This window comes from Salmo trutta, chromosome 32 (assembly GCF_901001165.1).
Source record: "Salmo trutta chromosome 32, fSalTru1.1, whole genome shotgun sequence".
NCBI lineage: Eukaryota > Metazoa > Chordata > Actinopteri > Salmoniformes > Salmonidae > Salmo > Salmo trutta.
Genome location: NC_042988.1, coordinates 24,699,697 through 24,956,372, shown reverse-complemented (window position 1 = coordinate 24,956,372; position 256,676 = coordinate 24,699,697). Strand labels below are relative to the sequence as shown.

At 44.4% G+C, this 256,676-nt stretch overlaps 12 protein-coding genes and 1 long non-coding RNA gene across 24 annotated transcripts; 6 read left to right on the top strand and 7 right to left on the bottom strand.

The window, feature by feature from the left end:
• Positions 1 to 17,716: 17,716 nt before the first annotated feature.
• Positions 17,717 to 66,943, bottom strand: LOC115171535 (speckle-type POZ protein A). 2 transcript variants are annotated; one of them, XM_029728467.1, is made up of 6 exons: positions 66,871 to 66,943; positions 45,187 to 45,342; positions 25,366 to 25,629; positions 24,829 to 24,950; positions 24,473 to 24,624; positions 17,717 to 17,891 (listed from the first exon to the last, which is right to left on the bottom strand). In XM_029728467.1, the coding sequence occupies exons 3-6, from the start codon at positions 25,441 to 25,443 to the stop codon at positions 17,722 to 17,724; spliced, it is 522 nt and encodes a 173-aa protein (XP_029584327.1). In that variant the 5' UTR covers positions 25,444 to 25,629; positions 45,187 to 45,342; positions 66,871 to 66,943; the 3' UTR covers positions 17,717 to 17,721. The 2 variants fall into 2 exon arrangements, with proteins under 2 accessions (XP_029584327.1, XP_029584326.1); XM_029728466.1 differs by having other exon boundaries at positions 45,201 to 45,342.
• Positions 66,944 to 91,093: 24,150 nt separating this feature from the next.
• On the bottom strand, positions 91,094 to 94,454 carry LOC115171534 (cytochrome c oxidase subunit NDUFA4). Its single transcript, XM_029728465.1, has 4 exons — positions 94,296 to 94,454; positions 92,052 to 92,137; positions 91,765 to 91,825; positions 91,094 to 91,363 (listed from the first exon to the last, which is right to left on the bottom strand). The coding sequence occupies exons 1-4, from the start codon at positions 94,335 to 94,337 to the stop codon at positions 91,307 to 91,309; spliced, it is 246 nt and encodes an 81-aa protein (XP_029584325.1). The 5' UTR covers positions 94,338 to 94,454; the 3' UTR covers positions 91,094 to 91,306.
• Positions 94,455 to 96,537: 2,083 nt separating this feature from the next.
• On the bottom strand, positions 96,538 to 102,444 carry LOC115171533 (solute carrier family 35 member B1). Its single transcript, XM_029728464.1, has 9 exons — positions 101,812 to 102,444; positions 101,214 to 101,317; positions 100,707 to 100,837; positions 100,572 to 100,602; positions 99,520 to 99,677; positions 99,247 to 99,373; positions 98,516 to 98,622; positions 98,150 to 98,303; positions 96,538 to 97,612 (listed from the first exon to the last, which is right to left on the bottom strand). The coding sequence occupies exons 1-9, from the start codon at positions 101,931 to 101,933 to the stop codon at positions 97,560 to 97,562; spliced, it is 987 nt and encodes a 328-aa protein (XP_029584324.1). The 5' UTR covers positions 101,934 to 102,444; the 3' UTR covers positions 96,538 to 97,559.
• Positions 102,445 to 111,135: 8,691 nt separating this feature from the next.
• On the bottom strand, positions 111,136 to 118,886 carry LOC115171532 (protein FAM117A). Of its 2 annotated transcripts, XM_029728462.1 has the most exons (8): positions 118,377 to 118,886; positions 115,641 to 115,786; positions 113,554 to 113,649; positions 113,194 to 113,307; positions 112,595 to 112,711; positions 112,238 to 112,421; positions 111,996 to 112,152; positions 111,136 to 111,913 (listed from the first exon to the last, which is right to left on the bottom strand). In XM_029728462.1, exons 1-8 carry the CDS (start codon positions 118,492 to 118,494, stop codon positions 111,652 to 111,654), a joined length of 1,194 nt encoding a protein of 397 aa, XP_029584322.1. In that variant the 5' UTR covers positions 118,495 to 118,886; the 3' UTR covers positions 111,136 to 111,651. The 2 variants fall into 2 exon arrangements, with proteins under 2 accessions (XP_029584322.1, XP_029584323.1); XM_029728463.1 differs by lacking the exons at positions 115,641 to 115,786; positions 118,377 to 118,886 and adding an exon at positions 114,341 to 114,806.
• Positions 118,887 to 121,115: 2,229 nt separating this feature from the next.
• Positions 121,116 to 126,199, bottom strand: LOC115171528 (glycoprotein-N-acetylgalactosamine 3-beta-galactosyltransferase 1). 5 transcript variants are annotated; one of them, XM_029728455.1, is made up of 5 exons: positions 125,681 to 126,199; positions 124,417 to 124,600; positions 124,050 to 124,299; positions 121,501 to 121,915; positions 121,116 to 121,394 (listed from the first exon to the last, which is right to left on the bottom strand). In XM_029728455.1, the coding sequence occupies exons 2-5, from the start codon at positions 124,598 to 124,600 to the stop codon at positions 121,254 to 121,256; spliced, it is 990 nt and encodes a 329-aa protein (XP_029584315.1). In that variant the 5' UTR covers positions 125,681 to 126,199; the 3' UTR covers positions 121,116 to 121,253. The 5 variants fall into 5 exon arrangements, with proteins under 5 accessions (XP_029584315.1, XP_029584319.1, XP_029584316.1 ...); XM_029728459.1 differs by having other exon boundaries at positions 121,501 to 121,825; XM_029728456.1 differs by having other exon boundaries at positions 125,712 to 126,199.
• Positions 126,200 to 126,276: 77 nt separating this feature from the next.
• LOC115171526 (RUN domain-containing protein 3A-like) lies at positions 126,277 to 140,725 on the bottom strand. Its single transcript, XM_029728450.1, has 11 exons — positions 140,501 to 140,725; positions 131,487 to 131,602; positions 131,042 to 131,175; positions 130,801 to 130,886; positions 130,608 to 130,697; positions 130,438 to 130,518; positions 130,148 to 130,313; positions 128,601 to 128,758; positions 128,342 to 128,461; positions 127,795 to 127,886; positions 126,277 to 127,490 (listed from the first exon to the last, which is right to left on the bottom strand). Exons 1-11 carry the CDS (start codon positions 140,605 to 140,607, stop codon positions 127,348 to 127,350), a joined length of 1,293 nt encoding a protein of 430 aa, XP_029584310.1. The 5' UTR covers positions 140,608 to 140,725; the 3' UTR covers positions 126,277 to 127,347.
• LOC115171531 (uncharacterized) lies at positions 134,549 to 139,074 on the top strand. Its single transcript, XR_003871210.1, has 2 exons — positions 134,549 to 134,753; positions 135,504 to 139,074. It is a non-coding gene; the product is annotated as an uncharacterized LOC115171531 (long non-coding RNA).
• Positions 140,726 to 141,059: 334 nt separating the features above from the next.
• On the top strand, positions 141,060 to 143,908 carry LOC115171530 (E3 ubiquitin-protein ligase RNF113A-like). Its single transcript, XM_029728461.1, is given in 11 exon segments — positions 141,060 to 141,211; positions 141,519 to 141,598; positions 141,685 to 141,736; positions 141,739 to 141,776; positions 141,912 to 142,019; positions 142,176 to 142,285; positions 142,395 to 142,501; positions 142,625 to 142,714; positions 142,827 to 142,920; positions 143,011 to 143,117; positions 143,737 to 143,908. Coding segments are annotated over 11 exon segments (957 nt in total). The 5' UTR covers positions 141,060 to 141,108; the 3' UTR covers positions 143,805 to 143,908.
• Positions 143,909 to 143,946: 38 nt separating this feature from the next.
• Positions 143,947 to 153,523, bottom strand: LOC115171527 (STE20-related kinase adapter protein alpha). Of its 4 annotated transcripts, none has more exons than XM_029728451.1 (12): positions 153,435 to 153,523; positions 153,025 to 153,104; positions 152,784 to 152,841; positions 148,151 to 148,253; positions 147,907 to 148,028; positions 146,345 to 146,453; positions 146,028 to 146,151; positions 145,783 to 145,954; positions 145,593 to 145,697; positions 145,211 to 145,461; positions 145,080 to 145,122; positions 143,947 to 144,956 (listed from the first exon to the last, which is right to left on the bottom strand). In XM_029728451.1, exons 4-12 carry the CDS (start codon positions 148,200 to 148,202, stop codon positions 144,801 to 144,803), a joined length of 1,134 nt encoding a protein of 377 aa, XP_029584311.1. In that variant the 5' UTR covers positions 148,203 to 148,253; positions 152,784 to 152,841; positions 153,025 to 153,104; positions 153,435 to 153,523; the 3' UTR covers positions 143,947 to 144,800. The 4 variants fall into 4 exon arrangements, with proteins under 4 accessions (XP_029584311.1, XP_029584312.1, XP_029584314.1 ...); XM_029728452.1 differs by having other exon boundaries at positions 153,025 to 153,065; positions 153,435 to 153,514; XM_029728454.1 differs by lacking the exon at positions 145,080 to 145,122.
• A 61-nt stretch (positions 153,524 to 153,584) lies between these two features.
• On the top strand, positions 153,585 to 161,075 carry LOC115171525 (ATP-dependent RNA helicase DDX42). Of its 2 annotated transcripts, XM_029728448.1 has the most exons (18): positions 153,585 to 153,685; positions 154,114 to 154,350; positions 154,483 to 154,630; positions 154,782 to 154,843; positions 155,340 to 155,376; positions 155,992 to 156,144; positions 156,266 to 156,370; positions 156,530 to 156,649; positions 156,751 to 156,927; positions 157,020 to 157,148; positions 157,267 to 157,366; positions 157,483 to 157,530; positions 157,624 to 157,721; positions 157,875 to 158,151; positions 158,337 to 158,563; positions 158,666 to 158,776; positions 158,899 to 158,997; positions 159,119 to 161,075. In XM_029728448.1, exons 2-18 carry the CDS (start codon positions 154,121 to 154,123, stop codon positions 159,785 to 159,787), a joined length of 2,790 nt encoding a protein of 929 aa, XP_029584308.1. In that variant the 5' UTR covers positions 153,585 to 153,685; positions 154,114 to 154,120; the 3' UTR covers positions 159,788 to 161,075. The 2 variants fall into 2 exon arrangements, with proteins under 2 accessions (XP_029584308.1, XP_029584309.1); XM_029728449.1 differs by lacking the exons at positions 153,585 to 153,685; positions 154,114 to 154,350; positions 154,483 to 154,630; positions 155,340 to 155,376 and having other exon boundaries at positions 154,637 to 154,843.
• Positions 161,076 to 164,919: 3,844 nt separating this feature from the next.
• LOC115171524 (LIM domain-containing protein 2) lies at positions 164,920 to 189,305 on the top strand. 2 transcript variants are annotated; one of them, XM_029728445.1, is made up of 5 exons: positions 164,920 to 164,944; positions 168,502 to 168,586; positions 183,050 to 183,094; positions 185,160 to 185,296; positions 185,373 to 189,305. In XM_029728445.1, exons 1-5 carry the CDS (start codon positions 164,940 to 164,942, stop codon positions 185,530 to 185,532), a joined length of 432 nt encoding a protein of 143 aa, XP_029584305.1. In that variant the 5' UTR covers positions 164,920 to 164,939; the 3' UTR covers positions 185,533 to 189,305. The 2 variants fall into 2 exon arrangements, with proteins under 2 accessions (XP_029584305.1, XP_029584307.1); XM_029728447.1 differs by lacking the exons at positions 164,920 to 164,944; positions 168,502 to 168,586 and adding an exon at positions 170,426 to 170,634.
• Positions 189,306 to 190,621: 1,316 nt separating this feature from the next.
• LOC115171523 (mitogen-activated protein kinase kinase kinase 3) lies at positions 190,622 to 212,876 on the top strand. Its single transcript, XM_029728444.1, has 17 exons — positions 190,622 to 192,195; positions 195,869 to 195,966; positions 196,622 to 196,758; positions 196,920 to 196,960; positions 197,392 to 197,491; positions 197,735 to 197,848; positions 198,079 to 198,217; positions 199,205 to 199,335; positions 199,497 to 199,570; positions 202,720 to 202,793; positions 203,842 to 203,937; positions 204,103 to 204,264; positions 206,082 to 206,230; positions 207,738 to 207,869; positions 208,009 to 208,138; positions 208,311 to 208,488; positions 210,083 to 212,876. The coding sequence occupies exons 2-17, from the start codon at positions 195,963 to 195,965 to the stop codon at positions 210,309 to 210,311; spliced, it is 1,890 nt and encodes a 629-aa protein (XP_029584304.1). The 5' UTR covers positions 190,622 to 192,195; positions 195,869 to 195,962; the 3' UTR covers positions 210,312 to 212,876.
• A 13,098-nt stretch (positions 212,877 to 225,974) lies between these two features.
• LOC115171522 (glial fibrillary acidic protein-like) lies at positions 225,975 to 241,633 on the top strand. Its single transcript, XM_029728443.1, has 9 exons — positions 225,975 to 226,520; positions 238,922 to 238,982; positions 239,120 to 239,215; positions 239,351 to 239,512; positions 239,704 to 239,829; positions 239,996 to 240,216; positions 240,402 to 240,445; positions 240,614 to 240,699; positions 240,926 to 241,633. Exons 1-9 carry the CDS (start codon positions 225,994 to 225,996, stop codon positions 240,974 to 240,976), a joined length of 1,374 nt encoding a protein of 457 aa, XP_029584303.1. The 5' UTR covers positions 225,975 to 225,993; the 3' UTR covers positions 240,977 to 241,633.
• The last annotated feature ends 15,043 nt before the right edge of the window (positions 241,634 to 256,676 follow it).

The following is a 256,676-nucleotide window of genomic DNA, read 5'->3' as shown; positions in this document are numbered from 1 at the left end:
GAGAGAGAGAGGAGAGAGAGAGAGAGAAAGAGAGAGACGATAGAGAGCGATAACGACGGAGGAGAGAGAGAGAGAGAGAGCGGATAACGACGACGAGAGAGAGAAGACTGAGAGTAGCATGGATAACGAGAGAGAGAGAGAGAGAGAGAGCGATAACGAGAGAGAGAGATCCGGAATTCCAAATTGAGCAGCAGCTGCTGAAAAATGAGCTCCTACAAATATTGAAATTTACATGGTTTTTAGAGTGAAGTACATCGGAAAAAAGCAAAAGAAAACTGCAAGACTGAATAGAGAAAAAACAAGCAACAAACAAAGAAGATAGGCTTTTGAAAAAGTAACTATTTTTCATAAAATTGTAGTTAGCTAGCTGAATTGTTTACCAGTTGCTAAGCAGTTGCTAGGGACTCTTTTGGAAGAAGCTAGCTAGCTAACGAAGAATAACAAAGAAATCTAGTTAACAGAAGAAAAGAAAGAGAAAATCAGGACAGAAGAAAAAAGGACATCAAAGTGAAACAGTTCTCTAAAGACACAAGAGACAATAATACAAGAAACAACACTTCTATTGCAACTTTGTAGCCAACATCACCAGCGTTGCTATGGAAATTGTTTACCCACCAGACATCCAAACAGAGAAAGCTAAGAAAAGTTTCAAAGGTTTGTTGATGGGACAGAACCATGAATGCCTGTTTGCAGATCTTACCAGTTGCAAAACAAGAGCAAATTTAATTTTTAATACCAAACGAGGGCACATATGGAAAAGTGTTATTTGCAACCATTTCCCTTTCTCAAAAAAGAGAGGCATCAGCCAAGGATGTCAGATCAGCATTTTTGAAGAAGCTGACCAGAGCAACACGTATCAAACAGTGAACTTATATAATAATGGAACTGTATTGATACAAGGCAATGATTCAAGCCTCCAGGCCTTTGAGAATAGGTTTGCTACCCTAAAAGCAGAAGCTGAAATCATCTCAGAAACTGAGGAAAAAGTCAAGGAGGGAGATGGAGAAAAGCAGGCCCCAACGGTCTCTGTGACCCAGCAAGAAGCCCTCAGTGTCCCTCTACCTACCTCACCTGCAGCAGACAGAGCCAAGGACATGCCTACAACACCAAGAACTCCTGCTATGCAACGTTTCCACAACACCCTCTCTCTAGTCGAAGCAGAGGTCATAGAACTCAGAGAGAACAAGCTTCAAGAGGAGGACACTGTCCAAAAACTAAAAGAAGAGATGAAACAGTTCAGGGAGGAGAGCAGAGCATCTATTGCTAAATTAGAAAGCAGAATGGACAAACTGAGTCAGACAAATGATGACCTCAGAGACCTTCTGAGCACAACAAGAAAGGAGCTAGAACAAAGAGAGAGGTACATTGACACCTTCAACCAGCAGCGAGTCATTATGTCCTCTGCATCTAGAGAACATGTCGACCAGCTTGGCATAACACAAGCAGAACCTGAGACCAGCATGGCCTCCACCACACAGCCTGATGACACTGCACCAGCCTACCAGTCTGCTCCAGCCCAGATCAGCCAACCAGCGTCCCAGTCTGCTCTAGCCCATGTCAGCCTACCTGCTTCCCAGTCTGCTCCAGCACAGTGTGCTCAAGCCCAGGTCAACCTACCAGCCACCCTGTCTGCTCTAGCCCAGGTTAACCTACCAGCCACCCTGTCTGCTCCAGCCCAGATCAGAATACCAGTCTCCCAGTCTGCTCCACCCAGACAATCACCCACAACTGCAATCCTTATTGATTCAAATGGGAAGTTCTTAGTCCAGGAAAGATTATTCCCTAGACACCAGGTGTATAAGTTCTGGTGTCCTACAACTGACAGCGCAATGCAGCTACTCAGTCAGACCAGGATTGACACCCCCGACAACATCATCATCCACACTGGCACAAACGACCTTCATGCCAAAGGTGAAAATGTATCTGGGGCAGTGAGAAGAGTGGCAGAACGGGCACAGGCTCGGTTCCCAACAACCAATATAGTTGTGTCCACCCTCCTACCAAGAAAAGACTTCCCAGGACAGTTGATCAACAAAATAAATCAACAGATCACTATGGACTGTGCCTCACTGCTCAACGTCAGAACGGCTCACCACCCCACTCTGACATGTCAACACTTATATGATAATGTACATCTTGATCAGGACAGTATCAGAACCTTTGCCAAGGACCTAAAAGATGCAACACTTGGCAGGGACCCACACACCCATCACCCCAGCAACAGAGGTCCCCCGCCCCACCTTCTGAAACAACAGTACCTCCACCATCCCCAGGAGAAAAGAGCCAGACACGGCTTATTACAGCACAGCTCTACTAGACCAGGCCAAACACAGCACAGATTTACCAGACCGGACCCGCCTCAGGACAGCACGACTAGACCCGTCCCATCACAACACAGCTCTACTAGACCTGGCCCATCACAAGACAGCTCTACTAGACCTGGCCCATCACAACACAGCTCTACTGGACCTGGCCCATCACAACACAGCTCTACTGGACCTCACCCATCACAACACAGCTCTACTAGACCAGGCCCATCACAACAGAGCTCTACTAGACCTCACCCATCACAACACAGCTCTACTAGATCAGGCCCATCACAACACAGCTCTACTAGACCTGGCCCATCACAACACAGCTCTACTAGACCTGGCCCATCACAACATAGCTCTGATCACTACTCCAGGGTCGGACAGAACACTGTCCTTCAGAGAAGTACACCACATGATGCAGTCCACACCATGTATCATTCAGATCATCAGCCTACATATGCTGAGGTAACCTCTGGCAAAAGACACCTAGAACAATCAGAGATAGGAGAGGTGCGCCAACTACTGCAAGTAATATGCAGACTACTGAGCTAGACAGACTCTAATTCACACACACACACACACACACACACACACACACACACAGGATTGCAGATTGCATTGTACTTATTTTTCATGCAATCTTATTCCATTCTTATTCATTTGTTTACAACTATTCTTAATTTTATTGGCACCGGTATTATAGTAATGTATGTATGTATGTATGTATGTATGTATGTATGTATGTATGTATGTATGTATATTATTATTTTGTTTTTTTTCAATGTACTTTACTCAAACCAGTGAATATCACTTATTATAAATGAGATCATTAACTATCAGCTCTTGGAATATCCAGGGACTATACTCTTCACATTTTGGTTATAAAACAACAAATCCAGAATTGATTAAAAACATCAAGGGACAGGACATCATAATCCTACTGGAAACATGGTGTCGTGGAGACATAGATACTCAGTGTCCCTCAGGCTATAGAGAAAGTTTACTACCATCAATCAAACATAAAAATGTTAAACGGGGCCGAGACTCAGGTGGAATCATCATTTGGCATAAGCAGGACTTAGCACTGAATGAAATGAAAAAAGGTACCAGTCACATTTGGCTAAAACCTATCAAAGGTACAATCTACTGTGACAATGATGTATACATATGTGCAGCTTATGCTCCTCCTTCAGATTCACCATATTATGATGATCAGTTTTTCGACAATCTCCACACAGAAATCATTACATTTCAGGCAGAGGGTAAAGTGCTTCTTTGTGGAGATTTCAATGCAAGAACAGGTTCTGAGCCTGACTACACTGATGAGGGAGGTAACCACCACATATGTGGACACCCCTCCTTGTACAGTAGCCCTATTATAAATAATAGAAACAGTCCTGACCAAATACTGAACAAAAATGGGAAGGAGTTAGTGAATCTCTGTCGAGCCTTAGGCCTGTACATGCTTAATGGTAGAATCAGAGGGGACTCTTTAGGTCGGTTTACTTACTGCTCAGCTCTTGGGACAAGTGTAGTCGATTATGCCATCACTGACATCGACCCCTCCTCCATTAGTGCATTCACTGTCAGACCACAGACACCATTGTCAGATCACAGTCAGATCAACGTGTTTCTGAAGAAATTAACCGGCAATACTCATTCAAAAAAACAGCCCAATAAACTCTACAACATAAACCCATCGTACAGATGGGCTCCAAACAGTGCAGAGAGATTCATTGAAACGTTGAACTCAAATGAAATGATGAACTCTATACAGTTTTTCAATAACTCACAATACCAAAACAATAAAGATGGTGTCAATTCGGCTACTCAAAACATCAACTGCATATTCCAAAAAGCAGCATCGAAAGCAAATTTGAGAAAACCAAAGAAATGCAACCTCAGAAACAAAAAACAAAATGTTTCTGATAAATGGTTTGATAATTAATGTAAAACAATCAGAAAACACCTAAGACAAATGTCAAATGAAAAACATAAGCAGCAAAACAACCCAGAGCTACGATATGAATATTTTGAAACTCTGAAACAGTATGAACAAACACTGAAACGCAAGAAATTGAATTATACCAACAAGACACTTGATGAAATTGAAAACGCAATTGACCAAAATCAGTTCTGGGACATGTGGAACAATTTAAGCACAACAAAGCCACAGGAATTAGCCATACAAGATGTAGAAATTTGGAAAACGTATTTTGATAATCTATACAAAAACATCCCACAAAAAGACTTACAACAGAACCAATTAGAAATTAAAGAAAATTTGAACATCCTTGAATCAGTCATTAAAAACAACCAAAATCCATTAGATTACCCAATAACCCAACAAGAACTAAATGAAAAGCTCAAATCTATTAAATCAAAGAAGGCTTGTGGTCTAGACAACATCAGAAATGAAATGCTGAAAAACAGCACACCTGAGTTGCAAAATGCTGTGCTTAAATTGTTCAACATGGTTTTAACTTCTGGCTGCTTCCCTGATGTCTGGAACCAGGGGCTCATCTCCCCTTTCCACAAAAGTGGAGACAAATCAGACCCCAATAATTACAGGGGAATTTGCGTAAACAGTAACTTAGGAAAGGTTTTCTGTAGCATTTTGAATTCAAGAATTCAAACCTTTCTTCAAGAAAAAAATGTAATAAGTAAATGTCAAATTGGCTTTCTCCCTAACCATCGCACTACTGACCATATATACACCTTACACACGCTAATCAATAAACACGTCCACCAAAAAAAAGAGGGCAAAATCTTTGCTTGCTTTATTGACTTTAAAAAAGCATTTGATTCTATTTGGCATGAAGGGCTATTCTACAAAATTCTCCAAAGTGGGCTTGGTGGTAAGGTGTATGACTTAATAAAATGTACGTACACAGAAAATAAATGTGCAATAAAAATCAAAAACCAAAGAACAGAATTATTTTCACAATGTCGAGGTGTGAGACAAGGCTGCAGTTTGAGTCCAAACCTTTTCAACATTTATATCAATGAATTAGCAGACATGTTGGACCATTCTCCAGCCCCAGGACTCACACTATTTGACACAGAGGTGAAATACCTGCTATATGCTGATGACTTGGTACTTCTATCACCAACCAAAGAAGGTCTTCAACAGAACATTAATATTCTAGAGCAATATTGCCATAATTGGGCCCTGGCAGTAAATTTTCAAAAAACGAAAATCATGATTTTCCAAAAGAAAACCAGATGTCAGAAACACAAATATAAATTCACCCTGAACAACACCATCATTGAACACACTAAAAATTACACCTACCTTGGTCTGACCATATCTGCATCGGGAAACTTTAATATGGCAGTGAATACACTCAAAGAAAAAGCCCGCAGAACATTGTATGCAATAAAAATGAAATTATTCAAAATCAACATCCCAATTAGAATTTGGACCAAAATATTTGACAGTGTAATCCTACCAATAGCTCTTTACGGAAGTGAGGTTTGGGGGCCACTCAATAAACTGGACTTTAAAATGTGGGACAAACATCCAATTGAAGCCCTACATGCAGAATTCTGTCGGAAAATCCTACAAGTCCAGAGAAATACACCAACTAATGCATGTAGGGCAGAATTGGGCCGCTTTCCAATAATAATGAAAATACAGAAAAGATCTTTAAAATTTTGGCTACATCTAAATTCAAGTACAAATTCAAGTCTACAATTTAAAGCACACCAAACCCAAGAGCTGAGCCCAGAAACGAGCCCTCTCAGTCAGCTGGTGTTGGACCTCACCAACCAAGCTGACACCAGCACTGCTTCAAAAGAAAGAATTCAAATAAACAAAATCATGAACCAATCAAAGGACTCATATTTACAACATTGGAAAAACGAAACAAAATCCCAAAGCCGACTAAATTGCTACCTGACCCTAAACAGAGAATATGAATTGGCTGATTATCTCTACTCTGTCAGAGATACGAAGCAGAGACAGATCCTTACCAAGTACAGGCTGAGTGACCACCGATTGGCAATAGAAACCGGCAGACATAAAAAGACATGGCTACCCAAAGAGGAGCGTGTATGTGGTCACTGCACGACAGGGGAGGTAGAGACAGAGATGCACTTTCTCCTTTACTGTGATAAATATTCCTCACAAAGAGATTCCTTATTCACAGAAATGAATACATTTATTCCAAATTTGAACTTATTAAACCCAGAGGAAAAACTAAGAATACTCATGGGCGAAGGAGCAATGGCTCCTCTTGCAGCCAAATATGTATTTGCCTGCCATAGCCTGAGGGACACTGAATAATAACATCTGCATAGTAAACAGTAACTTACTTATTATTACTATTATTGTTATTACTGTTATTGTTATTTCTATTATTATTGTTGTTTATCATTCCAAATAGTAGTGGTATGGGTAGTAATGGTAATGATAACAGTTTAGTGATGGTGGTGGTGGTGGTAGTAGTAGTGGTAATGATGATAGTAGTTGTAGTACTGATGTAATGGTGAAGATGACCGTTATTTAGTTATAAGTTAGTTATAGAATCATTTTCCATATTTATATTTTTATATTTATTGCATTCTACTATTTTACTACTATTTTATTGTTATTATTTTTAATTTTGTATTATTATTTACTGCCATGTTATATTATTATTTGTTATTGTTTAAAATTGTATTACAATGTATATTGTATACATTGTTGCTTTGGCAATATTAACACAATGTTTTTCATGCCAATAAAGCAGCTTGAATTTGAATTTGAATATATAACGAGAGAGAGAGATATATAACGAGAGAGAGAGAGATATATATATATATATATAACGAGAGAGCGAGCTAACGAGAGAGCGAGCGACGGAGATATAACGAGAGATATATATAACGAGAGAGAGAGAGCGAGAGAGATATATAACGAGAGAGCGAGAGAGATATATATACACCGAGAGCGAGCGAGAGATATATATATACCGAGAGCGAGATATATATATATATACACACACACACACCGAGAGCGATATATAGATATATGTTTATCCATCACTCTCTCTCGTTATATCTCGCTCTCTCTCGTTATATCTCGCTCTCTCTCTTGCTCTCGTTATATATATATATATATATATATATATATATATATATATATATATATATATATATATAACGAGAGAGAGATATAACGAGAGAGAGAGATATAACGATAGAGAGAGATATAACGAGAGAGAGAGATATAACGAGAGAGAGAGATATAACGAGAGAGAGAGAGATATAACGAGAGAGAGAGAGATATAACGAGAGAGAGAGATATAACGAGAGAGAGAGATATAACGAGAGAGAGAGATATAACGAGAGAGAGAGATATAACGAGAGAGATATATATAACGAGAGAGATATATATAACGAGAGAGAGATATAACGAGAGAGAGAGATATATATATATATCTCTCTCTCTCGTTATATATATATATATATATATCTCTCTCTCTCTCGTTATATCTCTCTCTCTCTCTCTCGTTATATATATATATCTCTCTCTCTCGTTATATCTCTCTCTCTCGTTTATATATATATATATATATATATATATATATAACAAGAGAGAGAGATATAACGATAGAGAGAGATATATATCTCTCTCTCGTTATATATCTCTCTCTCGTTATATATATATATCTCTCTCGTTATATATATATATATATATCTCTCTCTCTCTCGTTATATATAACGAGAGAGAGAGAGAGATATATATAACGAGAGAGAGAGATATATAACGAGAGAGAGAGAGATATAGATAGAGAGAGAGATATAACGAGAGAGAGAGAGAGAGAGAGATATATAACGAGAGAGAGAGATATATATATATATAACGAGAGAGAGAGATATATATATAACGAGAGAGAGATATATATATAACGAGAGAGAGAGATATATATATAACGAGAGAGAGATATATACATAACGAGAGAGAGATATATATATAACGAGAGAGAGATATATATATAACGAGAGAGAGAGATATATAACGAGAGAGAGAGAGAGAGATATATAACGAGAGAGAGAGAGATATAACGAGAGAGAGAGAGAGATATATAACGAGAGAGAGAGAGAGAGATATATAACGAGAGAGAGAGATATATAACGAGAGAGAGAGAGAGATATAGATATAGAGAGAGAGAGATATAGATAGAGAGAGAGAGATATAACGAGAGAGAGAGAGAGAGAGAGATATAACGAGAGAGAGAGAGAGATAACGAGAGAGCGAGCTAGAGAGAGAGCGAGCGACGGAGATGTAACGAGAGATATATATAACGAGAGAGAGAGCGAGAGAGATATATAACGAGAGAGAGAGAGATATATATATACACCGAGAGCGAGCGAGAGATATATATATCGAGAGCGAGAGAGAGATATATATATACACACACACCGAGAGCGATATATAGATATATATCTATCACTCTCTTGTTATATCTCGCTCTCTCACTCTCTCTCGCTCTCGTTATATATATATATATATATATATAACGAGAGAGAGATATAACGAGAGAGAGAGAGAGAGAGATATAACGAGAGAGAGAGAGATATAACGAGAGAGAGAGAGAGATATAACGAGAGAGAGAGAGAGAGATATATATAACGAGAGAGAGATATATAACGAGAGAGAGATATATATAACGAGAGAGAGAGATATATAACGAGAGATATATATATATAACGAGAGAGATATATAACAAGAGAGAGAGATATATATAACGAGAGAGAGAGATATATATAACGAGAGAGAGAGAGAGATATGAGAGCAAGCGAGAGCAAGCGAGAGCTAGACAATCATCTCCTCTTGTTCCGGTCATCCACATTTCCTTTACTCTCTCTGTCTCTCCTCCTCCGCCCCCTCCCCTCCTGCCACCTCCTGTTCTCTCTCCTCCACTGAAGGGAACGCTCCTTTCCTTTACTCCTCCTCTCAGACCACCTCTAATGACAGCCAGCACAGAACCTTTAATGGAAACTATCTTTTCATTAAATACCTGCGAGGAGAGATGTAGAGGAGAGGGAGAGATATAAAAGAGGGGAGGCGTAGAGCAAAGGGAGCAGTGAGGAGGAAACGAGAGAAGGGAGAGGAGCAAAGCCAGGAGAGAGGGAAGAGATGAGGGGTGGCATTGGGAAGAGAGCCAAGAGAAGATAGAAGAGCACTGGGCTCTGGGGCGTTCCCTCTCTCTCAGAAGCAGGACAGGACCATGTGGCCAAGAGAGCGAGAGAAAGAGAGAGGGAAGGAGAGAGAGAGGGAAGGAGAGAGAGAGGGAAGGAGAGAGAGAGGGAAGGAAGGAGAGATAAGAGGTTTCAAGTTTTAATGTCAAATGCACTAGTACAGTGAAATTCCTTTCTTGCACACTCCAAACCCAAATATGCAGTAAGTAATCAATCTCAATGAAGCACTAAAAATAACAAGGTAGAACAAAAACACACAATAAATAAAAATAAGAACACAAGAGAGTAAGAAGCTATGCACAGGGTTAGTTTGAGTGATGGGGATGGTAGTGAGGGATGCTGGAGTGATAGAGGTACGTACTACTGCGCATATAGAAAGTATTCAGACCCCTTGACTTTTTCCACATTGTTACATTACAGCCTTATTCTAACCCATAACGACAAATCAAAGTTAATAAATATCTAACATTTACTTATTAAGTATTCAGATCCTTTACTCAGTACTTGGTTATAGCGCCTTTGTCAGCGATTACAGCCGAGTCGTATTGGGTATGAGCCTACAAGCTCAGCACACCTGTATTTGGAGAGTTCCTCCCTTTCTTCTCTGCAGATCCTCTCAAGCTCTGCCAGGTTGGATGGGGAGCGCCGTTGCACAGCTATTTTCAGGTCTCTCCAGAGATGTTAGTTCAAGTCCGGGCTCTTGCTGGACAACTCAAGGACATTCAGAGACTTGTCCCGAAGCCACTCCTGTGTAGTTTGGCTGTGTGCTTAGGGTCATTGTCCTGTTGGAAGGTGAACCTTTGCCCCAGTCTGAGGTCCTGAGAGCTCTGGAGCAGGTTTTTAATCAAGGATCTCTCTGTACTTCGCTCCATTCATCTTTCCCTCGACCCTGACTAGTCTCTCAGTCCCTGCTGTTGAAAACATCCCCACAGCATGTTGCCACCACCACCATGGTTTAGCGTTGGGAAGGTGCCAGGTTTCCTCCAGACATAAGGCTTGGCGTTCAGGCCAAAGAGTTCAATCTTCATTTTAACAGACAAGATAATCTTGTTTCTCATGGTCTGAGAGTCTTTAGGTGACTTTTGGCAAACTCCAAGCGGGCTGTCATGTGCATTTTACTGAGGAGTGGCTTCCGTCAAGCCCCTCTACCACAAAGGCCTGATTGGTGGAGTGCTGCAGAGATGGTTGTCCTTCTGGAAGGTTCACCCATCTCCACAGAGGAACTATGGAGCTCTGTCATAGTGACCATTGGGTTCTTGGTCACCTCCCGAACCAAGGCCCTTCTCCCCCGATTGCTCAGTTTAGCCGGGTGGCCAGTTCTAGGAAGAGTCTTGGTGGTTCCAAACATCTTCCTTTTAAGAAAGATGGAGGCCTCTGTGTTCTTGGGGACCTTCAATGCTACAGAAATGTTTTTGTACCCTTTCCCAAATCTGTGCCTCGATATAATCCTGTCTCGGAGCTTTACAGACAATTCCTTTGACCGCATGACTTGGTTTTTGCTCTGACATGCACTGTCTACTGTGGGACCTTATATAGACAGGTGTGTGCCTTTCTAAATCATGTCCAATCAATTGCATTTAACACAGTTGGACTGCAATTAAGTTGTAGAAACATCAAGGATGATCAATGGAAAAGAGGATGTACCTGAGCTCAATTTCAAGTCTCATAGCAAAGGGTCTGGACACTTTGTAAATGTAAATAAGGTATTTGTTTTTATAAATTTGCAAAACAATAAGAACCAGTTTCGCCTTGTCATTATAGGGTTGTGTGTAGATTGATGAGGCAAAAAACAAATGTAATCCATTTTAGAATAAGGCTGTAACGTAACAAAATGTGGAAAAAGTCAAGGGGCCTGAATACTAGGGGCCTGAACTGTATGTACAGTTGAAGTCGGAAGTTTACATACACTTAGGTTGGAGTCATTAAAACTCGTTTTCCAACCACTCCACAAATTTCTTGTTAACAAACTATAGTTTTGGCAAGTCGTTTAAGACATCTACTTTGTGCATGACACAAGTCATTTTTTTTGTTTACAGACAGATTATTTCACTGTATCACAATTCCAGTGGGTCAGAAGTTTACATACACTAAGTTGACTGTGCCTTTAAACAGCTTGGAAAATTCCAGAAAATGATGTCATGGCTTTAGAAGCTTCTGATAGGCTAATTGACATCATTTGAGTCAATTGGCGGTGTACCTGTGGATGTATTTCAAGGCCTACCTTCAAACTCAGTGCCTCTTTGCTTGACATCATGGGAAAATCAAAAGAAAGAAGCCAAGACCTCAGAAAACAAATTGTAGACCTCCACAAGTCTGGTTCATCCTTGGGAGCAATTTCCAAACGCCTGAAAGTACCACGTTCATCTGTACAAACAATAGTACGCAAGTATAAACACCATGGGACCACACAACCGTCATACCGCTCAGGAAGGAGATGCGTTCTGTCTCCTAGAGATGAACGTACCTTGGTACGAAAAGTGCAAATCAATCCCAGAACAACAGCAAAGGACCTTGTGAAGATGCTGGAGGAAACAGGTACAAAAGTATCTATATCCACAGTAAAACAAGTCCTATATCGACATAACCTGAAAGGCCACTCAGCAAGGAAGTACCCCCTGCTCCAAAACCACCATAAAAAAAGCCAGACTACGATTTGCAACTGCACATGGGGACAAAGATCGTACTTTTTGGAGAAATGTCTTTCTGGTCTGATGAAACAAAAATAGAACCGTTTGGCCATAATGACCATTATATTTGGAGGAAAAAGGGGGAGGCTTGCAAGCCGAAGAACACCATCCCAACCGTGAAGCACGGGGGAGGCAGAATCATGTTGTGTGGGTGCTTTGCTGCAGGAGGGACTGGTGCACTTGACAAAATAGACGGCATCACAAGGGAGGAAAATTATGTGGATATATTGAAGCAACAACTCAAGACATCAGTCAGGAAGTTAAAGCTTGGACGCAAAAGGGTCTTCCAAATGAACAATGACCCCAAGCATACTTCCAAAGCTGTGGCAAAATGGCTTAAGGACAACAAAGTCAAGGTATTGGAGTGGCCATCACAAAGCCCTGACCTCATCCTATAGAAAATGTGTGGGCAGAACTGAAAAAGCATGTGTGAGCAAGGAGGCCTACAAACCTGACTCAGTTACACCAGCTCTGTCAAGAGGAATGGGCCAGAATTCACCGAACTTATTGTGGGAAGCTTGTGGAAGGCTACCCGAAACGTTTCACCCAAGTTAAACAATTTAAAGGCAATGCTACCAAATACTAATTGAGTGTATGTAAACTTCTGACCCACTAGGAATATGATGAAAGAAATAAAAGCTGAAATAAATCACTCTACAATTATTCTGACATTTCATATTCTTAAAATAAAAGTGGTGATCCTAACTGACCGAAGACGGAATTTTTACCAGGATTAAATGTCAGGAATTGTGAAAAGCTGGAGTTTAAATGAATTTGGCTAAGATGTATGTAAACTTCCGACTTCAACTGTATAGGGGTAAGGTGACTAGGCATAGGATATACACAGAGTATACCCAACATCAGAAACCTCTTCCTAATTATTGAGTAGCTCCCCCGCCCTGCCCCTTTCACCCTCAGAACAGCCTGAATTCCTTGGGGCATGGACTTTACAAGGTGTTGAAAGCGTTCCACAGGGATTCTGGCAAATGTAGACCCAAATGCTTGCCACAGTTGTGTCAAGTTGGCTGGATGTCCTTTGGGTGGTGGACCATTCTTGATACACACAGGAAACCGTTGAGCGTGAAAAACCTAGCCACGTTGCAGTTCTTGACACAAACTGGTGTGCCTGGCACCTACTACCATAACCTGTTCAAAGGCACTTAAAAATGTCTTGCCCATTCACCTTCTGCATGGCACACACACACTCAATCCATGTCTTAATTGTCTCAAGGGTTAAAAATCCTTCTTTAACCTGTCTCCTCTTCATCTACACTGATTGAAGTGGATTTAACAAGTGACATCAATAAGGGATCATAGCTTTCACCTGGATTCACCTCGTCAGTCTTATGGAAAGAACAGGCGTCCTTAATGTTTTGTATACTCAGTGTATGATCATTTACACTGCTGCTACTCTGATGATGATTGTATGTGAGTGCATGTATGTAGATTCAGTATACATGTGTGTGCGTTGGAGTATATGTGTGCGTGAGTGTGTAGAGTCCTGTGAGCGTGCCATAGAGAACTAAATACAAGGGCCAACTCAGATATTCCCTAGAACCTATTTAGAAGTGTTACGGTTTGGGGATAGATGCTGTTCAGGACCCTGTTGGTGTCAGACTTGATGCACCGGTACCACTTGCTGTGTGGAAGCAGAGAGAACAGTCTATTGCTTGGGGGGGGCTGGAGTCTTTAATGATTTTCCGGGTCTTCCTTTCACAGTGATGTACTAGCCTGTCCGCACCATCCTCTAGCACCATGCGATCGAGGGTGGTGTTGTTGCCGTACCAAGCAGTGATGCAGCCAGTGAAGACGCTCCCAATAGCGCAGTTGTAGACCTTTTTGAGGATTTGAGGGTCCATTGCCAAACCTTTTCAACTTCCTGAAGGGGAAGAGGCGTCGTCGCACCTTCTTCATGACTGTGCATGTGGACCATTTTAAGTCCTTACGAGATTTGGACACCCCTGTGGGGGCCCCATGTTGAGGGTCAGTTTGGTGGACGTGATGTTGCCTACCCTTCACCACCTGGGGTCGGCCCGTCAGGAAGTCCAGGGTCCTACGCTTGGTGACGAGCTTGGAGGGGACGGTGGTGTTGAACGCTGAGCAGTAGTCAATGAACAGCATTCTCACAAAAGGAGAGAGAGAATGGAGAAAGAGGAGAGAAAGAGATACAGAAATGAAAGAGAAAGAAAAAAAAGAGAGAAGAGAATGAGAGAACGAGGAGACAGGTCTCCGATGGTAGTAAAGACTGCATCCCAGGGGGAACAAAGACCAGGAATATTGAAGTACTTTACATTCTTACCTGCCCACGGGAAGACCTTGTGGTAGCACCCTCATCATTTATTCCAGGGTCACTAACTCACTACAGTAACCCACACTAGGACTGGGTGATATGGCCAAAATACATGGGCATTAATATGGAGATGGTCCCCCCACTTTGCTGCTATAAACAGCCACCACTCTTCTGGGAAGGCTTTCCACTAGATGTTGGAACATTGCTGCGGGGACTTGCTTCCATTCAGCCACAAGAGCATTAGTGAGATCGGGCACTGATGTTGGGCAATTAGGCCTGGCTTGCAGTCAGTGTTCCAATTCATCCCAAAGGTGTTCGTTGAGGTTGAGGTCTGGTTGTAAGAAACTCAACTCATAGTTTATTTATAGAACGCTTGTGGATTTATATTAAGAAGCTAAGTGGAAACATCGATGTCATCAACATTGTAGCATGTGCTGCATTGAACACGTAGACTGAACACAAGTGTCTTGTTGTCAAGCAACAACAAATGAGCTCCTTGAGTGAGACAGGGCAGGGCTAGGTCTGCGAGGAAATGGACATTACACATGGCATATTACAAACCAAACATTCAAATACTGTTATAGAAGTTAAAGTAAAAACCTAAACCGGTCCCTGCATCAATGCTGGTATATAGTAAAATACAGTGTACCGCCCAGCCAAATCCACATGGGTTTCCTCATTAATGGAGCTGGTGTAATTACCAGAGATTTACAGAAGAGAGGGGCAGCCACCCAGGACTATAACCAACCAGCAGCCTAACACCACTGGGGAGGGCTGTGTTGGAAGTACTCTCTATGCCAAGCCTCTCTCACATACACAGGCACTTGTGCATGCACACACAGTACACGCAGTCACACACACACACACAGTACGCGCAGTCACACACACACACAGTACATGCAGTCACACACAGTACGCGCAGTCACACACAGTCACACACACACAGTACACGCAGTCACACACAGTACGCGCAGTCACACACACACAGTACGCGCAGTCACACACACACACAGTACGCGCAGTCACACACAGTACGCGCAGTCACACACACACACAGTACACGCAGTCACACACACACACAGTACACGCAGTCACACACACACACACAGTACACGCAGTCACACACACAGTACACGCACGCGCACAGTACACGCACAGTACACGCACGCGCACACACACACACACACACACACACACACACACACACACACACACACACACACACACAGCTCTGTAGTAGCTGCTATGCCTCTCCTACTGCTCTGTCAATAGGCCCAGTATGGAAGCACTTTAAACAGACTTGCACATCGCTCCTCTCTCTCTCGTAACAAACAGGGGGAAACTTCAAGACATGGATTCCAGCACCATACCCGCAGGGTTAATTAGGTTTGCTTTAAACAGCCACCACCATGCTTTTTAAACATTTATGGGCGCATGCATGACAACGAGAACATTAACATATCCAGGAAGTTCACCTCTACTCTGTTGCCCCATCCAACAGGGGGGGCGACACAGAGAGAGAGATGGTTGACCTCTGCTGCCCCCTCTGTTACAGCCTAGTAATAACAGGGGATATAATCTAGCCCAAAACTATAGCATCTGACCTGAGCCCTACTGACAAACTGACGGAATAAGAATCAGCACAGAGCTTTTTGGTCTTAATTTAAAAAGTTAGGCATAAGGTTAGGAGTGATGTTAGGGTTGGCGAAGAGTAATTGCAGAAATAGACGGGTTTATGACTGTGGCAACTAGTGATGACCCATGAGGTTTTCCTGGTCAGGTCACATGGTTAGGACAGACTCCTGGCCCTAGTCCCAGTGTAGCAGTGCGTCCGTCCCATAAACGGGTTAGCAGTGCGTCCGTCCCATAAACGGGTTAGCCGTCCGTCCGTCCCATAAACGGGTTAGCCGTCCGTCCGTCCCATAAACGGGTTAGCCGTGCGTGTCCCATAAACGGGTTAGCCGTGCGTGTCCCATAAACGGGTTAGCCGTGCGTGTCCCATAAACGGGTTAGCCGTGCGTGTCCCATAAACGGGTTAGCCGTGCGTGTCCCATAAACGGGTTAGCCGTGCGTGTCCCATAAACGGGTTAGCCGTGCGTGTCCCATAAACGGGTTAGCCGTGCGTGTCCCATAAACGGGTTAGCCGTGCGTGTCCTATAAACGGGTTAGCCGTGCGTGTCCTATAAACGGGTTAGCCGTGCGTGTCCTATAAACGGGTTAGCCGTGCGTGTCCTATAAACGGGTTAGCCGTGCGTGTCCTATAAACGGGTTAGCCGTGCGTGTCCTATAAACGGGTTAGCCGTGCGTGTCCTATAAACGGGTTAGCTGTGCGTGTCCTATAAACGGGTTAGCTGTGCGTGTCCTATAAACGGGTTAGCTGTGCGTGTCCTATAAACGGGTTAGCTGTGTGCCACTTCAAAGGGGCATAAGGCCGTGTGTTATGGTCAGATTGCTAGCAACAACGACAAGAAACTAGGATGTGGTGAAGTGCACGTGTCTCGTTTCAGCTCATTTGATCTTGATACCATGCCTTGTTTTGAAGTGTTTTGACTGATTTCACATCTATACTAACATGGTAAAGAATTTGCTATCTAGCTAGTCAACCAACAACCGCAACAAAGTATTTGAGAGACAAGTTCTCATTGTGCAACTTCATTTAGGTTTTCAATAAACATTGGGGACAAAATATTGTTTACATGTTATCAACAATTTTAGCCAACCCTGTCCGTTTTGCCCCATAGTTGAACACAAGTCGATGTAGTTGCTAAACAACCAACCCGTCTATAGAGATACATCTAACAGCCAACATTATAGGGCATTGTGCCCCACGAACAAGAACAGCTTCAACGTGCCTTATCATAGATTTCTACTAGTGTCTTGAACTCTATTGGAGGGATGCGACACCATTCTTCCACCAGAAATTCCATCATTTGGTGTTTTGTTGACGGTGGTGGAAAACGCAGTCTCAGGCGCCACTCCAGAATCTAATTTAAAGTGTTCAATTGGGTTGAGATCTGGTGACTGACACACACCCTTTAACCCCATATGCTCCATTGAGACCCTCTTTCAAAGTCACTGACATCCATTATTCTAGCCAGGGTAGACAAAATAATCAACAACTGGGCTTTTTTATACATGACCCTAAGCATGATGGGATGTTAATTTCTTAATTAACTCAGAAACCACATCTGTGTGGAAGCACCTGCTTTCAATATACTTTGAATCCCTCATTTACTTTATTTTGTCAGTTACCTGTATCTCTATGTTGTGTGAACTTGTGTCCTACCTCACAGAAGAGAGTGAGCTTGTCGTCAGGCAGCAGCCCATTGGCCTCGTCCAGCAGGAAGTCTCTCCTGATGAATTTCTTAAAGCCCCAGTCCTTCCCCTGGACAAACCGGTATGCCCTTTGGCTCTCTGTAAAAGGGAACAACACAGACAGTTAGTGCACGTGTGTCTGTCATGACCATGAGAAAGGAGAAAGTGAGTGAGCACAGCCAGACAGGAGGTTGAATGAAGGAAGTGTCACCTGCAGGGGACTTTTAACACCTCATAAGAAAACAATGCCACACTCCACAGAGACATTTTTCATACACTCCCTCATCTCTGGCACACACACACACAGGCACGATAAGCAGGTGGAAAAAGCAGGGATCAAAGCATCCCATTATAAAGTGCTTATGGATTGCCAAGTATGTCTGCCTGAGAAGAGGCAGGGAGGGTTCTGTGCACTACAAACACACAAGAGAAATGCCTTCATGCGGTCCTTCACCAGGAATACGTACATACACTGGCTGCGTCCAGAATGGCCACTTTTTCCCTATATAGTGTACTACAAAAGTAGTGCACTACATAGGGAATAGGGTGTTATTTGGGACACAACCACTGAGGACATACTCAGCGTACATAACACAATAACTAGAGTCAGAGACGCTGCTGTACCATAGTGGTTCTGATGGCCCAGTTGGTAAGACCGATGCTAACAACGCAAAGGTCATGGGTTCAAGTCCCTCAGGGATCACATACTACAAATATAAATGCACTCACTTCACTATAAATGACTCAGGACCAAAGAGTCTGCCAAGTCAGATCACAATGAATTCCCTGCCCAGACATTTTACTCCTCCAAGACCCTCTCAAAGATCTCCAATGAAACTTCACATAAAGATCCCTGGTCATGTATAGAATGACAGGATCCCATCTAAGAAGCTCCTGTAGGGCAGGCCCCTCATGTAGGGCAGGCCCCCCCTGCCATATAGGATGAGGATCCCTGGGGTCTAGAGAACCACACACACCAGGCCGACGGCCCGTCTGCCGCTCTTTCGTCGTGGTGTGTTTTAGGAACCACCCACTGATGGACGTCTGGCTGCAGACGTTTTCACGCGATTCTACATGAAGAATCGGTTAGCAAATTACAGCCAGAACTCTGTGCAGGGGTGCCGAGCACCATCGGCCAGCAAACGCTACTGGTGTCCAAGCCTTAAGATATCTCCTGCCATATCCAAGTGGAAGACATTCAGATGGGGTAACAGCTCTGCTGAAAGCTCTATGTGAAATTCACCAGCAGCGGTATGATGCAGTGGTGGGTACAGTAGTCAACCAGGCAGGCAGGGGCTGCGTTCCAAATGGCACCCTATTCCCTTTATAGTGCACTACGTTGATCAGAGCCCTATGGCCTATATAGAATAGGGAACATGCTGTCATTTGGGATGCATGCAGGCAGTGGTGGAGTTGAGCGCATATCCAGTTCTCCACCCCAGTGCTCAATCAGGGGGTCCTCTCCCTCTAATCCCTCCTCTAGAGACGGGCTACAAACAGGCCCTGACAGCCACCCTCTCAGACTGACAGAAATCCAAACACTCCAAAGGCTCTTTTCTCTCCTCTTTTTTTCCCTACTTTATTCATCGTCACTCTCCTCTTTTCCTCTCTGCATAATAGGAACTGATGTCAGAAGACTTTCATTTAAAGGCTTTGCGTCAGTTTCTCACTCGTCTTAAACCTGTGTTGTTGAAAGCCACGTCAAACTTTTATGGACTTGACATGCCAAGGAGTGTATGGTTGGATACACAAACACACAGAGCAAAAGCACTGCATCTTTGTCTTATCCTCATCTGCCTGTTCGTCTCAAATCTTTCAGTCTGCCTTTTCTCCATTTCCTTTCCGATATGTGAGAGAGAATCAGGCATGGTCCCCTGGCCAGCAGCTCCTCTCCCTGTGTGGTGGAGGGATTGTTCTGTGTGTTATCAGGGTACATGGAAGAAGACCAGCAGCTCCTCTCCCTGTGTGGTGGAGGGATTGTTCTGTGTGTTATCAGGATACATGGAAGAAGACCAGCAGCCCCTCTCCCTGTGTGGTGGAGGGATTGTTCTGTGTGTTATCAGGGTACATGGAAGAAGACCAGCAGCTCCTCTCCCTGTGTGGTGGAGGGATTGTTCTGTGTGTTATCAGGGTATATGGAAGAAGACCAGCAGCTCCTCTCCCTGTGTGGTGGAGGGATTGTTCTGTGTGTTATCAGGGTACATGGAAGAAGACCAGCAGCTCCTCTCCCTGTGTGGTGGAGGGATTGTTCTGTGTGTTATCAGGGTACATGGAAGAAGACCAGCAGCTCCTCTCCCTGTGTGGTGGAGGGATTGTTCTGTGTGTTATCAGGGTACATGGAAGAAGACCAGCAGCTCCTCTCCCTGTGTGGTGGAGGGATTGTTCTGTGTGTTATCAGGGTACATGGAAGAAGACCAGCAGCTCCTCTCCCTGTGTGGTGGAGGGATTGTTCTGTGTGTTATCAGGGTACATGGAAGAAGACCAGCAGCTCCTCTCCCTGTGTGGTGGAGGGATTGTTCTGTGTGTTATCAGGGTATGTGGAAGAAGACCAGCAGCTCCTCTCGCTGTGTGGTGGAGGGATTGTTCTGTGTGTTATCAGGGTATATGGAAGAAGACCAACAGCCTGTGACAACTTCCTACAGGGCTGGGTCTCAGCCTAAGTGAGGTGTGAGGACGGTGGGAGGAGGGAGGGACGGAACGGGAGCACAGAGAAGAAAGGGTGAGAGGAGTCCAACGGCAGGAAGAGGGAGAGAGGTGAGATTTCTCCTCTACTGCTCAGTCCCTGCTCACTCTCCACACTAAGGTGTATGTCTGTGTGCACGCGCCTGTGCGTTTGTGTGTGTGAGTGTATGCGTGTGTGTGTGTGTGTGTATTAAGCTGAGCTCAGCTGGCTCAGCTGACCCTGCTGCCTCCACTGGGTCTCCTGAGCAGGACCAGAACCTCAGACTGCCATGGGATCAACCTCAGGTCAGATCGCATGTGGTCATGGTCGGGTCACAGCAGGCTGGGCCACCAAGTCAGGAGGGGAGCAACACACCAGGAATGACAAATAGGAGAGGAGGAGGAGGAGTGAGAAGACCAGCGATGGAAGCAGGTCACTCAAACAGTGGATAGAAGCTTGTCACTAACAGTGCAGGCACAGAGGTGGTATGTGAGGTGAGATATGTAGATCGATGAAGTGAGACAGAGATAAAGGAAAAAAATAGGAAGGCGAGAGAGACAGGGACAAAGTTTCAGCGAGGAGAAGGGAAAGATGGAGTCAGAGCGAGCCAGAGAGAGGAGAGCCAGAGTGTTTTAGAGAGCATAGCATACATATTCAGGCTGTGGCTCAGGGGCCTGGTTGACACACACAGTGAGAAGGTCACCCAGAAGACTGGCTGGCAAACATCACACACTCCGGGCCAACAGAGGAGCACTACTCAATAGTGTTGGTCACACTAAGAATGTGTGTGTGCAGACATGACAGAGAAAGTGTAATGTACAGTATGTACATCAGTTCAAAACACAACTCTAATCCCTCCATCCCTCTGATCATCTGTTCTCTGGAAGGAGGTTTAGAGAATCCCAAAAGGAGCCTGGAGATTTTCCCCATTACACAAACACAATCAAACATTCACACACCTAGAACTTCATATACAGACACACACTCCAACCCCATCCTCCCAAACACTACTGCCTACATCCCACTTCTTCCCTCCACTTCAACTGCTGCCCTTTAGTCTAAATCCCATTCATTAAATACAGTACACAACACATACAGTCCCATGTCTAACAGCATGATAGACAACGCTTCAGTATGTGTAATGGAGTACCTGCATTTGCATCAACCCCCACACACCTACATAGGCTGACATATAACCAGGAAAGCAGGCGCGCGCACACACACACACACCATTTCCGAAGAAAATCTCATCTCTATTGAATAATGAGCTCTATAAGCAAGTGTCAGCACAAACATGTGTAACGACGTTCCTTCTAGCCGTGTGGATATGTGATTATGTAAAGACTGTCCAATGACTCTTCCCACAACACAACCACACTGAATGCCTGACCGCCCCCATCAGTTACCGCGGGCAACCAGCTCTGACAACCACAGACAAGCATTCAGACAGAGGTTTCAATCAGCCAGGAGACCATGTGGAACTAAAGACACTAACCACAACACCACAAACACTGCACTGGCAAATGAGATGGTTATTTTAAAATATACAGTGTATGAAGACCTGTGTACACACAGCAAATGAACCTGAACTTGAGCCTGTGACCAAACACACTGGAGACATAACCTCTCCTTAGCACTTAGTACCTAAACAGCACTACAAAGCCCACTGTCTGAGAGGAACCCTCAGCTCTGGCCCATTTAAATAAACCCTAGCCACCACCACCATATAGCAGGAGACTTCCTCTCTGTGTTCTCAGAGCTGTCAGTGCAGCAGTGTGTCTGCCAGCAGGCTGCTTTATCTGGCACAGGAGGGGGGGGGGGGGGGGGGTGCCAAGAGACACGTTACAAACCGTTCATCCACAATCCCACAGGAGAGCCAGCTAGCTAGCGACTAAGCCAGGGAGAGAAATGATGTGGCGGAGAAGAGAGGATGTTCGGGGGAGAGAGAGAGGTGGGGGGGTTGCCAGTGGAGCCCAAATCTATCTCCATTAGCAGGCAGTAACACCATCGGAGACCAACAGAGGAGACCAACATACATTACTGATTGAGGCCCTCTATTCAGGTGGGGGTGGCTGAACAGTATAAGGTTAAAGATTAGATCCACTTGAAACAGTTCATGTTTAAGGCAGCAAATGATATATGCAGCACCTTTACATTACTCACAATAATCTTTAACCATATTTCTAACCACCTACATATCTGTTTATTTAGCTATGTATCACAGCAATCTGTACTTGGTCTTACTATCCATTTCAGTGGAGTGTGTGGCCCTGTGAGACTGTGTGGAGAGCCCCGGCAGTGACATGCCACATAAACAGTCCTCACACTCTGAGCCACAGCCTTCTTAATTAAGGCACTTTGTTTTTATTTGGCCTGGGTTCTCTTCAGGAGGCATGGATTTAATTGGATTCTAAATGATCCAGAACAGATAGAGCTATCTTTACTGCCATATTCTCAGACGGAGTGCTTGCTGAAGCCCCTTGTCACGAATACGGTGGCTACGGGTAATTTTCTCCAGTGCCAAGGCGAGCAGAGAGCTGAGGGGAAGATGGGTTGCGTCTGGGGGGGGTCTACCACCAAAGACCACAATTTACAACAAACCCCCCCAGAGACACGAAGAGGAGAACAGAAGATGACATTTTCTCCACTTTTCTCAACATTCTCCATCTTTAATCTCTTTCAGTGGTCATGTGGAGAGGCAGATTCAGGTGAGCTGATCGAGTGAAGGAATGAAACGGCTCTAGGTGGTGTTTGCTACCTACTTTGCAGGCTACTGCTGTCCCCCTTAGAGTGGTGCAGCAAAATGGGCACAGCCAACTATGCATTAACTGTACCTTAAGAGCCTCTCAAGTGAACTTGATGCACAATTACAGTATGCGGCGCAGGGCCTGTTTCATAACAGTAGTGTTTGTGAACGTGTTGTTGTTGAGTGAAAAAGCACTGCCACAATGAAGATGTAGAGTGTAGAACGGAGAGAGTGAAAGTGTGAGGGGTTGAGTTCACGCGGTAGTTGTTTCTCAACAGGAAAACCATTTCCCTTTCTACACGAACTGCACTGCGGGGGGTTGTAAACCGTCTTGCTGCATACACCTCTGATATAAACATTCCTCCTCTGCCCCTCTCCTCACCTCCTCCCATACTTCCTGTGCTCGACGGGGTGCCGGAGGAGAGACAACCAACCAGGTAGAGAGCCTGATAACCAGGAAGCGGTCACATCTGGCCCACTCTAATCAATTCCAAAGAAGTTTGCTTTTCCTCCCCATAACATAACCTAATTAAAAAGAGTAGGCATTGGAAGAAACACGTTTCCTTTCCAATTCATCAGCCAGAGAAGAGGCAGAAGACAATAATTGCTCCATGCTACTTTGATTTAAATATGCAGGGGGGGAACGAATCCCACCTGCAGTGATTACACACACCCATACGGCTATCAACACCTCGGCCCGCACACTGAATTAGACACACTTTGGCTCCCTCACCCCCTCCTATGCACACACTCACTTAGTAAACCTCAGAGACACCGGTAATGCATCTCTGAAACTTCCTAACCTTGTTCCTATTAGTCAACATGTCTTCCATTTTCTACTGCCAAGCTACAGGTTTGAGCTGAGAGGTTCAAGAGTGGATTGTTATAAGTAGTTCTGTTATCACATTACCTCTCTCACACCAGCATAATATCAAGCCAGGTACACAATGGGACTACAATGGCACAGCACCACTGACCCTATAGAGGGTGGGTTGTTGGGGATAGATATTTCCCAAGCAAAACATTAAAAAGTACTTCTACTAAGATTGACCATATGACTGGACAGATACTGACACCTGAACTGACTGTTACCTTCCAGGTATTTTAAATGTCTGTAATGTCTACTAGTTAATGTTATTTAAATACATGTACATTTTAAAGTATTTTTGTCTGTAATGCCATTCTCGTCATGTGTCGGACCCAGGAAGACTAGCTGTCGTCATGGCATTAGCTAACGGGGATCCAAATCAACTCAAATCAAGTGTGACTTACCCATAGCCTTAGTCTCCTCTCCCTTGGCATTGAGGATGGAGAACTTGAACTTGGCACGCACCTCGCTCTTGGGACAGCTGACCAGGAGCAGGTAGAGGGACAGGTAGTCTTTACTCTCCTCGTCCAGGCCTTTAGGGTTTACACGCAAACACCTGGACACAGAGGGAGGGATCAGCATCAGTCATACAGAGACAAGGTCAGTCAACTATGCTCAGTAACTGTCCAACAGAATAGAGACCAAACCCTGTCCAACAGACTTAGGAGTCTAAATCAGATCAATCATGGACAAGCTATTGGTCCTGTAGTCCCTTATGGCTTATCCATAGCGCCCACTTCTTGGCCCCGCCTCCACTCACCATTTAAGCTTGTCATTGGCTCCCGAAGAGAAGGTGGAGCTCTTGATGACCTCGCCCATCTCCTCGCGACAGAAGCTGAAGTTGTTGATGGTCCACATGTAAGAGAACTTCACCACTTTGATCTAACAGAGGTAGGGACACACACACACACACACACACACACAGCAGGAATCAGACATGATTACTTTAATTTATTTATCTATTCCATACAGGTAGCTAAGTGGCTGGTTGGTCAGCCTGGACTTCAAAACCACACATCAAACCTGCCTTTCATCTCAATAAACACTGACAACAAACAGGGGAAGAAGAAAGGATATTAAAAAGCTGCAACAAAAAATGATTTTGCAAGGACAGAGAGAGATGAAAAGCATCAATAGAAAAAAACACATCCAAATACATCCCTCTTCTTTAAACAGGCTGTTATCAAAAACACCAGCACTGTCTGTCAGTCCTGACTGACTGACAGACAGGTGTAAGTACTCTACATAGAAAAACAGATACATGTACACACACACACACACCAATCCCCACGCTTACCTGAGTGTAACACCAGCTCTCAGCCACAGGGCCGCTGGACATGTCCGCGGGGGGAGGGGGACTCGGGACTCTTGACATCGCCAGCGTTGAGGCAGGGGGGGGCCTGAGTGGAGCCTGAGCACCAGCCAGGAGGGGGGCAGAGTGGAGGGGTGGCTGAGCCCAACAAAACACCACTGAATGGGCTAAGTATTCAACCAGACCACCAGCCAAGGGTCCAGCCAAGGATAACGTCTGGGGAATGTCCAGGGAACCCACAGCAACACCCTACAACCAGAGAGAGCAGCATTATCATAGGTGTTATAGTCAGTGCGTGTGTGTTAAAAGGCTAATTGTAATTGAGCGGTATTGCTCAGGAAGTAGGACAAAACAGCTCTGAATTCATTTGTTTTCAAAGGGCCTCTGCATTTAAATCAGAGAGGCTGTGCACGCTGCTCGCTCGGCTTCAGTGAGAAAAGCCCTCGTTTATCTGCCGTGGTTCTGCCTTTCTTTTACTTTGAGCGGAGCGCCAGCCGATCTGTGACTGAGAGTGAAGAGCAAGGCTTAAGACTATCATCCCACACCTGCCTGCCAATCTCCACTCACTCAAGTAGCCTACACAAGGTCATATAGAACTTTCAAAGAGCACATTGACTTGGAAAAGTCATAGCCTATTCCAAAATGTGCAAAGTTCTATCAGTCTGTGTGTGCACAAGTTATGCACTCTGTTTTTCAAGGTACATGTGTGAATACGGCCACAATAGAAAAACAGCATTGACTTCAGTTGAACCATAGATCTACAATCTATGAGAGAGAACTGTGACTTTAACCAATTACTTCTCTTCAATATCACCTTTACAGAACCACAGATGACCCCTGGGAATAGAACAAGAATGTGTTCTTAATTGACTTGCCTGGTTAAATAAAATCAACAAATGATCATATTTTGTTCTCCTTTCCTCCCTCTCCCCCCTGGCTCCTTTCCTCCCTCTCCCCCCGGGCTCCTTTCCTCCCTCTCCCCCCTGGCTCCTTTCCTCCCTCTCCCCCCTGGCTCCTTTCTCTATTTTCTCACTCATCCTGCACATGTCAAATTGAAGATATTGCAGGGTCTCAGGGCAAAGTCTCATCTCTTCTCTCGTTCTCTCTCTTTTCTCAGTCAACCTGCAAGTCCCCCTGTCTCGTAGCCAGACAATCCCTTCGCTTTGCTTCTTAATTAGTGGCTGATTGAAAGGGAAGTTCAGGACCTAAAGAACTTCCCAGAATCTGTGTGTGAGAGAGTGAGAGGGAAGGAAAGGGCAATGCGGGGGGGGGGGGGGGGGGTCCACCTCCTCTGCCTGGCAGAGTGGAGACGGGTGAGACGACACAGACAGGACTTAATGAATGTTTAGAGAGAACTTTTTGTTGGATCTGATCTTTCTGTTTCTTATTTTTTTCTATTTGCATCGGATGAAAAACACTGGTGGCATTTTTACTCAGTAAAACAATACAATATTAATCAAAAGATGGAGAACAAGGCAGCACTGATTTGCAATTTAAATTACCTGAGACTTCCTAACAATGAATTATAGTCTGTGTGAACTAGTGTGTGTTCATGGGTGTAACAAATATGTAGCTTAAATGCACAAATGCATGCACACATGCACAAATGCATGCACACATGCACAAATGCATGCACACACACATTCCGCCACACAGCAGTGTGGCGGAATGTGTGCGTTGTATGGGTGCAATAAATGTGTGCCCCCGTATGTTTCCTTAAGCTGTGTGTTTTCTCATGTCTCTGTATAGGCTACTGTCTCCCAACGTGTGTGCTGCCAACAGCCATCACGAGGGAACCACTAAGAAAACATGACAATACTGGCATCATCGCTAACAACTTCACAGCTTTTCTAAATACACCCAGATGACACTTAACCAGAATAAAGCTGGGGATTGATTTGTCTTTTCATGACAATCATCAGGAGCAGAGAAGCAGAAAAATGACAATAACAACTCAGAGATAGTGGGGGGTGGGGGGTGTGGTAGTGTGTGTGTGTGGTAATCCTTGAACTCCCTCACTTCAAAATCTTAAGACGGTTCATTCATCTTGGTGTTTCAGCTGGTGACAGTCAGCACCAATGGACAGAAGGACTAACAGGTGAGAACACACACGGCAGGGGAAATAAATATCATCCCAGCAGTACATCAGAGAGCGTTAAGAGGGTTGTGTGGATTGTGTGCTCCCCTGAAAACAATCACTAAACAAAGTATGAGTTAAGGATGGCAGCGGTGTGTAACAGACAGTGTGTGGTGAGTGTTTCTCGGGTTGTGTACATGTGTACATGTGTGATTGCCTACCGCCCACATCTCATTTCCATATCCCATCCTAGTCTGCTGCTGTGGGGACCGACGGGATGAGGGAGAAAGGAGACCTGGAGCACATTTATATTAATTACATAGACAGGCCTCTCTCACTGTGCCAGTCCATTTCTCCCTCCCACCGCAGCCTTCACCTCCCTCCCACCGCAGCCTTCACCTCCCTCCCACCGCAGCCTTCACCTCCCTCCCTCCCACCGCAGCCTTCACCTCCCTCCCACCGCAGCCTTCACCTCCCTCCCACCGCAGCCTTCACCTCCCTCCCACCGCAGCCTTCACCTCACCACTAAGAGGTGCGTGCATTACTCAAACATTGACATATGGACAAACCGTTCCCAGGAAACCAACGGTCTGAATGATGTCGTGTCCTCTCCATCCCTCCCATTAGAAACAGAAGATAGTGGTGCAGAGGAAGAAGTTAAAAAAATATTTATATTATTATTATTATTTAACCAGGCAGGCTAGTTGAGAACAAGTTCTCATTTACAACTGCGACCTGGCCAAGATAAAGAAAAGCAATGCGACACAAACAACAGAGTTACACATGGAATAAACAAACAAACAGTCAATAATACAGTAGAAAAATCTATATACAGTGTGTGCAAATGAAGTAGGATAAGGGAGGTAAGGCAATAAATAGGCCATAATAGCGAAATAATTACAATATAGCAATTAAACACTGGAGTGAAAGATGTGCAGAAGATGAGTGTACAAGTAGAGATACTAGGGTGCAAAGGAGCAAAATAAATAACAGTATGGGAATGAGGTAGTTGGATGGGCTATTTACGGGTGCAGTGATTTGTGAGCTGCTCTGACAGCTGGTGCTTAAAGTTAGTGAGGGAGATATGAGTCTCCAGCTTCAGTGATTTTTGCAGTTCGTTCCAGTCATTGGCAGCAGAACTGGAAGGAAAGGCAACCAAAGTAGGAATTGCCTTTGGGGGTGACCAGTGAAATATACCTGCTGGAGCACGTGCTACGGGTGGGTGCTGCTATGGTGACCAGTGAGCTGAGATAAGTCTTTGCTAGGTAAAGCCCCACCTTAGATGACCTGGAGCCAGTGGGTTTGGCAACGAATATGAAGCGAGGGCCAGCCAACGAGAGCATACAGGTCGCAGTGGTGGGTGGTATATGGGGCTTTGGTGACGAAACGGATGGCACTGTGATAGACTGCATCCAGTTTGCTGAGTGTTGGAGGCTATTTTGTAAATGACGTCGCCAAAGTCAAGGATCGGTAGGATAGTCAGTTTTACGAAGTTTGGCAGCATGAGTGAAGGATGCTTTGTTGCAAAATAGGACGCCGATTGTAGATTTAATTTCGGATTGGAGATGCTTAATGGGAGTCTGGAAGGAGAGTTCACAGTCTAACCAGACACCTAGGTACTTGTAGTTGTCCACATATTCTAAGTCAGGACCATCCAGAGTAGTGATGCTGGACGGGTGGGCAGGCATGGGCAGCCATCGGTTGAAGAGCATTTAGTTTTACTTGAATTTAAGAGCAGTTTGAGACCGCGGAAGGAGAGTTGTATGGCATTGAAGCTTGTCTGGAGGTTAGTTAACACAGTGTCCAAAGAGGGGCCAGAAGTATACAGAATGGTGTCGTCTGCGTAGAGGTGGATCAGAGAATCACCAGCAGCAAGAGCAACATCATTGATGTATACAGAGAAAAGAGTAGGCCCGAGGATTGAACCCTGTGGCACCCCCATAGAGACTGCCAGAGGTCCGGACAACAGGCCCTCCGATTTGACACACTGAACTCTATCAGGGAAGTAGTTGGTAAAGCAGGTGAGGCAGTCATTTGAGAAACCAAGGCTGTTGAGTCTGCCGATAAGAATACGGGGATTGACAGAGTCGAAAGCCTTGGACAGGTCGATGAATACAGCTGCACAGTATTGTCTCTTATGATATCATTTAGGAGCTTGAGCGTGGCTGAGGTGCACCCATGACCAGCTCAGAAACCAGATTGCATAGCAGAGAAGGTACGGTGAAATTCTAAAAGATCGGTGATCTGTTTGTTAACTTGGCTTTCGAAGACCTTAGAAAGGCAGGTTGGGATAGATATAGGTCTGTAACAGTTTGGGTCTAGAGTGTCTCCCCCTTTCAAGAGGGGGATGACCGGGGCAGCTTTCCAATCTTTGGGGATCTCAGACGATACAACAGAGAGGTTGAACAGGCTAGTAATAGGGGTTGTAACAATTTCGGCAGATCATTTTAGAAAGAGAGGGTCCAGATTGGCTAGCCCGGCTGAATTGTAGGGGTCCAGATTTTGTCGCTCTTTCAGAACATCAGCTAGCTGGATTTGGGTGAAGGAGAAATGGGGGAAGATTGGGCAAGTTGCTGTGGGGGATGCAGGGCTGTTGACCGGGGTAGGGGTGGCCAGGTGGAAAGCATGGCCAGCCGTAGAAAAATGCTTATTGAAATTCTCAATTATCGTGGATTTATCGGTGGTGACAGTGTTTCCTAGCCTCAGTGCAGTAGGCAGCTGGGAGGAGGTGCTCTTATTCTACATGGACTTTACAGTGTCCCAGAACTTTTTTGAACCAAGGGCTATATCTGTTCCTGGTTCTACATTTTTTGAATGGGGCATGCTAATTTAAGATGGTGAGGAAAGCACTTTTAAAGAATAACCAGGCATCCTCTACTGACGGAATGTGGTCAATATCCTTCCAGGATACCCGGGCCAGGTCGATTAGAAAGGCCTGCTCGCTGAAGTGTTTTAGGGAGCGTTTGACAGTGATGAGGAGTGGTCGTTTGACCACAGACCGATTATAGACGCAGGCAATGAGGCAGTGATCACTGAGATCCTGGTTGAAGACAGCAGAGGTGTATTTGGAGGGCAGGTTGGTTAGGATGATATCTATGAAGGTGCTCGTGTTTACGGATTTGGGGTTGTACCTGGTAGGTTCATTGATAATTTGTGTGAGATTGAGGGCATCAAGCTTAGATTGTAGGATGGCCGGGGTGTTAAGCATGTTCCAGTTTAGGTCACCTAACAGCACGAGCTCTGAAGATAGATGGGGGGCAATCAATTCACATATGGTGTCCAGGGCACAGCTGGGGGCAGAAGGTGGTCTATAGCAAGCAGCAACAGTGAGAGACTTGTTTCCGGAAAGGTGGATTTTTACAAGTAGAAGCCCAAATTGTTTGGGCACGACCTGGATAGTAAGACAGAACTCTGTAGGCTAACTCCGCCCCCTTTGGCAGTTCTATCTTGTCGGAAAATGTTATAGTTAGGGATGGAAATTTCAGGGTTTTTGGTGGTCTTTCTAAGCCAGGATTCAGACACGGCTAGGACATCCGGGTTGACAGAGTGTGCTAAAGCAGTGAGTAAAACAAACTTAGGGAGGAGGCTTCTAATGTTAACATGCATGAAACCAAGGCTATTACGGTTACAGAAGTCAACAAATGAGAGCGCCTGGGGAATGGGAGTGGAGCATGGGACTGCAGGGCCTGGATTAACCTCTACATCAACAGAGGAGTAGGATAAGGGTACGGCTAAAGGCTATAAGAAATGGTCGTCTAGTACGTTCGGAACAGAGTGTAAAAAGGCAAGGTTTCTGGGCACGGAAGAATAGATTCAAGGCATAATGTACAGACAAGGGTATGGTAGGATGAGAATACAGTGGAGGTAAACCTATGCATTGAGTGACGATGAGAGAGATATTGTCTCTAGAAACATAATTTAAACCAGGTGAGGTCACCGCGTGTGTGGGAGGTGGAACTAAATGGTTTGCTAAAGCGTGTTGAGCAGGGCTAGAGGGTCTACAGTGAAATAAGGCAATAATCACTAACCAAAACAGCAATGGACAAGGCATATTGACATTAGGGAGAGGCATGCGTAGCCGAGTGATCATAGGGGTCCAGTGAGTAGCTCGGCGGGCCGGGGATAGCTAGCGGGCCGGGGATAGCAAGCTAGCAGAAAGGGGACGTCAAAGGAAGAAGTCTGTTGTAGCCCCCTCGTGCTGTTACGTTGGCAGTCCAGTCGTGATGGATCAGCAGGGCTTGGTGTGGTAAAAGGGTCCAGGCCAATTGGCAAAATAGGCATAGTGGCCTATTTTGGATGGATCTATTCGGCTAACAGTCCAATATGCTCTAGACAGCTAGCGGGCCGCGGCTAGCAGGCTAGCAGATGGGCATTCAGGGGACAACGCGACAGAGGAGCCAGTTGGAAAACACCTCTCGGGCAGATTACGTCCGTAGTCCAGTCGTGATGGATTGGCGGGGCTCCGTGTCAGCAGTAAAAGGGGTACAGGCCAATTGGCAAAATAGGTATTGTAGCCCAAGGAGTGGCTGACGGACCGGGAGATGGGCCTAGCAAAGGCTAGCTCTAGGCTAATTGGTTCTTGCTTCGGGACAGAGACGTTAGCCAGGAGTGGCCACTCGGATAGCAGCTAGCTAGCTGCGATGATCCAGGTGAAAAGGTTCAGAGCTTGCGGTAGGAAACCAGAGATATGGAAAAAAATACGTCTGATTTGAGTCGCGCTGTGCAGACTGGCAAGAGTTGTCCGGGCTAAAGGTTAGCCGATGACTACGACCTAGTTAGCTGGCTAGCTTCTGTTGGGGGTTCCGGTTCAAAAGAAAGAAAATAGCAGATCCATACCACATGGGTGAGGCGGATTGCAGGAGATTATGTTGTAGTTGAGGTTAAGAAAAATATATTTTTAAAATATATGTGAAGAAAAAATATATATACACGGGACACGACGAGGACAAAGACGTTGGACTGCTACGCCACCTTGGAACTGGGGCAATATGAATGTTTCTCAGTCATCTCAGGTGAGTTCAGGTAGCCTAACTGACAGTCGAGGCATCCCATGTACCTCGTGGTTCTCTTTCTCACTAGAACGTTCCAGTGGGGGTTTAGTCTACTCATGTGGCAGACCAGCCATGATTCCAATCTATCAGCATTCAGAACAACACTCCATTCACTCCCTCCTAGAGTTAATATACAGCTAGGCAGTAGCTTGGAGGGAGCTTGCAGATTCAACAGTACACTTCTTAATAAACACAAGTTATTACATACTCTAGTTTGAGAAACATAAATAAAAAGGAACCACATGAACAAAGCTCTGGGTTTATATTGAACATTTCTAGATAGACATAATCCTACACTAGTGCAAGTGTGGTCAATTTGTGTAGTGACTAGCAGGAGTGGGCAACATACGACCCACAGGCTGTCTCCGGCCTCCAAGACCATTCCCCGGGGTGGTTTGAGTAAAACAAATGTAAATGTATTGAAATTCTAAAACTAGACAATGTATGGAGAAGTGATAATGGACCTCTACATTTTCAAATAACTGTCCTTTCTCTGGTCCACAAACAAATCAGTCCGGGGAAAAAAAGTGCTGATTTTTGAAATCCCGGGGTGGCCCTCAAGCCGAAGTTATTGCCCACCCCTGGACTAGTGAGTGTCTAAATACATCCATATAGAATAGTTAAAATATAGCCTGAACAACATGCCAACATGTGGCAGGGACTTAAAGACGCCGGGCCTGCTGTCAAATAGGAGGTTCTGCTGGATGACAAGAGAAGAAGAGGATGGAACCCCTTCTGGAATTCATTACAGCTGGCTACTGCTCTACTCAGAAGAAGAAAAAAAACATTCATTCTGGGGGGGAAAAGCATACGCATAACGGCTCTCCATTTAAATTCCCTTTCACTTGCAACATGAAAGAGAAACATCAAATACACGGCACCACCCACCAGCCTCTCCCTCCGGGCCCGCTTCCTGCTGAGAGGAGAAGACACGCTAGCTAGCGCCGAGCAGCCAGACACCGCCACCACCTGGCCAGGGGGAGGATGTGCAGCCAGAGGAAGTGGGGGTGGGGGGGTGAAGTTTATCCACATATCAAAATACGTCGATTCTCGTTACCTTATTTTAACATCACCCCCCTCCTCCCCCACCCCTTCCCTCCAGCGAGACATCTGACAGAGGGTTAATGAAGTCTGCTAATTAGAAGGTCAGGTTGAATTAAAAGCGGCTAGGGTGGTAGAGCGATGAAAGGGAGCGTATTAAAGCAGTGTGTCCAGACCAGACTAGATTGATCAGCTGAAGGCTCTGACCCCCATTTGAAAAACACACACGGTACTGACTGAAGGTTCCCCACCAATTAGACAGACAGACCAGTCATAACTGATCACTGAAACACTGCTATTAGAGAATGTATAATTGTCCCTGCAGGCTAGCCGGATGCTGTGTGGTGAGCAGTTGAAGTGTGATCATATCAGCGCTAATATCTAGGAGTCTCACTGAGTCGGGGATAAAAACTGCTCCAACATCAGTGGGGGTCAAAGGAACAGGTGGATAACTTGATTTCCAGATAGAGGAATCAAGAGTAACAGGCTAAGGTAAGAGAGATTGGAGAGAAGATAATGTAGTATGATGGCTACAGTAAAAGACAGGAAGAGATACTGGCCTTAAAGGCAAGAGAATACAACATATAAGGAGTGCAGTTCCAGGTAGGATTGACAGTCGGAAGAGTAACATACAGCACCTGTATGACAGACATGTACAGCTCTGACAAAAACACGTGATGGTTGTGGTGCATGTAAGCTGAGCTGTGGCTGTCCAGCCAGCTCAGCACAGAGCTGCCCTGATCCCCCAGACACACAAAGACCAGAGGCAAGGAGTGTGTCAGAGCAGAGCCGGGGCTGCAGAGCCGGGGCTGCAGAGCCGCAGGCAGGAGAAATGGATTAAGAGCCACTCAGACAAAAGCCCTACGAGAACCGTGGAGACAGCCCAACTGATACTATATCATTATCTGGCTCCATATCACTGACTCCCTACCCAGAGATCTCCACCTTTCTCTCCCTCAGTATACCTCCAACTCAACCCCCTTTCTCTGGCTTTCTATAGCCCCCAGAAGGCTGCCATGGCATTAAACCTAGATCTCCCTCTCTCCCCTTCTTTGGCTCCATCACATCTTATATTCCAACCCTCTCCCCCTCCCTGCTTCCCCTCAAAGCTGGCCAGCTGCCGTGTGACCTAGTCCCCTCTCATTAAGTCACAGATCTGAAGCCTTGCTATCTGTACTCTAATTAAGTCACAGGTCTGAATCCTTGCTCACAGTTCCAGTAGGATCAATTAGAGCTACACTCACAACGGAACACCTAACTGTGTGCAATTGTAAGGGCAGACAAACACAGTTGTAAGCTCACATACAATCACATAGGCACAGTCAAACACCACATGTAAGTATAACTTTTTCCAAAATGACAGGATTTCCTGACAAAAGACAAATAGTGTTGAGCTTTAGGAGCCCTTAACACACCAACCTTCTCCTGATTAAAGATGACAGCACCCATAGAAGAACTTCTGAACAGACATAACTGTAGAGCGTAGCTATATATCCATCTCCTGCACATCAAGTTGCCAGGAGGGATTGTGTATAAACCAACACACTTCAGAGCTAATAGTAATGCTGCTTTAACCTTTGCCTTGCCGCAGTCTGCTGTTTTCCCCCTCCCCCTATTTATTTATCTACCCTTAAGAAATACTTGGAGTTAGAGTTTTTCTAATCTATGAAGCGAAGCTGGGAGGAAGAGGGAGGGAGAGAGAGGCTGGTGTGATACCTTACTCGTAATTATGCGATTTATAATTAAAATGCAAATTAAGTGAGAGGGAGTCTCTCTTCGCCTTGTTTAAATGTTTTCATTTTTTCTCCATTGTTCCATTAGTCTCCAACAGAGGAGCATGAAAGGCTGCTGATTGCCATAACACGGCAGTAACCACATTTTAGATGGATGGTGCTACTTGCTATTGGTGGTTATGGAAACAACTCTGGTGATCCATTTCCTTTCCCTCAGTGACCTTCTTGGTATCTGGTACTCCATTGTTAGAGACTGGCCAAGAGAGAAATATGGTACAAAATGTGAACAAAGAGAAACTGCCAAAAACAAACAAAAATATCAAGATAAACAGAAAACCTTGCACACGTATTCACTCACACACAAAAAAAGTCAGATTACATACTTTTTAATTAAGCTCATCCCATGTAAGACTTAACATGGGACCATAAGGCTCATACCATCAGGAAAAATCCCCACATGACGATCTACTGTATTCTCTCATTGACCTGTGCACTTCCCTCAACAAAGTCTCTACAACCCACACTCCTATCTTCTGGAAGCCCGTGTTCATATCTGTGAAAGCAATCATTACACCTAGCAGAGGACATGAGCTGTAAACATAGATGTAACTATCTGTAAATGTGAAGTGACGATTGACTTCCATAATAAGCTCCAAGCAATCAGTAAGGTAAGAAGAGAGCTTTCCGAGAGCTTTTTTGCTTCAGATAACGAAAAAAAGTGTCTCAATGTGGACCCAAATCTCCTTTGAACTTAAAACTGCAACCTGATAAACAACCCAGAGAGATACTCTAAAATGCTCTATAAATTGGGTGTTATAATTCAAAGGAGAGCATGAGAGAAAAAGCAAACAAAAAGAGAATTAGATAATGTTTTTTAAGTAGATGTCCTTCAGTTTGACTTTGCCAGGTAACACGCTTTCGCCTCCATTTTAAACATCAAGTGGATTGCAAAACACATTTTTTGAGGACTAGAGAGCTTGGTAATTAGCAGTCCTTGCTCATAAAGGGACCAAATACTAAGCCTGTCTTAAGCTCCATTTCTCCATACCCTCCAGTTGTCTCTTCTGATTCCTCTCCTCTCACACTCGTGTTGCCTGGAAACAATCAATGTGCCTAACTGTTTTATTTTTAACATATGCTGACCAAAGCTGCCAGGCATTCGGCCTATTTTCTGTTCTCGAAATACAACAACATTGTTGTGACAGTCATTCCTGCCCCTGACAACTTGACTGGTCTACACTGACAGATATGAGAGCTAAGACAGACTTATTAGATTTAGATCTATATTAGATTTATGGTCTAACATAGAGCCGCCAGAGAGAGCGAGCCGCGAGAGAGAGCGAGCCGCCAGAGTGAGCGAGCCGCCAGAGAGAGCGAGAGAGAGAGAGCCGCCAGAGAGAGCGAGAGAGAGAGAGAGCCGCCAGAGAGAGAGAGAGAGAGCGAGCCGCGAGAGAGAGCGAGCCGCCAGAGAGAGCGAGAGAGAGCGAGCCGCCAGAGAGAGCGAGAGAGAGCGAGCCGCCAGAGAGAGCGAGAGAGAGCGAGCCGCCAGAGTGCGTGCGCGAGAGAGCGAGCCGCCAGAGTGCGCGCGAGAGAGAGCGAGCCGCCAGAGAGAGCGAGAGAGAGAGAGAGCGAGCCGCCAGAGAGAGCGAGAAAGAGAGCGAGCCGCCAGAGAGAGCGAGAGAGAGCGAGACGCCAGAGAGAGCGAGAGAGAGAGAGAGAGAGGGCGCCGCGAGAGCTCGCCGCCAGAGGGCGCGCGAGATAGAGAGAGAGAGACGCCAGAGGGCGCGCGCGCGAGAGAGACGCCAGAGGGCGCGCGCGAGAGAGAGAGAGAGAGACGCCAGAGGGAGCGAGCCGCCAGAGAGAGCGAGCCGCCAGAGAGAGCGAGAGAGAGAGAGCCGCCAGAGAGAGCGAGAGAGAGAGAGAGCCGCCAGAGAGAGAGAGAGAGAGAGAGAGCCGCCAGAGAGAGAGAGAGAGAGAGAGAGAGAGCCGCCAGAGAGAGAGAGAGAGAGAGCCGCCAGAGAGAGCGAGAGAGAGCGAGCCGCCAGAGTGCGTGCGCGAGAGAGCGAGCCGCCAGAGTGCGCGCGAGAGAGAGCGAGCCGCCAGAGAGAGCGAGAGAGAGAGAGAGAGCGAGCCGCCAGAGAGAGCGAGAAAGAGAGCGAGCCGCCAGAGAGAGCGAGAGAGAGCGAGACGCCAGAGAGAGCGAGAGAGAGAGAGAGGGCGCGCGAGATAGAGAGAGAGAGACGCCAGAGGGCGCGCGCGCGAGAGAGACGCCAGAGGGCGCGCGCGCGAGAGAGAGACGCCAGAGGGCGCGCGCGCGAGAGAGACGCCAGAGGGCGCGCGCGCGAGAGAGAGAGAGACGCCAGAGGGCGCGCGCGGCTGAGAGGAGAGAGAGCGCCAGAGGGCGGCGCGCGCGGAGAGAGATGAGAGCGCCAGAGGGCGCGGCGCGCGAGAGAGAGAGAGAGAGAGAGAGGACGCCCGAGGGCCGCGCAGCGCGAGAGGCGAAGACGCCAGAGGGCGCGCGCGTCCGAGAGATGAGACGCCCAGAGGGCTGCGCAGACCCGCGCGAGGAGAGAACGCCAGAGGGCGCGCCGGCAGCGCGAGAGAGAGACGGCCAGGAGGGCGCGCCCGCGCCTGCGAGAGAGAGACGGCCAGAGGGCGCGCTGCGCGCGAGAGAGAGACGCCAGGAGGGCTGCGGCCGCCGCGAGAGATGAGACGCCAGGAGGGCCGCGCCGCGCGAGGAGACGGCCATGCAGGGCGCGCGGCGCCGGAGAGAGAGACGCCAGAGGGCGCGCTGCGGAGGAGAGAGAGACGCCAGAGGGTGCGAGAGAGAGAGACGCCCCAGATGGGCGCAGCGACGAGAGAGGAGACGCCAAGACGGGCGCGCGAGAGAGAGAGACGCCCAGGGCGCGCGAGAGAGAGACGCAGAGGGCGCGCGAGAGAGAGAGACGTCAGGCGCGCGAGAGAGAAGAGACGACCAGAGGGCGCTCGAGAGAGCGAGAGAGAGACGCCAAGAGGGCGCGGAGAGGAGAGAGAGACGCCAGCGGTCGCGCGCAGATGAGAGAGAGAGAGAAGCAGAGGGCGCGCGAGAGAGAGAGAGAGAGCGCCAGAGGGCGCGCGCGAGAGAGAGAGAGAGACGCCAGAGGGCGCGCGAGAGAGAGAGAGACGCCAGAGGGCGCGAGAGAGAGAGAGAGAGACGCCAGAGGGCGCGCGAGAGAGGGCGCGAGAGAGAGAGAGAGAGACGCCAGAGGGCGCGCGCGAGAGAGAGACGCCAGAGGGCGCGCGAGAGAGAGAGACGCCAGAGGGCGCGCGAGAGAGAGAGACGCCAGAGGGCGCGCGAGAGACGCCAGAGGGCGCGCGAGAGAGAGAGACGCCAGAGGGCGCGCGAGAGAGAGAGACGCCAGAGGGCGCGCGAGAGAGAGAGACGCCAGAGGGCGCGCGAGAGAGAGAGACGCCAGAGGGCGCGCGAGAGAGAGAGAAACGCCAGAGGGCGCGCGAGAGAGAGAGAAACGCCAGAGGGCGCGCGAGAGAGAGAGAGACGCCAGAGGGCGCGCGCGAGAGAGAGAGAGAGACGCCAGAGGGCGCGCGCGAGAGAGAGAGAGAGACGCCAGAGGGCGCGCGCGAGAGAGAGAGACGCCAGAGGGCGCGCGCGAGAGAGAGAGACGCCAGAGGGCGCGAGAGAGAGAGACGCCAGAGGGCGCGAGAGAGAGAGACGCCAGAGGGCGAGAGAGAGAGAGAGGCCAGAGCGCGAGCGCGAGAGAGACGCCAGAGAGTGTGTGGGTCTACTAAGGTCCACTGCTGCATCGAGAAACAGAAAGACAAGGGGGCGAGCGTTTTGAGTTGAGGACAGGCTTTTTTCTTCTCATTACAAATGGAAACCTGTCATTTCTAAACGTACTCCCTAACAACCTGAGACACAGCTGACAGTGAGGGTCAGACACCAAGGCCCAGACCACCCACTGCCCACCTGCCTCTCCACAAGGCATCTCACAGAGAGAGACTAAACTACTTTAGGAGCAATATATAGTCATGGAAGAATGTGAACACCTATAGCTGCAATCACCACCAGCATATCAGCTTCAAAAACACATACCGTAAATTCCGGACTATAAGCCGCAACTTTTTTCCCAGCTTTGAACCTCACGGCTTAAACAATGACGCGGCTAATATGGATTTTTTCCGCTTTCAATTTAAAAAAATAAAATAAATAACATTCTGTGACGTGCTCAGTTTTTTGGCGGCATGAAGCTTTCATTAGACCAATGAAATTGCCGAACAGGTTAAGGTCAAACAACTTTTTGGTTTACTGTTTAGATTAAATCGAGCGCTCTCAAACTTCCCATCATTTTGATTACGGTAGTCATTTTGTCACCCTCATCATGGCAAAGACACGGAGAAATGCATATGATGCAGCTTTCAAGTTGAAGGCGATTGATCTGGCTGTTGGAAAAGGAAATAGAGCTGCTGCACGGGAGCTTGGTCTTAATGAGTCGATGATAAGACGTTGGAAACAGCAGCGTGAGGAATTGACTCAGTGCAAAAAGACAACTAAAGCTTACTGCTAATATTTTTTTTTTTGTTACAAGCCGTGTTTCGTTAAAGCCTATTTATTTTTGTTACAAGCCATGTTTCGTTAAAGCCTGTGTAAAGTTAATTGGTTTCAATGTACCGGTAGGCACCTGCGGCTTATAGACATGTGCGGCTTATTTATGTTCAAAATAATTCAGTGGGTGCGGCTTATATTCAGGTGCGCTTAATAGTCCGGAAATTACGGTACTTCAGCAGAGCTAATTTTACATTTACATTTAAGTCATTTAGCAGACGCTCTTATCCAGAGCGACTTACAAATTAAGATCAACCCCTCTCTTAAGTTGTCATGCTGTGTGCTGAGACACTGCGATCAAGGGCAAACGCCTGCCACAGGGAGATAACGGTGTACACCCCTTGCCCCTCGCCGTCACCCCACCTCTGTGAAGATTCTCCCTCATTTCTAACAGAGAACACAGCCTCCCTTTGTGCCCCTCTCAGGAGAACATGTGGGCCCCCCCACAATGAGACTAAGCAGGACCATTCAACAGCACAAACCCCCTGGAATAGGCATGTCAGCCCACTGTAGTACACCATCGCCAGAGCTGTGTCTAGTAATGGAGATAGAAGGGCTAGTCAGATGATGGAGGGTCCAAGTGAAGGGTAATGCATGGACAGAGACAATACAACAAGTAACATGGACTTTTTCTTGGCCATTTTTGGACAAACACTCAACACAGTAGACAAGCAGAAAGGAAGGAGGGAGAGAATAGAGAGAGGGAGGGGTTGAGATGAGATGGAGGTAAAGAAGGAAACGCTGTGCTCTCCCTCTTTCCGTCTTCTCGTGTTGCTCTTTTCAGCTGGGGGAAAGGAAGGGAAGGCAGCAGCACTAATAAGTTCAGCTCTATCCGTCTGCTGCTCGCCATGCGACAGGGGCTACTCTTCTGGTGCCCCGACGTCACTCTGCTTCCCAATTACCACATTTACACACTCCACCTCGTACTGCACGCACGCACACACACACTTCTTCCCTCATTTACATTTCTGCAGCACTATTAAAAATGCTTTACATACTTCCATCTCACCTTTCTACATGTATATTATCCATACATGAATTAAACAGTGAGTTAGTTATACAGTGAATGCTGAGAATGAGCAGCTCCTCTCTGTGGAAGGTGTAGAAGCATGAAGACTAACAGATGCCACCACCCGTAGGTATGGCCAAACTTTCTTTTTAAAGCCCTGCGGTTGTGATGAAGTGTTGAGACTACGCTGAGTGTTGAGTACATCTAGACTCCAGACACCTTGGTGTGTGTGTGTGTGTGTGTGTGGTGGCTGGCCTCTAAATGCCACCGCGTCTAGTCAGTACTCAGACCCGACACTGTCTTGACTCAGGACTGGGACAAATATACAAAATTCTAAAGCTTTGCAACTTTTGCAACCTGATTCCAGACCATTTGGCCATCTCAGTGAGGCATGTTGTCAACTTAACATCCAGTCTGATCTGATCCAGGATCAGTGTATTACCTGGCCACAGAGCACTGTGCAAAGCTGCCTGGCAGACAACAGGCATCACATCCACAAAGCCAGAGTCTATTAAGATAAGATCCAAACAATAACGGTGCTGTAAGTGGCTGTCCCCACCTTGTACCTCACCCTCCCCATCTAACCTTTCCTAATTCATGTTAAGGTTAAGTGTACCTGCGCTCGCTGCCTCTCAATATGTTCTCTCCGAGAGGCCTTTTGGTGAGTCATCAGATAGCGCCGGCTGCAGCAGTATTCTCTGAGGTTGGAAATGCCAGGCAGATAAGGCTGCTCTGGTGTTGGGCGTGCACGGATGCGCACACACACACAGTGCCGGGTGACATTTTAAAAGTCCTCACTGCTTCTCAGAGCACACCAGTTTAGTTTAACATTACCCATTCTCCTCACTGCCGCTTATCCTCAACATAATACTCCAGCCATCACTCTCAGCAGCCAGACCCTTTAGTCTTCCAGTCCATCCTGTCAGTCTGTGCTGGAGTTAACTTTCCCCCAGCCACACCTCTCACAGATTAACACACACTAATGGAGTCATTAGTCTGGCACATTCCATTCTCCACCCGGCCAGTCAAACTCACCACCGAGACGGATTCAGTTCCAGCAGACTCATGGTGACAACACCAGACAATGACGCAGAGAGAGTGATGGAGTGAGAAAGTCCCCACTCAAACGGAGACAATTCACAAACCGGTAGACGTAAACAACGGCACATCACAGAGCAAGTACTTGTAGATGCATAAGGGAAGCTGTGGCTGAAGTGAGGAAAGGAAAGAAGGAAAGAGAGATATACAGGGTGTAGAGGAGCTGATCACAGTTGGAATGTGGCCCTTCAGGAGGAGAAATAGAAATAAAACCTAATCATTAAGCAACTCCACACAAGCAGCCTGTTTGAGACTGGGGGAGCCATCGGCAGAAAAGCTGCAGGGTTGCCGCAGCAACTGGAATTAGAACCAGGAGGCCGAATGCAAGACAGAAACCAGGTGAAAGAGAAGAGCGATTGAGGAGGCGAAAGAAAGGGAGAGGAATCAAACACCTTTCCAGGTTGCCAAGCGACAGGCAATGCCAGTCAGTGAATGTAGAGCATAGTTGATCAAAGTTGGCCGCTGGGCAGTAATACGTCCCAAAAGAATTACTGTGAAAAGACCTTTAAGATGGAAACCTGGACTGTCACATATGTCCGTTGAGCTGCCACATACGTCTGTTAGCATGTGTTAGTGAGTAAATGCAATATGGTTGGAGTAATGACTGGGTTAGATGTGTATATCAGACAAGTCCTAAGGATCCCTTTCCCAGCACTGACAGGTCCATTGTTACGTGGTCTCAAAGATCAAATCATGTAAGGGATAATTAATGAGGGACTATTATCTATCGATAATCATGAAAGACGTGGCCTCCTGAGTGGAGCATGGGTGCTGCATCGCAGTGCTAGCTGTGCCACCAGAGACTCTGGGTTCGAGTCCAGGCTCAGTCGCAGCCTACCAGGAGACCCATGGGGCGGCGCACAATTGGCCCAGTGTCGTCCAGGTTAAGGGAGGGTTTGGCCGGCAGGGATGTCCTTGTCCCATCGCTCACTAGCATCTCCTGTGGCGGGCCGGATGTTTCCTCCGACACTTGGGTGCGGCGGGCTTCCGGATTAAGAGGGCATTGTGTCAAGAAGCAGTGCAGCGGCCTCCCGGGTGGCGCAGTGGTCTAAGGCATTGCATCGCAGCGCTAGCTGTGCCACCAGAGACTCGGTTCGAGCCCAGGCTCAGTCGCAGCCGGTCGCGACCGGGAAGCTAGGTTGGGTTGGGTCGTGTTTCGGAGGACTCACGGCTCTAGACCGTCGCCTCTCCCGAGTCTGTACGGGAGTTGCAGCGATGAGACAAGACTAACTACCACGAAATTGGGGAGAAAACAGGGTTAAATAAATAAAGACGTGGAAATCGTGTTCCACGACGCGCTAGGTGCATTATTTTCCAGAGAACACAGTGAGCCCCTAGTTGATTATCCCTTTAATACCATGTCTAGAATTTAACACCACGCAAGAAATGCATTCAACATCCACTGAAGTAGCTAGAAAATGTACTAGACAGCTACAGTAGTTGCCTTGGTAACCAAAACAAACATACTTGCTAGTTTAGCGAACCAAACCATCAGTCCTAGCATGCTATTATGAAAAATCCAATTGAACAATGCCAATGTTTTCAATTTGACCTTTGCTTTCAAAAGCAGCTCAAACATAGAACATGTAAGAATTAACTATATTGAATTCTTCTGTGCAAATATACCATGCATTTTAGAGAAATAACATACTCTAGAATGCCCTTCAAGCCAATCAGAAACAAGTATTTAACAATACCATGGTATAATTAAGTAATAAGGCCCGATGCGGTGTGGTATATGGCCAATATACCACGGCTAAGGGCTGTGCTCGGCACGACGCAACGTGGAGTGCCTGGACACAGCCCTTAGCCATGGTATATTGGCCATATACCACTAACCCTCTGGCCTTACTGCTTAAATAAAGTAAACCAATCAATAACAGCTTGGATAAAGTCTATATGAAGCGATTTGAGGTTTCATCCACCATAGATTTTCAGTCTTGCATGAGTTGTTTCTCTCACATAGATCACAATAGTTGTTCTCATTAAAGTGTCTGTAATGCAGTGTCTTTTAACTAATTGTGAGTGGACCGGTCCACTGCCAGGCCAGGTCCTCCAGGGGCACCCCTGCTATGCTGAACAGGAGAGGCAGAGCGTTGGGAGCTCGTTGGGCCGGGCAGCCAGCTGGCAGGCCAGCCAAGGGTGAGTGACAGGTCAGGTGAGCGACGCTGGGCCAGTCAGGCATGGTGAAACCAGCAAGTATAGAGCATAGCAAAGCCACTGAATATAAAAAATACAAATAAAATACACATTTTAGAAACACACACTCAATGATCTTAAGTGGCGTCAATTACCTGGAGCAGCCGTGAGGGAGGGGGACAGGGGATGGAGCTACTGACTGAGGATGAGGTGAGGTGGAAGGGGATAAGAGAAACGCAGTGACAGGTCCTCTAATGCCCTGAACTAATTACTCTGTCTCCATAAAGAGACACTGGTCTCTGTGATCACTGCTAAGGGCTCTCACTGCAGGGTCAGCCCTGCACATCACTCATACACACAATAAGCACACAGAACTATTTTAACATACATACTTGTAATTTAATCTGAGAAATACTGTGTGGGCGATGGTCAATTTCTACAGAACGGATTCTGTTCACCTTTGGTTCCATCTAGAGGGTTGTTTCAGATAATATTTAAGGATTTGTTAAGTTTACTAGAACGTCTACAAACACTTTATTTCTTAAAAATCCTCCGTTCTCTCCAGTTTACAGTTCTGTAACCGGTCATTTACAGTTACAATATCCTCCCCTCCCTCATACCAACACTGATAATTATTCCCCTTTTCACACCTGTAAGTCCTTTATTAGAAATGAAGTGTTACTTTAGCTCTTTGAAGACAGACACATCTGAATCATATATTGAATGATTCAATGCTGCCACCTACATCTAATTCTGCTGTCTTTGCATCCACCCTCTTTCCTCTCCTCGTTTGTCTATCCTTGTCCTCTTTCCACTCCTTTAATTTCTTTGCATCATTCATTTATTCAAACACTAAATCTCACACCTTCTCCCATCTAAAAGTAACCTCTCTATCAACAAAATTCTCTCACTCCTAGTTATTTTTTTCTCTCCCAACATTTCCCTCAGTCTCTTCAAACCAGCCACTGCCCCAGCCAAAATCACCCATCTTCCCTGTGTTGGTACGCGCCCCCCCCCCCCCCCCCCCCCCCCCTATATCCAACCCAGTTGGTACTCACCCAGATCAAAGTACCTCAAACATCTGTGCTGCTGGCTGATGCCATGGCTGGACCAGCTGGGCCCTCTGTCTGTCAGTCTGGGAGCCCTCCTCTTAATGTACGTCTGTCTGTCTGCGTCTCTGGCTGTGTCCCTCTGTCTGCCTGGGCCTCGTCCGGCTGTAGAGAAGGAGAACACAAACAAGAGATTAATTGAGATGAGAGGAGTGTGTGAGTTCATTGTGAAAAACAACCATTACAAAACACCTCCACGCAAGACACATACAAACAACCCACTGACTAAGTGTATCTGAACGGACTCAGCTACCGCTACTTAACATGTACGCACACAATAATACTTTTGTGAATGTGTAGTGTAAGTTTAGCAAGGAAAGTCCAGCAAGACAGTAGAAAGTAGGGCCCCAGTAGTTCACTCAGAATATGATCTCAGTGAGACTCCAATAACAGTGCTGTCTGTCTGGCCCTCTCTCTCTCTCCCTGTCTGAACAGTTCCAGTCTCTGGTGGAGGAGAAGTCTGTCTCCTTCCATCTCCCTCTGTCGACATGGCTGCGTTGGCCCCGTCTCCCCCATGGAGGAGCGGGGTTCATTTAGTGAGGTGTCTGATTCGAGGTGAAACCAGACCGATGCCACACAGCAGAATTATTTAAAAAAATACTTCATTATGTCTAGTAGGGATGCACGATAAATCTGTGAGCATATCGGAAAAGGTCTATATTATAAAAAAATGCCAACATCGGCCCGATGTCTTACGCTAATATGTAAAACCGATGTTAAAGCTGACAAACATACCTAGATAACGTAGGTAGATGACGTAATGACACCATGAAAAATACAGCGCTACACAGAACAAAAGCAGAAAAATACAGCGCTACACAGAACAAAAGCAGAAAAATACTAAGCGCACACTTCCAACAACTAAACAAGTTCAAGTCCAGCAGTAATTTGAAAGAGTAAGACAATTTCAGCTAGACAACTCAAAGACGAAATCTATTAACGCCAAGATAATGGAATTCATTGCCCTTGACAATCATCCCTTCTCTGTTGTGGATGATGGCTTTCGCCGACTGGTCGAGCCCCGGTACACACTGTTTTTCAGATGTTGCCCTACCGGAGTTACACAGTGGCCATCCGGGCAAATGTGAGGCTTTTTTAGCCTGACAACTAGCCATCCTCAACAAGGTTGGAAAGTGACAGTGAAGATGAGGCCTCAGAGTCTGATGTTCAAGAGGTGGACATTGAGGAGGTCCAGGGAGAAAACATGGAAGCCTGAGGGGAAGACAACCAAAGCTTAAGATTCTAGACTATAATTTGACATATGTATGTTGAAAATGTTTTTGGGAGATGCGATGGATCATTGGGGATCATTCAATATTCCCTTTTGTTGTTCAGTGAAATCATCCCATGTGAAGAGTCAACTCATTTAACTAAAGTACAATTTGTACCTAAATTGTTTTTTTTTTAATTTCTACTGGAAGGAGTTAATCATTTGCAATTATGTCTACTTATGATAAGGTAAAAGGTTTATGTTTCTGTCTCCATATGATATGGTAAATATATCCAATGAAAAAAACATCTACATTTAAATGGTATTAATATTAATTCCCATGGAAAGTTGCCACATCTGAATATTCCCCAAAATGTGCAACCCTAGTTATCAGTATAGGGTTTTTTTGACAATGAAAATATCGGATATCAGTATCGGCCAACCATGTCATATCGGTGCATCCCTAATGTCTAGTAATAAACACTAGCACTTCTTGTTCCTGCAGAGACTCCCACATAACTGAACAGGAGATGGGCTTCATCAGGTTGTATGGTCCCTTTAAGATATGTACTCATATTAGGCTTCATTGTATAACTTACAGACATGTACAAAGACAATAGCTGAGAGATGTAAGACACGTCAAGCTCTTCTGGTTTGTAAGATAAAGTAACGTTTCAGAGCAGTCATCTAAAACAAATAGGCCCAACTTGAGACCATGAAGAAAGCCAATCCAACTGAATCACAACACGAAGCCAAGTGCAATACCATTCTGCCTAACAATGTCTCTCTGTGACATGTTCTAAATAAAGAACATTCTTCCCCCTCTTTAATCCAGACCCTGCAATAGCCCCTGGGTCAGAAACTCAGAGAGAAGAGAGGTGGACTGAAGGAATGAATGGAATCCTCTTAACACCCTCAGGTTTACACAAGCCAGTCACAAATGTCAATCAGATGCAAAATATAGAGGCAAAATACAAGCACCGATTGTGAGAGGCAGTGCTATTGTCAGAGGTGTGTGTCTCAGGGGGACAGAGGCTTGATCAATAGGTCACCTGCAATGAATATGTGAGTGTTCTCATTGACTGGAAAAGCAGATGTGTATTCAAAACCTGACAACAGAAGCACGAGTCCGGTCGATATCTTTTGGCTCCAAAATCACTAATGCCGCCTGGTTCAAACACCGTTTAACAGGCAAAATGGGGATTAAGAGAAACTTAGGTCTGACAATATGCTGTGATTGTGTCAGACTGTGTACAAAATAATGAGTCAACTGTGTGAGGTGAAGAGGGTCCGTCTCTGTGGTCCTGTGGTGGGCAGAGCCTTCCTGGTTGGTCTGTACAGTGAAAGTCATCTGGCTAAACCAGCCTTCAGACCTACATAAACAGCGGAACAGCTACTTAGATCTACTACCTCTACTGTCTGAATCTGAGACTAAAATCCCCTTGGCTCACTGCAACAGCTATCCTCCTCGCCCTGTCTATGACCTATGATGATTTACACTGTGCTTTCTCTCATCTCAATCTCTTCAGGCCATCCCTCCTTCACCCCCTCTTCTCCTTTCTCTGACCTGTACTCATTCTCTATGCATCCGTCTCCCGCCTTCCTCCTTCTCTTCCCCCCCTCCCTCCCTGACTGATAGGCGTTGGTCAGCGGTGTGGTAATGAGTTGGAACTCCAGGAAATGAGGGTTGACCTGCAGTGTGTGATCCTGTAATAAGGTTGGGTACACTCTGGGGCCTCGCCCTGCCACCCTCCTTGCCTCTGCACTCCCTGCCCCGGCCTGTCTGTCTGTCTGTCCACCAGTGAGCCTGATCGTTTAGTCAGGTTGGAGAGTGGAGATGAGATGACAACACAGACACCCGCTGCCATCCATCCTGTCAAAACTCCATGGCAGAGCAAACCTACATCTCCTCAGCTTGAGAGAGCAGGGATTGGATGGTGAGGAGGGGAATGAGGGAGAGGGAGGGAGGGGAGGATGGAGCTGAGAGAGACAGGAGAGTAGCGGGGGGAAACAAAAGTGTAAGAAGAAAACAAATGGAAAGCAGAAAAAGCAAAGCGAGAGGAAGAATGGGAGATGAGAGGCAGGATGAAAGATGGGTCGATGTACTACATGCTGATGAAAAAGAGAGAGAAGGGGAGCAGCAGACAAGACAAGGATAAAAAAACGAGAAAGGATTGAAGACAAATTAAGCAGAGGTCGGAAAGGGACGGGGAGAGACATTAAAAGACGTCAGCCATGATACAGGGAAAAAGATTTAAAAAAGGACTGTTCCTCACAGGTTCACCGCTGCTAAAACCCCTTAAGACTTGACAAAGAGGAATAATAAGAGAGCGGCAGCTCGCCAGGGGGGCACATCAAGCGCTTGACTATGTTTAAAAAGAGCCACTAAGAGTGAATAGCTGTCATAATTATGAGCACAACTGGGCCAGTCAACCCTGTGTTGCTGCTGCTCACACAGTGGAGGATCTGGGTTTTTCACAAACACACACACAACCATAAAGGAGTAATATGCCTAGGGTAATTCAAAGGTCACCTACGAGAGACTAGCATCCTGTCCAGGGGGTGTACACCGTCAGCCAATCCAGTGGCTACTTAATACTGGGCATTGCCAGGGATCTCAGGATACGATCACGATACTTAGGTGCCGATACGGGTTGCGATTCTCACGATTCTGTATGTATTGCAACTCGATGTTCCAAGCATATTGCTCACCATATGTCTGCTGCAGAGGCACAACAGAAAGCCATGAGAAAATGTATTTTAATCAATCTATTTAAAAAGAAGTTGGAGAACAATATATGAAGGAAAAATACTAGAGTTTTGGTGCAGGTACAGCCAACTAGCTCAAAAATAACATTGCGATACTGTCAAAACAATACGACCTCCCGAGTGGCGCAGTGGTCTAAGGCACCACTACAGCCTCCAGTTCGATCCCAGGTTGTCACAGCCGGCCGTGACCCCCATGGGGTGGCGCATAATTGGCCCAGCGTCGCCCAGGTTAGGGGAGGGTTTTGCCGGGGGATTTCCTTGGCTCAACATGCTCTAGCGACTCCTTGTGGCCGACCGGGCGCCTGCAAGCTGACCTCAGTTGGACGGTGTTTCCTCCGACATATTGGTGCACATTGGTGCAGCTGGCTTCCGGGTTAACCTGTTAGGGACAGCCGTTCTGCTAGCGGAACGCCTCACCAAAATCCAATGGTAGAAATACAAATACCTCAAAAATGCTATAACTTCAATTTCTCAAACATATGACTATTTTACACCATTTTAAAGACAAGACTCTCGTTAATCTAACCACATTGTCCGATTTCAAAAAGGCTTTACAGCGAAAGCAAAACATTAGATTATGTCAGGAGAGTACCCTGCCAAAAATAATCACATAGCCATTTTCAAAGCAAGCATATATGTCACAAAAACCCAAAACACAGCTAAATGCAACACTAACCTTTGATGATCATCAGATGACACTCCTAGGACATTATGTTATACAATACATGCATGTTTTGTTCAATCAAGTTCATATTTATATCAAAAACCAGCTTTTTACATTAGCATCTGATGTTCAGAACTAGCATACCCACCGCAAACTTCCGGTGAATTTACTAAATTACTCACGATTAACGTTCACAAAATAAAGAATTATTTAAAGAATTATAGATAGAGAACTCCTTTATGCAATCGCGGTGTCAGATTTTTAAATAGCTTTTCGGCGAAAGCACATTTTGCAATATTCTGAGTACATAGCCCGGCCATCATGGTTAGCTAATTTGACACCCACCACGTTTGGCCCTCACAAAACTCAGATTTACTATAAGAAAAATTGGATTACCTTTGCTGTTCTTCGTCAGAATGCACTCCCAGGACTTCTACTTCAACAACAAATGTTGTTTTGGTTCCAAATAATCCATTGGTATATTCAAATACCTCCGTTTTGCTCGTGCGTTCAAGTCACTATCCGAAGGGTGACGCGCGAGCGCATTTCGTGACAAAAAAAATCTAAATATTCCATTACCGTACTTCGAAGCATGTCAAACACGGTTTAAAATAAATTTTTATGCTATTTTTCTCGTAAAATAGCGATAATATTCCAACCGGGCGACGTTGTATTCATTCAAAGACAAAGAAAAACATGGAGTCGTCTCGTGGACGCGCATCTCCAGTGTTATTGTTCCCTGCCTGACTACTCACAAAAACTCCTGCTGTTTTTCGCCCAGAGACTGCAGAGACGTCATTCCACTTTCTGGCGCCTTCTGAGAGCCAATGGAAGCCTCAGAAAATGTCACATTACAGCAGAGATGCTGTATTTTTGATAGAGATGCCACAGAAGGAGAACAAATTGTCAGACAGGGCACTTCCTGTATGGAATCTTCTCAGGTTTTGGCCTGCCATATGAGTTCTGTTATACTTACAGACACCATTCAAACAGTTTTTAGAAACTTTAGAGTGTTTTCTATCCAAATCTACTAATTATATGCATATTCTAGTTTCTGGCCAGGAGTAGTAACCAGATTAAATCGGGAACGTTTTTATCCGGCCGTGAAGATACTGCCCCCTATCCCAAACAGGTTAAGTGAGCAGTTTGTTAACCTCCGGATGAAAAGCGTTCCCAAAGTAAACCGCCTGTTACTCAGGCCCAGAAGCTAGGATATGCATATCATTGGTAGATTAGGATAGAAAACACTGTTTCTAAAACTGTTAAAATAATGTCTGTGAATATAACAGAACTGATATGGCAGGCGAAAACCTGAGAAAAATCCATCCAGGAAGTGGGATTTTTTTTGTGTTTGTAGTTTTTTATTGAATGCCATTACAGTATCCATTGACTTAGGACTCAAATTGCACTTCCTATGGCTTCCACTAGATGTCAACAGTCTTTAGAAATTGTTTCAGGCTTGTATTCTGAAAAATTAGGGAGTAAGACAACTGAGTAAGTGGATAGTGGAAAGTCCCCAGACCTGTTTTCTGCGCACGACCGAGAGTGCGCCTTTCTTATTTTTCTTTTATAGTGACGAAGCTATTGTCCGGTTGAAGTATTATTGATTATTATTACTAAAAACAACCTGAGGATTGATTATAAACATCGTTTGACATGTTTCTACGAACTTTACTGATACTTCTTGGATTTTTCGTCTGCCTGTTGTGACTGGCTTTGAGCCATTGGATTACTGAACAAAACGTGCCAACAAAAACTGAGGTTTTTGGATATAAAGAGGGACTTTATCGAACAAAACGAACATTTATTGTGTAACTGGGAGTCTTGTGAGTGCAACCATACGAAGACCAAAGGTAAAGTGATTAATTTTATTGCTATTTCTGACTTTTGGGACTATGTAATGTGTTGTGTGCTGGGCGCTGTCCTCAGATAATCGCATAGTATGCTTTCGCCGTAAAGACTTTTGGAAATCTGAGACAGCAGCTGGATTAACAAGAAGTTAAGCTTTATTTTGATGTGTAACACATTTTCAAGAATGTTGAATTTTTGAATTTCGCGCTCTGCAATTTCACCGGATGTTGGCCAGGTGGGACGCTACCGTCCTAGGTACCCATAAGAAGTAAAGAAGCAGCGAAGCAAAGCAGCGCGGCAGGTCATGTTTCGGGGGACACATAACTCCCGCAGAACTACTTGACCTCTTTCTCCCCTCTCTCTCGAAGAAGAAATCCTGCAACAAATGAAGGCTGGCTACCAAACAACCTGTCCACTTGACCCCATCCCCTCCTCCAGACCATCCCTATTCCTCACTTACCTCAACTCATCCCTGACCACTGGCTGTGTCCCCTCTGACTTCAAGTTTGCCTCTCCTTAAGAAACCAACACTTCATCACTCGGACGTCAACAACTACAGACCGGTATCCCTTCTTTTCTTTTCAAAACACTTGAGCGTGTTGTAACTCTCTCGTTATCACTCTCAGAACAATCTTGTTGATCCTAACCAGTTAGGCTTCAAGTTGTGTCACTCATCCGAGACTGCTCTCCACTTTGCCAAAGCTGACTCTGGGTCTGCACCACGTGCTCTCACTACTGGTGTCCCCCAGTGCTTGGTTCTAGGCCCTCTCCTCTTTATACTAAGCCATTCTGCTCTGTCATATCCTTTCATGGTCTTTCCTATCACTGCTATGCAGATGACACTACTTTTTCTCCTTCCCCCCTTCTGACAGCCAGGTGGACACACGCATCTCTGCATGCCTGGCATATATCTCAGCTTGGATGTCGGCCCACCGCCTCAAGCTCAACAAAACACAGCTCCTCTTCCTCCCATGGAAGGCCTGCCCGCTCCAAGACCTCTCCATCACAGTTGACAACTCCAAGGTGCCCCCCTCCCAGAGTGCAAAGAACCTTGACGTGACCCTGGACAACAGTGTCATTCTCTGCAAACATCAAAGCAGTGACTCGCTCCTGCAAGTTCACTCTCTTCAGAGTACAACCTTTCCTCACACAGGAAGCGGTGCAGGTCCTAATCCAGGCACAGCTAGTGCAACTCTTTTGGCTGGGCTACCCGCTTCTGCCATCAAACTCCTGCAACTTGGTGGAACAAGCTTCCCCCTAAAGTCAGGGCAGCGGAGTCCCTGCCAATCTTTCAAAAACATCTGGAAGAAATGTGTTGAGGGAAATGTACTTGATACAATTGTGATGTGTTGTCTCACCTAACTATCTAAAGAGGAATGCACTAATTGTAAGTCGCTCTGGATAAGAGCTTCTGCTAAATGACTAAAATGGAAAACGTAGAATGGAACACTGTGTGCTCACAGACCTAGACACACATTATGGTTACATATGGTTCTTATGCACAGCTTATTTGTGTATGCAAACATGCATCTTGACAGGAACTGTAGTACAAATCTGTTTATTCGTGAAAACCTGAACTAAGAAGGTAAATCAATTTGAATACCTTTTTGACAGCACCCCTTTTGATTTGAAGCAAACTTTACATACATATTTGCCCATTGTAGAAGTGCTCAGAAAATTACTTTTTGGACCCGAATGCCAAAAGATTCAAGAGATAGAAAGGTACCAGACATCCATGTCTTCATCACTGCAAAAGAGAAACGGTTGAGATTGATATCACTTAAAAACAGGGTTATCAAACTACTCAATTTGTTGTAATATAAATGTATTTTACCTTAAACGTTAATTACCTAAAAACACGTAAACTACTGTTTTTTTAGATTCAAATATGTGGTAGCTTAGAGCCTTGTGTTGTGCTCACCATCGGTTGAGACAACATGTTCTTGAATACAGGGTGGGTGTCATGTTATGGTAACTAAATGTACTGAAATGGGAATAAAATAGACATTTCCACTTTGAAATGGTACCACAAAGATGGTGTGAGAGGGAATGTTGCCTTGAATGGGAATATCTGTTGTTTTTAAATTATACCGTTTATACTCCATAGGAAACATAGTATAAACATGAACATTTAAGTTGACATCTGATGGTGGGTGGACCGGCGGCCATCTCTGTGGTAATAATTAGAAGTTACAATTTTAATTCAATTTACATTTCAGCTAAATTTCAGTGGTCTGAAGGGATAGGTCCATTCTATGAATAATTGTTCTATGCTTGAAATGACACCCACCACCCTTTATTCAAGAGCATGTTGTGTCTCAACAGATAGCGGGCACAAACAAAACCCGCAGAAGATGTAAAGTTGGGTTGAAGCTACAATATACGCCCATATCAAAAACAACAAAAAAATCTGAGCTTACGCATTTATGCTAATTAGTCCACTTTTTTTTTTATTAAAACACATTTTTTGGGTAAGAAATTATCAAATAGTTTGACAACCCTGCTTGTGAGCTTTTGATATAATTTAAACTCAACAGTTTATATTTTCCCCAATGGTGAAGACATGGATGTCTCATGGTATGGTATGCAAAGTGGATGAACTTTAAGCACCTTTATCTCCTGAATGTTTAGGCAATCAGGTCCAAAAAGTCACTTTCTGGCCCCTTCTTCCATAGGCAAACATCAATGGAAGGTTTTGTTTAAATCAAAAGGGATGCTGTCAAAAATGTATTGAATTCAAATGGATTAAACCAACATACAATTGTGTGTGCGCGAGTACTGTGTGTGGGAGTCAGATAATGGGTGAGGACTGATGAGTCCAAGCCTAATCTCTGGCCATGTTTACGCAAACACACATTCAGATAACACAGTCCGCCGGACCCCTTCACATAATTTCATCAACTCCAACTCATCCCCCATTCATCTCCTAACCTCTCAAGCACCATCTCTTTTTATTTCCCACTACCTCCCTCTATCCCTCTCCTTCAAATTTTCCATTCTAAATCCATTTCCTCCCTCCCTTCTTTTTTTCTGCCCATCCACAAAAGCAGCCTTTCCAGGAGGGCCATCAATCTTCTTCAAGGAGAGCAGAGCCAGAGAGCGCTAAGGCTACGACAGATTACCATCTCTCCTTACTGATCACTGCTGCTGCTCACTGGACAACACAGGGAGGGAGGCACAGGGAGGGAGATCGTGGTTGGAGCGCCAAACTGGGAGAGAGCTACACCCACCAAATCTGCAAAAGGTATTTACATCCCAATTCAGAGGTTTATACATTTAAATCCAACTGAGAACTCCCTACCTGTCCAACCCACACCTGTCTGTCTGTCCCCTGAGAGGACTCAGAGCCTATAAGGAGAGAGCATTTAGCTAGGTTTTCTATAGATAGATAAGACCCACTTCTAGTCTTTAGTCTATATGTAATGACAGGGTAGAGGTAATAGCCCAGTGATTGTGGGGATCCATAACCAGCCTATAAGGGTCGGCTTCCACTTCCAGCCTGTGAGATACGGTAGAGTTAGAGGGAGAGTAGAGGACAAGTGAGGGGCAGATAAGATAGAGGTGGAAGAGAGGGGAGCATTATGCGTTAGGTAGAGGCTGGGAGGCAGGGGGGCATTGAAGCAGCTGATGTTTATTCACTTGTCAAAATGCTACAGGCAAAGACATGCGAGGTGTGCCTTCCGGAGACTTCAGGGCAGAACAGAGAGGGTTAGGGGTGTGTGTGTGTAGCTAAGGGGAGGTATTATGGTGTTAGTGTGGGGGGTGTTAGGTATGTCTTTACAGGCCAGGATTAGGGGGATGAGGCAGAGAAGAGACGTGACCTTGCAGCCAAGAGGGTTTTTTTACGAGACGCCTCACAATAATCCACAAACACACGCCTGTGCCACCACCAAGGCCAGTCCTCTACTCTAGAGAGAGGCTGGTGGAGAGGGGTGAGAGGAGGGGGTGAGGACTGAGCGACAAGGGCTCAGATCTTATATATCTCAATGCCATCTTCAGTAACCCCCTGCAATTTCAAAATCTAACTGGAATAATAAGAATCACTAATATCATTCTGCAATGTAAGGCCCTGTCCTTGTTTCTCCCTTTGAAAGCAGGGTCATCTCAGCTTGGATAAGATCCTAAGCACCAGGATAGCTTTATACAGTTATCCTATAATGTAATGCAATGCCTCTTCCTCCTCACTGAGGTTAAGGCTTTATACAGTTATCCTATAATGTAATGCAATGCCTCTTCCTCCTCACTGAGTTTAAGGCTTTATACAGTTATCCTATAATGTAATGCAATGCCTCTTCCTCCTCACTGAGTTTAAGGCTTTATACAGTTATCCTATAATGTAATGCAACACCTCTTCTTCCTCGCTGAGGTTAAGGCTTTATACAGTTATCCTATAACTTAATGCAACACCTCTTCCTCCTCACTGAGGTTAAGGCTTTGGGGGTGTTGCCAACTTTCAGTACGCTGTCACCTTGTTGTCTGGGGATCAGAGTTGAGGACAGGGGTTATACTTAGAGCTGTCTACATACTGTACGTCCCTCCACAGCGCTGACTTGGGATCAGTAGCTCTGCTCGGGGCCTCTGTGCCACACGGCGGGGAGGAGAGGTATGGCTCAGCGCTAAAGACTGACACTAACTTAATCACTGATAATTGAGTCGACTGCTGGGGAAGGTGCAACATTAAAAGGGGCAATCCGCAGTTGAGGGATGGGGCTGGAGAAATGTAACCACTACGAAATTCATAGGCAGAGCTATGAATGCAAGGACTGACAAAATGTAAGTTCGAACTATGTTTTGTTTACACTTAGTTTACAAACAGTGGAGTAAAACAAGCTTATATTTTGGGTTCTCATGGGGTACGACAGTAATACTAAGCTCATGATGCATTTCTAAGCTATATTCTTCAAGAATCAAATGGGTACTTATCATTCATGCGTTTTAACAAATGGATGCCGCAACTGCAGATTGCCCCTTTAAAAGGATAAAAACGGTAGGCAGGGCTGGCTCAGCCTGTCATTGGGTGTCTAATCACTGAGAAGGCACACACACACACACACACACACACACACACACACACACACCAGATCACTATCGGCTATTAGCTCAGAACTACTCAGGACCCTCAAAGGGGCTTTGATCAGTCGAGGGGCGAGGAGAGCGAACGGACAGAGGGGGGCGAGGACACATTCCACACACACCGTCAGAGGAGCGAGGGACAGAGAGACAGACACACAGACAAGATGAGTGTCCTTCCCTGTCATCAGGACCCTGAGGTGTCCAAGGAGATGACAGTGGGGCATATTCAAAGGGCTGTCTGCCTCCATAGCTGCCCCCAAGAAGGTTGGATCAATTACACTGTAATGGCTTAAGTTAGGCTGCTACCCCCAAAGTCAGGGTGCTACCCCCAAAGTTAGGTTGTAACCCCATTCCATGGCCTTCAATATCATCAATTTGAGCAACACATGCTCTTGCTAGTGATCCCAGCAGCAGTTTTAGTGAGTGATGAGACAGGTGAAGTGACAGTGGGTTGTATATAGCCTATACCAGTGGGTTGTGTATAGCCTATAGATAGCTGGTGAGTGGATTTATGAAGATGGAGGGGTTCTGTAATAGAGTGTTGATGAATTGACCAGCCTCCACCCTTCCCTGACCATAGGGAGCATGTCTGAGACTGGAGATCTGTCATACTGTCTGGAGCTGACAGGGTTAAATATCAACTGATAAAACTACTCCTCTATCGAACGACACAAGCAGAGAGAGGACAAGCTCTTCCCTCTTAAGAGTTTCTCCCACAAATGCTGACACCATCACACTGCCAAATTAAAGGTTTTTGAGCACACAGACAATGACAATCACATGCACACGTTTCTTTCTTGTGCCGCAACATCCATACACTTTGCTGTCGTGGCTCAGTGCATGGATGACGTGAGATCAAAGATTTTACAGATCGAATGAGATACTTTAGCGGTGGGCTGCAGGGGTCTGACATCCCCTGCCACGGAGACAGAGGTATGGAGCAATGGAGGAGAGAGAGAAAGGAAGAGAGGGAAGAAGAATGAGAGAGCGAGAATCCAAATGAAAGGCTGCCAAGCAAAAAGAGTATCTGTACACTGAAAAGCAATACAAAGCAGACATAATGAAAGAAGGGGGGTGAGAGATTGGCAATGTGTGAGAGAAGTAAGCACAGCATACATCATATACATTGAGATTGTATTTCTGAAATGGGCAGAAGAATATAGATTTAAGTTTAAGTAAAAATGCCTCACACAAATCACAATATCAAACAATTACTCTGATCAGAATTGGATCAGAGGCCAACAGAGTAATGTTTTATTTAGGGATGTGCCAAATGGACATTTTTTCTTAACGTTTAAATTGCCATGTTTGGGGAGGAGGGGGTTCCATTTAAAATGATAAGAAAAAAAATAAACAACATTTATTCATAATGCAAATGGTCCTATTACAGATGTATGACCGTTTGTGCCAGGCAATGAAGTTATATCTACCGCGACCCTTTACACACACAGAACGCAATACAGTAACATGTCCATAATTGATCACTTTGACAATTTAAAAAAAGTGCCGCATCAGCAGCGTATGTACCTTTTCAGACACTAAAATTTTGCTCCAGCATAGAATGTTCAATTGTTTCCCTGACAACAAACGTTGCTGATTGATGCTGCTGTGTTGTTTATGCTGTTTTTTATGGTAGGGTAGCTAGAAGTGCTTTCTTTCTACTAAATGTCTTCGTAAGTCGCGATAATTAAGATACTTTAAAGTACTTTTTTTAGTCAGAGCACAGGCAGCAGGCATGCTAGGATTGAAAGTTCTGGACGCCTAGTGATGAAAGGTAGTCCCGCTTCGACATTACTTTACAGACAAGTAAAATGGCATTCATGTCTCCAGAGAAGGTTTCTTGTCAGCGTTTAAAAAGCCGTAGTGTAGCCTGCCCTAACAGACAAACAAGCATGTCGTAACCAAGGCGCTTACAAGAGGACACATATCATTATATCTGAAAAGGGTAATCAATACAGGCTACACCAGTAGCCTACTGTAATTTCATATGAGACAGTAACACCCCTACCCACTAAGCAACTAAGATAAGCCTACCCTGTGCAAGACTGGCCCAAAGATACTGTATACTGCCAACACCACTGCCATGAATAGCCTAAGCATGTAGAATATCCTCGCAACAGACCAAAGACTGAACACACACTTGGGTCATTAGCGAAGAGAAAGAGCAGGCAGGCCAGCATGAGGGAGAGAGAGGAGGGGCAGGCAGAACCGTAACAATCTTGGGAATCTGCATCTCACAATGTCTTAATTGTCTTCCATGCCTTGCAAATTCACCACAGTAGCCTAAAGTTCACCTCTTCCTCTCTGAGTTAATTTAAATTACACTACCTTCCCTTGGCCTTTATAGCCATAGTCTAGTAAGGCTATGACAAAGAGAAAAAATAAATAAATACAAATTTAAAAAGTGTGATAACTGCACTGTGACTTTAATATGTGGGGTGGGGGTTTGGTTAAGGATTTCTCTTAACGTTAAGGATTCCAACTTCATTTAAATGTTCACACCCCTAGTTTTATTAATGTTCAGAAAAAAAAATCCTACATGTCAAAATGTAGGTGATATGCATATTGGCTACAGCTTCATGTCCAAACCGATGCTGACATGAGGTGCCAGAAAATGTGGCCAAACTTTAATGAGACTTAATTACAAAAATATAGTGATGATTGACAAATATAATGAAGGATAATTAACATGAGCATCTAAAGGCTTGATTCTGTCGACATACTGGAGTCACGGTTCCTTCAGATCAAATGGTCACAAGACTGGAGAGTGAAGGACAGTGCCTGTGGCGCACCACACGTCACCCACCTTAAATCTGAGCAGGGAAGGTTAGCATTTTAAATCTATTTGACCATAAACATAATTGTTTAAAACCTGTACATTTAATGTAATTTTATGAAGCATGTACCTTCTTTCAAAGTAGCCTAGCATAGCCAAAATACAACCATAGAAATGTTGAGGGAATTATTTTATTAACACTTAATACGCCATTGAAAACAGCATGATTCTCATGTTCTACTGGTTTTAAAGTCAACGTTATTTTATTGTCCAACAGCATAATCCTAGTCATATTAGTAAGCCATGCTAGTTAATGCATCTTTAGATCTCCCCTTAATTTTTACATGAAACCACTGGTGCATGCGGTGCGCTTTTGAGAAAGATGTTTTCCTGCTAATTGCATTTTGGAACATTCACGGATAGCCTACAGCCATGTGCGCATTGTTGAGCTTCTAATATAAAGAAATAAAACTATCAACATTTTAAGCTAAATGGTCTGATCTGTTGCATCAGCCACATTGGGGATTTTTTTTTTTTTATGTGCAGTGGTTGGATGAATTTTAAAACAGTCCATTTTAAAACAGACATTTATCATCATCACAGGGACAATGGGACTCCCTTAATGTCGAGCCCTGTAGGGAAAAGTATTTTGTTGTAATTGTAAAGTTGCACTATTTTATAGGTTACCAAGGGTGGCTAACCATCCTCCAGGAGAGCCTTAAAGGGACAGTGTTGTATTTTGAGACAGGCTCGACCACGCAAAGAGTGTAGCATACATTTTGGTCTGAGTCTCTATGGTAAAAAAAGATAGTAATGCATGGCTCCTGGCATCATACAATGACGTGCAAATGGTGTTAGTGGCATGACAAGCAAAAAGTTCATGTCTAGCCCTGCCACTCCATATTCCCTTGACAAGATCTCCACAGCGATGTCAGCTCTGCCTCATGAATATTCATCCACTTCATTAACACACAAGTGGAGAAACAACATATTGCATGAGCCTGACATTATTTGGAGAGATGGGAGGAAGAGAGAGAAGGAATAAAATACAAATGGGACAGACGCTAGAGAAAGAGGAGAGAGTCCGCTAGTAGAGACAGACAACACAATAACTTTACTGAACCTCAAGAGTACCAGAAAGTTGTCCTACATTATTCCAAGATCCAGCAGCCCGCTCTCCCCCAATTCCAAACCCAGATAAGGCTCTCTAAAAGCAGGAGCAAAGGCAAGGACATCAGGCTGGGAATTACATGCCATTTTACCTTGGAAATCCTCCAGGAACAAAGGCGACAAAGAGCTACAATTTCTCTGCTCATGTCTGGCTGCACACACAATGAACGGCTAAGTGCAGCGTGGAGGACGCCACAGAGCAATCTGCTGTCATTCTACTGCCATTCAGCCAGAGAAGAGAGTCTGCAACCTGGTGTTGTTTTTCCAACCTGCCCCCACAAATACACACACTCAATCACACAAGTGTAGAAAGAATGTATGTTTCCTGCACATAGGTTATGCAGACCCACTCCCACAACAGAGACATACTCAAATCCACTTAGCTACAGACACACACTGACAAACCTACACACAAACAATATTATTTTCTCTTTATGCTGTAATGCCAGTGAATCTCTTAAGAGGGACAGCCATGGGGGAAATCTCCATTCTCTAGTGATGTCCTCAGAGACCAGTGAGACAGCACACGATATTTCCCAGCTAACTTCTTTGATGACTGAAAAAGTGGGCCGCTTTGGGGAAGCGATAAGACAAAATCAGTCGTCACCCAAAAACTTTGTCCGGCCTTGTCCCCAGCTTTTTAAGGGCTGCAGAGCGAGGGCCTCGGACAAAAACACCCAACTATAATTGGAACACGGCCCAGGAATCGATACTGCTGCTCGAGTAACGGTCCTCAGCCAGAGCCATTTCATATTATACCCTCCATACCTGTTTCTCTGACAAAAAAAAGAAAGAAACTCAATTTCAGAACTATCGATTTCACTACCGCAATCCTCTTCCACCCCCAACATCACCTCCCTCTCCCCCATCTCACTCGCTCTCTCTATACCTCCACCTCCTATATAACTCCTTTTCTCGTTCCATCTTATTTAGATTTGTTCATCTTTTTATCTCCATCTTTGCACATAACACTCCTCACTCCACCTGCATTAAACCAGTTCCTCTCACTCCCAATTTACTAGACAATAGTTTAGCATCTCCCTCTGTAAAGTCTCACTCTTATCTTTCTCACTCCATCCGTCTGTCTGGGCATCTCTTTGTATAATTTCCCCTTTGACCTTGAATTTACACAGCGCTTAAACCCTGTCTAACCCAATCCTCAGAGATACTACCCCTAGATGGGTGATTCATTCCCCAAATACCAAACAGCCATATATGGATATTACCTTTGAATTCAATTGGCCTCACATCACAACAGCAAGATGGTCTACTGCTGCTTTCCAAGCTCAAATGGCAGTAAATACCAGCACGATTAGATCTGATTTTGGGGCCACGGCCACTTCTAAATCACTGCATTGTCATTGATATTCAGATAGCTTCCTGGGGTCAGCGGCAAGGCTACTCGGCCAGGGAGAAGATGGCCTCTAGCCCCCAGACCAGGCCAGCCTCCAGCCCACACTCTCCACACCCAGCCAGACGCTCACTAAGCTAAACCGCCACCAGCACAGCAAAGCAGCACATTTAAATACATCTAAATGGCAGATGGAGTGAGCTGTGCCCGGTTTCCCGATACCGAAGGAATTTACACTTACGAGTGTTTTAACAATGCATCTTTCCTATAACGGCCATCATTGCGCATGTTAGGCTACACATCATGAAATATACTGAGGCAAATTAGCCTGTTATGACTAGGGGGCAGTATTTTCACAGCCGGATAAAAAAACTTACCCGATTTAATCTGATTATTACTCCTGCCCAGAAACTAGAATATGCATATAATTATTAGCTTTGGATAGAAAACACTCCAAAGTTTCTAAAACTGTTTGAATGGTGTCTGTGAGTATAACAGAATTCATATGGCAGGCAAAAACCTGAGAAGATTCCAAACAGGAAGTACCCTGTCTGACCATTTCTTGGCCTTCTTGATTATCTCTATCCAATACAGGGGATCTCTGCTGTTACGTGACACTTCCTACGGCTCCCATGGGCTCTCAGAAGGCGGCAAAAAGCTGAATCGTGGCTTTGCAGGCCCTGGTTGAAAAACATTAGCTCGTTTGGATAGTGGCCGGTCAGAGTACTATGAGACTAAGGCTCGTGCACGAGTCGACTCCATGTTACATTCTCTCTCTCTTTGAACGAAAACCACCACTCCCGGTCGGAATATTATCGCTTTTTTACGAGAAAAATGGCATAAAAATTGATTTTAAACAGCGGTTGACATGCTTCGAAGTACGGTAATGGAATATTTAGAATTTTTTTGTCACGAAATGCGTCGTGCTCGTAACACTTTACCATTCGGATAGTGTCTTGAACGCACGAACAAAACGCCGCTGTTTGGATATAACTATGGATTATTTGGGACCAAACCAACATTTGTTATTTAAGTAGAAGTCCTGGGAGTGCATTCTGACGAAGAACAGCAAAGGTAATAACATTTTTCTTATTGTAAATCTGACTTTGGTGAGTGCTAAACTTGCTGGGTGTCTAAATAGCTAGCCGTGATGGCTGGGCTATCTACTGAGAATATTGCAAAATGTGCTTTCACCGAAAAGCTATTTTAAAATCGGACATATCGAGTGCATAGAGGAGTTCTGTATCTATAATTCTTAAAATAATTGTTATGCTTTTTGTGAACGTTTATCGTGAGTAATTTAGTAAATTCACTGGAGGTTTACGGGGGGTATGCTAGTTCTGAACGTCAGATGCTAATGTAAAAAGCTGGTTTTTGATATAAATATGAACTTGATTGAACAAAACATGCATGTATTGTATAACATAATGTCCTAGGGGTGTCATCTGATGAAGATCATCAAAGGTTAGTGCTGCATTTAGCTGTGGTTTGGATTTATGTGACATTATATGCTAGCTTGAAAAATGGGTGTCTGATTATTTCTGGCTGGGTACTCTGCTGACATAATCTAATGTTTTGCTTTCGTTGTAAAGCCTTTTTGAAATCGGACAGTGTGGTTAGATTAACGAGAGTCTTGTCTTTAAAATGCTGTAAAATAGTCATATGTTTGAAAAATGGAAGTTTTTGTATTTTTGAGGAATTTGTCATTCTCGCCACGCCCATCATTGGCTATTGGAGCAGGTGTTCCGCTAGCGGAACGTCTAGATGTAAGAGGTTAGAGATATGAGCAAAATAGAACAATTGATTCTACATGAAATGTATTTCTATATGATTGAAATAGGCATATAGATTACTGTTAATATTTGAATGCAGTTCTGAGTTTTAATTTGAATAATATTTTTAAACGTAGCTTAGAATCAATTGCAAAGACATTGACAACTCTGTATTTGTTGTTATCGGCAGTCACAGAGAGACAGATAAACCACTTGATTCTGTTTAGCGGAGATCTTCTGTGTTTAAAGTGACTTGGGAGGGCATCTAGCGGCACACCTAGCTGTTCTACGAGCGGTCTGAGGCAAGCATTAAATTCCAAGCATTTTGAAGTGCAACGTTAATAATGATGGTTTAAGGAAAAAGCTTGGATTTAACAATGCTCCTACGAAGGCTCTAACGATGAACTTAGCCTTATGATGCTTTTAGGAAACCGGCCCTGGTTTGTGTTTCACTTTAAAATGGATGCCATAATGTAATGGAAGAGCAGCAGGCTTGGTGTTAGTCTGGCTGAAAAATGGCCTGGCGTCTCTAAGGTGACTAAAAACATCCACTTCGTCTGTGTCACTCCTGCTCCCATCCTGTTATTGGAATGCAGGAATGAGCAGTGGAAAACCATTAGATACCGCCACTGTCTGCATCAGTCACACGCACACAAAATACATTTCATCCCACACATCCAAAACAGCCAATAGCACAGGCAGGCGTTTGCGACCCCAATCCATATTTCAATTTCCAACCTCTCAGCAAACTAATTCAATACTTGTTGCATTCCCTCACAAGTAATCAGCATTGTGAGAAATGGGCTTCTTCTAAAGCTGCACCTGTAGTGTCACACTGACTCACACATTTACTGGAGCTGCACACACACACCTATTACCACCATTATCCACATATATACACTTAACACAGGTGGAAAGACACAGTTACACAACTAAACTGCCTGGACGCACACTCCGGTGCTCTTCTCCTCACGGCTCTGTGGCCATGTGGAAGCTGAGGCAGGCGGGTATTAGCGACAAATTTAGGAGCTTAAACAGCGACAGCTTTACGATTCCTGAGCGGCCTCTACCACTCCATTGCTGTCAGATTACATTAGCTTGCCCTCCGCCATGCACTTCGATTGGCTGTTATTCCTAGCAGTTAAAGAAGCAGCTCACGTAAATAAAACAAAGTGTTCTGTCCTGTGGATGGTGTGTAGAGTGCATCTCCGCTAAATCGAGTGCTGTCCAATTTAACATATCATAGAATGGATGGAGTTGGCTGGGAAGTGATGGCTGGCTAGGAGTTTGTGTGCAGTGAAACGACTAGGTGGGCACTGCAGTACCGGTAACTTTTGAAGTGTTCCATCGCCAGTCATGGTCATGAAGGTGTTGTGCAACGGAAATGTATTTTACCATTTTGGCCTAATCACTGACTACAGCCTGACTTTAACTACGGAACTCTGTGCCTGCTCTGAGGATCCTTTGCTGTTAAGGCAGTCTGGAAGCATGTACAAAATTTGTCTTCATATAAAGGAGCACATTCCTGTTGACAACCACAGGGTTTTCCTTACCGTTATGAGATGGCTGCCTCTCAGCACAGCCACACTGACTGGTGAGGCCAGCATGTCAAATCAAGGTAAGTACTCTAGTCAGACAAGTACTCCACTCACACAAAAATGACTTTCCCAGTTAAACAGCTGCCAAGATGAAGTCTCTGCACTCAAGCCACAACTAAACACCTGTCTGTCTTCAGACTTTCACAGGCCCCATTTTCATCAACAGAGCCAAAACTCTGACTTACACTGAAATAGTGTAGGCCTATCAGTTTTGAGGTGTCTGTTGGAGCAGGTGTGTGGCAGGTGAATGAGTACTTCTAGCGCAGCTCCTTGAGGGCAGCTTTTAGGACTGGGACTGTAGTGGGTGTCCCAGTAGTTGTTATCTATGCTGTCTCAGAGCATACCACTCAGATGCTCAACTAAACTCCAACATGGCTCCCTCAGTTTCAACCTGCATGTGTTTACAATCTGGAAAAATGCTGAAGGACCACACAAGAATGATTGAGAATTCCCACAGCACTTCATGTACTAAAACTAATCTTGCATCAACATTTTATTTGGTGAAATACCAGCTGTGCCCCAAAACGCCCACTTAAAAAACATCTGCCATCGTAATTTCCTCTGTCTTTGCATGGTTAACCATATTGACAATTTCACAGTTTGCTCATCTTTAGGCAGGACCTTATTCTGCAATGCAGCAACCCCTCAGCCTGCTCTTCACATTCTCTATGGAGCTCAGTTTCTGGCAAAGGACACTGCCGCACAACTCATGCAAACAAATACGGGAGACAAGTGATGGTCACTATTTGGCAGGATACGGGCAGTTGTGGGATGGTGGCTTCAGAGCAAATTGTGGGTTCATAATGTGGCAACAACAAAAAAATATGCTTTTACTGACGCACAGGGCCCCTGTGAGAATTACTCATGTATTCATTTCTAGGAATAACCTACCTCTTTCCCGCACACCAACTACATAAAATGAATCCTTCCTTCACAAATGGTCAAACTAAAACCAGCTGTCAAACCATTGTCAGACAAGCGCGAGGCAGCGTAGATTGGCTAGCTAACTAGCTCAGCTGGCTAACCAACTAGCTAGCAAGCTGGCTAAGTAGGAAACTACAACAAGTAGTTTGCTACATTTTAGCACGATTAGCTAATGTTTGGTAGACGATTTGTCAGGGCTTGCTTCCGACGAGCTAGCTACTAGACTGCTGGCTAGTTAACTAGCTAGCTAGCGAGCTAACGTTAGCAAGCTACACTTAGCTAGCTATCTTGAACATCAACAGTCGAGATTGTTGAGAAGGTAAAATAGATAGATACAAGTTGGCTAAGTGCCTTCCGTATTCCTGTTAGATACCAAACTCACACGTTCACTGGTGTTTGGTCTCAGAATGAAAGCGAGTACAAGCAAAGTTTAGAATTTGTTCAAAGCAATGTTCCCTTTTGTTTTAAAACTCACCTTTTTTCAGTCTGTTCCACGGCAGGATATTATTTTTTTTGTCAGCACTGGCACTCTACATCCGGGTTATGCCTGTGACGAAAACATGCACGGCCATACCAAAACATTGCCATGCTTTGTAATTTTTGCTAAATACTTTATTCATGAAAGTACATGTCTTATTAATACATTTATTCATGTAAATATAAGAGTCAAAAACCTCTTTATTCTTTTTGAGAATTAAATTGAACAATAAATAAACACAATTCATTCTTCTCATAGCAAAAAAAAACAATCAAGACACGTTATTTTTATAATGTATTGTCTGTATTCCCCTCACTGTCGTTTGTAATGCTTGTATACTCTGTTGTAAACTCATTGTTTTTCTATATATTTTGAATTGGTTTACAATAAAGTATAACTTATATATATATAATTGCCATGCTGTGATAGGACAGTCAGTAGGTGAAAAAGCCTGACTATACAGTCTTCTTCCACTTCTTCTTCTTCTTCTTCTTCAATAAAATGACATAACAATAACGAGGCTATATACAGGGGGTACCGGTCCCGAGTCAATATGCTGGGATACAGGTTAGTCGAGGTCATTTGTACATGTAGGTAGGGGTAAAGTGACTACACATAGATAATAAACAGTGTAGTAGCAGCAGTGTAAAAACAGTGTAAATAGTCCGGGGAGCCATTTTATTAATTGTTCAGCAGTTTTATTGCTTGGGGTAGAAGCTGTTAAGGAGCCTTTTGGACCTAGACTTGGCGCTCCGGTACCGCTTGTTGTGCGGTAGCAGAGAGAACAGTCTATGACTTGGGTGACTGGAGTCTTTGACAATTTTTTGGGCCTTCCTCTGACACCGCCAAGTATATAGGTCCTGGATGGCAGGAATCTTGGACCCAGTGATGTATTGGGCCGTATGCACTGCCCTCTGTAGCACCTTATGGTCAGATTCCGAGCAGTTGCCATATCAAGAGGTGATACAACCGGTCCGGATGCTCTCGATGGTGCAGCTGTAGAACCTTTTGAGGATCTGGGGACAAATGCCAAATCTTTTCAGTCTCCGAAGGGAGAAAAGGTGTTGTCGTGCCCTCTTCACGACTGTCTTGGTGTGTTTGGACCATGATAGTTTGTTGGTGATGTGGACACCAAGGAACTTGAAATTCTCGACCCGCTCCACTACAGCCCCGTCAATGTTAATGGGGGCCTGTTCAGCGTCCTTTAACCTGTAGTCCACAATCATCTCCTTTGTCTTGCTCACATTGAGGGAGAGGTTGTTGTCCTGGCACCACACTGCCAGGTATCTGACCTCCTCCCTATAGGCTGTCTCATCGTTGTCGGTGATCAGGCCCACCACTGTTGTGTCGTCAGCAAACTTAATGATGGTGTTGGAGTCGTGCTTAGCCACGCAGTCGTGGGTTCACATGGAGTACAGGAGGGGACTAAGCACGCACCCCTGAGGGGCCCCCGTATGGAGGATCAGTGGGGCAGACGTGTTGTTGCCTATCAGTCAGGAAGTCCAGGATCCAGTTGCAAAGGGAGGTATTTAGTCCCAGGGTCCTTAGCTTAGCGATGAGCTTTGTGGGCATTATGGTCTTGAACGATGAGCTGTAGTCAATGAACAGCATTCTCACATACATGATCCTTTTGTCCAGGTGGGAAAGGGCAGGGTGGAGTGCGATTGAGATTGCGTCATCTGTGGATCTGTTGGGGCGGTATGCAAATTGGAGTGGGTCTAGGGTTTCCGGGATGATGGTGTTGATGTGAGCCATGACCAGCCTTTCAAAGCACTTCATGGCTACCGATGTGAGTGCTATGGGGCGGCAGTCATTTTGTCTGGTAACCTTCGCATTCTTGGGCACAGGGACTATGGTGGTCTGCTTGAAACATGTAGGTATTACAGAGTCGGTCAGGGAGAGATTGAAAATGTCAGTGAAGACACTTGCCAGTTGGTCCACGCAAGCTCTGAGTACAAGCCCTGGTAATCTGTTTGGCCCCGTGGCCTTGTGAATGTTGACCTGTTTAAAAGTCTTGTTCACATCGGCTACGGAGAGCATGAGCACACAGTCGTCCGGAACAGCTAGTGCTCTCATGCATGCTTCAGTGTTGCTTGCCTCAAAGCAAGCATGAAAGTCATTGAGCTCGTCTGGTAGACTCGCGTCACTGGGCAGCTTGCGACTGGGTTTCCCTTTATAGTCCGTAAAAGTTTGCAAGCCCTGCCACGTCAGAGCCGGTGTAGTAGGATTCAATCTTAGTCCTGTATTGACGCTTTGCCTGTTTGATGGTTGTCTGAGGGCATAGCGGGATTTATTTTAAGTGTCCGGATTAGTGTTCCGCTCCTTGAAAGCGGCAGCTCTAGCCTTTAGCTCGGTGTGGATGATGCCTGTAATCCGTGGCTTCTTGTTGGGATATGTACATACGATCACTGTGTGGACGATGTTATCGATGCACTTATTGATGAAGCCGGTGACTGAGGTGGTATACTCCTCAATGCCATTGGATGAATCTCGGAACATATTCCAGTCTGTGCTACCAAAATAGTCCTGTAGCGTAGCATCCGCGTCATCTGACCAGTTCCGCATTGAGTGAGTCACTGGTACTTCCTGCTTTAGTTTTTGCTTGTAAGCAGGAATCAGAGGATAGAATTATGGTTTTGCCAAATGGAGGGCGAGGGAGAGCTTTGTATGCATCTCTGTGTGTGGAGTAAAGGTGGTCTTGAGTTTTCCTTTCCTCTGGTTGCACATGTGACATGCGGGTAGAAATTAAGTAAAATAGATATAAGTTTGCCTGCATTAAAGTCCCCAGGCACTAGGAGCTCTGCTTCTGGATGAGCATTTTCTTGTTTGCTTATGGCCTTATACAGCTCGTTGACTGCGGTCTTAGTGCCAGCATCGGTTTGTGGTGGTAAACAGACGGCTATGAAAAATATAGATGAAAACTCTCTAGGTAGATAGTGTGGTCTACAGCTTATCATGAGGTACTCCACCTCGGGCGAGCAATACCTCAAGACTTCAATAATATTAGACATTAAGTACCAGCTGTTATTGACAAATAGACACACACCCCTGCCACTCGTCTTACCAGATGTAGCTGCTCTGTCCTGCCGATGCACGGAAAACCCAGCCAGCTCTATATTATCCGTGTCGTCGTTCAGCCATGGCTCGGTGAAACATAAGATATTACAGTTTTTAATGTCCCGTTGGTAGGATAGTCTTGACCGTAGATAATCCAGTTTGTTTTCTAGTGATTGCACATTGGCCAACAGAACCGATGGTGGTGGCGATTTACTCACTAACCTACGAATCCTCACAAGGCACCCCGACGCAAATTATAGGGATTTGGGCCTGGTCTCCGGGAAGCAGTATATCCTTTGCGTCTGACTGATTAAATAAAACCCTTTGTCCAGTTCTAGTTGAGTAATCACTGTGTTGATGTCCAGAAGCTATTTTCGGTCATTAGAGACAGTAGCAGCAACTCTATTTTTATTTTTTTATTTCACCTTTATTTAACCAGATAGGCCAGTTGAGAACAAGTTCTCATTTACAACTGCAACCTGGTCAAAATAAAGCAAAGCATTGCGACAAAAACAACAACACAGAGTTACACATAAACAAACGTACTGTCACGACTTCCGTCGAAGTTGGTCCCTCTCCTTGTTCAGGCGGCGTTCAGCGGTCGAAGTCACCAACCTTCTAGCCATCACTGATCCTCTTTTCATTTTCCTTTGGTTATGTCTTGTCTTGTATCACACCTGGTTCCGATCCCATTCATTACATGTTGTGTATTTAACCCTCTGTTCCCCCTCATTGTCCTTGTTGGTGATTGTTTGTTTGTAAGCTTTGTGCTAGATATGTGCTGGTGTGCGACGGGTTTTGTACCCACTTGTATTATTTTGTATATTTTGGTTTTCGGAGTTTTGAGCACTAATTAAACTGCTCCGTTTTATACCAAGTTCGATCTCTTGCGCCTGACTTCCCTGCCACCAGCACGCACCCTTACACGTACAGTCAATAACACAAAAGAAAAGAAAAATAGAAAAATCTATGTACACACATGTAGGGAGGTAGGCAATAAATAGGCCCTAGAGGCAAAAATAATTACAATTTAGCATAAATACTGGAGTGACAGATGTGCAGATTATGAATATGCAAGTAGAGATACTGGGGTGCAAAAAAGCAAGCGAGTAAGTAATAATATGGGGATGAGGTAGTAACTCTATGTACAAAATAAGTTACAAACAAAATAGCATAGTTGGTTAGGAGCCCGTAAAACGGCAACCATCCCCTCCAGCACCATTATAAGAACATTGTAAGAACATGCAACAATTTCAAAGATTTTACTGAGTTACAGTTCATATATGGAAATCAATCAATTGAAATTATTTCATTAGGCCATAATCTATGGGTTTCACATGAATGGGAATTCAGATATGCATCTGTTGGTCACACCATTTGCCTCATGCAGCGCAACACATCTCCTTCGCATAGAGTTTATCAGGCTGTTGATTGTGGACTGTGAAATGTTGTCCCACTCCTCTTCAGTGGCTATGTGAAGTTGCTGGATATTTGCGGGAACTGTAACAAGCTGTCGTACATGTCGATCCAGAGCATCCTAAACATGCTCAATGGGTGACATGTCTGGTGAATATGCAGGCCATGGAAGAACAGGGACATTTTCAGCTCCCAGGAATTGTTTTCAGATAATTGCGACATGGGACCGTGTATTATGCTGAAACAAGATGTTATGGCGGCAGATATATGGCACGACAATGGGCCTCAGGATCTCCTCACGTTATCTCTGTGCATTGAAATTGCCATTGATAAAATGTGATTGTGTTTGTTGTCCGTAGACTATGCCTGCCCATACCATAACCCCACCGCCACCGTGGGGCACTCTGTTCACAACGTTGACATCAGCAAACCGCTCGCCCACACGTGCCATACACCATGTCTGCCATCTGCCCGGTACAGCTGAAACCGGGATTCATCCGTGAAGAGCACACTTCTCCAGTGTGCCAGTGGCCATCGAAGGTGAACATTTGCCCTGTTGAGGATGATGAGCACGCAGATGAGCTTCCCTGAGACAGTTTCTGACAGTTTGTGCAGAAATTCTTCAGTTGCGCAAACCCACAGTTTCATCAGCTGTACGGGTGGCTCGTCTCAGATGATCCCGCAGGTGAAAAAGCCAGATGTGGAGGTCCTGGGCTGGCGTGGTTACGGTTGGACATACTGTCAAATTGACATTGGAGGCGGCTTATGGCACAGAAATTAACATTCAATTCTCTGGCAGCAGCTCTGGTGGACATTCCCACAATCATCATACCAACTCCCTCAAAACTTGAGACATCTGTGGCATTGTGTTTTGTGATAAAACTGCATATTTTAGAGTTGCCTTTAATTGTCCCAAGCACAAGGTGCACCTGTGTAATGACCATGCTGTTTAATCAGCTTCTTGATATGCCACACCAATCAATGGATTATCTTGGCAAAGGAGAAATGCTCACTAACAGCGATGTAAACAAACATGTGCACCACATTTGAGAGAAATAAGCTTTTTATGCATATGGAAGATTTCTGGGATCTTTTATTTTAGCTCATGAAACATGGGACCTACACTTTACATGTTGCGTTTATATTTTTGTTAGGTATTAAATAAAATAATAAAATAAATCCCTACTAACTTCTAGCACATGCTCCCCCCAAAATCCCTCCCTGACCCCCCCAATCCCATTAAACTTAATCTATATCATGCTGAAACTATCCACCTTTAGGATTATTCAGCATGTCAGCAACCTTTTCCACAGTAACATTTGTTACCTCCAATAACTATTTTGTCATATCTACAATAACCTTCAACCTGGCATTTCTGCTTTCCACAACCGAAGTCGTGTTGATAACCTTACCAATGAAAGCTATGAAGTCAACTTTATTCATTATCAACGTGTCCTTTGACAAAGCACATTCAAGAGCGCAAGATTTCTGAACAGGTCTTGAAACCAGGACCAGCAGAAGCACCAGTCCCGAGAGGAAGTCCACTTACTACAGGACTCCTCACTGTAGTTCCACCAATCTGCATATGATACATCATGACTGATTCTATATCTCTGAGTCTCTCTAGCCTCTCTCTTAATCGGATAGGGTGTAAATAAGGCCCTGTGTTCTCATCAAACACCATCACAACTTTCCACTCGGACACATTTTTACTCTTACTTCCTACCTTATGGTGTCTTTATGCTTTCCATACTAGACGCTCCACTGCTTTCAGTGTCATGATCTCTCTTCTTCCTATGTCTTTCCACTACAGACCATTCAGATCCTTGACCCTCATCCTTCCACTCCATATCATCAGAACTGTCACCCATAAAGAACGCATTCCAGCACAGCTGTTGCTTCCCCAACCTTTTCTCCATTTCCTCCACTTTGTCCGCACTACTCGCCACCATTTGATCTCATTCCAGGGCCATGTTCATTATGAAAATGTTGTAGATAGAAATACCACAAATAGAGCTGATGTGATTCCTTATTCTAGATGTCAGAGAGGCATGTTTGGTTTATCTGAACGTTCCAAAACTTTGTGTCCTCCTGTACGTGGAACTGGTGAAAACTATTGTAGCAGAAAGTGACAATTTCACAGCGTTGAAATGAAAGATGTGATTTTCACAGACAGATTGCATATTATTTTGTGGACTTTAATCTTTCATAGATTATTCATCTTGAACTGAAGTTCTTAGATTCTATTTCTGTGATCTTCTTCCAAGCAGTTGTCTACCGGGATATATGGTTTTGAATGCAGAAGAAGTTTATAGAAATATAGTAAAGAAATGTAAAATATTTGTCAAGAAGAAAAAAGATAACTTTAAACGTTTATTGAACTCTTACTAAAATAAAAAAATGCATTGGCACCAGCATTTGGATGTTGGCTTGAACATTCATGATGTTCCCAAAAAAGTGGATGTGTTTGCTCTTTCCCATTCATAGCAAGGGGAACAGCCTTGACAGGAATACCATTACGTATTTCATTTGTGATTTTTACTACCAAGCATAACACACATGTTCATGAGTTATGCAAAATCCTTATTATTCCAAGCCAATAGAATGCAGTCACCACATAGTAGTGTATTACCCTGTGACAGTGTCTGCTCAGTCTGCAGGGTTGGCACCATGTTCTCCAGTAGCTCCACTCTGAAGGAGTTTAATGCAATTATAAATAAATAAGCATGTGGTGGGGAAGAAGACGGGGCCCTTTGGGGACAAGCTGAGAGAAAATAGTGGAAGTTTAATTAAAGCTGCGAAACCATACTCCTACTCACACACACACACACGCACACACACACACACACAAGCACACACACAAGCTCACACACATAGTGAAACACACAAACAAACACATACTGGCGAAAAATTGTTGTGTGTGCGTGCATGTGTGTGCTCATGGCTTTTATTATGTGTAGCATCTGGAGAATATCCTCTCATGTGGCCACACTTATCATTGGTTTTGATAATGTAATCATTATCATTAGAAAGAAAGGAATTAGATTATCTGAATGTGGGAAAAAGTGAAAGCAAGATTTCCAGGAGGCAGGTCAAGTGGTGGTACAGTCAGTGTGCTTCAGTTGTGCACTCCTATCCCCACACCATAAAAAGGCAGCACATTGTCTTTTTTTTGCTCATGTTTTCTTCTGGTGAATGATTGAACTGCCAGTCTCCTTGTAATTACCTGAGGGGTGTCAGGCGAGCAAATGTGCAGCCAGTAAAATGTTGATGAGGGAGTATTGAATTTGCACTTTAATTAGAGTGCTTATAGAGTGTGGATTACACGTAGCACTCCAGGGTCACCGCTCTCACTCAATTACTACACCAACCACACCATGGGAGGAGGGACAGCAGGGAGGGGGAACGGGAGGGTTAGGGTTAGGAGAGAGGAGGGACAGCAGGGAGGGGGAACGGGAGGGTTAGGGTTAGGAGAGAGGAGGGACAGCAGGGAGGGGGAACGGGAGGGTTAGGGTTAGGAGAGAGGAGGGACAGGAGGAAATTAGGAAGGTTGGATAGGACAGGATGAGGGGCTGAGGTGCAGTTTAGGTCATTTAGTGGACTGTACTGAGGACATGTGAGGAGAGTGAGAATAAATAACAGATGGGGTAGGCAAAAGGAAGAACCTAAGAAATTAAGAGAATTATGAAACATTGAGCAGAGAGGAAGGTTGAATACATTCCCAGTGCACTTCTCTACGTTTTATTAAAAGCAAGTGGATACCAACCACTCAGTCCAACAGTGATGACTTTTTGTCTGTTGAAGTGTTTATCTCCCCATTTTCCATTTATGTGCTGTTTATTTACATAATTATCCTTAAAGTTGAAGAGTCTAGACCGAGGAGTCAGTAAAAAAGGAGAGTAAACAACAACATCAACCACAACAATCCGCCGGAGTCCCTGGGTAAATTCACAAATGGATTTATTGAGCCAATGAGTGAATATCTCCGGCCATTTAGAGTGGATTTGTCTGTTAGGCAGCGATAAACGACAGCTTGCCTTTCTTCGGATTAGCTCCTCAGTTCTGAAAAAGAGATAGTTGAAGGACGTGCTTATAGAGTAAACAAGGCAATGGCAAAAAGGAAAAATAAACTCATTTGATTGCTTGGCTGCACTTTAAAAGACAAAGCGAGATAATATGAATAATTAATTGTTACAGGTCATTATGGCGGGCTTTTACTGCTTAATTACTGTTTGTGTTGTTTACACAATCAAGACAGACTCAGATTAAAACATTTCAAAGGGATAACTTGAACAGAGGCAATACAGTGGCAAAAATCTGTTTAAAATTCTTCAGTCAAACTTATATCATAATATATCATAATTAATGAAAATAAAATGATAATTTTTTGTTGAAATATCCCTACACAAAATGTGTGAACAGACACAGAGGAATGGCTTGAAGCATATTAGCCTCCTGTACTAATTTAGAAAGTAATAGGCCTACAATGATATGTCCATTGTCCACATGCTTTGCATAATAATAATTAGAATGGGATTTGAGACCACAGATCAGAACAGATCAGATCTCTCTCTCTCTCTCTCTCTCTCTCTCTCTCTCTCTCTCTGTGTCTCTCGTCAACATAGAGGCTGTGTAGCCTTGTGTGTAGTCTTCCCACAGGCCCTGAAGGAATCTCTCCCACCGCACTCACATAATCACTTCAGACCCGGCTGCTTAGGCCAACATATCCACCGAGACTCACCAGCCCCTCGCTGCAGGCCAAGTCAGACCGCTGAGTGAAAAAAATCAACTGTAAAGACAGAAACAAAAAACTACAAGTTAGACTGTCATTTAGATGTCACAGGGTATTGTACTTTATTTCACTGTGGTTTGTGTGGAGATGAATGCTGGACTTTAGGCCTACACTCAATGGATAATGCAGACTGTAAGACTAAATATTCAGTGTGTGTGTTTGCTTGATCAGGCTTGTATCCTTGACTTCCCTGCCAAGGAAATGAAAATATGCATAGAAAAAGCTCACAACGCCCAATCCACAGACTAAATGGGCTAAAACTCCCTTCAACAATATTAAAGGAGAGGGCTTTAATGGTGTGTTTAATGATTCCTTACTCTGGCAAATTGACTTTTTCAAAATCCCAACGCTGTTAGAAAGGGACTCTTTCTCCTCTAATTAGAGACCGTCCCACTATTCCAAACGGAGGTAGTTTTCTTTATTGAAAAGAAGAAATCAGTGCTGTTTGTGCTTGCTACCTCTCTTATGACGAGCTTGAAATGCATACTCAATCAGTCCTGCAATGAAATGATTAAGTTGAAAAGATAATTTGAACATTTCCAGAAAGGCCTCTTGAGGGCTGAGAGCATAACAAGATAGTTTGTGTGCTCTGGGACATTAGCATACATTTGTGAGAACCAGATTCTCAGTTTGCCCAAGATGGGAAGGGAATCTCTTCTAAATCCAACCAATATAATGCTTCTCAGATAGATGTCCTATTTGCTATTTCAGTTTTCTCCCCAAATTTCTTGTCAAAGGAGCCAATTATTAATATCTTAATTAGCTACTAGGAGATGAAAAGTGAGGGAGAAATATTTGAAGTGAAAGCTGCTTGGACACAGTTAGGCTGTAGCCAGCACTATGCAATTGGAATGATAATTGCCTCATAAAGCCTGGAATAAAAAAATTCTGCTATGATTGACTTCTCAGCAAGGTGAATCTCAGGGCTATGTGCCATATACTGTACCTGCACTGCTGCACTTCCAACTAAGACATTCTGGCACACAAGTCATGTTGTTCACACTGTTTAGCCCAAACTGTATGTCTGCTCACTGCAGTAGATACCAATCAGCTCCGTATGGGTTTGTACTTGTCTTTATCAATCTGTTTTCCGGACATTGAAAGGGCGTAACGACTCCAAGCCACAGGTCAATGCACTTTTTCTTCTCTTCCATCCCCAAATTAGGCCATTAGTGCAGCAGTGCTTATAGACAAACAAAAACTGCTGTGGCCATTAAAGATGCCATGGACTTTTTAATGAAGTCTCATTAAGGCACTATGAAGTGATACAGAGTAAAGCCCATCCTATCTCAGTTGGGTGTTTAGAGATTCTGAGACGCAGAGAATAGTGTGTTCTCATTTCAGTGTCTTAAAGAAGAGCTGAAACAGAAACATTTAACATCTCTGTCATCAGTGTCTCAGTAATACCTTATCATCTCCCAAAGCAATACTGACTTTCTTATTACCGCTCCCTCTTGACCTCAGCCATCAATCACATTGTTGATTTGTAGAGAGAGAGAGAGAGAGAGAGAGAGAGAGAGAGATCAGAAATGCATGACCTGGATTTGGATAGCTTCAGATGTTGACTCCTCAGGCACAAATGGGCTTTGAATCCTTTGAATCCCAGTCTGTAGAGTCACTCCTAGGGCCATTCTCACATGGAATCACCAGATCAAACTGTGTCCTACCTCCTCAAATCAACTGACAGACTGGGAATGGCTTAAGTCTTCTTTGTACAGCACATAATTCATATAGATGACACATATTCTCAGGCAGTGGTATATTAAAAACATGAAAGTATCACATTATTATATAAACGCTCGGCCCAAGAACCTATAATGAATATAATTGCATCCGTTCAGGCATTCAGAGGGGGGAGCTTCTTTTCATCCTGAAACAAACTCGAGCTCCAATAGTCAAAGACCTGCAGTCCCGTCTGGGACATTAGTTTCAACCAATCGTGGAAAGGCAGGAGAGAGAAGGTAATCGGGTTAGCCACTTAAAAGCAGCGCACCAGAAACTCTATTATTGGAAAAGTAATGGAGACCGACGTTTGTCTGTAAGCTTCGGCTGTTTGGTTAATTACAGATCTATGAACAACATTGGCACTCATTTACATACAGTATGCAAATTCAGAGCAAACCAGCAGAGCTGTTTCTGTCACTGGTGGCATTTGTCTGGAGGAGAGAGAGAACGAGAGAAGGAAAGAGGGGAAGAGAGGAGAAGAAACATGACATAGGTGGAAATGTTGAGAGAAAATGGAGAGATAGCAAGAAGAGATAGAGAGAAAGAGTCCTAACAGAGAGCCAGGCAGAGGGGACGAGATATTGAGATTCTCTGCAGTCTAACTGAAGTGTTGAGGAAGCAGTGGGAGGGGTAGGGCTTTGTCAACACAAGCCAGCTATACACACAGTCAGTGAATCAAGTGGGAATGACTTCACCTGAACACACACCAATTATCTGAGTCCTAAATATGACAAGACAAGACAACCACAATGGTAAACACAGTACAGGGAGGACAGCCATATTGTCTATGCAGTTATGCTGAGACACTCAGTTTTGGCACATCATGTGAGTGTTTGTACTCAAACAATTATACATTCCATATGGTGACAGTTACAAGTTTCCTTTAGGGGTACTTCACTAGTAAGTTCAAGGGGGCTCCCGCTGTCACTGTGATGCTCAGGTGTGCCCAGATGTTGCTTTGCATGAATCTGTGATCTGCTAGTGTTTGTAGCATTGCATGTTACTAATTCATTTAGACAGCGGGGGGACACGGGGAGCGGGTCCCTGGGGCTTTCTCTGCTTTACCCACTGTATGCCACAAGCTGTCTGGGAAAGGGTAGGGGACAGGGTGCTGGTTGTGGTGGGGTGGGGGCCTTGAAACTGAACAGCTAGCAAACAAGTCACGTGTCTGCTGCTCTAATGAGTCACATGTCACTGCTCCATTGACGTCAGTGAACAGCGAGAGGCGTCCCACTTGAGGAGGCCTTTGCAGACAAATACTCTCTCTCTCGGCCTCTTTCACTTTCTCTCCATCTCTCTCTCCATCTGATTCTCTGGCTTTCTCTCTCTCTCTCTCTGCCTCTTTCCCTCTCTCACACAAACACCGACTGAGTTTACACACTAATATCAATAAAATCCATGTCCCAAGTTGATGTCTTCCTCCTGACTGAAGCCTCCTCCCTCCTCCTGCTGATTTCCCCATCAGACTGCCCCAATTCACACAGTCTCCTGAGGAGCCATGAAAGTGCTACCTGTTTTGTCTGTGTTCTCTTCCCAGCTTTCCCCTCTCCTCCTCCCTCCACTGTACTGCTGAGGAGGACTGCCTGTGGATGCTGCTGGCGCTGGAGCTACAGTCCAGTAATTCATCTCTTCAGAGGACGAGTGAGATTCCAGATGGTCCGTCTCTGATGGTATGTGTGTGTGCGTGTGTGCGTGTGTGTGTGTGTGTGTGTGTGTGTGTGTGTGTGTGTGTGTGTGTGTGTGTGTGTGTGTGTGTGTGTGTGTGTGTGTGTGTGTGTGTGTGTGTGTGTGTGTGTTGTTTCATTGGATTATTAACTTCTGTTTAATGACTTCGCTCCACTTTGCCTAATCCACTTCCACATTGGAGCCATATGTGTGCCTACCTTGCGTAAAAAAACACCCACAAGTCAACCCAACAACGGCCCAGAGAGCAGAGTAAGGTTTGGAAGGAAGGGTTTCCTTAATCATCTGCTCTCAATCTCTTTTTGCCACTTCTCTGAGATTCGACATTGCGTGTGAGACATTTCAGTACCATGGACAGCTCTGTCCCCTATTACATAAGCCCAATTATATAGCGAATGGAATTTAAACTGCGATGGAATAAATAATAAATAACCTGCTCATTATGTCCCATTTTGTGTCTGTATGTTGATAGATGTCAGGGTTATTATGAGCAACTTGCAACAGAGGAATGTGGGTCTGTTGAACGCTCACAACCACACACTCCCGACACGCCAAGTCTTTCGCAAAATCAATAATCCAATATGTTCAGTCAGAGATAAAGGATGATCAGAAGAAAGGTGCATCGGCCCCGAGAGAAGCGTCCATCACGCGGGGCTTGCACATTACAGGAGAGGAACGGAAGGTGAGCCTGCCAAATAGATTCTCGCGGGAGTGTCAATCACATGCACAGTAATGATAACACGGGAGACAAACGAAGGCAATAACTTGCAATGAGATTAGACTTCCTATGAAAGTGCGGATATGGGCGATTTGGGGCATTTGTCTCCACTATATTGTGCAAATATGGCAGCAATACAGTAGGCTCATATGGTTAACGAGGCTGGAGCTTTAAAAATCAGGAATAGACCTACAATTATTCACATGGTCCAGAGCAGAATTCCTGCATCAGCTGTTACTCAACTCAGGTAAAACACACAGGGAGATGTTCATTGAAAATAAGTGATGTCACTTATAGACAGATTTCTAACAGAATACACAAGAAAAGCATATGGCTATGCTACTATTTAGCATTTGCTGTTTAGCCTATTACCCTTTTCACACCAAGCTGTACTAGGCTAGCCTGGTTGCTTATACAGCCACCATATTCTTTTCAGTTGGCTAAACATAAGACCGGACTTCTTTGATATGTGGCCCAATATCCTCACGCGGAGAGATGATAAAATGGGGTTTTAGTTGGATGGTTGTTCTTCTGTGTGGGTAGGGGGGAAGCATGCGTATAAAAGCACCTGGGTGGCTGAAATAGCTTTATAAAACGACTGTCGGAATTCCAAATGCGATGCATCACAGCAGGCCCGGAGCGGAAAGTCAAAGGTGTAGGCGGTAATCGCCTCAATAGCGCGCTTGGCCATTTCTTCAGTGTGATTGTGAGCTGAGCCGCGGCCCAAACGTCTGCCGTCTCCCGGGACGTTAGAGCAAACCAAGGTAGAAAATGAAAATGTTTCACCTCACTCACATATCAAACCACCCATGTGTCAATAAGACAGGGAGGATAGGCAAATATGTGTCACTGTAAGAGAGGTCCATGAGTTTAGAGAAGAGGTATCAGCACCTATCAGCATAGACATATGTTTAAAATGATTTTATGAGGATGACCATCACATCATAGGCATGTTTTAACAAATAATGTCATGTTGGGCCATTGAATAAATGCTCTGCTGCACATCCATCAATCTTCTTGCAATTGATAGCCTGCAGGTTTCACAAAGCGCTGAGTTTAGTGACCCAGCAGGGACACAATCAGTGCCAGGTCTGTCTGGGGGAATAGAGGCCCTAAGAAATCAGAGTCCATATTCGCACCATGTCACAATGTGTCGCTTAATGGACTACGTGACTGTGGATGCTATTGCTGAGGATATTTGCACGGACAAATTATTGTTTAGCTCTCCGGTTTTAGGAGAGCGTGCATTTCGTGTCCCCCGTGTGGCGTCTGACCCTAAACAGCAGTCTACGCACAGTGGTTTGGAGGTAGGCCTAGGTTATATCTCTGTCTCTCATCAAAATACTGCCAGCATGAATACTATATTGTGATCATCTCAACTCTGCCTCATGCACGTACGCATTTGGCAGGATGGAAAAAGTGATATGAAAGTCTAGACAAATAGTTTAGTTTATTTAATAGTTTTACATTTTCATATCATTGCCTCGAGGCTCCAGCTATAATGACCAGCATAGCTCCTGATGAGTTTTCACTTTAGCTGTGCATAATGTTTTGGTTTTAAGCATGCTAGAAGTCTCCAGGTCTCATAACATTTTTTGCTTTGACTATATGATTCAGTTTTCAATAAGTAACATCAAACTTGCTGGACAAATTAAACCTGCTATATTAAGGAGTTACACATCCGTACTATTGAATGTCCAGTGTGTTATGGGGACCGGGGTAGCATACGTACCAAAAACTACAACAAGCCGATTTGTCTGTAGCTGTTGAGGCTGAGTTAATTACAGCCTAGTCAGTTCTGGCTGATTGTCTGTTTTGAAAATTCCTCTCCAGCCTGTTTCAATTTGCAACTAAATGGGAATGGTCCACCAGAGATGTATCAGAATTAGTAATGTTTTTTTCTCTGTCTCAGTCAAACACATCTGCGGTCACAGGTTCATTTCTGCAGTAGGCTGTAAGACAGGGGAAGGACAGGTTCATTCTGCAGTAGGCTGTAAGACAGGGGAAGGACAGGTTCATTCTGCAGTAGGCTGTAAGACAGGGGAAGGACAGGTTCATTCTGCAGTAGGCTGTAAGACAGGGGAAGGACAGGTTCATTCTGCAGTAGGCTGTAAGACAGGGGAAGGACAGGTTCATTCTGCAGTAGGCTGTAAGACAGGGGAAGGACAGGTTCATTCTGCAGTAGGCTGTAAGACAGGGGAAGGACAGGTTCATTCTGCAGTAGGCTGTAAGACAGGGGAAGGACAGGTTCATTCTGCAGTAGGCTGTAAGACAGGGGAAGGACAGGTTCATTCTGCAGTAGGCTGTAAGACAGGGGAAGGACAGAATGTCAATTGTGAATCCCTATGTCAAAACCTTGTGGTACCATTTAGAAGCACTTGAGCTCAGAATACAAAAACCAGTCCCAATGTAGCAGAGCACGACTCTTGTGTCCCAGCAGTGTTTGGGACCTTCACATAATTAAAATACAGTGGCTGGTATCTAGAAGAGGTGACACCGCCCCCTAGGGTCAGCGTCATATATTGCACACACTCATATTCTCACTGTAGCAACATCTGGAAGAGCAAAAACACTTCCCCTCTAACCTGGTGCTTTCTACAGATACTTTCACTCCAAATGTAGAAATTAGGGGTTATCACAAATAGCCCCAAAAATAACAACATCCTGGGTGAAGACACTTTGAGCTTAAACAGAATGAGGCAAAGCGGGAAGGAGAACAGGAGGATGTGATAGAGAAGATGAGGAGGAAGGAAAGTCAGATGCTGGGAGTGCTGGCAGCTGGTGGGGGTGGGCACGCCTGTCTGTGGCTCTCTCTGTCTCCCTCTGCTCTGCTGTGACTGTGGAGAAGGCGACAGATGGAGTCCGAAGGTTCTGCTCCAGTCCCAGCGCTGCTCCACCATTCTGACTGCTCTGGATGAGGGCCAGCAGCCAGGGGAACATGGTGGCCATGCCCAGCCCCAGGGGTCAACCGCTTACAGAGAGGGGTCGCCCTGCCTGGTGCTCACCTCTGCTGCCACACACACACACACACACGCACGCACACACGCACGCACGCACACACACTCTGCTGCCTCCCTGTGGAGGAAATAACAACAAATCAATTATTCTGTCAAAGCAATCTGTGAATTCAAATCAAATGTTACTTGTCACATGCTTCGTAGACAACGGGTGTATTCTAGCAGTGAAATGCTTACTGACGGGCCCTTCCCAACAATGCAGAGAGAGAAATAATTGTGATTAAGATGAATACCCTGTTGCATGTACTCCTATTAGAGAAGAGTGTTGTATATCTTCGGAGGCCTATGCTTTTCACCCAAACTCACAGAATGTGTATGAATGTACATTCATTTTCATCAGCAGTCATGTTGAGAGCTACAGTAACATACCCAGCAATCCTCTGCAATAAGGCAGTGGAACATTTCTGTCTGTGGTCCCCTATGACTTCTTTGTACGCGTGGCTTGCGTGCACTGTGTGACAACATGATGAGAAGCCAGTCCTGACTCAGGAGGAACAGCATAGTGGGGTTCACTGGATTGTGTCAAAGCCCCAAGGCTGTGAAGTTGATGAGAGTAACTGTGTGATCTCTGTGCCACTGCTCATGTGGCAAATCAATGGAGAAGATCTTTACACCCATACAGAGTGGAGAGTTATAAGACATAAACAAGCAAATGTTGCTTGATCTACTGGTCTTCCTATTAGCCTCATGCTCATTTGTTTGTGTTCATGCCCTGGACACTACTTACTGGTACCAAGATAGCAACGTGGCATAAAAGATAACAATCCAAAAACTGAAAACTGTTTCCCTTGAGGAAGGAGAAACAAGTTACACATATTTGTAAATGTGTTTATTTTTTACTCTAGGGCTTCCTTAGACCTACATCTGTCGCCCTCCCCGTCAGAGGACATTTTGGTTCAGTCCTGTTCCAGTTTCTCCTGGAGTATGCCTCAGTTGTGTGGGTGTCTGTGTTCATTAGCTACAGATCTAAATTATGAGTAAGGCCCCTTTTCTTATCGTCTTACAGCAGCAAAACTGTTGTTTCTCCTCACAGCAGTCCTTACATCTCCCGGGGGTGCTTTTGGAGCACATTATCAGATCTTCTTCTGTCCAGTTAAGAAGGTACAGTTGGCAAAAGCTCCCTCTCAGCATTAAAGAAAGAGTCCCAACTGAAATGTCTGTGATTTATATTAAGAGACAGGACTGAGGAAATCTGACTGAGTCTTAAAATTCTAGACTGTACCTCCTCAAGGCTCTGGCTGTTAAGAGTGACAGACTGTGCTACGCAGATTGACCAGGGGGGGCAATGGGAGGGCCACAGCTCCCTGACAACACTCTGGGGCTTTGCATGTCATGATGGGAGGTCAGTGACACAGTCTGTTGGGATCTGAAGGGATGGCGAGATCATGTGGACCTCAAAGTAGAAGTTTGAAAGACTCTTAGATATTGTAGTAATAAAGTAGAACGTGGAAATGGATCCTGTCGTCCATAGGTTGAACCACTACACAAAATATAAAAATACATCAATGATTCTACAATGTGGCAATGAAAATACAAAGTCAGGCTGCCTACAAAGACATATGATCTGTCTCTCTCACCAGTTTACCATTATCAAGACAGACAAAGCCCTTCCATTATCAGTGAACATGAAATGAATCCTACGAGACCATTTCAGCAAATAATTCAGCCATTATCATTCATGACTCAATCACAGAGGAAATTGCCAGGGGAAGATATGCCGTCAGCCTTCAGTGGAGGAGAAGAAAAGAGAAGAGTGATGTTGGGGACAACAAAAGGAAGACAGACTGGTGTTATTGATAAAGATATTATGCTTGGCCAGAGACAGGGTGCTTTCTATTTGGGCTGGTGATGGTAGCAGAGGGGGGTAAGGTGTGTTGGGTGTTGGGTGGTGGTGTGGCGCTAATCAGCTGCTGGCAAGCGTGTGAGCGGGCGGTCTCCTTGCGGCAGAACCCCAGGTCGAAAGCGGGTTTGAAGTTTAATGATGCCACCTGCCAGCCTTGCCAGTCTGCAAGCGCTAACGAACTGGCAGCGCTGGTGGCTTGGGCCACAGCACCTGAAAATGCACTGTGTGTTTCAGGGGGGCGGGGTTCTGCTGGAGACCCAAGACGGCACGGAAGGCCCGCATCTCTTTGAAGAGCGCCCTCATTTCCATATTTCATTACGCACCGGTGACTGACAAGGCCCAGCCAGATGTTCTATTTTCAGCTATTTAAATTTTGACCTGCTTTCTTTCCACGGTTGAAGAAAAGATTAGATTAGATTTCAATCAACACACAGATGCCATGGATGATAAGAACTTGGATATAGATGTTTGTTAATCTGTTGTGTTTTTTTGTTTTCTATATTCTCCTATTGTATCTTACCCCTCTGAGTAAAGGTGTTGATAACACACAGACAGTAGCTGCCATTTAACTTCAGAATCAGGAAATGTTTCCAAAGTGACTAGGCACCTTAGACTCCAGCACAGTCCCTGATTCATTCCAATGGTATTTCCTTTGAATTGGCTGTTAAATTGCAGTGTCCTTACTCAATCTGTCCCTCAAAACTACATGGACAGCCCTGACCTTTCTGGGTGTCTGCAGCAAATGGCACTTTGTCAGAGGGAGTGAAGGAGCCCTAGGATCAATGTGATTGTCTTGGTATACAACAGCACTGACTTCACTCTGTGCATGTGCATGCCTATGGGTTTGTCTGTGCATGTGCATGCCTATGGGTTTGTCTGTGCATGTGCATGCCTATGAGTTTGTCTGTGCATGTGCATGCCTATGGGTTTGTCTGTGCATGTGCATGCCTATGGGTTAGTCTGTGCATGTGCATGCCTATGGGTTAGTCTGTGCATGTGCATGCCTATGGGTTAGTCTGTGCATGTGCATGCCTATGGGTTAGTCTGTGCATGTGCATGCCTATGGGTTAGTCTGTGCATAATTGAGTTGTATTAGATAACAAAATGATGGCAGAGGAAGAACGATAGTGATCAGTGGGAGAAAGGGAGCAGAGAAAGAGCCAAACTTTTATTTTGACAGGAAAAATATAGCTAAGATGACCTCTCCACAACCTCGCCCCTTTTCTCTCGGAATGAACGAAACTAGGCCAAAGGAAAACAGGTATTTAGAAGAATCGTGTTGGGTGACTATGAGAGTGATCATGTACGGAGTGGTAAACTACAGCTGTTTCTGGTCTGGGTGTGTAGGGTGCCTGTGAAACCACAGTTCTGGAGACAGAGAGGGGCTGTCAACACATGAGCATATCCATCACTCTAATTTAATCAGCTTTTAGCACTGTCAGCCTGTAACTCAGTCATGAGCCTGGTTTCCCCTTTAGCAGCCCCTGCCACCTGTCATCACCACACAGTGCGTGTCAGATGAGGGTGTGTCGTTGGTGTTATACACTGGGGTCGGTACGACACAGCTGTAGGTGTGAGGGGTCACCTGCTGCCTGTCAAACCTAATTTGTAGTGCAATAAATCTTGATATACTGTACAGTTTATCATTCAAATCCACCTCATGATTCCTATTCTTCATTGTTTTAATCGAATAATAACACACAGAGCGCACAGAGCGCTGAAGCCATCTAAATCTCTAAATATCTCTGCAAATATATCTAATATAAGATATTCATATCCCAGATTTACCAGAGGATCCTTCTACTAAGAATGCTATGATCCTGGGTAAACATTCATATAGCCAGAGAGAAAGCAGTGACTGTTCTGGTAAAGATAGAAACCCCGGCTCTTTGCCTTAATGGGTTATAAATTGTCAAAGAAAACATGATTAATATCAGAAGACTAAATGTCATGTTTACTTCAGATTTGAAATTGCGGTTGAACTCTGTGAACCACAGTGATGTTGGGGGAATGAGCAAGGGAGGGAGGGGGGCATTGCAGAATTATTGCTGTTGTATATTGAAGCGGAAAACTAATGAAAGTGGACTGGTGACATGTGAGCTATGTGACCACAGTGTTGCTGTATTTACCAGTGAAACCACCAATTCGTTATACCTTCAGATTCACTACTCACCAAACATGGAGACAGATCTCTGTATTGTTCATGCTGTTATTGAAACCATGCTAGCCTGTGTAGGCATGCATGTATTATCATGTGACTCAGATTGCCTGGGTGTCTGGGATCGGCATCAAATGCTGAGTGCCATCCAGTTATACATTATACCAGGCTAAACTGCTATGTAACCTAAACATGCCTGTGTGACAAAGCTAATGTCTATCGAGTACAGACATGCAGTACCAGTCAAAAGTTTGGACACACCTACTCATTCAAGGGTTTTTCTTTATTTTTATTATTTTCTACATTGTAGAATAATAGTGAAGACATCCAAACTATGAAATAACACATATGAAATAATGTAGTTACCAAGGAGCATTCCAGGTGAAGCTGGTTGAGAGAATTCCAAGAGTGTGCAAAGCTGTCATCAAGGCAAAGGGTGGCTACTTTGAAGAATCTCAAATATAAAATATATTTTGATTTAACACTTTCTTGGTTACTACATGATCCCATGTGTGTTATTTCATAGTTTTGATGTCTTCACTATTATTTTACAACATATAAATAGTACAAATACATTGAGTAGGTGTGTCCAAACTTTTGACTAGTACAATAAATAAATAATTTAATGTTTTTGTCTGCATAGCATAAAGTACACATTAATGTACATATGTAATTAGTACCTGTGTGCACACATACAAACTGTGGTGGAAGCATTCCAAGTACCTACTCAGATTGTCAGAAAATATGAAGCAGGGGATAGGTATATGGGGCGGCAGGTAGCCTAGTGGTTAGAGTGTAGGAGGGTATATGGGGCGGCAGGTAGCCTAGTGGTTAGAGTGTAGGAGGGTATATGGGGCGGCAGGTAGCCTAGTGGTTAGAGTGTAGGAGGGTATATGGGGCGGCAGGTAGCCTAGTGGTTAGAGCGTAGGAGGGTATATGGGGCGGCAGGTAGTCTAGTGGTTAGAGTGTAGGAGGGTATATGGGGCGGCAGGTAGCCTAGTGGTTAGAGCGTAGGAGGGTATTTGGGGCGGCAGGTAGCCTAGTGGTTAGAGCGTAGGAGGGTATATGGGGCGGCAGGTAGCCTAGTGGTTAGAGTGTAGGAGGGTATATGGGGCGGCAGGTAGCCTAGTGGTTAGAGTGTAGGAGGGTATATGGGGCGGCAGGTAGCCTAGTGGTTAGAGTGTAGGAGGGTATATGGGGCGGCAGGTAGCCTAGTGGTTAGAGCATTGGGTCAGTAACCAGCAGGTAGCCTAGTGGTTAGAGCGTAGGAGGGTATATGGGGCGGCAGGTAGCCTAGTGGTTAGAGCGTAGGAGGGTATATGGGGCGGCAGGTAGCCTAGTGGTTAGAGCGTAGGAGGGTATATGGGGCGGCAGGTAGCCTAGTGGTTAAAGCGTAGGAGGGTATATGGGGCGGCAGGTAGCCTAGTGGTTAGAGCGTAGGAGGGTATATGGAGGCGGCAGGTAGCCTAGTGGTTAGAGCGTAGGAGGGTATATGGGGCGGCAGGTAGCCTAGTGGTTAGAGCGTAGGAGGGTATATGGGGCGGCAGGTAGCCTAGTGGTTAGAGCGTAGGAGGGTATATGGGGCGGCAGGTAGCCTAGTGGTTAGAGCGTAGGAGGGTATATGGGGCGGCAGGTAGCCTAGTGGTTAGAGCGTAGGAGGGTATATGGGGCGGCAGGTAGCCTAGTGGTTAGAGCGTAGGAGGGTATATGGGGCGGCAGGTAGCCTAGTGGTTAGAGCGTAGGAGGGTATATGGGGCGGCAGGTAGCCTAGTGGTTAGAGCGTAGGAGGGTATATGGGGCGGCAGGTAGCCTAGTGGTTAGAGCGTAGGAGGGTATATGGGGCGGCAGGTAGCCTAGTGGTTAGAGCGTAGGAGGGTATATGGGGCGGCAGGTAGCCTAGTGGTTAGAGCGTAGAAGGGTATATGGGGCGGCAGGTAGCCTAGTGGTTAGAGCGTAGGAGGGTATATGGGGCGGCAGGTAGCCTAGTGGTTAGAGCGTAGGAGGGTATATGGGGCGGCAGGTAGCCTAGTGGTTAGAGCGTAGGAGGGTATATGGGGCGGCAGGTAGCCTAGTGGTTAGAGCGTAGGAGGGTATATGGGGCGGCAGGTAGCCTAGTGGTTAGAGCGTAGGAGGGTATATGGGGCGGCAGGTAGCCTAGTGGTTAGAGCGTAGGAGGGTATATGGGGCGGCAGGTAGCCTAGTGGTTAGAGCGTAGGAGGGTATATGGGGCGGCAGGTAGCCTAGTGGTTAAAGCGTAGGAGGGTATATGGGGCGGCAGGTAGCCTAGTGGTTAGAGCGTAGGAGGGTATATGGGGCGGCAGGTAGCCTAGTGGTTAGAGCGTAGGAGGGTATATGGGGCGGCAGGTAGCCTAGTGGTTAGAGTGTCGGGCCAGTAACCGAAAGGTTGCTGAATCGACTCCCGGAGCTGACAAGGTAAAAATCTGTTGTTCTGCCCCTGAACAAGGCAGTTAACCCATTATTCCCCGGTAGGCTGTCATTGTAAATAAGAATTTGTTCTTAACTGACTTGCCTTGTAAAAAATAAAGGTAAATTCTGGATGGACAGTGTGTTGCTAGTCTTTGGTGTTGCTGGCCGATGTCACCTGACCAGGTGTCATGTGAAAAAGAGTAAAAATGCTGGCCAGTGGTTAAGGTGAGCCAGGACCCTTGAAGAATTCATTCAAACTTCTCTTTGTACAGTGGACTCACAGCCGGTTTCTCACTGTTGACTGGTCTTCCAGTTCTACGGAGCCGTCACCACGTAATAAAGAGGACCAATAATATATATCCAATTTTATGTGACAATATTTTGTATGACTAAGCAGAGGTCTCACGGTCAGAAAAATACTCATGGCCCCAATTACAGTGGTCTCTGATAAAGCACAGAAAGTAGTCTTCAGATTAGTTTTCTACAACCTGAATATTTCAGCGTAATCAAAGGGGTTCTTTGTAAAACAAATTAAAGTTTTGAAGGAAACAGTTTCATCTCTCAACTGAAACCATTATTGTATTGTAGACAAAGCCTGTCCCAACCTTTAAGAGGGTGGGGGAAGTTCTTATATGTGTCGTTTTATTCCAATGTGAAGCCATCCTTGACATTTCCAGTGTTGTGTTGGCTGCACATCCTTTTCAGAGTTTTCCCAGCCTGAGAGATGCAGTGTGACCTGATGACATTCACAAACTCATCAGGCAGAGCCATGACATTCTAGGAGAAACACCTCCGCACCAGTCTCCCTGAGAACCCGCTTTTATCTGCTGTTTATTACTCTCGAGAACATTATCATTGCTTTATTGTTTGCTAATACAATGCCAACCTTTACAGTTTGTCTGTTATCCTTTACTCCCACGTGCCTGGTTTTAGTCAGTGAGTGATTGCAGACCTTCAGACAACATGGCCTATAATGGTGCAGTGCAGCCTTGAACAGATGGTCAGACCATGTGAAGATCTATCAAAGGCACACAGCACTGGCATGTCAACGGCTCATCTGATAACTTGTGGGTGAGCATATGCAGTACCAAGCATGTTGTCATACTGTAAATTACACTGGACCGTAGTCAAGCGTATTATGATATACATGTATGCAGACAAAGCCGCCAGGCGGAAAAGGAGGGCAAGGAAGACAAAAGGTGGCATGAGGCAAAAACCAAGAGCAAAATATTGACAGTCAAGTCAGTGTGGGGAAACAAATGACTGACTAACTTCATTATTTCAAACCAGAACAAACCTATAACGTGGTACCAGAATATCATGTTTTAGAATTAAAATCAGTCCTGAACCCCTTAACACCGACTACAAAGAAATACAGACATCATTTTCTCTGTACACAGGAGAAAAGACTCCTTAACTTTATTGCTGCACAACCATGAGGTATGAGGGAAAAAAAGAGATGGTTAAAAGGTCAAAGGGGACGGAACTTGTGCGGTTTAGCCTCTTTGCATCCACTGGTTTCAAGTTACAGGTGTAAGGGACGTCAGTGTTAGAATAAGTCATTTCTTTCCTCAAGCCTTTGGTCCAGCAGAAGAGTTTAGAAGTCAGGACCCTCTTTCTTCAGCTTGCTGTAGTCCATGTTCACCGAGTAAAACTATGAATGAAATGAAAGGACAAGACCATCAGAGATCAAATATTGATGAATAACAGTAGATATTCTAAGCAAAAACCTGCCTTTACTTTCTGAATCATTCCCAGGTTTGTTAGTCAGTGTCAAACTTGCTTTGTTGTTGTGACTGACAATTAGATTGGCTGATCAGATGACTTACTAAACTAACAGGATTATAGTGTATAATTAATTAAACTATGGGATGAGTGGAATCAGACAACAGCTCAATGACATTTTTGGCTCAAGCCACTACATGAACATGTTCCCTCACTGCGCTGTACAACCTCTGCTCACGACCATGTGCAGCAGGGGCCAAGTTTAATGCACTGACCATTGTGATACATTTATCCAGACATAACGGCTCATCCTGCAAGTGATTGACCTACCTTGTGCTGATGTGTGGGTTCTGTCTTGTTCCATGGCTCGGGGTTGCCATTACGATTCCAACTACAGACAAAACAGACAACATACATATTGAAAAGAAAAGTTTAACTAATAGCAATATACCCGTCCTGCACATTGAAATTGACACCGGTGTCTAACTTATGACTAACTATAGCTAAAGTTACATCAAAACACTCAAGGTCAATCCAGGTCCTATGCGGTTCTCATTTCAGATGGTTTCCATTTGGACTGGAGCCTTATTAGCGACGTGTTTTACAAGGGCCCTTACCTGACATGGGGTCCCATTGCCAGGCGCAAGAGATACGCCCCAGACATAACCATCCCACCACCGATGAAGATGAAGAGGGGGACCAGCTGGAGGGAATAGAAAAGAGTTAGGGGGAACAATAGAGGACAGGGTAAGGTGGCAATCAAGGGAAATATGGCTAACATAGGGCTGACCCCATTCAGTCAACTGAGCGATTGTTTGGTCGATACATTTTTTATTTTTCATGGCACAGTAGACTCCTGTCTGATTCGTGCCCGTCTCGGAGGCCGCTGGGGATGGCACAGTCCATCATACTAAGATGAGCATCAGCAACGCAAGGGTGCGTGAGGGTATTTGAGAACAAGTGAAATTCCAGTGGTTTTCCATAAATGACTACTGCTTTGGTCCTGAAGCTGATTGTGAGAGTATTCCTTAGACCTACAGTATGTGTGAAGAAAATGTGTCTTAGGTATAATTAAAAAATGTTGCGTGAAGAAGGTAAGTGTGGCTTAGATGTACAACGTTTGCATCTCTCCAGAATCTGCTCTCTCCCACCAATTCATAGTTTCATAACTTCATTGTGTGAATTGGTTTGTAACGGTGTCCATCAAGTCACCATTACATACATGACCAGTGGTACAGTTAAGGTTCATTCCCACCATTTCTAAGATACTGTAAACAAACGTCATTTATGCTAATTCTATATATTATTATTAGTCGTTTACCATTCTCATTGTCGGAGCGGACACGTTTGCAGAGCTCACAATTTATGCGACACTTATTTCACTCCATTTACAAGTTTAGTCAACTTATTAATTGAATTTTGTTTGGAGCGCTCCTGTCAATGTTGAGTAAGGAGGCACACCTGATTACACAGAAGTAAATCTAGGCTACCTGGCCTACACACAAATGTATGAATGTGCCCATTTGGGGATGTCTGATAGTATTTCTGATGGTCTTAACTCACCACCACTAATGAGCTGTGGAGCTCCTCAAAGTATTTTTCTTCTTCCTCAAACAGCAAGTCAGTCTTTACTTTACATCCATTGAGAATGACAATAGTTCCTCACTGTATTCGAAAAATCTTTCCAGCTTGCTCACTTTCGATAACCACCGAGCCTTGGCATGAAAATAAAAAAGTAATGCTCTGATCCAGTGGCTCATTAAACTCCGAGGACCAAGAAGAGTTGATACAGTTGCCAGTGCAAACTGTGGGCCAGACACAGTTAATACAATGTTTCAAGTTCATTGCAGATGGAGTAGAGAGATTAACTATTGAAGAACATGAAATGAACAAACCTCCATGCATAGCCAATGTGATTTATAGGATATTTAATTTTTATCAGGATATGATTTACTTGCAATGTTATTCGTTGGCTTTATGTTGATTCTTTTTTACCTAGTTGGCAATACTAAAAAAAAACGTTATTGTAATGGAAATTAAGCTGTTCCACGAAAATGTGCATGAAAACCATAACTGGTTAGATAAATTGTAAATTGGCACTCCACGTGAAAAAGACTCCCGGCCGCTATTACCGGCAACTTCAGGAGCATAATGGCAGGACCGAGGAGGGTCGTCTATAAAAATATTTAGTAAACTGGATTGCTTTCCTCCTCCAAAAAATATTTTCGCCAAAGTCCCGAGACCACAGTTACCAGATTTCCACCAAATAAACCTTGATTTAAAAAAAATGAAAAGTACTTTCATAGCTAGTTAACCTTTTTCAATAAAGGGCCACTACACTAGGTCGTTCTGTGACACTGGCATAGTAACGTTATGTCCTCGGTTAACCGCCTCGTCCTTGACTGAGTTGAGGCCTTTTTTGCCAGGTCGCAATTCCAGCAACTAACCATCTAGCTAAACACGCCTGCTCCCTCCCTTGGACAGTCACTTAAAACGTGTAAATAATAGTAACTATACATTCAATTATTTTTTAGACCTTGCCCTTTCAAGTACATAACCCACACTGGCGCCAAATAGCTACAGTAGCTAACTAGTTAGCAAACAGGGCCGTTTAGGTCTGTGGTAAATGCCATCACTTGTCAATCAACGATCAATGCAGTAAACACCATATCGTTATATTCAATCTTGTCGTCTTTTTCCAAACACGAAACAATACATGTCAAAAAGGCGACATTTGGGGGAAACGAGTAACGTATTAAAAATTGCAATGTGGTTAGCTTCGAAGTGAACGTTAGCACGACGCAAATCCCCCCCAAAAATCTATACGATATAGCAAACTTCCCGATTTCACATGTACTTACTGCTGGGTGGCTTTTAAGTTGCCGGCTAACTGTGCTCAGCATTGTGAGGGTTTACTTCTCCCAATTTGTACAGCAATAACCGGATTAATGTAGGCCTTGCCAGGGCAGGAACTGAGCGTGTTTTCAGATGCGTTTCAGAGATATCAATGATTTTTTATAACTAACCCAAGATAGACCACAGTCTGTCGTTTCCAATGGGAGCAGATGAACGAATCATAGTGGGTCGAACAAGCAAGGAGGTGGGAGCAAAGCACGAGCCAGTGAGATCCATTCGCCCTTGCGCTCCTAAACAATGCTTTTTTTTTTTACTTTGGCAAAGGGTAAAGTCTACAGATTCTAGTTTTGGAAACAGAAACCTTTATGTCGATAAACTGTTTCAGCGATGAGAAAATTTGCAGAATCTCGGCCAAAGTCCATCTCGTTCAATCTTCTCCCACTGCCGGCCACAAGCTTCCTCTCGTCACCATATTTGGTAGTGAGTGGAACCGCCAACCGGATGCTTCATATTTATACATCCGGCAAAATATCTGTCTCATTGTTCTTTCTGTGGAGATTCCTCACGCCCTTGAGTCCTCAACTCGTTCTTCTTCGGTGTGGCGGTTGGCATCCATCATATTTATGTTGCAAAACTGCCACTAACTACACTCGGGTCTAAATCCCTTATACTTTTCGTAACAAAATTAAATACAATAATAAGAAGAAAAAACTGTCATCTAACCATTATCAACCCACCACCCAATTCCAATATTTAAAACCCTATCTGGACACCACCACTCAACACACCCTGTAACTCTTCTGAAGTAAAATCTCGTACAACCAAATATTTCTCTGCAGCTGCCACCAGAACCTCTATTTTCTGGGACTTATGTTCCATCCCTGTGGTTGATAACCATTGCTATAAACGTTAAGAAGCCAATCTTACTGAAGCATATGTCCTTCATAGGCCTATCCTTATGTGCTGGCGCAGATCTCCTACTCACACAGATCCTCTCAGGATCCCTCCCCCTTGAACCATCTTCGTCTACTTTCTTCACTGCCTCAGCATACAACACCCTCTGCTCTACTCTAACCCTGGTAACCTCAACCTGCCTCTCTCGCAACGGACACTTCTGATCCATGGGCACCCCTACAATTAACACATAACGCTTCTTTCCCCAATACTACACATTCCTTTGTCTCATGCCCTTCTGCACACTTCTCACACCTAGGAACCTACCTCCCAGTCCAATTATATCTGATTATATTCCATCACTGATTAGCTTACTTCAAGGAAGGGAATAAGGAAGGATGCTTTTTCAAAGTATTTGAACAGGGCCTCAGTAGGTTTGAAGATGAATCCCACCAGTCATACAACAGAAGCATTCATGGGAGAATATTTGTAGAGGGATGTCAGATTACTTTCACTTGACTCTGTCTCACACACCTACAGTACTTTCAGTAATGATACTCCAGTGTCTTCAGGGGTAGACCAAGCTTGACTCAAACTAACCCTTCATCTGTTCATCAATACCTGAGCCACTATGCCTAGCTGTCGGAAGCTCTAAACTAGGTGGGATGCAACACTACCCCTAGGAAGCGCACAACAACATTATCCCACTTCTGATAACACAGCAATTTCCGACCGGGTCTCAAACCTGCGTCCAAACCACTGCACCATCAGGTCCTCTGATGTTGAACGAAGGAGTCTGTAAAACAGTATAGTAGTGTTCAGCTACTTCTATTTGATAGCATTCTTGTATATTATAAGGGTGATGCTACATCAGAGAACAGCATCCTCACACTACATGTGTTGTAATTCATTGTCTCTATCAGCAGGACCTCGGGATAGCTTGCCCAAACAGTGGGCTGGACAATTTAGTTTTCTGTGTGCTCTGCCAACGTCCTGCAGCTCACCCTGTTAATCAGATTGCCTCGCCAACATCTACCAACGTTAGTTTCCTCTGAATTGTATTCTCACTGAAAATTGGTCATTAACATCTCATAAGAGTTTCTGCACAGCCTGTCTATGATGCTGTGTGGGAAAGTTCCAACCAGTGAAGTAGACCTCATTTGATAGACTACAACGAACAAACCTTCCAAAAGTCTTTCAGTATTATGTAAAACAAATGCACTCCCATGACATGCTTACATGATACATTTATCATTTTGAGAAAGAACTAGGTCATTGTCAGCCTGGTGTTACAATCCTAGAACCATGGAAAACATGTTTAATTGTCATATCAAAACACAGATTCAAGCCAAATCATGTCTCCTTCGGTTTAATTTCATCTGGTTTTAATTCTCTGGAAAATAATCGTACGTTGGCAGATTTTCATCCAGTTTGGCCAAAACTTTCAATAATAGCAATTTATTAAATATATAGCTAGGCTGATACCATATTATGGTTTCCCTTTTACTATGTTGTTCAAGGCATATCCTACTTTTATTTTTAAAAAGCAACAACATTTAGCTGTCAGATTGGCCATGAGTATCAAACAAATTGCTTTATTTACAGTATTTTATGTTTATTATTTCCATAATACAGATGGAATGGTTTATTTACAGTATTTTATGTTTATTATTTCCATAATACAGAGAGGCTAGTTGTCTGCCAAGATAATAATGGAAAAGATGACTAACATCCCGAGTCAACTACATGGAAGTGTTCAAACTCCTCATCTACAGCATGTCAACTTTCAGAATCTTGTGCAGGTCTCAACAACTTGAGATCTGATAACAGACCTTTACTTGGAAAACTTCTACTAACTGACAAGTCAATCGACTCGTTTATTAGGGTGTTTTTCTGTAACCAATTTCTTTACTACGGTTACAAATACCAGTGAAAACCAGGCATTCCTTGGTGATGAGTTGATGAGGTAAATCTTGGAGCTGAGATTCATAGGCCTGTGTGGTTTAGATGTAGTCCAAAGGGAGGAGCAGCCTCAACAACCACAAGGGATTTGACGTGCATGTTGTCATCTTTCCTCTGCCCACCCATCTCATTCTGCCTAATTTCCTCTTCATGTGGATGTGGTCTTGCGGTCTAAGTAGATGATTCTTGTCTGTTTTAGTTGGTTCAGGAGAATGGGGACGTTTGAAAACATAGGGGCTTCTTTCATGATTATGTAAAAAAAATAAAAAATTATAATATGGTAACTAAAAATGACTAAGTGTATGTAGGTGTACTGCCTAGGCAGGATGTAGTAAGAAAATCAGAGAGATATGGATTTCTGTCCACTGGACTTTCAGTTTGTCAGTTTTGCCATGACACATATTCCAGGTTCCTTAGTGTGTGGTCTTCTTTGGTGTCTTGCCAAATTTGGCATCAAACCCGAGACCTTAAATGAGAAAGCACATGATACAATTAAGACAGTAGAGGTGTCTAGTCACCTCATCAACCAAAAAAAGACATCACTACTAGTTGAGGCCTCTGAGCTCTAATGGAACATTTCCATAAGCAGCTGAAGAGCAGCTCAGTATTTCAACTATGAGGTGAAGCATAAAGTTACTACAGACACAGGAGCACATGGTAGAGAGAGAGAGAGAGAGAGAGAGAGAGAGAGAGAGAGAGAGAGAGACAGACAGAGAGAGAGAGACAGACAGAGAGAGAGAGAGACAGAGAGAGAGAGAGACAGAGAGAGAGAGACAGAGACAGAGAGAGAGACAGAGAGACAGAGACAGAGACAGAGAGAGAGACAGAGACAGAGACAGAGACAGAGAGAGAGAGAGAGACAGAGAGAGAGACAGAGACAGAGAGAGAGAGAGAGAGAGAGAGACAGAGAGACAGAGAGAGAGAGAGGAGAGAGATTGAAACAGAGAGATAGTCACAACATCAGAGAGATATTAAGAGTTAACAAGTTAATGTTGTTACTCACCAAGGAACACCAGGATAGTGCCGACCCACTGCATGGTGTTGAGGACGTTGCCGAACAGAAGGACAGAGCCCAGGATGGTAAAGAACTTCCGTGTGGTAGTGACAATGGAGCAGGTGAGAGGGCCGAAGTACACCACAGTCATGAAGATGAAGGTCTAAGAGAGGAAGAGGAGTGAATGACTGTTACTATAAAAGACCCTCTGCAATGAGCATGAGAGCAAAATAGTGAAAGACCACTGTAAACCACATACTGGCACTTATCCATAAGAATCACACGCATGTGAACCAATTGAAATGTATAATGTGATTTGCAGACATGGACATTATTTCCTTTTAACACACACAGTCACACCCATGTGAGACCCACCTGGCCTAAAGCACTAGTGATTCCAAACAAAAGGATGTTCCAGAAGATGCTGGGGTGACGGTCTGTGAAGCTCAGGAAGTCCCATACCTCACCTGTCCACAACACCCCTGAAAGAAAAACACATGGGATCATTTACTGAAAGTGACACAATTCAGCATAAATTGATTTATTTTATCCTGCATGTAACAATTGCTTTTTTAAATGTTTATTATTTTTAATTTAACCTTTATTTAACTAGGCTGCTTGATTCTTATTTTTTAATCTCAAGTTATAGGATTGGTTAGCCTTTTCTTCTGCTACAAATGGGGAGAGAAGCCAATTAATTACTTTAATTGTTTTGGAATCAAATCCATGCTGAGATATGGTTCCAAGACTTTATGGTGAAAATGCCTGTTCCAAACTCAAAATCAACAGTGGATTAAGGGCTCCCCCTACTGGTACAGAGGAGTAACAGCAGTTTGATTGGGTTGAATAGAACTGGGGAAGTGGGGACTACTTTGGCCAAAACCGAAGAAAGGGTTTCTGATAAAAGTAAAGCTGTAGAAAAGCATGAGATTGGGACACTTAGACTGAGAAGGAAGATCTGAGATGAAGATATTTTATTGAATAAATAATGGTGTATTTAGTAGAGACGTGGAGCTGGCAGAGATAGAGATACAGAAGAAACACAAAGCAGAGAGATCAGACAAAGTGTATATTTTCACACTAGTGAGGGGAAACAGGTGTCTCACCTAGTCCCAGCACCAGGGTGGACCACATGTTGATGTTGAGCATCATGTGGTTGGCACTGGTCTGGAAGAGACTCCTCATGTGGTCCTGGGCCACACCAGTCAAACCGTCCATGGTCAGAGATAGCAGCTAGGATACAGGGAGAGAGAAGGTCACATTTACAAACCCACAGAGGCACAGACAGCAAATACACATATAGGCAGAGACACACACAGAGAAACACTGACCAGGTCACAGAGATAATACCATAGGCAGATGAAGACAGTTACACTCACCAAGAGGATCTCCCCGAAGCCGAAAGCAGATTCTGTGGAAGCGACACTCTTGTTGGGTTTATAGAGGAACAGGGCCACCCCGCTGACGATCAACAGCACACACAGGTACTTGGCCAGTGGGTATTTCTTCCTCAGTACAAATACACCCAGAATCATCACTGTGGAACCAAAGGCAAAGGGATGAGAGGGGTGGTTATCAGCAGCAGCCATCACTGGTCTATTAGGTTGATGTGCACATAGAAAGACAATTCAGTCAGGGGGTAAAAACCATGGCTATGTAGATTAATGGGCTGCACGTGCTCAAGGGATAAGACTGGTCAGTGTATTACTATAGAACACACTAACCTTAGACAGTGTTTACATATTGCAACATACTGGGCAGGACAGAAGACTAGGCTCCTGTACTTATTGTTAGAATGACACTTGCAGTCATAGTGTAGTCTACATGGGGAGTCAGAGACTCACAGCAGGTGCATGCAAATAGAATGTATGTTCATTTAACAGGGACACTGAGTTTGGAAGGGCTGATGGGATGTGTAGTTCTAAAAAAGGTGCAATATGCAGAAATCACACAGATATTTCCTGGTTGCAAAAATTCAAATAGTTTGTCTAATTTCAGTGTATGTGACAAAACAAGCCATGTATAGTGTAAATAATTATTGTACCATACAAAACCGAAAGTAAAAGATGCAAAAACAAAACTTAAGAACGGGAAGGATAGAAATAGTGCACATAGAACAGATACACCGCTTCTTAGACGGGCTTGCAATGAGAATGACAAATCTATAACTCATATTTCAATGTGAATTTGGTTCGGTCGCCCAAAAAGTTAGATATTGCAGCTTTAAAAATGGCACTGGAAATAAGGGAGTCTAGCTGACACTGAAACATGACACACTGCTGCAGTAAGAGGCCCTGCAATAAAATAAGGCAAACTAACCCCTCAAACCTGCCCTGGTCACCAAGCGAAAGGCTGCATTTGACTTGTTTATTACATATTCAGGTGTTGAGAGTGGGGTCAGGATGAGCAATAATATAATTATTACACCTACCTGGGATGGGCTTACAAGACTTCCCCAACACCTGTGACAACAATAGAGGTTGTTTAGATATTAGAATAATAAAATATCACAACAAATGATGATGATGACAGCGAGACACTGTATGGGCTGAGAGATAAGACTGACCTGTGTGGGGTAGTTGACATACTGTAGGGCAGAGTTGCTGGATACCATGGCTCCAAGATAAGACAGGGAACACACTCCATAGAGCCAGCTCTTGGTGTGGTCTGGCCTGGAACCCTCAAAAAACTGAATCACTAAATGGGGAGGAGGCAGAGAAGAGACATCTATAATAAATGGAGATTCAACACCGACAGACCATTGAAACACATTTACATTTTAGTAATTTAGCAGACGCTCTTATCCAGAGCGACTTACAGTAGTGAATGCATACATTTTTTTTGTACTGGCCCCCCGTGGGACTCGAACCCACAACCCTGGTGTTGCACACACCATGCTCTACCAACTGAGCCACAGGGAACACCCACAGGGGGAAAGACATGTTGGAGATGACTGTGTTGGGCAGAAAGACATGTTGGAGATGACTGTGTTGGGCAGAAAGACATGTTGGAGATGACTGTGTTGGGCAGAAGGTGAAAGGCCATGACTGATGCCTATGTGTGGTTTACTCACAGATCTTGGCAAACCCAGCATTGATGATGCATTGGATGAATACCAGCGTTGTGGCATAAACAAACTTCTCCTTCTTCTCCCCCTCACCATACTGTCCTCGGGTACTGGGTAAATCAGACAAACAGCATTATGACAATTCATCAGTGCAACCACTCATGTTAATCCAGAGTTAATCCACTTCTTATTACACATATAAGACAGGTGTGACACACAAAAACACACAGGCCTTGATATTCAGCAAGGGAATTATTTGTTCATTAGACTGTGGAGTATCTGTAGGTTTTAAAAAGAGAATGGGAGAGCAGTGTGAGGTACTAGTAGTCTGCTCTGGTTGACTACAGATACAAATCATCACTGGAAACAAGATGAGATTCCTCACCCTTGAGTGACACCATTCAAGACATATCTACAGTATGTAGCAAGCTAATACCATAGGGATTTTTTTTTAACACTTTCAGCTCTGTAGAGTTGGCTCGCCTACATTCAATAATGACATGAACTTGTTGCACTACATCATCACCAACTAACATATGTGCACAAAGAAACATGTTTTGAAATCAATGATGTCGCTCGGATGTCAGACCAGGAAACTACTTACATTGTCTCTTGTAATATGCCATAGTAAAAATAACAAACGAAGACTCCGAGGAAACAGACAATGAATCGTATACGCTCGTTCTGCAGTAGCGAGGGCTTCCCCGCTCCCTTTCCTGCAGCCATGCTGTCCTCTTGCTGTCCGGGTATGGAAACCGATACAGATCCGATCCCCGTACCCCTCAAAGCAACGTCCCGCTCCACAATCCCAGATATCACAAGCCCGGAAATGGTGACGCTGTAATGTTCAACTAACTGGGCAGACAGTTGCTAATGTGACTACAGATCAGTCTGTGGTTCCTCTTCAAAGATTTCGCTAAATGTGCCTGTTACTTTGCTAGCTAGCTAACGTTAGATTGGTGGGTTGGTTGGTTGTTAGCAATTAGCTAAATCCATCATTGTTGTCAATCCAGCTGTCGCAGTATAGTGTTGAATCCGGAATATATGTCCTTAATTGCAGGTCTCTCGTTCAAGCAAACGTTACTCCTGTCCCGATCCAGGTTCTGTCAAAGGCATCCCATTCAGACAGTTTTCCCGGTGGAAAGGATACCGGAGTGTAGTTGTTTTCATTGAGATACGTCAGAGAACAAGCTGGTTCAAAGACCTCAGTGGTTCATTAAGAGCCCTCAACGAATATGCCTGAGCTTGTAGCTACTATACCATTCATATACAATAGTGCTAGCAGAACGCAGATGCTACAATTCATAACTATGCATGAACATGTGATTTGTTTTCTCCTTTCAATCTACTTATATGCAGCATACAAAGTAGCTCGAAAATGTTCTTATATTTGTTGATGTATCAAAATATTCAGCTGTAATATACATGTGATCTACACTCATTGATTTATTGTTCATTTAAATGGCAGTCTACACAGACGACTATTGAAAACATTTGCGGGGCTTTGTCGAACTAGTCGCATGTCTTTTTTCGTACTGGGATGTGGATGGATTCTATTGGTCCAAATAAGGTAATAAACCTCTAGATTCGGCCATTGAAACAGACGGAATAGTGAAAGGGCGGGGCTTCTACTCCAGAGACACAGCTACACGTGTCAAAGGGAAATTTGACAACAATGAAATGCACCACCACATTTGAGCATTGTTCAATAATCATGACTGAACCATTCACTATTGGTTTAATGTCCATTTAGTGTTAGTGTCCACTGTCAAACTAAAAACATGTTTAAACAACTTCAATGCTTAAAACGTGAAATTATACAGGAAAGTAATGGAAGAACACCTCCATATTGGTGATCCCATGTCATTTTACATCACAAAACAGTAAGGTAAAACGTATCCGAAGCTGGGGGAAAAGACAGCTATGTCCAAATGATTCAGACTGTACCTTTACATCAGAAGAGAGCAGAGGTTCATGCTCATTCATGACACTACATGCATTTCAAACTGATATAGGAACAGCCACTATATTGCCATAAACATTCATCATCAACCTGAGCAAGGGATAGGTCAAGTCACAAAGTGAGTACTCACAAGGTACACTCACAAACCAACTGTAAAGACATTCTAATAGGCCCCAAATATGGAAAATGTCTATCAAAATTTACAATTACCTCACAGACATATTCAAAAACAATACATTCACCCCCATCAGTGGGACAAGAGAATAGAAAGACAATATCCAAATTAATTATAAACATTGGGACCTAGAAATGGACATACCCCCATTCCATCTTTTGTCTTGCCCATTCACCCTCTAAATGGACACACGCAATCCATGTCTCAAGGATTAAAAATCCTTCTTTAACCTGTCTCCTCCCCTTCACATTTGAAGTGGATTTAACAAGTGACATCAGTAAGAGATTATGGCTTTCACCTGGATAGTCTGTCATGTTTTGTATACTCTATGTATATGAATACATAAGAAAATAATGAGACATTTTGCAATAAATTGAATACCTGATTTCCCATCAAAATGTCTGAACAATATCTAATTTAATTTAAAAAATCTAAATGTTTGGAGTATCTTCCTTCATTGTCCAACTGTTATATATTTCTTTAACCTTTTAACAATTTTGTTGACCCTTGCTAACTTATGGGAATGTTAAATAGACACATGAAAGTCTAATGAGCACTTAGGTTTTGTGAACAAAAGTTCCATTAACTATATTTTGGGGAAGTGATCCGGAGGCCAAATTTTTTGTTCAGTTATGACCTCCTGCATGGTGTTGATGAAGCTGCCTTCCAATACCACATTTTATTTTGCATCCATATTGTATAATGTGTATTTTCTTACAGGTTTGTGTGATGGCAAAAATGGTCATAATCCTAAATGTTTGTCGCAAAGATTATTGTTAAACTATATGAATGTAATTATTTTTTAAAGCAAAATGAATTATTAGGCCTACTAAGAAAAATCTCCATGAGTTGAGCACAGACATGCAGTATTAATAGGCCCAATTAACTTGTTCTTCAACTTTCAGTTAAAATGTTAATGAGAATACATACATATTGTAAAGGGAGATTAATAATCAGGGAATGAATAACATATTTACTCTTTGGAGTGCCCACATATGGGGTATGGTAGTAACGTTAGGTGCAAGACTCACCGGTTTGTGTCAAGAACTGCAACGCTGCTGGGTTTTTCACGCCCAAAAGTTTCCTTTGTGTATCAAGAAGGGTCCACCACCCAAAGGACATCCAGCAAACTTGACACCTGTGGGAAGCATTCGCGTCGACATGGGCCAGTGTTCCTGAGGAACGCTTTGAACACCTTGTAGTCCATGCCCCGACGGGGGGGTGTTGATGTACATTTGTGTACATCACGCATTTTTTTAAATATTTTGTGATAAAAAAGTATATGTGCCTCAGTTGCATACATACACTGGGTGTATTTGCATACATCAATATAAAAGGGTAGGAACAGGGCCGCAATCAAAAATGCATTTAAAATCAAAACGCATGGATTACATTGTTCTTGAGATCATACATAATATCACTATAGTCCGAGTGTAACTTTTCTGAAGTTGCTTTTATTTTAGAGCATCAAATGTGTAAATATTTACACTGCATTAAATCTTTTTTTTTTTTTTTATTACACAAAAATATCCACACCCACAATAATACAATAATCTTTCTTGTGATGCAACTGTCGAGATGGTGCTTTAAATGCCTGACAAAGCGTTCGCTTGTTTATAGATGCAACGTAAAGCCAATGTATAACATTGAACCCATTTCAGCATCACCAGAGTGTGTTTCACAGGTCACTACAAACATTTCCGCGGTCGTTACGTTAACAGGGAAAAAACGAATGGCACAAGCATGAGTGGAAAAGAGTCACCAGAGTAAAATGAAAGCAATCAATCCAAGGAAATTTAAGTGACAAATTGGTTTTTACACCCCTCAAACACAGGAAATGGCTGAAAAGGAGAGATCCTTACTGTTGATGTGCGGGGTATTGCTACCATAAGTACAATTGGTGTGTAGGGCCCACGAAATGCCCCACGAAATGTGATTAAAAACCTCTTAAGGATCCGCACCTTTTTTCCAAATTTCGCCTAAAATGACATACCCAAATCTAACTAGCTGTAGTTCAGGCCCTGAAGCAAGGATATGCATATTCTTGGTACCATTTGAAAGGAAACACTTGGAAGTTTGTGGAAATGTGAAAGGAATGTAGGAGAATATAACACAATAGATCTGGTAAAAGATAATACAAAGAAAAAAAACATGCGTTTTTTGTATTTTTTTGTCCCATCTTTGAAATGCAAGAGAAAAGCCATAATGTACAGTCGTGGCCAAAAGTTTTGAGAATGACACAAATATTAATTTCTAAAGTTTGCTGCTTCAGTGTCTTTAGATATTTTTGTCAGATGTTACTATGGAATACTGAAGTATGATTACAAGCATTTCATAAGTGTCAAAGGCTTTCATTGACAATTACATGAAGTTGATGCAAAGAGTCAATATTTGCAGTGTTGACCCTTCTTTTTCAAGACCTCTGCATGCTGTCAATTAACTTCTGGGCCACATCGTGACTGATGGCAGCCCATTCTTGCATAATTAATGCTTGGAGTTTGTCAGAACTTGTGGGTTTTTGTTTGTCCACCCGCCTCTTGAGGATTGACCACAAGTTCTCAATGGAATTAAGGTCTGGGGAGTTTCCTGGCCATGGACCCAAAATATCGATGTTTTGTTCCCCGAGCCACTTAGTTATCACTTTTGCCTTATGGCAAGGTGCTCCATCATGCTGGAAAAGGCATTGTTCATCACCAAACTGTTCCTGGATGGTTGGGAGAAGTTGCTCTCGGAGGATGTGTTTGTACCATTTTTTATTCATGGCTGTGTTATTAGGCAAAATTGTTAGTGAGCCCACTCCCTTGGCTGAGAAGCAACCCCACACATGAATGGTCTCAGGATGCTTTACTGTTGGCATGACACAGGACTGATGGTAGCGCTCACCTTGTCTTCACTGGACAAGCTTTTTTCCGGATTCTCCAAACAATCGGAAAGGGGATTCATCAGAGAAAATGACTTTATCCCAGTCCTCAGCAGTCCAATCCCTGTACCTTTTGCAGAATATCAGTCTGTCCCTGATGTTTTTCCTGGAGAGACGTGGCTTCTTTGCTGCCCTTCATTGACACCAGACCATCCTCCAAAAGTCTTCGTCTCACTGTGCGTGCAGATGCACTCACACCTGCCTGCTGCCATTCCTGAGCAAGCTCTGTACTGGTGGTGCCCCGATCCCGCAGCTGATCAACTTTAGGAGATGGTCCTGGCGCTTGCTAGACTTTCTTTGGTGCCCTGAAGCCTTCTTCACAACAATTGAACTGCTCTCCTTGAAGTTCATGATGATCTGATAAATGGTTGATTTAGGTGCAATCTTAATGGCAGCAATATCCTTGCCTGTGAAGCCCTTTTTGTGCAAAGCAATGGTGACGGCACGTGTTTCCTTGCAGGTAACCATGGTTGACAGAGGAAGAACAATGATTCCACCACCCTCCATTTGAAGCTTCCAGTCTGTTATTCGAACTCAATCAGCATGACAGAGTGATCTCCAGCCTTGTCAACACTCACACCTGTGTTAACGAGAGAGTTACTGACATGTCAGCTGGTCCTTTTGTGGCAGGGCTGAAATGCAGTGGAAATGTTTTTTGGGGATTCAGTTCATTTGCATGGCAAAGAGGGACTTCGCAATTAATTGCAATTCATCTGATCACTCTTCATAACATTCTGGTGTATATGCAAATTTCCATCATACAAACTGAGGCAGCAGACTTGGTGAAAATTAATATTTGTCATTCTCAAAACTTTTGGCCACAACTGTATTATTCCAGCCCAGCGCAATTACGATTTCGGCCACTAAATGGCAGCAGTGTATGTGCAAAGTTTTAGACTGATCCAATGAACCATTGCATTTATGTTCAAAATGTTGTATCAAGACTGCCCAAATGTGCCTAATTGGTTTATTAATAACTTTTCATGTTCAAAACTGTGCACTCTCCTCAAACAATAGCATGTGATTCTTTCACTGTAATAGCTACTGTAAATTGGACAGTGCAGTTAGATTAACAACAATTTAAGCTTTCAGCCAATATCAGATATGTCTATGTCCTGGGAAATGTTCTTGTTACTTACAACCTCATGCTAATCGCATTAGCCTACATTTGCTCAACCGTCCCGTGGGGGACCCACCGATCATGTATAGGGAAATTCTGAGGCCCGTACTCAACCCGAAAATACAGAAAACGCACTACAGGCCACAATCAAACATGGCAGAACGAATTTGACAGTTGGTGCAGGATTTTGTTTTGCCTGATTTAGATAGATACACTACATGAACAAAAGTGTGTAAATGAACAAATGTGTACATCTGATAGTCAAACATCTCATTCCAAAATCATGGAGATTAATATGGAATTGGTCCCCCATTTTCTGCTATAACAGCCTCCACTCTTCTGGGAAGGCTTTCCACTAGATGTTGTAACATTGCTTCAGGGACTTGCTTCCATTTCAGCCACAACACCATTAGTGAGGTCGGTCACTGATGTTGGGCAATTAGGCCTGACTCGCCGTGAGCGTTCCAATTCATCCCAAAGGTGTTTTGATGGAGTTAAGGTCAGGGCTCTGTGCAGGCCAATCAAGTTCTTCCACACCGATCTCGACAAACCATTTCTGTATGGACCTCGCTTTGTGCACAGGGGCATTGTTACACTGAAACAGGAAAGGGCCTTCCCCAAACTTACCAAACAGTTGGAAGCACAGAATCGTCTAGAACGTCATTGTATGCTGTAGCATTATGTTTTTCCTTCACTGGACCTAAGGGGCCTGGGAACCATGAAAAACAGCCCCAGACCATTATTCCTCCTCCACCAAACTTTACAGTTGGCACTATGCATTGGGGCAGGTAGTGTTCTCCTGGCATCCGCCAAAGCCAGATTCGTCCGTCGGACTGACAGATGGTGAAGCGTGATTCATCACTCCAGAGAAGGCAGTGAGCTTTACACCACTCCAGCCGACGTTTGGCATTGTATATGGTAATCTTAGACTTCCGTGCAGCTGCTTGGCCATGGAAACCCATTTCATGAAGCTCCCAATGAACAGTTCCTGTGCTGACGTTGCTTCCAGAGACAGTTTGGAACTCGGTAGTGAGTGTTGCAACCGAGGACAGACATTTTTTCTACGCGCTTCGGAGGTCCCGTTCTTTGAGCTTGTGTGGCCTACCACTTCGCGGCTGAGCCGTTGTTGCCCCAGTTGTTTCCACTTCACAATAACAGCACATACAGTTGACCAGGGCAGCTCTAGCAGGTCAGAAATTTGATGAACTGAATTGTTGTGAAGGTGGCATCTTATGACAGTGCCATGTTTTAAGTCACTGAGCTCTTCATTAAGGCCATCCTTCTGCCAATGTTTGTCTATTGAGATTGCATGGCTGTGTGCTCGATTTTATACACCCGTCAGCAACGGGTGTGGCTGAAATAGCCGAATCCACTAATTTGAAGGGGTGCCCATACACTTTTGTATATATAGTGTGTTTCTGCTTATAATTTCCGACATAAACTCAGCAAAAAAAGGAACGTCCATTTTTCAGGACCCTGTCTTTCAAAGATATGTAAAAATCCAAATAACTTCATAGATCTTCATTGTAAAGGGTTTAAACACTGTTTCCCATGTTTGTTCAATGAACCATAAACAATTAATGAACATGCACCTGTGGAACGGTCGTTAAGACACTAACAGCTTACAGACGGTAGGCAATTAAGGTCACAGTTATGAAAACTTAGGACACTAAAGAGGCCTTTATACTGACTCTGGAAAACACCAAAAGAAAGATGCCCAGGGTCCCTACTCATCTGCGTGAAACTGCCTTAGGCATGCTGCAAGGAGGCATGAGGACTGCAGGTGTGAGACGCCGAAGACAGCGCTACAGGGAGACAGGACGGACAGCTGATCGTCCTCGCAGTGGCAGACCACGTGTAACAACACCTGCACAGGATCGGTACATCCGAACATCACACCTGCGGGACAGGTACAGGATGGCAACAACAACCCGAGTTACACCAGGAACGCACAATCCCTCCATCAGGGCTTGTAGGCCTGTTGTAAGGCAGGTCCTCACCAGCAACAACGTTGCCTATGGGCACAAACTCACCGTCGCTGGACCAGACAGGACTGGCAAAAAGTGCTCTTCACTGACGAGTCATGGTTTTGTCTCACCAGGGGTGATAGTCGGATTTGCGTTTATCGTCGAAGGAATTAGCGTTACACCGATGCCTGTACTCTGGAATGGGATCGAGTTGGAGGTGGAGGTTCCGTCTGGGGTCAGTGTGTCACAGTATCATCGGACTGAGCTTGTTGTCATTGCAGGCAATCTCAACGCTGTGCGTTACAGGGAAGACATCCTCCTCCCTCATGTGGTACCCTTCCTGCAGGCTCATCCTGACATGACCCTCCAGCATGACAATGACACCAGCCATACTGTTCGTTCTGTGCGTGATTTCCAGCAGGACAGGAATGTCAGTGTTCTGCCATGGCCAGCGAAGAGCCCGGATCTCAATCCCATTGAGCACGTCTGGGACCTGTTGGATCGGAGTGTGAGTGCTAGAGCCATTCCCCCCCAGAAATGTCCTGGAACTTGCAGGTGCCTCGGTGGAAGAGTGGGGTAACATCTCACAGCAAGAACAGGCAAATCCGGTGCAGTCCATGAGGAGATGCACTGTAGTACTTAATGCAGCTGGTGGCCACACCAGACACAGACTGTTACTTTTGACCCCCCCCCTTTGTTCAGGGACACATTATTCCATTTCTGTTAGTCACATGTCTGTGGAACTTGTTCAGTTTGTGTCTGTTGTTGAATCTTATGTTCATACAAATATTTACACATGTTAAGTTTGCTTAAAATAAACGCAGTTGACAGTGAGAGGACGTTTCTTTTTGCTGAGTTTGTGTTGCCCTAGAAGACTAAATCAATCCTTGCTCAACAGAATAATGTAATAGATCGATAGAATTAATGCTTCAATCTAGTTGACATTGGTAAAGTTCTTTGTCATCTTTAGCGGAGCAAAGACATTTAGGGACTGGGGAGAAATTACAATAACGAAAAGAAAAAAAAAATAAGGTAAAGATTTTCTGTCCAAATGACATCAGTTTGACCGGCTCTATGGAAGAAAAAAAGCTGTGAAAACAACCCAACGTGTTTCTGATAAGATTTCAGTTCGGCTTTGATGCATTTTTGTGGTTGAAATACTATCAGCTTTTATGATGAAGACAGCACCTCTCCAGATGGTATCTGAGCATTGCATTCTCTCAAGATGCATTAATAAATCATATTTCTCCACTTCTGTTCCAAATTTAGTCCTACATTTAGTGTATAATTTTTCTGCAAGAAATGCTTAATTCTGCAGGAGTTATTATTATTATTAAGGCTATGTGAGAGGTTATAGACCTACAAGTCAGTGTCCAGATTTCACAGTTCCCTTGACATGCCATAGTGCTATTTGAAGTCCTGTCATGTGACTATCAAGTTTGTATAGCGCCTCACAATCACACTGCTATCATCCTCTTTTACTTCACCAAATCTTTTCCAAACATTACTTTTCTGGCCCTCCCTTCTCTTTGTTTTCGACTCTCCTGTCGTAGCATTTGTCTTATTGAATTAAAACTTCAACAATGTCCTTTTTGCCTCCATGAATTGATGTTAACTTTTTCTGCCTGTTCCCAAAAGTATTATTTGGCGATTGGCTGTGTGGGCTATTTGGCGTGCATACAGTTTATCCCCGAAGGTTTATGCACTAATACCAGATAGCCTAAAATAATGAAAGATGAACCTCAATGTAGCCTTTATAAATTGCACAATAATTACACATTTATGGATTTAAGGTATTGTTTCTCTTTATTCAACCAGCCTGCCACCCACCCGCCACACAATATTTAATGACTCTAAACCCGTCCACCCCGCGGATATCACCGCGGGGACAGCGTGTTATGAGTCAATCCGGGCATCACTAATTAGTACATCTCTGACTCCAAGCTCTAGTTAAAACAAATGTAAGGGTATCAGAGCAAGGCCAAGTTGTGTAGATTAAAAATATGTCACACACAAACATTTGTACAACTTATTTACCCCCCCCTAACCAAGGGGGCAAGTGACTATCACTGTACCCAGAGCAGCAAGTCCCTCTGAGAATCGGGATAGAACACCAATGACAGATTTGATCCTGATCCCACAGAGAACCCACTGTAGAGGTCTCTCTGTTGATCTTAGTTGAATAGATCTGGAGGCTTGTCATAACAGTCCCTGACAAGGTGGTGGCAGCCATCTTGATTTAATCTCCTATTAGGATAAATCCATCCTCATTAGTCTGAGAACAACCCCATCTCCACAGTCACATGGTGGTTGTGTCCTGGAGGGGTCCACTCATGTAGCCCCCAACCGAATGCCCAACTGTCTGGTAGGGGGCAGAGCCTTGACCTGAGCAGCCTGTGACAGGAGAGACTGACAGGCCGCGGAACAGGAGGTCCATGGAGGGCAGCAGGGGCTTGAGCAGACTGACAGGGCAGAAGGCAGAGCCTCCATGGGGAGTGAAATTCACCTTGTTGGGGTCAGGGCAGGATACCTGGAGGAGAGGCTCTCTCTGACAGGGAGACCTGGGATCGAGGGACAGAAAGAGAGACGATTAGCCCAAATAATTTCTAATTACACAAAGTCTGTGTGTGTTTCAATACTCACATAGCCTCTTCACACACTACGCGTATTCGCTCACAGCCTTCAGGAGGCTCCCTCTGGAAGGAGTAGGTCTTGTTGGGACGAGGGGAGGAGGAGGGCTGCAACAGAGAGGGGTCCAGAACAACTGGAGAGGGGCACACGGTCTCACAGTCCACAGGGTCTGCACAGAGAGGAAAAAAAATGATTTAAAAGGTCCACTACGGTATTTAAGTCATTCAAGTCTAACAAACCATCCATTTACTCACCTGGCTCTCCCATGGGGCAGGGAGACTGAGATGGGGAGAGTAGAGCTGGGTTCAGGGCACAGGGAGACTCAGATGGAGAGAGCAAAGCAGAGTCGAACGAGGCAGGGGAGGGCTCACTCTGGGTACCACTGCTGCACCTCTGGGCAGGAATTGGGGCTCTGTGGCCATCTGGGACATCCAGGATCTAACAGGGGAACAGGGAGAGGGTACGGTGAGGCTATGGGACACTGGCCATTGGAGAGAAATATGGGCTAATTAGCTGTCACTAGGGGAATCCAGTGGATCCATAGAGGGCTGAGATAATGGATCTAAGCCAGCCGGTACCCAAGCAGATTGGCTGTATTTTAACATGCTCACCTTGTGCTGGTCCTCAGGTGTCTCTGACACAAAGACCCCCTCCAGCTCCAGGTTCAGACCTTCCACACTGCGCCGCAGCCGAGGGGCCAACCTGCTCAGGGGTGTCAGGGGCACCGTCTGGGGGGGGGGGGTCACCAAAGACACACGAAAATGGAGCACAGGTGTGTGTATGGTCTGATTTGATCTGTTCCACACAAAGGGGCTTGAGTGTGAAGGTATGTACCAAAGGCCATGTAGCTATGCGTATGAGTACGAGCGTATTCCTGTCAATGTGCATTCCTGTCATAGCGTGGCGATGGTGCAACCAGGCAGCTTGATGACACCAGCTCCTAAGAAAAGCAGTGCTGTTTTTCTAGCCCTGTTGCTAACCTCTCTCTACTCTGCCTGAGAAACTCAGAAGGCCAACCATCAGTGTTCTGTGTCAGTGAATATTCTGAACACCTCCTGGGTCCCACTGTCCGCATACATGACCTTACGGGGACATTCAAATTCAAAAATAACATTTTGAATTCAAGTAAACAAGTTGCAGTATAAATAAGGACGGGTTCAGAGTGCAGATCAAATCCACAGTATTATGGGGAGGGCTGTATAGGACGTACCTGTGTAGCACCTGGTACATGGCCTCCAGGTAGGGGGTGGTGGGGACGCTCATATCCCCCAGAGGGAGGGGCGTGTCGGGAGCGCTTCTGCAGCTGGTGCTTGAGCTTAACCACCTGATGCCAAGTCATAGAGGGGAAAGGACTTAGAAGAGACGCTTGTCTTTCAGAGGAAAGAATGAGGGGAGGAATAATTCAACTGGGAGAGAGGGGTGTGACTGGCCGAGTCACCACGGACAACAGGAGAGTAAAAATAGTCCCATCTGAGTTTTACTGGTGTATTGTGAGAATGATGTTTGATTGACAAGCTCCTGGTTAAAGGACCTTTTTTAGTAAACATTTACATTCAAAGGAAGTACTCACATCCCTCAAGTGTTCTGCGCTGCCCCATGATGCTGAGCGTTTGTGTCCGCCAACACTTCTTCTTCCCCGAGTCTCCTCTGCCCAGGAGCTGGGAGTCTATGGAAGGAGCAGGGTTGTTATAGTAACCAGCCACACGTTGCTTATACAACTCTGCACACAACACACTTTCTGAAAAACTAAACTGACTTAAATAGTTTTTTGCTGTGGAAACTTTGCTGATTGGATTGGAGTCAGACAGCATTATGTTCTTGTCGATCATTTAACTACACAAGTGGTAACTTTATCTACAAGTTCTAAGATTGACCTTTCAATAGAACATTACAGAGCAGTGAACCCGTTTTACTCTTCTCTCACAGTACAATTTACACCTATGGAAGTAAAACAGCACCCGAGCTACATGATTTGACTAGAGTACAGAAGTGGTGCCCTACAGCTGTCAGGCACACCTGCCAGTCACACAGCTGTGCAGAGGCAGACAGGCAGGCGAGGAGTAAACCACTGTTGCTGACAACACCCCCTACAAATGAGTAAAACAAAAACCACAGCAATGCAAATACACAAGTGACACACAACAGCTACAGCAAAAAAGACAACAGCACAGACAGTTTGACATTAGTACACAAAACATGTAGTGACAGCCGTATTCACACAGAATAGGAGACCGCCACAGAGTTTGGGTAATCAACACGGTGACATCCTGTGCTGTCCCTCCTTCATTCATCACAACTGAGCTCCATGTCTTCACATGCCTGAGGAGGAGGAAGAGAGGACAGTGGAGCGTTCCTACCGACATAGGCCCCACTCCTCTAATGCCCACAAGCCCTGGGGTGAGCGTTGCTGGCAGACGGGAGGATGTGGGTGTGTGGCGGTCTATCTGCTGAGCAGCCCTCCCTCGTCTCCACACTCCTGCTTCACACACAGCCTGGACAGGATCCTCTTGCTGATGCCCAATTTCTCCTCAACATCAATTTCTTTTTTCTGTTCTGCCTCCCCCTAACTTTAATATTTTCTCTGGGTCTCCTCTCCTCCAAATGCAGGTTACTCTCCGGGTCACGTTTCCCCAAAATGCAGTCTTCTCTCTGGGTCTAGTCTCCTAGAGCTCTCAGTCCTCTCACAGAGTTCCACACTGATGTCATGACACACAGTAGTGTAACAGAGTCGGTCCCGGTCTATAAACGACAAAAAACCTTGACGCCATCTTCCGCCCTATCTGGTGGAGCCGTGGTCAGACACCGTGGCTAAATGTGTCATGGAGGGACAGTCAGTTACCCAACCCTGTCGGTGTAGTGTTACTGCTCCCTACACCCCCCCCAAACATGACCACGGGACACAAGGCTATAAAAAGATCCGGTCAAAAGGTGATGGAATGTTCTGGGTGTCTAACGCTTTGAATGCCAGTTCAGCCTCGTGTTTGATTTGATGTATATTTACTTTTAAGTATTACAAAGGGGTTTTGAACCTGTTACCCAATCTAAACAATTTGTAGTATCTCTTTAGTTTGTGGCAGAGGGGAACTCCCCCAAATCCACAAGAAGCTGGTTGTATGGGAAAAAGTGACATTACTGAAGAAAGGAGATAATGGCAGACAATAGGAGACAGTTATATCATCTTAAATAAAACAATGAGGGGGGGGGGGTCTGTTCTGTACAATAGAGGACAGGGGGGTTGTTCAGAATAAACTGTCAAGATTGAGGGCACAGTGGTGGAGTGTGGTTAGGTTAGCCCAGGCTTTGTGCACTAGATGGGGGGTGGATACAGTAGGGGGGAGGTTGAGGTTGAAGAGACAGCAGAGGATGAAGAGAACAAAACAACTGTTTCCAGTTGGCTGCCTTCCACTGCTCCTCAGCTTCAGAATGGAACTGCTAGACACCTGCAGCGCCAGCCTCAGATAGCTCACTTGGTCTTTAGAAGTCTGGCCATTGTAAGCAACGACGGTGACAAATTGAATGGGGAGCGACAAATGGCTTTTAAGCAATATCAACACAGGCTTGACAAGAGTATATTCCTCTCGGTTTCAGATCTATAGGAGTTAATGGCTGTTAATGTTAAATTCACATTTGGGCTGTGACTGAGTCCGGTGAGTTTACCTGTGTGGCCTTGTCATTGACACAGGTGACTCCTTGGCTCTCTGCCTCCTTGGGCCACCGGCCCTGCAGATATGGTCCAACAATTGTATCCAGGGACAGGGTGCGACGAATGGTCGGCTTTGGGGGGCGAGACTTTCTCCTGTCACCTTAAGGAAAAGCCAGAAGACATCACATTTACTGATATGAAACGTGTCTGCTTTATACTGCGAGTGTGTCATGAGGTCAATATTTGTAACAGAAGACAGATGCTAATCTTGTATGGAGGGCTGTTTTGTGTGACGGTGCCCCAGTTTGACAGCATATTGGTCTGACAAAGTCAATGCTCAGCTTACCGGTACAACGTAGTTGGAACAAATAGTCACATCGTAAAGGAGGTTCAAAACCACTTTAGCACCAGCAGGAGTTCATAAAATGGCCTCCTCTCCTCCCCCCCCACCCCCCCGCAGGGCTTGGTGAGCTCGTAGTACAAGTAGGTGTGTATTGGCAGCTCTTTGTAAGTAATCTCTGGCAGGTGTGAGCCAAGCCACTGAGCCTACAGCAAAGCCCTCCAAAGACATGTTGCACAAGACTGGCAAGATACAGTGCGGGTAGGGTTGTCTACACGATGAGATTAAAATGGATAAGAGCGAGAATATTTGTATTTGTCAAACGGCAGTCAAGCATCAATCATGTCACCAGAATAAAACCCTCTATCTACTGGAATGGAGCATCAAGATCATCATGCACTTCCATCACCTTGTGAAGTTCAGGACTTAGTCCATCTGTAGCCTAATAAACTATGGTTTCCCCGAGTAATAATGAGAGGACCACACAACATATCATCTCGACTACAAGTTCATTTCAATATGATGGTTATTCTGTGGAGGCTGGTGGGAGGAGATATAGGAGGATGGGCTCATTGTAATGGCTGTAAAGGAGTCATACATGTGGTTTCCATATATTTGATGTGTTTGATACTGTTTCATTTATACCATTCCAGTCTTTACAATGAGCACGTCCTCCTACAGCACCTCCCACCAGCCTCCACTGTGGTTATTATATCAACATTTGCTAATAAAGGCATTTCCACCAGTATTTCTCGCATAATACATTTTACTGATACAAAACGATCCCACCATGTTGAACCAACAAAACCTGTCGGCATTTATAAAATTGTACCGAAACTACCTGTAGTGACTTAAATTTTATATGGTACCACTTTAGTCGCATTAATACTGTGGATGGAAACGTGGTCAATCAAATCGTATTAGTCACAAAAGCCGAATACAACAGGAGTAGATCTCACAGTGAAATGCTAACTTACAAGTCCTTAACCAACAATGCAGTTAAAAAAAATTAGTAATAAATAAAAGTAATCACTAATTAAAGAGCAGCAGTAAAATAACAATAGCGAGACTATATACAGGGGGTTACCAGTACAGAGTCAATTTGCGGGTGTGCCGGTTAGTCGGGGTAATATGTACATGTAGGTAGAGTTATTAAAGTGACTAGGCATAGATGATGATAACAACAGAGAGTAGCAGCGGTGTAAGTGGGGATGCAAATAGCCTGGGTAGCCATTTCATTAGATGTTCAGCAGTCTTATGGCTTGGGGGAAGAAGCTGTTTAGAAGCCTCTTGGACCTAGACTTGCCGCTCCGGTACCGCTTGCCGTGCGGTAGCAGAGAGAACAGTCTATGACTAGTGTGGCTGGACTCTATAGCCATTTTTAGGGCCTTCCTCTGACACCGCCTGGTATAGAGGTCCTGGATGGCAGGAAGCTTGGCCCCGGTGATGTACTGGGCCGTTCGCACTACCTTCTGTAGTGCCTTGTGGTCGGAGGCGGAGCAGTTGCAATACCAAGCAGTGATGCAACCAGTCAGGATGCTCTCGATGGTGCAGCTGTAGTACCTTTTGAGGATCTGAGGACCCATATCTCCTGAGGTGGAATAGATTTTGTTGTGCCCTCTTACCGATGGTCTTGGTGTGCTTGGACCATGTTAGTTTGTTGGTGATGTGGACACCAAGGACCTTGAAGCTCTCAACATGCTCCACTGCAGCCCCGTCGATGAGAATGGGGGCGTACTCGGTCCTCTTTTTCCTGTAGTCCACAATCATCTCCTTTGTCTTGATCACGTTGAGAGGTTGTTGCCCTGGCATCACACGGCCAGGTCTCTGACCTCCTCCCTATAGGCTGTCTCGTCGTTGTCAGTGATCAGGCCTACCATTGTTGTGTAATCTGCAAATTTAATGATGGTGTTCGAGTCGTGCCTGGTCATGCAGTCATGAGTGAACAGGGAGTACAGGAGTGGACTGAGCACGCACCTCTGAGGGGTCCCTGTGCTGATGTTCCAGTTGTGGTGGAACGTTAATAATGAATTGGAAAAAACATGACACTATTCTCAAATTTAGTAGCACATTTCTGCTTTCATAACACTTCATTTTATAGGGTCCTAGAGAGAACCACATCAAAATACATGCTTGAGCAGGATGGGGGATAGCTGACGCATGGTGGAAATTAGGCTATATTCACTGAAAGTCGGTGGTCTGTTTAGAAAAATTGAGGCCAGAGGCTACTGCACGTAAAATAGACCCATGTAGCTAAGCCGTAAGATACTATAACAGTTTATCATAATAGATAGCCCACAAACCCGTTAGACTAGTGATAGACAGCAATAACAATGCAAACTCTAGCGACATTCCCACTATAGTGTAATATTTGGCAAGTGACATTACTTGGCACCAAAATTGTATTTACCAGTCTTGGAATCCTTGCAGCGCGGTTGTGCTTTGTTGTGAAGCTGGAACGGGACAGTGGCTCGAAGTGGTTGTAGACAAGGGGTGCCCCCCCGAGCCGCTTCACTTCTGCACGACATCCCCCCCAAGTGCAAAATGAAGCAGCCGAAAGCACTCCGACTTCAACAGGCAACCGTATCAAAGCTCACAATCAGTAGTTTTAGCGACCTCTTCTTCAGTTTAAATTGGCCAGTATTTCAATATTTATTTATGATAAGTATCCAACATGGTTAGCTTCTTGCTAGCAGCCAGCCTTCTTTTGTGATGACCATGATTTCCTCCAACTTTTCTCTCGAACTAAAATAAATCTATAAAATATTAGCCCTGCATTTAGTTCACAATTAAACTTAAATGCCCAACCTGATCATCCACCGTTGGCTATTATAACTTTACATTATGTAAACTATCAGGCTACACATTTGACAAAATATTGCCAAATCTTGTCTGAAACTGACAACAGCTCAACTAGTTAAATTCTCCTGTCCAATTTACTTACAAGTGGGCGAGGCTAAAGACACATTCTTGATCTGGTTGGGTACTGAAAAATACGACTTAACTTCTATTGGTCATAAACTCTATCTATCAAGGGTCTGCCCTCGAAAGTCATAACATTCCCTCCCAGTTTATTAAAACTCAAACCAGCAGCGTACACCAGAGCCTCCCACTCCACAATACATTCACACACATTCCTCTTTAATGTTTGAACATTATGGATTGAACTCCTTATCAACACTGATTAAAAAAATATAAAAGCAACAATTTCAAAGATTTTAGTTTGTTAGTTGCTAAGGAAATCAGTCAATTGAAATGAATTAGGCCCTAATCTATTGATGCCGCATGACTGGGAATACAGATATGCATGTTGTTGTTCACAGATACCTTAAAAAAAAGGGCTGGGTGTGGATCAGAAAACCAGTCAATATCTGGTGTGACCATTTCCCTCACACAGAGTGACATCTCTTTCGCATATAATTGATCAGGCCTGTTACTCTACTCCTCTACAATGGCTGTGCAAAGTTTATGGATATTGGCAGGAACTGGAACACACTGCCGTATACGTCGATCCAGAGCATACCAAACATGCTCAATGGGTGACATGTCTGGTGGGTATGCAGGCCATGGAATAGCTGATACAGTTTCAGCTTCCAGGAATTATGTGCAGATCCTTGCGACATAGGGCCATGCATTATGATGAAATATGAGGTGGTGGCAGCAGATGAACGGCACGACAATGGGGCTCAGGATCTCGTCACGGTATATCTGTGCATTCAAATGGCTATCGATAAAATGCAAATGTGTTCGTTGTCCTTAGCTTATGCCTTCCCATACCATAACCCCACCATGGGGTATTCTGTTCACAACATAGACGTCAGCAAACCGTTCGCCCACACAACGTCATATACACCATCTGCACGGTACAGCTGAAACCGGGATTCATCCACGAAGAGCACACTTCTCCAGTGTGCCAGTGGCCATCGAAGGTGAGCATTTTTCCACTGAAGTCGGTTACAAAACCGAACTGCAGTCAGGTCAAGACCCTGGTGTGGACGACGAGCACGCAGATGAACTTCCCGAGATGGTTTCTGACAGTTTGAGCAGAAATTCTTCAATTGGGCAAATCCAGTTTCATCAGCTGTCCAGTTGGTTGGTCTAAGACGAGCCCGCAGGTGAAGAAGCCGAATGTGGAGGTCCTGGGTTGGTGTGGTTACACGTGGTCTGTGGTTGTGAAGCCGGTTGGACATACTGCCAAATTCTCTAAGACGACATCGAGGTGGATAATAGTAAAGAAATTAACATTAAATTCTCTCGCAACAGTTCTGGTGGACATTCCTGCAGTATGCATGGCAATTGCACGCTCCCTCAAAACTTGAGACATCTGTGGCATTGTGTTCTGAGACAAAACTGCACATTTTAGAATGGCATTTTATTGTCCCCAGGACAAGGTGCACCTGTATAATGATCATGTTGTTTAATAAGCTTCTTGATAATCACCCACCTGACAGGTGTGGCATATCTTGGAATCAGGGACGTAAACACATTTGGGCACAAAATTTGAGAGAGAAGCTTTTTTGTGCATATGGAAAATGTCTGGGATCATTTATTTCAGCAAATGAAACATGGGACCAACACTTTACATGTTGCATTTATATTTTTGTTTAGTATATAATTTATCAAAACATTGTCAATATTGGATCAACTTGAGTGTTAAAAAAGCCTATGTACAAGCCAGAATGTTCATGACCTGATTTGGAGTTCTGTTCAGATCTTGCAGCTTGCCCATAGATCTACCAAATTATGTTAGCTGATGCTGCTGAAGTAAGACATTGAAAATCAGAGCTCTTATCATATATTCTGAAAAAACATGACGCAAAAGGCCTGCGTTGGAGAAGAAAACAGAAATCAAACGGCCAGTAACACTTCAGTGATCTGCAGGCTCCAAAGGGCCTCATACAGTTCAAACTACCCGGGTTGAGGTTAAATTATTTTTTTAGTCGCACACACCAATTTGGAACCTCAGCTAATGTAGTATGTCACTGGAAGACAGTATTTTAACCATATAATTAGGAATTAGAAAAGTATTTAATAGGATCTCTATGACTTTAATGACAGACTCAACGTATGAATACATACTGTAACTAGGCAAATATCCAGACTAGATCATGATGAATTGGTTTAAACTAGCATGGACCTTACCAAAGACTTTAGTAACAATATTGGTTTTAATGTTTGCAAGACAACTCTTTACAAGAGAATGACATCATTAATTACAGTGGGCGCATGTATATTATTATTTATTATCAGGGATGTTACTGTCAAATCCATAGAAAGGGGTCTCTGCTTATTCCTCTCTGGTCTCACCCAGCTTTGGCCTGTGGCCACCAACTGGACTGAGATGGTACAGGAAGTAATCTAGCATGTACATTCTGACTGGCTTAACGTAATGGAAGGATACAGATGAATTGGAGCAACAGTCTGGACCCTGACAGAGAGGGAGAAAGAAAGAAAAAACAGATGAGCAGGAAGCTCAATGGCACTGAAGGGAGGTCATTTGATATGTGTTCTACTGAGAGTGTAGACCTACTTACCACTTTGGAAGGGTAATAGTTGTACTGGTGGAACCATTTGGGCAGTGTGTCTTCGGTACAGAGAAGTTTACCCAGCCACAGGGGGTGGAAGGTTTCCCTGTGTTGGAGGTCTCTAGAGTCCCCTGCTGGGACTCCCAGCTTCTGGAGGCAGAAGCCCAGCAGTAGGTCCTCTGCAGAGGTGGACTGGCTGCAGGTTCCATGGTGCAGGGCCCTGACGTAGCGGCTCACAGACTCACGGCTCAGTACATAGCCAGCACCACCACTCATGTAGCCTTGAGGGACAAAGCGGCGAAAACGTCTGCCCAGATACACAGGCTGGTCTGGGCTGAACCGAGACAAGAGCAGACGCAAGTTTTCCACTATTACATAGGTGTCATCATCAGCTTTGAGGAACCAGTCAGCCTTGTCTAGGTAACTGGAAATGGAGGGAAAGAGGAGGTATCAAAAACAGAAGGTAGAGTTTGTCTCCTTCACCAGCACATACAAATACACAGTGCCTTCAGAACACATTCACACCCCTTGACCTTTCCAACATTTTGTTGTGTTACAGCCTGAATTTAAAATGGATTAATTTGAAATTGTGTGTTACTGGCTTACACACAACACCCCATAATGTCAAAGTGGAATTATATTTTTAGAAATCTATGACAAGACTTCATAATGGCTGTCTAGCAATGACCAACAAAACTTAAAGATCTTTAAAAAGAATAATGTACAAATATTGTACAATCCAGGTGTACAAAGTTCTTAGAGATTTAGCCAGAAAAACTCACAGCTGTAATCACTGCCAAATATGATTCTAACATGTATTGACTCCGGTGTGTGAATACTCATGTAAATGAGATAATGTTTTTAGAAATGTTTACAAATTTGTGACATTGTGTGTAGATGGGTGACCAAAAAACGAGCATCTTTACATAGGTCTCCTGACTGACAGTCTGTCATCAGCCCATCCATCCACATTGCACTACATACATTCAGTGCATTTAGAAAGTATTCAGACCCCTTCACTTTTTCTTACGTTACAGCCTTATTCTAAAATTGATTAAATAGTTTATTTTCTTCATCAATCTACACACAAGACTCCATCACAAAACAAAAACAGTTTATCAATTTTTGCAAATGTATAAAATAGAAACTGTAATATTACATTTGCATAAGTATTCAGACCCTTTGTTGAAGCATCTTTGGCAGCAATTACAGCCTTGAGTATTCTTGGGTATGATGCTACAAGCTTGGCACACCTGTATTTGGGGAGTATCTCATATTCTTCTCTGCAGATCCTCTCAAGCTGTCAGGTTGGATGAGGAGCGTCGCTGCACAGCTATATTCATGTTCAATCAGGTTAAAGCCCGGGATCTGGCTAGGCCACTTAAGAACATTGAGACTTTTCCAGAAGCCACTCCTGCATTGCCTTGGCTGTGTGCTCAGGGTCTTTGTCCTGTTGGAAGATGAACTTTCGCCCCAGTCTGAGGTCCTGAGCGCTCTGGAGCAGGTTTTCATCAAGGATCTCTATGTACTTTGCTCCGTTCATCTTTCCTTTCCCTCAATACTGACTAGTCTCCCTGTCCCTGCCGCTGAAAAAAATCCCCACAGCATGATGCTTCCATCAGACGTGACGCTTGGCATTCAGGCCAAAGAGTTCAATCTTGGTTTCATCAGACCAGGGAATCTTGCTTCTCATGGTCTGAGAGTCCTTTAGGTGTCTTTTGGCAAACTTCAAGCGGACTGTCATGTGTCTTTTACTGAGGAGTGGCTTCCGTCTGGCCACTCTACCATAAATAACTGATTGGTGGACTGTTGCAGAGATGGTTGTCCTTCTGGAAGATTCTCCCATCTCCACAGAGGAACTCTAGAGCTCTGTCAGAGTGACCATCAGGTTCTTGGTCACCCCCGATTGCTCAGTTTTGCCAGGCGGCTAACTCTAGTGAGAGTCTTGGTGGTTCCAAACTTCTTCCATTTAAGAAAGATGGAGGCCACTGTGTTCTTGAGGACCTTCAATGCTGCAGAAATGTTGTGACCCTTTCCCAGATCTGTGCCTCGACACAATCCTGTCTCAGAGCTCTACGGAAAATTCCTACGAGCTCATAGCTTGGTTTTGATCTGACATGTACTGTCAACTGTGGGACCTTATATAGACAGGGTTTCCAAATCATGTCCAATCAATTGAATTTACCACAGGTGGACTCAAATCAAGTTGTAGAACCATCTCAAGGATGATCAATGGAAACAGAATGCACCTGAGCTCATTACGAGTCTCATAGCAAAGGGTCTGAATACTTATGTAAATAAGGTGTTTCAGTTTAAGGTATTTGCAAACATTTCTAAAAACCTGTTTTCACTTTGTCATTATAGGATATTGTGTGTATATTTAATTTTATAATACAGCTGTAACAGAACAAAATGTGGAAAAATTGAAGGGGTCTGAATACTTTCCAAATGCACTGTAGATCTCCCATATCACATGGATACCACTAGACCACCAGAATCATGTCCTCCATCAATGTGAGAGAGATTAGGAGAACATACTGGTGTTGTGGGAGCATTACCTGTCATGCAGTAAGTTGAAAGCGGCCATGGTCTTATTGTACAGGTTGGCCCGTCCCTCCTCTGTTGCCAGAGCCAGCACAGTCCCAGGGAACAGGAGGTCCGGCTTAGAGCTCATGAAGAGCAGTGTGTCACAGCGAGGCCCCCAGGTGTTCACTATGTGTTTAGCTCTGGTCCACAGAGTCTGGGGTGAGGTCAACACCCAGCAGAGCAGTCGACCCGAAGAGGGGGAGGGGGGCAATGGCGAGAGGACTGAGGCATTAGTGGCAACAGCAGAGAGCAGAGAAAGAGAAAGAGAGAGAGAATCATGTGGCTGAGTGTATTGGAGATATTCAGAGAGGTGTAAAAAATACTGTAGCTCCAATTTACCTGAAGGGAGCTCACCCAAGAGGCTGCTGGTCCGTGAGGGCAAGGGCACTGTCTCCTGAGAGATCTGATAAGCTCTGTAGTAAGCAATGGCCATGAAACAGAGACAGAACCCCAACACAAAGCCAGCACAGAACGTAAAATCCAACAGCCTGGAAGGCTTTGAAGTGGACTTTGACATTCTCATCTGCACAAGACAAAATCATATTGTAAAAGTAATGTCTAGGTTTACAAAAAAAGAGCATTCGCAGACAAAGTCAATCAAAAACCAATCTGGTTTATAAGAAGTTGCAACAAGGAGACACATCCAGCACAGAAAATGTCTGACATCTTGGAGACTGGCCCTTTATATACTAATCAGACAGCACCAAATGTTCTAGTCACAAACGTGGGCCTTCAATTGTGTAGGCAATACCACACACACAAAAAAATAACGAAACGTCCCTCGTTTGTCACGAATGTTGAATACAATTATTGGAACGTACTCTGATGATTGGGTGTTGGTCATTCAGCTTGTCAGAATATGACAAAATATCCACAGGAAAATATTAAACAGACTTCAAAACATGGCTCTGTGTGTGGCAATCAAGATGTGTTTGCTCATGACTTAACACGCGAGATGGATATACCTGCACACATAATACAAGGTGTTTACATGGTTTTGTGCCAAGTGCTAGAAATTTCTACTTCAGTACTGGTGCACTAAAAAGTTGGGTAAACAATACTTTCCGTTGGATATTTTGTCTCAAATTTCAAACAGGTGAAGGACCAACTGCACAGACAACCAATAGAGTAAGTTCAAATGTAATGCTATTCAACATTCTGGCTTGTAAGGAACATTACCACAATTCTGCAGTGCTTTGCTTCAGACTGTATACCAAGAATTGGTATCAAAGTCTGATTTAAGCTATGGAAACACCAGCCCAAGAAGCTTGTAGTTAGTCAAAACAGAAGGCAGTGACTTGGTCAGCTGCTACAGAATCACACAGTGTCATAAATACAATACTACAGTGAATAATAAGTGCGTCCTTGTACATCGTCTGGCATCACCCACTATCAACAGATATGATAATAATCCATAACAGTCTATTGACCATCAACCCACACCTTGAGTGTCACAAACACTGGAAGTCATGTGTATTACAGAAAGGGAAAATATAAATATGCTAAACATAGTGTTAATCCCTCTAAACTAAATATGAACTTTAGTGATCTAAATGTCCCATTACCAACATGCATAGACCTACAAATCAATCCTAAATCTTACATTTGGTTTTACAAAGTTCTATCAAACATACCAACCCTCTGCCTTCCAGAAACAGAACAATGACCTGATGTGACTGTTAATTGGACACCACACCTGCAGCAGCACTGCCCACCAATTGATTGATTGGGGACACATTAGTAAATTGACCACTAGATGGTGCCATAGAGCACCTTGGACACATTCAATCCTGGGCCCAGTTTATCAAAAATTATCCATTTGGATTTCACCTTTCGTACAGGGTTAAATGCATAGAAATATATTGAATAGAAAGGTATCCACATTCAAGACAATGATTTGTCCATTCTATTTATTCTATTTCTGTGCATTTAATCATATCCGATAGGCAAAATCTGTGCGATGGTCCTGCAGGTTTGCAGCACAATGTACTGAAATCAATTACTTTTTTCTTGGCCCAATAGCTTACAAACGCACTCGTCTCAACTAATCAAGGGCTGCTTAAATGGAATCCTTTCATTAGTAGAAAATCAACATGAGTATTACAGATGTATACTGTTGAAACCAGTGGAGTAGTTGAGGGTAAACATACCTTAAAGTTTACACACCTTGCAGAGAAAAAAATACTCACTGAAAAGGGATTGACATAACAAAAATAAGGCAGTTTATTGCAACTAATAGCATAGGTCATTGAACAAAAATAACCAAATATGCACGTGTAAAAATAACAGAACACTTGATTTATAAAATCAGATTCATCAACAAAATATTAAAAGCAAAGTGACAACAAAACTGTTGATAGACAGATGTAACCAATTGCTGCACACATGAACACATACTGAAACAGTAATATCTGATTACTCAAGCAGGTCAATGATTTGGAGATTCAGGCCATCCAAAACCCAGTATAATGGAGGAACAATGCCAATATCATTCAGCCACATGCATCAAATGCACATCTAGCCACTATGTTAGCAACACTCAACCTACATCCACTCACAACCACCTAAGAATAGCTGATGTTGTTGTTAGAATTCAGTTCAGCCTTCTCCTCCAAGTGTTCTGACTTAATCAGTTGCGTCATTCCAGTTTGTCTGTCATTTTGACAGGCAGGCAGGAGGATAGTATAGGCTGAGGCAGGGCTGGGACAGACTGACACACAGACAGTACAATGACCAGATGTGTCAGGTGCAGAGAAAGAGTTGGATAAGGAGATCTAGAGGTGAGGAGAATTTAAATAGATAAATACATGCTTTTGGATAGTTTTGTAGCTTTGAATTGCGCTAGTTAGATGTGTCCAAAAGGCATTAAATACAGGCCAACATTTTGACATAGGAATTCACACACACAACAGTGAAAGAGCAGGATAGACAGTGTGAGGATATGAGCGAGGGTGTGGGTGAGGAGGGGCACAAAAGAACTAGGATCCTTTTAGTTTCATTACAACTTTAATTTAATCCACACAAAAATCCAGAAATATTGAAGAGCTTTTCCCCCTCTAATCTTTGCAGACATGAAGCAGTGGGTTGAGTGGAGTTGGTTGGAGAAGGGTTTGGTTGAAAAAGGGTTTTGTTGGTAACTGTGTTAATAGTGACAGTAGGTAGGTAGATGTTCATGATCTATTGAGTGTCTCCAGGTTGAGGCAGGCGGGTGGGGTTGGTTGGTTGTTGGCTTTGCGCTGGGCAGACAGAGCTCTGTCAGCATGGCGCCCCCTAGCTGGGGGAGAGTGCAGGGCTGGGTTCCATGCTGATGTTGACCAGACACTCACTGGACTTGAGGCTGGACATGGACTTGCAGCTGGGGAGAGAGGCCAGAGAGCCACAGAGACCCAGCATAGAAGGGGTGTAGTCTTTTCCTACAGAGAGAATAGACAAAACACAATACAACTCTGTCCCTAAAGCACACTTTAGCTATCAGCATAACTTAAACACCCACACAAAATACACCATAGACACTGTTCAAACATGCCTTTGTATGTGTGTGTTTGTGCGGACATGTGGATGCATTCTTCTAAGTGGGTTTCTGTTTCTGTGTGGTTTTGTGTTGGTGCATGTATGACAGTGGGTGACTCGGTTCACATATTTCTGCAGAATCAGTATACATTGCTGTGCGTCTACAAATGTGTTTGTATTATGTACATTTATCTGTTGAGCACCAACCTGTATCTCCGTTCTGGTGCCCATCTGTCTTCTGGGAATCAGAGTTCAGACTGACGTCAGCTGAGAGCTGCTCCAAACTGTGGAAGCTTCTCCTGAAGGGATGAGTGACATCATGAAATACTGTTACAATAACATCTGTGTGGAAATCGCTTCGACATTTCCTGTTTGCTAAAATTATAATAGTTTTCCTAATTTTAGTTTATGTGACAAAGCAAGTAAGTATAGTGTAGCGTTCCATCATCGTACCATCTAAACCGCTGTGAAATATATTTTCCATAACCAAAACCAGCCGTTTGAAGATGCTGTACAAAACCGAAAGTAAAAGAATGCAAAATGAAACTTAAGAACGGGAAGCATAGAAATACCACACATAGAACAGATATACACTTCTTATACTTCCTTTCAATGAGAATGACATGTCTATATCACACATTTCTATGTGAATTTGGTTGGGTCGCCCAAAAAGTTACATATTGCAGCTTTAAATGTACAGTAGCACAAAAATCACACACATGCACATATACACACACTCATACAGTAGATATACCTGCGGAAGAGCTTGACGTCCCCCTGGTTGTTGTAGCCTCGTATGGAGGGCCACTGGTTGACCAGAGGGATGGACAGATCCTTAGTCAGGTGGGAAGAATCACAGGGGATGAGGGCAGTGCTGGAAGGAACAGGCTTGTGATTAACTCTTAAAATCATCTGATATGTTATGTACTGCATTTGTGTGTGTCTGTTTATGATGTTTGTATGTGTCCCCGTCAATGTATACCAGTGTGTGTGCATTTGTATACTGCTCTCACAGTTGTGCCTGCAGCTCCAGTACGATGGACTCCAGCTCCTTCTTCTCCTGCAGGCTCTGGACTCTGAGCTCCTCTAGCCTGACACTCAGCTTCTTGTTCTCCGTCTCCACGTTCTTCAGCTGGGACTCCCGCAGACGCACCAGCTCCTCCAGGTAGCCCTGCATCCCAGACACAGGCACCGACCCAGACGCAGACACACAGTTAGAAGATAGGACTGGAGTGCATACAGATAGACTGTGTTCTGCATACCCCAAAAGTACATAAAGTTTTTACTCTATATACAGTGCCTTCGGAAAGTATTCAGACCCCTTGACTTTTTCCACATTTTGTTACAGCCTTATTCTAAAATGGTTAAAATCAAATAAATTCATCAATCTACACACAATACACCATAATGACAATTTTTTGAAAATGTAGGCAATCTTAAAAACTGAAATACGTTATTTTCATAAATATTCAGACCCTTTACTATGAAACTCGAAATTGAGCTCAGATCTATATTGTTTCCATTGATCATCCTTGAGATGTTTCTACAACTTGATTGGTTTCCACTTGTCGTAAATTCAATTGATTGGACATGATTTGGAAGGGCTCACACCTGTCTACATAAGGTACCACAGTTGACAGTGCAGAGCAAAAACCAAGCCATGAGGTTGAAGGAATTGTCCGTAGAGCTCAGAGACAGGACTGTGTCGAGGCACAGATCTGGGGAAGGCTACCAAAAAATGTCTGCAGCATTAAAGGCCCCCAAAACCACAGTGGCTTCCATCATTCTTAAATTGAAGAAGTTTAGAACCACCAAGACTCTTCCCTGAGCTGCCCGCCCGGCCAAACTGAGCAATCGAGGGAGAAGGGCCTTGGTTATGGAGGTGACCAAGAACCCGATGGTCACTCTGACAGAGCTCTAGAGTTCCTCTGTGAAGATAGGAGAACCTTCCAGAAGGACAACCATCTCTGCAGCACTTTACCAATCAGGCCTTTATGGTAGAGTGGCCAGACGGAAGCCACTCCTCAGTAAAAGGCACATGAAAGTCCACTTGGAATTTGCCAAAAGTCACCTAAAGACTTTCAGACCATGAGAAACAAGATGATCTGGTCTGATGAAATCAAGATTGAACTCTTTGGCCTGAATGCCAAGCGTTACGTCTGGAGGAAACCTGGCACCATCCCTACGGTGAAGCATGGTGGTGGCAGCATCCTGTTGTGGGTATGTTTTTCAAAGGCAGGGACAGGGAGACTGGTCAGGATTGAGGGAAAGATGAACGGAGCAAAGTACAGAGAGATCCTTGATGAAAACCTGCTACAGAGCGCTCAGGACCTCAGACTGGGGCGAAGGTTAATCTTCCAACAGGACAATGACCCTAAGCACACAGCCAAGACAACGCAGGAGTGGCTTTGGGGACAAGTCTTCAAATGTCCTTGAGCGGCCCAGCCAGAGCCTGGACTCGAACCCGATGGAACATCTCCGGAGAGACCTGAAAAGCTGGAAGAGATTCTATGCCCCATGTCTTTAGGAATGTAAGGTTATCAGGAGGTCAAAAGGTCACCTTCTGGGCGTACACGATCTTAAACCTCTGTTCCATCTTGCGACACTTGTTCCTCCAGCTCTCCTCGTCGGTGACCAGGGGGATGTAGGGGTGTTCTGGGACACTTTCGTCACTGGCACTGCTGTCCACACTGCACCGGTCATCCTCATCACTCAGGTAGTCATAGCTGTAAGCAGGGGACATATAGCAGGGGAGTTACACACCTTTACACACTGCTTATAGTCATTTGTATGACTAAGCTACTGACAAGTATGACATATATTCACGAAGTGGGCATGCGGTTGTCTCACCTCTGAGTGAACTTCAGGTAAGGTGTGAAGTCAATCACTGCAAGGGACTTCCCATCCAGCGCCTCCCCCTTCAAGCAAAAACTGGACAGAGAAAGAATTATGAACTTTAAGATAACAATGTAACAAATAATAATGCTATGATTCTGCAGGCCTGAGTAATGCTGCCTCACCTGAAGTCTATGGCACTGAGGCCAATGAGCATGCCTGTCAGAACAGTGGCCTCCTCTCTCAGTATGATGGCTCCGTCATCATAGAACCTCCTGCAGTGCAAAGCCTTATGATTAGTTATGTTTTGCATGTTGTTTCTAAGGTAGCTTGGTAGTTAATAGGCTAGATGGGATACTATTTTGTGGTACATCTGACCTGGTTGTCCGTGTGTCCCTCAGGGCTGTGGCCACATACTCAGACAGACGCTTCTCCATCAGCGCCACACGGATCCATGCCCGACCCTGCAGGAAACAATGGAAGGAGAGAAAGAGAGAGAAAGGGGGGGGTCAGTGGGAACGAGAGCGTGAGTGCCAGCTAAGGGATTTTTTACTCTGAAGCTCTGGTGACACACACACACACACACACACACACACACACAGATGATCCTCGTCCTTGCCTTGGCTCGTGAGGTGCTGATGTTCTCAATGTTTTCGATGCTGGCGATGCAGTTGTTCTGCACCTTGCTGCATGCCAGCCGGATGTAGTCCCAGAAACTTCGCTGGCCATCTGAAATGAACCAGCTTCCTGGACCTGGTCCAAAGATAAAACACTGACAATGACTCCCATCTCCTACAACAGCCCACACAGTGTCCCTGTCACTCAACACATCACAGCAGATTGGCTTTGCATCCAGCACTTTAACTCAGTCAAAAGAGATGGGCATGCCATGAGCTCATGTAAAAATCATTACATTTCCCTATTATATGTGTGACATTATACATATTATGTAAATAGGTAAATAGTAACATTTGAATCTAGGGTAAGCCTTGAGGCTTCCGTATCCTGAATTAGAAGACCGAGAGACTGATGGACACTTCCATGTCCTGTACCTGCCATGTTACCTTTGAAGCGGTGGCTGAGGATGTGTTCCAAGATTGCAGCGAAGTTGACAAACTCCTCGGATGAGTCATCGATGGGCTCAGCTGTGTACTTTTCCAGGAGTGTCTTCACCGAGAATCTAAAAGAGAGGAGGAGAGAGAGACAGAGGAATGAGAAACAAACAAGATAACTACGTACATATTTGCAAAACTATTATATATGCAATAAAAATGCAAGTAGCAAAGAGGTACAGTATGTTGAAAGTAAAGAAATCATGTAAAAAACAACAGTAGAAGCAGACAGGCAGAGACAAATGTACTACTGTACTTGACTTGTGCTAAACAATAGCTGAGAGGAGTTCTTTGGGAGCAATGCCATCGAATGCATCTGAGGTCACCCCCAATTGTCTTGTGTGCAACACAATGTCCCCCTTCAGATGCTCCGCAAAGTGTCCGTGACAACAACACAATTAACCCCCTTGTCTCAACCAATGGCAGATGACACGGTTGTCGGCGTGGCAGCCTTTGTTCAGTATGGGCTCCCAGGTCCTGTCCGTCCCTTGGTCTGTTCCCTGTAAGGAACCAGCCGACATCAGAGTATGACCAAATACGACCCCCCCCCCCTATACACGGTGGTCTGATCTATTTAGGACAGCTGTAGCCACTGATTTAGTTTGGTTGATGACCTCAAGATTTCACTGCACATCCCACTGAGAGCTAAGCGCTAGAGGCTATGCTGTGCCTGCTGAGTGTAAGCTGAGAGTCCAGGCACAGACTAGGGCTGACTGCCTCTTGTTCCATGGGAAACACTAGCATCACCGAGGGCAAGACTGCCCTGGCAGTGGGCAAAACTTCCATAGCCAGGGGCAAGACCACGGTCGCGATGGGCAACACCTCTGTCTCCAGAGGAGTGACCACCACCTCCATGGGGGACTCCACCATCAGTAGGGAGAAGACCACAGTAGCTCTTGGCCGAGCTAGTTTCACCAGGGGAACCACCACCACCTCCTTCCGGAAGGCTCTGATGCCAAAGCGCAGGACCACCTAGAATAAATGGACAGGAGCTCAGACGCCAGGGCCAAGACTCCCAAAGCAACCAGGACGTCAAAAAAAGACTTGAGTGAAGAGGAGGAGTGGAAAGTCACCTTCCTGTCCAGCAAGACTAGCTTCACTAAGGGCAGGATCTTGATTCTGAAGACTAAGTACGCCATCTCCTGGGGCAAGTCCTCTGTCTCGTGGAGCAGAACCACCGCTACCCTGGGAAAGATCACTGTGACCATGGGAAAGACCTCCGTGACACGAGACCAGACCACCAGCTCTCTGACCACTCTGACCTTCACCCATGGAGAGAAGTCTGTGTCTGTGGTCAAATCCAGCCTCACTAGGGGCAGACAAACTACACGGAACATCTACTGGGATTTCCATCTGTGATTATTGTATACGGTTACACTCAAAACAGAGGGACTTTTAGCAGGTCAGTAGTAGCTTAAATCATGTCCATCTGTAATCAGTTATTCCATGTGTCTGATCAATGTGCAGCATTCTGCAGCTCGAGTGTCAATGAAGCGTTCATGTTTTCAAAGAAAAACATTTAGCATGTCTTTCAAAATGAATCCCACATGATGAGACTATTGTTAGGATGTGTTAGGGATCTAACAGGCTTGAAATGAGATATTCAGATGTGTGACAGAGGAGATGAGGTTGGTGGTGTGTTGGCAGGGAGGCAGGAGGACACAGCTGTGTGTGGTGTATGTGGAGACACTGGACAAAGCATGTGTCATCATCAGTGTGCTGTTCAACAGAGAACCTCAACGGTAATTCTCTGAATCAAAAATACAGTTTAAATGTCCCCATTTGTTATAAAACAACAATTGAATGCTGATTAAATTGGTCTGTTTCAAGGTTGAACACATTACAATAACTATGCTATGTTCAGTTTATAAGGACAGTCTTAAACTAGGAAATGTGTCTGTCATAACTGATTGATTGATTGATGTAACCTGATGCTTATAAAATAACTGCTTCAACACTGCTTGGCTTAATTTTGTTTGTTTGCAAATTTTACTTATTATATAACATACAAGTAGTAGGAAACAAATTATATGTACTGTCCTGAAGTGGAATAATGAATTATTTTCATACTAAAGGACCATAGACAAATGCAATATAAGATTATCTGATCATCTCTAAATGGAATAAACAATTTTACGGACACAGACACTTGGAAAAATCCTAAGAGCCACACCCATATTGGAGACTGAAGCCAAGATGCACATTGCACATTTGAGAAGAGCAGACATAGGCCATTGATGGAAAACATGAACTTACGTCAACATCCTTGCCTATATAATAATGTCTCACATTATATGTTTCATGATGCACATGTTCCATACAGCTTCACACAGAACCAAGGATTTACAATCAGGGGATATAGGCAACAATGCCGCAGGATCAAGTGATGTCACCACATATTGTCCTCTGGGCAACAATGTCTCCTTCAGCCACGTCGTGGTGGTGATGGGACAATCGTTCCACTGTACCAAGCCCTCAGATAGGCTACAGCCACCTACGGCTGCCTCTGTCCATTCACAGGGACACATGGGTGGTATGTGGCCTTCCAGAGCCCACGTCTATAAGCTCAACGAAGGCATTATGTGACACGGGGGTAGCACTATCCACGCTTAGCATTCTGGTCTACTCTGGACTCTCGTTACTGTTACTATCACACCCAAGCTTTACTGAGCGGGGTGTACTGCATGAGCGTGCGATGTGTCGCGCCGAGTGAACCCCAAAATCCACCACCTAAGCAGGGTCAGGAATTCAACCTTCTTCTCAATGGGCAACACCAGCATCACCGAGGGGAAGACGGCCCTCTCCCTGGGAAACACCACTATCAAGAGGGGCAAGACCAAGCTCACTGTGGGCAACTCGTCTATCACCAGGGGCAAGAAGACCACTTCTCTGGGTGCCTCCACCATCGCCAGTGCCAAGACCAAGCTCACTATGGGCAATGCCTCCTTCAGCAGGGGCACCACCACCACCTCGTTTCGAAAAGCCTTTTTCGCCAAACGCAAGACCCTCTAGATGAGAGTGGACATCATTGGGTGGAGGGACTGGTGGCTAATTCAACAAAACTTAAAGACAACATACAACAACACCATCACAGGGGACATAAGGACATCACCGCAACATCTACACAGGCTATATCTAAACTGACTTCTAAAACACTGGATTATTTTGCTTTGGACCATTTTACTTTTTCGATCAAACAGGATTTTATCAAGGAAACAGGTCAGTGGTTTTAGAATTCTTAGATGTGTTCTACTCTACCCATGAATCTTGAGTTATGTGTTGTGCAGAAGTCAATGTCTGTTGTACATGTTACTGTTGGACACCCTATTCAGTTGCCTAGAACAAAACTTTGAGAACATTTAGCCTGCTACATTGTTGCAATATTCTATGAAAATTAGGCACTTTAGGTATTTCTGCAGTCCTGATATGTCAAGGAAATCAGTAGTTAGCAAGATGGTCATCTCTGATTATCAGTAAAATCAGTTTATGTGATTACAACATCAGAATCTAATATTGTGGTTGAATGATTATAAATTGATAATGTCTCTGGATGTGAAGGGGAGTTAGAGCGGTAATAACTGATATGCCTTAAATGATAATGGATTGAGTGCCACAGTAAATACACTTGGTACGATTTGACACTGAAAAACAACTGCCCGGGCTTAAAACAAACATCCTTTGTGCCTCAGCCAAACCCACTCTCAGCTCTCTTCAAACGTCCTCTTGTTCTTTTTGCTACCTTTCCTACTGTACTTACGTTCAGTTGTGCTTCATTTACAATACAATTTAGGATCAGGGTTCTCTAATTTGTCCAAAATAATCTCAGAAGATTAGGATTGACAGCTCTCAATCACAATTTTATCTCTTCCCCACTTTGTCTGACTAACTCTCTCCCTCATTGCCCCCCTCCCCTCCCCTCTCCTCTCCTCTCCTCTCCTCTCCTCTCCTCTCCTCTCCTCTCCTCTCCAGTCTTGGCCTAACCAGCAGGATCAGCTGACACTGGAGGATTCCTCCCTGGCCACGGCCATGTGAAGTGAACACTGTCGGTGTGATGCTGTGTTTCACATTCTCTACTGGGTGTGTGTGCACCTGGAGGATCCCTCCCATAGGGGAGATGAGCTCAGCCAGGGGAGGAGATGCAAGCCCTGTGTCTATGCGCCATGCAATATCATGGGAGGAGATAGTATTAGTTGACTTATTTGCTCTGAAGGAGAGACTACAAACGTTATGACCAAAATAACGTGTCACATCAAGCAATATCGATAGATGGAAGGGTGTGCCTCACATCTCAGTGAAGTGAATGTGAAGGGAATGAGGAGCCAGGCAGGGTGTCTCATGGCCAGTGTATGGAATGAGGAGCCAGGCAGGGTGTCTCATGGCCAGTGTATGGAATGAGGAGCCAGGCAGGGTGTCTCATGGCCAGTGTATGGAATGAGGAGCCAGGCAGGGTGTCTCATGGCCAGTGTATGGAATGAGGAGCCAGGCAGGGTGTCTCATGGCCAGTGTATGGAATGAGGAGCCAGGCAGGGTGTCTCATGGCCAGTGTATGTGCATTTGGAGGAGTAGAAAAAGTAGAAAAATAGAGGTGCTGGGCTGGGAAGAACTGAAGGCATAATTCATAATAATGAACATGATGAGGGGATGTGATATGAAGGATATGGTATGTCACAGAGACAGTAGATATGGTAATAGGAGAGGAGGAAGGTGGGGAAAGGTTCAAGTGATATCTGAACTTGTATAATAGTGTATATATACTGTAATGTGAAGTGGTTGGTCCTGCTGGTAACGTTCACATTGCAATGCCAATGAACCTTGCTTATGTTCAGTAAGGCAGAGGTCTTTTGTGCATTAATATGCTAGAAATATGTGAAAACAAGAGGGAAACAAGAGGATAATTAGGCTGAAAAGAACACCAATATTACAATCATAATTTGTTATTCTAGGATGGCAGGCTCCAAGTGCTGCTTTAATGTGCACAATGGGACAGCCACTTCTGAGTGGATGAGAAGGGTTTTTACGAGGACAAAAGTAGAGCAGTGGAACCCTGAGGCTGAGAGAGAGGTAGAGAGAGAGGCTGAGAGAGGCTGAGAGAGAGAGGCTGAGAGAGAGAGGCTGAGAGAGAGAGGGAGAGAGGGGTGAAGACTGGGACCATTTGTGGTGCTTTCCCATTGTTTAACACAAGAAAGGACACACTCAGAGTGAAGAACCATACTGTACAGTCCCTCACAGAACCCACATTCAAGTTTCAAAGTACTTTACAATCATTGTGCAGCTGGTTCCACTTTATAAGTCCTCCTCAGGATATTACAACAGAGACAGTAATGACACATTCTCCCCAGCCACACCCAAAACAATTGAAGGCTTCAACAGAAAAAAGACGACTTGCTCTTCCTTCTCATCTCATCCACTTTTATTTACAGGAAGCAAGAGGGTAGGACCTCCAAATCTTTAACCATCTTATTTATGTTGTTTTCTTAGGTTCAACGTGTTGGCACCAACAGTGTTCATCCAGTCATGGACCTCGTCATGAGAGCTCTTAGGCCAGAATATGCAACAACAAAGTAATATATCAACTGGCCTGTAACAAGATTCCCTAGTGATAGCGGTTTCTCCTGGTTTGGCCTCTTTTCAATAAGGTAAAATAGCAGCTATTGGTACAGTCTGTTTCTCTCAGATGAACCAAGTACAGATGAAGCTCTGGTCCCGCCATGTTTTAAAAACATATGTAGCCCATAGCAACAGCTATACTGTTATGTAAGACTTATTTTATTCTTGACATTTTATTATTATTCTGGCCATGGTAAATACTTATAAATGAAAGCCAGCTTAAGGCATGAGTGGTATCTCCTTCAAAAGTTATTTTTTTCTCAGGACTTGAAAAGTTCATGGTGTCAAGTTCCAACTGAGATTTCTTCAGTCATTTTCAAACAAACATAAAATGAGTGCATGAATACATGAGACTTTTTCACTTGGAGACTACCAGCTGGACCATACTGTATATCTATGACCTCTGCTGACTTAACTAATGACCTAAGACCTTTGACCCAGGGAAGAAACAATAGTTCCCTGTGATGTTGAGAGTATTTCCAGATTTCCGACACTGTACTGTCTATTGCTGTGCATGGAAATCTCTGTCATCAAAATAAGTTCAGTCGATGAAACATGATGTAATGGGGAGGTCACTTTGACACATCAGATCACTGCATTTTAGAAGTCACTATATCTTGGCTTTGGTGTCAAAAACAGGGCCAACCCATGAGATGTGCCATCATAGAGTAGGTCTACTAGTATTACTGAGCCCTACTATATCAGTATAGCACTAAAACAACCATGTTAATGACTTGGAGGAAGAGCTTTGAATGGGAGTGTGATGCCAGTTTGGGGAAATCCATTATGATCCCTGATGACAAATTGACATGGGGATGAAGCTCTGGGTCCAGCATTTCACCAAGGGTCAATGACACAGTAAACGGATTCAAATTCAGTAATCAAGAACAACTCTGTATGATAATAGAGCATTCACAAATAGGCCTCAAGACAAGGATTTACTTCCAAAAAATGAAAAATAGGAAGTCCAAACATGTTAATCTATGTGTGTCGATGTCTGGTAAATGTGCATGTTGTGATAGTGGAGGAAATGTTTTGTATTCAAATTGAATATATACACGTGCATTAGTGTTAGAAGAAGGATCATGCTTGGGCTGGTGTGCTAACTGAACACTAATTTGGGCTTCGTTGGGAGGGATGGCTAATGATCTGAAGATAACTGTGTCCATATCAGTCAAACCTTTTTCATGACTCCCTCCACTACTCTTGGCATTAGTCTGGAGCACAGATCCACCCTCTATTCTTTGCCCCAAGGCTGCCCTGCTCTGCTCTGCTGGTAGCCCTGCCTATACAACGAGACACACATAACATCAGCCTGACTCTATGCACAGCCAGAGGTCCTGAGGTCACAAACATTCACAACCTCTGTCAACTTCAACACCACCTGGGACAAGGGCTGTCATTGGCTGAAACATGGAAGTGGTACACGTCTGTCTGGCAGGAAAAGAGGCCTCTATGACTTACAGCCCATCTTAGACTGCACAATACAAAAGGTAGACTTGACATCGACACAGATGCTTTCAGATATTCAAAGCCTGGGGAATACATGTATTACCCTTGCATTAAACTTAATTTATAGCTCTCATTGAAAAGTAATTAATGTCTTTCCCAGTGGAGAAAACTGTATGATTAGCATTACTGATGAAAAACTGTTGTGAACATTTTTTGTTTTGTGTCCTGTGCCTGTGTCTTTAAATGTCTTGGATTAAATGTTCTTGGCACGGTCAGCTTCTGAAAAATGACCGAACTGCAACAAATGTCTCTTTGTTCTCTCACTAATCCTTCTTGGAGTCTGAAGTCTGTGTCTTTGAAAACATTCTTAATTTCTGGTCCTGATCCATGTCTGTTCTATGTGTTCCATTACACTGTGTTCCACTGAATGCAGACAGAACCCTTGACAGAGAGGTGCTGTAATAAAAAGTGCTTGATCGTGTTCCTGGAGTTCTCATTTGTCTCTTTATTCTTCTATCCAAGCAGCAAACAAACACTAAACTCAACATGTCATATCATGAGGATGTGGCCAATGTCGATGTCATCGGATTGGAAGGATGGCAAGATATCCATGATTAGTAACAATGTCATGAACCATATAAGCCTACCAACACTACACATGAGCGTAACTCATTTTCTGTTAATTTCTTTGTCTAGAAATTATTTAGTGAGAGCACCAGGAGCTTGAGTGATGTCACTCCCGTTGGTCCTCTGTAGAACAATGCCTCCCTCAGGAGATAAAATGTGTCCCTGACGGCAAGACAATGGGTCTCCTGGCCGCTCAGAGTGACAGCACACACTGGACACATACATGCCTCATCTGATCATGAGGGTGCCCACAGATAATATATTCACATCGCTAACATACAAGCTACAAGCCACAGACCCACACGTTTCTGAGGCAACAATCCAGTTGCTGTTCCTACTGGAGCTCCTTATATGAAGACAGGGATATAAACCATGATGAATCACCGTGGTACATGTTAACACACAACGGACACGAAGACAGGGATTTAAACCATGATGACTCACCATGGTACATGTTAACACACAACAGGCATGAAGACAGGGATATAAACCATGATGACTCACCATGGTACATGTTAACACACAACAGATATGAAGACAGGGATATAAACCATGATGACTCACCATGGTACATGTTAACACACAGTGATGAGGAAGCTTACAGTATAGATGCATAAGGACAGAGATAAGGCACATTGGGTAATGAGTATAGCACAGCAGCATTCAATGACCATAATAAACATCCGATTTCACTGTGATGTCATTATCTTGGAGCAGCATTTCTATAAGCGGTAAATAATGTCCTCGTTCCAAAAAGGTTGTCGTCATTGCTACATCACCGACCTGGGGAATTCTGGTGGACCAATGCCCTCTCCAACATAGGCCTCACACACCCCATTTAATCCACTTTCCTTTCAAATAGGCCGACATAGCGGCGGAGACAGCGGGGTGTCCACCAAGGTGAAACCGCATATGTGGCTGTTAATTTATAAGGCGATCTGGTTCTTTCTCACCGTTACTTACAAAGATAAAAATAACGTAAAACATTTACCCATTTAAATTTCCCCAAGTAGCCTAATGTATAGGCTACCACAGTGCCCATAGCTGTGAAATATGTTGCCTTTTGTTTTTCTTTTCGTTTTCTTATCGTATGATTGTTTGTTCCCAACACAGGACACAGAGCTGGCACTAACACTTAACTATTGCAGCCGCAAATTATTCCAACGCTTCATACATTGCAGCATAAGCCATTACACATGTATTTCCATGCATGCATTCACTAATATGTGTGGTTAACATGACGTGCCAACCACACGAAACCTCTGCTCCCTTGTGTTTACCTGCATACGGTGATGAGATTTCTTCGCTCCACGCCGACGCTCCGAGAAGATGCCTTTTTCGATGTCAAACCCATAGCCATTGCTTTTCGGACACAGCCGGATTCCATTCAGCGGCGGTACGGAGCCTTCCGGTCGTCCAGCACCACCAAGACCCCTCCCTCCGCAGGCCTATGCCATATATTCCGCTGTCCTCAGTTCTCCGCGAGAAGCAGAGAGATGCTGATGCTTAATTAGTGGGCTCTTCGTTGACGCACAACGATGGAGTTGTGCAGGGTCGAGTTGTACAGGGTGAATAGACAGAGAATATCATTAAAATACCCTCTCATCGTTTAATAATCCTACATTTTATCATAATGTGCTTTGCGGTTTTATAACACTATAGAAAATGATGACTGACTATATAAGATATTATTTAGTTGCGCCACAACATATCTACAAATAATATGTAATAAAACAATTAGAAATTGGCATGAAATAAATGCTGATGTAGTCTAGTTAATTGTATATGTTGTGCTGTAGATAAGTGGCCACAGGGTGGAATACTGTGGCTCCTCCACGCTAGAGGTCGCTCTAAAGTTGTAACCATGTTTTTGTAAACAGAATGAAAGATGGCGGAGTCAGGGGAACCCAAGGCAACATGTACTTTTCTATTTAAAAAATCTACCAAAAAATGCAACGCTCGAAAGAGAAAAGCCAGTGACAGCGACAAAGGTGAGCTACAGTGTTTGAGTCCAGCTCAGTGTTGTTTCAAAAGCTAACCAAAAGACTGCATTGTGCATGAAAACAATGGCTATTAGTAATAGTCATTGAGCTAGCTATAGTAGCTAACTAACCTAGTTAGCTAACATTTGAAGTTTATTTAGTTAGGCGTTAAGATTGGGCTAAGTAAAAACAAAACTACTGCCAACTATAAAACATCCAAGCCATGGAAATGATTGTGCAGGTGGCCGAGTACTGTAAACACGGAAATGTCCCACTCACATGCTGATGTTTGCCTCATTGCCTCCTCCATTGTCAGATGGCAACAGTGACGAAGACAAGAATGCCGTCGTCAGAAAAGAAAAAAAGACGGGTTCAGCAAACCCTATGATTCAAAGGGTAACGTCGCATGACTGACTACAAACGAATCAGTCTTTATACGAAACATTTTTTATAGTGTGAAATCATTCTTCTCTTCTCCCCAGACAAAAAAAGTAGAGAGAGAGGTGTCATCTGCTGAAAGTGACGAGGAGAAAGAAAGAAAGTCACTGTTGCTTACAAGTCCACACGGTCAGCCGTGAGTTATTTTGAAAAAGACCTCTCCTCTACCCATTAATCTATTAACAATGTTTTGTATTTATACCCTACCTACCCATTTATTGCTCAGCCCCTTATAAAGCTAATCTCGTCCTCCTCCCTTCGCTGTGTATAGAAACCAGAGGGGCCAGATGACATGGGAGCAACTGCAATCTATGAGCTGGACACAGCAAAGGACAATGATGCTCAGGCCATCTTTGAGAGGAGTCAGAAGATCCAGGAGGCAAGACATCTGTCCCTTGTTGGAGGAACTTTGTTTCCTTCGTGTATCTACATCTTAGTATTGTATCATTTGCATTCTTCCCCCAGTTTTGTTGTAAATTGGAACAGTGTTGGTCCGCAAATGCTTAATAAGGGTCTCTATCCTCTCCCTCACCAGGAGCTGACCGGTAAAGAGGATGATAAGATCTACAGAGGAATGAACAACTACAAAAAGCACATCAAGCCCAAAGACTCCACCATGGGAAATGCATCCTCTGGCATGGTCAGGTGTGGATGCATGTTATGTGACAGAGTAAAGTTGAAATGTCTTGGGGAAAGTTTTAATTGTTTTTGCTATGTATTTGCATCATCAGTGTTTTCTCTTTTCTTTTGTCAGGAAGGGCCCAATCCGGGCCCCAGAGCACCTGAGGGCCACAGTGAGGTGGGACTACCAGCCAGACATCTGCAAGGACTACAAAGAGACTGGCTTCTGTGGCTTTGGAGGTAAGTGGGAATTTGCTGGAAGGTTGCATCCCCCAATGTTGAGCTTGGCATAGGTCCTCCTTTCCCAACTTGAATTAATCTGTGGAAGTCTCAGTCTCCTGTGTGTTTCTTTTCCCCTCTTAGACAGCTGCAAGTTCCTCCATGACCGCTCAGACTACAAACATGGCTGGCAGATTGAGAGGGAGCTGGACGAGGGGCGCTATGGGGCCAACGGTGAGTTCACAACAGGGAGAAACACAGGGCTGTGAAGATTTAAGATTCATCAGATTAGAGAGTTGTGTGTGTGTGTGATACAGCCGTTCAGTAATGTGTGGTCTGTATGTAGATGACGAGAACTACGAGGTGAGCAGTGACGAGGAGGACATGCCCTTCAAATGCTTCATCTGCCGAGAGTCCTTTAAGAACCCCGTCATCACCAAGTAAGACAATGCTCCTTAAGAACTCCTTCATTAAGTGTGTGTAGAGAAACTTCCAGCTAATCAAACCACTCATGTCTTGTTTCCCCGCAGGTGTCGGCACTACTTCTGTGAGACCTGCGCGCTTCAGCACTACCGCAAGTCCCAGCGCTGCTATGTGTGTAACGTCCAGACCAATGGCGTCTTCAACCCAGCTAAAGGTGAGGATAATGCATCTCAATTACCATGGTCAGCATAGTGGTATGGCATGTACATTAGGGAATGGCCTTGGATGGTCCACCAAAGCATCACTTTGAGCTAAGAAAACAAAACTAAAGCTACAGTAGTTTGTTGTTGACCATGGAGCTTATGTTGCCTGACTCCTCAAGCTGAATTCCTCCTCTGCTCTATCGTTTGCTACATACTTCAGTCTGAGACCGCAATCATTGAAGTCATTTGATGTTAATGAGTGGTGTTGTACAAGGTCATCAGCAATTGTATAATCTCTAACCAATGACACATTTTCTAAATGTTGCTTTACCCACGTGTGTTCTGGCCCAACCATAGGTTTTTGGGACCAGACAGACAGTCTAGAATGTATTTCCATTCTAGAAATCTTAGGGGAGGTACTCGGCTCCAGAAACTCGTGTCCAATGGCATGGCGTTTGGCCAGAGCAAGGCGTTTTGGTAGACAGGCAAGAGCTTATGCACATCGGGTAAAGGACTAGTCCTATAGTTAGTCAAATAGAAAAAGCTCACTGAATATTCATGCCCGAGGCTGTGTAAGGCTGAGTGGAGTGAGAGCTCCAGGCAGTAGCCATAAGTGTTCTTTCTCCGCAGAGCTGGCAGCCAAGATCGCCAAACACCAAGCCATGCTAGACCAGCCACCCTCTGATGAAGAAGATTAGCAACCTACTGTAAATACACACCTGTCCAATTCCATCAGTGTCTGTCTCCTCTGTTTCATTGTGTCAATATCAAGCCTTCCGGAATAAAACTCGATTTTTAAATAGCTTTTGAGTGATTACTTACAATACAATGACAGTGAGAGCCGAGGTGAAAGGTATTTATTATCAAGTAAAATAGTTGACACTCCCAACACTTTCCCTTCGTGAAACCCAGACAAACTCTGAAACAAGCACCATTGTAACATTCACTTTTTTGCAGGACATAAATGGCCAATAACAGGAAGGTTAATCAAATACATGGACCTCAGTTGGCACAGTCTAGTGTTAACTTGCTTTGCTATCTTCAGTTGAGGGATTCAGGAAGAAACAGATTTTTCTTCCCTCTCCTGTAAAACTGATGGTTCAGTATGAGAGCCTCTTCTCAGCTGTGAGGAAATACAAACACTGTCTGGTTCGTGATAGCCATGGACAAACTTCTGGAATCTTCCATCTGTTGTGCTGGCTAGATGGCTGATTGGATCAACCCTTGGTAATGCGGTCAGTAAGTCAGTTCCTGGTCTTGGTAATGTCAACAGATGGCTCTAGATAGGGTCAAGTACAGCTCAGATCAAATAAGAGGTAGAGTCTCTCTGCTCTACCTGTAATGGAACATCTCCATTGGCAAGTGAAAGAGCTGACTGGACATACTCCCCCATACGGTTCTTCGATGGGTCCAGAGCTTTAGTAGAATCTGGAGAGATGTGTGCGTGAGAGGAATTGGGTGTCAGTCAGTGCAAGGGTCTGTCTGCTCATGCATCTAATAGACTAGAGCGATAGCAAGGAGGTGAGATGGCAGCTGTCTTTTAAACCCAATCAAAGGGAGGAGAAACTGCTTAGTTTGAATTATTTACATGGACCATTTAATTAGAACAAAGCGTATCCAGTCCGAAGTCTTCTCAGAGCGTCTCTTGTTAACCTCTTGGTTACTACACACACCTCTTTCCTGTTCCTCGGTGGTCAGAAATCCCAGTCATCCACATCCATGTGGCTGAGGCCAGACTCCAGGCTGGCCAGTCCAGAGGCAGCGTCCTGAGGCTGGGTACTCACAAAGCCTGTGATGGGCGTTACAGGCCGGAACAGGTCAGGCAGAGCCTCCGATGGCCGACGCTTGATCTTGGGAAGAATGGAAAGAAATCTCATTGGGATTCTAATAATCAAATGTGTGACTGAATGAAGCCATTATGACTTACATGTTGTACATTGATGTTGAGGGGGGAGGAACTAGATCCTACTGACCTGTTTGAAGAAGGAATGACCAATGAGAGCACTGGCTGAGGGTCTGAGGGGGGGGAAATAAACAATTAAATGAGCTAAAATTCATAAGACAATCAATGTGAGGACCAGCAGCCTAGCTTGGTGTGGTTCACCTCTTCTCTGGGTCCCTCTGTAGACACAGCTCCACAAAGGCATGGAAGTGGGGAGAGAAGGTACGACTGTAGGGGTGGCTCCCCGAGGAGGAGGGCTCTCCGTTAGAGTGGTGGGCCCCTCCGGTGCTGGGGCCCTCACAGATCCCAGAGTCAGCTCCAGAGCGGGAGGGCTTCATGGTCAGCTCCTCTGGGGGGATGGTGGTGGTGTCCAACAGACAGGGGACTGTCCCATTCAGCTTCTCCAGCAACATCTAAAAGACAGGACCATGAATAGGACAGAGGGGAGGAAGAGGAATGGAGAGAGAGGCCAGTCAAGTGAGGAGCAGAATATAGATCTTTCAGAATCAAGATAGGGTGAGGTGTTGATCAGGCCACTAGTCACCTGTGTGGCTGGCATGTCTTTGAAGGGCACATGTCCATTGGCTAGCTCACAGGCTGTGATGCCAAGACTGTAGATGTCTGACCGGAAGTCGTATCCCTGCAGATTCTGACATGCACACACACACCAGGGTTGACCGATAGAAACAAACCAAGGTATTATAGTTTAAAAGCAAGGTATTGTATGGAGTTACCTGCTGCAGCACCTCTGGGCTGAGCCAGGGCAGCACCTTGATGCTATACTGGGGGAAGTCATGGACCACTCTCGCCCGCTGGCCGTGACGGATCAGACTGATGATGCTCCGCAGACCAGACATACACACCTGACCGTCTACCGAGATCAACACGTGGCTGGCCTTCACGCTCCTAAACACACAATTAGACGCCATGTCACAATCCTGCATGAAAAGTCCTGGGCCTGTGTGTACTTTGTACTTACCGGTGTACATAGCCCATGTGGTGGATGTAGTCCAGGGCTTTGAGCATGCCCAATAGGATGTAGGCGATGGCCAGCTCATTCATCCCATCAGTGAAGTGGCTGCTGATCAGGTCTCTGGCCGACCCTAGGACATGTTAGACACTACATTAGTCAGTGAGAGAGCAGAGGACTGAATAGTAGGGTTAGGTGGAGACAAATTACCTTTGTGTGGGAATGGTAACTAAAGTCCTCCGGTCTACATTTAGCTTTTGACTACATTTGACTAGGACCAGAGTGGTGTAGTGTTACAGTCAGTGCTCTCCTGTCTGAATCCTCACCATAGGCCATGAAGGGAGAGATGACCCACAGCTCATTCTGTGCTATGAAGATGCTCCTGTAGGGCAGGATGCTGGAGTGGTGGAACAGCTTAGATACATGGAGCTCAGCCTGAGAGAGAGACAGAGATTAGACTGGGTTAGGTTTAATGGACAGAGAGGGAGATTACATTGAGTTATGTAATAGATACAACTTAGACAGACAGATGGGAGGTTGGATTAGAATTTTGTATCCCAATGATAATAACAAACAATTAATAAGCTTTGACCAATCCAAGGTTTGTAAGACACTGGGTTAATAAATTAGTCAAAGACTCAGTTTCTGCAAAAGGTTCGTACAGTTTATTCAGAGAATATTCTGAAGTCCATAATACAAAGACATCCATTTTATAGTTCACTGCTTACTTACGCACATACACACGAACAGTAGGTGGGTTGTATCCCTCCCCAGAGTTCTCACCACTGTTTATCACTACCCAGCGCTGTCAGTTCCATTCCCCCGAGATTAGAGGAACCTTGAAAATGACTCCCTGTCCTATCATAAGTTTCTCAGAGTTCTAGCCAGGTCGGGTAAAAACAGTTGAATTGTTCTCGGTATTTTCTTAAACACACACATATTTCTATCCCTCACCTGTCACTACCAAACCTTATTGGACTTACATTTAGTACTTTAATCATTCATTATACATGCTACATAAACTAATAATCACTAATAGTTAGGTTTCAGGGTGGAATTATTTACCGTAATTTCCGGACTATTAAGCGCACCTGAATATAAGCCGCACCCACTGAATTATTTAAAAATTATTATTTTGAACATAAATAAGCCGCACGTCTATAAGCCGCAGGTGCCTACCGGTACATTGAAACAAATGAACTTTACACAGGCTTTAACGAAACACGGCTTGTAACAAAAAATAAAAAATTAGCAGTAAGCTTTAGTTGTCTTTTTGCACTGAGTCAATTCCTCACACTGCTGTTTCCAACGTCTTATCATCGACTCATTAAGACCAAGCTCCCGTGCAGCAGCTCTATTTCCTTTTCCAACAGCCAGATCAATCGCCTTCAACTTGAAAGCATCATATGCATTTCTCCGTGTCTTTGCCATGATGAGGGTGACAAAATGACTACCGTAATCAAAAGGATGGGAAGTTTGAGAGCGCTCGATTTAATCTAAACAGTAAACCAAAAAGTTGTTTGACCTTAACCTGTTCGGCAATTTCATTGGTCTAATGAAAGCTTCATGCCGCCAAAAAACTGAGCACGTCACAGAATGTTATTTATTTTATTTTTTTAAATTGAAAGCGGAAAAAATCCATATTAGCCGCGTCATTGTTTAAGCCGTGAGGTTCAAAGCCTGGGAAAAAAGTTGCGGCTTATAATCCGGAATTTACGGTAATCATTACCTTTAAGCATATAATTCCCTTATCATGAATGCATTCAGAGGGGAGGACTGAAAGAGTGATATAAAGACAAGGATGATTTGACTAATGTCTGTCTGCCTGGCAAAGGGAAATGTGACAGATGGATGGTAGAATGATAGATGGATGGTGACAGGTCCAGACCTGCAGGTAGTTGACCATTTCATTGGTGCAGGACTCCAGGTCAATCCGACGGATTGCTACGTGTTCCCCTGTGGGTCTGTATCTGGCAAGGTTGACGGTCATCAAGTCCTCCAGGCCTCGACCTAGCACAGCAAAACACACACCAAATTAGACTCGAGACAGGCGCACAAACAATGTATTCAACAACAAACACAAAGGCCTTGGCAGCCAAGTCACTGGGGTTGGAAGCCTGAGACTGACTGACCTATGATGGTCAGGAGCTCATAGGCGCTGCTGTCAGGGAGGAAGCTTCCCATGGTGTCCCGCCGTGGGAGTGAGGTCAGGCTCTCGTGGCTGTCTTCACGGGCCTGGGGGGGAGAGGCGGCAGCAGGGAAGGAGTTAGCATTGGAAATGATAGCATATATTGGCCCCTAGTGTTGGGCGTAACTAGTGGCATTGTGAGAGTGGCCTGCAAAGGCTTGGTCAGACGTGATGGTTGATGCTAAATCATATACAGTCACTACAGAACGGAGTGTGTACGAGCAGTACATCTAACTTCAGGTTTGAATTCTGTTGGTGGCAAATTATAAGCAAGAAGCTACATCATTTATCAATCATGCCTTCTCTAAACCTCATCACACCATAGTGCTTGAAATATTAACACTCATGGCAAGATGCATGCAGAGTGGGTACCCCAAAATAATATGCGTGTTCAGAGAGGAAGAGGCGAAGCAAGAGGTTGCACTATCGCCAAAATGTGCCCAAAATAAGCCCAATGCGTTTCAATGGGCTTATTTTGGACTTAAGCTCGTTTCCTGCCTTGCCGCCTTTGGAACAATGACTCCCATTGTTGGGCGGAGACGTGAGCATCTTGTGTATCATCTCAAACGACAAAATAGGGATCCAATAACAGTCTTAAAAAATGCTCAGAAATAAAAACTATTTTCACTGTCAAAATGTTTGAATGGAAAAAAATGTATGCAAAAAATTACAAGGAGCACATGCTCCTAAATGAAAATGTAGGAACAAATAGAAATGTAGGGGCACAATGAAAAATATTTGAGGTATTAATGACAAGAATTGACAACAATTACAAAATAGTCTCTTCCCCCCCAACGGGCACTGGTGCTCCCAAATTAAAATTCCAGGTAACAGTAAAATATTTCTATGCATATGCGACCAAAATGGTACCACTGTAGAGCCCTGGTATGGGGTGTTGTCCTAAAAATACAGTTGAAGTCGGAAGTTTACATATACTTAGGTTGCAGTCATTAAAACTTGTTTTTCAACCACCCCACAAATTTCTTGTTAACAAACTATAGTTTTGGCAAGTTGGTTATGACATCTACTTTGTGCATGACACAAGCCAGTTTTCCAACAATTGTTTACAGACAGATTATTTCACTTAATCACTAATCATTCCAGTGGGTCAGAAGTTTACATGCACTAAGTTGACTGTGCCTTTAAACAGCTTGTAAAATTCCAGAAAATGGCATCATGGCTTTAGAATCTTCTGATAGGCTAATTGACATCATTTGAGTCAATTGGAGGTGTACCTATGGATGCATTTCAAGGCCTACCTTCAAATTCAGTGCCTCTTTGCTTGACATCATGGGAAAATCTAAAGAAATCAGCCAAGTCTGGTTCATCCTTGGGAGCAATTTCCAAATGCCTGAAGGTACCACATTCATCTGTACAAACAATAGTACACAAGTATAAACACAATGGGACCACGCAACCGTCATACCGCTCAGGAAGGAGACGCGCTCTGTCTCCTAGAGATGAACGTACTTAGGTGCGAAAAGTGCAAATCAATCCCAGAACAACAGCAAAGGACCTTGTGAAGATGCTGGAGGAAATGGGTACAAATGATCTATATCCACAGTAAAACGAGTCCTATATCGACATAACCTGAAAGACCGCTCAGCAAGGAAGAAGCCAGTGCTCCAAAACCGCCATAAAAAAGCCAGACTACAGTTTGCAACTGCACATGGGGACAAAGATCATACTTTTTGGAGAAATGTCATCTGGTCTGATGAAACAAAAATAGAACTGTTTGGCCATAATGACCATCATCATGTTTGAAAATGGGGAGGCTTGCAAGCCGAAGAACACCATCCCAACTGTGAAGCACGGGGGTGGCAGCATCATGTTGTGGGGGTGCTTTGCTGCAGGAGGGACTGGTGCACTTCACACGATAGATGGCATCATGAGGAAAGAAAATGTGGATATATTGAAGCATCATCTCAAGACATCAGTCAGGAAGTTAAAGCTTGGTCGCAAATGGGTCTTCCAAATGGACAATGACCCCAAGCATACTTCCAAAGCTGTGGCAAAATGGCTTAAGGACAACAAAGTCAATGTATTGGAGTGGCCATCACAAAGCCCTGACCTCATCCTATAGAACATTTGTGGGCAGAACTGAAAAATGTGTGTGAGCAAGGAGGCCTACAAACCTGTCACAGTTACACCAGCTCTGTCAGGAGGAATGGGCCAGAATTCACCCAACTTATTGTGGGAATCTTGTGGAAGGCTACCCGAAACGTTTGACCCAAGTTAAACAATTTATAGGCAAATACTAATTGAGTGTATGTAAACTTCTGACCCACTGGGAATGTGATGAAAGAAATAAAAGCTGAAATAAATCATTCTATTATCCTGACATGTCGCATTCTTAAAATAAAAAAGTGGTGATCCTAACTGACCTAAGACAGGGAATTGTTACTAGGATTAAAATGTCAGGAATTGTGAAAAACTGGAGTTTAAATGTATTTGGCTAAGGTGTATGCAAACTTCTGACTTCAACTGTATTAGGTTATTAATACAAAAATATGCATTAACAGCTTAATAACCATTTCTCTACCAATTTCCAGCCAGCATTGCGAGGTAGATGCCCTTCACGTTAAATCACTTAGACGGGGTTGCCATGCATTGCCAAAAATGGAACTCGATCCATTCCATTCAACTCCAGTTCACAACCATTGGTGGATCCAGAGATTTCCACAACAGTGACACATTAGACATGAGCAAATAACCAGTTGCTCATACCCTCGGCTTTCTAGTAAGTGAGAACTACAGTGATCACAGGCAACAGACAGTGTCCACACTTCAGACTTAAACTACTTCACAAACATGAAACAGGCTTGGTCAAAATTAGTGAGGACTTTCAGTGAAGAACAACAGAAACCATAAATCAAATAGTAACACCATGTTAAGACCACACTGAGGTTCCTAAGGGCCCATTAAGGCCGGCTTTACAGGGTGATCATCTGTCAGCTGAGACCAAACAGCCGTTTTCCGTGACAGCCTTAAAAGACAAGTACAGGTCAATTAAGCCTGGTAGTTACAGATGACCCGTCATTGCCCACTCTAAAAAGACAAACTGTGGTCAACTTTATGAATCAGGAAGGACTGTTTTGAACTCTGGAGCAACCGATGGAGCCATCAGGTAACAAGTAGTATAAATGGGCTGATCCATCTATCCACTTATACTGATCACATCTTTTTTTCATCAGACTTGACAACCTCGGTTGGGTTGGAGGAGAGAGCAACTATATCTCATCAAGAGGACATCACTACTGTAAGCTCCATCAATCTCCCAACTCCCCCAATAGGAAACCCTGGTGGGTGAAGTAGGATGGGCCTCAAAATATAAAGCACATACAGCGCAGCATTGTGAATCAGATGCCCATGCACAAAAGCACACAGGGCTTGTGAATTCATTCACGTTGGCTCCACCCTCACACACAGGCAGATGGAACGATCGAGAGCCGTGACTGGAGTACCGCACTTACTTTCCTGTGAGAGCTTCCCTGAGCTTGCTCTGTGGTAGAGAAACCACATCAATGACAAACACAAGAGAAGGATCTGTGTTTAGAGCAGCTCAGGAACCATTAGGTACACTGTAAGTGTAAAGTATAGCATGTGGTGTTTGTTGCAGGAGTCAGAACAATGCTGCTAGCTGGCTCCCATAACAAGGAGGATTCAGTTTAGGCTAATTAGATAACTCTGATGCATCTGTTAAATCAGTGAGGAATCTGAGGAATCAGTCAAGCAGGATCGAGTGATTATGCATTGCCATGGGAACAGGAAGCAGCCAAAACCACAACTTAATCAAGCGCATGAACGAACACAGAACAATTATGCAATGTGAGCTGAGCGCACAGAAATATGAAGATAATGCTAAGCTTGATAGTGAAGCCACCCCCCCCCCAGCTATTCAGTTCCTCTCTATGTAAACCGATTCTTCAACCACTGATAAATTGACAGTGCTTTCCTGTCCTCATGTTGGTGTCTAATAAGACCCACATACTGTAGAAACATCTCTTTGAACCTGCCTCATCCCCACCACACTTGTTACCCTTAAAATATGATTTCCATAATAAATATTTGACCTAGGTATCATGTCAACTTCGTATATACTACAAAGACCAACAGCGCAACAGAATATTAATCTGACATGCAGTATTCTGAGGCTGCACATTTACTGCATTGATCAAGTCTGCCAGACAAGGAGACATCACACTGGAACAAACTCTTCATGGCACACATGTAAGGTACAGTGAGACATTTGACACCTGTAGAACATTTAAGCAAGCAGTAGCTCTTATGTGTCCTGAATCTATGTGGGAGACAGAGGTATCCAGCCACATATTGCCAAAGAACCAATGCTGATTGGATTCTAGTAGGTTTAAATTGTATTATACCAATTGTTTGTTAGAGTGTGTTGCCTTTTAAAAACTGCGCAATGCAATATCTTGTTTTGAAAGCAAAGCTGCTCTTAGGATATAGCTAGCAGGTTCTGTATGAGGGTTGGACAACTTCATAGCTGATGATAGGTCTTGTGTGTAAGCAGCAGTTGATTGGGGAAGCCTTTTCAGCATAACCTTTGACCTTACCTGCAAAAAACTCAAAATCCCTCAGGCTCTCCACACTCAATTTCTCTGAGACCCAGCGCTGGGATTGAGAAAGGGAGAAAGAAAGAGACAGATAGGGCAGATACCACAGGTCAATCACTTCTCCAATAACTGATCATTGCTGTGGCACTGACTGGTAAGGATTCAGCACAAGTATTTGATACATGTTCTAGACTGAGCTCTAACGCCAACAGGCAGGGGAGCGCTAACAGAGTTCACTCACCAGAAAAGACATGGATCTGTCGATTGTGGCAGCTAGAACCGCTGAAACCCCATCCAGAAAAAAATCCTCCAAAATAAATACTAACACAGTAACAGAGGAAAGGTAACACGTTAACGTTACTTCGCTATGAACAAGACATGTAGCTAACTATAACCTACCTATTGCCTATAGAATAATTTAAATTGTAATGTTAATGTGAAAACTATTTCACAAATAGTATAAATAGATAGGCCCAAAAACATTTTATTAGCAGGACTACTAGCTAACGTTAGCAAGCTACAGTAAAATATAGCTATGTATAAAATAATAATAATAACGTTAGCGTGGCTAGCTTACGCTACCTTTTTCATTACATTAAACAACACAAATTAGCTAGGCAGCTATATAAACCACGATAGCTAGTAACTTACCTGTATGTTAACTTGAAGGAATAGCTCGCTAATATCTGGTGGAGCGAGTTTGTTAGCTACCATTTTCAACAAACTATTATCGAAAAGGGGCGGTAACTAATGTCACATGTTTGCGTTGATTGGTTCGTTGTTGTGAGACGCAATCCGTCGCGCGTAATCTACGTCTACACACGGTAATGACGCAAAACACTTTCGAGTCGCGCAGAGAGATTTGGCAGTGGTAAACAGATCTTTCTTGGTGGTGAAAACAGGTAAATAAACAGTACATTAATCCATGAGGTTAGTTTATAGTGTATAACGTACACTAGATTGAACTGCTTTTGCAAATATCCTTTGACAAGCCATATTTGCTCAGTCAATCTTTTGTCACACACCTACTCGTCGTGCTGCTGCGGCCCTAGAGAAGCGTAGCATGCTAACGTTAGCTAGTTTAATGTAGCCAATTAATGAGATCCAAACATTAGCTAGACACAGATTAATGCAATATTTTATATCTACATTTGCCAGAAGCCACAGATAATCGTTGACATCCCCCAGACAGTGATTTACGAGATGATTAGCATTTAGCAGACGTTTGTGGGTGACACAAGGCCTGCGATGAATGGACTGGAATGCAACAGCAATGTACAACAGTCAAATACCAAATGTGATGTTCTTTCTTTTCCCCTTGCTTCTGTAGGACAGCTATGAACTGGAGCAAGGGTGGCCCAAGTGGTAAGCGAGGGTTCGGTTTTGGAGGATTTTCCCTTGGTGGTGGTGGTGGAGGAGGCGGAAAGAAAGAAGAACTGCGCGTGCCTCAGAAATCCCACACGTCCTTCGGAGGCGCAGGGACAGCTGGAGGTTATGGCAAGAACCAGCAACTCCCAGCATTCTACAAGATAGGAACAAAAAGAGCAAATTTTGATGAAGAGAATGCGTGAGTATAGACTTTCCTTTAGGGTGGGGTTTGATGTGCTTCGTATGCTGTATGATCAATCAGTTATGCAGGATGTATTAGATTGATTTCAATGACATTTGACTGGTGATAACTTTCCTAACCCATTTCCAGGTATTTTGAAGATGATGAAGAGGAGTCAAGCAGCACAGATTTGCCATATATCCCAGCTGAGAACTCCCCCACACGGCAACAATTCCAGTCTGGAGGGGGCTCAGACAGTGAGGATGATCCTCTGGATGCCTTCATGGCCCAAGTGGAGGTGAGTCAAGGATTCCCCTCTTAGACCTGGATCATGTAGGAATATACACATTTTCTCCGTAGTTCGTCTGTTTAAAATCAGGGGTTATTGTCACAGAGCTTTTGGGAAATATTGCAGAGGGGTATATTGTTCACCCTCTTGTCTGCTTTAGGACCAAGCAGCTAAAGACATGAAGAAACTGGAGGAAAAAGAGAAGGAAAAGAAGGTTGAAAAGTAAGATCCCTTCAATTTCTACCCTTTAAGCTTAGGGCCTTCAAAATGACCTTGTCAATAATATAAGCAAAAATATTATTAGCAAAGGCCCTATTCAAGGCCACCAGGCAGGCAGGTGTAGTACATTCTTCCCATGCACCTGTGTATTGATTTGCACATATTTCCATGGTAATTAGTCAAGTGTCAAAATTATTAATCTATTCTCATCCCAAAACTCTAGCGTGCTATTAAGATACTGTAGATATAAAGTTCCCACTTCAACTGCAATCATTCACCACTGTGAAGCAAAGATATGTCTCATTTGAAATAATCTGTCTTGCCGTTCAATTACCTTAAATTTCCCCAGTTGGTCCATACTGTAGGTAACTAATCAAGCCTGCCTTGCATGGCGACTTTGTAGGGAGGGGATAAGCGTGACATTAGACAGGTTGTGGGGAATCATGGGTGAACAAACGAGTCGCAGGGAAGTTTTTTTTTTCTCCGCTTGTTTTTACAGGGGTATACGTGATGACATTGAAGAGGAAGATGAACAAGTAAGTGATCCATCCAACGTTCCTAATTTACTACTGATCAGAGAGCCTCCAGACCCCAACCTCCCCTCCCGACCCATCTATGGCCAAGTCTCACCACCTTCCACATCTCACTCTTTTTTTCTCTCTTTTACTCTCTCGCTCTCTCACACTATGCTAACAAACCCAATTGCAGGTTGAATCCTTCGCCCTATACTTCTTGGATATCTACATGCATACTTGTGGTGTCAATTCTATATATTTTTTAAATATACCCATGCCTAAACTAAGCATGTTGATTAATAGTTTATCATCTCTTTTCAAATATGCCATACTGTAATGAATGTTTACTATTAACTGGTGCTGTTCTTACTACTTTGTGAAGGGGGGGTTATAAAATCTGACACTGTGATCAATTTCAGCCCGAATAACGCAAAGACTGGTTTAAACTGAGTGTTAAAACATAAAATGGCTTAGACTCCGACATTGATATGGGCGATCATCAGAGCATTTTGCCGTTGACTGTATTTCAATGTATATCCCCCGGTTATGAGAGTGGTAAGAGTGCCTGCATGAATGTGTGCTACATTAGGCGTTTAAGCTGACTCTGGTTGACTCATGCGGCTGTGCTCTGTGCAGGAAGCTTACTTCCGCTACATGGCAGAGAATCCCACAGCTGGGCTGACTGCAGAGGATGAGGATGAGAACATAGACTACGACAGTGATGGGAATCCCATTGCCCCCACCACTAAGAAGATCATCATGCCCCTGCCCCCGATGGACCACTCTGAGGTAACAGCTGCATACTGCACCTATCTGACCTAAGAGGTAGGAAGTCATATGTTATCTTGTCAATTGGATTTTTATTTTATTTTAGTGTCTGAGGTCCTACATTTATGTCATCCCCTTATAGATTGACTACCCACCTTTTGAGAGGAACTTCTACAACGAGCATGAGGAGCTTCTCAGCCTGACAGGCACAGAGGTGTTTGAGCTGAGACACAAACTCAACCTGCGGGTAAGTGTCCGGAGAAGGACACGCACACATACAACCACATCTAAACCCAACCACACAATCCTAGCCAACATACCACTTACAGACAACTGTTGTATGATCCCATTGTCTCTTTAACCAAAAGCCTCTTGTCTATTTATTTTGCTTCATTGACTTTGGCAGGTGTCTGGTGCCGCCCCTCCTAAACTCTCCACCAGCTTCGCCCACTTTGGGTTTGACGAGCAGCTGATGCACATAATCCGCAAGTCGGAGTACACTCAGCCAACACCTATTCAGTGCCAGGTACCTAAGCAGTTTGTTTCCTAGGTCTTTTTTTTGTACTTTTAAATTGCTTTAGTAGCAAATAGGCCTCACCTGTATTTTCTTCCTCATCTGTCCTGTAGGGAGTTCCCATTGCCCTGAGTGGACGTGACATGATTGGCATTGCGAAAACTGGTAGTGGCAAGACTGCAGCCTTCATCTGGCCCATGCTAGTTCACATCATGGACCAGAAGGAACTAGAGACTGGAGAGGGGCCCATCGCAGTCATCGTGTGCCCCACCAGGGAGCTCTGTCAGCAGGTAAGACAGCCAGGGAGAGATGGGTCAGGAACAAAACATTTCCATGACAAAAAGTTGATTTGGCCCCTGAAAATGATGGTTGTGCTCCCTAGATCCACGCGGAGTGTAAGCGTTTTGGGAAAGCCTACTCCCTGCGCTCGGTGGCGGTGTATGGAGGAGGCAGCATGTGGGAGCAGGCCAAGGCTCTTCAGGAGGGGGCAGAGATAGTTGTGTGCACCCCGGTAAGAGCTCTAGTTGACAATCACTGTGGTAGACTGTGTTTAGTCTTAATGTATTAGAGGAAAATAATCCCCTGAGGTCATTTCACTTATTGGGTTGTGTATGTTGTTGTTCACACAGGGTCGTCTGATTGACCATGTGAAAAAGAAGGCCACCTCTCTACAAAGAGTGACATACCTGGTGTTTGATGAGGCAGATAGAATGTTTGATATGGGCTTTGGTAAGTTGGCTTTCCTATCTTTATTTTGTTCCCAATGACCACTAGGCCCAGAAGATTGTTCACTGAAATTGGTTTGACGCCTATTTATATTATATACTTTTGGAAACTTTTTTCAGAGTATCAAGTGAGATCCATTGCCAGCCATGTCCGACCTGATCGACAGAGTAAGTGTGTGTATGTGTGCATGTACACTTGTTAGAGGCTTTAGATAAGACAACCTCATCCTATGAACCTTAACTTTACTCCTGTTCTCACAGCTCTTCTGTTCAGCGCCACCTTCCGTAAGAAGATTGAGAGGCTGGCTAGAGATATCCTGGTGGACCCCATCCGTGTGGTGCAGGGAGACATCGGGGAGGTAAGACCCGTGGCTCTTCTCACACCATCTGATTGCAGCTTCTATAATTTATTTAAAGTTCTACATTGCCAGAACAGTCAACCAGCTGGCAGCAGAACATTTTCTGGAGTTTAGTCATCTAAAGTTCTTCAAACCTCCATCCTTCCTCCCCAGGCCAATGAGGATGTGACCCAGATAGTGGAGATCATGCCCAGTGGGGTGGAGAAGTGGGGCTGGCTGACCCGCCGCCTGGTGGAGTTCACCTCCTCTGGCTCTGTACTTATCTTCGTCACCAAGAAGGCCAACTGTGAAGAGCTGGCCACCAACCTGACCCAGGAGGGCCACAGCCTGGGCCTGCTGCACGGAGACATGGACCAGAGTGAGAGGAACAAGGTCATCGCTGACTTCAAGAAGAAGAGTCTGCCCGTGCTGGTGGCCACCGACGTGGCAGGTGAGGTGGGGGTGGGCTGCAGACGAGGGGGTGGGGAATGAATGTGGCACAACATTCCAATCATCAGAGATCTGTGTATGATTACACAGACACTGACAATGATTTGATTGTTTTTGCCTGAATTCCAGAGCTCCTACATACTTGTCATTCTATCATTCACTCCTTCTTTGTGATTTCCTCCCTAGCCCGTGGTCTGGATATCCCTTCAATACGCACAGTAGTGAACTATGACGTGGCTCGGGACATCGACACACACACACACCGCATTGGCCGAACAGGTCGTGCTGGAGAAAAGGGTGTTGCCTACACCCTTCTCACCAGTAAAGACACATCATTTGCAGGAGACCTTGTGCGTAACCTGGAGGGAGCCAATCAAAGCGTCTCTAAGGAACTGATGGACTTGGCAATGCAGGTAAGACATTCTACATGTCCCTGACTGACCGTTGAGGACGGCTATGGAAAGGTTCATTTTACATGACGTCTTTACTGACCTGCTTTGATGTATTCCTCTCAGAATCCCTGGTTCAGGAAATCACGCTTCAAGGGCGGCAATGGGAAGAAGCTAAACATTGGAGGAGGTGGTCTGGGCTACAGAGAGAGGCCAGGATTGGGAGCTGAAAGTTCTGTGAGTTGGCCATGTCTATTTGTAACATAAATTGTGTTATTTGTAGTGTTTTATGTTTTTGGTAGATCAGTGGCATAATAGTGTAACTCTTAGTGATTGTTGACATTTTGTTGTTTCTCCAGGAGCGTAGTGGTGGTGCTGCCATGGGTAACTATGAGGGCTACAGCAAGCCTACCGGAGCCATGGGAGACCGCATGTCAGCAATGAAGTCAGCCTTCCAGGTAACTAAACTGTCACTCACTCTCTATTCTGTTAGCTTTAAATTATCCCTTTTTCTCATTAATTATTTCTGTACGTCTAGAAGTCCCTCTTTAATCGTTGTATGCGTCTATTTTTCCCCAGTCTCAGTATAAGAACCACTTTGTGGCAGCATCCGGCATGGTTCCTAAACTCACCACTAAGTCCAGTAGCTCTTCAGGCTGGACCAGTGCTGGAAGTCTGAGCTCTGTCCCCACCGGGGCCCCTGAGGGCCCAGACCGGCCCCGTGGGTCCCCCTCCTTAGCCATGGCCCCTCCAGCAGCCCTCGGCATGGGCACCAAGATGGCAGGCTTCACCAGCGCCGGCTCCCTGAGCTCTGTCTCAGACAGCCAGGCCACTGCTCCTCAGGGGTATGCCACCCCACCCTCACCCAGGGAAGGGCCCCGTGACAGACATGGTGATGACAGGAGTCGCCATGGAGATGGCCACTATCGTGACAGGAGAGACAGGAGCGAGCGGCACAGTGGCGGGGGGGAGCGGGACCGCCATGGGGAGCGGGACCGCCACGCAGACCGCGACAGATACGGGGACAAGGATCGCCATGGCAGCAGCGGGCGCCATGGCGATAGTCGTAATGGAGACGGAAGTAGAAGGGACAGGGAGCGAGACGATTGTAGAGGTGACAGGGAGAGTGGAGACAGGGCAGGGAGTGAAGGAAGGGGGGACAGAGCTGAGGGGAGAGGAGACCGAGAGGAAGACGGCTTTGCAGTCCCAGATCCACCAAAACGCAAAAAGAGTAGGTGGGACAACTAAAGCACAAAACACATCACCTGAAAAGCAACCAACCAACTGTTCTTAGATGAGCATGCCTAGTCTGTAGATGCACAGCTGGTCATTTCAGCTGAAACATGCACAGAATTTCAAGGGTTAATGTGTGAACCGACCCTACTGCGCGGTCTAAATGCAAGGGGAAAGATATGCTATCCTGCATTGGTTGGGGATTCAGTAACATGGCTCCTGATTGTCAGCTTATCTGAAGAAGTGTTGAGATTTTGGATAGAGTTCCAATCTACTGTGCATGGAGAAAAAAATCTACTGTAAATATACCATCCAGAAAGTTTTAACCTCACCATAAGTGAGATGATCAATCTTTCTGGTCAATAGAAGGGAGCAGTGGAGCTGTTATGCAGTCCTGACGCCACAGAAAACACCTGTGATTGAGATGTCTGTTGTATTCTTACGTCCTTTCTCACTGGACACCCCCCTGTCGTTCTAGTTAAACTCTTAGCCCTGAGTAACCCAACACAGACCTAAGGGACTAAATGTGAGTGTGTATTATCAACCCACGTTAATGACAGATCTCCTTTTTATAAGTGTACTACTTCCTGTGAATCCATCTGTGTTTGTGAACTTTGCATCTTGTATTCACTTCTTAGTAAAGTGCCTCTGTCACTTAGGTGTTTTTTATGCTTTTGAAAGTGGAGTGTATGTAAAAATGTATTTGTTAATTTTTGTGTGAGGCTACGCTTGAGTTCATTCACAGGAGGATGTCAAGTATTTTTGATAAAAAAAATGGTTTTGGCAGTTTATTTTGTTTGTCTATAGTTTCCTTTTCTGTTTGTAATTTGTCAATGGCAGTTCTATAAGTGTGCATTCTAAACTTAGCTACATCTGACACAGCCGTTCTGAACTGTAATAAACAGAAATTCACTTGGTCCCACATTTGTCACCACTCACTACGTTTGGACACCTGATATTGTAGAAGTGGTTATATGCTAGTGAAAAACTGAACTCTCAAACTCCATAACGTTCTGTTTCAAAAGCTTCCATTTTGGAATCGGCTTCTGTCTTGAAAATGACTAGTCTTAGGCATGAAAATACCCATGAGGTTCTCTGTTATATATATATCTGTAATTTGCACACAAGATGTGACATGAACAGCTGTCATTGTGAGGATATAATTGCCAATTCCTTTTTGCATCTAATGCATTTTTGCTCCTCAGTGTACATGTAACTTCCATAGACAATAGGGTTAAGACTGAGCAGATACATGTGAAAAAACAATGGTCTAATTTTTGTTAATAAAATCATGTGGTTTTTAGTTGTGTCTTTTTGGGTGGTTTGTAGGGTACCTTTTTAGAAGGTATCCAGAGCCAGCCACAACTCTGGGTGCATCTCTTTCCTCACACATATGGAGAATCTCAATTGCAATCTCCTTGTATCCGCTCTCCTTGCCACCTCAAAACCCATTGGATGAGAAATCCAGAGGTCCCTCCCCTCTGATCTTCTCTTCCAATGGGTTTTGAGGAAGCGGGGGGGGGTGTGAGGAGTATGCAATTGAGAAAAGGCCATGTTCTTCTGATTGACCATGTGAGAAAGAATGCCACCACCCGGAAGAGAGTGATATTCCTGCTGTTTTAGCTAGCAGATCCGACCCAGTTGCTTACAGCTGATCTGGAGTAGGACAGGCCTGTTTAGATTAACACACTCTGCTGGTTACTGGTGTTTGTGAGGCAGATCCCATGTTTGATATGGGCTTTGGTGAGTTGACTGCCTTTACTTTACCAAAGACTGGTCTGTATTTTGTCACCTATTTATATATTCTTTTGGTATCCTTTTTCAGAGTATCAAGTGAGGTCCAACGCCAGCCATGTCCAGCCTTATCGACAGAGTAAGTGTGTGCCTGTGTAAGGAAGAATCTTAATTGCATACTCCTCGCGTCCCCTCCTCTTCGGTGGGGTTTAACGGCAGTTGGCATCCAATATGTTGCATTACAGTCCCCAACTGGACTATAGTATAAATCCATTATACTTTGTGATAGAAAATACTAAATAAAATAAAAACACTCTTGAACTAACCCTACACTCATTAAAAACCCACTAGCCCATTCCACTACTTTGACCCTATCTGCTCCTACACCATGCCAACGGCCTGAGAGGACAGGACACCGCCACTCAACACACACTGTAACTCTTCTGAAGTCAAATCTTATACAACCAAATACTTCTCTGCAGCTGCCACCAGAACATCTATTTTTTGTTACGGAAGTATATATCACTCGTTGGCCTATCCTTCTTTGCTGGCACAGATCTACTACTCACAGGGATCCTGCCAGGATCCCTCACCCTTGACCCATCCTCCTCTACTTTCTTCACAGCCTCAGCATATGCCACCTCAACCCGCCTCTCTCGCACAGGACACTTCCAATCCCTAGCAACATGGGCACCCCTACAGTTGCACACACAACTTTTTCCACAGAATCTACACAATCCTCTGTCCCATGCCCTCTTGCACACTTCCCACATCTTGGAATCTCCCTCCTACACACTGGTGTGACATGACCATAAATGTGGCACCTGAAACACTGCAGTGGAATCGGCACGAAAGCTCTAACAGGATAACTGATATATCGTAACATGACTTTGGCAGGTAAAGACTCTGATTCAAAAGGACAGACTGTGACACCTCTGTTTTCATCTCCTTCCCAAAACCCATTAGAAGAGGTCAGAGAGGAGGGACCCTTTGCTTTCTCATCCAATGGGTTTTGAGGAGAGAGGACTCGAGGAGTATGCAACTGAGATTCTCCCTATGTGCCCATGTACACTTGTTAAAGGCACAGGGTGAATTTACACAGGCAGCTCCATTCAGACTTTTTTCTCTCACTAATTGGTCTTTTGACCAATCAGATCAGCAATGAAAAAGATCTGATGTGAAAATATTTGATTGGTGATTGGTTAAAAATATCATAATTGGGCTCCCTGTTTAAACGCAGCCTTAGTGTACAAAACCTCTCCTACCTGGAGGGGAGTCTGCTACCTATTGGTTGCCACACACCTCAGTCAATGTAATCAACCAAATCACGTCCACCTGAAAGAGGCGGGACTACCTCTTTAAATATCCCCACCTGCAATAACTAGCCCCTTTCAAACCAAACCAGCATGGAACACTTACCCATAAATGAAGCCATAAAGACCAAGCCTGTTTTAAAATGTCCAACGGCTACCATCTCCCTGTTTTCTTGAAGACCTACCAGGAGGCCTACCAAGCGCCGTACCATATGGTCTACTAAATGACCTGCCAATTGGCTACCCGCAGGCTACCTGCTACCTCCCCGCCGCAGGCTACCAGCTACACCCCACCAAGGTGCTCTCCTTCCAGTGGTCAATGTACCAAACCCCCCAGAGCGCTCCTCCTCCAGCTAGTCGCAGCCTACAGTACATTCAGAAAGTATTCATACCCCTTGACCTATTCCACATTTTGTTATTCAAAATAGGTGAGGATTTTTTTGAGGATAATACCTCATGATGACAGTGAAAAAATATTTTACATTTATTTTGGCAAATGTATTGAAAATGAAATATAGAAATTTCATTTGCGTAAGTTGTTGACACCCCTGAGTCAATATTTTATAGAAGCACCTTTGGCACCGACTACAGCGGAGTCTTTCTGGGTAAGTCTCTAAGAGCTTTCTACACCTGGATTGTGCAACATTTACCTATATTCTCTTAAAAAAAATTCAAGCTCTGTCAAATTGGTTTTCAGGTCTTGCCATAGATTTTCAAGTAGATTTAAGTAAACTTTAACTCGGCCACTCCGGAACAGTCACTGTCTTATTGGTAAGCAGCTCCAGTGTAGATTTGGCCTTGTTTTTAAGTTGTTGTCCTGCTGAAAGGTGAATTTATCTCCCAGGGTCTTGTGGAACGCAGACTGAACCAGATTTTCCGCTAGGATTTTGCCTGTGCTTAGCTCAGTTATAAAGGATTGGTGTCCCACCTGCGGAACAGTTGAGCTAACGTAGGCTAATGTGGTTAGCATGAGGTTGTAAGTAACACGAGAATTTCCCAGGATGTAGACATATCTGATATTGGCAGAAAGCTTAAATTATTGTTAATCTAACTGCACTGTCCAATTTACAGTAGCTATTACAGTGAAATAATACCATACTATTGTTTGAGGAGAGTGCACAGTTCTGAACTTGAAAATGTATTAAACAAATTAGGCACATTTGAGCAGTCTTGATACAAGATTTTGAACAGAAATACAATAGTTAATTGGATCAGTCTAAAACTTTGAACAAATACTGCTGCCATCTAGTGTCCAAAATCTAAATTGCTCCTGGGCTGGAATAAACCATAATGTATTTTCTCTTGCATTTCAAAGACGATGGTTGAAAGATGATGGTATTATCTTTCAACCCAGATCTAATGGGTTATAATCTCCTACATTAACATTAACATCCTACATTAAACATTTCCACAAACTTCAAAGTGTTTCCTTTCAAATGGTATCAAGAATATGCATATCCTTGCTTCAGGTCCTGTGCTACAGGCAGTTAGATTTGGGTATGTCATTTTTGGTAAAAATTGAAAAAAGGGTCCGATCCTCAAGATTACAAGCATACCCATAAGATGATGCAGCCACCAGTATGCTTGAACATATGGAGTGGTACTTGGTAAAGTATTGGATTTTCCTCAAACATAACACTTTGTATTCATGGCAAATTAGTTTGCCACTTTCTTTTGCTGTATTACTTTAGTGCCTTGTTGCAAACAGGATGCATGTTTTGGAATATTGTTTTATTCTCTACAGGCTTCCTTTTCTTCACTGTCAATTAAGGTTAGTATTGTGGAGAAACCACAATGTTGTTGATCCATCTATAGTTTATTCTATCACACCCATTATACTCTGTAACTGTTTTATAGTCACCGTTGGCCTCATGGTGAAATCTCTGAGCTGTTTCCTTCCTCTCAGGCAACTGATTGGGAAGGACACTTGTATCTTTGCAGTGACTGCTGTGTATTGATACTGTCCAAAGTATACAGGTTGATCCGGAGCATCCCAAACATGCGCAATGGGCAACATGTCTTGTGAGTATGCAGGCCCTGGAAGAACTGGGACATTTTAAGCTTCCAGGAATTGTGTACAGATCCTTGCGACATGGGGCCGTGTATTATCATGCTGAAACATGAGGTGATGGCAGCGGATGAATGGCACAACAATGGGCCTAAGGATTGTCATTCAAATTGCCATCAATAAAATGCAATTGTGTTCGTTATGCCTGCCCAAACCACAACCGCACCGCCACCATGGGGTACTCTGTTCTCAACGTTGACATCAGCAAACTGCGCACCCACATAATGTCATACACGTGGTCTGCGGTTGTAAGGCTGGTTGGTCGTATTGCCAAGTTCTCTCAAACGAGAAGAGAGAAATAATTAGGAGCATACTTAAATTCACACAGGACACTGGATGAGATAGGAGAAATACTCCAGATATAACAGACTGACCTTAGCCCCCCGACACAAACTATTGCAGCATAAATACTGGAGGCTGAGACAGGAGGGGTTGGGAGACACCTTGGCCCTGTCCGACGATACCCCCGGACAAGGCCAAACAGGCAGGATATAACCCCACCCACTTTGCCAAAGCACAGCCCCCACACCACTAGAGGGATATCTTCAACCACCAACTTACCATCCTGAGACAAGGCCGAGTATAGCCCACAAAGATCTTCCCCACGGCACGAACCCGAGGGGGGCGCCAACCCGGACAGGAAGATCACGTCAATGACTCAACCCACTCAAGTGATGGAATGGAAGAGCACCAGTAAGCCAGTGATACAGCCGCCGTAATAGGGTTAGAGGCAGAGAATCCCATTGGAGAGATGGGAACCGGCCAGGTAGAGACAGCAAGGGCGGTTCGTCGCTCCAATGCCTTTCTGTTCACCTTCACACCCCTGGGCCAGACTACACTCAATCATAGGACCTACTGAAGAGATGAGTCTTCAATAAAGACTTAAAGGTCGAGACCGAGTCTGCGTCTCTGACAAGGATAGGCAGACCATTCCATAAAATTGGAGCTCTATAGGAAAAAGCCCTGCCTCCAGCTGTTTGCTTATAAATTCTAGGTACAGTAAGGAGGCCTGCGTCTTGTGACCGTAGCGTACGTGTAGGTATGTACAGCAGGACCAAATCGTAAAGGTAGGTAGGACCAAGCCCATGTAATGCTTTGTAGGTTAGCAGTAAAACCTTGAAATCAGCCCTAGCCTTAACAGGAAGCCAGTGTAGAGAGGCTAGCACTGGAGTAATATGATCACATTTTTTGGTTGTAGTCCAGATTCTAGCAGCAGTGTTTAGCACTAACTGAAGTTTATTTAGTGCTTTATCTGGGTAGCCGGAAAGTAGAGCATTGTCACTTCTATATTAGACTACTACAAAAGCATGGATTAATTTTTCAGCATAGTTTTTGGACGAAGTTTCTGATTTTTGCAATGAATCAAAGATGGAAAAAAGCTGTCCTTGAAATATTCTTGATATGTTTGTCAAAAGAGATCGGGGTCCAGAGTAACGCCGAGGTTCTTCAGTTTTATTTGAGCTGACTATACAACTGTCAAGATTAATTGTCAGACCAACAGAAGATCTGTTTCTTGGGACCGAGAACTAGCATCTCTGTTTTGTCCGAGTTTAAAAGTAAAACATTTGTTGCCGTCCACTTCCTTATGTCTGAAACACAGGCTTCCAGGGTGGGCAATTTTTGGGCTTTATCATGTTTCATCGAAATGTACGGCTGTGTGTCGTCCGCAAAGCAGTGAAAGTTAACATTGTTTCCAAATGACATCACCAAGAGGTAAAATAATAGTGGACCTAAAATGGAACCTTGAGGAACACCAAAATGTACACTTGATTTGTCAGAGGACAAACCATCCACAGAGAGAAACTGATATCTTTCCGACAGATAAGATCTAAACCAGGCCAGAACTTGTCCGTGTAGACCAATTTGGGTTTCCAATCTCTCCAAAAGAATGTGGTGATCGACGGTATCAAAAGCAGCACTAAGGTCTAGGAGCACGAGGACAGATGCAGAGCCTTGGTCTGACGCCATTAAAAGGTAATTTACCACCTTCACGAGTGCAGTCTCAGTGCTATGATGGGGTCTAAAACCAGACTGAAGTGTTTAATATATATTGTCTTCAGGAAGGCAGTGAGTTGCTGTGCAACAGCTTTTTCTAAAATTTGAGAGGAATGGATGATTCGATAAGGCCAATAGTTTTTTATATTTTCTGGGTCAAGGTTTGGCTTTTTCAAGAGGCTTTATTACAGCCACTTTTAGTGAGTTTGGTACATATCCGGTGGATAGGGAGCCATTTTTTTTTTTTCAACATAGGAGGGCTAAGCACAGGAAGCAGCTCTTTCAGTAGTTGGAATAGGGTCCAGTATGCAGCTTGAATGTTTAGAGGCCAAGACTATTTTCATCAATGTGTCAAGAGATATAGTATTAAAAAACTTGAGTGTCTCTCTTGATCATATGTCCTGGCAGTGTTGTGCAGACTCAGGACAACTGAGCTTTGGAGAAATACGCAGATTTACAGAGGAGTCTAATGATCATGATCTTTTCGTCAAAGAAGTGTGCTCTTCAAGGATGAATCACGGTTTTAACTGTACCGGGCAGATGCTAGACAGTGTGTTTGGTTTGTGTGGGCGAGCGGTTTGCTCATGTCAGCGTTGTGAACAGAGTGCCCCATAGTGGTGGTGTGGTTATGGTATGTGCAGGCATAAACTACGGACAATCTATGGATTTCCAGCTATGTGAAATCCATAGATTAGGGCCAAATTAATGTATTTCTATTAACTGATATCCTTATATGAACTGTAACTCAGTAAAATCTTTGAAATTGTTGCATGTTGTGTTTTATATTTTTGTTCAGTATATATCAAAAATTTAATTTATTTTTTTATGAATATTACTAACCGATTAAACAAATTTTGGCCAAGGGATCCACGGAATAAATGTAGGGTGTAATACAATATATGTTCTTAACCCTGGGCAACATGGGCCTGGGAGGCTCACGGGAATATTGGTATCTACAGTTTTCCACCAATTATAGAAAAAAAAATGTCAACTCAATACTTGTATTCCCCCTCCCATTTTTAAAAAAAAATTATTATTTTTTTTTTACACATGAATGCACCATAATTTTAGCTTTTAAACTGCTAAGTTTTCTCTCATGCAGGATATTAGCTTTAAAACTGCAACAACAAAATCTCTTTGCCACATGACAATCTGTAGAATTTCAGGAAATTAGCTTAAACCGCTAAATGTTCTCTCCGATGCCAAGAGATGGGCCTTTCAAATCTTCCTTCCATGGGCCTGAGACTTGCGTTGTCTGGCCATTCACTGGCCGAAGTCATAGTGAAACTCCTTGTATGCTATTGTTATCTCACAAGAGTTGTGTTCAGATTGTGGGGGATCCCTGATGAATTTGCTAATATAAGGGGTCCATGGCCCCAAAAAGTTTGAGAACCCCTGATTTAACCTATTGCTGTGCATACTTTTGCACTTTACTCATTTGCTAATCGAATAGCATTGTAGCATCTAAACCCTTTTTATTCAAGTGGATTTAATTTAGAGCCCATGTCGATAAGCTTTGCAGAGCTACCCATGGCGTTACCTCCCACCCATCCTTTTATTTTGTATTTAGAAAAGACAACCCCATCCTATGAACCTAAATGTCACTCTTGTCCTTTCAGCTCTTTTGTTCAGCTCCGTGAGATTGAGAGGTTGGCCAAAGATTTTCTGGTGTACTCATCAGTGTGGTGCAGGGAGACATCAGAGGTAAGAGCCGTGGCTGCTCTTGATTGCAAATTCTACCAGATTATGTAGTGAGTCATTCACGGCACTGGATGGCTCCAGCAAAACCCTTGGTGACAGACTCCTCACTGAGCATTTTACATTTTAGTCATTTTAGCAGACGCTCTTATCCAGAGCAACTTAGTGGTGAATGCATACATTTCATACAATTTCATACATATCATACTTTTTTTTTTTTTTTTTTTTTTTCCTGTGCTGGCCCCCGTGAGAATCGAACCCACAACCCTGGTGTTGCAAACACCATGCTCTACCAACTGAGCTACAGGGAAGGCTGAAGTAACTAAACACCCCACTGCCGTGCTTTCTGAAGGTTAGCAGGATTCATAGTCAATGGTGCACTAATGTCAGTACTCAGTATTCAAATACAGGGTGAAAAACTATCTGGATGGATGACAGGAAAAGGTGGTGGACACGGGCTGCTTTTACAAAGTGACATTCATGTGTTCGTTTACAAAGACCTTATGCGTAAAGTACCAGTTTTTATTTTCATCGTACTAGTAACTCTTTATTAATGCAGCCACACACACCTCTGATCTGAAGCCTTACACACAATCTATCTGATACTCATCGAGCCAACATCAATGTGTTACGTGCAATACTATTGCAGGCATTGCCATAGACCTGCAGGGTCTTCAGACTTGAGTCTCCTAAAAAACAGTTAGTTAGAGCGTACAGTATGTCTGATACTGAAATAATGTGTGTACAGGCCACTGGGCTCTGGTATAAAACATGGTAAATTATCCCACACCACCACCACCAACAACCATAATGCAATCACAATAACCCCCCACTAGATGGTAGGTGTTTTCCAGTCTCAAGAGTAACAACCCCAACCCTTTTCTCTCAGTACAGAATAGCCTATACACCATCCCCCACTTAGACCCACACACCCTTCTACTTCTAGTGTGATGAAGGCCTCTCAACATCTGTTTTCAATAACTGGCCACCCTTGACTCCACACAAAATGCACTTACATGGACCTAACAGTTAATGAAGACATCAGCAGCAAAAGACACAGCCATTTCACACAACTCTTTTAGTCTTTTTTTTATTACCATACACAACCAATTGCTTTCATGGTATATTAAGCGCTACTATTATCATGCTCAACTTTTGCATGTATGTCATTTTTAAACACAGGTTCCTATCACAAAGCCAACTGTTGGCAAGACTGGGCATAACAGACTTGTGCTGTGAATGTTAGTTAAACTGAGCAGGAATTAATGGTTGAGGGTGCTATTCTTTGAGCTGGTACAAATGATTTGAATTCGACAGGATTTCTCAGCCTCTTAAATGTGGAACTTGTTCTATGCTGGGCCACAGGCCAAAGAGTGGTTCATACCTACCTACCCAGACATAAACCTCAACAGTCACTGGACTTTGGACAGAAATGTGCTGAGACTTGTTACATGTACAGTGCACTTTGGGTTTGTTGTCATCTGCAGCACACAAAACATTAGTGTCAGTGCAGTCAGACTGTGTAGATGAGAGTCGAAAGGTGTTTCCCCCATGTACATCTTGTATTGATTTTGTTAATATTATTTTTAGAGTCGAAAGGTGCTTTTTTTTTAAACCCTGTCAGCAAAGGGGGTGACAATTAGTTGGGATGTAGGCACATTCATGTGTGTTAGTTTCTTTTTTTTATTTTAAACCTAGGACTGATTTACACTGTTAATCTTTTTTTTAATCCCTTTTTCTTAAGAATTACTGTTTCAGTAGAGGGAGATGGGGTAAGAGAGCGGGGTGGGGTGAAGGGGAGAGAGCCGGGTGAAGAGGAGAGAGCGGGGGGGGTGACTGGAACCAATAGCGTGCAACATCCTGCTAATATAAAGAAGAAAAAAAAACGACTCTTGAAAAACAAGAGCAGGGGAACCAAGCTGAGGTAACTCGCCGGGTCTGTAGGAAGAATCCTGACAGCAGAAATCGGGGAAACGAATGAGAAAGCAATCGATCACAGCCTATTGATCACCAAATTGTCTTTCTATTTAAACGTTGATTAAAGTACACAGATGGTAAGTGCTTCTCGCCCATTTCTCGCGTTTCTTGTACAGAGATGGCTAGCTAGCGACAGCATACCCTCTCTTCCCCCTCCCTCTCCTTTTGTGATGAGGTGATGTCCACTCGATGCTAACTCGCTAGCTACCAAGGTTGCTAGCCATCCATTCCGTTTTTTGGTGGAATGACTCACGTTTAGCCTGCTGTTCTGTTTTTAAATAGCGTTACATTGCACGTTTTCGCCCTATCTTATTGCACTATGCCAACTTGCCATCTCTAATTTTTTGTTGCACGCTAATTAATCAATCCGGCATTATGTACGGCATTGTGCAGCTACCCAGCATTTCACTCAAAATGAGCTTATCTCAAACATACATATTTACTGGTTACGTTAGCTTGCGAGCTAGCGCAATAGCGGAGCACTATTCTCTCTGGTTGAGGCTTTGTTTTATGTTTTGCCTCAAGTGAAGCTTTAAACAGTCATATTGTCTGTCATGTTTTAGGATAACGTGCACTTGTTTAACTTTAGTTTGATCATTCTGATGTAGAATCAGAAGGAATGTGCACTGCCGATCGCCTTTGTTGGTTTTCTCAACAGATTGTGGCTGTGCATAGTATAAATGTTTTTATTTTTACCATTTTATGAAGTTAACGCCTGCCAATCATATACATCACCCAGTTTGGCTTCAGAAGCCCTCTCTGGCTGGCTGATGACAATCTTAATGTCTACGTACTGTTATTACCTAATCATGCCAGCCATTATTTGGTGCACAGAACCTGGCGTCTCTCCCCTGTTACATAAAGGGCTGTGGAAGGGATTCTGGTGTGGTAGGCGCACGGCGGTTGTTAGAACTGGAAGGCAATGAGGAGACCGCATCATTGCAAGCCAACGCTGTGTCATGGTGAACGGTATTAGCCTAGAAATGCATCAATTATATCATATATTGATTTATTGTAACACCCCTGTGAATTATCTGGCTCCCTGCGAGCTTATGACAGTAGCAGCATGGCAAAGCACTAGCAGAGTGGGTAAAGTACCTGTTTCAAATGGTGTTCTCTTCCATTCCCGCATAATGTTCTCCAAGTTGAGACCTTGGAGAACACATTTACTGCGCTATCTGCGGTCTTGCCAGACCAGCTCTCTATCAAATCAAGACGCCGATCTCCATAATTACTGCCTTGGCATATGATCATTTTCGTTTACCGCCACTTTGTGGGTACAGACTGGGGATTTTTTTCTACTGTATTATTGACTGTATGTTGTTTACTCCATGTGTAACTCTGTGTTGTTGTATGTTGTCGAACTGCTTTGCTTTATCTTGGCCAGGTCGCAATTGTAAATGAGAACTTGTTCTCAACTTGCCTACCTGGTTAAATTAAGGTGAAATAAAAATAAATAAATAAATAAAATGTGTAGATGTGCTGTCTAATTTTGGCCCAGTGTTGCCAAGGTTTGACACATGGTTTGAAGACAGATTTACGTCAATGCTGGCGGATTTGTGGGGCAAGCTTCTGTGGCGAGACGTTTGTTCTGAGTGATTGACTTCAGCGCGGAGAGAAGCTGGTTTCACTGTCTACGTTGAACGTGCCAAGACTGTCTGCTTCTATTGACACCTAGGCTGCATTGAGAATTGCACCTGCTGTTTCCTTGAAACATTTCCATTGTACAGCCATATGCACCATTTGCCCAATGACTTGTCAAAGGCACATACTGCCTCTGTCTGTCAGAGTGGAGGGGAGGCTTTGGTCACGAAGTAAAATGTGTTCATTACATTACTTGCAGGTCTAATTGAAGTAACCATACAGTGCACATGTTTCCTTTATACAACTATGGGAAATGTTTACACTTGTTTTGGAGTGAACAGCTCCATGTGCACTTCATTGAGCTTTCCTCCATAGCTGGCCGTTCCTCATGGTGTCAGATTTATTTTTACAGACGGTCACAGAGATGGTCTGTTGGGATGGTGTAGATGACAGTACCTTACTACAGTCATTGGACAGGGAGTGCAAAAAGAGAACGGTCAGGTGCTGTATGTTTTAGGTGCAGATCTATGGAGGTTGTGAGTGGGAGATGCAGCCAGCTGTTGTGTGCTAGATAGAAGAGGACTATGAATGAGGAAAGGTAGGTAGCCATAGCTGAAAGGTAGGTAGCCATAGCGGCCCAGTTGGTTATGGCCATTTTAGCTAGCCTAATGGTGCAGTTAAATTATTCATCGTTTTTGATACCCTGACTGAGATATCATTGAACAATAGCCTGACATAAGATAAACTAAGACATGGCATAATGACAAATGCCATTCCCTTGTAGATTGCGTTTTAAAAATTATTTTTTGAAACATTTGATTTAGTCATTATGTAGCGCACTTGGGTAGAAGTCCAAAATATAGTTAACAAGCGATGAACCATGGTCAGGGAAATAAACATGTCAGAAGTAATCCAATAATCATTGTTTTTAATGCCCTGGAGGGATGTAAGACTTCATTCACACAGCATTATGGGATTTATCCCAGCCGTTTCCGCTCCTGTCTTTATTATTGTGACATGGAAGCCTCTTGAAAACAAACTTCCTAAATGGCACTAAGGGTTCATTGTGTTGTTTACACCTGCTCTATTGTATCGTTGCTTGTTGTGAATAACCCTTTTTTTAGATGCAAACTCAACAAGACGTTTAAACGTTTCCATCGGTTACATAACCCTCCTATTGGCTGCTCTTACAACCTAGTACCAAGCAATTGCAGTCACATTGGGAGGGCCCAAGGACAAACTGCACACTGCCCAGTAAAAAATTCCACATTTTCCACAGCAAACTCGCCTCACGTGAGAATGACAGCAGCAAAGTGTCTACATGTGCAGTATATACTGTGGGCATCCTGGTTTACTGAAGAATGCCTACTGCATCACACCACCCACTTCTCATATCTTGGGATGCGTAGGCTTAAAAGTTCATGCTTTTGTCTCCTGCCTCTGCTGTCACACAGCCTGACACAACAGGCAAAGGGGGCAGAAGGTATCTTGTGCTGTAGTTGTAAAATCTCCCATGTTTTATGAAGTTCCAATGGAATGGTAGACTTCAGATTTGCATGTGTTTTGGTCAACGTGATGGGACCTGTCTTCCATGAATTCCTGTCCCTCCACAGGCTTTGGTTGCGCAACTTTCTCTTCTCTGTGCGATACGTCGTATCAGTTCTGAGGTTTGACGCTGAGGGCTGTTTTTTGAGTGACTTCATTAAATGCATGATCAGCGGCTTCTCGCTGGGTCCCTACATGCTAAAGTCAATAGAGAACAATATTGTTAATGGCTGACCTCAAGCCAAAGGTTGTGGGTTCAAATCTCAGATGAAACATTTCTCGTTCACCTTTTTGAGATGGGATGTCTGTAAAATGTTTAGTTTTGCCAGTGGGAATGTGTGAAAGCTGAGAGTAGATGTTATTCAGAGGTGTTCCTTAGACAATCCTGACCACTGTTTTTCAGTCTCAGCTGTTGCCTCCCTAGACAGGTGTCACATCTGTGATTATGGCATTGAGGCTCTCTGCCACTAGTCGTATAAGGACAACCTCTCTCCGCAGCCTCACAGGAAATGGCCTCCCCTGACGTGTGCAAGTGAAGAAAAACTTGTCAACTGACAGATGTTGGAAAGAAACTTGCTAATTTAGTGGTTTTACAGCCTCGATACTGCCTCACTTATTTGTTAGCTGAGGCTTGTTCATTGGACATGGTGGCCTTGTTTCAGATCTACCTGTGACCAGAAACGTCCACTGACTTTCCCTTCTCACCCCAGAACCATCAGTCTCTAGCTAGTTTGCTGTGAAATCGCCTTAACATACTGCACTATCAATTTACACCATGTTCAACCTGCAGATCGATGTGCCTCAGAGTGGAGACTGACATTGACAACGGCAGATAAACAGTGCAAAAGTTGTCCATGTTATGTCAATGGGCCATGCGTCCGATTCTGGGACAAGGAGTGATTGGGAGTCTTTTTGGCTCCAGTAAAAAAAATAAAAAATGAATTGGCACGACTGGCTCGTTTGAGAGAAGACATCCTCCCGAATTTTGAAATCGGACATGTATGATGTTTTCGTAATCTAAAAGTCATATTCCTATTAACTTCCAGTGTAGTGAGACTTTATTACTGCTACGTCATACCAGACGTATTTCTGCCTGCTTGAACGCCATCAACTCCGATGCATATGAAAACATGAAATGACCCAGGGAATCGATAGAACATCAGTCGCATCACAAATATCAAATTGTATTTGTCACATGCGCCGAATACAACAGGTGTAGACCTTACAGTGAAATGCTTACTTATGAGCCCCCAACCAACAGTGCGGTTCAAATAAAATGTAAAAAATACAGATAACAAAACTAACAAGTAAAGCGCAGCAGTAAAATAACAATAGCGAGACTATATACAGGGGGGTACCGGTACGGAGTCAATGTGCAGGGGCACCGGTTAGTTGAGGTAATATGTACATGTAGGTAGAGCTAGTAAAGTGACTATGCATAGGAGATAACAGAGAGTAGCAGAAGTGTAAAAGGGGGGGGGGGGGCAATGCAAGTAGTCTGGGTAGGGAGTCTAATGACTTAGGGGTAGAAGCTGTTTAGAAGCCTCTTGGACCTAGACCTGATGCTCCGGTACCGCTTTCTGTTCTCTGCTACTGCACAGTCTATGACTAGTGTGGCTGGACTCTTTGACCATTTTTAGGGCCTTCCTCTGACACCGCCTGGTATAGAGGTCCTGGATGGCAGGAAGCTTTGCCCCGGTGATGTACTGGGCCATACACACTACCCTCTGTAGTGCCTTGCGGTCATAGGCCCGAGCAGTTGCCATACCAAGCAGTGATGCAACCAGTCAGGATGCTCTCTGGTGCAGCTATAGAACCTTTTGAGGACCCCGTGCCAAATCTTTTCAGTCTTCTGAGGGGGAATAGGTTTTGTCGTGCCCTCTTCATGACTGTCTTGGTGTGCTTGGACCATGTTAGTTTGTTGGTGATGTGGACACCAAGGAACTTGAAGCTCTCGACCTGCTTAACTGCAGCCCCGTCGACGAGAACGGGGGGTGTGCTCGGTTCCCCTTTTCCTGTAGTCCACAATCATCTCCTTTTGTCTTGATCACGTTGAGGGAGAGGTTGTCCTGGCACCACACGGCCAGGTCTCTGACCTTCTCCCTATAGGCTGTCTCACCGTTCAGTGATCAGGCCTACCACTGTTGTGGCATCGGCATATTTAATGGTGGTGTTGGAGTTGTCCCTGGCCACGCAGTCATGAGTGAACAGGGAGTACAGGAGGGGACTGAGCACGCACCCTTGAGGGGCCCCTGTGTTGAGTTTCAGTTTGGCGGAGGTGTTACCTACCCTTATTACCTGGGGGCGGCCTGTCAGGAAGTCCAGGATCCAGTTGCAAAGGGAGGTGTTTAGTCCCAGCGTCCTTAGCTTATTGATGAGCTTTGAGGGCACTATGGTATTGAACGCTGAGCTGTAGTCAATGAATAGCATTCTCACCAAGGTGTTCCTTTTGTCCAGGTGGGAAAGGGCGGTGTGGAGTGCAATAGAGATTGCGCCATCTGTTGGGCCGGTATGCAAATTGGAGTGGGTCTAGGGTTTCTGTGATAATGGTGTTGATAATGGTGTTGTCGTTCAAAGCACTTCATGGCTACAGACGTGAGTGCTACGGGTCGATAGTCATTTGGGCAAGTGTAACAGGGTTGGTTATGTTTCCACTTGCCTCTAAAGAAATGTGTATTTAATGTTCAAGCATTCTTATTGGTTGGTTCAACTCTGACAATAAGGTGTGTTGTGATTGGCCCCGCTTGCAGATGGGGGGAGATCGCAAACGTCAGGTCTTCCCAGTATGAAAATGTGATGCAAGGGATTTTGCCATCAATATCATTAAGCCCTGCACAACTAACATGCTGTTTCCTATTTAACAGAAATAAATGATGCTCAACTGGGACCACTGGCTGATGTGATTTATTAGGAGAAAACACAACGCAAGAAGAGTACGATATACATCTGTTACACAAGTTACCTTGGTGTTCTTGGGCACAGGCACTATGGTGGTCTGCTTAAAACATGTTGGTATTACAGACTCGGACAGGGAGAGGTTGAAAATGTCAGTGAAGACACTTGCCAGTTGGTCAGCGCATGCTCGCAGTACACATCCTGGTAATCTGTCTGGCCTTGTGAATGTTGACCTGTCTAAAGGTCTTACTCACATCAGCTGCGGAGAGCATGATCAGTTTTCTGGAACCGCTGGTGCTCTCATGCATGTTTCAGTGCCATTTGCCTCACAACGAGCATAAAGTAGTTTAGCTCGTGTCACTGGGCAGCTCTCGACTGCTTCCCTTTGTAGTCTGTAATGGTTTGAAAGCCCTGCCACATCTTATGACCGTCAGAGCCGGTGTACTACGATTCAATCTTAGTCCTGTATTGACGCTTTGCCTGTTTGATGGTTCGTCGGAGGGCATTGCAGGATTTCTTATAAGCTTCCTGGGTTAGAGTCCCACTCCTTGAAAGTGACAGCTTTAGCTCAGTGCGGATGTTGCCTGTAATCCATGGCTTCAGGTTGGGGTATGTACGTACGGTCACTGGGGACGAAGTCATTGATGAAGCCAATGACTGATCTAGTGTACTCCCCAATGCCATTGGAGAAATCCCGGAACATATTCCAGTCTGTGCTAGCAAAACAGTCCTGTAGCTTAGCATCTGCTTCATCTGACCACTTTTAAAAAATGTGTTGATCTAGTCACTGGTGCTTCCTGCTTTCTGAAATGTTTTTACCTCTGGTTGCACATTTAACATGCTGAAAGAAATTTGGTAAGACGGATTTAAGTTTCCCTGCGTTAAAGTCCCCGGCTACTAGGAGCGCCGCCTCTGGGTGAGCGTTTTCCTTGTTTGCTTACGACGGAATACAGCTTCAATGCTGTCTTAGTGCCAGCATCAGTCTGTGGTGGTATGTAAATAGCTACGGTAGTGTGGTCTACAGCTTATCATGAGATACTCTACCTCAGGCAAGCATTCGCTCGAGACTTCCTTAGATATCGTGCACCAGCTGTTATTTACAAAAACTCATAGTCCGACGCCGCTGTTCTATCTTGCCGGTACAGCTTATAACCTGCCAGCTGTATGTTGATGGCGTCGTCGTTCAGCCACTACTCCTTGAAGTATAAGATGTTAGTTTTTAACCCCTGTGCGGCCTCATCCAGCGAAAAATCCTATCGCCATTAGCATAACAATTTTATTTTTTTTTCAATTTTTTTTCTCCAAATTATATCGTTTTATAGATACACCTCTCCTGAATCGAACCACGTTGTCCGATTTCAAAAAGGCTTTACAGCAAAAGCAAAACATTAGATTATGTTAGAGGAGTATATCATAAAAGTAGCCACATAGCCATTTTCCGACCAACCACATGCATCACAAATAACCAAAAAACAGCTAAATGCAGCACTAACCTTTGACAATCTTCATCAGATGACACACCTAGGACATCATGTTACACAATACATGCATTCTTTTGTTTGATAAAGTTCATATTTATATATAAAAACAGCATTTTACATCGGTGCGTAACGTTGACTAACTATTTTCCCTCAAATGCATCCGATGAAACAGCGCTACAATTTACTAAATTACTACTCGAAAACATTTTTAAAATGTAATATTGTCATTCTAAGATTTATAGATGAATATCTCTTGAAAGCACCTGTAATGCCAGATTTAAAAATAACTTTACTGGGTAATCACACTTTGCGATAAAAGGGGATGCGATACTCAGAACAATAGGCTAGCAATACAGGTCAGCGCCATCTTGGAACAATCGCATTGATTATCTTCATCCTTAGGCACTTCCAGGAATCCCAGGTCCACAACAAATGTATTTTCGTTCGAAAAAGTTCATCCTTTATGTTCCATTAGCTTGTTGTTGTTAGTGCGTTCTGAAGGCTGCACCAAAAATTCTGTGGCCGCGGGACTATTCTTTCAACAAAATGCATTTTTTTCTTATTTAGGTTCGTTTAAACATGTCAAACGTTGTATAACATAAATCTTTAGGGCCTTTTTCAACCAGAGCTCCAATAAGATTCAAGGGGGACGATTGCATTGTCTTTATAAACGTTTCGAAAGGGGAGAGTAGCCAGGGGCGCCGGCGTCATAATAGTGATGGCCCTCTCCGTGTGACCACGTTCCACAGCGTGTCATTCTGTCAGTTTTCACAGTAGGAGACTCAAATCACTTTGTAAAGACTGGGGACATCTAGTGGAAGCAATAGGAAGTGCTCAATTAACCATAGCTCACGGTGTGATTAATAGGCAACGTGATGAAGTTGAGTCCGCAATTCAGAATTCCACTTTCTGTTTCGAACTGTCTCGGGGTTTTGACTGCCATATGAGTTCTGTTATACTCACAGACACCATTCAAACAGTTTTAGAAACTTTAGGGTGTTTTCTATCCACAAGTATTAATTATATGCATATCCTAGCTTCTGAGTTTGAGTAGTAGGCCGTTTAAAATGGGCACGAATTTTTTTCAAAATGCGCTGTGGCGCCCCCTATCCTAGGCGAGCGTCAAGAGGTTAATGTCCGGTTGGTAGTTTAATCTTCAGCGTAACTCCATTTTATTCTCCAAAGATTGCATGTTTGCTAGCAGAATGGAAGGAAGTGGGGGTTTATTCGATCGTCTACAAATTCTCAGAAGGCAGTCCGCCCTTTGGCCACTTTCTCTGCCCCTTCATGCAAATCACGGGGATCTGGGCCTGTTCCCGAGAAAGCAGTATATTGTTCGCGTCGGGCTTGTCAGACTCGTTAAAGGAAAAAAAGGATTCTGCCTGTCCATGCTGAGTAATCGCGGTCCTGATGTCCAGTTCTTTTCGGTCATAAGAGACTAGTGGGAACATTATGTACAAAATAATTTTCAAACGAGCAAACAAAAAAAACACAATTTGGTTGGGGGGGGGGTGTATAACGTCTACCATTGTTTTCATGGCGCCGTTCACCCATTCTGAATATAACGTTCAGAATGGGTGGCGCTTTAAAAAGCTGGTATAGTCGTAGTGCATTTTTACTGTTTATTTTCTATCCCTCTGTCTCAAGGGCTGCAGGTCAGTGTTCTAAAAATAAGATGTGCAGAGAGACTAACTGAAATGAATGGCCACTGACTACTTTCAACATCTTGGGTCAGTTTCACTATGTGTATGTTACCATAAGAACACTGTCACACAGCCTGGGGTGAAAGGTTTTAAGTAAACTTACCAGCACCAAGTCCCTTAGCCTTTCTACTCTAGATGGAAACATTGATGTCCCATGACTGTTAATATTCCTGTCTGTAGCTGTAACCTTTCTAAAAGGGGCCGATTTAGGCTCGTTATCTCTGTATAAACATACCCAAATATTGGACAGAGGTCTGGTTTATGCTTTCTAACGCTGATCGTTTCAAAGTGGTAAATGGAATTCATAGATGTATACCCGTGCAAGCAGGCACTTGATGCTCCGAACCCTTCCCTCAATACTTTTATTAGGGAAGAGCTAGCCCCGGTGTGGATTCCCTGGGCCTGAACAGACATCCCCTGGTGAAGGCCTCCTCTCGAGGCAGGGTGCAGTCACCCCCAGACCCCCTGCCATTGTTGGGGTGGTCTGAGCTTCAGGGGAATAGGCAATGGGATTTGTCATTGTAATGAGATCAGGAGCTCCTCTTCAGAGAGGGAGAGTCTCAACCTGATCTGACTGTGGGTGTAGCACAGCAGGGCCTAACTCTTCAAATGGCTGCATGGAAGAATCTCACATACATGAAGTGTAGCCTACCTGAAACTCAAACAGAGATGCGGTGTCTATTCCGCTTAGTGTGAATAAATGACCGGTAAGAGACTGAATATTAATGTTGCTAAAGGTGGGAGTCTGATCTAGAAAAATCAGTGAAGTGCTCTTTTCTCTCTGGCTGGAGACTTTAGTAAGTGGTTCCAACTTCAAACTAATCTAAATGGGTACACCGAATTGTAAGTGAATTACCATGTGTTAATCTAATTGGCAGCCTACATCTAGCCTGCTGTTTTTGAGCACCTTTAGTTGTGTGTGCAGTTGGCACACCACAACGTTCATGTTGTCCCTCTGTTCTTCTAACCATTTAAGGAGAGGTTTGGTCTGTGCACAGATCATTCCTTGTGGTAGTTGTTATCTGCTGTAATCAGCCTGTGCTCTAAGCCCAGTGGGGTGACAGTTAGCTGTAGCAGGCTCCCCACAGGGACTCTTAGTCTGTGTCGTCACTACTTCCTGCCACGGCGTAATTCTTTGGTCGGCAGTCAGTGGCATGTCTTCATGTACAAATAAGGCAAAAGAAGACAGATGGCACCAGCCATGTAGAAGCCTTCCAGGACTGACTGTGTGCTTGCCTGCCATGGTATCTCTTCCTGTTTTCATTATCTTTTAGTGACTATGGCAATTCTGCAGCCTGAATTGGTGATTCACTTTGCTGTAAGGTACTGTACGTTGCATGCTGTGCTTAAACAGGAAACCATTGCCTTTTGAAGCAGTTTATTTATCTTATGAAATATGAAGCTCCTGTTGAGTGTTACTCATGGTTGCTCTCCTGTTGCAACAGGAAGTGAGTTTACCATGCAGCCAACCAAGCAGTGCACCCTGTACCCTACCCAAATATGAGAATGAAGGAGACTTGGTGAGGAGGAAGATGGTCAGGATGGCGATTGCATCTACAGGAAGTTGCAGTCCTTCCATCAGACATGCCTTAGTTTGTGAGAACGGAAACACCCCAGCTTCCTCAGTCATTCAGTTTAAAGATATCTGACATGATTTTCACATCAGGGTTCAGTAGTGAGTGGGTGACAGTTAAGCCAAAGCAAATATTACTAATATGATCATTTCAATTTAATAGAATACCAATTGGATTCCCAAAGTCTCTGTGGTAACTATCATCTGTGCACATGCTAGATGTGTAAGGCCTTTTGGGGAGCTCTTCTTTGACCCTAATGGCTGCCAGTTGTGAAGTGCAACATGATTGAATCAGTGGCTGATGGGTTTCACTCTCAACCGCTTGTAACAGCTCATTATTTCAGTTTAATGGAGTTTTTCTGGCCGTTCCATTGCGTTCTAACTGAGCAGACCCAATGAGGAGCTGGATTTGTAGTGAACAACCCATATCCCTGTGGATCAGTGCTCTGTGTCCACTCCCCTTCAATGTGTGTGAATGTAGCCTAAATGTCCCCCTTTCTGCTGCACAGGCTTCATGGAAGGGCTGTAGCGAGAATATGGCGGTGCACAGTTGTCTGTCAAATGAGGAGCCCCCCCTCTGACTACCACCAATCTCCTGACATAGCAGTCAGGGTTTAGATGTCTGCAGTGGACTTTCCCAGAGAGCAGTCTGGCATGCACACTAGCGGACACAGCCTTTTCAGTGCGTCTGCCTAAACTCGTGTCTGTGTGTCGGTCTGCCTGCTAATTGACCTGCTAGTCCAGCTTCACGGCGTGGACGTCAATGTGGAGAAATTGCTGAAGCCTGTCGGTCACATAGTTTTGAAATATAGTTCTTCACCAGGTGTGTTTGGAGCCAGGTGTGACAGCTGAGACCTAGGCGCCTTCGACCAATTGCTTGACCCGTGTCTGCCCTGTGGACATTCAGACTTTTGTGACCTCGTTTCAAACCGACTGTAAGCAACTCCACAATGATCTGCTAGGTCAACATCTGTTAGCAATATGGCAGACAATATGATACCTGTCCTGCCCTCGTGGGTTTTGACAGGGAGTCCGTGGCAACAGTAGGGTCTAGGAGTTCATGTTTGTGTATGTTGAAAGTAACTTGTTTGTGTACGGTGTAATGCAGTTGTCATAGATGGGAATGAGTGTTCAGGGTCTCTGAGACAAGTTGAAGCAGGAAGTCCATGGATGTTTGTCAGAGTAGGGCTTTGGAGCCACGAGTAGAGAAATGAGACAGGCCTCCATTACATAAGGCCTTTAGTTCTATAGACCTGAATGGTGCTCTCTGTTAAGGCCAAGCTCTCACACTGAACTGTTGTAAGGTTCGTGAACAAATGTTTTTTTATTGACTCAAGTTGTACATCAGAATTCCAGATTAGTGATGTAGTGTAACACTGGCGTTGGTTGCTTTCTTAAACCTCTGTGCTGTGTGCAAGTCGAGAGCATCCTAAGGATGTCCGTAATATCACACTTGGGGTTAATATTTGAAATGGTTGTGCTACCTACTCACATGTCCAGACAGAAGGTAGCTGACCTGCCCTCTGGGGAGTACAGTACACTGACAGATGGAGCTGTCGGAGGGAGAGAGCGGGAGTGTGGAAACTACTGGGATGAGAGGGATATTATGGACATGGTATTGTCAATATAACAGGGGAAATCCTGACTGCTTAGACTTCTGTTGTAATAACACTAAATAGGAAAGTACTGAGGTTTACTCATTTTATTCCAGGACAACAGAAATGCCCCTGAAGATAAACCTGTCCAGCGCTCCAAAGTAAATATACCTCCATTATCACTCCCCCCTCCTCCTTTGTCCCGGTTTCAACCCAGTAGGACATTATCTTTTAATCACTATCCTTCTCCATTACCTGTCTGTCTGGCCCAGTGTGTCTCACCTAGAGGTCGACCGAATAGGATTTTTCAATACCGATTATTGGAGGACCCCAAAAAAAGCCAATGCCGATTTTATATTTTTATATATATATATGTATGTATATGTTTTTATTTATTTGTAGTGACAATTACAACAATACTGAATTAACACTTATTTTAACTTAATATAATACATCAATAAAATCAATTTAGCCTCAAATAAATAATGAACCATGTTCAATTTGGTGTAAATAATGCAAAAACAAAGTGTTGGAGAAGGAAGTAAAAGTGCAATATGTGCCATGTAAGAAAGCTAACGTTTAAGTTCCTTGCTCAGAACATGAGAACATATGAAAGCTGGTGGTTCCTTTTAACGAGTCTTCAATATTCCCAGGTAAGAAGTTTTAGGTTGTAGTAATTATAGGACTATTTCTCTCTCTACGATTTGTATTTCATATACCTTTGACTATTGGATGTTCTTCTAGGCACTTTAGTATTGCCAGTGTAACAGTATAGCTTCCGTCCCTCTCCTCGCTCCTACCTGGGCTTGAACCAGGAACACATCGACAACAGCCACCCTCGAAGCAGCGTTACCCATGTAGAGGAAGGGGAACAACTACTCCAAGTCTCAGAGCGAGTGACGTTTGAAACGCTATTAGCGCGCACCCGCTAACTAGCTAGCCATTTCACATCGGTTACACCAGCCTCATCTTGGGAGTTGATAGGCTTGAAGTCATAAACAGCGCAATGCATTGCGAAGAGCTGCTGGCAAAACGCACAAAAGTGCTGTTTTGAAAGAATGCTTACGAGCCTGCTGGTGCCTACAACAGCTCAGTCAGACTGCTCTATCAAATCATAGACTTAATTATAATATAATAACACACAGAAACACGGGCCTTAGGTCATTAATATGGTCGAATCCGGAAACTATCATCTTGAAAACAAAACGTTTTTCCTTTCAGTGAAATACGGAACGGTTCCGTATTTTATCTAACGGGTGGCATCCCTAAGTCTAAATATTCCTGTTACATTGCACAACCTTCAATGGTATGTCATAATTACGTAAAATTCTGGCAAATTAGTTCGCAACGAGCCAGGCAATGAACGCAAGAGCAGTGACGCAATTTCATGTTAGCAGGCAATATTAACTAAATATGCAGTTTTAAAAATATATACTTGTGTATTGATTTTAAAGAAAGGCATTGATGTTTATGGTTGGGTACATTGATGTAACAGTGCTTTTTTCGCAAATGCGCTTGTTAAATCATCACCTGTTTGTCGAAGTAGGCTATGATTCCATGAGAAATTAACAGGCACCGCATCGATTATATGCAACGCAGGACACGTTAGATAAACTAGTAATATCATCAACCATGTGTAGTTAACTAGTGATTATGCTAAGATTGATAGTTTTTTTATAAGATAAGTTTAATGCTAGCTAGCAACTTACCTTGGCTTCTTGCTGCCCTCGCGTAACAGGTAGTCAGCCTGCCATGCAGGCTCCTCGTGGAGTGCAATGTAAGGCAGGTGGTTAGAGCATTGGACTAGTTACCAGAAGGTTGCAAAAACGAATCCCCCCTGAACAAGGCAGTTAACCACCGTTCCTAGGCCGTCATTGAAAATAAGAATGTGTTCTTAATCTGACTTGCCTAGTTCAATAAAGGTGTTAAAAAAAAAAAAAACGGTGGCCAAAAATACCGATTGTTATAAAAACCTGAAATCGGCCATTCCGATTAATCGGTCGACCTCTAGTCTCACCCTACTGACCTTTACTCAGATGTAATTTAAGCGTCATCCGTAATGGCACTACAGTTTATATACCATTATATGTTTTCACATACACTCAACAGCAACTCATTTCGATAGATTTGTTATAAATAACTGAGCAAATTGAGATGATGCTTCATTTATCCATTGAAACATGTTTGAAGTCATAGTAACGGTGTGGTTTTTGTTCATGTGCGTAGTCCTTCAGCTTCAAGACACCGCGGGAGGTGTGCTCGTCATGTGAGAAGACCGTCTACCCCATGGAGAGATTGGTGGCTAACAACCTAATATTCCACTCGGCCTGTTTCTGCTGCAAACACTGCAACACCAAACTCAGGTGAGACTCTCTCTCACTCACTCCATATCAGACTGTGTTGTTCTTTTGTTTATATTCTGCCCCTCCCTCCCTGCAGCCTGGGCACATTTGCTGCCCTTTCGGGTGATTTCTACTGCAAGCCGCACTTCCAGCAGCTCTTCAAGAGCAAAGGCAACTATGATGAGGGCTTTGGCCGCAAGCAGCACAAGGAGCTTTGGACCTCCAAGGAGGGCGAGAACATAACAAAGACTGCGTAGCCACGCCTGTCTGTGTCCCAACCGTTCTCCCACGGGAAAGGCTATACGGACACTCCTGACCTGCAAACCAACTTTTATTTTCAGAATTGGTAAATGTCAGGGTTAGTTTTAGATTTTGGGTAGTTTTGCAGGTCAGCAGTATCCTTCTGCTATTTCCCATCTCATCCCCAAAGCTGCCTCTTCTCCACCTCCAACATGTCATGAGGGGTGCAGTCAACGTTCCTGTGTGCTCGCTCCACGTCATGGAAGACAGACACATGACCGGCCAGTCACGCCCCCTGTCGCTTGACTTTTTATTTAGTGGGGTGTTTATTCCTTTCATTTGGTTTTAGTATCATTTTTATTTTACATCTGCTCTTTTGAAATTGTTGATTGTGACCAAACTGCTAATTCACAAACCAGTGGTATGTTTTTGCTGTCCTTTTGAGGACTACATTATCATTTGTTTTCTTGTTTATTTTTCGGATAAATTTCCACCCTTTTGACGCAACAGGCGCAAGGACCGTATGCTCAGGTGAACATATGGTTAGAGAAGCTGGAGTTCACTCTACGCTGTAGAGCATACTCAGGACCGTATGCTCAGGTGAACATATGGTTAGAGAAGCTGGAGTTCACTCTACGCTGTAGAGCATACTCAGGACCGTATGCTCAGGTGAACATATGGTTAGAGAAGCTGGAGTTCACTCTACGCTGTAGAGCATACTCAGGTCAACCATACTGAGCTAGGTTCATTAGCAAGTTTGTACTATTTTATGACCTCTTTTTAGTTCCATATAGTCAATTAAATCTAACACCGATTTTAAAGACCAGTCCTCTGCATTGCGGTAGCACTGGCGGAAGACAATTTGTGAGTTTGTCAGGGTTCACTTATCTGAGAAACAAACACGGTACTGTAAAACTGTCACACGTTCTCTCTCTCTCTCTCTCTCTCTCTCTCTCTCTCTCTCTCTCTGGGTACATTTAGTTGAATTCTGTCTTATTGTTCAAATGTTTTTTTGCTCCTATGATCTGAATGTCTGCTAGGATTCAGTTCTGCATGTTTGTCCTGTATGAGTCTTAGCTGTATTACCTTTGGTCTGTACTGCCCTCCTGTGTTCTGGATGACTTTTTAAAAAACTAATCTGCTTCATTGACTCTTAATCTCACTTTACTGGTTTTAAAATGAACTCTTTGCTCTTATTTGCTGGGTTTGACTGTCGTGCGATAAGTTGATCTCACTCGTAGAGGCTTTTTTTGTCTTTATTCTGAAAATGAGAAGTATCTCATAGGTGTTTGTACATAGCTTGTGCTTAGTGAACATGTCGCACTATACTGTGCACATATGACCATGCATGTTAACCAGACAAGTCAATGTTAGATTGACAGGCAACATAGCCTAACAGGAAACCACAACTGTCACGCTAATATCCCCTTCTGCTTCCTGTCCATGCAGAGCTGTCTGTTCATGTACTAAGTTGGAGTGTAAAACTAAGCGGGACTTTCGGATCTTTCAAGACAACTGTGAACTCTGGTGGGGGAACAATGTCAAATCCTGATGTCTGTGATCTGCCAGTTGGGAAAGTCGGCATTAGAAAGAGGCCAGAGTTCCTGACGCAGAATTATGAGTTGGATGACCGTCTGAAGAAAAAAAAAAAAAAAATCCCATCAGCTTTTTTTCTTTTTCTGAGTTCCCTGTTGTCTTGAATGCTCGAAAGTCTGAGAATTCCGTGTTCTGAATGTGGCAGAAATTCACATGACTGGGATGTACTCACGGGGCCACAAGTGAAATCGCATAATGTAAAAAAATATATATTATCGTGCTTCTCCAGTGACATCACATCTGCCAACATAAATATTTTTTTTTTTATAAATACCTCATGGCTTTCTTGTCTCGACTGCATCACATGATTCTGAGCAGAGGTGGTGGATTTGTGAAGATGGTTCCCTTCAGGCTGTTTACCATTGGGGGGGGGACAAATTGCCAGTTTCAGTCTGCTGAACAGGGTGGATCTCCCATCGACACCAATGTGATAGATAGCAGATGGGTCTGGTCTACTTTATTGACTAATGTAACCAGAAAGATGGAGTGGGATGTCTCGCTGCTTCTTCATCTCTGATTTTGAGCACCAGGACCTAGTACTATATGAGGGGTGGACGCTAACAGGGAATGTTGTTGGTCCTGGGGCATGTTCAGGGGAATTCCTATGCAGTGAGTAAAGCCCAGGCCTACAGTGCCCTGAACCTCAGAGTAGTGCCTCCTGGTGGGAGAAGAGAGGTAGCAAATGCTTGAGTCAGTTCAGCCAGACCCAGTAAAGGCTTGAGCTATTACATATCACACAATTGTCAATAAACATGTTTGCCCCCAGTAATTTCTTCTGTATAGCTTTTACTCACTTTTTAAGATGTGGGAGTGGCCTCGGGATGAAACGGTTGTGCTACAGGTATTTGGAGGTTGAAATGTTCTAAAGCGACACCTGCTTTGGCCAACAAACTCAATAGACAAGATTTCTTTTTTCTTCGTTCTTGGTTTAGAATGAGACTAAAGCCATTGAATTACATCATTTGTGAGGTATTCAATGCCACAACACTTGAATGACACAATGTATATTGTGACGGAAAGTTTACTGTGAATTATAAACTAGGTGTTTCGAGCCCTGAATGCTGATTGGCTGAAGGCTGTGGTATATCAGACCGCGTACCACGGGTAGGAAAAATAATTTATTTTTACTGATCTAAGTACATTGGAAACCAGTTTATAATAGCAATAAGGCACCTTGGGGGTTTGTGCTATGTTGGGCATATACCTCACCTCGGGCTTCATTGTTTAATTAGAGCATGCTCTGCAGAATAGAAAATAAAACATGTTACTTTTTGATAAGTAAAGCCTTATAAATAAATGGCAAAAACCATGGCCTAACATTATTGCTTTTTCAAAACAATTTTGATTGGTTTTTTTTTTTCAGTGCACATACCTTTCTTTCTCCCTGTTCTAGCCTATCCCCTGTGAATGAAAATAATCTTTCTGCTTGTTTTCCACTTCGTCCCTGTGGTGGATATGAGTGGCTTCACTCAGCCAGAAGTTTATGTACCCGCTCATCCTCCACTCTCTCCTGAATGCTTTTCATTTTTTCATTACATTTCCTCAAGTTGTAAAGTTATCTATTTGTTTTTAAGATTTTATAACGGTCCTTGAGACCACCCAGAATGCTTTGTAACCAAGAACATCATATCAAATAACACTGTGTCCATATCGTCTGTTATGTGTGAGGAGTGTGCCAAGGTACAATGGCGTTATCCTGTGAATAAACTTTCTTTGTATAGAGAAACAAACAAAAAGAAGGTGCACTTCCATACTGGTGCCAGGAGGCTCAGGTCTCTGAGCTGTGTGACTGTGTGTGTTCTGCGAGTCATGTACTTGTGTGCAAAATTGGATGTAGACTTAACATGTATTTTTCAATGCAGGTGTCACTGTTGTCAAAATGTAAATGTATGCATTTAAAAACAAAAACATTCTGTATAACTTGACCTGTGGATGGTGGCCTTACAAGCAAAAGGACGTTTTGGCTTTTACTCGTCTTTCACCTCTACTCTCCTCTCTTCTTCTTTTGGATTATTACTCCAGTTAAATTGTGTTGTAGAAGAACATGATTATAAATAATGTGTTTTGTGTCCCCTCCCTCCCTCCCCACCCACACATACACAATCAAATGTATTTTGTTTGATCATTTTCTTTCAGTAGTTTATTTACATTTTTTACATGCTTTTGAAAAAATAAATGAAGATGCTGGTGTTAAGTGAGGTGGTTGTCTTTATTACATGAGTAAAGGCAGTGCATATTTCATATTTGATACTCGTCATTTGTTGGGTAAATAGTAGGCCTTTTTAATGAAATGTATAGGAGCTAGTGTGTTTTATATACTGTTATAGACTCTTTCAGATGCTCGACAACAGGAGTTGTTTTAGTTCAAGGTACCTGAAGAAAACAGAATAGAGCATCAATATTGTCTCCTACTGGTACAGATGTGTTATCTTAATTCGACCAGTTCCCTCACAGCAGGAAAATTATCCTGCAGCAACAGGACATTTTATTATTAAGTGGATGATAATGAGTGGACATTTTTTGTAGGGGTTGATACAGATATAGGATCTTAATTTGATCACCCTGTTGGAGGAGAAATTTTAAACCTATAGTGTATTTGAGATTTTAAAAGGATTCTGAAGTTTGTAATTTCCACTTTGAAATTTCAGCCTTGATTTGACATTACATTTTTCATAAGGGAAAATCAAGGCTGAAATTTCATAGTGGAAATGGCAAACTTAAGAATCCTTTTAAAATCTCAAATACACTACACATTTTAAATTTATCCTCCGACATGGTGATCAAATTAAGATCCTACATCTGTATCAACCCCTACAAAAATGTCCATGAATTATAATCCACATAATTCACATTTCCTGTTGATGCAGAATTCTGTTCCTGCTGTAGCAAACAGGCTCAAATTAATATTCTCCATCTGTAAATGTTTTGTTAGTGCAAATCAAGTCTGACATTTTAAAGTGGAAATTACAAACTTTAGAAGCCTTTTTAAACCTTGAATACATACAAGTTTGCATTTCCTACCGTACAGGAAAATTCTCTGAGAGAACAGACTGATCAAATTAAAATAGAACATCTGTAGTTTCTTTCACTTTTTATAGGCCATGTTGTTTTTTGCTATTGAACCATGGATTAAACACTATAAGGTATGGCTTTTGTGGCATCATTCATCACGTCTTGCTGACCCTATACTTCTATGGAATAATCTACACTCACACAAACTATATTACAGCCCTGGGTGCAGATTTGTTAGACCCTATATTGAATTTAATGTGTCAAATGTCACTGAAGTTCATGCGTTCAGTCAAGTTGAAGTCAAATGCCATATTTTAATTAAGGATGATATTTGGTCTTCATAATGGTATCTGCTCATGGTATTTATTGTCAGCGCTCTGTCTAAAAAGTCCTTATGTCATGGAGAACGCATAAGTGAAATTTGTAGGCCTTTACTTTTCATGCAGCCTACGTCATCAATGTATGTGTGGATGGTAGCAAGTCTGGTTTTGAGCGCGCCATTAATATTGTGCGCGCTACCAGGAGCAAGAAATCGACAGAGGAACAGCGCGCCCCCGAGAAAAGCACGGAGTCGTTTTAGTTACTGTATGTTTTATCCAAATGGAACACAAATCTGAGTTATTATGATGCGCCTTTGCCCATGACCAACCATCATACGCCTACAAAGCATTGGGAATATACACCTTTTTCTCGTTTTGTAAGAAGCGTTCTATAGGGGTTCCGGTGACGGATTGTTTTTTCTGTCAGGAAATTGGTTGCATTAAAAATACATTTTACTTTATGTCGGTGAGCATCAGGACCTGAATTTATGGAATATCTTTCGCTCAAGTCTTCTGAACAGTTGGTGCATGTTTATCACTTCTATTGCACAAAGAAAGCACAGTTTTTTCCACTTTTGTTGAGTTCTAACACTGCATATCGGGCACCGCGGAGATGGTAAAAGTTCAGTTATGCGCACAATATATTTTCTCGATAGAACCATCCGATCATAACTTGTTATCGATGCAAATATATTAATTGTGTGTGGTCAACTATGTGTTGCATCTGTCTCCTATAATTTTACACCATTATTCCGAAAATAATAGCCTGCTTTCGTAGTTGAATCTTCATCTCCCATCTCCACCATGTTGTGTGTTGAATTACATTTTTTTCACCTGATTTCTTTCTTATAAAACGTCTGGTGCCTGTTTGCAGTTTATGGATTAATAATAAATATTCTGTATAGAAATGGAATAATACAGTTAGGAGAGAAAAAGGGCATAGAACAAAAAGGAAAAATCTGCAAATTTAGCAGGAAAAGGGGCCATCAAAATCACGGAAATCGCTTCGTCCTTTTCCTTTGGTGTACTATTACACTGTTGCAAATGGATTTCATAAAGGCAACACGGTTATTGTTACATCTTTTGTGTTAGTTCACCCTTTCCATGCTGACAAAATGTCACTTGGAAATATTGATTATTGAATAGAGAGAATTATGATGGCCTATTTTTTTGTATTCTAGCCTGTAAGTTGGGCTTCTTGTTCCACAATGAAATGCCATCGGACGTTTTTCTTTTTTGATAAAGTTTGGAAATATGGGCAAGTTGTCGAACGTTTTTGTGGTGACGGAAGGTTTTTGGTCACTTTCTGAGCGCAGTCTAATGTATCGGATTTTGGACTATATTTCTGTTAAATTAATGTGGCATTAGATAAATCCAAATGTATACGCATGTACAGTGACGATCTCGATGTGACGACATTGTGTTTTTTAGGCCTACTGCTCATTAGAATTTATATTTACTGGCTAGTGCGTAACAAACTCTCGTGGACCAGCGCGCGCACTAGTGCCCCCGCACCTGGGGGCAACCCCACCATGGCGCCCTCATCCTTCTGTATCTCGGTGTGGTTGTGTGAGTGAATCAGCAACAAAGACTGGGGATCAAAGCTGAGGATGATGCTCTGGAGATAACGGTTCAAACTGACGCTGCAGCATTTCTCCTGAGCGACCCAGTTAGCAGTTGAACCAGGGCCCCCGCTAGAGGGAACGGCTCTCATCTTCCAGACAGAGGTTAATCATCAGGGCAACAGCACAGGTGAGAGCTCATGCATATTCAACACATCACATCACAGAACAATTTCAAAAGGAATCCAACCTATAGAAACACTCACACCCTTATATGCTGAATATGGCTAAAGGACTCCACTCAATAAGCTCCACTCAAAGTGATATCATTTATTTTTTATCAAATTAATGAATAGTTAAGTGTCCTTAAGCCTCTTAAGGCCTAGTTGTACATCACCTGTAATTCTCATAGTCTAGGGTTTCTCTCCTTCCTTCATGACATTACTTGATCAATTGGACAGTCCCCAGTTCTGGCCCCCGAAGTCAAAGTGAATTACTCCCTAAAAAGCAATGATGAAAACCAGCAGACACTGTGGCCCACAAGAAATGGAGTTTAGAATGATACAGATGTAGGATCTTAATTTGAGCCAGTTTACTACAGCAGGAAAATTACCCTGCAGCAACAGAAAAAGTGAATTATTATGTGGATTATAATTAAAGCCGCAATATGTAACTTTTTGGGTGGCCCAACCAAATTCACATAGAAATCTGAGTTATATATCTGTCATTCTCATTGAAAGCAAGTCTATGAAGCGGTAGATCTGTTCTATGTGCACTATTTCTATGCTTCCCATTCTCTTGTTTTGTTTTTGCTTCCTTTACTTTTGGTTTTGTACACCAGCTTCAAACAGCTAAAAATACAATATTTCTGGTTATTGAAAATATATTTCACACTGGTTTAGATGGTACAAGGATTCTCTACACATTACAGTGCTTGTTTTGCCACATAAACTGAAATTAGGCTAACTATTAGAATTTTAAACCAGAAAATGGCAGAGCAATTTCTGCATATTGCTCCTTTAATGGTCATTTCTGTAGTGGTTGATACATTTTTTGTTAGGGCAAAACAAGTCTGACCTTTCAAAGTGGAAGGTAAAACTGAAATACACTGCAAGTTTGCATTCCCTGCTGTGCAGGAAAATTCTCAACAACAGAAGTGTGATCAAATTAAGATCCTACATCTGAACCAGTACAGGATAGTTCTATGCATGCAACTTTGTCCAACTAATGTTTTGCAAGGGAATTGTCCTCCCTACAGAACTGAGTGGATGCATAAAGTTATGGAGAAATGACAAAGCATTGTGCAATATTATGATTCTAAACTTTCCCTTGATCCTCTGCCTCCTCTCTTTCCCCTCTGCCAGTACTCCTGGAGGTGGTAGTCAATCCATAAGTGGGGTTCCAGCTAACTCTGCTGGGAGGCTGTTTTGGATCTTTATTTTTGTTTTGTTATACAAAACACTTGGCAGACGGTACTCTGAGTTGCACCACTAGGCCGCACTACAAACTTTTATGGCAAGTTTTTACTCAAGCCTTGCAGTGCAGCTGTGAACATAGCAGGTCACCCCAACCCAGAGCACTTGAGCATGTTAAGCAAGGAGAGATGTGAGGCCAGGGACTGCTCAGGGTTTTTTGGATGTAAGGCACTGAGACAGAGCAAGGGCCGTGGTTGGGAAAAACAGCCTTAGACTAAACACCTAAAAGCAGGCAGAGAGAAGTGGAGGGAGGAAAATCCATGTAAATCCGGTGAGTCCTGGAAATGCGATGCAAGTAAAATAAAGGGGGCACAGCTGACTGGGCTGGCAGCGTGCGGCCTCTCTCCTCGCTGAATTCTCCACATTCCTTGGGGAAGGTAATTAAAATCAGGAGAGCGGGGGAGCAGAACGACAGACCTGAGAGGCCAGTCAATGTATAACAGAGATAGATAAGATGTTTGGTTGGTGGGTCCTGAAGCTATCTGCGACCCTGGGATTTCAATCCATGTTTTTATAGGAGGAGGGAGGGCCAATGGTAGCAGGCCTTTGGTTTGGGTGTACAAAGGGTAGACACGTTTAGTGTGTCTCTTGGGTGAGGAGAATGTGAGTGTGGCGAGGGGGCCAGACGGAAATACCTGGCATTCCAGTGGGTGATTATTACCCAGAAATCCAAAGGGCCACTGAAGCGCTTCAGGTGCTGCTGCTGTTGCCCATTTATACTTACACCCCTCTTCATCATACCACTCTACCTCCTCAGCCACTCACCTCCCATCTTCATCCTCCTCTCTTTCCTGTTGTTTATGAGACAGGGGCAGGGTTGACATTTGGCACATGTGCAGTAGTGTATTTTTTACAAGAATGCTCAATCATCAGCACACCTGTTTCATTCCATTTCAACGTCAGTCCTCTCAGATTCTAATAACAACACATTTCATTCGGTTAATATATTTCACTCACCTTAGGGTCCAATGCATTTCTCTGAATTTATATATGAATTTAGAGTTGAGATACAGTGTGCTAAGCCCCCTGGGCAGAGTGGCCAGGCATGCTCAGGTCATTGGGAGGTGACTGGTTATAACTGCTGTGTTGACACTAGTGCCTTCTGGATTGGGTTCCTCTCCTGACCGGCTCTATTTGGATCAATAATAGAACGATATTGATCAGAGAGACTAGAGAAGATTGAGGGGCTGACCTTATAAAAAAAGGAACAGCAGTGTTTTGGGCAACACTTTACCTTACATAGGCAGTATTCTCTGATGATGAATCCAGTACGTGTAATAAAAGGAAGTACCGATACTATATAGTAATAACTAGCATAGCTAAATGATATTGTGCACAATATCTTTTTGTACTTACTACGTTGTTACAGTGTAATAAGTCCAATGCTATTGTGCTGATTGTTACTGTAGTGTAAGGCCCATATATGTGTCTGGTCCACTTTAGGTAAAGAGAATACTAAAATACCCTTTCACTTACCAAAGAAAGCACACATTTTCCAAGCACACTAACCTCTGCTGAATTATAGGCTTATAGTTGTGTCAGTTTTTTTTGAATTCCAAGGTTTCTTTGTCATAGATATGGCAACCTACTCCACTAAAGGACATACGAGAGTCTCTAATGCTGTTGTCTTCTTGGATACACTATACACGTTAATACTTTACCTTGTCGAGGGTTATGGTAAATCAGGGAAAAATGTATACCTGGCACAACTCTGTCACCCTTTTTAAGAGAATATTGCCCTCTTAACATTAACAGTGCCGTTATGACGTAGTTAAGTGAGTGTTTTATGGCTCATGCAGTCGGAGAAGTTTAAAGCTGTCAGAATATTCACAGTAAAACTTTTTCACGTGCTTCGTGCCAGATCTGTCAGTGCCAGTGGAGCTCAAGTTTCAGACCTTTACAACTCTCACTTTTTCTCATGTGCAAAGTTTCTCTCTGTCACACACACACACACACACACACACACACACACACACACACACACACACACACACACACACACACACACACACACACACACAGCTCCAGTGCTTTTTAAATTGCCGTTTCCTGATCGGCCTGGCCTCGTCCCAGAAAAGTAATTTTAGTTTATGTTCCACGCTTTCCTTGAGAAATGGATGGTACTTCAGAAATGACATGTTCCTATATACATTCTCCATGCACCCTATCTTTAAATGCATTACACACCATTTAGTATGTTTATATCAAAGATAAACAGAATGTTTTTTAAGGACTGATGATGTCGTACACTTCACACTAAAAGATAATGTTTTGCCAGTGCTACAAAATATGTTGAACATAAAGATGATGAGTACGATGATGATGACAACAGCAGCTTAGGTTCTGAAATATATTCCCCATGGTAACATACTGGTGCTTTCCCTGCAGGATGTTGATGGGTGGCACTGCAGAGTGAGGAGTCTGAAGAGCTGAAGATCTCTGAAGGTGGTTGGCTTAGACAGCGCTCACACACATCGCCAAAATGAGTGAGTTCCTTGTGTTGATTATGATGATGGTGGAACACACATGAAACCCTCACAATATTACACGTCATAAATGTACACTCAGATGAACGCACGCACGCACGCACGCACGCACGCACACACACACACACACACACACACACACACACACACACACACACACACACACACACACACACACACACTATTCCCCAGCCCCGGGCCTGTGTGAGTTGAGCTGAGCTGATTTTCCAGACGCTGGCCGGGCCGGCAGGTGAAGGATTGATTTTCAGTGTTATGGAGACGGGGCTCTGGTTCTCTCTCCTGCCCTACTGCTGTGTGATGTCTGTCCAAACTACACTAGGGAATATTTCCCTTCGTGAGCTAACACAGCCAATGCAGAGATCACTCAGAGATCAAACATGGGAATAGAAATATCAAAAACACTGCAGTCTGTTCTCTCACTGGCTCCATTACCCTGTCGCTAGCTGAACACTCTCAATGTGGGTTTATATAAAAACACACATTTTCTGTGTACACAACTAGAAGTGGGAATTATGTGGCTACATGTGCACGCGTGCGCACACACACACACACACACACACACACACACACACAATTACACTTCAATTTGATCTCATGGTAAATGTGTGTTTCCACCAACCGTTCTCCCCTACAGATGAGCGTCAGGCTCTCCACTCCATAATGAAGGACCTAGTGGCCCTCCAGATGACAAGGCGCCAGCCTGGGCCCTCTTATGACACGGGGAAACCCAAGACTCTGCCCAACCCTGTCCCTGCCCCTGCTAAGAGACAGGTAAACCACCTACCACCCCACACAGTCAACAACACACACTCTCCTCAGACAGGCATGTCATCATCATCTCTACATGACATCTTGTTTCCCTTCATGACCCCATCATGACCCTGTGACCTCCCATGACCCCTCTTGATGGGGCTTCTTCTTTACTCCCTCAGGATGATGTCAGAATAAAGTTTGAGTTCAGTGGAGAGAGGAGGTGAGTGGGTTTTCTTGTTTTTGGATGTGTGTCTTTGTGTGTGTGTGTGTGTGTGTGTGTGTGTGTGTGTGTGTGTGTGTGTGTGTGTGTGTGTGTGTGCTTGTTTTATCACGTCTTTGTCTGTGAGAAGAGCATGGTCAGCTCAGCTCAAACGCACTCCAGATCTCCAGTCAGAATGGTATGTGAAGCGGAGAATGGAAAGGGAAAGGACTGCGGTTTGGCTGTGGCAGCCAGCAGAAACCACAGCTATGTTAGGTGTGCTTAGAGGAATCTGCACACACTGGAAACGGAATATGTTTGTAAAAGTGTGTGTGCACGCTTGTGTTGCAGATCTAAAGAGGATATAGTTTCCAGACCAAAACACTTTTTTTCCTTGTCTGTTTGTCTGTCCATCTTACCCACTGTTTGTCTACATCTTTTTTATTTGTGAGGATACTGATGTTTGGGAGGCCTGTGCAGTTTGAAGAAATCCAGCAGAAGGTCAAAACTGTCTTTGGCCAACAGCTAGACTTGCACTATATGAACAATGAGGTACAGCTAACCCCACATCTCTTTCTCTGCATTTCTCACCTACAAACACTCTCTCAGACAAACACCAACACAATGCATACACACACAAACACTGGCCCTCACAGCAACCCACTTGATGTAGGTAACGTTTACGGCCAGTTTCCTGGACATTTAGTCCTAAGTACTAAGATGCATGTTTAATGGAGATTCTCCCTTAGTGTCTCTGTGTTTTGGTTGAGTCCTCTCTGTGTGCTGTGTGTCCAGCTGTCCATCCCTCTGCGTGGTCAGGACGACCTGGACAAGGCCATTGACCTGCTGGACCGCAGCTCCAAGATTAAGAGCATCAAGATCTTGCTGCTGACGCAGGAGCAGTGCAATGTACTACTACTACACACACACACACACACACACACACACACACACACACACACACACACACACACACACACACACACACACACACACACACACACACACATAAATACACAGACATACAGAAAAAACATACACACATTAAGCAATAAGATGTTATTAAAATCAGATGTAATGGGGTAGTGTGTACAGTCTATATGTGGATACTGAACACACCCCTCTCACCCCACCCCTAGGCCTCCCCATCCCCCTCTCCCTCTCCCTCCTCCCACCACACGGTGAGTAAGCAGGTGAGGATCAAAGCCTCCCAGTCCACAGGTGATGTCAGCACGGTGTACCAGCCCTCAGAGCCCAGGGGGCGCCACCTCTCCACCAGTGAGTATGAACAAGCAGATTCAACTCATAGCTGTTTCCTCTATTCTACTGCCTTTGCTTTCAACATCCTCTTTCTCCATTTCTCTCGCTATAACTTTTTTTTACAATAGAAAGGGAAGGGTAGTGGTATCTGTCAATATGGAGAGACAGTAATGTTGTATATTGTCTGGTTTGATGTTTGTCATGTCTTGCTCTCTTAACTCTTTTATTTTGCTAGCTTTCTCTTTGTCTCTCTCTCTCTCCCCCCTGCCCCCCACTCTCTCTCATTTCCACCCCCCCCCCTCTCTCTCTAGCTGCTGTTGTTTCTCTGGCTTCCTCTCTTAGCAGTAGGTTCTCTTCCTCTTCCTGTCAACCATCACTGGCTACTCTACAATGGCCTGCTGGCCACAAGCCAATCAGATTTAGAGACACTATTAGCATGGCGGTCCAATGGCCTGGTTTTAGAAACACTGGCTGTTTTGGGAGAGGGTTGAAATTAGTGCTGCGTGAGGGAAACTGTACAAATCCTAAATTCTCTGCAGATCCGTCGCCTGAGGCAGAGTTACATTTCTAACAGTCACATTATTAATCATTTAGATATTTTTCCCCTCATTTCATTCTGTGGTTGGAGAGAGAGATCATATCTGTTATCAGTGTTAAAGATGTATCTTCTTTTCTCCCACATAATCCATTGTTTAACATTTTTTTTAATATATATTTTTTTCATTCAGCAGATGCTCTTATCCAAAGCGACTTACCTAAGCAATTAGGGTTAAGTGCCTTGCTCAAGGGCACATTTACAGATTTTTTCACCTAGTCTGCTCTGGGATTCAAAACCAAGACCTTTTGGTTACTGGCCCAAACGCTTTTAACCACTAGGCTACCTGTCATTGATCTTGGTACACCAGAATCCCATTATCTCATGTATTGATTTCCATTGGTTTAGAACAGTGTAATATGGCCAAGTCACAGTCCTATTTTTTATCCTCCTCCTCTCTCCCGTCCCAGGCTCTCAGAACACAGGCCGTAGCTCCCCCCCTCCTGGCTATGTCCCTGAGCGGCAGCAGAGGATCGCTCGCCAGGGCTCCTACACCAGCATCAACAGTGAGGGAGAGTTCATCCCAGAGAGCGACCAGTGTGTGAGTCATTGCACTGTACACAAACAAGTGCACACACACACACACACACACACACACACACACACACACACACACACACACACACACACACACACACACACACACACACACACACACACACACACACACTGTTGGGTTAATACTGTGTCTCCTCTCCCTAGGTGCTGGACCCCTGGAGCAGTGCAGAGAACTCTGTCTCAGGAAGCTGCCAGTCGCTGGACAGTAGCTCAGACAGGTGAGTGCAGGGCTCTACCCCACATTCTACCCAGGGGTGAAGTAAGCCAGTACTGTCTGGTATGGCATCCCGGCAAAATAAATAGTGGGGTACTCCGTACTGGTAAAACATGAGCCTATGTTCTAAAATGGCGCCGGAAGAAATGGCAGCAGAGGACAAAGAGCCGGATGCCTGGTCAGGACCCGGAGAAGGCGACTGGGAAAGCTGCCGTTAAAGCTGCCGTTACCGTCAATACTACTCGCCAACGTGCAATCATTGGACAATAAATTAGACGAGGTAGGATCACGAATATCCTACCAACGGGACATCAAAAACTGTAATATCCTATGTTTCACGGAATCGTTGCTGAATGACGACATGGATATTCAGCTAGCGGGATACATGCTGCACCGGCAAGATAGAACAGCACACTCCGGTAAGATGAGGGGAGGCGGTCTGTGCATATTTGTAAACAACAGCTGGTGCAAGAAATCTAAGGAAGTCTCTAGATTTTGCTCGCCTGAAGTAGAGTATATTGTGCTAAATTGCAGGCCACACTACTTGCGTAGAGAGTTTTCAGCTATACTTTTCATGGCTGTTTATTTACCACCACAGACAGATGCTGCCACTAAGACCGCACTCAGTCAGCTGTAGAAGGAAATAAGCAAACAGGAAACCACTCACCCAGAGGCGGCGCTCCTAGTGGCCGGACACTTTAATGCAGGGAAACTTATATCAGTTCTGCCAAATTTCTATCAACATGTTAAATGTGCAACCAGAGGGAAAAAAATTCTAGATCACCTGTACTCCACACACAGAGGCGCATACAAAGCTCTCCCTCGCCCTCCATTTGGTAAATCCGACCACAACTCTAAATCAAATCAAATCAAAGTTTATTTGTCACGTGCGCTGAATACAACAGGTGTAGACCTTACAGTGGAATGCTTACTTACAGGCTCTAACCAATAGTGCAAAAAAGGTATTAGGTGAACAATAGGTAGGTAAAGAAATAAAAACAACAGTAAAAAACAGGCTATATACAGTAGCGAGGTTAGTCGGGCTGATTGAGGTAGTATGTACATGTAGATACGGTTAAAGTGACTATGCATATATGATGAACAAGCAAAAATTAAAGCAGGAAGCACCAGTGACTCGGTCTATAAAAAAGTGGTCAGATGAAGAAGATGCTAAACTACAGGACTGTTTTGCTATCACAGACTGGAACATGTTCCGGGATTCTTCTGATGGCATTGAGGAATACACCACATCAGTCACTGGCTTTATCAATAAGTGCATCGAGGACGTCGTCCCCACAGTGACTGTACGTACATACCCCAACCAGAAGCCATGGATTACAGGCAACATTCGCACTGCGCTAAAGGGTAGAGCTGCCGCTTTCAAGGTGCAGAACTCTAACCCGGAAGCTTACAAGAAATCCTGCTATGCCCTGCGACGAACCATCAAACAGGCAAAGCGTCAATACAGGACTAAGATTGAATCCTACTACACCGGCTCTGATGCTCGTCTTATGTGGCAGGGCTTGCAAACTATTACAGACTACAAAGGGAAGCACAGCCGCGAGCTGCCCAGTGACACGAGCCTACCAGACGAGCTAAATAACTTCTATGCTTGCTTTGAGGCCAGCAACATTGAGGCATGCATGAGAGCATCAGCTGTTCCAGACGACTGTGTGATCACGCTCTCCATAGCCGACGTGAGTAAGACCTTTAAACAGGTCAACATTCACAAGGCCGTGGGGCCAGACGGATTACCAGGATGTGTGCTCCGGGCATGTGCTGACCAACTGGCAGGTGTCTTCACTGACATTTTCAACATGTCCCTGATTGAGTCTGGAATACCAACATGTTTCAAGCAGACCACCATAGTCCCTGTGCCCAAGAACACAAAGGCAACCTGCCTAAATGACTACAGACCCTTAGCACTCACGCCCGTAGCCATGAAGTGCTTTGAAAGGTTGGTAATGGCTCACATCAACACCATTATCCCAGAAACCCGAGACCCACTCCAATTTGCATACCGCCCAAACAGATCCACAGATGATGCAATCCCTATTGCACTCCATACTGGCCTTTCCCACCTGGACAAAAGGAACACTTATGTGAGAATGCTATTCATTAACTACAGCTCAGCGTTCAACACCATAGTATCCTCAAAGCTCATCACTAAGCTAAGGATCCTGGGACTAAACACCTCTCTCTGCAAATGGATCCTGGACTTCCTGACGGGCCGCCCCCAGGTGGTGAGGGTAGGTAGCAACACATCTGCCATGCTGATCCTCAACACTGGAGCTCCGCAGGGGTGCATGCTCAGTCCCCTCCTGTATTCCCTGTTCCCCCACGACTGCATGGCCAGGCACGACTCCAACACCATCATTAAGTTTGCAAACGACACAACAGTGGTAGGCATGATCACCGACAACGACGAGACAGCCTATAGGGAGGAGGTCAGAGACCTGGCCAGGTGGTGCCAGAATAACAACCTATCCCTCAACGTAACCAAGACTAACTAGATGATTGTGGACTACAGGAAAAGGAGGACCGAGCATGCCCCCATTCTCATCGACGGGGCTGTAGTGGAGCAGGTTGAGAGCTTCAAGTTCCTTGGTGTCTACATCAACAACAAACTAGAATGGTCCAAACATACATCGCATTCTAGTGACTCCTTGTGGCGGGCCGAACGCCTTCAAGCTGACTTCGGTCTCCAGCTGGACAGTGTTTCCTCTGACACATTGGTGTGGCTGTCTTCCGGGTTAAGCGAGCAGTGTGGTTAGGCAGGGTCCTGTTTCGACCTTCGCCTCTTCTGAGTTCGTAGGGGAGTTACAGCGATGGGACAAGACTGTAACTACCAAATGGGGATAAAAAACAAAACAGGTTTAACATGTTAAAAGTGATATGACAAATCTTTACTAGGCCCACAGAGATCATATTTAAAATGAATAAGGATTCTAAATGTAATTATATAATTACACCTATAAAAAGAAGGTGTGTGGGCACTTGGGTGTCCGGTACCAGTAAGAAATTAAATCTACTTTTACCCCTGATTCTACCTCACACGTACACAATACTGGACTTTGGTTATAAAGACAGTGTATGTATTTTGAGGAAGGGATCAGCACCTCTCACTCTCTCTTTATTTGTCCTTCCTCCCAGCCCCTCCCTGAGGAAGTCACGCATGCACCGAGCCAAGAGCTACCCTGATAACCGGCAGCAGGAGAACGTCTCAGGTGGGTGCCCAGGAGGAATCCTAAAATCACTACATAAGATATAGATCCTCACTGTAACGGAAAACTGTCATTTATACAGTCATTTGAGCTATTATCAACAGTAAAAAACATTGGAAGTTTTACTGTAGCATACTGTAAATTATGGGGAAATTGCTGTATTTCGAATGGTACTGTAATTCCACCCCACGAATGCAGTACCGTACTGTATCTTTAGAGCACCAAAAACCTTATGACCACTAGTGGGTGCATGGTATTGTTGTCTCTGGCTTATTACTATATTTGAGGCGTGCCTTGTAAGAGGCTATATTTGTTGCAACCGTGAGTGAGAATGCTGTACCAATTTTACTCTTATGTGGTTAAAGTGGCCCATCAATAAAAAATGTATAAGGGCAGATTGGAGTGGCAGCAAATGGTTGAGCATTTTGCCATGTCCTTTTGGTCTGTCTTGAATTGTAGTTGCTGCCAGTTTGGAAGCCTTTGTTAAGGCCTCTAGAAGTGCAAGTGATATAAAGCACCAAATATGAATTAATATGCTGTAATGTGTAAACACTTAGCAGCCAACTTGCTTGCACCAATCCCATGTAATTACAGTAAAATACTGTCATCCACGCATTCATTAATCCATTCCGATTACGGTAGCATTTAGTTTTGTACAGTATAATACAGTCAATTTATGATCTTTTTCTTTGTGTCATTACACGGTACTTGCTTTGATACCGTATTCATATTACATCAGGTGTACGGTAATATGAAATACAGAATTTTACTTGCATCCGAGCTGCCTGTAAGCTACTGTCAAATTCATGGTAACCCCTTTACAGTGCTGGCAAGAGAGCCGCTGTCAAGCCCCTTAGCAACAGGCCTAAAGCACAATGCAGCTCCTAGCAACAAAGCAACAGTGTAGTCCCAAGCAACAGCACAGAGCAACAAGGCAGCTCTTAGCAGCAGAGCCTCAAATGAATGCTGTATGACTGAGCTGAGTCTGAATCCTGTTGTAGTCTAACCTTCACCCTCTCTCTCGCTCTCTTTACTCCTTCCTCCCTCTCAGACCGGGAGAACCATGTGTATGATAAGGTGGTGGGGAAGGGAGGGACATACCCCCGCAGGTACCATGTCTCCCTGCATCACAAGGACCATAGTGAAGGTAGGGGCACTGTTCACTGTTCCTCTCACCAAACCACTTTGCGCCATATTACTTTGTATTTGACCTTTTCCCTGACCCCTCTCTTGAACCATCTCCTCCTTCTCTTGGTCTCTTGGTTCTTCTCTCATCACTCCTTCACCCTCAACTCTCCTCTCATCCCCCCAGGTCGGAGGACGTTCCCGCGGATCCGTCGCCCCCAGGGTAACCTGTTCACCCTGGTACCCTCACGGCGCTCCCTCAACGGCAGCGAGGAGAGTCTGGGCAGCTGGCAGCTAGTGGACAAGCAGGGCAGGCTCCGCCCACAGGAGCGCCCCGTCGCCCACAAGTGTGAGTCCCGACCCTGCCTCTTCATCTTATATTTACATATACTGCTCAAAAAAATAAAGGGAACACTTAAACAACACAATGTAACTCCAAGTCAATCACACTTCTGTGAAATCAAACTGTCCACTTAGGAAGCAACACTGATTGACAATAAATTTCACATGCTGTTGTGCAAATGGAATAGACAACAGGTGGAAATTATAGGCAATTAGCAAGACACCCCCAATAAAGGAGTGGTTCTGCAGGTGGTAACCACAGACCACTTCTCAGTTCCTATGCTTCCTGGCTGATGTTTTGGTCACTTTTGAATGCTGCCGGTGCTTTCACACTAGTGGAAGCATGAGACGGAGTCTACAACACACACAAGTGGCTCAGGTAGTGCAGCTCATCCAGGATGGCACATCAATGCGAGCTGTGGCAAGAAGGTTTGCTGTGTCTGTCAGCGTAGTGTCCAGAGCATGGAGGTGCTACCAGGAGACAGGCCAGTACATCAGGAGACGTGGAGGAGGCCGTAGGAGGGCAACAACCCAGCAGCAGGACCGCTACCTCCGCCTTTGTGCAAGGAAGAGCAGGAGGAGCACTGCCAGAGCCCTGCAAAATGACCTCCAGCAGGCCACAAATGTGCATGTGTCTGCTCAAACGGTCAGAAACAGACTCCATGAGGGTGGTATGAGGGCCCGACGTCCACAGGTGGGGGTTGTGCTTACAGCCCAACACCGTGCAGGACGTTTGGCATTTGCCAGAGAACACCAAGATTGGCAAATTCGCCACTGGCGCCCTGTGCTCTTCACAGATGAAAGCAGGTTCACACTGAGCACATGTGACAGACATGACAGTCTGGAGACGCCGTGGAGAACGTTCTGCTGCCTGCAACATCCTCCAGCATGACCGGTTTGGCGGTGGGTCAGTCATGGTGTGGGGTGGCATTTCTTTGGGGGGCCGCACAGCCCTCCATGTGCTCGCCAGAGGTAGCCTGACTGCCATTAGGTACCGAAATGAGATCCTCAGACCCCTTGTGAGACCATATGCGGTTGGCCCTGGTGCGGTTGGCCCTGGGTTCCTCCTAATGCAAGACAATGCTAGACCTCATGTGGCTGGAGTGTGTCAGCAGTTCCTGCAAGAGGAAGGCATTGATGCTATGGACTGGCCCACCCATTCCCCAGACCTGAATCCAATTGAGCACATCTGGGACATCATGTCTCGCTCCATCCACCAACGCCACGTTGCACCACAGACTGTCCAGGAGTTGGCGGATGCTTTAGTCCAGGTCTGGGAGGAGATCCCTCAGGAGACCATCCGCCACCTCATCAGGAGCATGCCCAGGCGTTGTAGGGAGGTCATACAGGCACGTTGAGGCCACACACACTACTGAGCCTCATTTTGACTTGTTTTAAGGACATTACATCAAAGTTGGATCAGCCTGTAGTGTGGTTTTCCACTTTAATTTTGAGTGTGACTCCAAATCCAGACCTCCATGGGTTGATAAATTGGATTTCCATTGATTATTTTTGTGTGATTTTGTTGTCAGCACATTCAACTATGTAAAGAAAAAGTATTTAATAAGATTATTTCATTCATTCAGATCTAGGATGTGTTATTTTAGTGTTCCCTTTATTTTTTTGAGCAGTGTATATTACATATATTTTACATATATTTTATAGTTATTAGAGATTTCATACTAATACATCTATTTTTGTATCCTACACATTTTAAATAAGGGAGTTAGTTTGTATGATGAATGCAGTGTGTTTTGAGAGTATGGTGTCATGTTTTCTATATGAAGAGGATGATATGTATGGTGAATGCCCCTCCCTCCACAGCCCCCAGTGCTCCAATGACGTGGAGGCGGGGCAAGCTGCTGGGTCAGGGGGCGTTTGGGAGGGTTTACCTGTGTTACGATGTGGACACGGGACGGGAGCTGGCCGCCAAGCAGGTGGTGTTTGACCCGGACAGTCCTGACACCAGCAAGGTGAGACAGCAGGGGATGCCGGAACAGTATGCTACTACACAGATTGTTTTCTGCTTTTATATCAAAGTCTACTGTTGACAGCCAGGCTACTGTAATGTATTTATGCCAAGATGACTCAGACTCCCCAGCCTGAAGGAGAACTCTGTATGACTTGAGTTCCCGTGTATTGTTAAAGATTGGTGCAGAGAGGCTTAGCCTGGAGCACCTTTAGCCTGGAGCAATGCCAAGAATGAGGTCATGTGTTCAGCAAGCTACTTTACTCTTAAGAGGCGATTGTGGAGGAATGCAGTATGGTGCTGTGTTTAACCTGACTGAGTTTTACTAGCTAATTGTTGGTCAACTGTCTTAAACACAAAATACGCTATTCAACGATCTGTGGTCAGGAATCAGATAAACTCATGCTCTGAATCACTAACGCGGTCAAATCCTGACTGAGTGCTCATCTTTGTCTCTGAGAGCAAATAACTTTGAGGAGATTCAAGGGACTTTCTTTCCTTTCTCTCTCCCCCCTCTTTAATGTCTTTTCCTGTCTGCTACAGAGAAAACATGCACTGTCACTTCCTGTATCTGGAGTATTTGTAGGGGGTGAGGAGGGGGAGAGTAGCAGAGCCAGCTTTGCCTTGGCCTCCAATCACCCCTTAAACTCCCCTCGTCTCTCTTGCGCTCTCCCTCTCGCTCTCCCTCTCGCTCCTATTCTCTCTCTCCCATTCTCTCACACTCTCTCTCTCTCTTTCTCTGTCTCTGTTTCTGTCTCTCTCTCTCTCTCTGTCTCTCTGTCTCTGTCTCTCTCTCTGTCTCCCTGTCTTTCTCTGTCTCTCGCTCTGTCTCTCTGTCTGTCTCTCTGTCTGTCTCTCTCTCTCTCTCTCTCTCTCTCTCTGTCTCTGGCCCCCCAGCCTGCAGCGGATGTTAATCCGTTGTTGTTGTTTTTATCTATTTAGTGGGTCTTTGTGTTGTGGATACTTTGTATATAGCTCCATTTCCTTCTTCCGCTCTCTCTCTCTGTGATGTGATCTCTGTGGCCATATTCTCTGAGGTAAACAGAGGAACTGCTTTTGAGGAACTGGACTGTTAGCGCTAATGTCCTATCTGCAGAGAGAGCTGGTCTGTGTGTCTGAAATGCTTTTTCCATTTGTCAGATTTTTTTGTTGTCTTTGTATAGCTTTTGGTGGACAGATGACTCATTTATATCATGTAATGTTGAGGCTTTTGTTGTTGTTGTTGAGTACAACAACCCTCAACCTGTTGTTCTCTGTCTGTCTGTCTGTCTGTCTGTCTGTCTGTCTGTCTGTCTGTCTGTCTGTCTGTCTGTCTGTCTGTCTGTCTGTCTGTCTGTCTGTCTGTCTGTCTGTCTGTCTCTCTGTCTGTCTGTCTGTCTCTCTGTCTGTCTGTCTGTCTCTCTGTCTGTCTGTCTGTCTGTCTGTCTGTCTGTCTGTCTGTCTGTCTGTCTGTCTGTCTGTCTGTCTGTCTGTCTGTCTGTCTGTCTGTCTGTCTGTCTGTCTCTCTGTAGGAGGTGAGTGCTCTGGAGTGTGAGATCCAGTTGTTAAAGAACCTCCACCACGAACGCATCGTCCAGTACTACGGCTGTCTGAGGGACCACAACGAAAAGACCCTCACCATCTTCATGGAGTACATGCCGGGGGTCAGTCTATTCTTCACACATCGGCTCAGGGCTGGAGTGTTGGGGGTTAAAGGGTATCTGTGGTGTTCAGTCCTGGACTGTGTCCCAGTCTCTCCTGGGAATAGGAGTATAAACCATGCACTTCCTTCTTGTCTTTCAGGGTTCAGTCAAAGACCAGTTGAAGGCCTATGGGGCGCTGACGGAAAACGTGACGCGGAAGTACACACGGCAGATCCTGGAGGGCATGTCCTATCTGCACAGCAACATGATCGTTCACCGTGACATCAAAGGTAGTTATGTCAACACACTGCTCAGATGGCCATTTGTAGTAAAGATAGTGAACTAAATGGCTATAGACTTCCAGACTCAAGCACAAGGACCTAAAAGCTACATTTAAAATACAAGGAAGGTGGTTGGGTGAGTCTGTGTCACATGGTGTTACTCTGTCGTCTCCTTATCCAGGTGCCAACATCCTGCGGGATTCGGCGGGAAACGTGAAGCTGGGAGATTTTGGCGCCAGCAAGAGGCTGCAGACCATCTGCATGTCTGGCACGGGCATCCGCTCTGTCACTGGCACCCCCTACTGGATGAGCCCCGAGGTGATCAGCGGAGAGGGCTACGGCAGGAAGGCTGACGTCTGGTAAGGACCGGGACACATGGGGTTGGGGTTTGGGTAAGAGGTCTTATACACATGCAGGTGATTCTGATTAGTTGTGTTGATAGGGGGGAGGTGGAGGACAGATGTCTCATCTGGGAGTGTGTGAATATCTTCAAGTGTCAGATGCTTTCCTTGTGTGCTCTTACAAGTAGGCTCCTTCCCTGATAGAGAGGCTAGACTGCTGGAATGTGAAGGGAGGGAAAATAGCTGTTCTAAAAGTGGGAAACCATTATTCTTCAAGGGAAAAAGTGCTATATATAAAATAGTAAAAGTGCTATATTTAAAAGAGAATGTCGAGAAGGACTGCCTCACTCCCACGTACAGGGCCCTGAAATGGTTCGGGCCCACCTGCTGCCCAGGAATTCCCCTGTGCAATCTGATTGTGTAGGATCCCATCAGGCGAGGGATGTGATTGGCCAAGAGCCAGTCAACCAGCCAGCTTGTGACAGGGTTCGGAATGTTCTGACCTCATTGCTCCCCTGGGGGGCCAGACCAGGCCGGGAGCGTCGGTAGGGGGTAACAGGTCCAAAGGGGAGTCTGTCCCTAAACCCAGCTCCCCTCACCAGCCCCCTGCTCTGTCTGACTTCAGGACTGAAACGGCCTCCCGTAGCCAGCAAAAGCACACTTTAATTGTCAACAGGGAAAAAGTTTCCACCAAAACATTCCAGTGGGGCCTGGGAAAGCAGAAGAGCAGAGGGATGGCCTTTTCCCTTCGTGCCTGTAGTGAGGGAAAGCAGAAGAGCAGAGGGATGGCCTTTTCCCTTCGTGCCTGTAGTGAGGGAAAGCAGAAGAGCAGAGGGATGGCCTTTTCCCTTCGTGCCTGTAGTGAGGGAAAGCAGAAGAGCAGAGGGATGGCCTTTTCCCTTCGTGCCTGTAGTGAGGGAAAGCAGAAGAGCAGAGGGATGGCCTTTTCCCTTCGTGCCTGTAGTGAGGGAAAGCAGAAGAGCAGAGGGATGGCCTTTTCCCTTCGTGCCTGTAGTGAGGGAAAGCAGAAGAGCAGAGGGATGGCCTTTTCCCTTCGTGCCTGTAGTGAGGGAAAGCAGAAGAGCAGAGGGATGGCCTTTTCCCTTCGTGCCTGTAGTGAGGGAAAGCAGAAGAGCAGAGGGATGGCCTTTTCCCTTCGTGCCTGTAGTGAGGAAAAGCTGCCCTTTGTTTTTTCAGTGTGTTAACACTGCTTTTGTCAATTCACACAAGTCAATGAGTTATACGATGGTGTATTGCATTGAATGTCCTATTCTGATGTTTGTGTGTGAGCGTGTTTCAAGTTTGTAGTTGTATTAGTCGTATGTACAGGATACACATGGTGTACACCGTCTAACAAAATGCTGACTTGCAGGTTCCTTCTCAACAATGCAACAACAATAAGAAATAATAATAGATAAGAATACAAACATAAAGTAAATGGCTCAGTAGAATAGAATACATTTTTATCATAAGTATAATACAGGAAGGCACCATTTCTATTCCAATATTTACACATGTTTTGTGGAAGGGGAGATTGGGCGGCAAGTGTTTAAATTGTGTATTTGTGCTCGTATCGGTGTTCTCTTAACCCTGTGTGTGTCTCCTTCCCCAGGAGCCTGGGCTGCACAGTGGTGGAGATGCTGACAGAGAAGCCTCCCTGGGCCGAATACGAGGCCATGGCAGCCATCTTTAAGATCGCTACCCAGCCCACCAAACCCCTGCTGCCCTCACACACCTCGGACCACACCCGTGACTTCATCCACCGCATCTTTGTGGAGGCCAAGCACCGGCCCAGTGCTGAGGAGCTGCTCAGACACCCCTTCTCCCAGATCCTCTGCTGAGGGGAAGTACTAGTACACTTTCTCTGTCTCAACCGCTCCTCAGGACTCATGGCCTACAGCTGACATCTACACTCTAGACTTGGAATTTGGAACTTGGCTCTTTCCATCCTATAGCTCTCTCCCCAAACCAGACTCACCACCACTCACACTCATTCCTTAACCCACAAATACACATGATCCATTATTATGGATAATAGCACAGTGCCATTATTCCAAGCTGGACAATTATCAAATTCACCTCCAACTTCCCCCACTAGGGGGAGCTATATGACTGATCAGTGTTCAGCTGTCTGCTGTGGAGAACTGGACCCACCAACTCCATACGAACTGTATCTATTCAGCTATCACCTTGGTGGTCTGTGAGAGGATCAAACACACACACACACACACACACACACACACACACACACACACAGACACACACACACACATCAAATCTATTATATGTGGCTCAAGATGGGATTTGATCAAGCACCGCCACCAAATGTGCCTTTCAAATATTCCAAAGTGTCCCCTCCTAAGTTTACATTCTCTAGATGGGCTGTTAGATGAGACCTCTGAGGTAATTAATTGTTTCATATGGGACTTACAGTAAGCTTGAGCAGAGCAGTGTCTGGTCTGCTTAGGCCAAGACAGCAGACCCACAGCCACAGCTCAGTGCTTCAACATGCTAACTGATGAAACCAACAGATGCACCACTCAGTGTTATAGAGACGGGATGGATTTCATTTTTCACTTTCTCCTCTGATCCGTCTCTGATATTCTTTGTATTTTTGAGAAAATGCCTCTTTATGGTCTTTTGAAGACTCATAGTCCCTGATGGTGCTGATCTGTCCTGTCCTCACCATACAACATGGAACCAGAGCCATCAGTGTTTTTATGTTGTCATTATGACCTTCACAGTAGACCAACTCTCCACTGCAGCCCCTCATTATCACAGCCCAGGGTTTTCTGAGTGTAATGACCGATTTCATTCATGAAGGGGTTGGTTTCCAGTTTGGTTGGAGGATATGCTAACTACACAATATTACAAATGATATTGTACTTTGTGATTGAAAGAGAGCTTTTATTTTAGTCCTAGACAAATACAATCCTAATGCCTTGATTTGAAAGTGAGTTGCCATAAGGTTAACCAGTTTTCTCTGTGTTGACAAGTGTATCTAGGAAAACGCTACGCCAAACAGTGGAACTCTGCCATTTAGGATTCATTTGAGTCAGATGCACTTTTATGTAAAATTAATGTTGTTGGTTATTGTTCGCCTTACGAAATTCACTTTTTTTTTTACTTTAAATATTACATTTCTTTCACTTTTATTTAAATCCCTATGTTCATCCATTCCTGAATTTTTATATTCAAATATATATGTATAAATATATTTTTTATATATTGACTCTAGACAATTTGAAATCTAATGAGGATGCATTTAGACCTATGAGTTAAATGTTGCCGTTCGAAATGATAAATTGTGAAAGCAGCTGGTTTTGCAGAAATTACAACATTGGGGTTTATTAGTGAAACACTTTGGGTGGAAAATGAACTCTGGCTATCTTACCTGGTCTCTGCTCCACAACAAGAAACATATCCACATTCCCAGCTCCAGTATAATATATTATGTCTAAAGGTCCATGCTTTATTAAATGGCAACACTTTTCCATTGGACCCTTTCTGTTGGACTGCCCTGTCAAACCTCTCACAGTTTCAGTACTTTTTTTAACCACGGCCACCGCCTAGGAGTTAAAGGCTACTGAAGTTCCTCCATATTTCTCCTTGCTGGCGTGATGTGTGGGAAATAGAGGGGAAGTATGTGAAGTCTAATTTAAAGAGAATGCACTAGAATGCTGTGTCTCACCAGAATAACCTTCTCTTAGTGTCATTCTTGCAGAGCAGAGAGACCGAATGTGTGCGTTAGTTAGACTGAGCTGAGCAGGGCAGGGATGGAGGAGTTCTGAGCAGGGCAGGGATGGAGGAGTTCTGAGCAGGGCAGGGATGGAGGAGTTCTGAGCAGGTAGATGCCAGAGACCGGGGTTCCACCCAACATGACGACTTTGTTTAGCTCAGGGTTCGAGAGACCGACCGGTGCCTAATGTCTGGGGCCCTCCACACTGAGCAAAGGGCTTTCTACAATTACCTTATTTTAGTTTTGTTTTCCATTTATTTCCATTTATTTCAGTGTTACTGGCACTAAAATACTTTCATAAGTGAATCAAATGGATATCATGTGGCTGCTAGATGTTAAAGAAGGCAGCTAAGAATCAGTTCAGTATTAGAAATGGTCCCGTTATATACAAAGAGCCAAAACAAATGTTTCTGTTAACAGAAGAACCCTGGGGTAAGCAAATGAAACAGGAGTTAAACGTTTAGATATATACATGTATGTAAATGTATAAATGAGTATGTTTAATGACAGGGGACTTGCAGTGCAAAGTCACTCCAGTGTATCAAGTGTATTTACGTAGAAAAAACAACAGTATGTTAAATGACATTGTTTTTCTATATCTTTGAGTGCCTAATTTCAAAAACAAATAAATGTTCTTTGTCTCTGGTCCAATATTCTGACCTGCTTACTTGTTTGTTTGCGTAATGTTTTGTGTACGTTCCAGTCATGTACACCGCTCTGATGGAGGTGTGTTTGGTATTGTATAAGATGTTTTTGGGCCAGCGGCTCTGGAACACACCGGCTAGTCTTTCCATGCATGTCTTCATTATCTCTGAGCAGCCAGCAGGTTGGAAAGTCAGACTGGCCCAGTCCAGTAAATAAAAGAACATCTCACTGAATAGAGCTCATTGTTGGGAGAAAGAAGCAACCTGACTGATGCGTGCTCCATCTCTTTCTCCCTCCCTTTAAGACAGAAGAGGAGGCAGAGAGAGCTCTGTTAATCTGTGTGGCCATGGGACAGAGAAACGCTTGGACCCAACAAAGGTTCCTTTTCTTAGCTACTGTGACAAGGGGATGGATGGCAGATAATACTTTATTGCTTTGTTTTTCTGGTAATGCACTTTCTCTGTGTGTGTTTTAGCACGCTGCTTGTTCCATTTTCTTCCTGTGGATCTGACCCATGGCCCCTGTTTAATAGGACCTGATACCAGTTACATAACCTTCCCCTACACCTGCAATGCACCGCTCCATGTGGCCTGCAGGTCTGTTGATGTGGTTAATGGTAGTGTTATTGTGATCAGTGGCAGTGTTATTGTGATCAGTGGTAGTGTTATTGTGGACAGTGGAAGTATTATTGTAGTCAGTAGTAGTGTTATTTTAGTCAGTGGTAGTGGTATTGTGGTCAGTGGTAGTGGTATTGTGGTCAGTGGTAGTGTTATTGTGATCAGTGGTAGTGTTATTGTGGTCAGTGGTAGTGTTATTGTGGTCAGTGGTAGTGTTATTGTGATCAGTGGTAGTGTTATTGTGGTCAGTGGTAGTGTTATTGTGGTCAGTGGTAGTGTTATTGTGGTCAGTGGTAGTGTTATTGTGGTCAGTGGTAGTGTTATTGTAGTCAGTGGTAGTGTTATTGTGATCAGTGGTAGTGTTATTGTGATCAGTGGTAGTGTTATTGTAGTCAGTGGTAGTGTTATTGTGATCAGTGGTAGTGTTATTGTGGTCAGTGGCAGTGTTATTGTGATCAGTGGTAGTGTTATTGTGATCAGTGGTAGTGTTATTGTAGTCAGTGGTAGTGTTATTGTGATCAGTGGTAGTGTTATTGTGGTCAGTGGTAGGGTTGTTGTTATCAGTGGTAGTGTTATTGTGGTCAGTGGTAGTGTTATTGTGATCAGTGGTAGTGTTATTGTGGTCAGTGGTAGTGTTATTGTGATCAGTGGTAGTGTTATTGTGATCAGTGGTAGTGTTATTGTGGTCAGTGGTAGTGTTATTGTGATCAGTGGTAGTGTTATTGTGATTAGTGGTAGTGTCATTGTGGTCAGTGGTAGTGTTATTGTGATCAGTGGTAGTGTTATTGTAGTCAGTGGTAGTGTTTTTGTAGTTAGTGGTAGTGTTATTGTGATCAGTGGTAGTGTTATTGTGATCAGTGGTAGTGTTATTGTAATCAATGGTAGTGTTATTGTAGTTAGTGGCAGTGTAATTGTGGTCAGTGGTAGTGTTATTGTGATCAGTGGTAGTGTTATTGTAGTCGGTGGTAGTGTTATTGTGATCAGTGGTAGTGTTATTGTGGTCAGTGGTAGTGTTATTGTGATCGGTGGTAGTGTTACTGTGATCAGTGGTAGTGTTATTGTAGTCAGTGGTAGTGTTATTGTAGTTAGTGGCAGTGTTATTGTAGTCAGTGGTAGTGTTATTGTGATCAGTGGTAGTGTTATTGTAGTCAGTGGTAGTGTTATTGTGATCAGTGGTAGTGTTATTGTGGTCATTGGTAGTGTTATTGTGGTCAGTGGTAGTGTTATTGTAGTCAGTGGTAGTGTTATTGTGGTCAGTGGTAGTATTATTGTGGTCAGCGGTAGTATTATTGTGGTCAGCGGTAGTGTTATTGTGGTCAGTGGTAGTGTTAATGTGATCAGTGGTAGTGTTATTGTGGTCAGTGGTGGTGTTATTGTGATCAGTGGTATTATTATTGTGGTCAGTGGTAGTGTTATTGTGATCAGTGGTGGTGTTATTGTTGTCAGTGGTAATGTTTTTGTGGTCAGTGGTAGTGGTATTGTCGTCAGTGGTAGTGTTATTGGGTTCAGTGGTAGTGTTATTGTTGTCAGTGGTAATGTTTTTGTGGTCAGTGGCAGTGGTATTGTGGTCAGTGGTAGTGTTATTGTGGTCAGTGGTAGTGTTATTGTGGTCAGTGGCAGTGTTATTGTGGTCAGTGGTAGTGTTATTGTGGTCAGTGGTAGTGTTATTGGGGTCAGTGGTAGTGTTATTGTGATCAGTGGTAGTGTTATTGTGGTCAGTGGTAGTGTTATTGTGGTCAGTGGTAGTGTTATTGTAGTCAGTGGTAGTGTTATTGTGATCGGTGGTAGTGTTATTGTGATCAGTGGTAGTGTTATTGTGATCAGTGGTAGTGTTATTGTAGTCAGTGGTAGTGTTATTGTGGTCAGTGGCAGTGTTATTGTGATCAGTGGTATTGTTATTGTGATCAGTGGTAGTGTTATTGTAGTCAGTGGTAGTGTTGTTGTTATCAGTGGTAGTGTTATTGTGGTCAGTGGTAGTGTTATTGTGATCAGTGGTAGTGTTATTGTGGTCAGTGGTAGTGTTATTGTGATCAGTGGTAGTGTTATTGTGATCAGTGGTAGTGTTAATGTGGTCAGTGGTAGTGTTATTGTGATCAGTGGTAGTGTTATTGTGATCAGTGGTAGTGTTATTGTGGTCAGTGGTAGTGTTATTGTGATCAGTGGTAGTGTTATTGTAGTCAGTGGTAGTGTTTTTGTAGTTAGTGGTGGTGTTATTGTGATCAGTGATAGTGTTATTGTGATCAGTGGTAGTGTTATTGTAGTCAATGGTAGTGTTATTGTAGTTAGTGGCAGTGTAATTGTGGTCAGTGGTAGTGTTATTGTGATCAGTGGTAGTGTTATTGTAGTCGGTGGTAGTGTTATTGTGATCAGTGGTAGTGTTATTGTGGTCAGTGGTAATGTTATTGTGATCGGTGGTAGTGTTATTGTGATCAGTGGTAGTGTTATTGTAGTCAGTGGTAGTGTTATTGTAGTTAGTGGCAGTGTTATTGTAGTCAGTGGTAGTGTTATTGTGATCAGTGGTAGTGTTATTGTAGTCAGTGGTAGTGTTATTGTGATCAGTGGTAGTGTTATTGTGGTCAGTGGTAGTGTTATTGTGGTCAGTGGTAGTGTTATTGTGGTCAGTGGTAGTGTTATTGTGGTCAGTGGTAGTGTTATTGTGGTCAGTGGTAGTGTTATTGTGGTCAGTGGTAGTATTATTGTGGTCAGTGGTAGTGTTATTGTGGTCAGTGGTGGTGTTATTGTGATCAGCGGTATTATTATTGTGGTCAGTGGTAGTGTTATTGTGATCAGTGGTAGTGTTATTGTAGTCGGTGGTAGTGTTATTGTGATCAGTGGTAGTGTTATTGTGGTCAGTGGTAATGTTATTGTGATCGGTGGTAGTGTTATTGTGATCAGTGGTAGTGTTATTGTAGTCAGTGGTAGTGTTATTGTAGTTAGTGGCAGTGTTATTGTAGTCAGTGGTAGTGTTATTGTGATCAGTGGTAGTGTTATTGTAGTCAGTGGTAGTGTTATTGTGATCAGTGGTAGTGTTATTGTGGTCAGTGGTAGTGTTATTGTGGTCAGTGGTAGTGTTATTGTGGTCAGTGGTAGTGTTATTGTGGTCAGTGGTAGTATTATTGTGGTCAGTGGTAGTATTATTGTGGTCAGTGGTGGTGTTATTGTGATCAGTGGTATTATTATTGTGGTCAGTGGTAGTGTTATTGTGATCAGTGGTGGTGTTATTGTTGTCAGTGGTAATGTTTTTGTGGTCAGTGGTAGTGTTATTGGATTCAGTGGTAGTGTTATTGTTGTCAGTGGTAATGTTTTTGTGGTCAGTGGTAGTGGTATTGTGGTCAGTGGTAGTGTTATTGTCGTCAGTGGTAGTGTTATTGGGGTCAGTGGTAGTGTTATTGTAGTCAGTGGTAGTGTTATTGTGATCAGTGGTAGTGTTATTGGGGTCAGTGGTAGTGTTATTGTGATCAGTGGTAGTGTTATTGTGATCAGTGGTAGTGTTATTGTGGTCAGTGGTAATGTTATTGTGATCAGTGGTAGTGTTATTGTGGTCAGTGGTAGTGTTATTGTGATCAGTGGTAGTGTTATTGTGGTCAGTGGTAGTGTTATTGTGGTCAGTGGTAGTGTTATTGTGGTCACTGGTAGTGTTATTCTGGTCAGTATGTTATTGTGGTCAGTGGTAGTGTTATTGTGGTCAGTGGTAGTGTTATTCTAGTCCGTGGTAGTGTTATTGTGATCAGTGGTAGTGTTTTTGTGATCAGTGGTAGTGTTATTGTGGTCAGTGATAGTGTTATTGTGATCAGTGGTAGTGTTATTGTGGTCAGTGGTAATGTTATTGTGATCAGTGGTAGTGTTATTGTGGTCAGTGGTAGTGTTATTGTGATCAGTGGTAGTGTTATTGTGATCAGTGGTAGTGTTATTGTGGTCAGTGCTAGTGTTATTGTGATCAGTGGTAGTGTTATTGTGATCAGTGGTAGTGTTATCGTGGTCAGTGGTAGTGTTATTGTGATCAGTGCTAGTGTTATTGTGATCAGTGGTAGTGTTATTGTGGTCAGTGGTAGTGTTATTGTGATCAGTGGTAGTGTTTTTGTGATCAGTGGTAGTGTTATTGTGGTCAGTGGTAATGTTATTGTGATCAGTGGTAGTGTTATTGTGATCAGTGGTAGTGTTATTGTGGTCAGTGGTAGTGTTATTGTGATGAGTGGTAGTGTTTTTGTAGTCAGTTGTAGTGTCATTGTAGTTAGTGGTAGTGTTATTGTGATCAGTGGTAGTGTTATTGTAGTCAGTGGTAGTGTTTTTGTAGTTAGTGGCAGTGTTATTGTAGTCAGTGGTAGTGTTATTGTGGTCAGTGGTAGTGTTATTGTGGTCAGTGGTAGTGTTATTGTGGTCACTGGTAGTGTTATTCTGGTCAGTATGTTATTGTGGTCAGTGGTAGTGTTATTGTGGTCAGTGGTAGTGTTATTCTAGTCCGTGGTAGTGTTATTGTGATCAGTGGTAGTGTTTTTGTGATCAGTGGTAGTGTTATTGTGGTCAGTGATAGTGTTATTGTGATCAGTGGTAGTGTTATTGTGGTCAGTGGTAATGTTATTGTGATCAGTGGTAGTGTTATTGTGGTCAGTGGTAGTGTTATTGTGATCAGTGGTAGTGTTATTGTGGTCAGTGCTAGTGTTATTGTGATCAGTGGTAGTGTTATTGTGATCAGTGGTAGTGTTATCGTGGTCCGTGGTAGTGTTATTGTGATCAGTGGTAGTGTTATTGTGATCAGTGGTAGTGTTATTGTGGTCAGTGGTAGTGTTATTGTGATCAGTGGTAGTGTTTTTGTGATCAGTGGTAGTGTTATTGTGGTCAGTGGTAATGTTATTGTGATCAGTGGTAGTGTTATTGTGATCAGTGGTAGTGTTATTGTGGTCAGTGGTAGTGTTATTGTGATGAGTGGTAGTGTTTTTGTAGTCAGTTGTAGTGTCATTGTAGTTAGTGGTAGTGTTATTGTGATCAGTGGTAGTGTTATTGTGGTCAGTGGTAGTGTTATTGTGATCGGTGGTAGTGTTATTGTGATCAGTGGTAGTGTTATTGTAGTCAGTGGTAGTGTTTTTGTAGTTAGTGGCAGTGTTATTGTATTCAGTGGTAGTGTTATTGTGGTCAGTGGTAGTGTTATTGTGATCAGTGGTAGTATTATTGTGGTCAGTGGTAGTGTTATTGTTGTCAGTGGTAATGTTTTTGTGGTCAGTGGTAGTGGTATTGTGGTCAGTGGTAGTGTTATTGTCGTCAGTGGTAGTGTTATTGGGGTCAGTGGTAGTGTTATTGTAGTCAGTGGTAGTGTTATTGTGATCAGTGGTAGTGTTATTGTGATCAGTGGTAGTGTTATTGTGGTCAGTGGTAGTGTTATTGGGGTCAGTGGTAGTGTTATTGTGATCAGGGGTAGTGTTATTGTGATCAGTGGTAGTGTTATTGTGATCAGTGGTAATGTTATTGTGATCAGTGGTAGTGTTATTGTGGTCAGTGGTAGTGTTATTGTGATCAGTGGTAGTGTTATTGTGATCAGTGGTAGTGTTATTGTGGTCAGTGGTAGTATTATTGTGATCAGTGGTAGTGTTATTGCAGTCAGTGGTAGTGTTATTGTGATCAGTGGTAGTGTTATTGTGATCAGTGGTAGTGTTATTGTGATCAGTGGTAGTGTTATTGTCGTCAGTGGTAGTGTTATTGTGATCAGTGGTAGTGTTATTGTGATCAGTGGTAGTGTTATTGTGGTCAGTGGTAGTGTTATTGTGATCAGTGGTAGTGTTATTGTGATCAGTGGTAGTGTTATTGTGGTCAGTGGTAGTGTTATTGTGATCAGTGGTAGTTTTATTGCAGTCAGTGGTAGTGTTATTGTGATCAGTGGTAGTGTTATTGTGATCAGTGGTAGTGTTATTGTGATCAGTGGTAGTGTTATTGTCGTCAGTGGTAGTGTTATTGTGATCAGTGGTAGTGTTATTGTGATCAGTGGTAGTGTTATTGCAGTCAGTGGTAGTGTTATTGTGATCAGTGGTAGTGTTATTGTGATCAGTGGTAGTGTTATTGTGATCAGTGGTAGTGTTATTGTCGTCAGTGGTAGTGTTATTGTGATCAGTGGTAGTGTTATTGTGGTCAGTGGTAGTGTTATTGTGATCAGTGATCAGTGGTAATGTTATTGTGATCAGTGGTAGTGTTATTGTAGTCAGTGGTAGTGTTATTGTGGTCAGTGGTAGTGTTATTGTGATCAGTGGTAGTGTTATTGCAGTCAGTGTTAGTGTTATTGTGATCAGTGGTAGTGTTATTGTGATCAGTGGTAGTGTTATTGTGATCAGTGGTAATGTTATTGTTGTCAGTGGTAGTGTTATTGTGATCAGTGGTAGTGTTATTGTGATCAGTGGTAGTGTTATTGTGATCAGTGGTAGTGTTATTGTGATCAGTGGTAGTGTTATTGTGATCAGTGGCAGTGTTATTGTGATCAGTGGTAGTGTTATTGTGATCAGTGGTAGTGTTATTGTGGTCAGTGGTAGTGGTATTGTGGTCAGTGGTAGTGTTATTGTGATCAGTGGCAGTGTTATTGTGGTCACTGGTAGTGTTATTCTGGTCAGTATGTTATTGTGGTCAGTGGTAGTGTTATTGTGATCAGTGGTAGTGTTATTGTGGTCAGTGGTAGTGTTATTCTAGTCAGTGGTAGTGTTATTGTGATCAGTGGTAGAGTTTTTGTGATCAGTGGTAGTGTTATTGTGGTCAGTGGTAGTGTTATTGTGATCAGTGGTAGTGTTATTGTAGTCAGTGGTAGTGTTATTGTGGTCAGTGGTAGTGTTATTGTGGTCAGTGGTAGTGTTATTGTGATCAGTGGTAATGTTATTGTGATCAGTGGTAGTGTTATTGTGATCAGTGGTAGTGTTATTGTGGTCAGTGGTAGTATTATTGTGATCAGTGGTAGTGTTATTGCAGTCAGTGGTAGTGTTATTGTGATCAGTGGTAGTGTTATTGTGATCAGTGGTAGTGTTATTGTGATCAGTGGTAGTGTTATTGTCGTCAGTGGTAGTGTTATTGTGATCAGTGGTAGTGTTATTGTGATCAGTGGTAGTGTTATTGTGATCAGTGGTAGTGTTATTGTGGTCAGTGGTAGTATTATTGTGATCAGTGGTAGTGTTATTGCAGTCAGTGGTAGTGTTATTGTGATCAGTGGTAGTGTTATTGTGATCAGTGGTAGTGTTATTGTGATCAGTGGTAGTGTTATTGTCGTCAGTGGTAGTGTTATTGTGATCAGTGGTAGTGTTATTGTGATCAGTGGTAGTGTTATTGTGGTCAGTGGTAGTGTTATTGTGATCAGTGGTAGTGTTATTGTGATCAGTGGTAGTGTTATTGTGGTCAGTGGTAGTGTTATTGTGATCAGTGGTAGTTTTATTGCAGTCAGTGGTAGTGTTATTGTGATCAGTGGTAGTGTTATTGTGATCAGTGGTAGTGTTATTGTGATCAGTGGTAGTGTTATTGTCGTCAGTGGTAGTGTTATTGTGATCAGTGGTAGTGTTATTGTGATCAGTGGTAGTGTTATTGCAGTCAGTGGTAGTGTTATTGTGATCAGTGGTAGTGTTATTGTGATCAGTGGTAGTGTTATTGTGATCAGTGGTAGTGTTATTGTCGTCAGTGGTAGTGTTATTGTGATCAGTGGTAGTGTTATTGTGGTCAGTGGTAGTGTTATTGTGATCAGTGATCAGTGGTAATGTTATTGTGATCAGTGGTAGTGTTATTGTAGTCAGTGGTAGTGTTATTGTGGTCAGTGGTAGTGTTATTGTGATCAGTGGTAGTGTTATTGCAGTCAGTGTTAGTGTTATTGTGATCAGTGGTAGTGTTATTGTGATCAGTGGTAGTGTTATTGTGATCAGTGGTAGTGTTATTGTTGTCAGTGGTAGTGTTATTGTGATCAGTGGTAGTGTTATTGTGATCAGTGGTAGTGTTATTGTGATCAGTGGTAGTGTTATTGTGATCAGTGGTAGTGTTATTGTGATCAGTGGCAGTGTTATTGTGATCAGTGGTAGTGTTATTGTGGTCAGTGGTAGTGTTATTGTGCTCAGTGGTAGTGTTATTGTGGTCAGTGGTAGTAGTATTGTAGTCAGTGGTAGTGTTATTGTGATCAGTGGTAGTGGTAGTGTTATTGTGATCGGTGGTAGTGGTAGTGTTATTGTGATCAGTGGTAGTGTTATTGTAGTCAGTGATAGTGTTATTGTGGTCAGTGGTAGTGGTAGTGTTCTTGTGATCAGTGGTAGTGTTATTGTGGTCAGTGAGTCATTGTGGTCAGTGGTAGTGTTTGGAAGGTATGCGTTTCTCATCGTGTGCTATGTGTCTGGGTCTGTTTGTTATGCAGTTCTGTTTGTTAGATATGTCTCTGAGCCGCTGGGGCCCAGCATTAGTGCTGACAGGCAGACTGCTGGACAGAGGCTAAACTGGCTCCCCAGGCTCCTCTTTGTGACAACATTCAGTTTGGACCCAGTGGTGCTGAGTCATAGTCAGTGATTCAGCCTGCCTGTCTGCTCCAGTTAAGCTCCACACACACACACACACACACACACACACACACACACACTCAGGGGGCACCAGCGGAGACTGGACCTATGCAGCCACATCTGGCATATTACGATTTCACAACTGCACCTTCCACCACTAACAACTACATACAACTTCCATCATACCTGAGAGGGCATGTGCTAATGCTAGCATGCACATCAGTGATAATCCACATCAGTGATACTGTACATCAGTGATAATCCACATCAGTGATAATGCACATCAGTGATACTGTACATCAGTGATAATGCACATCAGTGATACTGCACATCAGTGATAATGCTCATCAGTGATACTGTACATCAGTGATACTGTACATCAGTGATACTGTACATCAGTGATAATGCTCATCAGTGATACTGTACATCAGTGATACTGTACATCAGTGATAATGCTCATCAGTGATACTGTACATCAGTGATACTGTACATCAGTGATAATGCACATCAGTGATACTGTACATCAGTGATAATGCTCATCAGTGATACTGTACATCAGTGATACTGTACATCAGTGATAATGCTCATCAGTGATACTGTACATCAGTAATTAGTACACTGCATGCTGTGTGTGGGCATAGTATGTGTGTGTATGTGTGTGAGACCCATGGGCCACTAGGACCCCCATTCCCCGGGCTCTGCTGTTATCAATGGGCTCTTTGTTGGCAGAGAGGATGGGGTCCTGGGTCCCTGAGCTCCATGTGAGGACTAAGATTAAGTAATGTGACGGGGGGATTTATACGTGATTGAGCTGACTGGGGGCCCATATCATTGAGTTGATGGGGCGCGCTTAATCTAGTGGAGAAGGAGGGGCTGCTGTGTGAGTTTTGTTGTGGGTGGGGGATGAGGTGTATCCAGCTGAATGGTCAGAATTTGGGGTGTGCTCATTTGCATAGAGAGGAGGCTGGGGATGCAAGGGGGTCTGAGGTTGGGTAGCTCCCATAGGAGAGAGGGGAAAGGGGTTTAAACCTGCAGTAACAGAAAGGGTCTAAAAGGCCTGAATGGTGAGGTGGGGGAGCCGTGTGCAGGCAAACAGAGCTGGCGTCCCTGTGGTTCTGGAGGGAGATCAGTCTGGAGAAACAGCATTAAGATTCTGCTCTACACCCAGGCAAGACGCCTTTTCTTCTGCTCCTTGCAAATGAGATGGGCTCCTCCTCATGTTGCCCCACAGGAATCAGATGTTTTGTTGGCCTTCCACTGGCTCTGAGAGGAGAGAGGGGGACACCCTCTTTCACTCCAACCAATCTCTCTCTCTCTCTATCTTTTTTTCTCTCTCTCTCTATCTCTCTCTCTCTTGTCTCTTTCCATCTTTCTCTCTTTCTGAATGTTTCTCCTCTGACAGATATTGCCTAAGTGACCAGATCTGAGGCAACCACAGTGGCTGTCTCAGAAATCCAGGAGGCAATACAATTAGTGTCACCTTAATGATGAGACCACGTTATTAATCCTGCTAGATGGAAGCTTTTAAAACAACACATCCAGCCAGACTTACAGTGGACCCGCTCAGTTAACCTCTATCAACAGGGACCAATTGGAATTCAAGCCACTCTGTTGTTTTCTGTATTTACAGTCTTCCAGTCATACTGGTTCCCACTGGCAACACATTTCTTTTAAAAGAGTGTGTTGGTAACAAAGAGGGTTTCTATGGTCTGCGATGTGGGTTTTACTACCTGTTGCAGGGCCAGAGTTGGTTGGAGGGGAGAGGGAGAACAGAGGCGAGCAGGATGGAAAATGCCCTAGGATCTTGCTGGTATAGTAGCTTGAGAGATCATAGACCTGGTTGTTTGAGCATGTTAGGATCATATCTGGGCAGCATGACTGTATAATAGCTGTGGATGTTTATATGAGGCTTCATCCCATCCCAGAGTCACATCTCTATTAGATGAGAGTCAACAAGAGTTTAACATGTTTTGAAGTAACTGGCCCTGTGGTTGCCATGACAATGGATGGAAATTGATTCGTAACGGACTGGCTGCTGGTTTGTCGGGTTCAGACTAAGTTTCACGTCCCATCCCCCCATTCTCCAACCATCCATCTGCTGGAGTCCTGTGACAGTTTCAGCTATCTAATAACTCACAGACTGTCTCACCCTCAGGTAGCCTAGCGGTTAAGATCATTGGGCTAGTAACTGAAAGGTTGCTGGTTTGAATCCCTGAGCCAGCAAGGTTAAAAAACCTGTTGTTCTGCCCTTGAGAAAGGTAATTCACCCCCAACAACTACTCTTGGGTGCTGATGACATCAATTAAGGCACCACTCGGATTCAGAGGGTTTAGGTTAAATGTGGAAGATGCATTCAGTTGTACAGCTCACCAGGTGTTCCCCTTTATAGTAACCTAATACTTACTTTGCCATACATATTGTTGTTTGGATAGGTACCCAGAACTCGTTGGGCTTTTTGACCATGCCCAACACAGACTTCTTTCTCCAGGTCCAATTGCCCTCTTTTCAGCCTAAGCAGTCATTAAGTCTGATTGAATGAGCTGCCATCACTTACAACAGGGCTTTATGAGATGTGACTTGTGGAAGAGGGAGTGGTCGTATTGTTGCTAAGAGGCTGCAATCCAACTGGCTGCCTCTGGTCTTACTGGCCCATCCTCTGACACATAGCTTCCTTTGTAGTTGATCACAGTTAATAATGGTAGGGATAGTGATGGATTAATAATGTGTGTGTGTTATGTTGCTGTGCTCCTGTGTGTGGCTGTGTGTCTGTCCAAAGAGAAGCACTCTAACCCACTGATAGATGTGGCCTATAGGTCTTATGTATCCATCTGTAGCCTGTCAGTGATATCATGGTCAGAAACTCCAGGGGGGACAAAAAGGTGGAGATGTATAGCTGCTACTGTTCAGCCCTGTGGCCCCAAAGCTTCTCCAATCGGCTAGCACACTGTAATGGTGTCACTTGTTGACTGTTTAGTACACTGCCATTTATTATGTATCCATGACTACAAGGACAATGATTATAAAACATTTTCCAGTATGATTTTGACATTCTGATAAGCGGGTCAGCTGTTGAATAAGAGTTAATCTGATAATGCCATTTTGCTATTATAATGTTATTTTGTTTCTACTCCCCTCTGTTTACTCTCCTACTTTTGTCTTCAGTATCTCACAATAGTTTGGAGATACTGTGGTCAATGTAGATATTCAATAATTGATTAACTGTTCTTGACTTCTATTTGATGTACCTAGATAAGACAAGAAAGAGAGGCAACCTTAACTAACTTGCTCTTTTCTTGCTGTGTTATGTAATTGTACTCATTCCCATTTTGACTCAGACAAGGAGAAGACTGAAGAGGAGCAGAGGAGCAGGGATGGGGTGCGAGATCCTCCTAGACGGTGCTGCTGTCACACACAGAGTGGCGCGGGCCAATCAGAGTAATACCAATAAATCTGAAGGGCTTAGTGGGATATTTTGGACGCCAAGCGAGACAGAGTGCCACACAAGAACACAGCTACTATCTGACCCTCTCTCTGTCCCCTTTTTCTCTGTCCCTCTCTTTTTCTGACCCTATTAGTCACCAACTAACAGGAATGGAGGAAAAGAGATCTCATTCCTTCACCTCCCTGCTTCTTTTCTTCCCTTTCAATCACACTCTGTCCCCATCTGTGTCTGTGTGACTGAGCATGTGTGGGAGGCAGCTTTGATTTGGTAGCCAAGCTCTGTCGCACCAAATCCTATTCAAACAAGGATGAGAGAGAGAGGGAGAGAAAGGCCAGGAGACATTTGTAGCTGAGTGGACGAGCACAAACAATCCCTGGCACACAGCTTTTGAGTGTCACATAAACCACCCTCCTCTCTCTCTCTCTCTCTCTCTCTCTCTTTCTCTTTCTGTCTGTCCCTCTCTGTGTTCTATTCAGTGACCGGCCCGGCCCGTCCCTTTTGCCCCTCCCTGTGTACTCTCTCTCAGGATGGGGGATGTCTATCCCTATAAAAGGCATGTGTGTGCCCTGACAGGGTTTCATTCCAGCCATGGAGAGTCAGAGAGTCCTGTCGTCTTACAGGAAGCGTTTCGGGCCCCAGGGGGCTGGCAGCGTGGGTGGGGGCGTGCGTCTCAGCAGTCTCTCCTCCAGCCGCTTCTCCCTCCATGGGAGCCCCCGCCACCTGACCCACTCCAGCACCATTTCCCGTCTCTCCCTGGGGTCGGCTGGAGGGGCCCTGCTCCTGGGGACCCCTGGGAACCGGCTGGACTTCTCGGCTGACTCACTCCTCAAGGCCCAGTACCGGGAGACGCGCACCAACGAGAAGGTGGAGATGATGGGTCTTAACGACCGCTTCGCCAGCTTTATAGAGAAGGTGCGCTTCCTGGAGCAGCAGAACACGGTGCTGGTGACGGAGCTGAACCAACTGAGAGGGAAGGAGCCCAGCCGTCTGGGGGACATCCTCCAGGAGGAGCTGAGGGAGCTGCGCAGGCAGGTGGACGGACTCAGCGCTGGGAAGGCCCGGCTGGAGATAGAGAGGGACAATATGGCTGCTGACATGGCCACGCTCAAACAGAGGTGAGCATGAGGCAGTCTCATTTCCATCACTACAATTGGGCATTGATCAGTCTACATTGTTTTAGTATTTTGGAGTTCCAATTGATATTGTGGAGTTCTAATTGCTTCAGCATTCTGTCCACTTAAAAGTTTATTCGGAATTTGATTTAGTGGATTCCTAGTGTTTGGCATGTGTTTTGGTCAATATGTTCATTTTGAATTGGAATCTTTGCTACGGTCTAAAACCAACAAGTGGATAGTTGACATAACACAATTCAGTATAACTGGATATCGTGTTACATGATAAAATTGCTCAGTAGATGCTTTGGCTTGTTAGTTATTGAAAACACTTTGCTCTGAGAAGGCTTTACTCAATGGTAGAGGTCGACCGATTATGATTTTTCAACGCCGATACCGATTATTGGAGGACCAAAAACCCCTATACCGATTAATCGGCTGATTTAAAATATAATTTATTTTATTTGTAATATTGACAATTACAGCAATACTGAATGAACACTTATTTTAACTTAATATAATACATCAATAAAATCAATTTAGCCTCAAATAAATAATGAACCATGTTCAATTTGGTTTAAATAATGCAAAAACAAAGTGTTGGAGAAGGAAGTAAAAGTGCAATATGTGCCATATAAGAAAGCTAACGTTTAAGTTCCTTGCTCAGAACATGAGAACATATGAAAGCTGGTGGTTCCTTTTAACGAGTCTTCAATATTCCCAGGTAAGAAGTTTTAGGTTGTAGTTATTATAGGAATTATAGGACTATTTCTCTCTATACGATTTGTATTTCATATACCTTTGACTATTGGATGTTCTTATATGCACTTTAGTATTGCCAGTGTAACAGTATAGCTTCCGTCCCTCTCCTCGCTCCTACCTGGGCTCAAACCAGGAACACATCGACAACAGCCACCCTCGAAGCAGCGTTACCATGCAGAGCAAGGGGAACAACTATTCCAAGTCTCAGAGCAAGTGACGTTTGAAACACTATTAGCGCGCACCCCGCTAACTAGCTAGCCATTTCACATCGGTTACACCAGCCTAATCTCGGGAGTTGATAGGCTTGAAGTCATAAACAGCGCAATGCTTGAAGCATTGCGAACAGCTGCTGGCAAAACGCACAAAAGTGCTGTTTGAATGAATGCTTACGAGCCTGCTGCTGCCTACCACCGCTCATTCAGACTGCTCTATCAAATATCAAATCATAGACTTAATTATAATATAATAACACACAGATATACGAGCCTTAGGTCAGTAATATGGTCGAATCCGGAAACTATCATCTCGAAAACAAAACATTTATTCTTTCAGTGAAATACGGAACTGTTCCGTATTTTATCTAACAGGTGGCATCCCTAAGTCTAAATATTCCTGTTACTTTGCACAACCTTCAATGTTATGTCATAATTACGTAAAATTCTGGCAAATTAGTTCGCAATGAGCTAGGCGGCCCAAACTGATGCATAAACCCTGACTCTGCGTGCAATGAACGCAAGAGAAGTGACACAATTTCACCTGGTTAATATTGCCTGCTAACCTGGATTTCTTTTAGCTAAATATGCAGGTTTAAAATATATACTTCTGTGTATTGATTTTAAGAAAGGCATTGATGTTTATGGTTAGGTACAGTCGTGCAACGATTGTGCTTTTTTCGCAAATGAGCTTTTGTTAAATCATCCCCCGTTTGGCGAAGTTGGCTGTCTTTGTTAGGAAGAAATAGTATTCACACAGTTCGCAACAGGCCAGGCGGCCCAAACTGCTGCATATACCCTGACTCTGTTGCAGAGGAGACACATTTTCCCTGTTAGCAGGCAATATTAACTAAATATGCAGGTTTAAAAATATATACTTGTGTATTGATTTTAAGAAAGACATTGATGTTTATGGTTAGGTACACGTTGGAGCAATGACAGGCCTTTTTCGCAAATGCACACCGCATCGATTATATGCAACGCAGGACAGGCTAGATAAACTAGTAATATCATCAACCATGTGTAGTTAACTAGTGATTATGATTGATTGATTGATTGTTTTTTGTAAGATAAGTTTAATGCTAGCTAGCAACTTACCTTGGCTTCTTACTGCATTCGTGTAACAGGCAGGCTCCTCGTGGAGTGCAATGTAAAGCAGGTGGTTAGAGCGTTGGACTAGTTAACCGTAAGGTTGCAAGATTGAATCCCCGAGCTGACAAGGTAAAAATCTGTCGTTCTGCCCCTGAACAAGGCAGTTAACCCACCGTTCCTAGGCCGTCATTGAAAATAAGAATGTGTTATTAACTGACTTGCCTAGTTAAATAAAGGTGTATTTTTTTTTTTTTTTTTAAATAAATTAAAAATAAATAAAAAAATCGGCAAATCGGTGTCCAAAAATACCGATTACCGATTGTTATGAAAACTTGAAATCGGCCCTAATTAATCGGCCATTCCGATTAATCGGTCGACCTCTACTCAATGGGTGTCCCTCTTCATAAACTTGATCCTGACCAGACCCCTACATCCATTCAATGAGTGTGGAGGAATGGAGGAAACACATTAGAGCTGATTTCCACAAAGAGACCAGGGAGCCAGGCAGATGTTCTGTTGTTGCCTGCTCCCCCTTAATACTCATTCGTAAAATGTACGCTTCTTAGTTATGTTTATTGGTTTATTGCTTAAGTGGCATAGTTTATAGTTATGAGGTTATAGCTTATGTTTTCAGAGGATGTTTTTTGTTGTTGCAAAGGACAAAGGGAACATCTAAGTGTGTAATGGTTTCTGAGCCTGTGTATACTATGGATCAGAGACGTGTGTGTGAGTGTCACTGCTCTCTGAATACAGATCTTTTCAATTGCCTTGGTTCAGTATGTGGTAGATTTTCACAACACTTAGTACAGAACTCAAACCACATCATCAGAAAGGCAGTCATTTCTCAACTCAATTGAGTAAGTACAACATCAAATCATACAGTCACTTTTTTCCCAAACTTAATTAGTGTTTCATCTGGAAATACATGTTTCACATTCACAGTGCAATACATGTTCGTTTAAAGTAATTGCTTTTCACAATGCAATGCTCACTTTACTTTTTCTATGATTGTCTTCTCATTTAAAAAAAAATACATTTTACTATTAACCGACTGCTCTTAATTGATAATCACTTAACCGTTTGGTAAACCTAGAGATTTTAGATTTTTTTTCTACTACAGTTTTAGATAACTAAATGATGAAAAAGTATGTTTGTAAAGTATAAATATAATATACTATTATGATGATGAAGCATTTATAGGCATTTTATAAGCATTTCACTGCACAAATAAAATAAAATAAAATTGTATTTGTCACTTCTTAAACAACAGGTGTAGATGAACAGTAAAATGCTTACTTATGGTCCCTTCCCTACAATGCAGAGAGGAAAAGAGAAATGACACAATGGGTACCAGTACTAGTGCACCTGCGATAACATCTGTACAGTACTAGTGCACCTGCGATAACATCTGTACAGTACTAGTGCACCTGCGATAACATCTGTACAGTACTAGTGCACCTGCGATAACATCTGTACATCTGTACAGTACTAGTGCAACCTGCGATAACATCTGTACAGTACTAGTGCACCTGCGATAAACATCTGTACAGTACTAGTGCACCTGCGATAACATCTGTACATCTGTACAGTACTAGTGCACCTGCGATAACATCTGTACATCTGTACAGTACTAGTGCACCTGCGATAACATCTGTACAGTACTAGTGCACCTGCGATAACATCTGTACAGTACTAGTGCACCTGCGATAACATCTGTACAGTACTAGTGCACCTGCGATAACATCTGTACATCTGTACAATACTATTGCGCCTCACAAATACAGTACTAGTGCACCGGTGGGGACGATAACTAGTGCCTGCGATACACCTGTACAGTACTAGTGCACCTGCGATAACATCTGTACAGTACTAGTGCACCTGCGATAACATCTGTACAGTACTAGTGCACCTGCGATAACATCTGTACAGTACTAGTGCACCTGCCGATAACATCTGTACAGTACTAGTGCACCTGCGATAACATCTGTACAGTACTAGTGCACCTGCGATAACATCTGTACAGTACTAGTGCACCTGCGATAACATCTGTACATCTGTACAGTACTAGTGCACCTGCGATAACATCTGTACAGTACTAGTGCCCTGCGATAACATCTGTACAGTACTAGTGCACCTGCGATAACATCTGTACATCTGTACAGTACTAGTGCACCTGCGATAACATCTGTACAGTACTAGTGCACCTGCGATAACATCTGTACAGTACTAGTGCACCTGCGATAACATCTGTACATCTGTACAGTACTAGTGCACCTGCGATACATCTGTACAGTACTAGTGCACCTGCGATAACATCTGTACATCTGTACAGTACTAGTGCACCTGCGATAACATCTGTACAGTACTAGTGCACCTGCGATAACATCTGTACATCTGTACAGTACTAGTTGCACCTGCGATAATCTGTACATCTGTACAGTACTAGTGCACCTGCGATAACATCTGTACAGTACTAGTGCACCTGCGATAACATCTGTAACATCTGTACAGTACTAGTGCACCTGCGATAACATCTGTACTCTGTACAGTACTAGTGCACCTGCGATAACATCTGTACAGTACTATGCACTGCACTGGAGTAAACATCTGTACAGTACTAGTGCACCTGCGATAACATACATCGTACAGTACTAGTGCACTGCGATAACATCTGTACAGTACTAGTGCACCTGCGATAAACATCTGTACATCTGTACAGTAACTAGGCACCTGCGATAAACATTCTGTACAGTACTAGTGCACCTGCGATAATACCTCTGTACTAGTACTAGTGCACCTCGCGATAACATCTGTACATCTGTACAGTACTAGTGCACCTGCGATAACCTACTGTACATCTGTACAGTACTAGGGCCCTGCGATAACATACTCTGTACAGTACTAGTGCACCTGCGATAACATCTGTACAGTACTAGTGCACCCTGCGATACATCTGTACAGTACTAGTGCACCTGCGATACCATCTGTACATCTGTACAGTACTAGTGCACCTGCGATAACATCTGTAACGCAGTACTAGGTGCACCTGCGATAACATCTGTACAGTACTAGTGCACCTGCGATAACATCTGTACATCTGTACAGTACTAGTGCACCTGCGATAACATCTGTACATGTACGTACGATTGCCCCTGCGATAACATCTGTACAGTACTAGTGCACCTGCGATAACATCTGTACAGTACTAGTGGCACCTGCGATAACATCTGTACAGTACTAGTGCACCTGCGATAAACATCTGTAATCTGTACAGTACTAGTGCACCTGCTGATAACATCTGTACATCTGTAACACAGTCCTAGTGCACCTGCGATAACATCTGTACAGTACTAGTGCACCTGCGATAACATCTGTACAGTACTAGTGCACCTGCGATAACATCTGTACAGTACTAGTGCACCTGCGATAACATCTGTACAGTACTAGTGCACCTGCGATAACATCTGTACAGTACTAGTGCACCTGCGATAACATCTGTACAGTACTAGTGCACCTGCGATAACATCTGTACATCTGTACAGTACTAGTGCACCTGCGATAACATCTGTACAGTACTAGTGCACCTGCGATAACATCTGTACAGTACTAGTGCACCTGCGATAACATCTGTACATCTGTACAGTACTAGTGCACCTGCGATAACATCTGTACAGTACTAGTGCACCTGCGATAACATCTGTACAGTACTAGTGCACCTGCGATAACTCTGTACATCTGTACAGTACTAGTGCACCTGCGATAACATCTGTACAGTACTAGTGCACCTGCGATAACATCTGTACATCTGTACAGTACTAGTGCACCTGCGATAACATCTGTACAGTAACTAGTGCACCTGCGATAACATCTGTACATCTGTACAGTACTAGTGCACCTGCGATAACATCTGTACATCTGTACAGTACTAGTGCACCTGCGATAACATCTGTACATCTGTACAGTACTAGTGCACCTGCGAACATCTGTACATCTGTACAGTACTAGTGCACCTGCGATAACATCTGTACAGTACTAGTGCACCTGCGATAACATCTGTACAGTACTAGTGCACCTGCGATAACATCTGTACAGTACTAGTGCACCTGCGATAACATCTGTACAGTACTAGTGCACCTGCGATAACATCTGTACAGTACTAGTGCACCTGCGATAACATCTGTACATCTGTACAGTACTAGTGCACCTGCGATAACATCTGTACAGTACTAGTGCACCTGCGATAACATCTGTACAGTACTAGTGCACCTGCGATAACATCTGTACATCTGTACAGTACTAGTGCACCTGCGATAACATCTGTACATCTGTACAGTACTAGTGCACCTGCGATAACATCTGTACAGTACTAGTGCACCTGCGATAACATCTGTACAGTACTAGTGCACCTGCGATAACATCTGTACAGTACTAGTGCACCTGCGATAACATCTGTACATCTGTACAGTACTAGTGCACCTGCGATAACATCTGTACATCTGTACAGTACTAGTGCACCTGCGATAACATCTGTACAGTACTAGTGCACCTGCGATAACATCTGTACAGTACTAGTGCACCTGCGATAACATCTGTACAGTACTAGTGCACCTGCGATAACATCTGTACAGTACTAGTGCACCTGCGATAACATCTGTACAGTACTAGTGCACCTGCGATAACATCTGTAGTACAGTACTAGTGCACCTGCGATAACATCTGTACATCTGTACAGTACTAGTGCACCTGCGATAACATCTGTACAGTACTAGTGCACCTGCGATAACATCTGTACAGTACTAGTGCACCTGCGATAACATCTGTACATCTGTACAGTACTAGTGCACCTGCGATAACATCTGTACAGTACTAGTGCACCTGCGATAACATCTGTACAGTACTAGTGCACCTGCGATAACATCTGTACATCTGTACAGTACTAGTGCACCTGCGATAACATCTGTACAGTACTAGTGCACCTGCGATAACATCTGTACATCTGTACAGTACTAGTGCACCTGCGATAACATCTGTACAGTACTAGTGCACCTGCGATAACATCTGTACATCTGTACAGTACTAGTGCACCTGCGATAACATCTGTACATCTGTACAGTACTAGTGCACCTGCGATAACATCTGTACATCTGTACAGTACTAGTGCACCTGCGATAACATCTGTACATCTGTACAGTACTAGTGCACCTGCGATAACATCTGTACAGTACTAGTGCACCTGCGATAACATCTGTACAGTACTAGTGCACCTGCGATAACATCTGTACAGTACTAGTGCACCTGCGATAACATCTGTACAGTACTAGTGCACCTGCGATAACATCTGTACAGTACTAGTGCACCTGCGATAACATCTGTACAGTACTAGTGCGAAACATCGTACAGTACTAGTGACCTGCGATAAATCTGTACATCTGTACAGTACTAGTGGCACCTGCGATACATCTGTACATCTGTACAGTACTAGTGCACCTGCGATAACATCTGTACAGTACTAGTGCACCCTGCGATAGCATCTGTACATTCTGTACAGTACTAGTGCACCTGCGATAACATCTGTACAGTACTAGTGCACCTGCGATAAACATCTGTACAGTACTAGTGCACCTGCGATAACATCTGTACAGTACTAGTGCACCTGCGATAACATCTGTACAGTACTAGTGCACCTGCGATAACATCTGTACAGTACTAGTGCACCTGCGATAACATCTGTACAGTACTAGTGCACCTGCGATAACATCTGTACAGTACTAGTGCACCTGCGATAACATCTGTACATCTGTACAGTACTAGTGCACCTGCGATAAACATCTGTACATCTGTACAGTACTAGTGCACCTGCGATAACATCTGTACATCTGTACAGTACTAGTGCACCTGCGATAACATCTGTACAGTACTAGTGCACCTGCGATAACATCTGTACATCTGTACAGTACTAGTGCACCTGCGATAACATCTGTACAGTACTAGTGCACCTGCGATAACATCTGTACATCTGTACAGTACTAGTGCACCTGCGATAGCATCTGTACATCTGTACAGTACTAGTGCCTGCGATACAATCTGTACATTTCTGCTACTAGTGCACTGCGATAGCATCTGTACAGTACTAGTGCACCTGCGATAACATCTGTACATACTAGTGCACCTGCGATAACATCTGTACAGTACTAGTGCACCTGCGATAACATCTGTACAGTACTAGTGCACCTGCGATAACATCTGTACAGTACTAGTGCACCTGCGATAACATCTGTACATCTGTACAGTACTAGTGCACCTGCGATAACATCTGTACATCTGTACAGTACTAGTGCACCTGCGATAAGCATCTGTACATCTGTACAGTACTAGTGCAACTGCGATAGCATCTGTACATCTGTACAGTACTAGTGCACCTGCGATAGCATCTGTACATCTGTACAGTACTAGTGCACCTGCGATAGCATCTGTACATCTGTACAGTACTAGTGCACCTGCGATAGCATCTGTACATCTGTACAGTACTAGTGCACCTGCGATAGCATCTGTACATCTGTACAGTACTAGTGCACCTGCGATAACATCTGTACATCTGTACAGTACTAGTGCACCTGCGATAACATCTGTACATCTGTACAGTACTAGTGCACCTGCGATAACATCTGTACATCTGTACAGTACTAGTGCACCTGCGATAACATCTGTACATCTGTACAGTACTAGTGCACCTGCGATAACATCTGTACATCTGTACAGTACTAGTGCACCTGCGATAGCATCTGTACATCTGTACAGTACTAGTGCACCTGCGATAGCATCTGTACATCTGTACAGTACTAGTGCACCTGCGATAGCATCTGTACATCTGTACAGTACTAGTGCACCTGCGATAGCATCTGTACATCTGTACAGTACTAGTGCACCTGCGATAGCATCTGTACATCTGTACAGTACTAGTGCACCTGCGATAGCATCTGTACATCTGTACAGTACTAGTGCACCTGCGATAGCATCTGTACATCTGTACAGTACTAGTGCACCTGCGATAGCATCTGTACATCTGTACAGTACTAGTGCACCTGCGATAGCATCTGTACATCTGTACAGTACTAGTGCACCTGCGATAGCATCTGTACATCTGTACAGTACTAGTGCACCTGCGATAGCATCTGTACATCTGTACAGTACTAGTGCACCTGCGATAGCATCTGTACATCTGTACAGTACTAGTGCACCTGCGATAGCATCTGTACATCTGTACAGTACTAGTGCACCTGCGATAGCATCTGTACATCTGTACAGTACTAGTGCACCTGCGATAGCATCTGTACATCTGTACAGTACTAGTGCACCTGCGATAACATCTGTACATCTGTGTACGCAACCAATACACTTTGATTTGATTTGACTTCACTGCAAACATTTATAATCTGATATTGACAAGATTAGAGATGTTCTCTGTCATACAATTGAAAACAGCAGCACTACACATTTGGTCAAATTGAGTTAAGACTGAAATCAGGCTTTGTAGTCTCCTGGTTCAATTATCTTCCGTTTTCAAAGAAAATTGAGTTTCAAATGTGCAGTAACTACAATATCCACATAAGAACCAATGCAAACAGCAGTAAGTGAAGTTACTAAGTGAAGTTCCTGCAGTTTGCCTTGGTATTCTATCGGGCTCTGAGTTCAGGCCATCCCGATCATAACATACCCTCACACACACACCATGAGACAGTCAAAAAGTTGGATAAACACATTTAGATTGTAGATACTGTACTTTTCTTTTGCATTACCCATATAGTTGTTTGTCATACAAAGGCGGAGTGCAGTATCAGCATTTTAGGGGTCATAGGTCAGGTAAGTGATCATGGTTATAATAAGATAATATATCAGTGCATTATCACTTATCTACCTACAACATATTTGGCTGGAGAGTAAAAAAATACTTTAAAGCCATTTTTCTCAGATTCACTGTTTGCGTAGACTGCTCTTTGCCTTTGTATGGCATTTCAGGTGGCTGCCCTGCCCTTGGCCTGAGTCTGCCTTCTGTCCCTCCTATCGTCATGGGCATACCTCCCTGAAAACAATGACACTATACCTGTTCTTCCTTAAGGTGGAACTGACATCTGTTCATATGGAAGAATATGACAAATGTTTTAAAAAATCGGACAAGCGAGCATTTAGATATGGTAATTTTCACGTTTTCATAAATTCATAGAATGTTTGGGAATGACGTATAGTAAGGCATTTGTAAAAATTCTGTATCAATATAGAGTGGGAAAGCGGCAGTGCATTTGGACAATTAATAGACACTGCAGTAAATAAAAAAATGAAAAACCATCTGTCTCGTCCAGGCCCGGAGTCTACGCAGACCGGTGCGCCATAGCCAATCAGAGTTACAGTAGGCCTATAAGCAAATATGCCATTTGCCACACGGGCCTGCCATCATTCACTTCGAACTGGACTGTGTGTTTACAGGCAGTAGCAACAGCACAACTTTAGATCATTAAAACATCTCTTGCTAGTTTGATTGTATTGACATTCCCAGCCTTAACTAAAGTTGTCCGTTTTTTTCTAAATATTGAGTATTTAAAACTGAAACAGTGCTCAAGACAGGCTTGATGCAAGCTAATGCCTGCTAAACATTATGTTTCTTTCATTTCTTTCATTTGGTTACAGTACACCTATGTTGTAATTATATCTGAACAATACATTTATTTGTACATCAATGATTATGAAAGATATCTTTAATGATCATACGTTTGATCACACATGGGATAGAAATTATGGAAATGTAATTTTCAGTCAATTTTGATGGGTAGTGCAAGTGTATTGCCTAATGTGAAAACATTGTAATGTACTGTAATTTACAGTACTGTAGAAAATTACATTCAAAGGGCAATTTGTAATTAACTGGTTGTCACGTTTGTCGTATGATGAAGGAGACAAAGGTGCAGTGTGTGTATCGTTCCACATTTTATTTTAACTGTGAAACTATGCAAGACATACAAATAAACTAATAAACAAAACAAACCGTGACGAAGAGGTGCAACATGCACTAACTCAAAATAATCTCCCACAAACCCTAGTGGGAAAAACAACAACTTAAATATGATCCCCAATTAGAGACAACGATGACCAGCTGCCTCTAATTGGAGATCATCCCAAAAAAACAACAACATAGAAATACAGAAACTAGAACCACACAACATAGAACATTTAAACTAGACAAAACCCCCTGTCACGCCCTGACCTACTCTACCATAGAAAATAAAAGCTTTCTATGATCAGGACGTGACACTGGTTGTTAAAACAACTTAATTGAGAAGATATCATTATATTGTATTTTGGTGATTAAATCAATTTCAAAGTAAGCTTATATTTAGGATCTATGGTTGTTTGGTGAGAAGATGTCTCCAAATGAAATGAGTGCACAATAAAAGGTTTGGAATATAACTAACAAATGTTAGTTTTGTACTAAGAGTTTAGAAAATTCACCACACGTGTGAAAATAGCACCAAAGCTATATAACAAAAACCTTATCACACAGCTGCTATTCACCTCTAAGTGCTCAGCATGAGTATCGATGGTGAAGGTTGACAAGGTTAGAGGTCAGTTAGTGTTTCCTGCCGGTTTCCCAACTCTACTCTCTAACACCAATTCATCAGTCTGAATAAATACAGATCTCAGTTTGAGCGTGTGTGAGCATGTGTGTTTCAGTGTGGAGCAGATAGTGGCAGATGGAGTTTGGAAGTGTGTGTGTGTGTGTGTGTGTGTGCGTGCGTGTTCATGTGTGCGTGCTTGTTTGTGCGTGTTCGTGTGCTTGTTTGTGCGTGTGTGTGTGTGTTTTTTGGCTCCATTCTGAATGCGTAAACTCCGCCTCCATGGGAAAGGCTGATGGCAGGCTGATGTATAGAAGTGAATGGCTAATGATGTGTAAGCTCTCCATTCAGCTGAGCTCAGCCCACCTACTGCCAACTCTGCTACTGCAGCAGGGAAAACAAGTGGTACTCACAGTCCTTATCATCAGTTTATTCATGTCATTATGTATAAAAGAATATTCATACTTAGACACATTTAATCATATCCTAATCATGATCCCTTCACTTTTCTGGATGGAAAACATGATCATATATATTGGGTCATTGGTGGGATCATGACTGGGATTCATTGACTTTGTCTCAATAGAGAATAGGTTGAAACTATGTTTTATCTGAGGTGCATGGATCCTCTTTGCGTGACCAATGTGTGGACTTAGTGTGCACCCTAACACTGCCTCTCCTTTTATCTGTCTGTTTTCTATTTTACCTCACTCTCTGTTTCTCTTTCAATCAGACTGCAAGATGAGATGGTTCTTAGACAGGATGCAGAAAGCAACTTGAACGCCTTTAGACAGGTGCGGTCATTTCTCTCATAATTTGTATCAATTTCACTATTATTGCCCATGTCCCTCTTTGCATGTGATCTTCACAGCCTGTGTTTTTATATGAGGAATATACATGTGACATTGACCTAAGGATTCTCTGTGTGTAGGACGTGGACGAGGCGTCTCTGAACCGTGTCCAGTTGGAGAGGAAGATAGACGCGCTGCAGGATGAGATTGCCTTCCTCAAGAAGATCCACGAGGAGGTGAGCTTCAGCTTCCCCTCGTCTCTATGGTCCTTACTGACCAACCTCTGTTTCCATCTCTAAAGTAAATAGTGAATATTCAGAGAGTGAAAGAGGTGACCTTTAACCAGTAAGCCTGTGGTTGGTTCTCTATAGGAGCTGCGTGAGCTGCAGGAGCAGCTGATGGCCCAGCAGGTCCATGTGGATGTGGACGTGTCCAAGCCAGACCTGACCGCTGCTCTGAGGGACATCCGGGTCCAGTATGAGTCTGTGGCCTCCTCGAACATTCAGGAGACGGAGGAGTGGTACCGCTCCAAGGTCATATCAGAAAGCTTGGGCTATTGCACATACATGTACACACATTACTGTACAGGCACAGGCAGATACACTACCATACAGATAAACATGCATACAGCCAGGTGTTGCACAATGCACACATTGACAACACACTACACTATAAGATGCAGACTTTTAAACTGTCCTGTCTCTCCTTTTGTTGTTATGCACAGTTTGCCGACTTGACCGACGCAGCTACTCGGAACGCAGACGCCTTGCGATTGGCCAAACAGGAGGGCAACGAGTACCGCCGGCAACTCCAGGCCATGACCTGTGACGTGGAGGCACTCCGTGGAACAGTGAGTTGTCCAATCAGAGCAGAGTGTGCTGTGTCAACAATGAGACATGAGAAGACCATGAGTTCCATGACTCCCCTCTCTAACTGAACCACCTCTACTCTTTCATCTCTTTCCAAACCTCTAACCCCCTTCCTTTCCTTCTCCCTCTCTTCCTCCTCTCCTGCAGAACGAGTCCCTGGAGCAGCAGCTGCGTGAGATGGAGGACCGTTTCTCCGTGGAGACGGCTGGTTACCAGGATATGGTGGGTCATCTGGAGGAGGAGATCCAGACTCTGAAGGAGGGGATGGCCAGACACCTGCAGGAGTATCAGGACCTGCTCAATGTCAAACTGGCCCTGGACATAGAGATCGCGACCTACAGGAAGCTGCTGGAGGGAGAGGAGAGCAGGTGAGGAGATAACGGTGGAGAGGAAGGAGGGTAGAAGGTAGGAAGAGAGGAGGGAGGAGGGACGGAGAGAGAGGGTGTTGGAGGGAATAAAGTGGAAAAAATAATGTGGATCTAATGAGCTGGTTCGGGAGGAGACAATAGGTGGTGGCTGGTAATTACTGATACTCTCTCTTCCTCTTCCTCAGGATCACTGTTCCAATGCAGAGCTTCTCCAACCTGCAGTTCAGAGGTGAGTAAGGGTATCCCGACCCAGACATATTAGCATAGTCTTTCATGGCATTTAATAATTTACCCCAGCCATATGAATGATGTGCTGATGCATAAATCTCAAGTTAGGATTCAGCTCTCATGGGCATCTGAAAGCTAAAGGTCTCTCTCACCCTCTCCCTGAGTATAGAGACCAGTATGGACACTAAGTTCTCTCCAGAGACCCATGTCAAGAGGAGCATCATAGTGCGGACTGTGGAGACTAGAGACGGGGAGGTATGTAGAACATCATAGATCACTGAATGAATCCATGGGGGATTTATTCCCATATCAGATGTGTGAATGTGCTTGCTTCCTGCTTAGCTCCTCCAGAGGGCAGCATGCTACATTGTATTATTCAATACATGCAATTTCACCAGCTTTCAGATCACTTATAGACAGTCCCTCCCTACTGCTGCATCTACAACCCAACATGCCCTGTTCCCTGCTCTCTGTGTTTCAGATCATTAAGGAGTCTACGGCTGAGAGGAAGGAGATTCCTGACAGTCCTTAAAGGACACAGATGGTGCTAGCTATATGTCTGTCATACTGTCCCCACTCCCCAGTAACGCTTAGAGGCCTTGCATGATAATAACACCCTTTCCTGACCAGGCACCTCCCTCTTCCCCAAACCTCAAAGTCCCCCCAGTTGCAACCACCTCACCATCCCCTTCCTCCCCTCTTCATCATCACCCCCAGACCATGCTACATCATGAGTTGCATTTTGTTGAAAAAAAAAAAAAATCCCTCATTGCATCCTTGTTAGCATTTTTGCCAAAAAGTATTATTTTTGTATTACTGTAACTGGAGATAGGCTTTAGTGCTGGGAAGTGTGGCCATGCACCTTAGAAGGAAGGGTCTTGGACTACTACCCTTCGTGATTAACAGACTTAATGCTTGGAAATGTATTTTTTGTTCAGCTCATAATAGTGACAGATCAGAGTGGGACATGTTCTCATTGTGTTTGGATAGTAGCCAGAGAGGAGGCCTTGAAATGTAGTGATTGTTATTCAGCTAGTGGCAGGGGTCATGCTGAAGTTGTGTGGTTTGAGTGGATGTGAGAAGTCAAGAGGAAAGTACAGTTGCTGGGGTTAGCAGTGGACAGGACGGGTCTCAGACAAGGAAGATGACGTGTGTATGACAGTGCTTTTGGCAGAACTGTTGGTGAAAAGAAAGAAGCTGATGTAACTCTCCTCTAGGGCCAAACATCATATCTATTTCATCCCTCTGTCATACACTCCTCCCCCTCTCTCTCTCTGGATGCAGTGTCTCTAGTTCCACTGTTTCATTGCAACATCATATTTTAACACTAGAACAGTGCCTGGGAACATCCACTTACGAACCAGGGGTGAGAGGGACAGGATGGAGGTGAGACAGGGAGTATTGACGAGACCCTTACCTCTGAAATCCCCTGTTCCTCCCCCAGCCCCATCTCTGGAGTGTTAGTGAGTGTAGAGAGACACAAAAGAGGGTGTTGCTGAGATAGCTTGGTGGTGGTGGAGCGGGTGGGGTTACATGGTGTCTCCCTGATGACAGCCCTCTGCAAGAAGCCCTGGGGGGGCTTGGAGGGTGGAGGAGAGGAGGGGGTTGGAGGAGAGGAGGGGGTTGGAGGAGAGGAGGGGGTTGGAGGAGAGGAGGGGGTTGGAGGAGAGGAGGGGGGTTGGAGGGTTGGAGGAGAGGAGGAGAGGAGGGGGTTGGAGGAGAGGAGGGGGGTTGGAGGGTTGGAGGAGAGGAGGAAAGGAGGGGGTTGGAGGAGAGGAGGAGAGGAAGAGGGTTGGCGGGTGGCTGTCACAACACTAACTGTTAATCCCAGCTCTCTCCATCTGCTTAGAACCCCTGCTGACATAAACAAACTGACACCCCTGTCACCTACCATTCAGTACAGATGGTGCCTACAGACTGCTTTTCATTCTTCACTAAACACCAACCGTAACCATCTTCTAACGTGCCTGCCTTTCTTTCACATCTCCCTTCCCTCTGCTTTTCCTTCGTGTCTCCACCCGTCAGCTCTAGATACTATTTGTTCTCTTCTTGTCTGCATCTTACAGTAGCCACAGCTGAACCACACTGCAGTAGGTCTAAGAAAAACCTACAAGATGTGAATATAACCTTATATTTGACCAACATTATGACAACCCGCTAACAACAATAAAGCCATTTTGTTTGATTAGTATTTGTGTCTGAATGAGTCTTTTGTGAATGATCGTTTTTATTTGCTTTGTTTAGTCCAACACAAGCTGTTGCTTGGATTGAATGTGTACCGTTGTATGATCGTGTGAGCTCATGAAATAAAGATAGATACAGTACCAGCTCACTGATGGACCTGTTTTCATGACTTTATTTTATATACCCAGCACCTGATGTGCGTACACCACGTTAGAAACTCGTTGTTTGGGCGCCAGATTTCAGGAGGACAGTTGGGCACTTGTTGATTGATCATAATCAATAAAACCCACATAGTCATAATCAACATGCGTCATTTATCATAATGATAATCATCCATCCATATGTAGGCTCCTGTTTGCGGTATCTGTCTGCGGTGAATGAGTATAACTGAGTCTGACAGCCAATCTCTGTATCAGGTTCCACATTAGAGGTATGTGGGAGGGATGATGACTGGCATGGCTGACCGCTGAGATTGACAGGAGGGGTCAATGTTCATCATCATCACTACGTTGGTTGTTGTCCAGTGGCGAGGGGAATTGAGGTGGGAGGGTTCGGCCCCAAAGCCTAGATTTACAGTACTGTCATCGTCACTTGTCAGTGTCATTGTCAGTGCTCTGCCCAGGCCCCTACAGAAGCACATAGACAGTATATTCTCTTACAGACGGGGTCAGACTGTAACACTGTGTTGAATGATCTAACAACCTATCCACACGTTCAGCCCTCAAAGACCCTTCACTTCACTCCCTGCCCAGAATCTACAAGTCTTCCTGTAAGGACAATGACTCAAAGAGAGATTATATAAGTGCTCTCACCATATACACTGTTCTCTGGGCCCCTTCTGACAGCCAGAAAGGAGTTGAAGGAGGAAACATGCGTGTATGTGGGGTGCAGGTCTATAGGAGTCCCAGTCACGCAGAGGCCATCCTTTACTCATCGTACAGCTAATGTATTTCTGTGTGTTGGTGTGTGTATCAGTGGAGGCTGGAGGGAGGAGCTATAGGAGGGCAGGTTCATTGTAATGGCTGGAATGGAAAAATGGAACGGCGTCAAACATGTGTTTTCCATATGTTTTATGTGTTTGAAACTGTCCCATTTATAACGTTCCAGCCATTTCAATGAGGCCGTCCTCACGCAGCTTATCTCAGAAGCCGCCACTGGTGTGTATGTGCACATGTGTATGTGTGTTTGTGTGTGTGTGCAGTACAGTACTGTAGTGGAGCAGGTTGAAAGCTTCAATTTCCTTGGTGTCCACTTCACCAACAAACTATCATGGTCCAAACACACCAAGACAGTCGTGAAGAGGGCACGACAACACCTTTTCCCCCTCAGGAGACTGAAAAGATTTGGCATGGGTCCTCAGATCCTCAAAATGTTCTACAGCTGCCCTATCGAGAGCATCCTGACTGGTTGCATCACTGCCTGGTATGGCAACTGCTCGGCCTCCGACTGCAAGGCACTACAGAGGGTAGTGCTTACAGCCCAGTACATCACTGGGGCCAAGCTTCCTGCCATCCAGGACCACTATACTAGGCGGTGTCAAATTGCCAAAGACTACAGTCACCCTAGTCATAGAATGTTCTCTCTGCTACCGCACAGCAAGCGGTACCGGAGCGCCAAGTCAAGTTCCAAAAGGGTTCTTAACAGCTTCTACCCCAAACCATAAGACTCCTGAACAGTTAATCAAAAGGCTACCCAGACAATTTGCATTGCCCCCCCCCCCCTTACGCTGCTGCTACTCTCTGTTTATTATCTATGTATAGACACATATTACCTCAATTACCTGGACTAACCGCTGTCCCCGCACATTGACTGTGTACCAGAACCCCTGTTTTTAGCCTCACTAATATTATTTTACTGCTGCTCTTTAATTATTTGTTACTTTTATTTTTTATTAATCTATTTTTTTACTTAACACTTACTTTTCTTAAAACTGCATTGTTGGTTAAGGGCTTGTAAGTCAGCATTTCACTGTAAGGTCTACACCTGTTGTATTTGACGCATGTGACAAATAACATTTGATTTGATTTGATGTGTCTATTTAGCCTGGCTCTTGTCAGTGGACTGGAGTGTCTCAGGTCTGGGATGGAGGTGGCCTCGAGCTGAAGGAATTCTGGCTAGATAAAACACTCACTCCACCAGGGTGTGGGCCCTGACGTCTGGCCCACTGCAACTTTTCCAGCCAATCTTTCAGAGGTGGGGGTGAGGACTGGTTACTATTGAAGAGCTTTTTCTCCTCAGCAGCTATACGTACTGCAGAACTACGAAGAGAAAGGGGTGACAATGAAGTTATCTAAAGAGTGTGCTTCTCAAAATCCTCCACACTACATCAGTTCCCTTGTTGACCCCAAACATCACACAACCCTGTACACACAACCCTGTACACCCCACCCATGGCTTGGTGACCCCAAACATCACACAACCCTGTACACCCACCCATGGCTTGGTGACCCCAAACATCACACAACCCTGTATACCCCACCCATGGCTTGGTGACCCCAAACATCACACAACCCTGTACACCCACCCATGGCTTGGTGACCCCAAACATCACACAACCCTGTATACCCCACCCATGGCTTGGTGACCCCAAACATCACACAACCCTGTACACCCACCCATGGCTTGGTGACCCCAAACATCACACAACCCTGTACACCCACCCATGGCTTGGTGACCCCAAACATCACACAACCCTGTACACCCACCCATGGCTTGGTGACCCCAAACATCACACAACCCTGTACACCCCACCCATGGCTTGGTGACCCCAAACATCACACAACCCTGTACACCCCACCCATGGCTTGGTGACCCCAAACATCACACAACCCTGTATACCCCACCCATGGCTTGGTGACCCCAAACATCACACAACCCTGTACACCCACCCATGGCTTGTTGCCCCCAAACATCACACAACCCTGTACACCCACCCATGGCTTGGTGACCCCAAACATCACACAACCCTGTACACCCACCCATGGCTTGGTGACCCCAAACATCACACAACCCTGTACACCCCACCCATGGCTTGGTGACCCCAAACATCACATAACCCTGTACACCCCACCCATGGCTTGGTGACCCCAAACATGAAACAACCCTGTACACCCACCCATAGCTTGTTGCCCCCAAACATCACACAACCCTGTACACCCACCCATGGCTTGGTGACCCCAAACATGAAACAACCCTGTACACCCACCCACGGCTTATTGACCCCAAACATCACACAACCCTGTACACCCACCCATGGCTTGGTGACCCCAAACATGAAACAACCCTGTACACCCACCCATGGCTTGGTGACCCCAAACATGAAACAACCCTGTACACCCACCCATGGCTTGGTGACCCCAAACATGAAACAACCCTGTACACCCCACCCACGGCTTGGTGACCCCAAACATGAAACAACCCTGTACACCCCACCCACGGCTTATGCACTCACAGGGCTCCTGGCAATACAGACCTCTTCACTCCATGAGAGAGGATGTCTAAAATGACCCATCATTTGTACTCAAATAATCATTCTAATGAGGATGATGAGTATGCTGCCGCCTTCTTTCCCTGACACTTTTAGACACTAGTGTGTGTTTGTTAGCTCTCTACACTAACAGAATCCATAATGAGCTCCCTAATGCATTTGTTTGTATCAGCGCAGAACATCAAGCACTCTTTCTCATCAATCACTACTCCAGTACTCAGCTCGTATTATGTAAAGGTACACAGAGAACTAATGCTGGTAATGAGATGCTAGATGTGTGAGCATCATACACATGTCCTATTGCAGCCAGCACCCTTCTCCTCTCAGCCCCCTTGTCCTCTCCCCTCTTCACTACACATTCCTGCACTACTCGGCCCTGTCACCAAAGGGTCATGGGAAGGCATGTGTGCTTGTTGGTTAATTTTAGCCCTCATTTCATCAAGCCCATTGAGACAAAACACAGAACAAGCACGTCAACCCCTCCACCAAACACCACCACCCTAAAGCAACTCTCTCTGTCTCTTTGATTCTCTAGCAGACTCCATAAACAACTGCAGTGACTTTTGACACACTAAGGCTACATTTACACAGGCAGCCCAATTCTGATATGTTTTCCACTAATTGCTCTTTTGACCAATCACATCAGATCTTTTCACATCAGAGGTTTTTCAGAGCTGATCTGACCAATTAGTGAAAAAAACGATCAGAATTGGGCTGCCTGTGTAAACTCAGCCACACACACACACACACACACACACACACACACACACACACACACACACACACACACACACACACACACACACACACACACACACACACACACACACACACACACGTTACCAAAGATACTGGCATACATCAGAGCTACAGGAGACGACAGAGAGACATGTCAGTGACATCCACCTAAAATGATCGATGGTACTACACTTAAAGTAATGCAGCAATGCATATGAACACTCTGGACACACAGGCACACTACAGACACAGACACAGACACAAACACACACACACCAAGTCAATTAACACATCCAACTCCAGACCATCTGACTGTTTAATAGTCACCACTAGCCGGCCTCCGCCCAGTACCCTGCCCTGCCCTGAACCTTAATCACTGTTACTACCCTGCACCTTTGAGACTGCTGCCCTATGTACACTGTCACTGAACCCATTTCATATGTATATACTGTATTATAGTAAAGGCTCATCCTATATAACTACTGCTGTACACACCTTTTCTATTCATATACTGTCCATACTGTCTATAAACACACCATTATATCCATAATGGACTCTGACATTGCTCATTCTGATATTTGTTAATTTATTTTATTTTATTTTGGGGATTTGTGTGTATTGTTTTATATTGTTAGGTATTACTGCACTGTTTAAGCTAGAAACATTAGCATTTCGCTGCACCTCTGATAACATTTGCAAAATATGTGTAATCAACCCATCAAACACTAAATATATCTTTGTTGATGGTTATTGACAACTCGACCGATCGTTATCAAGAGGACGTAATCAACAGGTCATACAGTAACGAACTTTAGGTCAATCAATGTTGGGATGATTCATATTACAGTTTTTTACAATCACCTTGGCACTAATTTCAGAACCTTAATGTCATTTTTCACAACTCTAGACACAAAACAACCGATGATCAAAATTTTTCAAAACTCTAACACTTTTTCCAATTGCTTCGATACAATACACATAAAGCTATGATCATTTGTTCATTGAACTAAAATCACCTGTTCAAAATGACACAACTTAACATCAAAGTATTACCATTTCAAAATGCAATTCACACATTACATCTGAGATGACTGTCTATTAATTTCATTACAATGATCTAACTATCAATTGATACAACTGCCCAAAATGATAAGTAACTGTTGCATTACTCTTAATTCATAGTTTTATGGAAACTGACAAACAATACTCCATGTTTAGATCATGAAAGTTTCAGGATAACGAGATCCATTGACACCAATTACCGTGGAACATGAACCAATTGGACTACATTATCTATGGATGTAATATTTCATCATCATTCTTTATTAGACACTGTTTCTATGGTCCCATGTACCACTTTTCCAGACCATGTTTTCAGATATGACATCACTGTATACTCACTTTATTAGGTACACCTATCTAGTACTGGGTAGGATCCCCTTTTGCCTCCACAACAGCCTGAATTATTCACGGTGTTGTACGTTAAGAGATGCCCTTCTGCACACCCCTGTTTTAAACGGCTGTTATTTGAGTATTTGTGGCCTTTCTTTTAGCTTGAATGAGTCTGGAAATTCTCCTCTGACGTCTCTCATTAACAAGGTGTTTTTGCCCACAGAACTGCCGCTCACTGAATGTGTTTTGTTTATCGCATCATTCTCTGTAAACTCTAGAGAATGTGGTGCGTAAAAATCCCAGGAGGGCAGCTGTTTCTGAGATGCTGGAACCACCATGTGTGGCACCTTGTCCGTTCTAATGTTCGGTCGAACAACGACTAAAGCTCTCTATACTCTATATATAGAGTTGCAGGCAGCCACATGATTCGCTGTTCGAAGGAGCAGGCTATTGGCTGGTGAGTGTATGTATGCAGGCCCTTGTAATTTATTTTCCAATACTGCCAACTCGTTACTGATGATTGATTTCACAATCCATGTGAAATGGCTAGATAGTTAGCGGTGGTGCGCGCTAATAGCATTTCAATCAGTGACGTCACTCGCTCTGAGACTTGAAGTAGGGTTTCCCCTTGCGTTGCAAGGGCCGCGGCTTTTGTGGCGCGATGGGTAACGATGCTTTGTGGGGTGTCAGTTGTTGATGTGTGCAAGGGTCCCTGGTTCGAGCCCGGGTTGGGGTGAAGAGAGGGACGGAACCTACACTGTTACACTTGGGAGCAATTTCCAAACGTCTGAAGGTACCACGTTCATCTGTACAAACAATAGTACCCAAGTATAAACACCATGGGACCACGCAGCTGTCATACCGCTCAGGAAGGAGACGCGTTCTGTCTCCTAGAGATGAACATACTTTGGTGCGAAAAGTGCAAGTCAATCCCAGAACAAGAGCAAAGGACCTTGTGAAGATGCTGGAGGAAACAGGTACAAAAGTATTGATATCCACAGTAAAACGAGTCTTATGTCGACATAACCTGAAAGGCTGCTCAGCAAGGAAGAAGACTCTGCTCCAAATCCGCCATAAAAAAGCCAGACTACGGTTTGCAACTGCACATGGGGTCAAAGATCGTACTTTTTGGAGAAATGTCCTCTGGTCTGATGAAACAAAAATAGAACTGTTTGGCCATAATGACCATCGTTATGTTTGGAGGAAAAAGGGGGAGGCTTGCAAGCTGAAGAACACCATCTCAACCGTGAAGCACGGGGGTGGCAGCATCATGTTGTGGGGGCGCTTTAGTGCAGGAGTGACCGGTGCACTTCACAAAATAGCTGGCATCATGAGGTAGGAACATTTGGTGGATATATTGAAGCAACATCTCAAGACATCAGTCAGGAAGTGTCACGTCCTGGCCAGTATAAGGGTAAATTGTTATTGTAGTTTGGTCAGGACGTGGCAGTGGGTATTTGTTTTATGTGGTTTGGAGTGGGGTTTTGGTAGTAGGGCGTTTGATTTAGTATTTCCGGGTTTTTGGTTTATGGTCTATGTTTATGTATTTCTATGTGTAGTCTAGTGAGTGTGTTTCTATGGTTGGTTAATTGGGGTTGGGACTCTCAATTGAAGGCAGGTGTTTTCTATTTGCCTTTGATTGAGAGTCCTATATATTAGGGTGTGTTTGTGTTTGTCATTTGTGGGAGATTGTTTCTTGTTTAGCGTGTGTGAGCCTAACAGGACTGTCTAGTTGTCACGCTTGTGTGTAGTGGGTGAGGAGGAATCAAGTGCAGGAAGCAGCGATTCAGGGTATTGGCTTTAATAGGCACAATGGCTAAACGACAAGCCAACCCAAACAGCGCACAGAGCGCACTACAAAACAAAGTGCCCCAAAAACAAGGGACAAAACACAGCTTGCGCAAAACACACGCACCACTGAAAATGTACAACAAACAGCGTGTCACTACGCACAGCATACAATGAAATACAATCACGTACAAAAAACCATACATTCTACGCTAACCTAAATAACCCCCCCACTAATGACTAACCCAAAACAGGTGCGTGCCTACCTAGACCTAACCAAACGAAAGTGAAACAAAACAAGGATCGATGGCAGCTAGTAGTTCGGCGACGACGACCGCCGAGCCCCGCCCGGCCGAGGAGGGGCGCCACCATCCGTCACAGTCGTGACAGTACTCCCCCCCTGACGCGCGGCTCCCGCAGTGCGCCGTCGCCGAACTCGAGGACGCCCCGGAGGTCGAGGCGCAGGGCGATCCGGATGGAGGCTGTGGAACTCCCGGGTGAGCGCTGGGTCCAGTATGTCCTCCACCGGTACCCAGCACCTCTCCTCCGGGCCGTACCCCTCCCAGTCCACGAGGTACTGCAGGCCCCTCGCCCGGCGTCTGGAGTCCAAGATGGATCGAACTGTGTACGCCGGGGCCCCCCCGATGTCCAGGGGGGGTGGAGGGACCTCCCGTACCTCATTTTCCTGCAGCGGACCAGCTACCACCGGCCTGAGGAGAGACACATGAAACGAGGGGTTAATACGATAATAAGAAGGAAGTTGTAATCTGTAACACACCTCGTTTATTCTCCTCAGGACTTTAAATGGCCCCACAAACCGCGGACCCAGCTTCCGGCAGGGCAGGCGGAGGGGCAGGTTCCGGGTCGAGAGCCAGACTCTCTCCCCTGGGGTGAACACGGGGGCCTCGCTGCGGTGCCGGTCAGCGCTCGCTTTCTGTCGCTCCCTGGCTCGTCCCAGGGATTCCTGCACAGCGTTCCAGGTCTCCCTTGAGCGCTGCACCCATTCCTCCACCGCAGGGGCCTCCGTCTGGCTCTGATGCCATGGCCCCAGGACCGGCTGATAACCCAACACACATTTGAATGGTGACATGTTGGTGGAGGAGTGGCGCAAAGAGTTCTGAGCCATTTCGGCCCATGGCACGAACCTTGCCCACTCCCCTGGCCGGTCCTGGCAATAGGACCGCAGGAACCTGCCCACTTCCTGGTTTACCCTTTCCACCTGCCCATTACTTTCGGGGTGAAACCCCGAGGTCAGACTGACCGAAACCCCCAGCCGCTCCATAAACGCCCGCCACACTCGGGACGTGAACTGGGGGCCTCGATCTGAGACGATATCCTCGGGCACCCCGTAGTGCCGGAAGACGTGGGTGAATAAGGCTTCCGCGGTCTGCAGGGCCGTAGGAAGACCGGGTAACGGAATCAGACGGCAGGACTTAGAAAACCGGTCCACAACGACCAGGATTGTAGTGTTGCCCTGAGACGGCGGGAGATCGGTCAAGAAATCCACCGCCAGGTGGGACCATGGTCGTTGCGGAACCGGGAGGGGTTGTAATTTCCCTCTAGGCAGGTGCCTGGGAGCCTTACTCTGAGCGCACACCGAACAGGAGGAGACATAGTGCCTCACGTCCTTCACCAAGGTGGGCCACCAGTATCTCCCACTAAGACCACGCACCGTCCGCTCAACCCCTGGGTGACCCGCGGAGGGAAGCGTGTGAGCCCACCGAATCAGCCGATCGCGAACACCGAGCGGAACGTACTTACGACCCACTGGACACTGCGGAGGAGTAGGCTCCGTCCGTAACGCCCGCTCGATGTCCGCGTCCACCTCCCAGACCACCGGTGCCACCAGACAGGAGGCTGGAAGGATAGGCGTGGGCTCGGTGGACCGTTCCTCGGCGTCATGGAGACGAGACAGTGCGTCGGCCTTAGTGTTCCGGGAACCTGGGATATACGAGATGTTAAACCGAAATCTCGTAAAGAACATCGCCCACCTGGCTTGACGCGGGTTCAGTCTCCTCGCCGCCCGGATGTACTCCAGATTGCGGTGGTCAGTCCAGATGAGAAAAGGGTGGCGCGCCCCCTCAAGCCAATGTCTCCACACCTTCAGGGCTCTGACCACAGCCAACAGCTCCCTGTCCCCCACATCATAGTTACGCTCCGCCGGACTCAACTTCCTAGAGAAGAAGGCGCAGGGGCGGAGCTTGGGGGGGGCGCCCGAGCGCTGGGACAACACGGCTCCTACCCCAGCCTCGGACGCGTCCACCTCCACTATGAAGGGCAAAGAGGGGTCCGGGTGCGCCAGCACCGGGGCGTCGGTGAACAAAACCTTCAGACGACTAAAGGCCCTGTCCGCCTCCGCGGACCACTGCAACCGCACCGGGCCCCCCTTCAACAGTGAGGTAATGGGAGCCGCCACCTGCCCAAAGCCCCGGATAAACCTCCGGTAGTAATTGGCAAATCCCAAAAACCGCTGCACCTCCTTCACCGTGGTGGGAGTCGGCCAATTACGCACGGCTGAGACGCGGTCACATTCCATCACTACCCCTGATGAGGAAATGCGATACCCCAAGAAAGAGACGGCTGGTTTGGAAAACTCACATTTCTCAGCCTTGACGTATAGGTCATGCTCCACCAGTCGCCCAAGCACTTTACGCACCAGAGACACATGCTCGGCGCGTGTAGCGGAGTAGACCAGAATGTCATCGATGTACACCACTACACCCTGACCGAGCAGGTCCCGGAGAATCTCGTCCACAAAAGATTGAAAGACTGCGGGAGCATTCTTTAACCCATACGGCATGACGAGGTACTCATAATGGCCAGATGTGGTACTAAATGCAGTTTTCCACTCGTCCCCTCCTCTGATACGCACCAGATTATATGCGCTCCTGAGATCCAATTTCGTGAAGAAGCGCGCCCCGTGAAATGACTCCATCGCCGAGGCGATGAGAGGTAGTGGGTAACTGAAACCCACTGTGATGGCATTTAGACCTCTATAGTCAATGCACGGGCGCAAACCTCCCTCCTTCTTCTTCACGAAAAAGAAGCTCGAGGAGACGGGTGAGTGAGATGGCCGAATGTATCCCTGCCTCAAGGATTCAGTGACGTATGTCTCCATAGCCGCTGTCTCCTCCTGAGACAGGGGATAAACGTGACTACGAGGGAGGGCAGCGCCCACCTGGAGGTTTATCGCACAGTCTCCTCGTCGATGAGGTGGTAATTGGGTCGCCTTCGTTTTACTGAAGGCGATAGCCAAATCGGCATATTCTGAGGGAATGTGCACGGTGGAGACTTGGTCTGGACTCTCCACCGTAGTCGCACCGATGGAAACTCCTATGCACCTGCCCGAGCACTCATTTGACCACCCCTTAAGAGCCCTCTGTCCCCACGAAATCTTAGGGTTGTGAGTGGCTAGCCAGGGAATCCCTAGAACCACTGGAAACGCTGGGGAATCGATGAGGAAAAGACTAATTTGCTCCTCATGACCCCCCCGCATTACCATGACCAGAGGTACAGTGACCTCCCTGACCAGCCCCGACCCTAGTGGTCGACTGTCTAGGGCGTGTATGGGGAAGGGTTGGTCCAACTGGACCAAGGGAATCCCTAACCTAGCCGCGACCCCACGGTCCATAAAACTCCCTGCTGCGCCTGAATCGACTAGCGCCTTAAACCGGGAGTGAGGGGAGAAACAAGGGAAAGACACTGACACATACATGTGACGTACAGGGGGCTCTGGGTGAGGCTGGTGCTGACTCACCTGAGGTGTCAAAGGAGCGCTCTGCCTGCCGTCTGGACTCCTAGGGGAGTCTCCCCAGCACCGGTCCACAGTGTGCCCTCTGCGACCACATGAGGTGCAGGAGCGACCCCCCCCTCCAGTCTTCCTGGCTGCTGCCCCCCCTATCTCCATAGGCGTGGGAGCAGGAGGGCTGGAGGGTGGAATGAGCAGGGCCCGGGTCGGACGTCCGCGGGCGGCCAGCAGATTGTCCAGTCGGATGGACAGATCCACCAGTTGGTCCAGTGTGTGAGTCGTGTCCCGACAGGCTAATTCCCGGCGGACGTCCTCCCTCAAACTACAACGGTAGTGGTCTATAAGGGCCCTCTCATTCCACCCTGCTCCCGCGGCCAGGGTCCGGAACTCGAGAGCGAAATCCTGCGCGCTCCTCGTCTCCTGCCTCAGGTGAAACAGCCGCTCACCCGCCGCTCTCCCCTCCGGGGGATGATCGAATACTGCCCGAAAGCGGCGGGTGAACTCTGGGTAGTTGTCCCTGGCTGAGTCCGGACTGTCCCACACGGCGTTTGCCCATTCCAGGGCCTTACCCGTGAGACAGGAGACGAGGACGCTGACGCTCTCCTCCCCCGAGGGAGGGGGACGAACGGTCGCCAGGTATAACTCCAGCTGGAGTAAGAAGCCCTTACACCCAGCGGCCGTTCCATCGTACTCCCTGGGGGGGGCGAGCTTCACCCCACTGGTACTGGGAGCTGTGGGTGCTGGGGGGGGCGCAGGCTGTTGGACTGCCGCGTTCGAGGGGCCGAGAGCGCGTCGGTCCCAGCTCTCCAGGCGCGCCAACACCTGATCCATGGCGTTACCCAGCCGGTGGAGCAGGGTGGAGTGTTGATCCACGGTTTCCTCCATGGACATGGCTGGCGCTGAAGCTCCTGCTGACTCCATTACGTTTTGGGTACGTGATTTCTGTCACGCTTGTGTGTAGTGGGTGAGGAGGAATCAAGTGCAGGAAGCAGCGATTCAGGGTATTGGCTTTAATAGGCACAATGGCTAAACGACAAGCCAACCCAAACAGCGCACAGAGCGCACTACAAAACAAAGTGCCCCAAAAACAAGGGACAAAACACAGCTTGCGCAAAACACACGCACCACTGAAAATGTACAACAAACAGCGTGTCACTACGCACAGCATACAATGAAATACAATCACGTACAAAAAACCATACATTCTACGCTAACCTAAATAACCCCCCCACTAATGACTAACCCAAAACAGGTGCGTGCCTACCTAGACCTAACCAAACGAAAGTGAAACAAAACAAGGATCGATGGCAGCTAGTAGTTCGGCGACGACGACCGCCGAGCCCCGCCCGGCCGAGGAGGGGCGCCACCATCCGTCACAGTCGTGACACTAGTAGATCGTGAGTACGCTGTTTATTATTTTATGTTCACTTTTGAGTTAATAAACTTCAAGATGAGCATTCACAATCCTGCTGCATATTGGTCCTCCTTTTCCGCCGATGATTTCGCCATATCGTCTGACGACGACGATAAGTGTGACAGGAAGTTAAAGCTTGGTCGCAAATGGGTCTTCCAAATGGACAATGACCCCAAGCATACTTCCAAAGTTGTGGAAAAATGGCTTAAGGACAACAAAGTCAAGGTATTGGAGTGGCCATCACAAAGCCCTGACCTCAATCCCATAGATAATTTGTGGGCAGAACTGAAAAAGCGTGTGCGAGCAAGGAGGCCTACAAACCTGACTCAGTTACACCAGCTCTGTCAGGAGGAATGGACCAAAATTCACCCAACTTATTGTGGGAAACTTGTGGAAGGCTACCTGAAACGTTTGACCCAAGTTAAACAATTTAAAGGCAATGCTACCAAATACTAATCGAGTGTATGTAAACTTCTGACCCACTGGGAATGTGATGAAATAAATAAAAGCTCAAATAAATAGTTCTCTCTACTATTATTCTGATACTTCACATTCTTAAAATAAAGTGGTGATCCTACTGACCTAAAACAGGGTATTTTTACTAGGATTAAATGTCTTGAATTGTGAACAACTGAGTTTAAATGTATTTGTCTAAGGTGTATGTAAACTTCCAACTTCAACTGTACGTATATGGAAAAGCATCTATTCTCCTTAGAAACTGAGACAAGTGTTGTTCGGAACACACACCCCAGTTGGTCATTAGTGCCTGTCTCTTCTCTGGCACAGATCCCATGTGGGCACTTGGGCCCTCTGCTGTGTCCCCTCAATAATCTACACCTGCACCTGCTGCCACACTGTCATCATAAAAAAAACTACTGTCTGTGTGGGTGTGTGCATGTGTGGGTGTCTGTGTGGTTGTGTGTCTGTGTGGGTGTGTGCAAGTGTATGTCCAGGCCAAAGGAGGCTGGTGGGAGTAGCTATAGGAGGACAAGTTCATTGTAATGTCTGGAATGGAATAAATGGAGTCAAACGTGGTTTCCATATGTTTGATGTGTTTGATACCGTTCCATTTAACCCATTCCAAACATTACAATGAGCCCGTCCTCCTATAACTCCTCCCACCATCCTCCACAGGTCCAGGCCCTTGCCATATTGGTAATTAGCATGTAGTATAATGGTTAAGTTGGGGCCCTGCTATATACTGTCATCAAAACATACCCAGACTGTGCCTCTTGTTAAGTTGAAGTGCCCTTGCCGTTTCACATCATTTTCTGTGAATCTTCTCCAATCTTCTCAGCCGTCGCCAGTGTTATCAGTGACTGGCTCAGGGAGCTTTGAGACGTGAGACTGGAGAATTTGTACCAGTGGTTTGACAGGAGGACTTGAGGCATGCATAAGGCATTCTACTTGACGTGTTGATGACACCTTCCTGCCCATGTTATGTTTTCTCACCTTTATCTGTATCTTTTCTTATCTGCCTC

Bases quoted from the DNA above. Each gene is read 5' to 3' on its own strand.
- LOC115171535 (XM_029728466.1), bottom strand. The intron at 24,625-24,828 runs GTGAGTGGAGGC...CTCTGTGTCCAG, and splicing joins GCCAATGACAAGCTTAAATG to GTGTTTGCGTGTAAACCCTA. The intron at 17,892-24,472 runs GTAAGTCACACT...TCCCTTTTACAG, and splicing joins AGAGGAGACTAAGGCTATGG to AGAGCCAAAGGGCATACCGG.
- LOC115171534 (XM_029728465.1), bottom strand. From the start codon at position 94,337: ATGCTGAGCACAGTTAGCCGGCAACTTAAAAGCCACCCAGCA. The intron at 91,826-92,051 runs GTAAGGGCCCTT...TTTTGTCTGTAG, and splicing joins GCAATGGGACCCCATGTCAG to TTGGAATCGTAATGGCAACC. The intron at 91,364-91,764 runs GTAGGTCAATCA...TTTCATTCATAG, and splicing joins AACCCACACATCAGCACAAG to TTTTACTCGGTGAACATGGA.
- LOC115171533 (XM_029728464.1), bottom strand. From the start codon at position 101,933: ATGGCTGCAGGAAAGGGAGCGGGGAAGCCCTCGCTACTGCAGAACGAG. The intron at 101,318-101,811 runs GTAAGTAGTTTC...TGATTTACCCAG, and splicing joins GGCATATTACAAGAGACAAT to TACCCGAGGACAGTATGGTG. The intron at 99,374-99,519 runs GTGAGTGTAACT...CCTGTATCCTAG, and splicing joins GCTTCGGGGAGATCCTCTTG to CTGCTATCTCTGACCATGGA.
- LOC115171532 (XM_029728462.1), bottom strand. From the start codon at position 118,494: ATGTCGTGCAGAAGTGAAGCGGCTCGGGGGGGCACCCCTTGTCTACAA. The intron at 112,153-112,237 runs GTGAGTAAATGG...CTCTCTGTGCAG, and splicing joins CTGCCCCATGGGAGAGCCAG to ACCCTGTGGACTGTGAGACC. The intron at 111,914-111,995 runs GTGAGTATTGAA...CCTCGATCCCAG, and splicing joins GTAGTGTGTGAAGAGGCTAT to GTCTCCCTGTCAGAGAGAGC.
- LOC115171528 (XM_029728455.1), bottom strand. From the start codon at position 124,600: ATGAGAATGTCAAAGTCCACTTCAAAGCCTTCCAGGCTGTTGGATTTT. The intron at 124,300-124,416 runs GTAAATTGGAGC...CTAATGCCTCAG, and splicing joins CTTGGGTGAGCTCCCTTCAG to TCCTCTCGCCATTGCCCCCC. The intron at 121,916-124,049 runs GTAATGCTCCCA...CTCCATTTCCAG, and splicing joins TTCAACTTACTGCATGACAG to TTACCTAGACAAGGCTGACT.
- LOC115171526 (XM_029728450.1), bottom strand. From the start codon at position 140,607: ATGGAATCCGGCTGTGTCCGAAAAGCAATGGCTATGGGTTTGACATCG. The intron at 130,887-131,041 runs GCAAGGACGAGG...TGTTTCCTGCAG, and splicing joins TCAGCACCTCACGAGCCAAG to GGTCGGGCATGGATCCGTGT. The intron at 130,519-130,607 runs GTGAGGCAGCAT...TTCTCTGTCCAG, and splicing joins CTCAGTGCCATAGACTTCAG to TTTTTGCTTGAAGGGGGAGG.
- LOC115171527 (XM_029728451.1), bottom strand. From the start codon at position 148,202: ATGGGAAGCTTCCTCCCTGACAGCAGCGCCTATGAGCTCCTGACCATC. The intron at 148,029-148,150 runs GTCAGTCAGTCT...TTGCTGTGCTAG, and splicing joins TGAGCTCCTGACCATCATAG to GTCGAGGCCTGGAGGACTTG. The intron at 146,152-146,344 runs GTGAGGATTCAG...AACATGTCCTAG, and splicing joins CTCTCCCTTCATGGCCTATG to GGTCGGCCAGAGACCTGATC.
- LOC115171525 (XM_029728448.1), top strand. From the start codon at position 154,121: ATGAACTGGAGCAAGGGTGGCCCAAGTGGTAAGCGAGGGTTCGGTTTT. The intron at 156,371-156,529 runs GTAAGTGTCCGG...TGACTTTGGCAG, and splicing joins GACACAAACTCAACCTGCGG to GTGTCTGGTGCCGCCCCTCC. The intron at 157,531-157,623 runs GTAAGTGTGTGT...CTGTTCTCACAG, and splicing joins TGTCCGACCTGATCGACAGA to CTCTTCTGTTCAGCGCCACC.
- LOC115171524 (XM_029728445.1), top strand. The intron at 183,095-185,159 runs GTAAATATACCT...TCATGTGCGTAG, and splicing joins AACCTGTCCAGCGCTCCAAA to TCCTTCAGCTTCAAGACACC. The intron at 185,297-185,372 runs GTGAGACTCTCT...CCCTCCCTGCAG, and splicing joins CACTGCAACACCAAACTCAG to CCTGGGCACATTTGCTGCCC.
- LOC115171523 (XM_029728444.1), top strand. The intron at 207,870-208,008 runs GTCAGTCTATTC...CTTGTCTTTCAG, and splicing joins TCATGGAGTACATGCCGGGG to GGTTCAGTCAAAGACCAGTT. The intron at 208,139-208,310 runs GTAGTTATGTCA...CTCCTTATCCAG, and splicing joins CGTTCACCGTGACATCAAAG to GTGCCAACATCCTGCGGGAT.
- LOC115171522 (XM_029728443.1), top strand. From the start codon at position 225,994: ATGGAGAGTCAGAGAGTCCTGTCGTCTTACAGGAAGCGTTTCGGGCCC. The intron at 226,521-238,921 runs GTGAGCATGAGG...TCTTTCAATCAG, and splicing joins ATGGCCACGCTCAAACAGAG to ACTGCAAGATGAGATGGTTC. The intron at 238,983-239,119 runs GTGCGGTCATTT...CTCTGTGTGTAG, and splicing joins ACTTGAACGCCTTTAGACAG to GACGTGGACGAGGCGTCTCT.